The following is a 288,358-nucleotide window of genomic DNA, read 5'->3' as shown; positions in this document are numbered from 1 at the left end:
AGAAGAAAATAATGCCACATCTGAGGTGAGAAAACAAAAAATGATTTTGCAGTCCTAATCATGAGTCTTTCTCTCTTTGCTTTATTTTTGTTTTACCTGATTGCATTTAGTAATTTGCCTCAAACACTTTTTTGAAGTTTATAAACCAATCTATTGATTCCAGTGTCTTTCTACACACTAGTCTCTTCTCATCCTTCCCTATCTAGGTTTAGAGACCATAGTCATCATTTTAATAACACTCTTGCTAATATTGTAAAATCTTCTTGCCCCTCGTGTGTGTGTATGTATATGTGTGTGTGAGTGGGGTGGTTTTCTTTACTTATCTAGCAATGTCCTGTTATTCAATAATCCCTTTATCCATTTTCTTCTTGCCTCTGTGCTTTGTATACATTATCCAGTTGCTTCATTAAACGTCTTTATTTTGATGTCATAATAGCTCTTCAAACTCAACTGTGTACAGAGTTGGCCTCAGGAGATTTTCCTCCAAGGCTATGTCTTCTCCAGTTCTCTTTATCTTTAAGTATGACTCCACTCATTACCTAGTTGCTCAGGCTCTCAACTTTAGCATCCTCCTTTCGACCACTTCCTTCTTCTTCATCCATATCTAGTCCATCACCAAGAACTGAACACATTTCAAGTTGACTAAAGGAGCTTACAGGTAGTTATATTTGGAGCAATGCAATACCTAACAGCTTTCTTTAGTAATAGATTCAACAGTTCTTGGTGGTTAATGGAATATGACTAATGACAAAAGAAAGCAAACTCTAGTCATGTGAAGGGCTGTAAGAAGTCCTTAGGATTAATACTAAAGGTTTAAATGAAAAGACAAATAATTAGTGAATTTCTGTTCAGATAATGAATACTGAAAGTGTCAGGAAGTATGAATTTGATTCTTAACACTGGTCTCCTTAGAAACTTAAAAAAAAAAAAATTCCAAAGTCCATGGGCCATCTTAGACCAAATAAGTCAGAATTTGACCTGAATATTAGTAGTTTTTTTTTCTCACTTTGTTTACTTTTTAAATTGAAGGATAGTTGCTTTACAGAATTTTCTGATTTTCTGTCATACGTCCACAAGAATCAGCCACAGGTGCATCCATGTCCCCTCCCTCTGGAACCCTCCTCCCACCCCCCTCACCATCCCACCCTTCTAGATGGTCACAGAGCCGCTGTTTGAGTTCCCTGAGTCAGACAGAAAATTCCCGCTGGCCATCTGTTTTACATGTGGTAGTGTAAGTTTCCATGTTACTCTCTTCATACATCTCACCTTCTCCATCCTCCTCTCCCTCCATGTCCATAGGTCTGTTCTCTATGTCTGTCTCTCCATTGCTGCCCTGCAAATAAATTCATCAGTACCATCTTTCTAGATTCCATATATATGCATCAGTATATGTTATTTGTATTTCTCTTTCTAACTTACTTCACTCTATATAATAGGCTCTAGGTTTGTCCACCTCATTAGAACTCACTCAAATGTGTTCCTTTTATGGTTCAGTAGTATTCCATTGTATATATGTACCACAGCTTCTTTATCCATTCGTCTGTTGATGGACATCTAGATTGCTTCCATGTTCTAGCTATTGTAAATAGAGCTACAGTGAACATTGGGGTACGTGTGTCTTTTCCAATTTTGGTTGCCTCAGGGTATATGTCTAGGAGTGGGATTGCTGGATCATATGGTGGTTTTATTCCTCGTTTTTTAAGGAATCTCCATACCATCTTCCATAGTGGCTGTATCAATTTACATTCCCACCAGCAGTGCAAGAGGGTTCCTTTTTCTCCACATCCTCTCCAGCCTTTATTGTGTGTAGACTTTTTGATGACGGCCATTCTGACTGGTGTGGGGTGGTTTCTCATTGTAGTTTTGATTTGCATTTCTCTAATAATAAGTGATGTTGAGCATCTTTTCATGTGTTTGTTAGCCATCTGTGTGTCTTCTTTGGCGAAATGTCTGTCTAGGTCTTTTCCCCACTTTTTGACTGGGTCGTTTGTTTTACTGGTATTGAGTTGTATGAGCTGCTTGTATATTTTGGAAATTAATTCTTTGTTGGTTGTTTCTTTTGCTATTATTTTCTCCCATTCTGAGGGTTGTCTTTTCACCTTGTTTGTAGTTTCTTTGCTGTGCAAAAGCTTTTAAGTTTAATCAGGTCCCACTTGTTTTTGTTTTTATTTCCATTTCTCTAAGAGGTGTGTCATAGAAAATCTTGCTTTGATTATGTCATTGAGTGTTCTGCCTATGTTTTTCTCTAAGAGTTTTATAGTTTCTGGTCTTACATTTAGGTCTTTAATCCATTTTGAGTTTATCTTTGTGTATGGCATTAGGAAGTGTTCTAATTTCATTCTTTTGCATGTAGCTGTCTAGTTTTCCTAACACCACTTATTGAAGAGGCTATCTTTTCCAAGTTGTATATTCTTGCCTCCTTTGTCAAAAATAAGGTACCCATAGATGCATAGGTTTGTCTCTGGACTCTCTATCTTGTTCCATTTGTCTGTATTTCTGTTTTTGTGCCATACTGTCTTGATGACTGTAGATTTGTAGTGTAGTCTTAAGTCAGGAAGGTTGATTCCTCCAGCTCCATTCTTCTTTCTCAAGACTGCTTTGGTTATCTGGGGGTCTTTTTTGTTTCCATATGAATTGTGAAATTTTTTGTTCTAGTTCTGTGAAAAATGCCATTGGTAATTTGATAGGGATGATGTTGAATCTGTAAGTTTCATTTGGTAGTATAGTCATTTTCACAATATTGATTCTTCCTACCCAGGAGCATGGAATATCTCTCCATCTGTTTAAATCACCTGATTTCTTTCACCAGTGTCTTATAATTTTCTGCATACAATTCTTTTGTCTTCTTAGGTAGGTTTATTCCCAGATGTTTTGTTCCTTTTGTTTCAGTGGTGAATGGGATTGACTCTTTAATTTCTCTTTCTGATTTTTCGTTGTTAGCATATAGGAATGCAAGTGATTTCTGTGTATTGACCTTGTATCCCCCGACTTTGCTGAATTCACCGATTAGCTCTAGTAATTTTCTGATAGTTTCTTTTGGGTTTTCTATGTATAGTATCATGTCATCTACAAACAGTGAGAGTTTTACTTCTTTTTTTCCAATCTGGATTCCTTTTATTTCTTTTTCTGAATATCAGTAGGTTTGAAAGTTCTCAGGTGATTCGAATGTGTAACCAGATTTGAATACCACTGATACAAGCTTTCAAAATTTTCTACTATTTTCATTCTTAAAGGGACCTTTAAATTTATGTCCTCTAGTCTCTCTTGTACTTATAAAACTAAAGTATCAATAAATACAGCTGGAACAAGGCATTACTCCCTACTCTGGAAAGTGCAATGTGTGCACACTTTGACTTTCAGAGTTTACCTTTTCCAAATATTGATTTTAGCTTCAATTGAATGGAAGCCTATAATTGAGATGAAATGAGTCAAACTCACATACATGACTTAAGATAAAATACTCTTAGTGTGCCTGCTAATTGTTGGTGAAACATCTATTATGTCTTGATTTTGGAAGACTAAAAACTTCATAAATCAGAGAAGGTAATTTGTAAAGATGTTTCCATTCTATCAATTGATAGTTTTCTGGACAAGGAAACTTACAATTACTGTCATCTCTGGTAAAAGATAAAAATGTTTACAGTTTTAAAAAAGAACCCTGAAAATAAAAAGAAAATTTGAAAAATAAAAATCTTTCTCATAAACCCATAACCAGATTGATGTTCATCTGTTCCTTTCTGGTGTTGTGTATATGTCTGTGTGCATAAATAATTTATAGATTTGTCTCATCATGGTTTTATATTTTGCTCTTGTTTTCTTTATATTGAAACATTATTTCACATAATTAAATACTCTTGGAAGATATAATTTTAAATGACAATGTGATATTTAATCCATTTATACCAAATTTTAAAATATTTCTCTAGTTTTGGATATTTTGGTTGTTATTTTACTAATTGATATAATGAACACATGTACGTTAGGAATTAAGATAGGTGTGTGATTATTAGATCTAAAATTATGTACCCTTTGAAAGTTACTACAACACAGTGTCAAATCATTTTCCAGAATATCAGTTTTTTTTTTTTTATAGTTCCTTAAATTATTTATAGTCATCTCATGCGTGCGTGTTTAGGAGACAGGAATTGCCAAGGTGAATTGCTGATTTTTAAAAAGTAAGTTTTTCTTGGTGGGTTTCGACAATAACTGCCCGTGATGCATCCCCTTATAGAATGCAGTGATCGAAGGTAAATGGGCCAAGTGTACCCAAATCCATTATTTAAAAGCACTTAGCGAACCTGTTCATCTGAGGATAAGCTGCTTCCTTGGACATCAGTGGTCGTAGTACTTGGTGTTCTAGGTGCCCTTAGCCCGCTGGGTAGTATCGTTTGAATTCTCATCCATCCCGTTTCACAGACGCAGGTGCCTCCATGGTCTCCCCAGCAGCCAGGTTCCAGCCCCAACTCCTCCTCGCTGAACATGGTAGTCCCTCGACAGAAAGTTTCATTTGCAGTCCTGGCAGCATCGATGTCAGCTGCTGTCCACCAGTGTTTACCACTGGGGAGGGGGTGGTGGCCTGTAGCTTTTACACCCCCCTCTGAACTCCCTGCTCACCTGTCAGGTCTGTGCCATCTCTCCCTGGGAAGGAAAGTCGTCTGTAACCTGGGCGGTCCAAGCACCTGGGCAGCAGGTGTGCTGAGGTCCCAGTGCCTCCTCCAGGGAAGGCCTTGCAGCTGCAGGCACGGGCTGGTGGATGAGGGAGTCTCACATACCTACATGTAAAAATCAGAATATCAGTTTTTATTCCCATAATCAGTAAATAAAAATAACTGTAATTTTATTGTACCCTCATCAGATTAAAAATATGGTTTAGATTCTTCCCAAATGGGTGATAATAGTATAGTGTACATTTCTCTGATGATTAATGCAAATGAACATTTTTCCTATTTATTGCCTGTTGTCATTTCTTCTTTTGCATATTTTTAGTTCATGATCTTTTCTTTCTTCAAAATTCATTTTTAAGGAAGTTAAAAAAGCATTTGAGAAATGTAATTCCAATTTAATTTATGCACTTATGGTTATAACTTTATAGTAAATCCAATAGCTACAAATTGCAATCTCCACCCTGGTGAGGTCCTCTGTGGGAATCTTTGTAGATCCTTTTGTATACATTAACATTCAAGAGCTATGAATTACTACAATCTAATTCAATGCGGTTAGATAGAACTTTTCCCATAAATGCAAGTTGCAAAAGTCAGATTAATCTGAATAGTCTAGAAGTGTGGGCAACTGGGAATAGTTCTTCTACTATGTGATATTGTCATTCATGTGAAATAGCTCTTGTAAAAATATGAAATGCCATGTAATTCATGGAGCACATACAGAGGAGACTTTTCAAGAGGTTCTTCTGGATTGTTTTGCAGACTTTGCAGTTGTCTATATTTCAGATTTTTTAAACAGTGGATTGGGCATGATAACCACTAGTCACTTAGCAATAATTTACGGCAAGATATATTTAGATGGTTGAAAGCTGAGGAAGTTGAAGACCCCAAAGAAATGGAGAACATAGTAGTCAGTGAGTGACAAAAGATAAACAGGGCTACTGCATTTTATAGTGGAAGAAGTACAAAATTCAGGCTTTCTGTCTGAGACTGGTTACCTATTTCATTCAACTGTATTCTCATCGTGTGTCAGAGAGCAAGTGATTTTAATGGGAGTAGAATTGAGGTTGGGCTTCCCTGGTGGCTCCGTGGTAAAGAATCTGCCTGCAGTGCAGGAACTGCAGGAGATGCGGGTTTGATCCCTGGGTCAGGAAGATCCCTTGGAGGAGGGTATGGCAACCCACTCCAGTACTCTTGTCTGGAGAATCCCATGGACAGAGGAGTCTGGCAGGCTGCAGTCCACAGGATTGCAAAGAGTCAGACATGACTGACGCGACCTAGCATAGCACACAATGGAGGTTATGATTGCAAAATGAAGACCTATATGACTCACATGCTTCTTAAGTTCTGAAAAGTTTAGAATGATCTGTGAAAATAAGAAAAGTCTTAAAGCAAAATACACATCTAGAGAATAGAACCTAAATTAATATTAATTAATGTCATTACCTAAAAAAATAAGTTCCTAATGTTTCCATTTTTACTGTCATTAGATATTAAGAGACAAAAGGATCATTTTGTCTCTAGCATATTCTAAGATTAAGTCCAATTTTGCCTTTTTAACTGATAGTTTTTTTTACAAAGTATTTTTATTAGTCACTGTTTGATTTTCTGTTAATATAAAAATCTGTCTCCATTTCAGCTACCAATTTCAACTTTTCTCCTGTTAAATCACTAGACAAAGTTTAAAATCCAACCTCTTTTCCCAGAACAAATGCAGTATAGTAAGAAACAGTGAAAGAGATAATGTGGAAAGGGAGTTTTAAAAAGAAAAGGAATGGGTGATGAAGGTGGATTTTGAACTGCTGAACTCAGCCAGATTCTAGACACACATTCAAAATCTTTCAAAACACACACATGCACTAAAAACTAAACTAAAACCAAACAAAAGGTATTCTACTACACTATTCTAGTGGCAATGTTAAAACAGTGGGTTAATTATCTTGTGAAAACTCAGAGACTTTTTTTGATTGGGTCAGATTGGAGTTTCATTTCTCTCCAATTTCACACATGGTTTGAATTAACATCTCTAGTTCTTGGAAAAAATATTACATTTTAAAATTGCCCTTAAACTACATATTTTCCACAAATAGATTGGTAATGGCCAACTTGAGGAATATTTTTCTAAAGATAGTTTTACTATCACTACCTCACACGATGCAAAATCTAGTTAATGGGGCAGACAGTTCAAATCCATCTTCAGTGGTTAAGGGCATACTCCTGTCTAAGGGTATAAGTTCAGATGCATAATTCTATTTCCAGATTCTCTGTGTAGATTTAGTGCTATGAGCAAGAAACATAAGGATGCTCATGTCCTTGATGCAAGCTTAGCTGTCTGTTCACCTAGCTACCAATTCAGTTTAGTTCAGTCACTCAGTCATGTCCGACTCTTGGACTGCAGCACACCAGGCTTCCCTGTCCATCACCAACTCCCGGAGCTTACTCAAACTCATGTCCATTGAGTCGGTATTGCCATCCAACCATCTCATCCTCTGTTGTCCCCCTCTCATCCTGCCTTCAATCTTTCCCAGCGTCAGGGTCTTTTCCAATTAGTCGGTTCTTTGCATCAGGTGGCCAAAGTATTGGAGTTTCAGCTTCAGCATCAGTCCTTCCAGTGAATATTCAGGACTGATTTCCTTTAGGACTGTCTTGTTGAATCTCCTTGCAGTCCAAGGGACTCTCAAGAGTCTTCTCCCACACCTCAGTTTAAAAGCATCAATTCTTCAGCTCTCAGCTTTCTTTATAATCCAACTCTCACATCCATGACTACTGGAAAAACCATAGCTTTGACTAAATGGACCTTTGTTGGCAAAGTAATATCTCTGCTTTTTAATATGCTGTCTAGGTTGGTCATAACTTTCCTTCCAAGGAGTGTCTTTTAATTTCATGGCTGCAGTCACCATCTGCAGTGATTTTGGAACCCAAAAAAATAAAGTCTGTCACTGTTTCCATTGTTTCCCCATCTATTTGCCATGAAGTGATGGGACCAGATGCTGTGATCTTAGTTTTCTCAATGTTGAGTTTTAAGCCAACTTTTTCACCCTCCTCTTTCATCAAGAGGCTCTTTAATTCTTCTTCACTTTCTACCACAAGGGTGGTGTCATCTGCGTATCTGAGGTTATTGATGTTTCTCCCAGAAATCTTGATTCCACCTTGTGATTCATCCAGCCTGGCATTTTTCATGATGTACTCTGCATATCAGTTAAATAAGCAGGGTGACAATATACAGCCTTGACGTACTCCTTTTGCTATTTGGAACCAGTCTGTTGTTCCGTGTCCAGTTCTAACTGTTGCTTCTTGACCTGCCTACAGAGTTCTCAGGAGGCAGGTCAGGTGGTCTGGTATTCCCATCTCTTGAAGAACTTTCCACAGTTTGTGGTAATCCACACAGTCAAAGGCTTTAGCATAGTCAATAAAGCAGAAGTAGATGTTTTTCTGGAACTCTCTTGCTTTACCATGATCCAGTGGATATTGGCAATTTGATCTCTGGTTCCTCTGCCTTTTCTAAATCTAGCTTGAACATCTAGAAGTTCATGGTTCACATACTGTTGAAGCCTGGCTTGGAGAATTATGAGCATTACTTTCCTAGTGTGTGAGATGAGTGCAATTGTGCAGTAGTTTGAGCATTCTTTGGCATTGCCTTCCTTAGGGACTGAAATGAAAACTGACCTTTCCCAGTCCTGTGGCCACTGCTGAATTTTCTCAATTTGCTGGCATATTGAGTGCAGCACTTTCATAGCATCATCTTTTAGGATTTGAAGTAGCTCAATTGGAATTCCATCACCTCCACTAGCTTTGTTTGTAATGATGCTTCCTAAGACGCACTTGACTTCGCATTCCAGGATGTCTGGCTCTAGGTGAATGATCACACCATGTGGTTATCTGGGTCATGAAGATCTTTTTTGTAGATCTAATGCCTTGAATCTAAGGCTAACAAATTTTTGCTAAGAGAATGCACTGTTCATAGCAAACACCCTCTTCCAACAACACAAGAGAAGACTCTACACACAGGTAAAGGCTAATAGAATTTTGTCAAGAGAACGCATTGGTCATAGAAAACACCCTCTTCCAAATACAAAAGAGAAGACTCTACACATGGACAACACCAGATGGTCAATACTGAAATCAGATTGATTATATTCTTTGCAGCCAAAGATGGAGAAGCTCTATACAGTCAGCAAAACACAAGACTGGGAGCTGACTGTGGCTCAGATCATGAACTCATTGCCAAATTCAGACTGAAATTGAGGAAAGTAGGGAAAACCACTAGATCATTCAGGTATGACCTAAGTCAAATCCCTTATGATTATATAGTGGAAGTGACAAATAGATTTAAGGACTTAGATCTGATAGAAAGAGTGCCTGAAGAACCATGGACAGAGGTTCATGATGTTGTACAGGAGGCTGTCATCAAGGCCATCCCCAAGAAAAAGAAATGCAAAAAGGCAAAATAGTTGTCTGAGGAGGCCTTACAAGTAGCTGAGAAAAGAAGAGAAACAAAAGGCAAAGGAGAAAAGCAAAGATATACCCATTTGAATGCAAAGTTCCAATGAATAGCAGGGAGACATAAAGAAAGCCTTCCTCAGTGATCCGTGCAAAGAAATAGAGGAAAACAATAGAATGAGAAAGACTAAAGATCTCTTCAAGAAAATTAGAGATACCAAGGGAACCTTTGGTGCAGAGATGGGCACAATAAAGGACAGAAATGGTGTGGACCTAACAGAAGCAGCAGATATTAAGAAGAGGAAGCAAGAATACACAGAAGAACTATGCAAAAAAAGGTACCAGTTGACTCCCCTCTAATACCAGAAGCCTGACCTCCTGTCTTTATGTCTTCATCTTAATTGACTAAATTCTCAATGCCATGATCTCTATCTTTAGTACCAAAGATTTAGTACCAAATCTTTTTTGGTCACTCTGCTACCTTTTGGTCTATGATCATGTATTCTATTCTTGGCAAATGGTACTTAATTTCTGATTGTACTTTTTGTTTTTGAACTAACCTCTTGTTTTTGCTCTCTTTTCTGAATCTGTGTTCCCACAAATTTTTTCTTTAGAACAGTGAATGCCTGACTGTGGGCTCATGTTTCGATCCAATCCTGGAAGTCTTATTCTCCTCCTATTCTGACTTATGTTGCTCATGCACCCCTTCTCTTTTGTTAGAAAGGAAGATTAGGCTTTCCTTCTCTGCTTTGAGGAGAACACATGTGTACACTCGTCACCTGTGTTGCAGTAAATTTATGTTATAGAGGTCACCTGGGCATACAATAGGTGGGATAAACACAATGACAACTTATTCTTCCCCTTGAAAATTAATACCTGTAGCAGTCCAACTATTCATTTACTCAGTAGATATTTATAGAAAACATAGTTTTGTCCCCCTTGTAGGAATCCAGGTTATAGTCACTTTGGGAATAAAATTTTGAGATTGTGTATCTCATTTTCCCAGAGAAATCAAAGAGTTAATCTCAGTATTCATAAAAAGTGCTCTAGAAAGTTGTCTACTCACCCTCTAAAACTATAGCATTCCTAATGTTTTTAAAATTTTTTTGCTTTACATAAAGGCAAAACTTAAATTCGATGTTAAGGATGTTAGGATATCTTTTACTAAGGGATCTCAAAACTTACATGTTTTGAGGGTGAACCCAATGGCAGTTAGAGTCATATCACTCAATGATTGTTGTTTATTCACTCAGTCGTGTCCGACTCTTTTGTGACCCCCTGGACTGTAGCCCACCAGGCTCCTCTGTCCATGGGATTTCCCAGGCAAGAATATTGGAGTGACTTGCCATGCCCTCTGCCAGGGGATCTTCCCTACCCAGGGATCAAACACATATCTCTTGCTTCTCCTGCACTGGCAGGCAAATTCTTTACCACTGCGCCACATGTGTGATAGAGTCTCACTAGTTGAGAATATACAGTCAAGTGCACTGTACTGACTCTCATTTGGCTGTGAGTGTAAAGCATAGGAGAGTAAAAGGGAAACTGTAATACACATAAAAACAAGTATTTCGGAGATAAAGGACTATGACATCAGAATTGGCCAGAACATACTAAATAGGGTACACATGACTCCCCTCTGGGTATTAGCCCTGTGATTTTTCCACAGTTAATACACCCTGCTCTGTAAAATGGTCCACTTTGTATTACAGACACACTCTGGTCAAGAGGCAGAATCAGAAGTTGCATACCCCTTACGGAATTTCCGAGATACAAGCTTCTATCTTAATCACTTTCTATTTAAACTTGGAGAACGTCATGCGCATATATGTTATGATAGCTTATCCAAACACAAAAATAAGATTCTGATATCTGGGTCTCTTGTTATCTAGAAAGCAATTAAGTTGCCTCCAGGATGAAAATGTCCTCAAAAAAAGCACCACAGTTCTTGTTCCCATGACACCCGTTGATTCATGGCTCAATCCTTTCCCTTAGAGAGCTGAACACTAGATTTGCCCCATTGCTGTTCCAGTATTGTTTCTATGTGAAACACACAGAGATTAACCTTTCAATCTGAATTGGGTAGTTTTAACTTCAATATGTAAGTAAATCCAAAAGCAAATTATAGCTGTGTCTCTATCTTGACCACACTCTGCTGCTTATATGCAATATTAACTCTTACGGAAACTCCTGTTTTAACTGTGGTACGGGGCCTGTCACTTAGGCCCCAAATCTTCGAAGTTCCTTTGTTTTTCTTTTTTCTCTTTCATGCATATATATTGGGTCTGTTTTTAGAGTTGTCAGTGATTTTGATGAATGCTTAAAAAAGGTTGACTTTCATAGTTAATGTAACCTACTCTGTAAAATCGTCCATGTGTAAATTTAAGTGGGCTTCTTCCTAAGCATGTGTGTGTCCGTAGGAGGGCAATCTTGATTTGTTCTTTTGACTTTTAGGGATCTTAGGAGCTTGCATCTCATGAAACTGGTTCTTCTTCTTTCTCTGTCATTTATATATTCCTTTATTTTCTGTATACTCTTCCTGGGCAACTTTATCCATATTCATGTTGTGAACTACAGTTTAGAAACTCAGCACTCACTAGTGTATCTCTAGTGACACTCAGGTAGAGATGACTGATAGGAACTTCATGTATAAACTCCAAGTTTATATCCAGGTGCCTAGTGCACATCCTCACCTGCCTGCCCCACATTTTAGACTCGACAGGTCTAGACATGAATTCATCATTACACCCCTAAACCTGCTGCATGTTTAGTCTTTCCCCATCTCAGAAAATGGCTTATCCCTGACTTACTTGCCCGAGGTTTGGAACTTTTGTCATCTTGCTCTTCTCTCTCATCCATTTCCCAGGTCTAATTGGTTATCAAGTCATATGAAGACTTCCTCCAAAACTCCTCTTGATTGTGTCCTTTGTCTTCATTTGCATTAGCCCTGTCTTAGCTCAGACTCTTGGCACTTCCTGCTCCTGTTGCTCAAGACCTTCCAGAATGATTGTTTTTATCACCACTGCCAGAATGATCTTTCTAAAGTGCAAAATGGATCATTTTGCATCCCCATCATAAAATCTTCCAATGGTTCCTCGTAGCTTTAAATAGAAAACTCAACCCCCTTAGCTTAGCATCCAGGGCCTGCCTTTGCAATTAGCTTCTACTTCCAAATGTTCAGAATCCAGCCAGAATGGGCAGTCCCTCTCTTTTGACCTCACACCTCCATTATTTTCACAGGCTATTTTAAATCTGTTTCAAATGACCTTCTCTTATTTCTTCTAAATAGACAATGCTTACTAACACTTCAAGGCTTCCCAGGTGGCACAGTGGTAAAGAATCTGCCTGCAATGCAGGAAACATGGGTTTGATTCTTGGATTGGGAAGAACCCCTGGAGTAAGAAATGGCTACCCACTCTAGTAGTCTTGCCTGGAAAATCTGGACAGAGGAGCCTGGTGGGTTACAGTCCATTGGGTCACAAAGAGTTGGACACAACTGAGCACATACTAACACTTCAGAATTCTACACAAATGTCTCCTCCTCGAAAAGATATCTTTGATGTGGCTTACCCAGTTTCTAAAGATAGTGATCATAATACTGATAACTAACATTTATTGTGAAGTAATATGTACCATGTTCTAGGCATGTTACATGTCTGAATCCATTTAGTCCTCATAATTGCTTGGTGAGATGAGTGTGTTTCTCATTGGAGCCAAGGGGCACAGCTAATTTAGTGGAGGAACTGAGAATTTGCCTGCTTGTTAAACATAACACTACTCTCTACTCTATACTTCCCGTAGCACTCGTACGTGCTCAGTGAGTATTTGTGGAATGAATAAATTAGCAAATATTCTTGCATCTGAGTATTGTTATGGGAAGGATGACACAGCCATCACAGTTTATAATGCTACTTTCATGCCACTGACACCAGAATGAATGGTCAGCCAAGTAATTCCATGAAGGCAAGAAATGATGGAAGAGCCCAGTGAGTCTTTATTGAGTGAGTTAATTGGAAATGATGAATCTACCCTGAAGGACAGGTTTCATAATTACAATCTAATGGAAAGACATTTAACAGCATCAAGGTGTTTCCTGGGAGACAAGCTGGATGACTAGCATCCCAGTTAATTCATAAATGTCAAATGACAGCCTAGAGCAGCAAACTACTCATAAGTGTATCACTTTATCCCTTCTCCAGCTTAGTGCAACTGGAGTAACTACCTGGTCACAATTCTTAACATTTATTGGAGGTTGAACAAGCTCAAAATGAAAAGCAGCTAATTGCAGGGGAGCAAGGGACTTGAGAGGTTTTCCCTAGGAAAGAGTGATGAAGAGGTGATTAAGCCTACTGTGTCCTAGTCCCAGCTTTTGTGCCACCTCCTTTTGGGAACATGGAAAACATCTTATCCTTTCCGAGGTTCAGCTTTACAGAATTATCTAGGCCTTTAGTGGCCTCACTGTTTTAATGACTGAATATCCTTCTATCAAAATCTCTGACCTTGATTCCCTGATGGAGAATCAATGGTCAGCTCCTTGAAACCTGACTGATCCAGTGTAGCCTGGCTGTTTGAGTTTGACTCTGCCTGTTCTGGCCAATCCTTTCTTCCCCACAGTTGTTCTTACAGACTCCAAGTTTATAAGCTACATAGATCTATAAAGTGAATGAAGACACTCTCCACATTTTAATACACAGATCTGGCCCTTCCTTGCAAGTTTTGTTACACTGTCACATAAGCTGCAACTAGAGATCTGTCTCCTCTCCTTCTGCCTGGAGCTCTCACTGTGGCCAAGCTAGTCTTGGTCACATCTTTGCATATGCTATGCTTCCTGCAGCTCATGTGGGCCCCCCATAAGGATGCCCTCTCCTTTCATACCAGCTGTGTACACCCTCCACATTCCAGGCATCATTCTAACAACCTTTACCATCCTTCAGGAAGTCATCACCCCTCATCACTTTGCATTGATCAACCCTAACAGCACTGCCTGCCTGTATCACTCATTTTAATGTTATTAACTATTTTAAGTGTCCATAATTCTTCCATGAGATTTGATGATCCTTGGGGACAAGAGTTGTGACTTGTGTCTGTGGCATTCTTCAGTGCCCAGCACACTGCTATGCATATAGTAGTAAATGTCTGAATTTATTTAAGTCATTTATTGATTTAGATTTATTATATATACATATATTATGTAAATTAACATATTTATTCACTAAAGACCATTTGATTATGAGCAAGTGAATTGGTGTGATAACTATATAATCTTATCCATTTTAAAGACCTATATATTATTTTATGTATTTTCAATGTGGGGAAATTGAGGCTTCAAGAATAAGTTTCATCATGTATATTATCTATGGTGAAACAGATCACCAGCCCAGGTTGGATGCATGAGACAAGTGCTCGGGCCTGGTGCACTGGGAAGACCCAGAGGGATCGGGTAGAGAGGGAGGTGGGAGGGGGGATCGGGATGGGGAATACATGTAACTCCATGGCTGATTCATGTCAATGTATGACAAAACCCACTACAATATTGTGAAGTAATTAGCCTCCAACTAATAAAAATAAATGAAAAAAAAAAAGAATAAGTTTCAGGATCCTGGTTATAAAGCTGCTCCTTCATAAATGTGTTTCTGGTTTTAAAGCTGGCACAAGGGGAGCTAGAAGTTGAACTCTGCTCTTTCTAACACAGTCCACTGATATTTTAGTAGAGGGGATAAACAACACAAAAACATTTACTTATTCCATCAGGACTGAATTATTTCTAAAAAATTGTGCCAAGGATAAAACTATCCAGAAGTCTAAGAAATCCGGAAACAGCAGCTTTTTCTTCAACTAACGGACTGAAAGAAATGGAAAACTGTTAGCTTAAAAGCATATATGTATATATTCTTATATATAATATATGTAGTGTATATATACATGTATAGATGGATATATGTTTATACTATATGTAAAGAGGATACACACAAAAAATGAATATACACACATGCACATATGCATACACCTGGAATTTAACATAATATAAAATCATGCATATTATGCCTATAATACCCAAGAATGCACTAAAGATAAGATATAAATGTCTCTAACATCATTACATGGTTTCTCGAAATAGTTTACAGGAAGGAAATCACGTGATTAATTTTAAAGTCCCCCTGATGAGAGGAACTGTGTTGGAGGCAGGACGACCTCTCCTTTATTAGTGTGAATTTACCTCCAAGGCAAATATTTTTCAATCCACACTCATTTGCATGTAATTTATCAAGAGAGAAGTGCAAAATGATTTGGTTGAAAGATTCCCCTTTGTTTTAAGTGTCATTAGCAGTCCTGGTTAATCCAATTTTTACAATCTCATCAGGCACTTTTAGAAAATCTCTCTGAACTCATCTGGAGGATGCATTTATTCCTGGATCCCATATTGCATTACAGCACAGCAGAGAGGCACAGCCCGCTACAGATGTTTATGTGAAATGCAGTTAACACTCTGCCAATTTAGTTTTTATAGGGACACAATCAATTTTTATTCATTTAAAAACCAGAATGCTTTCTTTTATTGTGTGCAGCCTCTCCTCATTATATAGCTAAACAAATTATTTCTCTGTTTGTACTAAATGGTGCTGTTGGGGAAGAGCGATGGTGTGGTGTAAGTGTACCATATACAAATAATGATTCCCTCTTTGAGTATGTTCCTTACAATAGGTTATTTAAAACTTTCTTTTTTTTTTTTTGTTTTACTTACTGTAAATATGTATGAATGAAATGTAAATCTTGCATTGGGTAGTCTATGGGCTCTGTCATCTGATCTTGCGTTTCCATCGAAATTTATGGTTTATAGGCTATTCACATGTACATTATCTCACGTCATTTAAGATGCTTAGGTTCTATCATCAAGATGTTGGAATTGTCAGGTGTTCCCATTGTTTTGCTAGAAGATTCCTACAGCTCTGCAGTTTTGTGGCACTACAAGTTAAAAAATACTTCGTTGAGTGTCAATACTCTTGACAGTATGGAGCAGATTTAGAGGACTAATGTTAAAATGATCTTGGTGATATGGGAGAAATATGGTTCTGTATTTAGATACTTGAAAATCCATCATGCCTAAGTTTAGTGGAAACTGTTAACCATGGAGTGGAGAGACAGTTCCAAAACTGGCATTACAGACAGCAAGAGCCTTTGGACTCTTGCTGTATTTGAATTCATGCCCTACTGGAGTGGGATGAATGTTGCTGAGAGAAGGCTTTGGGTCAGAAGATTTTCTTAGGGGCTGATACTAAAGGCAAGGACTAGGGATCCTCTCCATAGAATTCAATAAATCCCCTTTATAGGATAACATCAAATAAATTATTTTTACGTATCATTATATCTAGTTATTAATATATAGGTTTAAAATTTAAGTAGCTTGAGTGAGTGAGTGCTCAGTCACATCCGATTCTCTGTGACCCCTTGGACTGTTGCCCATGAGGCTCCTCTGTCCATGGGATTTTCCCTGGCAAGAATACTGTAAATGGGTTGCTATTTCCTCCCCCAGGGGAATCTTCCCAACCCAGGGATCGAACCCACGGCTCTTGCATCACAGGTAGATTCTTTATTGCTGAACCACTGGGGAGGCCCTGTAAGCAGCATAGAAAATACTATAAACATGGTTAGGAAATCATAGAAAAGAGTCTAAACAGTCTTCTAGTTAATGTAATATTGGCTTCTTTTTTTTTCTTTCAGAATTCTTAAGTGATTATTTTCATATATATTTTTATCCCTAAGATAAACCCTTATTTTAAGGCTGATTTTTACTAAGCTTATGTTCCAATAGATAATTTTAGTAATTAAAAGGAAGAAAATGAATCTTTATTACCAACTATATTTGAATCAATTTATAGATGTAAATAAAACATCCTAATGCTCCTATACACTACCTAATTAGCTGGGAAGGAATAAGCCACATGGCATCTGCCCTCAAGAAGCTCACAATTCATTTGGCTAGCACAGGTTGAACACTGTTTAACACAGGTTAAGCAGATTGAAATACAATATAAGAGATGTCATGGGCATGTGATTATGGATCATTCTAGTAGAATCATGTAGAATGAGTTCAAAGAAGAACCACGGTGGGTTGGAAAAATCCAAGGTGGCTTCCCAGAGCCTTGAATGATGGATAAGAATTAGATAGACAGAAAGTATAAATCTGGAGAAACTGACTTTGCTTACTTGAAAGGTGAATTTGCCAAATTTTCAGAACTGTGAAGTCTTTTATGAGTCTATAAAGGGAAGCTACAAGTATTGTGTATGTATGTTTGTGTACATACACACACACACACACACACATACTATTGAGTAAAGTGAGTATATGTGTATATATAGATAGATAGGTACACATATTTTTTTGGCTTCCCAGTTGGCACTGTAGTAAAGGATCCACTGGCAATGCAGGAGACAGTGGGTTTGATCCCTGGGTCGGGAAGATCCCCTGGAGGAGGGAATGGCAACCCACTCCAGTATTCTTGCCTGGGAAATCCTATGGACAGAGGAACCTGGTGGGCTACAGTCCATGGGGTCACAAATAGTTGGACACGACTGAGCACACACACTTTCTCTCTCTCTCACACACACACACACACACACACACACACACACATTTTCTTACTTAAATAGTGCTTACTTTGGTAAAATTGATTTAAGAAAACTTGAATTGCTTCTTTCAATATATTTAGGCTTCTGATTGCACACATACTTTTTCTAGAAATTATACTCAACTTTCCTGTTTTATCATTCAGATTTAGTATAACTTTCTGATCACCGTGTTTTTGTTTTTTTTTTCTTTGTAAGTGTTACTGCTGAGTTAATTTCCCCCGTCTCTAATAACTCACATCTACCTGTATTCAGTCGGAAGCTGAACAGTGTCACAGTTAGAATGTACGGCATTCATGGTGAGGCATTGTCACCAGCTTTCTGAAAGACCTCGTTTCCTTGGCAACCTTCTTCAACTTTCTAAGCAACCTCTAATTTTTCTTTTTGTAAGAAATCCATGTTACTCTATTCATCTTTCACCAAAAGAACCAACGTGAATAGCCTTTCAGGTTGAATTAATGCCGTAACTTATCCAATTGTATTAAACTTTTCCTTCTGCAAAAATCCTCTTACCGCTGAGGTAATGTGCAAAGAATGTCCTTTGAGGGACAGATTTACAGAAAGCTGAAATGCTTTATTCTATTACTTATACATATTTTATTATTGTATTTACCGAGGAGACTTTGGAGTGCCTCTGTGTGTGAATCTGTGCTAGGGGCCAAAGCGTGTCATTTCTCCAAGTTTTGACTTGAAACTTAATATCTGAAAAATTATTACTATAACTGGGAGTCAGTCAGTAAATATACATTTAATGGCAGCTCCATCCTTCAGTTAATCGGGCCCCCGAATCTTGGCCTTTTGGTTGATTCAGCTTTTCCCTTCACACTCCATATCCAATCCATTAGCAAAGTCGGTTGTGTGTGTACGAATGTTCAGAATTGATCACTTCTCAGCAACTTCACTGCTGCGACTCTGGAACAAGCCACCACCATTTCCCAACTGGGCTGTTAAAATAGCCTCTCAACTTCCTTCTCCTTCTACTGTGGTCTGTTCTCCAGAGCTAGAAGTGTCCCACCTGAAATTCACGTCTCCTCTTATGACTCCTCTGCTCAGAATCCTCCCTGGATTCTCACATCCCTGCAAGGAACAGCCAATGGCCTTCAAGACCTGGAATGACTTGGTCCATGGGTATATCTCCAGCATCACTGCCTACTCCTCACACCCGTTAGCAACTCTGCCTCAGCCCTGCTGGCCTCTCTCTTGTTCCCCAGACCCACCAAGCGCACTCCCACTCAGGGCCTTGGCATGTGCTCTTCCCATATTCCAGAATGTTCTTTCCCCTAACACCCCCATGGCTTGTCCCCGCCCCAGTTTCTGGCCGATGCATACAGGGAACTTACTTTGACAAAATTTTACTTTCCTCTGTCTCTGTTTAAACTGCAGCTCTCTCAGTTCCAGTGGGCAACTATTGTTTCTATTGGACTAGAATAACATACGAGGTCTTTCTTTGTTTCTTCTGTCTCTTCTCTATTTGAAGGTAAGCTCCATGAGAGAGGAAGTTTTCTGTTTTATTTTAAACCATTCAGGTGACACTGGAGTGTATTCCTTCTCTTTCTTTTTTCTCCCTTGAAGTAGAGTTGCTTTACAACGCTGTGTTAGTTTCTGCTCTATAGCAGTGTGAATCAGTCGTATATATGTGTATAACCCTCCCTCCTGGACCTCCCTCCCAGCCCAGCCCATCTGTCCAGGTCCTCACAGAGCACTGAGCTGAGCTCCCCGCACTCCGCAGCAGGTTCCCACTAGCCATCTGTTTTACACATCGCAGTGCGCAGACATCAACCCTAACCTCCCAGTTCATCCCGTCTCCCCCCACCTATGTCCACATGTCTGTACCCTAGGTCTGGATCTCTATTCCTGCCTGAACATAGGTTTATCTGTATCATCTTCTAGATTCCACATCCATGCATTAATATTTGATATTTGTTTTTCTCTTTCTGATTTACTTTACTCTGTATACCAGACTCTAGGGATGTCACTGAGTATATTCTTACACTTATTTAATTCCTTATATTGAAATAGTCTGAGCTTTCAAACTGTGGTGCTAGAGAAGACTATTGAGAGTCCCTTGGACAGCAAGGAGATCAATCCTAAAGGAAATCAACCCTGAATCTTCATTGGAAGGACTGATGCTGAAGCTGAAGCTCCAGTCCTTTGGCCACCTGATGTGAAGAATTGACTCATTGGAAAAGACCCTGAGCTGGGGAAGGATGAGGGCAGGAGGAGAAAGGAGTGACAGAGGATGAGATGGTACAAAGGATGAGATGGTTGGATGACATTACCGACTCAATGGACATGAGTTTGAGCAAGCTCCGGGAGACAGTGAGGGACAAGGAAGCCTGGCATGCTGCAGTCCATGGGGTCACAGAGAGTAGGACATTACTTAGCAACTGAACAACAACAATATTGAAATAGTCTAAGAAGTCGTTATGCAATTCTCATATTTTTTCTCCTCAAATCTTTCTCCCTACCTTTTCATGCATACAATAGATAATTATTTTCTAGAAATCAGAACTCTGCAAAAATGTGAAGCTCTAAGGAAAAATTGCCAAGTATATACTTTCTATGCTTCTAGAAGCCACAGTGGTTGGGACTGAAGGCAGCCTTCCTCTGTGCAGAGTTCCTGGTTGTGGGCAGTTTGGTATTTGACCACAGTTTGTATCTCTGTAACTGTGCTGCTAACTTATGTTTCCTGGAATGGAGGAGGTAGTCACTTAGTTTCCAAAGTTTTATGACTATGCACCAGATATTCTTCTGGAGTAAATGATATAAACTTAAAAAACTAAAGCAATTTAACAATGAAAATTTGTAGCAATTCTATGGTGATTTTTTTCTTTTAGTCTTGCTTCAGGTATCCTTGGTGGCTCAGTGGTAAAGAACCCACCTGCCAATGCAGGAGATGTGGGTTTGATCCCTGAGTCAGGAAGGTCCCCTGGAAAAGGAAATGGTAACCCACTCCCGTATTCTTGCCTGGGAAATCTCATGGACAGAGGGACCTTGCAGGCTACAGTCCATGGGATCACAGAGTTGGATATGATATAGTGACTGAACAACAGCAACACTGTGTCTTGGTTCAATGTCTCGGTCTGGTTGGTTCCAGTCATCTGAATCCATTTTTCAAAAGGCATCTATTATGAGTAGATTTGTGTCCCCACAGAATTTATATGTTTAAGTCCTAACCCCTTGCACCTCATATTCTGACTGTACTGTATTTGAAGATAGACTTTTAAAGAAGTAGAGAAGGTAAAATGGGTTGATCCTAATCCAGTTTAACTGGTATCCTGATAAAAAGAGAAGATCAAGACACAGACATGCATTTCCAGAAGAAAGATCATGCAAGGACAGAGCAAGAAGGCAGCTCTCTACAAGCTCAAGGAGAAGTGTCAGAAGAAACAAAGTTACCTTGATCTTGAACTTCTGGTTCCAGAGCTGTAAGAAAAGAAGCTTCTGTATTTTAAGCTACAGAGTCGGTGGCATTTTATTATGGTGGCCCTAGGAAACTAGTGTAGCAACCTTGGTGAATGCCAGATGAGGATGTATAATGGCCACAAGCCCTTCCAAGTGAGCTGCTCTGAAAGAGCACTGTATTCGGCCTTCTTGTTTGGTGGATGGTTTAGCAAACAGCTTTGCTGAATTCTAAAATATGATTGTTTATTATTTTTCTTATATAGTCATCTTTTACACCTACCTATAGAGAGCATTATTCTGGTTCCTTGAGATATAAGTAACACAAAATGAAACAAAAAACACATGCTTCTTAACCATGAGAAGCTTAACGTCTATTTAAGGAAAGCACAATATATATAGGCCCTAAAGTAAGTATGGCAAAAATTCAAAGAAGGAAGCAACTAGGAAAATCTCCAATGATCCTTAAGCAAAATCTTATAAACTTTGCAATACCAAGACTAGTGGAGTAGTCATAATTCAGCTCTATGAAATAGAAATAACACACAAGTATGTGGAGGCTGGGATAACCTAGGAAATATGAGTAGATTAGACTGATAGAATGGAGGGGACCTATCTTGACAGGTTGCCAAATTTAGATTTTATAGAGTAGATACAGAGGGGCCTCAGAAAGTTGTGACCACGTGGCTGACTATTTCCAAAGTAATACTTTCGGAAAAATAACATGGTAGAAATGTGTGCAATTGTTTTGGAGAGAGGAGTCATACAGACTAATGCTTCCCTGTGTTAAGTGTGAAAGTGTTAATTGCTAAGTTGTGTCCAACTCTGTGACCCCATGGACTCCTCTGTCCATGGGATTTCCCAGGCAAGAATGCTGCAGTGGGTTGCCATTCCTTTCTCCCAGGGATCTTTCCAACCCAGGCATGGAACCTGGATCTCCTGCATTACAGGCAGATTCTTTACTGTCTGAGCCACCAGGAAAGCCCTAATGCCTCCCTGAGTTTGTGCAGAAGAAATTTTCCTCAAAAGAAGGGACTTGCAAGGAAGTAAGTCATATACAAGATCTTCCTCAACTTCTAGTGGTGTTACATCCCAATAAACCCATGGTAAAGAAAAAATATCACAAGTTGAAAATGCATTTAATACACCTAATGTTCCAAACACCATAGCTGAGTCTAGCCTACCTTAGAAGTGCCCAGATCCCACTAACATTAGCCTGCAGTTGGGCAGACATCATCCAACACAAAGCCTATTTTATTATAAAGTGTTGATTATGGTATAATTCATAGAATACTGTACTGAAAGTGAGAAGGAAGACGGCTGGCTGGATCCAGAATGGTTAAAGCTGTTATCAGTTGTTTAACCTTGTGATCTTGTAACTGACTAGCACACTGTATTGCCCAGCATCATGAGAAAGTATTTACAGATGTCACTAGCCCAAGAAAAGATCAAAATTCAAAGTACAGTTTCTACTGAATGAGTATCACTTTCACACTGTCATGAAGTTGAAGTTGAAAAATTGTGAGTTGAAAAATTGTTAAGTTGGAACTATCTGTAATGTGTTCTTGGGGAAGTGCAAAGCTAATTAGCATATTTTAAAGGTCCAAAGCTGTTCCTCAGTAAAGACACCTGTTTAATTATGTTTAACCTGTGTATCCTATACTTTTCTATCCCTGGAACTCTGTTGTTTAACACTTCTACATATTCCATGAAATTAGTCACCCACAGAAGAGCAACATTAGGAATTGCTAGTCTAGGCTTGTGGGCCAAGACTGGAGTGGTGGAAAAGGAAAGTAAAAAAAATTATTGGGTTCAAGACACATTTCAAAGGCAGGGTGAGTTGATGTATCGCTCTATACGTCAAGTGCGAGAGATGCTCACTGAGTGTTAATAAAGTTTGGAGGAAGAGAGAATGTAAGGCCAAGGGACAAGGACTGTATCTTATTTCATTTCTCTTTCTCTTTGCACTTCACAGAAGACTGAGAACATGACCCATACACAACAAATAGGCAGTAACAGATTTCTTGTCTAGTATCTGAGTTAATATTAGCAAAAGGACTATTTAGATATTACATGCTAAGCTATCCAGAACTATCAAACTGAAAGTGTTAGTTGCTCAGTCATGTCCAATTCTTTGCGACCCCATAGACTCTAGCTAGCCAGGCTCCTCTGTCCATGTGATTTCCCAGACAAGAATACTGGAGTGGGTTGCCATTTCCTCCTCCAGGGGATCTTCCCAACCCAGGGATGCATCCTGGGTCTCCTGCATTGCAGGCAGATTCTTCACTGTCTGAGCCACCAAGGAAGCCTGCATATCAGGAGATAACTATCAAAGGCAGACTAAAATTCTTCATATGTCCTAAAAGTTGGAGATGTTTACCTTGACTCTGCAAAGGCTTTATCCACCTAGTGAAAGCCAAGGTTTCTTGTCCTATGTTCTTAGGCTCTGTAGGTTCTTAGTCTCTGCTTCCTGCTCTCTTCCAGCCTTTGGGTTTTTCCTTATCTTCTCCCACTTCATGTTTTGGGCTGGATCTGAACATGCCTTAGGTAGCTTTTAACTCTGTACTTTACAAGCACTCTGTTCTTATCCTTTGGCTCCTCTATTTCTGGCTGCTTCAACAACCTTTACAGCTCCAGCCCCAGTTGGTTTCAGGGATAACAGCCCCTTGGCCAGCATCCCAGATGGGCTGACTCCAACCTCTCCTAAGGGAATTAATTATTTACCCCGGGTTATTTCTAGGCATGACTCAACTGGATGTTCTTAGCCCAATTCAGGGTTGATGACGCAGGGCACAATTCCAAACAATATTGATTCATGACTTCCATCTTATTCGTATCTCCCCTAGTTCAGGATTTTAATATAGGTTTCCCAGTATTCGTTTACCTAATTTATTTCATTGCCTTACTGATTTCTCATGGTAATTTTTTTGCTCAGGTATAGTTAGCAGGTTGCAAATTAAGACTTCCAGTCCTGCCACTAACCAGTTGTCTGTAATTCTGGGCATTGTATTAACCTCTCTGAATCACTCTTCTGAAGCTGTAATATGAGGATAAAAATTATGTTATTTTAGTGATATCTCCCTGATGGTTATAGGACTAATCAAAAGAGATAATACCCATAAAGGATGTAACAGGGCTGCTGGCATAGAAGTTGTTCAATAAAGACTAGTTATTATTGAGCCTCTCAGAGAAAATAAGACCTATGAATTAAGGTTTTATTATAGGATTAATGCATTTTAAGTAAAATATTCATTTCTTTCAAATTTATACAGTGACTCAGACCATATCAACAAAACATTGTTTCATGAATATTTGTAAGTTATTTTTACTAGCACTAACTTACTTGCATTTAGGGCTTCTTTGATAGCTCAATCCATTAAGAATCCACCTGCAAGTCAAGAGACCCAGATTTGATCCCTGGGTCAGGAATATTCCCTGAGAAGGAAATGGCAACCCACTCCAGTATGCGTGTCTGGGAAATCCCATGGACAGAGACGTCTGGTGGGCTATAGTTCATGGGGTTGCAAAGAGTCAGACCCTACTGAGTGACTAAACCACCACCACCACCATATATATATATATATATATATATATACATATATATATATATATATATATATGTATATGTGTGTGTGTATATATATATATGTGTGTGTGTGTGTGTGTGTGAATATATATATATATATAAAATCCAGTTTTTATAACTAATTTCCTTAGAGTATTTGATTATATTAATAATGCGAAATTTAAACAGCAAGGTAATTTTTGCCCAAATGATCAAAAACACTTAATTTGAAAATTTTTAATAATTGCTAATTTATAGTTCACCTTTGTAATCAATAGGAATAATATAATAGCTGTGGTAAACATATGAGAACCATTCTATGCAAAATGTCCTATTTATAACATATCTTTGTATCAAATCATCACTTTGTACACCTAAACTTAACACAGTGTTTTACATCAATTAGCTGTCAATAAACCTGGGGAAAGACTATCCCTAAAGAGCAAATTGGGCAGGGAATCAGAAGTGTTATCAGGAAATAGCATGAATCCCTTTTTCCATGAAAGAGAATGATAGATTCTTGGCTCATCCCCTCCACCTCTCTATTCCTTAAACATTGGTGAGGGCCCAGTGTTTATTGAGAGATTGCCATGAGTCAGGCTTTGTTTTTCCATCTATAACATTTTAGACAATTCATCATATTAGCTAAGTGATCTTTAACAAAGATCTGTTTCATACTTGGATCAATGATTTCTGTGCTGCTTTTTCAACCATAAGATAATTCTACATTTCTTCTATTACCAGGTGCTCACCAATGTAGTGTATTTTAAATTTGACCTTAGTTATTTAAAATACAAAGATTTTTCATTATAGAGATGTATTTAGCAGCATGTTTAAAGTGTGCTTAAAAATACACTTTTTTTTTTTCAAATCAACCTAGAGGTATACTTGAGTATTAAACATCTTAAATAACTTACTAAAAATTTTGGTTTTATTCACATGCAATTTATTGGTTAAAATCTGATGAGTCTGCCCTAAAAGTCTAGAAACATTTTCTGTTTCTTCAAGGAAATAAGTATCCAAGTTCATTTGTGAATTTCAGTGGGCTGATGCCTTCTAGAAAACAAAAGAAAGGTTTGAGAAATAATGACTTTGACATTCAGGATAAATTGTATATTCGAAAGAATTTGGCAGAATGTGGCAATCTGAGGCCTTGCATTTAAACTATATTTTGAACTGATTTCTACTCCTATAGAAGGTGACCAAATACTTCCATCAAAGAGGCTAATGCCGATAACTCACTTTCAAGCTCAGTTTTCCTGGGCCTCCCTGCAGACAGGAGAGAAAGCCTCTGGGGTATTCAGGTTCAGTGAAGCCTAGTTGAATAATTGTAGAAAATAAACACCCCTAGGAAGTATGGAAAAGGTGAATGGTAATAAAGTGTTATTAAACTTAGAGATTTCAGCTTTCTCTCTTGTTTCTCCTGGCATATTTCAAAGGAAATGCCACAATGACTCTGAGGTTTTTTAAGTCACATGCTGAACTTGCAATAGTATTAGAAAGGAAAGCCATTGTGAAATAGAAAAAGAAAAGAGCAGTTAGGACACTTTAATGAACACTTGAATGCACCTCAAATGAAAAACAGATGTTCTTTGTTAAATTTAACAGCGTTTCTTATTCAGATTGAGGTAGCTAGCCTCGCCAGTGGGGTAGATTTGGCTACAACCAGATCTTACTCTAGGAAAGTTTATATATTTTTTGTTGTTCTGTTCATAAAATTTCCCAGTTTTTTCTGCATTTAAATAAAACCAAGCATTTGAAAATTTAAGCCTTGAAAATTGATTTTATTCATATATTTTGCATTACTAATTTTTTTCTATACAAGCAAGTTCGTTATTTTTTAAATTCATGGGATAAGTTTAGTTTTGTAACTACTGCATAAATCTTATTCTGGCATTTCATGAATTTTTAAAAATTGCATCATTGTCATGTAACAACCTAGGTTACTATTAATGGTTTAGAGCAGCAACTGATGTTATATTAAGTACATTTCATTGATACTCTTCACCCCTAAAAAATGTTGATCCACACCTTCCCTGTCAACCTCCTCCTCCAAAAAAAAAAAAAACCCTACTATACAAAGATTTTCTAGGCAGTCCATTTCAGTCCATCAATCAGTGGTATTTTTTCCCATGCGCCAAATTTTGCTAACCTATCTCATCTGATTCATTCAGTGGAGACATGATCACAAGCCAATGCAGACTCACCCACAGGACCCTTTCCTGAGAGTATAAATTATATTACTACTCCAGCTCTAGCAAGTTTTGAGATGCACTAGGTTTCCTGGTTTGGAGTTTAAAAAAATGGTTTAGCATATATATTGAACTGCATCTGGTGTTCTATTTAACCATATGTGTGCCAGAAACTAGTCTTCACAGGTGGTTCATTGATAAAGGACCCTGCCAATGCAAGAGACTCAGGAGGCGTGGGTTCCATCCCTGGGTCAGGAAGATCCTCTGGAAGAGAAAATGGTAACCCACTCCAGGATTCTTGCCTGGGAAATCCTATTGGCAGAGGAGCCTGGTGGGCTACAGTCCATGGGGTCACAGAGAGTTGGATGTGACTGAGCACTCACACACATGGTAGAAATCAAGAAAAAATAAAGACAGAAAAAAAAATTGGGGGTGGGGTGGAGGAGAGGGTGGGTAAAACATTTAGTGTATTAACATTAGTGTATAACATATTATTAATTTTTCAATGACTTCACTAGGCATTACATGAGGTGTCAAAGGAGACACAATCTTAGTTCACAACAAGGTGAGAGAAGTATGTGATTTATTCAGTGACCTCCAGTGAGGCACTGATGAAAATACAGACAATTCAGACTGTAATAGGTGGCTCTGGATGGAACTATGTTAAGCGTTTCATGTCTTTTTATTTCTCTGTGTATTTTGGTTTGATGCCCAGGAAATTTATTCTGTTTTGTTTTTAATCTTTATCATTTAAAAAGAAAGTCCATAAACCAAAGCTACAACCAGGTCACTAAACAGCAGGGAGACGATATAATAAGCTAAGTAAACAGTGGAGGAAAGAAAGCATCCCCAAACTGTCGTAGTTAAGACAGGCTTGCCTCGTGGAAATTCCCATCAGAGCAACATCAAGGCCAACTTCAATACGCCAACAGGAGATGGGAAAGAAGACAAACAAAATGGCAATGTTTCGAAAGAACAAAACTCCTAGCTCCAAAATCGCTTCTGAGTCTAGATCAGTCTTTCTGAATAAGGGAAAGGAAAGATACTGCTTCAAAGTCAACTAGCTTAATACTGTTAGAAATCACATGTAAGTTGCTAGTTGTAATTGAGATTTTACACTGTTATACAGTCCATTTCACGCACATTTCAGGTCAGGGCGTCAAATTTCTCATTCTTTCTGTTTCTTTTCTCCTTTAGGAATCTTCAGGGTTGCAGGATAACTTCTGTGTTTTAAGTAGGATAAAAAGTCCAGTTGTACAAAAAAAGTCACTTTTTTAAAAAAACAACTATTTCATTAAAAAAATTTAGTAAGAGTCTAAGAACTACCATATTAAAAGAGGTTAGATTTGAAGCAAAATAAGTGACTGATTTTTTACATGATGAATGTTTTTACTTGGTTTTGAGTAAACCAGATCTCTATTTTGCAGACCTAGTTAGTGGATGGTAGGGAAGCCAGAAGGCAAGGGAGAGTATATCTCAGCTGTCCAGAGTTGGTAGTTACCTGCATACCTCATCCCCCAAGTTCCCTGCTCTTTCTCTCATCTCAACTCCAGTGATGTTTCCTTAGCCAGATTTTTTGGCAAATGCTAGATCTTGTACATCGGATACATCAGATATATCTTGAACATCTACGATCCTGCCATTCAGATGTGGTTCCCATCCTCACTTAGCTTTAACAATTTGAGGATTCTTCACATGTGAGTGATAATTTTATTTTCTTCTTAATATCTCCATGTGAGAATGAACATATTGCCATTTAAAGTTCCCTTAGAAGTTACAAAATCACATATTAAAAGCTATTACTTGCTTTTAAAAAGCAAGTTTTGACTTGCTTGCTTATAACTTCCTATACTGAGGAAATTACCTATAGCAGTCAATTTAAGCTATGAGGTCAGTCTGGTCAAGGCTATGGTTTTTCCAGCGGTCATGTATGGATGTGACAGTTGGACTGTGAAGAAAAGCTGAGCGCTGAAAAATTAATGCTTTTGAACTATGGTGTTGGAGAAGACTCTTGAAAGTCCCTTGAACTGCAAGGAGATCCAACCAGTCCATCCTAAAGGAGATCAGTCCTGGGTGTTCATTGGAAGGACTGATGCTGAAGCTGAAACTCCAATACTTTGGCCACTTCATGCGAAGAGTTGACTCGTTGGAAAAGACCCTGATGCTGGGAAGGATTGGGGGCAGGAGGAGAAGAGGACGACAGAGGATGAGATGGCTGGATGGCATCACCGACTCGATGGACATGAGTTTGAGTAAACTCCGGGAGTTGGTGATGGACAAGGAGGCCTGGTGTGCCGCAATTCGTGGGGTTGCAAAGAGTCGGACATGACTGAGTGACTAAACTGAACTGAACTGAAGGTAACAAAAGAATTATAAGAATTATAACAAAAAAACCATAAAGAAGCAAAATGAAAACAGTTAACCTCTCTAGAAAGTGACCCTAGCCTGCTATCCACAACTTGCATCTACTCAATTCTTTTCAGATTTTGCTTATACATTTTCTGGAAAAACTTGTACATGATAGAATTATCTGGGGATGTGTGCCTTTGAATCAAAAATCTTTCATAGTTTGCTGTTACCTATTTTATTAAAAATAAAACTCAGTGGATATACAGAGGAAAATGTCAAAATTATTTCCTTAGACATTTCCAAATAGAAGTATTGAATACATGAATTACATTAAATAAAATCAGCAAAGTTGATATTTGTTCCGTCCCTTAGCTATCTGTCATGGATCACTAATCTTTCATGCAGAGATACAATCTACAATGTGAAGGAAATGGGGGTAACTAAACCGGAAAGCCAAGAAAATAGTACTTATTTGTTGAAAACTACTACTATCATTTGTATATTCTAAAGAAATAAAAGCAACTTAATTGTGAATTTCTCTGGCAAATTTTAAGACCAAAACCAAATACTATCCCATTAGAATGGAATGGGTTGGAAAACATAAAGATAAAAAACATTCAAGAACATTCATAAAAGTCACATCCTAATTAGCAATGTTGAAATGAGAGTCAATCGTGTCTGTACTGTGGTTGTCAGGGGAAATTAGTTCAGATGTTCAAACAGTCTGCTATTATCACTATTTAAATACAATCTTTAAGAATATTTTTGCCAACCTGGTTGTATACTGTAAGAGATGGAAACTTTGGATTGATAGCAAAGATACATACCTTTCTCTAACCATAGCAGTATGAAAATGTAATGCCTTTCTGAGCAATAGTGTTTTTTAAATTAACTAATTCATTTAATTTGGCTGCACCAGATTTTAGTTGAGGCATACGGGATCTAGTTTCCCGACTATGGATCGGCCCCTGGGCCCCCTGCATTGGAGGTGCAGTCTTAGCCACTAGACCACTAGGGAAGTCCCTGAACAATGGTGTTTTTAGCATCTTTTAATGAAGAGAAAAGTATATTCTTTAAATTAAAAAAAAAGAGAGAATTGAGATCCTGATTTTGCCTTTTATTTTTATAACTTCGGATAAGTGTCTGCAGGTCTCTGAGTTTAGTCTTCAAGTGTAAAATGAGACTAATCAGACTTATAGTTTTATTTATAGTAAGAGTTGTTGTCTGTATACAAGTTCCTTCCCCTGAGAACACACTGGCAACTGCAGTCAGGGAACTCTAGTTATGAACAGATTAGGAGTGTGTCTGCCAAGGGCATGTACTTTCTATGCCTGAGAAACACCAGAAGCAGATATTTTGCATATACCCATTTCCATTATAGATTACTTCTATTGATCAATAATCAGTAGAAGGGCTTCTGGAGAGACAGCAGACCTAGAGAGTAAAATCCTTAGTGTCACCAGAGGAAGAATGGATTAGAAAAGTTGTCCCCTATCTTCTGTCTTTTCCCAGAAAGACTCACCAGATTATCACTGATTTCTTTGTAAAACAGGACAAAATAAAACCGGGAGATTTCCCTATCAAAAGCAAAGTAACCATTTCTTTTCCAGAGTCATTCAAAGCAAAGGATATTTACTGCATAAGAAATTCCCAGATAAGGAATTCTCATCTTTACATTAAGTGAAACCAGACATTCAGATTAAAAATACAGAAAGGAAGTATCTGATCATAATAGAAAAATCACCTTTAAAAATCAATCGTTATGGATAATCATGTCTCTCAACACTACCCAACGTACCTAGAATATTGATGTCCCTGCTTTTGAAATCTGAGGGTCAGCCCTGTCCCCCTTCACCCTTTGCACACCCATATTCACGTGGACAACGCAAACCTTTGTTCATTGCAGGTGCGGTGGCAGCAGCTGTTGAGAGCATGTTAGCTCAGTGTTTCAGCTACCTTTTTGACATCCCATATGTCTTAATTGAAGGTTAGTGAGCAGGGAGGAAGTTTGGAGGAGGCCAAGCGAAGAGCTGGATAAAGCCAATTCACTGTATTTGTGTAACCCACAGTTGACCGCTGCCACCATCAAACAATTGTTCAAAATGTAGATCATTTATCTCCTCAGCCTTCTTGGACTTCCCCATCCACAAATTGCCCTTCCCCACCACACACACCCTTAAGCTTGTAGGGATGGATGTACAGTTTGAGATACACTGACTTATTATGTTACCGTCGTTAAAAAAAATCCTTTGGGCCAATTGGCATAGCAAAAATTTAAAAATAAAAATAACCCCTAGACTGACACTCAGATTTCATTCTATAAAACAGTTGGATGGCCTTGAGCAAGTCACCTTTCTTGGCCTAGAGGTACTGAAACTGAAAGACGTCACAAGTCCTTTCAACTGTAATTCTATTATAAATTCCTATCTGGGAGAAAGATGCATCAAAGTTTCAATGGGATTCATGGCAACAGCAAAAACATTACAGCAATTGATGGATCACTCTTGGGGATTGAAATAGCTACCACTGCTCATCCATCTCCTTATCCTCGATGAAAACAGGGAGTTTCCCTGTAAATAAAGTACCTCTTTTCCAAGACTTAGAGAGCCCCACGACTCAGGTTTCAGGAGATGGGCCATTTGCCGCAGATATAGACCCTGTATTCTAAGGCCAATGTGTTAGTTTTGTGCTGTTTTTTTTCCCCCTGGCTGAAACTTTTTTAATATATTTGTTATTGAAGTATAGTTGATTTACAATGTTATGTTTGTTTCAGGCATACAACAATATATATATATATATTTTTTCTGTGCATATATATATATTCTTTTTCAGATTCTTTTCCTATGTAGGTTATTATAGGATATTGAATTCAGTTCCCTGTGCTATACCATAGGTCCTCTTCTTTTATCTGTTTTAAATATGTGTGTGTGCTAAGTCAACTTCAGTCGTGTTTGACTCTTTGTAACTCTATGAACTGTAGCCCGCCAGGCTCCTCTGTCCATGGGATTCTCCAGGCAAGAATATTGGAGCGGGTTGCCATGCCCTCCTCCAGGGGATCTTTCTGATGTTTCTTACATCTCCTGCATTGGTAGCCTGATTCTTTAAAACTAGTGCCACCTGGGAAGCCTGTTTTATGTATAGTAGTGTGTATATGTTCGGAGAAGGCAATGGCACCCCACTCCAGTACTCTTGCCTGGAAAATCCCATGGATGGAGGAGCCTGGTAGGCTGCGGTCAATGGGATCGCTAAGAGCTGGATACGACTGAGCGACTTCACTTTCACTTTTCACTTTCATGCATTGGAGAAGGAAATGCAACCCACTCCAGTGTTCTTTCCTGGAGAATCCCAGGGACGGGGGACATCTATGGGGTCTCACAGAGTCGGACACGACTGAAGTGACTTAGCAGCAGCAGTGTGTATATGTTACTCCCAAATTCCTAATTTATTCTGTGCTTCTTTTAAGTGCAGATTTGGACATGGTCACCATATGAAATTATGTTTAATTTAAAATCAAGAGTGTGCCTAGTCTTTACATTGTTATTGGCCATGTTATTAGTAGGAAAAAAAAAATCCTGACTGGGTCACCTGTCTCAAATTTTGTAGTACTTGCCCCTTTGCCTCTCATAAAATGATGGTTTTAAAAGTAATATCTGATAGAAGAATGATGCCTTTCACCTTTCATGTTAACTCATAACTGATCACCTGTAACTGAGATAACTACTTAGACTACAATTTTACTATTCTAGTCTGGCTAAGTGCTTCTGGAGACTTGAAGCACAAAACTCTGCTCACTCAAAAAGCTTGTTAATGGGTCCCTTCTGACTCAGCTATCAATTTTTTGGTATCAGATATACATGCTGTTCCATTATTACTTTCACTTAGAGCCAAATCTGACCTAACTGTACAGCAGCTTATGAGATTTTATTATTTTTCACTTTAGTAATAGATCAAAGAGAGAAATAACAGTGCATAGAAAATGTGTATTGTAATCAAAGCTTCCAATATAATATTATGAATGTAGTTACATTGTCCTTTAAAAGAATTGTTCATTTTTGACTGCTTTCTACCTTTAACGTATCCTAGGTTGTTTAAATGTGCCTTGTAAGCAATGATAAAGCGACAAGTTATCATTGATCTGTCCTTTCTTCCATCTCAGAGGGATTCATTAAATAATGCATGCACCCATGTGAATTACTCTCTTCACTATAGCATCCCCAGACCATTAGCCAAATATAGCAACATTAACATCTTTCAACCCCTTAGAAACCTTTTTGACTTTCATTTAATTAAATTATCCCATTATGAAAACTCTTATAATGAGATTAAATTTAATTATTTATTAGACACTTATTTGCACTAGGAAACCTATCAATTATGCATGGTTGAGCTAAACATTTTTCAATCCATCACCTTTTCTTTTCAAAGGAGGTGCAATTTATTAAGTACATTTGGGATACTATACCTAGCAGACCTTAATGGGAATAAGTTTTCAATCTCTTAAAAACAACTATAATAAAGATTAAAATTATTGTGTCTGAAAAATAGTCAAGAGACTTGCTGCCAGATATTCTAGTGTTCTAGACTTCCAGTTTTTGTAAATGCCCTTAGTTTGTAGCCCATCTTAGAGGATTTTTCTATTATTATGCACTTACCAAACATATTAAGTATATAGGATATTTTACATACAGTAATAATTATAGAGCTAGTAAAATATGCATTTAAATCATAAAGTTGTGTACCAATACTATACTAAAATGTTAATATTGTTGTTCAGTCACACAGTTGTGTCCAGCTCTTTGCCACCACAATGACTATAGCACACCAGGCCTCCCTGTCCTTCACTATCTCCCAGAGCTTGCTCAAACTCGTGAGTTGGTGATGCCATCCAACTTGTCCTTGCCATCTTGTCCTCTGTCATCCCCTTCTTCTCCTGGCTTGAATCTTTCCCAGCATCAGGGTCTTCTCCAATGGGTGGGCTCTTCGAATCAGGTGGCCAAAGTACTAGAGCTTCAGCTTTAGCATCAGTCCTTCCAGTGAATATTCAGGACTGATTTTCTTTAGGATTGACTGGTTTGATCTCCTTGAAGTCCAAGGGATTCTCAAGTCTTCTGCATGAAAAGAAGACTGCACTGTCAGCTCCTTTCATCAGGTGGCCAGAGTATTGGAGCTTCAGCTTCAGCATCAGCCCTTCCGATGAATATTTAGGATGAAGGCAGACAGAGAAGAGGGTGGGCAGCAGAGGGTGAGATGGTTAGATAGCATCACTGACTCCATGGACATGAATTTGAACAAATTCTGGGAAATAGTGGAGGACAGAGAAGCCTGATGTGCTGCAGTCCATGAGGTCACAGAGAGTCAAGCACGCTTAGTGACCTAACAATAGCAGAGTTCCAGCAGAAGACAGAATTCCACTCAGATAATGCAAATGAAGTGCATTTAATAAAGTAGCTCTTTGCACAGATGTAGGCAAAGTTGAAGAAAGCAATAAGTCATAGTGAGGCAACAAGAAGAGTGGCAGCATTGGGATGGCCAAAGAGTGCTGGCACCATGGAGGAAGGACAGCTGAGGAAGAGCTGTGGTCCTCGAGGGATGCAGTCCCTGGGAGAACCGTGGCATAAAGCTGGAGGAGCAGGGCAGACATACCTGCCCTCTCTCTCTCCTCTAGCCCTCTGACTGTCCTCCTGGTGCTTCCCATTGGCCAAGTCCAGGTGAAGCCCATTGGATGGGAACCTGGATGATATAGTGTGTAGAGATCAGCCTGCTGAGGTAAGAGAGGGTGAAGAGCAGAGAATGGGTCTGGAGGGAGGGGAGACACAGAAAGAGTAAATAATACACACTCCACATAAGTATAAAATATACATATTCAAGCAATGTGTATTTGTCATTATCTCCATATTTTGGTATCGAGTATAGTCTCCAATGCAGTCGCTAAGAGTCGGACACGACTGAGTGACTTCACTTTCACTTTTCACTTTCATGCATTGGAGAAGGTAATGGCAACCCACTCCAGTGTTCTTGCCTGGAGAATCCCAGGGACCGGGGAGTCTGGTGGGCTGCCGTCTATGGGGTCACACACAGTCAGACACGACTGAAGTGACTTAGCAGCAGCATAGTCTCCAATGGGCTTCCCTGGTGGCGGAGTGGTAAAAAATCAGCCTGCCGATGCAGGAGATGAGGATTCAATCTAGATTCCCTGGAAAGGGAAATGGCAACCCACTCTAGTGTTCTTGCCGGGGAAATCCCATGGACAGAGGAGCCTGATGGGCTACAGTCCATGGGGTCGCAAATGAGTCCAATACGATTTATTGACTAAACAAGAACAACTTAGTTTCCAGTATATGGGGGTTAATTAATAGATCCTGCTATCGTGATCATAGAAATTTGTCTTGTTTGTATTCGTTCTGACTTTAATTGGAAAATGTTACCAAAAGTAGAACAGAGCTCAATTATCCTTGGTTGGGCATTTGTTTCTGAGCATACAGCGAGTATCCCCAGTGCTTCTTTGTCCTATTGATGGAAGTGTGGAACCAGTGATACTGAAGAGGCAGTGTGTGTGTATATGTGTGTGTGTGCGCATGTGAAATTATACCAGGCAAGGCAGAATTCTTTGGTGAGAGGTAGGCTCCATTAAAAAATGTTAACATGACTCCCAGGCTATGTTTTGTTTCCCAGACAGATGCTTAAAACACCATGCAGTGTAGTTAAGAGGGTGGACTCAGAAGTCAGGCAACCACGTGTTTGAATCCAAGCTTCCCACTTGTTAGTTAAGTGAATGTAGACTGGCCGTTGGCATCATTTGGTGTTGACCTGCTTGTCTATCAATGGGAATCTGTAGCATGGGAGTAATAGTAGTACTTGTGTCATTGGGTTATTGTGAGAACTAATTGAGATGATACAAGCAAAACACTTAGAACTATATACATAGCATTGGAAGGTCCTCAATAATTACTGTCTTTATTGTTGTTATAAGGTTGATTGCCATCTTTCCAAATAAAAGTAGTCAAAACTAGTGAGACCTTTAAGTGCTCTGGAAGTGGTGAAAGAAGCAGAGGAAGAACCCGAAGCTGTTCCTTCATCAAAGAATGTCACCTACTAAAGAATTACAAATATTTCTCTGATTCCAGTTCAGATTGCAACTGGATAAAATATCGGATGCCTCTCAGAGCACCCAGTGTCTCTCATTTTCTTCTGTTATGTGCATACTAATGCCATCAAAAAAGAATTTCTATTTTATAAGTCTTTGGTCAAAAAAAAATATTGATCTTCTGTGAATCAATGGAGTATATGCAATGCTCCAGAACAAGTCAGGTTTTGTTGTTTTATTGAAGAGCTTTCCAAATAATCATCTTACATGTGAGCCATGAACTCAATTGGAGCTATAGATTTAAAGCTGTGTCTTTCCCAGAAGTTTGGTTCCGAAATGGGAAAACAACATAAGGGTTTTCTCTGCTTCTTCAGAGTACCAGAATTCCTGAAGTTCACAGGTATTCCAGAGGTCAAGGTTTTAAAGCACTTACCCATCAAATGGACATTTCATTTGAGAACAGTTTAGCCATTTCTCTGTGGCCCAAATTAGAAAGACTGCAAACCCTGTCAAAGACGGAGTGTAAATTGGACACAGAAATGACAGGGTAAGAATTCAGTTCAAGGAGTCTTAGAGAACTCTGATGTTTCTGATACGCCTACTGTAGTGGACACTGTCATGCGCTGCTTAGACCTACCCTTCAGGAATTAAGGCTTATTCCCCAGCTGCTGAGATGGCCACTGGCAGCAATGCTGGATGGTGTTCATCAGCTGTCAGTGCTCTTTCAGAATTTCTTTGGCTGAAAAGCACAGCCTTGCTTGCGGGCACACCCTTCCAGTGGTCGTGGTCATCCAAGGACTATTTAATATGGGAGAATAATGGTCCTGCTTCTAACCCCAACTCAGGTTACCTCTGAAGCACCTTCCCTCTGTGTAGCCAAGGCCTTCCTAGGGGCTGCCATGCAGTCTATCTGTCTGCATATCCTGCTTTTCTCTCCCTCTCCACAGTGTTGTTCCCAACAGCACACCCTCATAAATTGACCGAGGGCTAGCACCTTAGTTTCTACCACTTTAATGTGAAGAGCCGACTCACTGGAAAAGACCCTGAAGCTGGGAAAGATTGAGGGTAGGAGAAGAAAGGGGGAGACAAGTGATGAGATGGTTGGATGGCATCACCAACTCAGTGGACATAGGTTTGAGCAAACTCCAGGAGATAGTGAAGGACAGGGAAGCCTGGCATGCTGCAGTCCTTGGGGTTGCAAAGAATCTGACACAACCTAATCACTGAACAACTTTCTAGGAAATCCAACTTGTAATACTTGCCTTCAATTAACAGAGTGAACAAAGCAAAATAATTCCTTTCTTGCTACATACCTTTAGGAGTAACACTTTCAGCAGTAGGTATTAACTCAATGGAAATTCCAAATTGAATATCTAAAGGTGGTACAAATGTACTGGATCATGAGCCATGTGGCAATTACGGCATTGCTATTGAGTTAAATAATAGCATTGAGATGTACTTTTAAGAACAACTAGGTTGCTTTTTATTTTGCGTATACCATACGCATTTTCTCTTTCTCATCATCAGAAATGACTCGTTGTTGATTTGTGACATGAAGATTGTTTTATAGTCTACATATTCAAAGTAAATTTCCAGTGCAATAAAATAAATGTCATGCTAAATTTTGTGCTTAGGTGTTTATGGGCATTTTATCCTGGGGAAATGGTTCATACCTTTCATTGGATTCCCAAAGGAGTTCATGCCCCCAAAAAGGTTAAGAACAATTGGTATAAGTAAAATGAGAATCAGAACAAGGATAATGTACTGAACATATGGAAGGCACTCAAATACTTGCTGAATATCTAGGAGTAATGGGAGTTGCTCATGCAGGAGTCTGAGTGGTTCTTGTTGGAGAGACGGGCTCTTGACCCAGTGTAGCACCTGGCTGTCATCACCACCACCATAGAGATGCTGGAGACTCCTAAGAAGGGTGTTCCAGTACACACTTGTACTGACATTTGAAAGATAATCTTTGGACTTTTTGCTCATCTTTGATTTTGCTCTGCTTCTGAACCTCCAAACTACTACCTTTGCAAGTCTTTCCATTTTCTTCCTCCCCTCAGTCTGTAGAATTAAACCTTGGTGCTTTTACCTATGATGTTGGCTGCTGGCTTTGGATGATGATTATGTTTTCTCAAACTTTGACCTTCTGTTGCTTCACACAAGTCCATCTCATCCCCTCTAATTCAGTCCTGAAGTCCCCTTCCCTAGCATGGTCCCAAAGAGGTATTCCTGCCAGACTTTGTAATCAGGGCACAGGAAACAGAGAAGAATGCAGATAGATATGACCTTGAAATCAAGAGAGGGGGTAGGTAACAGAGTCAGGACAACATGGATCATGATAATGACTTGAAAAGATACCCATGAAGTTGGCCAGTTTGGTCACTAGTGACTATACCCAAGGCAGTTTAAGTAGAATGTTGGAATGGAAGCCATGATTCTTTTTAACATTTTTATTACAGAATATTTCAAGTATAATATGATAAGCCCCAGGTATCGTTTACTCAGATTTAATAATGATCAGCTCATGGCCTTCCTTCATACATGCCTCCATCCACCACCCACTGTATTATTTTGAAACGAGTTTCAGTCATCATATTATTTCATCCCTGAATATTTCAGCATGTATCATTAAAAAATAAGATCAGTTAAAATATATAAGTATCATACCATCAATACACCTAAAATCAATGAATAATAATTTCTTTGTATCATCAAAATCCAGTTAATGCTTACATATTATTGTCATTTTCCACGACTTTGCATGAATGTTGTCAATTACTTTCTGAGTTTGAGTCAAGAAAGGTCCATAAACTGAGTTTGTTTGCTATTGTTAAGACCTATGTTGACTTCCCCTCCCTCCATTTATTTCCTGATAAAGAAATAGAGTCATTTGTTCTGTAGAGTTTGTCATAGTCTGGACGGCACTGATAGTACCCCTGTGCTGTATTTTATTTTATTTTAATTATTTTTATTTTTAATTGACATTTTAAAATTGAAATGTAGTTGATGTACAATTTTATGTTAGTCAGGTCTGTAGCGTAATGATTTGACATTTGTATACATTATGAAATGATCACCACAATAAGTCTAGTAACCACACAGTTATCACAATATTATTGACCACATTTCTTATGCTGTATATTACACCCCCCATGATTTATTCATTTTATACCTGGAAGTTCATACCTCTGAATCCCCTTCACCTATTTCTCCATCCCCCACCCCCTCCGTCCTGGCAGTTACCCATTTGTTCTCTGTATGTGTGAGTCTGATTTTGTTTTGTTTTTTCCTTTTCCTTTTTTTTTAGATTTCACATATAAGTGAGATCACAGAGTATTATTTATCTTTCTCTGAGTTATTTCACTTAGCATAAGGCCCTCTAGATCCAACCATGTTGTGGCAAATGCCAAGATTTCATTTCTTATGGCTGAATAATATTCTATTGCATGTACATGTACCACATTTACTTTATCTATCCTTCTGTCAGTGGACACTTAGGTTGCTTCCATATTTTGGCTGTTGTAAATAATGCTGCAATGAACATAGAGGTGCATATTTATTTAAATTGATGTTTTTGTTTTCTTTGGAAAAATTCCCAGAAGTGGAATTCCTTGATTATATGGTAGTTCTACTTTTAATTTTTTGAGAAGTCTTCAGACTGTCTTCCATAGTGGCTGTACCAATTTACATTCCCATCAACTGTGCACAAGGGTTCACTTTTCTCCACATGCTCATAGTGTATGTGTGTGACTTTTTGCTCAGTCGTGTCCAACTTTTTGCAACTCTTTGAACTGTAGCTGCCAGGCTCCTCTGTTCATGGGATTCTCCAGGCAAGATTACTGGAGTGGGTTACCATGCCCTTCTCCTGGGGATTTTCCTGACCCAGGAATCAAACCTATGTCTCCTGTGTCTCCTGCCTTGCAGGTGAAATATTTACACACTGAACCATCAGGGAAGCCAATTTCAAGTAAATAAATGAAACTTAGGCCTAAGAAAACTAGGAAAAGAACAAACAGAACCCAGAGTTAGTAGAAGGAAATAATAAAAGTCAAAGTGGAAATAAGTAAAATAGAGACTAAAAAACAATTTTAAAAGATCAATGAAACTAAGAGTTGCTCTCGTTGTGGTTCTGTCTTTATGTCTTTAATTGTGCGATACCTTTTCTGCTTGTCTTTAGATTGTTTTCATAGATAGTTGCTCTGTAGGTATTTGTAAATTTGGTGTGTCCATGGGAGGAGATGAGTTCAGCGTCTTCTTACTCCACCATCTTGGCCACCTCCTCTTTGCTGGATTGTAGTATGTTCCTCTGTCAATTGTATTTCTTGTAAATTGCAGTTGGATCTAAAGTTTTGATCAGGGAAGTCATATTTTAAGAGTTGAAGAGTGAATGCAAGTTGAGACAGTGAAGGCAGAAAAATTTGACTAGTTTTCAGAATGTTTGGCAGTGACATGAAATAATTTAATGTGGAAAGTTCATACATGCTTATTGAATAAGATGGGAAAAGATTCAGATTATAGAAGTTTAAGATACAGGAAAGATAGACATTTATGAAGAGAAAGCTTATAAGTTATGTAGTTAGACTATACGGAGAAGGCAATGGCACCACACTCCAGTACTCTTGCCTGGAAAATCCCTTGGACGGAGCAGCCTGGTAGGCTGCAGTCCATGGGGTCGTTAAGAGTCAGACACGACTGAGCAACTTCACTTTCACTTTTCTCCTTGCTGCATCGGAGAAGGAAATGGCAACCCACTCCAGTGTTCTTGCCTGGAGAATCCCAGGGACGAGGGAGCCTTGTGGGCTGCCATCTATGGGTCACACAGAGTCAGACACGACTGAAGCGACTTAGCAGCAGCAGCAGCAGTTAAAATATATGAGCAGCTTATTGTGTATTCATTTATTCCCCTGTTTTGGGCTGTGTACAGTATAAACCAAAAAAGACTTAACCATACATTCAGGAGTTTTATGTGCTAAAAGAGACAGATCACCATGTAAACTAGTAAGGGAATGATTAAGTGTTGATAATTTTGTAGTTGGTTTTGCTGGGCTCAAAGGATAAAGGGGCCCAGTCTTTAATTCTAACTGGTCGACATTCTGTGTGATAAAGAGATGGCTACCCAGATAAAGGTTAGAGAGGAAAGGTAAATATGGGGAGGAAAGTGAAGATGAGACAGGTCATGACTTAAGGAACCATATTCTAAATGAATTTCTTTTTTAAAAAGAGGGAGAGAGAGAGAGCGAGAGAGAGAGAGAGAGAGAGAGAGAGAGAGAGAGAGAGAGAGAGACAGAGCTGACCTGAAATTAACAATGATTCAGAAAAGGGAATGCAGTGGCTCAGTGGTAAAGAATCCACCTGCCAATGCAGGAGACATGGGTTCAATCCCTGGCCTGGGAAGATCTCACATGCCTCGGAGCAACTAAGCCCGTGCACCATAACTATAGAGCCTGTGCTCCAAAACAAGAGAAGCCACCTCAACGAGAAGCCCTTGTACCGCAACAAAGATAGCTCCCACTCACCGCAACTTGAGAAAAGCCCACACTGCAACAAAGATCCAGGGCAGCCAAAAATAAATATTAATAAATAAATAAAATTTACAAAAAGAAAAGGGAACGCAATAATGATAGAATAGTAAGTCCTGGAAGAGGGGGCCTTTTTCTAAACATTACCTGGGAATGCCTGATATGATACCAAGTTGGCACCTCTGTACTACTCTTATTTTTAAGAATTGGTCTGAATCTTAATTTTGTTCTGGCATCTCGGAGTAGATGTTAATTAAAGAGATGGATTCCTGGAGGTGGCTATGGCCAAATGAAATAAGAGTGTATTTCCTTTCATTTTCTAAACTTCTGAACCTTAAACATCATTTGATTCTCTCTTTCTTTACTTTGCACCCTATCAGTTGACGTGTTCTTTCATTTCTACCTCTAAAAGCATTGCTTTGAAACTTTTTAAACTGCAAACCACAGTTGGAAATATTTCCCATCACAATCCAGTACAATCACCTTTGTATGTGTGAACATTTATGTGTCTGAAAAATAATTTATGGAGTGCTATGACCCTTATTAGGGGTGATGCCCCCAGATATTCTATTTTATATTTCACTTTTCAAAAATGTTAATAGCAAACTATTTTTATCAGTTCAACACCCATTAATAGAGTCTGACAGTGGTTTCAAAAACACTATTCCCATATTCCTCCTTCCTCTCCTTACTGGTACTTTTTATTAGCTCTTTGATCTGGACTCCTCCAAAAATCTGCTCTTATTCCAAAATGTTGTTGCTTTCTAAATGTACATTTCTTATTAGGTCACTTTCTTAAACACAAAAGATTCCTGAACAGAGCTAATTATGTTAGTCCTTTATAATCTCTTGAATCTGAATCTGGGCTTTCCTGGTAGCTCAGATGGTAAAGAATCTGCCTGCGATGTGGGAGACCTGGGTTTGATCCCTTGTTTGGGAAGATCCCCTGGAGAAGGGAATGCAACTCACTCCAGTATTCTTGCCTGGAGAATTCCGTGGACAGAGGAGCCTGGTGGGCTACATACAGTCTATGGAGTCACAAAGAGTCAGACATGACTGAGCAACTAACACTTTCAGTTTCATGAACTGAATCCCACCGCCATTTTCAACCTAACTTCACAATACTTTCTTTCTCAATCACTGTGCTGTCACCAAATCAACTTATAATTTGTACCCCAACAAGAACAATTATTTTTAAAATTTCTTTAATATTTGTTTTTTAAAATTAAAAAGGCCAAGCAATTTAAGAAGTGAAACAATCCAAATATGTTTAAAGAAAAAGTGAATAACCTTCCCTCAACTCCCTTCCATTCACGCTTTCTTGATGTGACTTGTTGCTGACAGCTTGGGGTGCATACTTTCTTAACTTTCTCCACCCCCTTCTAAATATATATATTCTTTATTAGTTTCTGTTTTTTATTTAAAAAATAGTATAGTATGCACATTAACTTGAAAATGCATATCCCTTCAGGTTTATAGATATAGCTCTATCTTATTCTTTTTAGAAGTAGCATGTAATTTTCTTAATGTCTATGATCTATTCATTTATTCCTCTAATGATCAAATAGATGATCAAGTAGATTCCATTTTTGCCTTTACCAAAATGATGCAACAGAAGTTCTCTTTTTTCAATAGGATATATTCTCAGAAGTGGAATTGCTGGCTATAGCATCTGCAAGCTTCAGAGCTAGTTATAATAAATAGTACCAGTTTATGTTTCCAAGATGTTGTGGCATTTTTTTTTTAATTCCAACTTCATCACATGTGAATTTCCATTTCTTCACAACTCCACTAGCACTGTTTGTTACACCTTGCACACCCATTTCCCCCCAATTACTTTGGTTTCCCAGTAATGATACATTTCTTTTCATAAGTTTATTGGCCATTTGGATTCCCTTCTCTGCCAATTGCCTACTAATATTCTTTGAATGATTTTTCATTGGATTGTCTTTTTCTAATCAGATGTGGCATTTTGATTGTTTAGAATTATTAACCCAATTTCTGTTCAACGTTTTCCCAGTCTGTTACCTTTGACTTTAGTTATACTGTCTTTTGCCATGCAATAAGTTAAAACCTTTATGTACTAATTATGCTCATCTTTTCCTTTATAGTTTTTGAGTTTCCTGTTTTGCATAGGAAAATCATACTGAGTCAAAACATCTATAATTAGTATCCTAGTTTTCTTTTTTAATATTTGTAAAATAATTTATGCTTGAATTGTTAATCCATCTGGAGTTAATTTTTGTGTAGTATGCAAGCAAAATTGTACTTTTTCCCTTAACCAATTGCACTTGCACTGTTTATTAAGTAAACTCTACTTTCTCCCCTGAATTGAAATGTCACTTTTGTCATAAATTAATATCCATTTATACTTGGATTTGTTTTTATAGTCTTCCCTTTCTGTTTCCCTAATTTCTGTGTTTGTTCCTAAGCCAAATGCTCACTGTTTTAATTAAAGTAATCTGATAGTAACTTTTATTATCTGTGAAGTCAAGTCCTATTTTAGTCTTCAATTCAAAATTTTGAGGGGTATTCTTTTTTTTTTTTTTTTATTAGTTGGAGGCTAATTACTTCACAACATTTCAGTGGGTTTTGTCATACATTGATATGAATCAGCCATAGATTTACACGTATTCCCCATCCCGATCCCCCCTCCCACCTCCCTCTCCACCCGATTCCTCTGGGTCTTCCCAGTGCACCAGGCCGGAGCACTTGTCTCATGCATCCCACCTGGGCTGGTGATCTGTTTCACCATAGATAGTATACATGCTGTTCTTTTGAAATATCCCACCCTCACATTCTCCCACAGAGTTCAAAAGTCTGTTCTGTATTTCTGTGTCTCTTTTTCTGTTTTGCATATAGGGTTATCGTTACCATCTTTCTAAATTCCATATATATGTGTTAGTATGCTGTAATGTTCTTTATCTTTCTGGCTTACTTCACTCTGTATAAGGGGCTCCAGTTTCATCCATCTCATTAGGACTGGTTCAAATGAATTCTTTTTAACGGCTGAGTAATATTCCATGGTGTATATGTACCACAGCTTCTTTATCCATTCATCTGCTGATGGGCATCTAGGTTGCTTCCATGTCCTGGCTATTATAAACAGTGCTGCGATGAACATTGGGGTGCATGTGTCTCTTTCAGATCTGGTTTCCTCAGTGTGTATGCCCAGAAGTGGGATTGCTGGGTCATATGGCAGTTCTATTTCCAGTTTTTTAAGAAATCTCCACGCTGTTTTCCATAGCGGCTGTACTAGTTTGCATTCCCACCAACAGTGTAAGAGGGTTCGCTTTTCTCCACACCCTCTCCAGCATTTTAAAATTTCATGTGAATTCTAAAGTAATTTTACCTGGGCCATTACTCCCATTCAAGATGCCTTGCTTTGAATTATTGGTGTGCTCAAAAATTTTGTTCAGGTTTTTCATAACATCTTATGGAAAGATACATTATTGTATATGTTAGCATTTAAATTTCTTTTTTAATTTAGAAAATTAGGTCTTCCCATCTTTGAGCATGTTATGTTTACTCTTGTGTTTGGTCTATAACATTTAATAATAATAATAATATTGTTTTCATTATAAAGTTCCATATCTTTTGTGTAAAATTTGTTCTTTGTTATGTTATTTTTGTTGCTATTTTGGATGAATTTTTTGTTTTGACTGGAAATTACTCCTCCCCACCCTATTTTCACCTGTTGTCGTTGTTCAGTTGCTAAGTCATGTATGACTCTTTGCGACATCATGTACTGCAGCATCCCTGGGTTCCCTGTCCTTCACTATGTCCTGCAGTTTGCTCAGATTCATGTCCAGTGAGTCAATGATGCTATTTAACCACCTCATCCTCTGCCGCCCTCTTCTCCTTTTGCCTTCAATCTTTCCCAGCATCAGACAGAAGTCTCCCGTGTTTCCTGCATTGCAGGCGTATTCTTTACCCCCGAGCCATCGGGGAACTCATTAGAATGAAAAGATCATGAGAGTTTCCTGGCAGAAATGTATTTCTGGGGAAGGGAGGTAGGAAAAACTTTGTTGTTTTTCCTCTCTTCCTTTAAAAAAAAATTGTTTTTTGGTTGTTGTTTTTGTTTCTTAATTGTTTTGGTAAAGTCTTGAGGTAAACCAGATTGGCAGGCATCCTGGTACAGAGGGTGAGGGGAGCCCGGAAGAGGAATACTCTGCATCTTTTCATCTACAGAGGGGCTTGTGTATAGGAACTGGCTGGCTTCCCAGATCCCCAGGAACTAGCTGGATGCTGTGAAGTTGCCAGCATGATGTTTGATAACCAGGGCCAGTCTGCATAAGACTGGACTTAGATAATTCAGTTCATTTCCAAGCTGATTTTGACTACAATTCTCAGACTTATTAAAATATACTTCCTCTGATCTAAACTACAGTGCCAAGAAAGACCTGCTCATTTTTCTCTTCTCAAACATGTGTGATAGGGCTTCAGCATCAGAGTGTCATAGGAGCTCTGTATTTTTGTTTGTTTCATGTGGCATTAATTAGAAGATTGGACAGTATCACCTTTATCTCTGGTTCTTATCCCTATGCAGCTGGGATTGAAACTAGGTAGAGATGATCAGTAGAGTCACCCTTCCAGAAAGGTCCTTTCACCATCTCTTTCTGTATTAAATGATACATTAGCCATTATAATAGTGAATATCTTGTAAAATACTTAACAGACAATTGAATAACTATGGTTACCCTCACTATCTAACTCATGTCCCCCTCTGTTTTCTTTTTCCTGTCATCACAGCCAAGCTTTCTTACAAGAGTTGTATGTATTTCCTAAATCCATTTCTTGACTTGCCAGTCCTTCCAAATGGTAAGGGATTCTAGCTGTGATTACTACTGGCCTTCATATTGCCGATTCTGGGCACTTTTCATCCTTGACCATTTTGTTGTTTGACCTTGAGGATCCCTGGCAACTTGATGAAGTAGAAATTGTTCAGTCTTTGAAATGGGGCAGGACTAGGTTTGAATCACAGGTGTCTTAATTCCAGAGTGAACTTGAGCAAGATATTTTACCTTTTGGGATAGTTCAGTTTTCTTGATGAGTACAGTTTAATGATAACTTCTGGGATTATGGACACTGTGTATAGGTTCAACACAGTTCCTTGCATGTACTGGTTGTACAATACTATTTCTTCACTTCTTGAAGTCTTTTGACATATTCTATCTGTGGTTTTCTGATGATTCTTTGTCTGTCAAGTTACACTGCTGTCCTAGGCTTCTATGTTCCTCTCTTTGCACACTTACCCTACCTAAACATTCTCTACTGTTCTCATGCTTTAACCACCACTTGTCTTCTAAGAGTTCTCAAAAGTATATTTCCAGCTCATATCCTAGCCCCAAGATTTAAAACTGAAAATCTCCACCTGAATATCCCATAAGCACCTCTACCTTAAGAGCATCCAAACTGAATGTATTACTATTATCTTCCCTGACAACTACTGTTCCTCTTGATTCCAAGACCACCATCTACATTATGACCTCAAGTCAGAAGTTCATGAATCATTGGCATTCCTTCCCCTCGTATAAATCATTCAGTTCCAATAATATGTCCTCCCAGTATTTTTAGGTCTCTCCCTTTTCTCTCAAAAGCCTTTATCTTTTTTTCTGTAGTCTAGGTCCTTATCCCTCAACTGGGCTACAACTTTGATCTCTTTAGTGGTGTTTCTACCCTATATTTGTCTCTCTTCATTCTGTCCCTTACAAAGTCCACCAGATTATCTATCTAAAATAGATGGCCAAGTTCATTTTTCTTTAATGTTGTCAATGACTTTCTGCTTGTACACTGATAAAGACACCATATACTTCTGTGTTCCAACCCTTGGCAAATGCTGTTTTATTTGTCATTGCCAGTTTACCTGAATGACTTTCATTTGTTCTTCAGTATGTAGTTCCATGATCACTTGAAGTCAGTCACTACTAATTTTCACAATCTACCTATTCAGTGCCCCCTAATCTTTTCCTACACCCCCCTAGAAGCCTTCACATAAATCTGTCACATCATGTGCTATGGTTGCCTATTGGATGATGAGCTTTGTGAGGGCAGGGAAGTATCTCATTCATCTATATTCTCACCACTGGGTACAGTTTAGCCCACATGAGGGACCATAAGATGTTTATTGACATGAATTGAACTAATCCCTGTCTACTAATAAAATCTATGTCTAGAACCATTTCCCAAAGCCTTTACTCAATAGGGTGATATAAGTAATTTGATTCAGAATGAAAAATTGTTTCCAGTTATGTTTTTAGTCTTTATATCAGATTGTCATAAAATAGAAGGTTATAGCTCTTCCTTTATAAAGTTCCTTATTCTTGGCTTCTCATCAATATTCACTTATGTTGACATGAACAAACAATTTCTTTCTCCATATTCATTCTGTAGCTCTCTAACATTCTAGTTATGTTTACATCACCCTACTTTCCCCCCCTAAATTTGCATAGGAATTGGACTCTAACTGGTAAAAGAAGACAGTCTTTCCTCATCTGACTTTGGGTCCATCATTCTGCATGTTCTGAGTCCAGCAATTGTAAACTCAAGGCTTACAAATGCTGATTGCTCTAGATTAAGTTGGTCCATACGCTGTTTAAAAAATAATTTTTAATAGTAACATTTAAAGATTAGAAACTTTCTTATGAAAAAGATATGGCTCTCTGGCTTCTCTCACTCAGAAGATCCAGTAACAGTAAATCCATACTCCTGCATGACACCAATCCATTTGGTTTGAATGACAAATGACCCATTCATGAGAGCTTGCACTGCACTGAGCCCTGCCCCCTCCCCAGTTTTCTTTCACGCATCGTGATTCCTGAAGGCATTGCAGCTTGTCACCTGCATCATTACTGTTGACCCTGGTCTTGGAGACACTGTTGATCTTAGATGAATGGGAGTTTAAGATTTTTGAGACTCAGAGATTCAGGAAATGGTGAAATTAAAGAAACCGAAGAAGTGTGATGGAATAATTTGACTTAATGGAGAGAATTAGCATTACTGGAAGACAGAAACATCTTTCTAAGTGGTATCAGAGTGATTAGTACAGTTAAGCATATTTTTTACTACAAACCCAAAACAATCAGGAGTATGCTTTACAGCTATCTAAATGGTAAAATGTCAGAGACAGATCTTCAAAGCATTAAATAGGAATTTATCCATCTGATCTTTGTTAATGTAATAAGAACTACATTGCTCAGTGCTTTGAATATTCCTCTTAGGTGTCTCCCTATGAATATTTATGCAATCAGAAATAAACTGCACAACTAAGTGTAACCCTGATATTATCCAGTTATAGAAGAGTTTCAGATTTTTCTAAATTCCACCTCAAGTCTTTATTAGAATGCTTAGAAGCATCATTTTGTAAGTGGAGGAAAATTACCTGAGGAAGAATGACTGCCACATTTTGAAAAGAGACCGGATTAAATGTAAAAAATATTGGGTTTAATGGTCAGTTCTGACTCTCCTTCTTTATCTTTAGCCTCCCTGAGCCTCCGTTTCCTCATCTGTAGAACAGGCACGTTACCTCATCTTTCTAATCTCAGGACTGCTGTGGTCTCTAATAAGATGACATGGGGGTGAAATTACTCTTTGAATAAAATAAAGCATATATAAAGTTAAGGTCTTGCTGTATAATTAGTAGCTACTATAACAGGTAACTTATTAAAAATTTGTATTGAAGTATAGTTGATTTATAATGTTGTGTTAATTTTTGCTATACAGAAAAGTGAATGAGTTTTATATCTATATATATGCACATATGTATATGGCTTAGCGGTAAAGAATCTGCTTGCAATGCAGAAGACACAGGTTTGATCCCTCAGTTGGCAAGGAGAAGGAAGTGTCAAACCCAGTCCAGTTTTCTTGCCTGGAAATCCCGTCACAGAGGAGCCTGGAAGGATACAGTCCATGGGGTTACAAAGAGTTTGACACGACTGAAGTGACTGAGCATGCACGCATTTATGTATATATACACTCTTTTTTAGAATCTTTTCTCAGATAGGTCATTACAGAATATTGAGAAGAGTTCCCTGTGCTAAACAGTAGGTCCTCATTAGTTATCTGTTTTATGTATCATTGTGTGTATATGTAAATCCTAATCTCCCAATTTATCCCTTCTCTCCCCAACCCCACATAAGATATTTTTGAGGATCTTCTCAACTTTTCTCCCTCTGTACCTACATTTCTACCAATCCCTGTCTTCTATGATGGCTAACAGCTTGAGATTGACCTTCATTCTCTTAGGGTTAGAGGGTGTTCTGTCATATTGAATCCTGGGCTTATCTGCTTGATGACTGGTCTGACTCCTCCAGAATATGTTTCTAGTCATTCATTTTAATTAAATAGTAATTCTAAATTTATGTCTTTATTAGAAAATACAGGCTAACATTATGCCCAGAAAGCCATTAGCTTCATTCTTCAATTATTAACAGTAAGTTAGAAACATCTTTCAGATCACATTTTAATATTCTATATCTATGAGGATCTACTCATCCCAATTTGGTACAGGAGTAGTTAATACTTACTTTAAAATCACTATATCAGTGCATATGCTGTCCTGAGAACTATTCATTATCAGGTCAAAACACTGCAAACTATATCCCCTCAGACTCGAAACTTGGATTCAAGAATAAGTTGTATTTTTCCCTCCAGGGAGCACTGACATTTCCTAAGAGACGGATTCAAAGTTGATTTGGCCTTTCACCTTTTTAAGACACAAAAGTACTGGCTAAAGAATAATACTAGTAGAGAAAGATAGATACTGGTGTTTTCACAGCTTCTTTTGTTCATTTATTCTTTCAGGAGCTATGTATCATGTAAATATAGGACTGCAAGAAGATCTTGAAAAGGTAAAAGCAGAACTTATTTTGCTGCTTTTGTGGAAGCCTGTTTTTCAGGAGAGGAGGTAGAATTATCTACCAGACAGCAGGGTGAAAAATCCCCCAGTCCAGATATTTGTGGGAACAAAGGAATTCCAGGAAGGAAGCGCTACCTGGCCTCGGTTAGTCAGAGAAGGCAACCCAGGGTAGGCCCCGCCTGAGGCAGGTCCTAAGGATGAAAACTCCCACTGTGAATGGACAGTGGGACCTGCTAAGGGATAAGTTAGCCCCATCATGAATCTTACAGTGCATAGAAAAGAAGAAGTCTGTACGGAGAAGTTAAGCTCTTCAAATACACTTTCCTAAAAATGTTCAATATGAAACAGACACACCAACTTAAAATATATGCAGGCTGATAATGAAAACTTGAAAACAACCAATTACCTTACTAGATAGTGTATCATCAGAGGTCTAAACTTGTCTCTTAGTGAGGTTGGGAAGTTCGATGCCCTCCTAAAGATCTAGAGGAGATTATGAAGTGGAAAATACTTAAAATTGTAGTTGCTATCTCTGAGATACAGGGACTTTTATAAAGTGACATATGCATAGTAACAAATGGTCTGTGTACTAAGTCACTTCAGTCGTGTCTGATTCTTTGTGACCCTATGGACTGTAGCCTGTCAGTCTCCTTTGTCCATGGGATGCTCCAGGCAAGAATGCTGGAGTGGGTTGCCATTTCCTTCTCCAGGGGATCTGCCTGACCCAGAGATCAAACCCGGGTCTTCTGCATTGCAGGCAAATTCTTTACCATCTGAGCCACCTGGGAAGCCCAACAAATGGTCTGGTAATGTTTATTAGGATAGAGAGGTCATTGTTTTGTTCTTAAACTTGGAAATATTTTATAAATACAGAAAATTAGAAATAATAATATAATTAATACCTGTGTACATCTACCCAGATGCCCAAAATGAAATATTTTTGTCTTGTCTTGTTCAAATGTCTTTTACTCTTTTTTAAGATATGAAACATTAAAGAAGGCATTGAATGCCCTGGTTCATTTTCTTCATTTTCTATCTCCTTCCTTTCTTCCAGAGGTGATGACTATTCTGAATTTGGTGTTCATCATTCCCACTCATGTCCTTATAGTTTTACTGCAAATGTGTATCTATAGGCAATTTTTGTTATTGCTTGTTTTAAAACTTAAAAAAATAGTAGTCTCTTATCATCCTTAAACTTGATTTACTGTTTTAAGTATATGTGTGTGTGTGTGTGTTAGTCATAGACTGTAGCCCCACTAGGCTTCTCCGTCCAAGGGATTCTCCAGGCAAGAATACTAGAGTGGGTAGCCATTCCATACTCCAGGGGATCTTCCCAACCCAGGGATCAAACCCGGTCTCCCACATTGCAGGCAGAGTCTTTATCATCTGAGTCACCAGGTAAGCAGGAACACATATTTTTTAAGTATTTCACTTTATGAAACAATGTTGTAGTAGATATTTTTGTGTATTTTTCTTTGTGCTCACGTATAGGAGTTTCTTTAGGACATATACCTAGAAATGAAATTGCTAGTTGTGAGGGTATTTTTTTTCTTTTACAAAATTGATATACTTCTCCAGAGATCAAATTGCCAACATCTGTTGGATCATCAAAACAGCAAGAAAGTTCCAGAAAAACATCTACTTCTGCTTTATTGACTACTCCAAAGACTTTGACGGTGTGGATCACAACAAACTGTGGAAAATTCTCCAAGAGATGGGACTACCAGACCACCTGACCTGCCTCCTGAGAAATCTGTATGCAGGTCAAGAAGCAACAGTTAGATCTAGACGTGGAACAACAGACTGGTTCCAAATAGGGAAAGGAGTACATCAAGGCTGTATATTGTCACCCTGCTTATTTAACTTATATGCAGAGTACATCATGAGAAATGCTAGGCTGGATGAAGAACAAGCTGGAATCAAGATTTCCAAGAGAAATATCAATAACCTCAGATACATAGATGACACCACCCTTACAGCAGAAAGCAAAGAAGAACTAAAGAGCCTCTTGATGAAAAAAAGTTGGCTTAAAACAACACTCAGAAAACTAAGATCATGGCATCCAGTCCCATCACTTCATGGCAGATAGAGGGGGAAACAATGGGGAACAGTGGAAGACTTTATTTTGGGGGGCTCCCAAATCACTGGAGATGGTGACTGCAGCCATGAAATTAAAAGATGCTTGCTCCTTGGAAGAAAAGCTGTGACCAACCTAGACAACATAATAAAAAGCAGAGACATTACTTTACCAACAAAGGTCTGTCTAGTCAAAGCTGTGGTTTTTTCAGTAATCATGTATGGATGTGAGAGCTGGACCATAAATAAAGCTGAGCACTGAAGAATTGATGCTTTTGAACTGTGGTGTTGGAGAAGACTCTTGAGAGTCCCTTGGACTGCAAGGAGATCCAACCAGTCCATCCTAAAGGAAATCAGTCCTGAATGTTCACTGGAAGGACTGATGCTGAAGCTGAGCTCCAATACTTTGGCTACCTGATGTGAAGAACTGACTCATTTAAAAAGACCCTAATGCTGGGAAAGATTGAAGGTGGGAGGAAAAGGGGATGACAAAGGATGTGATGGTTGGATGGCATCACTGACTTGATGGACATGAGTTTGAGCAAGCTTTGGGAGGTGGTGATGGACAGGGAAGCCTGGCATGCTGCAGTCCATGGGGTCGCAAAGAGTCAGACACAACTGAGTGACTGAACTCAACTGAACTCCTAAAAGCAGTGGATAAGAATTCCTGTTGCTTCAACTTCACCAACATTTAGAGTTGTCAGAATTTTTAATTGTAGTTGAGCTGAGAATAAAATGTTGTCATTTTAATTTGCATTTTCTTAAATGATATAATATTTTAAAAATTGGTATTAAAAAAGGTAATCTTAAATACTGAGAGCTCAGCTTGGTGCTCTGTAACAACCTAGAAGGATGGAATGGGGTGGGGGGATGGGATGAGGTGGCGGAATGGGAGGGAGTTTCAGGAGGGAGGGGACATATGTATACTTATGACTGCTTCACATTGTTATATGGCAGAAACCAACACATTATAAAGCAATTATTCTCCAATTAAATTATTTTTTAAAAAATGGTAATCTTAGAAAACAGTGTAACTATGGATATCATATGGACTTCCTTATAGCTCAGATGGTAAAGAATCTTCCTATAATGCAGGAGACCTGGGTTCAATCCTCTGGATCTTCCACTCCAGTATTCTTGCCTAGAGAATCCCATGGAGAGAGGAGCCTGGCAGGCTACAGTTCATGGGGTCACAAAGAGTTGGACATGACTAAGTGACTAACACGCACATGGATATCATATATTCATTTAACTGACCAATGGGAAAAAAAGTTCTTTAAGCCAAGGTGCACCTCCCCGCAAAATCAGGACATTAGAAATTCTTTTTTTCATTTATTTGTTTGACTGTGCTGAGTCTTTGTTGCTGTGCTTGGGCTTTCTCTAGCTTGTACATGGCTTCTTGTTGAGGTGGCTTCTCTTGTTGCGAAGCACAGGCTCTAGAGCTTGGGCATCAGTGGCTGTGGTGCCCAGGCTTTGTTGCTCCACAGCGTGTGGGATCCTCCTGAGCCAGGATCAACACCATGTCTCCTGCATTGGCAGGCAGGTTTTTAACAACTGGACCACCAGGAAAGCCCCTCAAATTTTTTAAAATTAGGATTTCTTATTCATATTGGTCTGACATTCCACATCCATTTTGTTCTGTCATTCTTGTAAAATGTGGACTGATGCAAATGTTATACTGCTATGATCCTAAAAATTAAGTTATTCTTTCATTATAGAATTTTCTTAAGAGCCTAGAAAAATGTACATGCTTTCTATGAGCTGTTGGTTTATTCTATACTGTGACCTAGCACAGAGATTGAAGCACAGAATTGCTGAGTTAGATAGTGTGAGCCACTCAGTCATAGAATCCTCTGAGGCGAACTTGTGGATACATCGTCTTGTCTATATCTAGTTCGACTGTCTATGCTATGTGGATTCCGTAGTTTATCACCAACTCTGCTTTATTTGGGGTAGTAATTTAAGAAACAAGCGTATATATCCTTTATTAGTCAATGAGAAAATGCCTGGCCCTTTAAAACATAAACATGGCTTATCTGTTTCCTATTAATGCATACCTGTTAAGGAGACAAATTGCAACTTTAAAAAAATTAGAAGGAAATCTTTGTAGTATAAAATAATATTGTATACTTAAATACATGTGCAGTGAATATAAAATTAAATTTAATATACTTAACTATTTAAGGTGGATACTTTACCTCTAATATAACTTTAACCATTTGGACAACAGTTGGGATACTTGATCATTTTAATTTAATTTCTGTCTGTGAAGGTAGGAAACCTTGAGATATTTTTTATGTCACAAATTTGTGTATATTTTAGCAACTTGTCATGCAAAGTAACATGATATTCTACACAGTAATTTGTTACCACTGTGTAAGTACTCATTCAATTCAGTGTAATATAATTTTAATTATGAAAATAAAGCTTTTATCTGCTTTCATCTGGTTTTGATTTCTTCACTTTTATTATAAGATCCCTTCATAAATATTATGTAATTCATCTGCGGTTCTACTAAAATGTCTAGTTTTACTCTAACAAATGGGAGATCAGACGGTAGCCTTAACATATGCGTTCTGTTTCTTCTCATCTTGTATGTCATTAGGAAAAATAAGGATGGTTATGATGTATAATGAAAATGCAGATTCATACATGATTAGCTTGATGTAAAACAAATTTTAAAGTGCCCCAGGCTTTAAAGACATTACTCTGGGTCTGTGCCCATGTTGTGTATACAAAGTGCTTTTTATATTATAAGAGCCTAGAATCAACCTGTTAACGAAAATACCAGTAAATCCCAAATGACACACAGAGGCAGGACAATTATAAATGGTGTCTGCTCACCAGAGTGCATGTGATGGCAGGGGGGTGGGGGGGAGCGGGGCAGTGCATGTGTATGTTTATGTATGCGTGAGCTTGTACATGGGAGGAAGTGTTTGAGGCGGAGAGTATGTTGAAGTATCTTTAGACTCCTCTAAGAGAAATAGAAGGGAGGAAATCTTCAAAGCAATTTTAGAAGCAAAGCACTAAGGCATGTTTGCAGGATTGGCACTTGCATCTATAGAACTCTGGCTTTAAAGATAATACCATAGGACATATTTTTTAAAAGATGGTTACCTTAGCCTTGGTAAAAGTAAATTCTAACTTTTCACTGTCTTAAAAAAAACCCAACACTTTACCAAACCACTTGTTTCTAAGTCATTGCCCATATTGTGTATACAAAGTGCTTGTGTGTGCCTTGTCCCAGGGTTCAACCTAGCCCCTGATTATAGTCCGTTCTTTCCTCTTTCTTCCAGTTTCCCCACCTTCTCATGGACCCAGTTTCCAGATGAGTAGAAAGAAGTTAAGGGCAGTTTCATGTCGTTATTGGCATGGAGAAGACTTGAGCTTGCCTGTTAAACTAGGCAGAAGGTGAAATTAGAAAAGTGCTAAGTAATGCAGAGACAAGAAGTGCTAAAGGTTCTCTCCTGTTTTTGTTTTCATTGAAACTTGATTGGAGGTCTGTTTTTCAGTCACTCAGCAGTGTCTGACTCTTGGCAGCTATTATGGACCTAATTTGTTTGATTTTAATTAGTGTCTAACTGGAGATTCCATGGACACTTCAAATGATGGGAACAATATGAGTAAAGGCATGCACCTTGAGGAGAAGTGTGTACGACAGGCTAGGGCTAGAGCAGAAAAGGCAAGCGAGTCATCCTGGCACCACACTGGAAAGATGGGCAGTGTCTAGATTATGCAGAGCCTTGCAAGCTGTTTTATGGATTCAGTTTTAATCTCTGATAATGGAGTAATGTCAGCCGTTAAAGGATCTTAAGTGCTGCAGTGAAATCATCAGAATTCCAGTGTCTGAAGTTGATGCCAACTGCAGTGTGGATGGAAGAGAATGCTGGAGGCAGTGGGACCAGCTGGGAGGCTGCCTAATCCGGGCAGTCGAAACAGGATGGGAGTCAAGGAGACTGAGGACAGGATACGGAGAGGTGGCATCGGCTGGACTTGGCACTGGATTTGGATATGGAAAAGGAAGAGTCCAAGAAAACCTTAACATGTCCAGCTTGGGTTACTGGTTGTGTCCCCAAGTAGAAGAGAGAAATAGAGAAGCAGGTTTGGGGCTAAGAATGTAAATTTCCTTTGGTACAGATTGTAATCCAAATGTTTATGGGAAAGCTAGTTGGTGACAGTATGGGGCAGGAGGTAAGATTATGAGGGAAGTATGGCCAGGGAAATGCCGAGCCGAACTGTGATGGGTGGTGTGTGTGTGCTAAATTGCTTCAGTCATGTCTGACTCTTTGTGACCCTATGGACTGTAGCCCACCAGGCTCCTCTGTCCATGGGATTCTCCAGGCAAGAAGACTGGAGTGGGTTGCCATGCCCTCCTCCAGGAGATCTTCCTGACCCAGTGATTGAACCCTGGTCTACCTGCATTGGTGGGTGGGTTCTTTACCAGTAGCACCACCTGGGAAGCCCTGATAAGATGGTAGGGACTGGAAATTTCAGGTACAGGGAACAACAGAAAGACAGGAACCCGTGAGTCAGGTTTGGGAACTACTCGTGTCTCAGAATGACCACAAAGGAACAAGGATAAGCAGCAGGATAGGACTTCAGCTTGAGGAAGGAGGCGTCCTTCCAGATTGCCCAGGGCCCCTGTGATAAACTGATGAATTGAACTTCACCTTCAAATCTATGAAGGATAATTTCGATCAGAGAGGGGATGAGATTTATATTTTATAAAGAGAGTGTGGCAATGCAGGTACCGTGTTGTGGGTAGAATGGTGTTTGGTGCTTGGAAGGTATTTGGTGCTTAAAAGATGTCGTCTGTTAGGGCTGCACCATGACAGTTTATGCAGGACTCAGACGTGAAGTGAAAATTAATTGTATTTTCCACCGCTGATGGTAGTCTCCTTCCACGCACACAGCAGCAAAACGAAAACTAATGGCAATTCTGATAACAACAACCAAAGTCCTTAAACACCTCAATTTGTATTTCAAAGTAATAATCACTTAGGTAAACAGGTGGTCCTTTCAGGATGTAATCCCTAATATTTCTGGATGCCCTGGAACTCCTTTGCTCACCCTTCTTCCTGGGTGATCTAAGTGCCCTGGGGGACTCATTCATGTACCATCCTGACCTTGGGGATGGCCTGGGGATAGGTGTAGCTGTTCCATCTGTGGTATACAAACTGTGCCGGGTGTTGTCTATGGCTCACGTGGATGTGTCCTCATCTTCTTGGGTTGCTGTGAACCCAGCCTGGTAGCTGGCACATACATGTTCGGCTGGTCCTGTCTGGTCCAGTCCAGTACCACGCTTGTCCTTATTCTTCAAGGCCTTGGTCTCTACAGTGCTCTCCAGGCTCAAGCGACCCACTTGTGCCTTCCTCGTTTTCACAAAAGGCCCTTACCTAGTTTATCAAGTTTCTCAACACCTTTGCGTCCCCACTGAAGACCCAGGAGTTCTTAGCTGCCTTCTCTCTTCCATACTGGGATGAGTTTTCATGCTTGAAGACGACTTTTGTATATAGAAAGGAATTCACACATTCACTTCTGTTTTCATAAGTAGTTGTTTAGGCCAAAGCTTAAAAAGTCAATTTACAGAACTTCTTTCACTTATAAATCTGGTTATTTTTCCCAAATAAAAAAAATTACTTTCACTTATTTGTTTAATCAATTGAATTTTCTTTAAACATTAACTCCATTCAGTTAATCAAATTCCTTTAGTCATTTTAAATTATGATTATAAGTCTGTGATTTCAAGATGTAGTAAAGGTTTTAAATATCTCTAAAAAATTGATGAAGCATATGCAGAACAACCCAATGATTATAAAATACATTACTTCATTGGTCCTCAAACTTTAAATGTTAACAGTGAAAGTCTCTGATTTCTTCATTCACGTCTTCACATTTTACATTATTGTAAAATATAACCCATATATATTTCCTCACTAAATATATTTCTGTATATTCGTGGAGTTATATGATCTTACCAAATTCCAAGAGAATACCAGGTAAGGTTACTAGTTCTTGATTATTGACCATTCAATTATATATATATATACACTTTTTTACATATATATTTTTCAGATTCTTTTCCATTATAAATTATTACAAGATATTAAATACAGTTCCCTGTACTATACAACCCCCTCCAGTATTCTTGCCTGGAAAATTCCATGGACAGAGGAGCCTGGCAGGTTACAGTCTATAGAGCCGTAAAGAGTTGGACATGACCGAGCAACTGAGCACTATACAGTAGATCCTTATTGTTTGTCTATTTTATATGTAATTTGTGTGTCTGTTAATCTCAAACTCCTGATTTATCCCTTCCTTCCATCTTCCCCTTTGGTAACCACATTTGTTTTCTATGTCTGTTTTTGTTTTCTTTTTATTTATTTATTTATTTTTTTATTTTTTTATTAGTTGGAGGCTAATTACTTCACAACATTTCAGTGGGTTTTGTCATACATTGATCTGAATCAGCCATAGATTTACACGTATTCCCCATCCCGATCCCCCCTCCCACCTCCCTCTCCACCCGATTCCTCTGGGTCTTCCCAGTGCACCAGGCCGGAGCACTTGTCTCATGCATCCCACCTGGGCTGGTGATCTGTTTCACCATAGATAATATACATGCTGTTCTTTCAAAACATCCCACCCTCACCTTCTCCCACAGAGTTCAAAAGTCTGTTCTGTATTTCTGTGTCTCTTTTTCTGTTTTGCATATAGGGTTATCGTTACCATCTTTCTAAATTCCATATATATGTGTTAGTATGCTATTTTTGTTTTCTAATAGGTGCATTTGTGTCATTTTTTTAGATTTCACATGTAAGTGACATCATATAATTGTCTTTCTCTATCTAACCTATTTCACTTAGTGTGATAATCTCTAGGTCCATCTATGTTAGTGCAAATGGAATTATTTCATTCTTTTTTATGACTAAGACCATTTAATGATTTTGGTTAAGGGAATGACCTCGTTCCATGTTCTAAAGGGATTCAAATCTCATGTCCAGAACCTTGGTGAGATGGTTGGTAGACCAAGATTCCTCTTCTACCACATGGCTGGCTTGGGATTTTTAAATGATGACTAGATTCAAAGAGTAACCCTTCTTAGAGGATAAGCTCCAAGGTGCAAGCTGAATTCAAGACTCTGCTTGCATCATCCTCACTAGTGCCCCATTTGCCAAGCCCAGAATTATTATTTTTTTTTTTTGGAGATATGTGTTGAATTAGGGGGTAATTCCCAGCTGGGAAGTGGTATTAGTGGTAAAGAACCTGCCTGCCAAAGCAGGAGATGCAGGAGATTCGGGTTCGATCCCTGGGTTGTGAAGATCCCCTGGAGGAGGGTGTGGCAACCCACTCCAGTATTCTTGCCTGGAGAATCCCATGGACAGAAGACCCTGGCGGGCTGCAGTCCATAAGTTTGCAAAGAGTTGGTCATGACTGAAGTGACTTAGCATGCACGTTGAATAGGGTTATAAAATTAATAGGCTACCATGATGACAGAAGCCAGCAGTGGATCAGAGGTAGACTAAGTAGAAAAGAGGGATAAAGACACTAATATCAGGCTGGTGAGTATGGGGAAACATAAACACACAGACGCAGGAGTGAGCCTAGGGTATGGGTGACAGAAAAGAGGCTGGTGAGGAGTCGGGGAGGGGGAGATTTGTAGGCTGGTTCAACTAGATAGTCATGAAAAAACTTTCAGTTAACTTTCAACTATTTAGATTCTAATTATTCATGCTGTTTGTGTTTAGATCATGTTATTGTGTGAGCAAGAAAGCAGAAAGAAGAAATGAATGGAGATGAAAGTCAAATCAGTGGTGTTTACTGTTTGTGCGGAGAGACTGGAGTCATCCTTAATTTCTTTTTTTGCCTCAAACCCACATCCATTCTACAAATTCTGTTGGCTCTAGTTCCAAAATATGCCCTAAATTTGACTACATATCATCTCCTGATAAAACCCTGGTCTAGATTATCACCATTTCTCACCTGGACTATAGCAACAGCACCCTCATATGCCTCCCTGCCTCTGTCTCCTCTCTCTTGTTGTCCAGCCTACACGCAGTAGCCAGTGTGGCCTTTCTTACATATAAATCAGATCATGCCACTTTTCTGCTCAAAAACAAAATAGATGCAAGCCAACCAAAAAAAAAAAAAAAAAAAAAAAACTCCGCTGGTGGCTTCCTATCATACCTAGAATAAAATCCCAACTCTTTACCTACCTTATGATGCCCTGTGTTCCATAGCAGCCCTCTTCCTGTTCTTTCCTTCATGTTCTCTACCCTCCAGTTCTTTTTCCCTTTTTGTATGCCAAGCTGTTTGCTTTGAACTTGCTGTTTCTCCTGTGTGGACCATATTTCTCTCCCCTACCCACCCACCTCAAGACTGTACATGTCTATCACATTTTCATCATTTGTGTCTTAACTCAAGTGACTCCTCCTCAAGGAGGCTTTCCTTGACTGGCTAACATAGCACCCACCACTTCCCCCATGTCCTTCTTTACTAAATTTTACCTGAATTTTTTTTCTGCTTGTCAATAACCAATATGCACTCATGCACACATGCATGCATGCACACACGCATACACAGGAGCAGGAAAATATCTATGTTTCTGCAGCATTTTTAATTTTAATCAAAATTATATGTGTGTGCATGTTCAGTTGCTAAGTCATGTCCAACTCTTCTCAATCCCATGGACTGTAGCCCACCAGGCTCCTCTGTCCATAGGATTTCCCAGGCAAGAATACTGGAGTGGGTTGCCATTGCCTTCTCCAGCAGATCTTACCAACCCACGAGGCTCAAACTCACGTCTCCTAGCTATCGTCCTAGAAATTCTCCTTATCATCAATACCAGGGACCAGAAACTTCTTGCTCCTATTTCACTTACTTATTTAATAGAGAACTTTGCTCCCAAATTTCAGTGCAACATACCCTCTATTAGCTTCCTGAGAAAGAATATTTGGAAAATAAATTTTTGAGACTTGATGTATCAGCAAACATTCTTAACTTAGCTTAAATGTTTTCAATTTTCCTATTGATATAAAATTTGTTAGGATATAAAAGTCTAGGTTGAGTTATTTTTCCTTAAGGGATTTGAAATATTTCTATATTACCTTCTAGAAATACATGTTCCAATTAAGAAATTTGAATTCATGATCCATGCTTTGCATTTGACCTATTTTTTTCTCTCTAGAAGATTTTAGGGAATACCCTTTTTCCTACTGTTTTGAAAGTTTTCAGTAATTTCTGTTGGTGTGTGTTTTTTTTCCAGTTGTTTTGTTTTGTATACATTGAACTCTAAAAACTGATGTCCCTGGGAATATTTTAGAATTATTTATTTAAATTTTACCCTTGGATGTTGGACCACTAGGTCTTCTTACAGCTCTTCATTTTATTATGTTTTCTGTTCTCTCTTATTTTCTGTCTTGTACTGTATTCTCTGGGAAAGTTTCTCAATTTTATTTTCAAACTTCATTGAATTACACACTTCTGTTATTCTACTTTTTATTTCTAAAGGCTCTTTTTGTAGTTGGATGTTCCTTTTTTTAAAAAAAATCGTTATTACTATTTTCATATTTTGTTTTATGGTAGCAGTATCTTATTTCTCAGGGGAGTATCAGTTTAGTGAGAGTTTGGTTTTGTTTTGCTTGCTTTTGCCTCATCACTCTCGTGCTTTCCTGTTCATTTCGTTTCTACCTTTCTTGGTAGAGGCTTTCATCAGACAGATAATCCACAGTGATGAGTGTAAGTTGGGTTGCTCTTTAGTGGGCTTCCCTGATCGCTCAGCTATCAGCTTCCCTGATAGCGGAGAAGGGGTAGGCTACCCACACCAGTATTCTAGGGCTTCCCCTTTGGCTCAGCTGGTAAAGAATCTGCCTGCAATGTGGGGGACCTGGGTTCGATCCCTGGGTTGGGAAGATCCCCTGGAGAAGGAAAAGGCACATTCCAGTATTCTGGTCTGGAGGTCACAAAGAGTCGGACACGACTGAGCGACTTGCGTTTTCACTGAGTGTTTCACACTGCCAGCACTAGATTCAGCTTTCTCAGATCTGTTAAGTCAGTTAGCAGTCAGCAGTGTTCTGCCTGTTTTTTCGCTAATGACATTTGTGCTGTCTTCTTACTACCTGCTCTCTTTGTTCTTTGGGATTTATGCTTTTAAAAAAAATCTATTTACTGTTGCTCTAGTGGGGCTCACAGAGAAAGGGAAGAAATAAATGCTTTAGTCACCTTTTAATTTATTTAGTCTCTTTTAGGCATCCATGATAAGTGGGAATGCTGTCTGTCTTGTTTACTGCTTCATTTCCCAGTGCCCACAGTCCCTGGCAGATACTAGATGCATGAAAAATATTTGCTGAATGGCTGACTGGCTTGCTAACTAGCTTCATTAATTAGACTTCTAAATAACCTAAAAGCTGAAAATCTTTTAAATGACAGCATTATGGATACATCTACAATGAGATATCTCTGAAAAGCAGAAGATACAGGCTTACTTTAAAGATGTGTATCTTTAAACTTTTTAAAAATTATTTTTTTTGTCTTTCTTGGTTAAGAAATTTTTTGAAAAAAAAAAAAAAAATGTTTTCCTTCATTTTTTGGCCATGCCTCGAGGTATTTGGGATCTTAGTTCCCCCCACCAGGGACCGAACTCGTGCCCCCTGCAGTGGAAGCTCAGAGTTGTAACTACTGGACTGCAGGGAGGTCTGGTTAAGAAATTAAAAGGGAAATATAAACTGATGTTAGAGTAACAGCATTTCAGGAGGAATATGATGGGTGTAACTTAAATACAGTGTATGATAACTTTTTAAAAAGTGAACCTGAATTTTTTATGCCATTTTCCTGTCCCACATAAACACATACACCAGGTGAATACAGTGATTTCAGGTCTATTCTAATTTCCTAGTTTCTTTACAGTTTGGTTATTCCACAATATTAGGATGGCAAATTTCTAGCACATTTTCCATGACTGAATTTTGTTCCACAAAATATTTTAAGTATGTTTTGAACAGGAGAATGAAATTAACTCCCTTAAGATGATAATCCCCACCCAGTCCAACTTTAGAGTTGCCAGTGGAGGCAAATATAACACATGTAAGGAAAACAAAGGGGCTCCCCTGGTGACTGAGTGGCAAAGAATCTGGTTGCTAATGCAGGAGATGCAAGTCCAGTCCTTGGATTAGGAAGATCCCCTGGAGAAGGAGATGACAACCCACTCCAATACTGTTGCCTGGGAAATCCATGCATGGATAGAGAAGCCTGGTGGGCTACAGCCCATGGGCTCGCAAAGAGTTGGACATGACTTAGAGACTAAAGAACAACAACAACAAGGAAAATAAAGGAAAACAGAAGCTAGGTAAATTATTTTTCTTTCACAAAGCCCCGGCCATAATCTCTCAAGTATGCCTGTATTAATTAATTTGAGTAACAGTTACTGAGTACAGATTATGTGTACCAAGCTGTGCTAAAACTGGAAACAATCATGACCCTTCTAGGTACTCATTCTATACTTGTTTAAACTGATTTGAAATTCCGTTTTTAAAAGTAATTTAATTAATTTATTTTGAAAATTTATTTATTTTTTGGCTGTGCTGTGTGTGTGTGGGGGGGGGGGGGGCGCTCAGTTGTGTCTGACTCTTTGAGACCTTGTGGACTGCAGCTGCCAGCTTCCTCTGTCCATGAAATTTTCCAGGCAAGAATACTGGAGTGGGTTGCCATTTCCTTCTTCAGGGGATCTTCTCAACTCAGGGATCAAACCCACATCTCCTGTGTTTCCTGCATTGGCAGGCAGATTCTTTACCACTGAGTCACCTGGAAAGTTTTTAGTTCCTTGACCAGGAATCAAACCCATGTCCTCTGCATTGGAAGCAAGAAGTCTTAACCACTGGATGACAAGGGAAGTCCCTAAAATTTAGTCTTCTATTGCTATTTTACTATCCATGAGAGCTTTTCCATAGCTATAAACACTTTTATCCCCATGCCATTTTGGAAAGGTGTGAAACCTTTTTGCATCATTTTTATTGTTTAGCCTATTTACAGGTTATAAGTTGAGAGTATGCATAATACAACCACAAAGGGCACAGAAAAAAACCTGTGCTACAGCTAGAATTAAAACTTGAATCTGTTGTGCATTTGTTTCAGTCTAGTAGGTCGTACCATCTTAATTGTAGATAGATTTTAATAATTCTACACATTTAAGGAAAAAGCATTTAAACCTTGAGCAGTAATAGACATACAATCCAAAATGACAGAAAGATAGGGGAAGGAAATCAAGGTTATCATATGTTCCTTCCCAAAGGTCTTCAAGTGAAATATCTCATTTAAAACATCTATTTTCAAATCTAGATCATTCATTGGTTAGTAATAGGTATGATTTTGGGAAGCTGTAAATAGAAAGCTTAGAGATGTAGATTCCTTCTTTTAAATAGTCTTCAGCAATTAATCATCAGTCAGTTCAGTCATGTCAGACTCTTTGCAACCCCCATGGATTACAGCACACCAGGCCTCCTTGTCCCTAACCAACTCCCAGAGCTTACTCAAACTCATGTTCATTGAGTCAATGATGCCATCCAACCATCTCATCCTCTGTCGTCCCCTTCTCCTCCCGTCTTCAGTCTTTCCCAGCATCAGGGTCTTTTCCAATGAGTCAATTCTTCACATCAGGTGGCCAAAGAATTGGAGTTTCAACTTCAGCATCAGTCCTTCCAATGAACATTCAGGACTGATTTCCTTTAGGATTGACTGGTTGGATCTCCTTGCAGTCCAAGGGACTCTCAAGAGTCTTCTCCAATGCCACAGTTCAAAAACATCAATTCTTCGGTGCTCAGCTTTCTTTATGGTTCAACTCTCACATCCATATGTGACTACTAGAAAAACCACAGCTTTGACTAGACGGACCTTTGTTGGCCAAGTAATGTCTCTGCTTTTTAATATGCTATCTAGGTTGGCCATAGCTTTTCTTCCAAGGAGCGTCTTTTAATTTCACGGCTGCAGTCACCATCTGCAGTGATTTTGGAGCCCCCCAAAGTAAAGTCCCTCACTGTTTCCATTATTTCCCCATCTATTTGCCATGAAGTGATGGGACCAGATGTCATGATCTTAGTTTTCGGAATGTAATCCAAGTCTGTGCCCTGACCAGTAATGCTGAAGAAGCTGAGGTTGAAGGGTTCTATGAAGACCTACAAGGCCTTCTAGAACTAACACCCAAAAAAGATATCCTTTTCATTATAGTGGACTGGAATACAAAAGTAGAAAGTCAAGAGATACCTGGAATAACAGGCAAATTTGGCATTGGAGTACAATTAATCATGAATTAATGTATTTGTGGAGAGATAAGTCATTCTTTTTTTATTTTTAAATTGATCAAATGCCATGCCTCCCAAAGAGATGAGCATACAATTAACTGTTCTATAAATTTAAAACATATGAAATTTGCACACCTAAAAATGCTATCCTTTTTTCTTCTTTAGAATGTCAAAGTCATGGACCCTCATTCTTTTCAAAAGACCTAGGATGGAGCTGACTTTCTAATTATTGTCTCGAGTAACTTCTTTCTTGTTTTCCACTTTTTGTCCTAGTTCTCCTGCGCCTCCTCCATAGCCGTCTCCAGCCACGTGGCGTTGGTGGGGATGAGCAGTCCTCTCAGGCAAGGACAGGAAGAAAAGTGAACAGTTCTCCCAGGAGGCCAGAGCTAATGGGGGTTTTGCGGATCTTTCAGCAGGGGCTGTCGATGCTAACCACGTGGTAGAGAGCTCCTCTACTGGCTCTCTGACCTCTTGGTTAACTATTTGTTTTTTCCCGTATTGATTAAAAAAACAAGACACCAGCCTGTAACTCCCTGTCAACTGGGGCATTGTTTTTTAAGAATCATACACGTTTAAAATATATGATTTCAAGAAAAAAACCCTGACTCTGGATTTGGTTTTACTTTGTAATTCAGGTAAACCAAATCATTGGTGATATGAAAACAGAAGCCCTGAGAGGAGCGGCCGAGGTTTCCAGACTTCCGTTTTTTAAACGAATATGAACTACACATGTAAAGAATCACTCTAATAGTCCCAATATTAGGCTGTCTGAAATAAGAATTCTTATTAATTATGAGCATCTAAAGACTAAAATACTTGAAGCTTTATTTACCTTTTGGCCAAAGCAAGGTACTCTCACTATTCAAACAAACCGAAGCCATTGTTTTCCTTCCTTAGCATGTAAGGCAGAGACTAGTTTTTCCTTAATCTATAGCATTCTCAAGTAAGATTCAAAAAGCCAGGGCAACTTGATCGCCTGCAAGTATGAATCTTTACAGTAGAGCGAAACCTCCAGATTGTATACCTATTGACATGGCTTAATAAAAACATGTAGAAGAATGCTGCTTCTGGTTGTGTTTCCAATAGCAATGTGATTGCAGCACCCTGTGGATTGAGTTACCGATCCTTTGAATTCTGACCTTCTGTCTAAAACAGCTTTAGAGGTTATTCTTTTTTTTTTCTTTTCCGATTTGGGAGACTAGAGGGGGGAAAAGTTAATGCTGTTTGAAGGAAAAAAATTTTTTTCTATAGGTTATTAGATTTGGGTTTTTTTATTTGTCCCTTTCTGGCAAATCCTTTGTAACAATAAGAAAGCCTCTTGATTTTGAGTGCTTAAACCACACCTCAAAATACCTAAGGAGAATTGGAGTGCATTTTGAATGTAATTATTTCCCCGATGAATAAATCAAATGTTTATGATTGTTACTAAGATCAAAGCACTGTAACAATGGATAAATGAAATTAAGGAATACAAAAAGGAAGACATTGATAGAACTGCCCATACTAAGATCAGATCCTTAGCTGCTGTTTTCATTATAAAGAAAAAGGTGGGAATATTTATAATCCTGCTTTAGGAAGATAGTTCACATTTTTTGGTAAATAATGAGAAAAAAATATCTCTCCTGATTGGCAATTTCACGTTTAAGGATTCATCACATTTTTGCCCCTATTGACTATTTAATGTATGTGTGTGTGTGCGTGCTAATTCAGTCCTGTCTGTCTCTGCAACCCTAAGGACTGTAGCCCACCAGGCTCCTCTGTCCATGGGATTCTCCAGACAAGAATACTGGAGTGGGTTGCCATGCCCTTCTCTAGGGATCTTCCTGACCCAGGGATCGAACCTGCGTCTTTTACAGCTCCTGCATTGGCAGGTGGGTTCTTTATCCCTAGCCCCACCTGGGGAGCCCATTTAATGTATATACTTTATTTTTGAACCAGCACACTAACTTGCAGTATGTGTTTGTAAATAATCAGATATTGTATAGTGATGATGTCTGTTCTATACTGAACATACCATTTCCAATATATCACACACCTTTCTAGATTTATTAACTTTATTAGATGTCACCTTGCTCCAGAATGATGGTACAGCTAGGACACAATGATGTTCCAGTGCTCCATCTGCTGTTTAGTGGTAACTTTGATGGTGCTAGAGAAAGGAGGCAGATTCTAGAACAAATAGTGGGAGACCAGGCCGGGGAAGGGGGGGGCAGAGAACATATTTAAAAAAACAAAACAAAACAGGATTCATACAGATCAGCTGTTATGTTATGTGTTAAAATGAATGAAGAATGTATATAAAATGCCTGGCTTGCTGCCTGGCATGTAGTAAGCACTCAATAAGCGCTAATTCCCTTCATTCTTCTGTGAGACAGTCAGCATTTCCAAAGAATTTAAAAACTGTGAACTCAGCCGTCATGAAACCTGGAAAACACAGAGAAAATTTCCAGATCCTCTTAAAGGTATTGGGAGGTGCTGACAAGATTGGTTTTGCCCATGGCTTAGAGGAAAAAAAGTGGAAGAGACAACCTGGGTTTTCCAGGTTGCTTCATGTCAACAGAAATCCATTTTATAATGTGAGAAAGCAAAAGAGTTATTGCTCAGATTAAGCATATGCTTCCAAGACCAATTATTTACGTATTTTTGGCAGAAGGAAGAAAAAGTAACTGCCATTTTGCCAAATCAATTGATTTTAAAATAGAAAACCCAGTATGTCTTTTCCTCCTTTTAGATGAAGTACCTCTAGCATCCTGTTCTCTCATCTTAAAAACCTAATGCTGCCCTGTTATCATTATCAGTTTCAAGAAGTACTGCTCAAACTTTCTAATTAAGAATAATAATTTTTTAAAAAAACATCCTCTAGGCAGTCATTACCACATAAGATAGCAAGTTTCTCACCCTACATAAATAAATGGTTATTATTCTTATGTAATAACCAATGTACTTATTAGGGGGCCAGGAAATAGGTTATATTTCCATATTGTGTTGGTATAAAGACTCTAATTTTTATTACAATAATTTTCCATGGTGCAGTGATTAGTTAGTAATTGCCTCCTTAAATTCACTGTTAAAAGCTATTCATATTGGAGTTTGAATGGGAAACATTTAGCAAAATACTGGTAGACATTCAGTTTGGCAGATTTAATATCATTCTTAAAATAAATAGAGGATGTTTTACTTGGTTGTGTTTCAGCAGAAGACTACTGGGAGCAGGGCCCTCATTGCAGGTCTCGTGCCAGCGGGGAAAGAGTCGGTCATGGAAGTGACCACTCTGCATGCCAGCAAGGATGGTAATGTCAGCCATCCAGACAATGATCCAAAGGTTCTGTTAAAAGCCAGAAATGTGGAGCCATGGCATGGACCATGAGAAAAAGAGTTATCTGGAAGTAGAAGCTCTGGAAGTACCAAATATTTTGGAATATTTGCTGTTCTACTTTGAACAGTTTCAATCACAAAATGTTGACTGTTTCCAGGTATTATTGATTTTAAGAATGTGGAAGAAATGATAACTAGGATAACACTTTTGAAGAAAAAGCATTGATCTTTAAGTGTTTATTATGTAACTTTCTGTACCGTTATTGTTGAATAAGAATCTTCATAAAATAAGAATGATAGAAACAGAGAGGTAAAAGATGCTTGGCATCAAACTTGGTAATCACATGCATGGTGAATTCTAAAATGATTTAAAAGTAAACACAAATAGAAGAAAAAATAATTTGAGTTTATCTTGTGTTGAAAACTGCAGAACTACTCAAGAACTTTATTATCATTACTAGAATGGAAAACGGGAAGGGAAGATGTTTTTAGCTTTTTTGCTTTCTCACTGTTTGTTATATTTAATTGGATTAATCAACTGTTATATTTATGTAGTTTTAGAAAAGTCCCAGCTTACCTTTTCAATTGTTCTAATGGTCCCTTATATTTTTTCTTTTTAAATCAGGCACATTTGCTTCTTCTTGTAATCATGCTTTTATTTAATCTTCTCTGTTCATTGAACAGCACTAACAGCTTCTGTCAACATTTCAGACTTCTATGTAACCAAGCAAATATCTATATAACCAGAAAACAGTTTGCTCTGTATCACTATGATAAAGCTTGTTTGGAGATTTATGAAAGGTATCATCCTTATGAGGATATTCAAACATTTTGTTACAACTGGTTTTTCCAAATGTTTTCCTTTTCCAGATGAAATTTATTTTTTAGTGGGGTAAAGTCATATTAGAAATTTTTTTACTCCTATTCATAGTGTTTATGTGTTGACATTTTTCTAGGAAATGTCACATAGGAGGTTTTCTACTATTATCTATCTGTCTTTACTAATAGTGGGTTTTCAGCAAATTTTCCTAAGTTCTGTTGTAATGGGTATGATTTTGTTTCGGGAACACCTTGGTCCTTAAAGTATATGGTTAAGTCACGAAATTATAGTTGTGAAAATTTAGAAACAGGAAGTTAACAGTATATTACCAACTAGATCTTCTTAGTAATGACTAACATTTTGGCTATTTATCAGAGGATAACTTATTTTGGTGAGAGTTGTATTTATTATATATTTGATATTCAGAAGTAGTAACCAGCCAAAATTTATGGATAAGCATGTAATTGTTTCTAGGCCATCTATCTGATTTTGCTTTAGGAAAAGGAAAGCATTTAAAAGTGGCATACACTTTTGAAAAGTAAAAAAAAAAATAAGTCGTATACATGCATATTTTTTGTAGCCAATGACTAAGTTCTTTGTTATATAACTATGCAGCATGACCAATATCATATCAATTAGTGCTCACATTACAGTCATCATGCTTTTCACTGTTTTCTTCATAATGACATGCATCATTTTAAAATGATTCATTTGGTTATACAAATAAAAATAATTGAGTTTCAATATAATATAAAAACTAATGTGATATGATAAATTTGATTACTATGTAGGCAGTTATATATAAAAGTCAGATACTTTACATGATATTCCTGATGACTTCATAGTTTGTCTTCTGGATTTGCCAGTATAATCGTTCATGGATCAGAAAAATAATATTTTATCTTTTTATAGCTAAAATAATTTTTAAACCATGGGAAGCATGGGCACAATAGCTTAATGTAAAGTTTCAAACACAGTTGAATTCTCCAACCAGCACCTCAAAGTTTGTATTTTATGGAGCTTAGAAATAAATATGCTGGCAAAAGCAGTTACTGTGCGGGTGTTTGCTATCATAGATTGAATTGACGTATCATTATATTTTATCTCACGGCACTAGAGACCTCCATTACAGGCTGTATTTTATTTTCTGCACATATACTGTAGTATATTGAATAACCAATACTTCTGGTCTAAGAAAGTTCTGTAGGTGGTAACATAATTCTGTTTAGCTGCATGAACAGATCCAATAGCCATCAACTGATTTTTGACCTGGTTTCCCAAATATGGTAGATGGCTAGCCCAGGTTTCCTTGTTGGTACCATACGAAATGAAATCCTAGGTGAGTTTGCAGTTTAAGCTGTCTCTTAGGTTTGACAGAATGTTCTCTTCTGAGGAATTTACATTGGCACCCTTTTTGGGGGGAGATGGGGGGAAAGTCTATATTGAATTTTGGTCATTAGAAGCTTTTTGTTTTGTTTGCATCGGAATCGGTGAGGTAAAATTGTGTCTATTTGTTTTACGAGTTGATGATCTGAAATATATTATAAAATAATTTAAGAAGTTACTGTGATTTTAAAAATGTTTTTTCATACCAAGGCAGGAGCCTTAATGAAGAAGATGCTTATTATTAATAATAAAAAGACTAGACCCATAGAATAGTATTATTGTCAGATACTTTGAAGGAAAATCCAAAGGGTATAAAGATTCCATTTTAGAGTACAAAATTGGTTATGGTGAGTGAGTAGTATAAAAAATAAACATTTATATTTTAATTATGGTACAGGGCTGGCAAATATAATAATTAGCCATGTAAGTGATGCCTTCTTTAAATATTTGAAATCAATATAATGGTTAAGTCATTGATCTAATAACTGAAGTCATTTATTTGCCTAAAACATGATGGTAAGTAAATATTTTAATCTTTAATTTAGTTGTAATCTGAATAGCTCAGCTACCCAGGTGAGCATTATAGACTAGCATGCATAGATTGAATTTAGTTAGAATTCTTCTTAAAAAGAACAGATTGTAAAAAAAAGAATTCTAGATAAAATAAATCTTTTCCCCCCAAATCATTTTAAAATATCAACACTGAAATAGTATCTGGTTCATATCCAAAAAAAAAATTGCTCCCGTAAAACTTGCCATTCTAGAAATCACTGCAGAGCTAACATCCAGGCTTTCATTGTTAAACTGATATTGATGGCTTACACGTTTGCTTTTTCTCTCCCTTTGCTTATTTAAAATGGAAATAGCCATGCTAGTTTTCATTTACCCCCAAACCTGTTGGTTGTTACATTCAGGGAATTTTTTTTTGTTTTTAAAGCATCGATTCCCTAAGTTTCAGGGCTTGAAAACAAGTTTTGGGAAACTATGAAAGATAACGTGAAACGACTCCCCAAAGCTCCTAATTGGTAGCTGCTGTAGCAAGAGACGTGTGTTGACAGTGTCTCCTGATTCTCACACAGCTGTTTATTCAGATAGCATGGGGCGCGTTCATTTACATAATAAATTTTTTGGGAGCAGCAAAGTTGAGTCAGAGAGAGCAGGGCTCCTCTCAATTGTTGCATTTAAACCAATAAGGTTAGGACAAGAGAATAGCTGTGGTTTGCGTTGCAAAAACAAAAAAAGCCCCGAGGCTCCACGGGCAGACCTACAAGGCTGCGCAAACAAACCGAGAGATGAGATGGTGCTGTTTCTTTGTCTGGGCTTCTCAGATGCTATCAGCTGCTGCCGTTTAGAGAACGAAAGAGCGCGGGGCTCAAGGCGCTGGCTAAACAGACCGGTGGGAGCTGATGGCTCCGAGTTTGGGGCGAGGTAGAAACTCTCCAGTGCCACTTCCGACTCGGAGCCTTCCTGTTGCCGTCCGGTGTGGCGGTTTTCTCGCTGGGGCCAGCGTGTGCGCTCAGTCGCTCGGCAGCCCGAGTCTGCAGCAGCGCCCAGGCGGCGGTCCCCGCGGCCCGGCTTCCCCCGGCGGACGCGCTCCGCTTCCAACAGCGCCGGGCTCCGCCGGGAGTCCCTAAGACCCTCCCGCGTCCTCCTCCAGGAGCAAAAACTATGTCTGGAATGGAGGTTTGCTAAGCCAGAAAATTCGAAGGAGCCCAGGAAACTGGTGGACGCGGCAGATGTAAAGCGCTGTAAGTACAAGCTGACTGTTTGAAAAATTGTACTGCGTGACACCAGCTGTCCTGTGGGCAAAGCCCAAGATAACAAGAGCGCTTTGAGTTATTGTTTTGATTTGTTTTAAAAGAAAAACATTAGGGCGTGGGGAAGATTATGACACTTTGTGCCCAGTGCTTTATGGGCCAGTGGGCTCCATCATAAAAGTACAAGTTCTTAACCCCCAAATTAGCTGAGCGATTAGAATCATTAAGAGGTCATTAGAAATTAATTGTTAACAATGACTTGTTGTCGTATATCTAAAAAAAAGTTTCTTGCAGGGCTATACTCTTGTAAAGGGATCACTTCATATCTCTCTTCTGCACAAACCTCAACTATTACTATGTGATATTGATGAAAGCGGTATCTGTCTATATCCATTTTAACACAGAGATAGCTTTTCCTACACATTTTGGTTGGATTGGAGAAAAGGAAGAAGGAATTAACATTTTCAAAGGACAACAGATAACAAAAGTAAATTGAAATCCCTTTTTAAGGAAGGAAATTCTTTTGTTTCAATACACAAATTTCCCAAACATATTAAATGGGCTCATCTTCAAAAGGTGAAATAATAAACATTTGCCAAATTAAGATATTTCTCGCTTATTGACACTTAATAGAACTTGAATGGACCTGGAAATTAAAAACAAGGTTCTTCAACTTTTGAATTACCACTTAAAATATTTGTCATTCAAAATGAGTGTATGAATTGCTAATGACTCATGGGCTTATATTTCTTGGGAGGAGTTTTTGAAACATTTAAGCACAGCTTTTGCAGGAATTCCATAAATTCAGAGCTGTCACTGAATGTAGGCAAGCGTTTTTATGTTTCATTTCTTAAAATGACAAGGGTACAAAAAGTCTCTAGTTAAGGATACAGTGTAGTTTTATAGTCTGGGGATTGTTTTTTTAATATGTCTTTTCAGAGTAGGTTTTACTTTAGGCGTGTGCGAGTTTTTTTGCTCACGGTTTGGGATTTGAAGATATGCACACAAGAAAAGTCATGCTTTTCTGCATTATCAAATATTTGATATTTGACTTTCTCGCAGCTTGAGTTCTCCTAAGGCCCAAAGTGTTCAGTAAGTGAGCAAACAGCCATGGATTTTCAATCCTGAAAATTCTTCGCGGTGACAGAGCAGCCTAATTGAGCCAGTCTTCAGTTTTAGAACAACTGTTCAGTTTTAGAATGGTAAAGGGAAGTCAACTGCTCTGGGTGTTTGATAGACATAATAAATGATTTTCTCAAAGTTTCCTCTTATATTTGGAAATTTATTTTGTAAAGAATATCTTTCAAAAAAAACTCACTTGCAGCGAGAATAAACCCCTTCTTCCATTTAATCAGTCATCAAAGTATTATTGATACATTCAACATCTTAAATGCTAATTTTAAACACAATCCTTGAAGACTATAGGTAGAATCAGTCTTTTAAATATGTACTTGTTTTTGTTTTCCTAGGAACTCTATTTTGTCCTTTTCTTTAAACGAAATACTTTAAAAAGTGATGCAGTATATATCACTAGAAATCAGGACTTTTAAAGCATTCATTTTATGGAGTCTTTGATAAAGAATGAGATAAGTATTAACATTGAAAAGACATCTATCTGCCTTTTCTGAAAGTTCATTTCAATTTTAGGTTTAGACTTTTATTACATCATTGACAGCATGGTAGGAAATATTGATTGAGGAACATTGTAGTAAGAATATATTCTGATTTAAAAGCAGGTTTCTGCCTAAGGCACCTTTTTTTCCCCCCTCTATAAAATACATTCTGATTAGAAAATTGCCATTGTCTTTCAAATTTGGGAGTACTCACGTTGATCTGTGGTTGGGCAAAACTAGCTTGCCTGCCAACTCTATTTATTTAGATAAGTTCAGTACTTTCACTTTGAAAATTTCTTTTGAGTTAAAAAAAAAGTTTAAAATTATAGTCATTTTATAAAAATTGCTTCTAGCAAGCAAAAGAACCAATGGAAAACCCATAATTTAGACAAGTACCTACATTTTATTTGCTCTCTGCTGTTGAGATTTAGAATCCCTTTCCATTTACAGTTTACTTTTCACAGAACATTATTAACTTTTTGGCTTCATACATGATCTTCTGTCAGATGCTTTTGATTTGTAATTTAGCAAAGTATAATAAACAGTGCAAAAGTCATGAATTTTGCTCTGCATCCTGAGCTCTGTGGTAGGGAAAAATGTGATAAAATGTGTACCTTAAGTCTTGTTTGATGATCTCTCAAAGCAAGTTTGCCTTCTGGAAATAATTTCTGGGGTTGAAGAGCATGGTATTAACAGATTTAATGTGGCTATTCAATGGATTGGCGAAGTACTATGTGAGGTTTAACAAAATGAGAGAGACAAATTGAACATCAACAAAAGTTACATCTGTGAAGAATTAGAAATTTAATTAGAAAAAAGGCAAACTTAAAAGACCTCATTAACTAATCAGAAGTCAAAGTTACTAGTTGAGGATTCTTGAATTGAAATTTTAAAAAGTTCTTTTTTTTTTTTTCCTCTGTATTTTCACAACTCTGTCAGTATGCTACTTGGGTATTCTCTACAAAGAGTTTTAAAAAGCATTAAAGTAAAATAACTTCATTGTAATATAAGATGACCATTTATAATGTTATGGGAAATATTTTTGCACTCCTAGGAGCATTTGAATTAAAAAATACCAGATTAGGAGGAGACAAGGAACATATTAGGTTTATGGATATAAAGCAGAAAACATGAGCTTACTGGATGCCTAACAGCATTTTTCTAAAAACCATGAAATAGTTTTTTTTCTTTTGAATGGAAAGGTGCCTAATTAATTATTTTTGCAGCACATTATGTTTTGAGACCTTGAAAACCCAGAACCTTCCAGAGATTTTGGCAAACATAAGAGAAAATCAGCTCCAATCAGAAATAGGTGTTCTTTTTAGATAAGTCATTACAAGACCATGTTTCCTTACTGTGCTGTAATCTTGTACTACACATAAAAAACTAAAAGCATGTGAAGTGTAGCATTTTGTAAACTGTAACTAATTTTGCTCACATCTGTGTCTAATTGTTGTCTGCATTCGCATTCTTGAGAGTAGATTTATTTTTCCTGGACCACGATGTGGATTCAGCTGACCAACCTAAGTGAGGATTAGTTGTTTTAAAGTTATTTTGATTAAAGAGTCATTTTTAAAAACAGTAACACACAACACATGGTTTAAATAATCCTTGAGACACAAAAGAATATCTGAAGTATACTTAATGAAATGAAGATCATGGATGTGGAATCAAAAGTTGTACAAAGTACAGTAAAGTCTAGCCAGCACACAAAAAAAGTATGTTGTGAAAATGCATTTGTTTTCAGTGAGAAAACGTGTTAGAGTAATTCCTATTTTGAAGCTCATTTTTTATTAACAGATTTGGCTTTGAAATTTAAATAGAATAGGTTAAACCTCAAATAAAAATATCAAACTTTGAAAGTATACAAGGAAACTAACATTACGTTTCTAAAATTATAGTATCTAGCCAGTGTTAAAATAGGAATGTATTTTAACATGTAACAGAAAGGACGTTTTACATACTCTTTCACATAATTAAGCCAAGAGAGTTCTTAAAACTAAGTTAGTTCTCACCTATAATTTATTCCAGGTGTATAAAAATGGAAATTGGGGGGAGGAAATCTATCCTTGAGGTATATCACTGTAGTTTCTAAATGGAAACATTTACTCTTGTGTGAGAAAATTTAACAAAAAATTGCAGAAGGCTGTTAGCATCAAATGACCTACCTTGCAGGCATTCAAATACTTTTCATTAAATACGCAGGCATCTCTTTCAAATTATTTTGCATCCTGCACATATTCTTGAAAAGTAGACCTAGGAATTTCACGTAATATTAGACCAAGATATTTAGACTTTAATGATGCTTTTATTCCTGCCAAAAAGGTAGTACTACTTAATGTCATAAATCATAATTAAAAAATAACAGGACTCAATAGAAGATACTTGGTTGGATAACTTTTGTGCCATTTGAGATGCTTCAGTTTATTCATCTTTGCTCTGTAACCCTAATTGATGTCTGTTCCGGTTGAATGAATATGCGCATCAAAGATCTAGATTTCGGAGTCCTTTTAAATATTATGCAGAATGTTCTTCACCTCCGAGTCAGGCATTTGCCTGAGCTGGTGAGCCAGCAGCCCACCCTCACCTGAGTTTATCACCTTGCTGCCTCTGGAGGAAGAACAGTGACTAGTAAAGCCTGCAGGCTAAGTTAGTCCTCCAGTGAAAGCCCAAATAACAGATTCCTCTGGGGACAAAAGAGACCAGAACTCTGGCCAACTGAGATACTGAACTGATTATTCAACTCTCCATTCTCCTGATTTAATAGATGGAAAATTAAAACAGAAAGCAAACTGCTCTGGCTGTTTCACCAGGCAGGCATGGATTTCCCTTGAACTTAAAACATTCACTGAATTTTCGGTTTCCTTGGGTGAAGGAGTGCAGGGCTCCAGGATGGGTAAGAACTTGCCTTGGGCCATATCTCGTTGAGTCTGGCATTGCCTGCAAGTTGCCCAGAAGCCCTTTGGAGTAAACTGTTCAATGACAAATAGTAAATATGGGACAACACCATCACCATAAGGAGAAACACTGTCTGGAGTCAAACTCGTGGGCGGGAACTCTATTTCAGCTGGTGAGAGCAGAAGATGAAAGATCTGAGGATGCTGGAGGGTTAATGCTTGAACTGCTGCTGTGAAACATGCTCATTTTGCTAATAGCTATCTTTTTTCAAGTACCTTTTCCGAGCTGCCTGGGTAAGGCTGCTTTGCATGTTGATTGGGGGAGGGGTAATCCCGTTTGCAGCTGTCATAGGCCAGTGATGAATCACTATCCCGTCATTTGGCTGCTTCCCCCCTCCCCCCCCCCCAAGGGGAGGAGGAGGGTAGACCTGGAGGAGGAAACAACAGTGGAGACCTCAACTTAAAGACAATATGCCTTTCACCGCTGCAGAATCCTCCTTTTTCTCTTTTGGTTAAAAGAGAGCATTGTCGTCCTGAGCCATGTGCTCTGTGTAATTAAGAGCTGACACTGAAGCAGAGTAACAACAGCTTCTAATTTTTTACCCCTGATCACAGGTGCAAACATCTCAAACCAGTTCAGATGTTGCTGTTTCCTCAAGTTGCAGGTAAGGATACTGTTGATATTTGACATTTGGGGAGATTACCTCTCTATGACCCCCCTATCTATTTTTGTCTAGTATTTCTTAATTATTTCTATTAATAGCCTTGGTTGGAAATTACTTAACAATGTGTGTGTGTGTGTGTTTGTAAAAGAAAAAAAATGTTAAATATGTAGAAAGGGAAGAGGAGCCTGGATTTGAAAATGATTAGGGGCTGTACTTTCTGGGGTTAGGAAAACTCTGAATGTGTATTGAGAATTAGGGGAGAAAAATTGGATTTTAAGCCATTTCTCATTTGAATCCCAAAGACTTGGGGAAGTCAAAACTCACTTTAGAAGTAAAACATGTTCTTCGTTATAAAAACTGACATTTGCAGTCTAAGTGCAACCTCCAAATTGACTAGCTTTTATTGACCCGGTGGGGGTGAGGAACAGACAGTCTTAGCTTCATACATGTAATATTAACCCCCCCCCCTTTTTTTTTTTTTAAGAAAAACATAAAGTTTAACATAAAGTGAATAGGCCTTAGACTTCCAAACACTTGGCTGGCAGAGAACAGAACGGTATCTAGATGTGTTTTTAGTCACTTTAAAGAAATGGTCTCCTCTCTTCACTGAGAAAAGGTGAAATAGAAATGGATGGTTCTGCAATTGTGAGCATGAATAGGGGCTTCTGTCCCCAGTAGAGTAACTGCTGAACCAAAGAACTTTCCGGGAAGATTTCGCTGTTTTGTGTTGTAAAAATGCCCAGTTTGAGCAGGGCAGTGGCATTGTTCTGATTTCCCCAAGTAGGTGACAGCTGAGGTGTCCTGGGTGCTCCTGTTTCTGGGCGCTCACTGTATGCCGGCCTGATCCCTCCTCACTTGGGCTGGCTGTATGTAATCCAAAGAGCAAACAAGTGAGCGGACATCAGAATGTTTTAATGCTGCATTTGTTTCAAGGGAAACAGAGGAACAATTAAGCAGTTTGCCAGAGTAAACACATGCATCAGGGCTATCTCATTCCCTGTCATTGGACTATAGGCTTCAAGTGTTTTATTTGGTTTGGAGACCCATTAAATTACAATTGGGCGGTAAATTATAAGGGAGTTCCTAGTGCTAATTTATTAGATGAAAGAGATTCCATAGAAAAGTGATTTTTTTTTTTTTTTCAATTTTACACTTTCGTGTTTTAGAAAAATAACACCTTAGGGTTTTTTTTTTCCCCCCATCTAAAAAGAAAAGCAGGACGGTCTGTTTTCTTTGATAATAAAAACAGATGGAATCATCTCATTAGATCTTGGCACTTGATGAGCTATTGAAGGAGAGAGAATTTTTTTTAAAAAACCAAAAAACTCCATATGATGTTTGGCTGGATAGGTAAGGTCAGTGACATCTTTTAATAGTCCACATTTTGAAAGGATGGCTGAAGTGAAAATATAAGAGGGAACTATTTGGAGTTGAAGAAAATAGATACAATGGGACTTTTGTGCGAATGTGTTTCAAAGGAGGTGTCAAGTCGTTAGCGCATTAAATAGTGGGGTTATGAATTTGGTACATCTGTCAAACGGAAGGCTTCTTGTCTTTAGGTCTATGGAAATGCAGGATCTAACCAGCCCGCATAGCCGTCTGAGTGGTAGTAGTGAATCCCCCAAACTCGATAACTCTCATATAAATAGTAATTCCATGACTCCCAATGGCACCGAAGGTGAGTGGCTGCCTTCTCACTGTTTACTTTGCACCTTGCTTCTTCATCCCTGTGCCCGGTGTTTCTAGGTGGTTATGATTGCCGTTGTCAAATCCGTGAAACTATTATTCTACCATTCATAGACTGGTGTTATTTCACAGAGATGCATATGTATATGCACAGTATACATGTGTATGTGTGCATGACATATTTACGCTTTGAGTGTATTTTTCCTTTCTGATTGTTCTTCACAGCACAGGAGCAATTGTAATTATTTTGCTCTGTGAGCCATGAACATTTGAAATTATTTCCTTTACTTTCCCTTTTTACTAAATATAACCAAATTTGCTTCAGTGCAGCATTGGCCTGGAGTGTTGCTAAATATCAATAAATAATTTGTGTGCCTAATATTCGTGTGACTTTCACCATTAAAATATAAAGAAGTAAAAGATACTGTTTACAAATATACAACCTCATTTGGAAGATAACATGAAATTCATTTACTTTGTAAAGATTAAGTATATATTTCAAACATAGTACTATTCAATGATTTCTGTATAATACGTATGAGTATTTATGTAAATTTTATGTAAGTAGAAATAGCTACTTCAATGCATGTATACCTAAGCCTAAACATATAGGTAAAGCTATTTGTGTGTATCATTAGCTGGTGTGCATGTTTATTTAAGTACTATGTATATTTTTAAAGCTTCATAGAAGGGTATGTTTTGTATTTATTTTTATTTTATTCTATTGAAAAATTTCTTCTTTGAAGATGCTATTTTTGCTTATTTATCCCTTATCAAGCCTTAGGACCTTAGAGCATAAGTTTCATTAGAAGTCCGATAGATTATCAATCTTAGAATTCCATGCGTAAACCAAACCCTAACCATCATTTCTCAATCACCATGATGATCTTTAATCATAGTTCTTAAAAACAAACTAAAAACCCCATGTCATAAAATTGTTTGTTTGGTGCAGTATTCCAGTATGTGTGAGGAAAGCCTTTTAAAACCGATAATGATATGAAATTTCTGGTAAGAGATACAATAATAAAATCAGTTGTTTCTGATAGGAGTTAACTGGTAACTTTCATAGCGACAGTGATTGTTTTTACATGTAAGTAGTCTGTATTTTCCTTTTTGAGTAAATACCTTCACGTTATGGAAAATGGTCTCTGTTAAAAGGAGAAACTTTGCTGACCCAGCCAAAAAGAAAAAAACCTCTGAAAAAGGTTCATTTGTATGTGAAACTCTTCTCTGTCCATATCAATAGGCAATCAAAAAGAAATCTCACTTACATATAGGAAAGTCATTCTAGTGTTTTAAGTAGATTTTATAGATCAAATAAGATAAAAAGCCAGCAGTCCTTCCTTTCTCTCCTATGGAATTTGGCTTCACGTGTGGGCATGGCAGCTTTGCAGAATGGACTGGACTTGGGGTGTGCACAGACCACTGCAGGGCCCTGGCTGGCCTGCCCTAGACCAGTGTCGGCGGGCAGGGCGACCGCTGAGGGCAGCATCAGGGCAGCATCAGGGGACCAGAGATGGAGACCTTTTCCAGTCATTCTCATCACTGTGAAGTCCAAATAAGACAATCATTTAAAGTAACTTAAAGAACAAAGCTTTAAGTATGTTAAATTGTTTTGCTTAAGGGAATAGAGCAATACATATTGGTAGGAATAACTGTGAAATGATGAGAGTTAATTTTCTCATATGTGAAGAAATAGGGGTAAAATGTTTTCATTTTGTCATCATTTCACTGGCAAATCTTCTACAAAAGAATCAGACAATATTAAAACAGGGTATGTGTTGGAAACTGCCTCTTGGATGGCTTCGTGTGAATGATGTGTGGTTAGTTTTTTAAGGGCATGTGAAATGATCATATTTCTGAATATTTACGTTTAATAGCTTGATATCATGTTCATATTCAGGAATATGTACTTCATCAAAGTTTTACATAGCTATAATAAATCAAAAATGAGAAAATATTTTAGATAGCTGTGTAACCTGCCAAACCATCAGCCTGAGAGATACTTAGAAATTATTTCTTATCCTGAAAGAAACTCTTAATTTATCTTAGGCCTAAAAAATATTTCAGACAAGTACCCAGTTACTCATCTGACTCTGTTTTAGGGCATTCTTTTCTCGTTGCTGTTTTTATCATACCTGTTTATTTACCTCTTTTGTTTTCAGGTATTCTTCACTGGGGTACTTTGCCAGGGTTATGGTAGTTAGAAAGTGAGGTGAGAGGTATCAGTATAAATTATCCAGAGAATACATGAAGTTTTAGTCCATTGACTGGGGTATTCAGTTTTAGTGCACAGTTTGAAAATGTGGACCCAAACTTTCCCCATCATCTTTGTGACAGGCCTCTTCGGATACAAACAGCATCAGAAAGTTCTGGGCTATTATTAAGTTTGTGAATCACTTTATCATGCCACTTACATATTCCATAAGGCATGTGTGTCTTTCCCTTCAGTCACCACTAGAGGAGTTAAGCTTAAAATCAGTGAATACAGTGTCTGCAAGCTTTCCTGGAATAGAATCTTTATAGATTTTCCTATCCCTTTTTTGAAATCTTATTTATTTCGAAACTAGCAATATTCACCAATGAATTAGTGGAATGAAAAAAAAAAAAACACCCACAAGAAATTCCTTAACTTTTCAAAGAGTGTTTAAAATATCAATCACCTCCCCTAAGTCCATAATAGGTATTTCAGGCTCTCTATGCCACAGTGGATATTTAAAGTGATTTTATGGCAGTCCAGTTGCAATGCATCTCCTTAGTTAGGTTGACAAAACTTCCATTGAGTTTACATAGTTGTTGACCTTAACTCCACTTAGATAGGTTGTCTTCTTTCTCCAGGGCCTTTCTTTCTTTCTTTTTTTTTTTTTTTAAATTTCCTGCAACCACTTGTTCCTATTATGAGGCTAAGAAAACATGAAAATCTCCTGTCTCAAAAACCATAACTTCATCTGAAGAACAAATAAGAAGGGAATGGAGTGGCAAGGCAGAGAATATTAAGTTTCTTCTTAAGTCTGCTGCCAAATTATCATAAGACTCAGTGTTTGTAGGTTCTGTCCTCACAGGCTAGTGCCTATTTTCATGGTTCATCTAAGGGATAAAGACACTGAGCTACAGCCTCAAACATTGTGCTTTTTTACTTCCTACTTGAAATGTTCTTTAGTGAGATTTCTTGCTTGAATATTTCAGGTTTCAAAAGTTTCAAGCCTGCATGTTTGTATATTCCAACCTCTCTGTGAATCGTTATTGTTTTAGTGAACTGTGGGTTTCACCCAGTTTATAAGTCTTTGAAATAGAAAGCATAAAGAGGCAAAAATATAAAATAGCATAAGTGGATGCTTGACTTGCATTCAGAAAAGCACTGTTAGGAGTAATTTGTTTCCAAAGGAATTAGTCAATATTTTAGATTACTGTTGTACAATTAAATCTTGACTTAGACTGATGGAATGGTTATGGTGGCATTTCTTTAACTGATTTTTTTTTTTTTCCTAGTCTTTTGGTCTTCCGGGACAGAAGGGAAAAGATATTTGTTATTAGATTATTAAAGAATAATTTTTAAGGCATGGGCTCTTGGGCGATGATGCTTCCATCAGTTAAATATGAGCATCTAATCTGAGAGGATTTCCAGCATATATGTTCAGGTCTCTCTCTGGTAGAGGCTGCATGTTGATGTTTGTGTTGTGTAAATGTGAAAAGTAGTTGGGAAATGTTTCTTGAGAAGGACTTGGGGATCTAGCAGTAAAGGGATTTTTATTTACATACCTAATTAAGGCCTTGTTTGCAAAGCACTGATTCTTCCATCTTTGTTTTTTCTGGTTGTCTTAAGACCATGGGAGCCTAAGATTGGTCAGTTCGTATATTGCTAGTGTGAGTGTTTATTTTTGGTTGTCTGGGGGTGAGGAGTGGGGAAGGGCAAAAAGGAGGTGTGAGCCGGCGGAACTAAAAGCTCTCAATCTGAGTTTTCTGGATTGTAAATTTAGATACAAACTCAAGAAGAGGCTAAACTTGTCTTAAAGCAGAGGAATTTGCCTTGAAGTGACATAAAACCAGATGCAATTGGAATCTTTACTGCAAATAGGGTTTCAGGAATTCTGATGGTAATTTGAATAGTAATTTTGAATTGGTATATCAGATTTCCAAGATGATAAGAGATGCAATCTCAAATTAGGTGACTAAATTTTCTGCATTTTAAGATTGATTTAATTGTGTATTGCATATTTTAGGATGATAGGTTAATTCAGTTTTACAGATTTCTATTATCGGGAGTTTAAAGTTTACTTATCACTCCTACAAAGCTTAGAATGCAAATTATCTTGAATTTGTTTTCCTCACTATAATTTTAATTTTGTAAAGTACAGTTATATCCTACCAGAGTATTTTAAGAAATCTTATTTATGAAAAATATGGAAACTAGAGTGAATGTGTATAAAATTATGGTTTGAGGCTACATTTTAAAAACTATATTTGTATATTTGTGGTCAAATATTCTGTTGTCAATAGAAAAATGGTAATATAATTTTATTATTGTTTACATTCTGTGCATGATTTAGTTTCTAGAAGATGAAGGGACACTGTAAGTAAAGGAGCTTCTAAGTGACATTTTTAGAGTTTGTAGTAAAAAAATTGGCCTCTTTTAAATTGTTCTTTAGCAAAAGCCATGAAAGGATGAAAAAAATAACTTAAGATTTAATATTTGCATACATAGTAATGGGAATAATTTTCACATACCTATTGATACTTAATAAAAATAATGGGTAATTTTTATAAATAACTTATCAGTCACTAAGCTGACCATTCTCTGATTCATTTCATTAATCTTCAGAGGATCCTTTGATCACCAACATAGTGGGTAGGACCCTGGGTTTGAATCCCAGCTCCATTTGCTGGCTGTGTGAGCTCAGGTGTGTTTGCTTCTGTGTGTTTCAGTCTCATCTGTATAATGGGGATAATAGCAGGACTTACTTGCTGTGAGCATGATAAGTAAAACTTGTAACACACTAGTGACTTACTAAGTGCTCTTCGAATTTCTAGACCACATGTAAATTATAACCCCTTCTAGAAGACATGGGCTTGATCCCTGGGTCAGGAAGATCCCCTGGAGCAGCAAATGGCAACATACTTCAGTATTCTTGCCTGGGAAATCCCATGGACAGAGAAGCCTGGAGGGTATAGTCCATGGGGTTGCAAAAGAGTTGGATACAAATTTAAGCAACTAAACAGGGTACCATTACTGTCTCATGTGTTGAGTTCGCCAGAACGTATGTTTGGTTAGTGAGTACTTGTTGTTCAATAAAGTAATTGGTGAAAATGACAGATGTCTTTCATTTTTTACTTAAAGTCGAGTGAGCTTTTTGGCCAACCCAGTGTAAGAAAACTGAGTCTTGGAAAGTTAGATGCCAAATTGAAAGACACATGGTTTGTAATTGGTACCACTGGTATTTGAATCAAGTTCTGTTTGAGTCTAGACTCTAGGTTTTCAAATCAGTATATCACTTATGGGAGAGAATATGTTATTCCCACCATCTGCCAGTTGTTGTTCAGTTGCTAAGTTGTGTCTGACTCTTTGCAACCCCAGAGACTGCAGCACATCAGGCTTCCCTGTCCTTCGCTATCTCCTGGCATTTGCTCAAGCTCATGTCCATCGAGTTGGTAATGCTATCCATCCATCTCACCCTCTGTTACCCGCTTTTCCTCCTGCCTTCAATCTTTCCCAGCATCAGGGTCTTGTTCAGTGAGTCAGCTCTTTGCCTCAGGTAGCCAAAGTATTGGAGTTTCAGCTTCAGCATCAGTCCTTCCAATGAATATTCAGGATTGATTTTCTTTAGGATGGACTGCTTTGGTCTTGCAGTCCAAGGGACTCTCAAGAGTCTTCTTCAGCACCACGATTCCCACCATCTGCCAATACCTTGTCTAATACCTTCATACCAAACATCGGTACTCCCACTGTCTTCATGACTGGAGACATTCTCTAGCAAACAGCAGGACCAATGGCAAAGAGTTTGATGACAAAAGGACTTCATTTTAAGGACAAGTCCCCAGGGTAGTCCTTCTCTGGTTTTTAAGTTCTTTTGTGCATGAGTGTGTGAGACTTCTTCCTTCTGTTGGGCGCATATAGCATATTGCATCAATAGGTTCACTTCTAGAGGATTGTCTCCTACTAGTTTTCAAAGCTTTAGACTTAATTATAATTCCACCAGCCGTCTGTCTCTGTTAAGCCTCTCTGGGATCAAACAGAGATGGGAAGTCATCTCTGCTTTTCATTATCATAGTCATTATATGCACATTTGGATTGAAACAGTATTACTGTGAAATTTAAAAAGTGGTTGCAGTTTTACTACTGCTCAGAAGTCTTTTGTGCCTCGGAAGCTCAGAAGTCTTGTGCCTCAGAAGATATTTGGACCTGGAGAAGGAAATGGCAGCCCACTCCAGTATTCGTGCCTGGAGAATCACATGGACAGAGGAGCCTAGCGGGCTGCAGTCCATGAGATCACGAAGAGTCGGACATGACTGAAGTGACTTAGCAGCAGCAGATGATACACTGGTCATACGTCTCTTGACTTTGAGAACCAGCTTGTAGTAACCAAGCAAAACTCAAAGAAGCAGCTTAAATGGCATTTGTTGGGGGCTCCATAGGAAGGGCAGTGACCAACGCCAGGAGCTGGGATGTGCACGGCACGTTCTAAGAACAGGAGAGAGGATGACAGGGAGTAGAGGAGGTCAAGTGGGAAGAACAAAGGGAGGTGTCATGTGTGGGGCTTAAAGGTTAGCAAACGTACCCTAGCTGATTGTATATCACTAACTGTATCTTTAATATACGGGGACTCCAATACTGCCTGGAAAAGGCTCAGAGTTTCTAGGAGGCCAAGCTTCTTGATAAACTAATGACCTGAATATAGACAGTTTTCATCTATTCCCAATACCTAATAGTTCTGGCTCACCTCTTCCCTGGCTGGGCTAAAACTTTCATAGGAACAGAAAGATGTATCTCCTTAAGGACATCCCGTCTCTGGGAGAAACTTATGGTTTCCGCCAGAGAGATACGCAAATCTTCAGTGAGTGCCAGTTATTTAGGCTAATTCTTATCCCTTTGATCATGGATTCTCTGCTTTAAGTAATTGCTAATTTCTGAGGGTGCCTGAAGATGTGGGGTGAGCAGGATATAGATAAAAGAGGTGTGGTTTTGTGTATGTGTATGCTTATTCTCGGGCTTCCCAGGTAGAGCTAGTGGTAGGAGACATAAGAGACACAGGTTCTATCCCTGGGTTGGGAAGATCTCCTGGAGGAGGGCATGGCAACCCACTCCAGTATTCTTGCCTAGAGAATCCCGTGGACAAAGAAATCTGATGGGCTACCGTCCATAGGGTTGCAAAGAGTTGGATACGACTGAAGTGACTTAGAACACACATACACACACATGGTTATTCTCATCTTGCTTACTTAGGGTAAGGTCTAAGAGTAATTTATTCTCCTCCTTTTGCCTCCGAACATATAATAGAAAATTATGCACATAATTGCAGATTTTCTATTTTTCCATTTTCACTTTGGGTAGGAAAAAGTCATCTATTACATAGCTATCCTCAAAGACTGCTAAATATTGCCTTTATTAAAAGAGGGCATAAATTTTGAGAAGCAAATCAAGGATTTATGTTAAGTTTCAGAACCCCCAAGTAGTTTATAACTAAACTCTTACTATGATTGTGTATTTGGTTGGCCAAAAAGTGTGTTTGAAACATTTGACTAACCTAATACAAAATAGTTTGCTGGTTTTGCAGATTTTTCAGTTCTATTTCATGCTTCTGGTATCCTGTTACACTGAGAAAAGGTGGGCAGACTCTACCATACACATTTCAAGGAGATATTTAAAGTATTCCCTATGATACAAATCAGAGATTTTTTTCTTTCATAAAATTAAATCAAAATCTAAAATACTTCCCTATCTTTTCACTGTGTCTGTTACTGTAAGGGGACTTTTGTGTGGGAAGAATACTATTTTAGCAAAATAAGGGCTATGAGCCAAACAGATTGAGTTCTTACTAGCTATCTGAACACATCTTTTATTCCTTCCACCTACCTTATTTGTTTTACCCTCAAAAAGATTAGGAGAACTTCTTTGTACCTCATTTCAAAGAGTTAGTGATTTGTCTATACAGCATAGTATCTGTGTTGGAAAAGAGATTCAACAGCATGTCAGGCTGATTTTAAAGCCTACATCCTTTATACTAAAAAAAAACCAGACTCCCCAGTAGCCTAAAAGCTTAGTGCTTACTGAAATACTTAATCTGCCTCAAGATTTTTTGTTACCTTATCTAAGATTATTACCCAATGAAGGAGCTACAGCTTCCATTTATTATATGTATTTCACCTATTAGAGGCTCATGAGTCCTCAAAGGCAGGGATAGACCTGTTTACCACTGCGTTCTCTGCGGCTGGCAGAAAGCTTGGTAGTGAATAAACAGTCAGCATGTATTTGTTATTGCATACTAATCAAGTGAATGATTATAATCATTTGTTGTTCAGTTGCTAAATCGTGTCTGACTCTGTGTGACCCCATGAAACTGTAGCACCCCAGGCTTCCCTGTCCTTCGCCATCTCCCAGAGTTTGCACAAATTAATTTACATTGGGTCGGTGATGCCATCCAATCATCATGGTCCAACTCTCACATATATACATGACTACTGGAGAAACCATAGTACAGACCTTTGTCAACAGTGTCTCTGCTTTTTAATACTCTGTCTAGGTTTGTCAAAGCTTTTCTTCCAAGGAGCAAGCGTCTTTTTTAATTTCATGGCTGTAGTCACCGTCTGCAGTGTTTTTGGAGCCCAAGAAAATAAACTCTATCACTGTTTCCATTGTTTCCCCATCTGTTTGCCATGAAGTGATGGGCCTGGATGCCTTGATCTTAGTTTTTTGAATGTTGAATTTTAAGCCAGCTTTTTCACTCTCCTCTTTTACTCTCATCAAGAGGCTCTTTAGTAGACTCACTAATTTTATTTACAAAGCATTAACAGGCTCAATAATTAACTCAAGCCCAATTTTCAGATTTTGAAAGTGATCATTGCACAGACCAGTTCCTACAGTAGCCATAGGCTGTTCATCCAGAGAACATCCTCAGTCAACATTGCTGCTGAGTTTGAATTTGCGCCATCGTAACTGACTTGAGCCGCTTGGACTACAAGGAGATCAAACCAGTCAATGCTAAAGGAAATCAGTCCTGAATGTTCATGGGAAGGACTGCTGCTGAAGTTTAAACTCCAATACTTCACTGCCACCTGATGCGAAGAGTTGACTCTTTGGAGAAGACCCCAGTGCTGGGAAAGATTGAGGGCAGGAGAAGGAAGGGGACGACAGAGGATGAGATGGTTGGATGGCATCACTGACTTGATGGACATGAGTTTGAGCAAGCTCCGGGAGTTGGTGATGGACAGGGAAGCCTGGTGTGCTGCAATCCATGAGGTCTCAAAGAATCATACATGACTGAGTGACTGAACTCAACTGACTTGCATTTGATATGTACTAATTAACTGTTCCAAAAATGGAAACTTCAACTTGGACTTAGTAGTATTTATCAGTGATGAATCAACTTTCACATAGTCTAAGAAACAGCTGAATGATAAAAAGATCAAGCAGTTTGTACACTTAGGTTTAATATCTTTACATACATGGCAAGGAGTTATGGCTAGAGGTCATTTTTAAGGTGAAAAAATTAGAGGGGCAAAGATATATACATACTGCAGTGAAAAGAATATGCATATTATATAAGAATATAGATCATACTGTATATCCACCATTTCCTTGTTAATTCAAGAAATAGTTATTAACTGATTATGTCTAGAAATTTACCACATAGCATTCTAGCAAGGAGCAGTTCATAGTCTCCTGCGATTTGTAGTTCTGTAGTCAGATGACCAACATACTTGATGATCAGGACGGTATTCTCCAGAGGATAAGGGATACCCAGCCATGACTGTGGTGACTGAGGATAGTGTCTGTACACTGGTAATGCTTAAACTGAATCTTGAAGGAGAGGTAGAAAAACACTGGATGCTATGCCAGGAAGGAGCAAAGCCATCCCTAATCCTGGGGACTGTGTGTGGCAGGGGAAGTGAGACATATGGGTAGAGTGCACAGGGATGGGACTAAGACAGTCACCCAAGCAGATGATGAACAACCTACAACCTTATGTACCAAGTTCAGGAGTTTGGATTCAAGCCTGAGAGAGTTGGATGACCCGAAGGCTTGTGAACAGGAGAGTAATGTGACTGAGTCTGTGTCTGAGAAATACACTTAGGTAGTGTTTTGAAACTTTGATTCAACAGATGATTTGTTGTTGTTCAGTTTCTCAGTCATGTGTGATTCTCTGCAACCCCATGGACTGCAGCACACTAGGCTTCTCTGTCCTTCACTGTCTCTTGGGGTTCGCTCAAATTCATTTCCATTGAGTCAGTGATGCCATCCAATCATCTCATCCTCTGTCATCCCCTTCTCCTATCTTCAGTCATTCTCTGCATCAGGGTCTTCTCCAGTGGGTGATAGATAGGGAGAAAAGACTGCAGGTAAGAAGTTATGAGGGCATTTTTATCTGAAATCATGTACTTATTTATATAGTACAATTTCAGCACAAATTTCTGATACTTTCCCTAAGGAAAGCAGAGAATGGATAATATAAAATATATATATATATATATATATATATATATATATATATATATGTAGCAAAGCAGTATTGCATGATAGTATGAGGATGGATTTTGCAATCAGACTAACCTGGGCTTAAAATCTCAGCATTATAACTCTGTAACTGACATACAGGTTTTGAGAGAGAGAGCAGAGGACGGGGGGAAGCCTCTGAAATGAGGATACCAGCCCTGCCACTTGCTGGAGAGTGCGATGCTGAATAATTACTGAACTGTTTGTATCTCAGCTTCCTGGTCTGTAAAATGAAAGTTTCTACCTCTTGGGATGTGAGGATAGTTAAATGAGTTGGTAAAGCACTTAGAACACACTGACTCCTAGGAAACATTTAATATCTGTTGGCTGTTTTGTTATTATCATGTAAGATCTCTCATCCCAGAGAAGTCCGAGTTGTCTCCTAGTTTTGGGCTTCCCAGGTGGCACTAGTGGTCAAGAACTCACCTGGCAATGCAGGAGACATAAGAGATGAGGGTTCCATCCCTGGGTTGGGAAGATCCCCTGGAGAAGGAAATGGCAACCCACTCTAGTATTCTTGCCTGGAGAGCTCCATAGACAGAGGAGCCTGGTGGGCTACAGTCCATGGGGTCATATGAAGTTGGACATGACTGAGCGACTAACACTAAGTCTCTGAGCCTCTGCCTTCCCCACTGTAAAATGGGGGTTGCACCTTTATCACTGGGTCTGTTTCACCTAGTGGAGGCTTGAGGTTTTGTTTTTTTTTAATTTTTTTATTGTTGTAAAAGTCACATAAAATATACTATTTTAACCATATTTAACTGTACAGTTCATTGACACTGAGTACATTCACATTGTTGGGCACTCTCACCATCATCCATCTACCAAATTTTTCACCTTCCTAAACTGAAACTCTGTCCCCATTAAACACCAAGTCCCCATCCGCCTATTGCACCACTCCATCCCCCAGCCACTGGCATCTACCAGTGTACTTTCTGACTGTAGGTGTTTGACTATTCTGTGCAGCTTGTATAAGTGAAATCAAATAGTATTTGTCTCCACCTAATGTATATAGGAATGCATATTTAAGGTTCACTTAATACGTGTCCTGCAAACAGATTATACCTTCTCTTCAGCTATAGACTTAAAATACTAACTCCAGTCACTGCCATCTACTACCTGCTCAAAGAGCAACTATTAGTAAAGAATAATACAGGTGACTTTTTTTTTTTTTTTTAAGCAAACATATCTACTGAGAATGGCTACTGCAGTGTTTCCATGGAAAGAGAGGTTTACTTCCCTTGGAGACCCTCACTTCCCCTGATAGCCTTTGTAGGTCCTCTGAGTACCTGGAGTACTCCATAAGTACTTGCTCAATTAATACCCAATGTGGGTATGATTTAGGTCTGAGTGCTCCTGTGGTTTGGTGAAGCATGGGAAAAAGGTACGATCTGAGATGTAAATTTGGTAGGTTGATTACATTTTAGGCAAGTAAACCGTTTTTCCAGATTGTTATGATTGAGGTTCTGAACCTGAGCCAGCCCATCTGCTTCCGGTCTTCATACACTAGTTTGTTTTAGCATTCGCTAATTTGCAGCATGCACTGATACACTTTTGTTCAATGCCTTGCTCTTCTGGGACATTCCTGTTGCTGTCCCCTTCACTGATTGTTAGGCTCTCCATCAGAGATTAAGTGATTAAGGATGATAAAACCCTCATTGAACAACATTTGACTTCTCAGTAGTTTCATAAAAGGTATGGTAATCAAAGATATTTGAAACCTAGTTGTGTGACCTTAGGCTAGTTTATAAACATCTTTAAGCTGTGATTTTCTCATCTTTCAAATGTGACAGTTACAGTAAATATCTCATGAAGTTGCCACGAAAAGCAAAATAAACTATTACTTGTAAGGTGCTTAGCACAATGTCTGACATGTAGTAAACGCTCAAGAAACATAAGCTATTTTTAAAATGATTACTCTTCCAGGTGAAAATTCTACATAAATATTGCCTGTGCCGTAAGTTGAGACTGTTATATTGCTACCTTAATTCTTAAAATTGGAGCAGTCTTTTCAGGCCATTGTGCTGTGTTTGCGTTCTTATAACACACTAGCATCTAAATGTAGGTATTTGTTAAAAGTCATCAAATGGCACATTTAAGGTTAACAGACCACATACATGTTTAATTATTTTTCATATGTGGATGTTCTGTTATGTTTATGAAATCACAACAAATTTTCTTGTCTGAAAATTCACAGTGGGTTTTTGTCATCAGGCACTTTAAATCAACACATTAAAATTAGGCTATCATCTGTGTTCTGGAATATTTTGGTATTAGAAAGAGGGCTTAATTCTCCAGGTTAGAAGCCACTGAGTCAAACAAAAGTGCTCTCAGAGTTTAGAGAAAAGAGCTCTTCAGCTTGCTGAGGTCTGGCCAGGCTTCAAGGAAGAGATGGAATCTGAGCTGAGTGTTTGGGAAATGGGTAGAACCTGAATAGATTGAGAAGAGATGGAATGCATTCTAAATGAGGGACCATTATGAACAAAGGTAGGATAATGTGGGAGACAGTGAGGAGACTAGTGGAGCTGAAAAAGGAATTGATAGTAGATAAGGTTGGAAGGATCATCTGGAGCCAAACTGTGGAGGACCCTGAATATTAGGCTAAGGAATTTGGACTTCATCCTGGAGCCAGTAGAGAAGCCATTGAATATTTTGAATGAAGGTTGATATGGTGCAAGTGTTTTAGGTATGAATCTGGCAGCAATTTCAAGGGTAGATTGGATTGAGGGAGACAGGTATAGCAAAATGGAGGCTCATGAGATCTGCCTGAATTTTGTGTGTTAGGAACCTGAATAGCAACAACAAAACTGGAATCCTTATTTAATTCTTTTTCATATATGGATGTTCTGTTATGTTTATGAAATCACAACAAATTTTCTTGTCTGAAAATTCACAGTGGGTCCGAATCAACAGATTAAAAATAGGCTATCATCTGGGTTCTGAAATATTTTGATGATAGAAAGAAGGCTTCATTCTCCAGAAGGTTAGAAGCCACTGAGTCAAACATTCAAAGGGATATTTCAAAGGATATTTACCAAGTATCATTTCTTTCACCAAAAAGTCAATTAGTCTAGACCTCTACATAAGTCATTGTGCAGTGCCCTTCCAATATGCTATACTTCCTGTGAATAACGAGTTTCGATTGACCAGCATTCCTTGTTGGCTGTGTACACCCTTAAGTTCAAGTTTAGTCTATGTGTGTTGATTTTGTTTTCATAAGATAGATAGTATTGCTATTTTGAAAAGTTGTCTTACTCTTTGCAACCCCATGGACTGTAGCCCACCAGGCTCCTCTCTCCCTGGAATTTTCCAGGCAAGAATACTGGAGTGGGTAGCCTTTCCCTTCTCCAGGGGATCTTCCTGACCCAGGAATTGAACCTGGGTCTCCCTCATTGCAGGCAGATTATTCTTTACTATATGAGCCACCAGGGAACCCCTTTTAAGAAAAAGAAGATGAATTTAAATTTTAGAGTACTCATAATCATATTCCAGACTGTAAAACCAATCTGAACATAAAGGGATACCTTGTTTTCCAAATGGATATTAACCAAGAAAAATCATTTAATTCATGGATATATATTCTTTTCAATAAAGGAGAAATAGTTGAATGGCTGCTTATAATCTTTTAGTTATTCAGTTATGTCTAAAATAAAATATATAAATGTAGGAATATTGCTATCTTTTTTACTTTCACATTTCATGTAATTTTATCCATTCTTTTTCTATATGCCTTTGGTATCCCTTGATGCCACTTTTTGTGTCACATTTTTTAAAAACATACATTTCTACTTCTGCCTCATGACTTGAGATAGTCAGTCATTCAGGTCAGTCACTCAGCCATGTCTGAATTTTTGCGACCCCATGAACTGCAGCACGCCAGGCCTCCCTATTCATTACTAACTCCCAGAGTCCACCCAAACCCATGTCCATTGAGTCGGTGATGCCATCCAACCATCTCATCCTCTGTCGTCCCCTTCTCCTCCTGCTCTCAGTCTTTCCCAGCATCAGGGTCTTTTCAAATGAGTCAGCTCTTCACATCAGGTGGCCAAAGTATTGGAGTTTCAGCTACAGCATTAGTCCTTCCAATGAATATTCAGGACTGATTTCCTTTAAGATGGACTGGTTGGATCTCCTTGCAGTCCAAGGGACTCTCAAGAGTCTTTTCCAACACCACAGTTCAAAAGCATCAGTTCTTCAGTGCTCAGCTTTCTATTTATAGTACAACTCTCACATCCGTACATGACTATTGGAAAAACCATAGCCTTCACTAGATGGACCTTTGTTGGCAAAGTAATGTCTCTTCTTTTTAATATGCTATCTAGGTTGATCATAGCTTTTCTTCCAAGGAACAAGCATCTTTTAATTTCATGGCTGTAGTCACCATCCACAGTGATTTTGGAGCCCCCCAAAATAAAGTCAGCCACTGTTTCCACTGTTTCCCCATCTATTTCCCATGAAGTGATGGGACCAGATGCCATGATCTTAGTTTTCTGAATGTTGAGCTTTAAGCCAACTTTTTCACTCTCCTCTTTCACTTTTATCAAGAGGCTCTTTAGTTCTTCTTCACTTTCTGCCATAAGGGTGGTGTCATCTGCATATCTGAGGTTATTGATATTTCTCCCAGCAATCTTGATTCCAGCTTATGCTTCATCCAGCCCAGCGTTTCTAATGATGTTCTCTGCATATAAGTTAAATAAGCAGGGTGACAGTATACACCCTTGACGTACTCCTTTTCCTATTTGGAACCAGTCTGTTGTTCCATGTCCAGTTCTAACTTGCTTCTTGACCTGCATACAGGTTTCTCAAGAGGCAGGTCAGGTGGTCTGGTATTCCTATCTCTTTCAGAACTTTCCACAGTTTATTGAGATCCACACAACCAAAGGCTTTAGCATAGTCAATAAAGCAGAAATAGATGTTTTTCTGGAACTCTCTTGCTAAAGGCAGAGGAACCAGAGATCAAGTTGCCAACATCCACTGGATCATTGAAAAAGCAAGAGAGTTCCAGAAAAACATCTATTTCTGCTTTATTGACTTGAGATAGGGTACTCATTAAATCTGTGAGTGATACTATCATTGAATCCAAGCTATAACTTAACATTACAATGGTTATGGTTTTGTCTTATAGGTTCTTTATTATCTGTACAGCATAATCATGTGTGATGTAGCTCTTTAAAGGTCTGTGTAAAGGTTTGCTTATAGCAGTATCTAATATTTTGCCTTGGACTGATCAGGACCACAAATTATTAAATATATGTGACTTACTTATCTCTCTTTTTAAAGATCAGGAAGGATTCTCTCTAAATATACAAAACCAATGATTGATATTCTTTATGTGAATATATCTTCTCCAAAGAGTACTTTGCTCGAAATAGTATGAAGGAAATGTGTCCTGCGAGTGAGAGGTTTTATAAGAACCTGCGTAGAAGTTGACAGTGATCATTTCGGAGGAATAAAATATAATTTTCAGTTTAATCATATACAGTGTGTTTAATTGCCCTATACAATGTACCCAGAGGTATGAAGTCAGTTGTAATCTGCTTTTCAAAGTCAGTTGTACATTTTTACCTTCATCCATTTCTTCAGTGAATATTGAGTTCCACTTATGTGTGAAGCACTGGGCTATGTTCTATAGGGATATAAAAAGCTGGAGTTCTAACTATAAAGAAATCTATATCATATTTGGATGAGACTATGAAATGTAAAACAAGGTTGAATAGGATATGTGTTCTAAATGAGGTACAAACTCAGATTTAGTGGCTCAAGGAAAAGAAGCATAACCCCTGAGTAGCATATCAGGCAAATCTTCACAAAGTAAGTGGGACTTCGATTGAACCATGAAGGATTCAGATCAGTGGAAATTGTAGAACATTTAACATCAGAAAGAAAGGCACTAGCAATACTGTGGAACTGAGGAAGTATTAAACATTTGGTGGGCCAGTTTGGTAGGCTAGTGTTGGTTGGTTTGTTTGCTGTGTGGTTCTTTGTCTATAAAATGTAGATAAGTGTCAGATAGCAAAGTTGGAATGATTAAGTAGGATGTGCCTATTTTGTAGTGCTCTTGTATTCCTGTAAGTTACTAGTTGTTATACAAAGTGTGTATAAAGGAAGTGGCATAGAAAGCAAAAAAAAGAAAAAGGCTTGGTCTTATAGAGGGCCTTAAGAATATGATAAAGTTGTTGTTGGTGGTGTTCACTTACTAATTCATGTCTGACTCTTTGTGACCCCATGGCTTGCAACACTTCAGGCTCCCCTGTCCTTTACTATCTCCCAGAGTTTGCTCAGATTCATGACCTTTGAGTCAGTGATGCTGTCTAACCGTCTGATCCTCTGCCTCCCTCTTCTCCTTTTGCCTCCAGTCTTTCCCAGCATCAGGGTCTTTTCCAGTGATAAAGTTATGATAACTTAATTCCGAAGAAAATGAAAAGCTGTTGAAGACCTCAGCAGCAGAGTGACTTGCTCCAGTCTAGTCTATAGAAAGATAAATATCTCTGTTCAAGATAAAGACAAACTGAAAGGCCAACTGATTAGCTTTTCTGAGAGACGAGGTATACAGTAATTAGGCTTGTGACTGTGAAATTAGGGGAAAAGTGGTTGCGAAGGATTAGAACGGTAGAGATGATAGATTAACAGTGGAGTGTGAGGAAAGAGTTGCTGGGAGGAATCAGCGTGAAACACTCAGTCTAGATGGCTTGCCCACTACAAAAGGATAGGATGAGGAGATTGCATTTGAGCACTTGATTTGCCCTTGATCCAGACAAGGGCATTGCACAATTGGAATGTGAGGATTGGTCTCCATGAAAAAGTTGTACGTGTGGATAAAGATTTGAGAGTTGTCTACATGGAAAAGATTTTTTTAAATGGTTGCAAGGAAAGACATGATTGTGAAGGAAAATTTAGTTGGATAAGGAGGAAGTACAATTATTGAACCACAGAGTATGCAGAGGAGAACAGTCCAGAGGAAAAAACACAAGGAGAACAGGGAAACATTGCTGTGTTGTATTGATCAATGATGAGAAAAATGTCAGAGGAAGGCCCGTTCTACAGAAAAATTAAGGAAAATCAGGATGGAGAAGAGTTTGAATTAGGCAATTAAAATCTTTTTAGTAAAATAGTAGCTATAAAGGAATGTTGCAGAGGACTAAAGAGAGAGTAGATACTAAGAATTCGAAGGCAGATTTTTAGAAAACTTAGTGATGAAAGAAGGGAGAGAAATAGATAATGGTTGAGAAAAGATTTTTTTAAATTAGGAGAGATCTGCCTATTTGCTTATTTATTTAGATTTTGGTTTTGCTTTTATTAAAAAAATTTATGAGAGTGTAGTTAATTTACAGGTTATGTTAGTTTCAGGTGTATAGCAAGGTGAATCAGTTAAATAGATGCTTTTATCCGCTTGTTTGTAGATTGTTTTTCAATATAAGCCCTTAAGAGTATTAAGTAGAGTTCCCTGTTCTGTACAGTATTAGTTATCTATTTTATATTGGTTTGTGAGTGCTTGCTAAGTTGCTTCAGTCATGTCCAACTCTTTGAGACCCTATGGACTATAGCTCGCCAGGCTCCTCTGTCCATGGGATTCTCCAGGCAAGAATACTGGAGTGGATTGCCATGCCCTTCTCCAGGGGATCTTCCCAACCCAGGGATTGAACCCATGTCTCTTATGCCTCCTACATTGGCACATGGGTTCTTTACCACTATTGCCACCTGGAAAGCAAACTAGAATTTTTCATCAATAACCCTAACACTCATATGCATATGTGATGATGTGTTTATGTGTGCTCAGTCATGTCCAACTCTCTGCAACCCCATGAACTGTAACCCACCAGGCTCCTCTGTCCATGGAATTTTCCAAGCAAGAATACTGGGGTGGTTTGCCAGTTCCTTCTCCAGGGGGTCTTTCTGGCCCAGGGATTGAACCCACATCTCTTGCATCTCCTGCATTGGCAGGTGGATTCTTTACCACTGGCACCACCTGGGAAGTCCCTATAGTGGTTTAATTAGCCTTATTATCTGTTTTATATAGTGTGTGTATATCTATCTCAGTCTCCCAATTTATCCCTTCTCCCACTTTACCTCCTGTAACCAAAAGTTTTTCTACATCTGTGACTCTGTATCTGTTTTATAAATAAGTTCATTTGCACCATTTTTTAAGATTCTACATAAAATTGGTATCATAATATTTGTCTTTATCTTGACTGAATTCACTCAATATGACCATCAACGTTGCTGCAAGTGGTATTAGTTGATTCTTTTATATGGCTGAGTAATAGTCCGTTGTATATACATACCACATCTTCTTTATCCATTCCTCTATTGATGGACATTTAGGTTGCTTCCATGTCCTGGCTATTGTAAATAGTTCTGCTGCCTGTTTTTAAAATTAGGGGAGGCAGAAGGGAAATAGTCCCTTGGGATGAAGTAATGGAAGTTGTTGAGACCAAATAACCAGATATCGGGGTATTGTTGCAAAGAAGATATATGGATGTTGCATCAATAATAAAGTTGCTTGGTGAGCATGGAATCGTGGTATGATGGGTTAGTTGGTTGATCTTGAGAGTGATGTGATAGATCTGTCTCCACTTAAATTTATGGTGAATCAAAACAGGGTTCTCTTTCATGGGCCATATACAGTATGCGTGCGTGCTCTGTAGTCTCAGTCGTGTCTGATTCTTTGTGACCTCATGGACTGTAGCCTGCCAGGCTCCTCTGTCCTTGGAATTTTCCCAGCAAGAATACTGGAATGGGTTGCCATTTCCTTTTCCAGGGGATCTTCCTGACTCAGAGATCGAACCTGTGTCTGTTATGTCTCCTGCATGGTAGCCGGGTTCTTTACCACTAATGTCACCTGGGAAGCTCTAACATATAGTATATTCACCCTGAATAGTGCTGGAGAGAGAGATGCCCACATGTTCTCCTGGAATCTTCTATCATGATTGCCGTGGTCAGCATCCTTCCTCTAGTCCATTTCTTCAGAAAGAGTATACACTGATTGAAATGACAGAGGTGTATGTTTTATTAATATAACCATGCATTTAGTCCTGCCTTCTTGTTACATCCAAATTACCTTGATTTGATTTTGGCTGTCCTGAGGCAATGGCTTCATGGTTGATCTTAGACAAGCCACTTAGCTTCAGATTCTTCTCATTTACTTTTCAAAGGGTAAGCTTCACTTTAATGTGAAGTTTGTAACAGATTCTGTCCCAGAAGAAACCACTTTGATTTCTCGTCATCATTTTAATAAGACACTCTAATGATAGACTAACTATAAAAGCATGGCATCTGGACCTAGCTCAGTGTTCAATGATTTATAAGCATTTATCTTTTTAAAATATTCTCATGAGTGTATTGTCTCCAGTTACTGATGAGGAAGCAGAGGCACAGAGAAACTGAGTCACTTTTCCAGGTTCATACTGTTTTAATAGCAAATCTAGATTGAACTTCAGCTGATAATTCCAAAGCTGGTGCTTTTAACTCTTTATTGTTTCCTTTATTCATTCATTCACTTATTTATTATATATTTTAACTCTATTCCCTGTTGCTCCCTGTACTATCCCATAGGAGGAAGGCATTCAGTATGGTAGTTACATAATACTGCTACTAATGATGATGATAAATATAGTTTCAGCTCCTTCTGTATGCCAGGTACTTTACATACATTTTATGGATTGTTACTGCATTCCTAGGATGTAGATAACATTTTTTTTTTCTTGTGACAGGAACCTAGCAACTTTCAAATATGCAGTATAATATTATTGACTGTAGTCACTCTCTCCATGGCTTATTTATCTTACAGCTGGAAGTTTGTATCTCTTGACCCCCTTCATCCATTTCACCCACCCCCTAAACCCCCTTTGGCAACCACTTTGTATCTGTGAGCATCTGTTCTCTTTATCTGTGAGTTTTGCTTTGTAGATTCCCCAAAGAAGTGACATCATACAGTGTTTCTTTCTCTTTTGACTTGTTTCACTAATACTCTCAAGATCCATTCATGCTATCACAGATGGAAAGATTTTATTCTTTATTTTATGGTTGAGTGGATTCCATATGTAAATGCCACTGTAGATATCACTTCTTAAATTTTGCAGAGGAGATAATCAGTGTTGAAGAGATGGAATAACTTCACAAAGTCTTATGGTGGGTGTTTGAATTATTTGCCTTCAAAACGAAAGCTCAGAGGCACTGATAGATGGAAGTGTGTGGTACCTCTGGAGGATATAGCAGGTTGCCCAGTATAGCTCAAGCCTAAAGTGCATGGTTAGCTGAAGCTGTTGAAAGGATCAAGGAGATTAAAGTGGGGAAGACGGATTTCTGAGTATTTTTTAAAGGATGAGTCCTTAAATATCAGATAGGAGATTGAAAATTCAGAGTGGTAGAGAAAAGACAGATTCTTGAGTGGGGGCAAAAGAGAATAAAAGTTGCTGTTTTCTGAAAGAATGAAATCATATAGCAAAGGAAAAAGTGTGGTGGAGATAGAAGAATCCTACCATTATTTAGAGGAAAACAGGTTATTCATAGATTTTTTTCTTTTTGGATAGGTAGTGTAGAGAAGATCCTTATTGTCAGACATAACAGCACCTTAAAATGATCAAACTTTAAAAATCCAGTATGTTGTGTTTTTAAATTCAGAGCTTTGGTAAGGTGCTTTATTATGTCACTTATGACATATTTATAAATGTCATGGCACTAGTAAGGATATGTAAAGCTTTGGTGGCCACAGGATTATTATCTTGTCTGTTTTAATCTTCTGGTGGGTGTATGCTTGGCATGCCCAGAGCCAGAAGTGGTCTCTGTTTATTTGGCTTTCATTCAGAAACTATTTTCTATCACAGTAAGTCACCAGTCTCTGTAGCATCAGGTGGCTGGTGATGGCAGGTTGACCTACAGTACCTGATAAGATCACGAATATTCTGGTAGTTACTTTATGAACTGGCTCTTCTGTGTAACAGTGAGCCTTTAAAAAAAAAATGGCTTCATCAGGAAACAGGAGTCTTTATTCTTTAGTCTATGATGAATATATTTGAACAATGGCAAAAAGCAACGGGCTTGAGGCCTAAAAGGTTAAGTACCCCTTTCTTTTCCTTCCTATTCTTTTTGCATATTTTTAATGGCCTCTCAAGGACAATTAAATATGCCTCTTGGGAGTGAAAACTACTTGATTAAGCCAAATATGGAGAGTAGCTCGGGTGGGTCATAGGGGTACAAAGGTAGCAGTAGTTAGGTAGAGTCAGGCTTTCATGAATTTTGCAATCCAGTCTACAGAGTCAAGGACCTCAGATTTGGCAAAGACTTAGGAGTCACCTGGGCTAACATCGCACACTGTAAATTTCTTCTTCATCTTTCCCGGGCAGCCAGGTGAGTGTGGACCTTCCACTTGAGATCTGCCAGTGAGTTCTCCAGCCTGGAAGCATTAACACTCCAGGAATACAAGGACTGTAGGGGTTTTGCTTCCCGTTATGTCTACAGAGTGTGGCAGTGCCTCCATTGCTGCCCTGTGTGGTCAAGTAGCCCTTATTATTGGGATGTGCCACTTAACTGCCAGTGTTTCAGCCTTGGAATAAAAAAATATCTAACATGAAATCCCATTTCGGCCACTTGGGCAATTTCCTTATATCTCTGATTTCAGTTTTTGCATGTGAAACTGGAGAGTTTGTGCGTTGTCTTCTGAGATCTACTTGTAGAATTATTTAAAGGGATTAGTTAGAATGTCTATAAAGACTCTCACACATAGTAGGTGCTTTGTAGGACCTATTCCTCTTGGGCATAGCTCTGGTCTTTTTCTGGTCATGTGATATTTGATACTAAGTTCAGATCCCAATGGTAATCTGTCAAGTACAGAGTGAAATAGAACTATTGCTTTGTATGTACAGGGCGTTACATGAGTTCTTTTTAAAGCAGTAAGGTAAGGATGTGGGTAAATGAGCAGGAAACCGCACCAGCACTGGTGTCCCTGGCTCCCTGAATCTGCGGCAGTGTGATGATTATGAAGAGCAATACTATTAGGTTTCTTGGAGGCGTGAAGAGAAGAGGGAAGTACAGGCTTATATCAGAATTTATTAGCATCAACTAAGACTTCTAATCTGAAAGAAGAAGTGGAAAAGTGAAAACTTCAATCACACTATTGTTTGTTCTACATTAGAACAGTCAGTTGAAGTGATTCCCTTTGGATTCAACTTGGTTTAGAGACAGTCTAAATAATTAATGTTTTGAATTAATTTTATTTTTCAACTTGGTTTAGAGACGGTCTAAATAATTAATTTTTTGAAAGTGAGTATATGCTGCAACTATTCATAATGTGTATTTTAAACTACCCATTATGCACGAGTGGAAGATTTGAAGGCCCAAGAGGGTGAATTTGTCCTTTGCCTTATGTTTATGTGAGATTGGTAGTGTTAAGGGAAGGAAAAGCTGCATTTTCTCCATCATCTTTCCCCATTCCACATGTATTTACATGGTGAGAGAAGCCTCCCCAAATATTCTCTTGTTGTGGCCTTCATTTTGGGATACATGTTATTGATTTTTAGGTAACCTCTAAAATATTGTTACACCCTTTTTGAAAACCTGTTAATAGGGATGTATAACTTCCACAAAGTGGGCTGGGAAAATTCCAATGATAGCACTTTACTAGTAATTTCTAGGGAAGATAATGGTTCTATCTTTTTATTTAAAAAAATATAAAACTAGGGGGAAAAGGGTCCAGAGGTGTTCTGGCTTATCTGTAATAATCCCATCACTATAACAGTAGAGTGGATTTGCTTTGGAGAACCAATAGCATAAATATAAATGTCTTTAATTTATAGACCCAGGGACTTTACCAGAGGTTATGTTTTCCACCAACTGTCTGCTATCATTATTATTTTTAAATGGAAAATTTTATTTATGCTTCATTTATATTTAGTGTGGTTTTGGTACTAAGTGTACATTAGACTTTGATGCATTAGTGGCTTTGTGTGGCTGGGTGGTAATAATAATCCATTAAAGTGAGCACTCTGTTTTTCAGCCATGCTGGATAACTGAGAAAGCAGCTTTTAAAGTTGTTTCTTTTAAAAGTTACTTGTCACAGTAGGTTCCTTAGAAAAACTCAAGGTGAATTTCTTTAAAAAAGGCTCTTTTAGGAATATCAATCTGATTTATATACTAATATGAAAGAGTTGATTTTTAGATTATTTTCTTAAAAATTTTTGAATGTTATATCTTCTCTACTGTGCGTTTACAAATAACTATTAATTGGATACATGATATATGTTGTTTATTTTTGTAGTTAAAACAGAGCCAATGAGCAGCAGTGAAATAGTTTCAACAACAGCAGACGGGTCTTTAGACAATTTCTCAGGTTCAGGTAAGGAATAAATATTAGATTTTCACATTAATATGAAACATTATTTTTTGTGGTTTATATATGTACAGATATATGTGTGTAGATGCATATGTATGTGTATATTCTCTATGTAATACCATATAGTTTTTCTCAGAGTCACATATTTGCAATTCTGATGTTTTTATTTAGTGTGATGCTGAAGATTTTTGAGAAAAAAAATCAAAATGGGTGCTGTTCTCGAAATTATCTTTATTATGTTAATGACTCCTTTTGTCTCTCGTCTGTGTGATTTTTCTTTTTCTTTTAAAAACTATTTATAAAAAATAAAAACGATTTATTTATTTGCCTGTGCTGGGTCTTAGTTGCGGCACGCAGGGTCTTTGGTCTTTGTTGTGTGGCATGTGGGATCTTTAGCTGAAGCATGCAAACCCTTAGTTGCAACATGTGGACTCTAGTTCCCTGAAAGTGAAAGTCGCTCAGTCGTGCCTGACTCTTTGTGACCCCGTGGACTATACAGTCCATGGAATTTTCTGGGTCAGAATACTGGAGTGGGTAGCCTTTCCCTTCTCCAGGGGCTCTTCCCAACCCAGGGATCGAACCCAGGTCTCCTGCATTGCAGGTGGATTCTTTACCAGCTGAGCCGCAAGGGAACTTGGCCAGGGATCAAACCGGGGCCGCCTGTACTGGGAGCATGGATCTTTGCCAATGGACCACCAGGGAAGTCCCTGTGTGATTTTTCTAGTCAAGCAAAAGACTGGCTTCTGATACCCACTAAACTGACTTGCCAAGTCATCCTCCTAAGTAACTGTCATATCCACTAGAGATTAGACTTTGTAAAGCAGCTTTAGATCGTTAAGCTGGTCTTTCATCTCTTTCACATCGATAAAGTCTGCCTCCAACAAACAAAATATCTGTGTTTCACCTCCGTTACAATGAAATTCCTGATAAAAAAGTGACTGTGATAATAAATTCACTGTGAGAATTTGAGTTTATCTTTGTCAAATTACCCAGCTTGGACTCTTTCCATTAAAAAACCATTTTTATCAGAAGTAATTCTTCAGTGTTTAACCCTCTTCAAGTAGTTTGCTGTGTTTATAAAAGCTCTCCATTGGAAATGCTCTACTTTTGTAAATTTGTGATTGAGTTCATCCAGCTCTCAGGATCATTTCACATATAACACAACTAAAACACGTTATGTAGATACAAAATAAAATGCAGATGCACAACATTTATGCTAATAGTACCAGCTAGAGGCAATGGGAAATAAAATGTTAGACCTGTAGTTCTTTGTGAAGCATTTACTGGGATTTGACTTATGCCAAGCAGTGTGCTTCGTGCTATTATGTATTCAAAGAGGTGTGAAAACGGTCCTGGCTTGTGGCTTAATAGGGCAACCTAATCACCAGGCCATCACAGTTCAGTTCGATGATGCCAGCGGGAAGCCTGGGAACCCCTGAGAACACCCGGGAAGAAACCGAGTTGGAGTGGGCTGGTCAGGGAAGGTTTTCTGGAGGTGTCTATGCTCCGCCTTTAAGAATGAGTAGCAATAAAGCACACATAGAATTTGAGGATGAGGGAAGCAGGACGGATGGCACATTCCGTGGGAGGAGACCAAGGCAAAGAGGCTTGGAACTTGGAGGAGCCACTGATGGATCAACCTCCTTGGTGTGTCTGGTGTGAGCGGTGGGGTGTGTGCTGCATGGGGAGACAGGTGCCAGAATCAACACAGGCAGGGGTGTTCCATATGGTGTGTGTGTTTTATCCTGAGTGCCATGGGTAGCCCCAGAGGAAGAACATTGCATGATCATATTCCCTTATGGAATGACTTGGGCAGAATGGAAGGAAGGCTGGGGAGCAGAAGGTTAGAGAACAGTTAGGTTTTTTTTTTTTTTCAATCTGGGCAAGAAATAGTGAAGACATGAAATAGGGTGCTGGCAATATTCATTGGAAGGATTAATGCTGAAGCTCCAATACTTTGGCCATCTGATGCAAAGAACTGACTCATTAGAACAGACCTTGACTCATTAGAAAAGACTCCATTAGAAAAGCCCCTGATGCTGGGAAAGATTGAAGGCAGGAGAAGGAGGAGACGACAGAGGATGAGATGGTTGGATGGTATCACTGACTCGATGGACACAAGTTTGAGCAAGTTCTGGGAGTTGGTGGTGAACAAACCACCGACTCATTCATTCTGCCTTTTTCATGATTTTTTTGCATCACATATGTATAAAAGTCATACTTTTAAAAAGGCATCATTTTAAAGTGCAAGTTACGAATCACATACTGCAAAGACATGATTACCACATTTACCATACTTATCTATGAATAATCCCAAAGTATTTATGAATCCCAAAGTATCTATGAATAATGGTATTGCATTGCATCAGTGTTTTTCCTGATTTTTATCACAGTCTTGTGGTGAAGAAATTTCTTGCTTTTAAGAAATATGCACTAAATATTTATGTGTAAAGAGGTATCATATCCACAGGTCCAAAAAATGTGAGCTATACAGGTGCATACATGCACACACACGTATATATAGAGAAAGAATAAAAGCTAATCTCAGAAAATGTTACCATTTGGGAAGTTTGTGTGAATGATATCTGGGAAGTTTTTCTACTATTCTTGCAACTTTTCTGCAATTGTCAAATTATTTCAAAATAGGGAAGTTAAAAAATGAGAAGAATGGATGGATTTACCAGTTTTAGTGGACAAAGTGGACAAGCGAGCTTCATTTCCCCTTGTGCCCACTGGCCCATGTGTCCTGCCTCTGTGTCTTAAGCATAGTTCCTAGCAGGTAGTATGTTCTCATAAAGTTTATTGAATGAATGAATAACTTAATGAATGAGAAAGTGGAGACAGGGAAGAGAAAAATGTCTTTCATGTCCATAGGTAGTAAAAGAAGAAGAGAGATGATGGTCCATTAGAAAGAGGGTTGAAGGGTTGATAATGATATTTAGAAGGTCAGGGTGGTCTGGGATGCCATATACAGGCAGGTGTGAAAGGTAGAGGCAATCCTGATGAGATAGCAATGGCTTACATTCAAAACGAGAGTGAATCAGCCTGGAAAAAGAATAGCTTTTCCACAGAAACCTCAGGAAAGATGAATGGGAAGTAATGCAGATGAGTTTGAAGAGAAGAAGTAGGAGGCAAGGTAGGGAATTCCTGCCTGATTCCTCTGTTCAAACCCTCCAGCAGCTCCCAATCCTTACAGGGAGCTTGCATGCCCAGCAGATCCTATTGCCTGCCTCCCTTGCCTCCTGCTCTTCCTCTAATCAGGGTCTCTGCAAGGGCAGTCCTGCTGCCGGGTACCTACTTAGGTACCTGCCTGACTCCATCACCTTCACATCCCACCTTTTTGATGATACCCACTCTGACCACCCTACTCAGTGTTACAAAACTGTCAGTCTAGACTTCTGATCTCTCTAAATGCTGAATCTCCTCTCCACCAAACGACATACAGAACTATTTACAAGCTATAGCATTCAGTTGTGTATTAGGTTTATTGTTGGTCTCTCACCCCCATCAGAATGTAAGCTTGAGATGGCAGGGATTCAGTCTTCTTTTATTCATTTGTATCCCTGACATCTGAAAAAGTACCTGGCATTTGCTAGGTAGTCAGATTGGAGTTCCCTGGTGGTCAGACGGTAAAGAATCTGCCTGCAGTGAAGGAGACCTGGGTTCGGTCCCTGGGTTGGGAAGATGTCCTGGGGAAGGGAATGGCCACCCTCTCCAGTATTCTTGCCTAGGAAATCCCATGGATTTCCTCGGTGGGCTACAGATCATGGGGTCACAAAAGAGTCGACATAACTGAGCGACTAACACTTTCACAACACAGGCACTCAGATATTTACTATATACATTTTGAATACATGAATGAATGATGGCTTCTGCTTTTTTCTTTGAAGTGACTCAATATGAGAAGAGAACTGAGGGCATCAGTAAAAGACCAATTTCAAATAACTATTTGCCTAACTAGAATAGGTAGAAAAGACTGAAGGAAGGGGATAATAAATTGAGAGAAGAGAACATGTCAGGGGTCCTGCTTCTCTTGGATGATGGCTTGGAGAACAGATAAGACGGGAATAAGGAATAAAAATCCTGTGAAAAGAGGATGTTTCTTCTTTAATCTCAAAACTCAGGTCCCCACTTCATGCTTCTGGAGTTGGTTCCTTGTACTTCCCTTCCTCAGCCTTTATCAGCCCTTTAAAAATTATCTTGCATTGTCTTTCCTCCACCAGGCTTCCCTGGTGGCTCAGATGGTAAAGAATCTGCTTGCAATATGGGAGACTTGGGTTCAATCCCTGGGTTGGTTGGGAAGATCCCCTGGAGAAGGGAATGGCTACCCACTCCAGTATTCTGGGCTGGAGAATTCCACGAATTATACAGCGCATGGGGTCGCAAAGAGTTGGACACAACTGATCAACCTTCACTCACTTCACTTCCTCCTGCTAAACCATGGCCCTATGAGAATTAAGATTCTTTTTGTCTTGTTCACACTTAGTGTCCCAGTGGCCATTATGGACTGGAGTCCGTGGGAGGTGGTCAGTACATGTTTGTAAATAAACAAGTGAATCAGTTGGTGCTGTTATGGTTTAAGGCTGGGCTGGAGAAGGAAGTCCAGTATGTGGTCTTGAGCTTTCATGGTTGACCAGAGTAGAAGACCAGAGTTGAGGCCAAGACTCAATGAGAAAGCACTGGATGCATGATCCAAGATGATGTTGGAATATGTCAGGATGCAGTCAAATACTAAAATTTTTGATAAACTCGAGGTGGTTCTTAGGTGATGGGTCATTCATGGACGTGTTAAAGATTTGTCATGAACTTCAGAGATGGGAGGATTTCCTGGGACAGCAGAAAAACAGTGGTTTGGGAGAAACAACAAGGAGGATGTATTTTCAGGTCTTTATGAGTCTGGAATCTGAGAGAAGGAGCAGCCTCTACTGGGAAAAGATATGCAAAAAATGTTAGGGCCTTAAAGGCGGACTTAGTGGAAGGTGGAGAGATTGTTTGGTGAAGAGACTGAAGCTGTAGAGGATCTTGTTTGCCGTAGATTGATGGTCTCTGTTGGACACAGAGGAAAGGATCACATGAGCTGGGGAATTGGGTCAAAGCATAGCAGACACAGAATAACATGGGGATGGACCTTCATTTTCTATTGTTTCTTAGTTTTTCTCTTCTCTCTTCCTCTTCCTCCTCCTCCTATCCTCCTTCCCCTACTCTCTTCCTCCCTCTCTTTCATGAGTAAAGATGCAAAACCAGTGGCATGCTAGAGTGACTATGAATAGGACTTAGGGTTTCTAAGGGAAGAGGATGCTGGAGAAAGGAATCTCCAGGCATTAACTCCAAGATGGTCTTTATCTCTGAGGTCAATATGCCTTCTTCCTTCTCCATGATAGCTTAAAAATTCACATCTCAAATATTCTAGGTATCTTAAGGAAATGGATATCAAAGAAAATGAAGAAGAAGAGTCATCCTGACATTGGTAGTAGCTATTTCCACCTGTGTCCTTCAGTGAGCTCTAGCATCTTAAATCTCTAAGGAGGTAGCGAGGCTCACTCTTTTCCAGGGAATTCACCAGGTATCCTGGTGTGGGGAGACTGAGAGGAGAGAGGTTGATTTTCCAATGCATGTGGCTGAATTGAAAAATGCAAGATTGTTTATTATGTTTTTAAAATACAGTGATGAGAATGACCAATGAAAAGCAATACTTTAATGATTTAAATGTTGAGAACAATTGCGGTTGAAAATAATGTGCTTGAAGGGATTGCAAAATATCTTCACCTGCTGCTGCTTCCACTTCCACAAAGCCCAAATTTGTTATTCATTTGTTTTCATCATGCCAGTTGATGATATTGATCATGTAAAGTTGATATCTGGCGTATTTGAAAATTGGAAATTTCTGGGGGAGAAAAAACATCTTGTGTGACAAAATATGATTTCTTTGTAATTGTTCACAGAAAGATCTACCTTTGGGGATCTGATTCATTCATTCAACAATTATGTATTGAGCACCTACTATGTGCCAGGCAGTGTGCTAGGCTGTGGGTCAACATGGTGGTGAAAAAGTAAGCGGGTTACTCTTTTAATGGAACCTTCATTCTTGTGGGAGAGACAGATGATAAATAGATAAGTAGCAGTGTAAATAAACAGGCAGTGAAAAGTACTTTGAAGAAAACAAAAGCAGGTCAAAGTCTATAGTGAAGAATGGGTAGGGGTCTCTTTTAGAGGTAGGCTTCCTCTGAGGAGAGGGCGTCGGAGCAGAGCTCTTAGGGAAGTGAGGGGGTGACAGGGCTTGGAGTTGAGGGCGAGTGGGGGTTGTGACATGATGATCTAATTCATGTTTTTAAGGGGTCACTGACTGTCATGTAGAACATTCTCTTTAGGAGAAGATAAGGAGAAACAGGGAGACCCGTGCTTCCTAGTTCATAACAAGATGTTGGAAGAGCATGTTAGCTCACATGCCTCCTGGAAGAGTCACCAAGGCAGAATGTAGTTGCCCGGATCCTACTAGGGGAGAGGAGTGGAGGGTAAAGGAGGGGGAAGGAGGTATCCTGGCTGTCCTCTCCGCTGGTCACAGCCAGCACTGGTGATTGGAATAGAGTGGCAGATGAGAGAAAATAAGTTGTCACTTTTAGCTTATATTTGGGAGGGAGAGCTGGCTGGACTTAAGATAAAAGGATATGAGGGAAAGAGGAGAATCAGAACTTGCTTTTAGGCTTTTGAGCTGATTGTCCAGCTGAATGATTCTGAATGAACGAGAGGGAGCCCAGGGGAGCCGTGAACTGAGGACTTGCTAATTTTGATACTTCTATCAACCTTTTCAAAGGATTCTCCAGCTTTTGGACTTGACTTATCTCAGGGCCTTCTCTCCCTTCCCACAGTAGTATTTGGGGAGCTTCTTTAATTTACACATGAGAGGTAGGAGAAAGTGTGAAGTGATAGGAAACAAGTGTGCTAAAACAGAGAAGGAGCCATTGTCCCTGTGTCCCAGGGCTCTGGCCTCCATCCTGTGGAGTTTACCTGTGGTGTGAGGGCCATTTTACTTACCTGGATAAATGGCCTGGGAGCATTCTTTTTACCTTAGGCTATTCTGGTCTCATGAAATTGCAATTAACCTAAATTCTTTGACTATTACTTTAAAAAAAGTTAAAAGTTTTTTAGGCAACTAAGGGAAAAAGTACTGTAGGTAGAAGGCAGAAGTTTCTTGGATTTAAGCTACATAGAGATCATAGGGGTTTGAAGGAGAAAGCCCCAAGGATGTGGCTGTTTATATGTCATTACATGGTCAATAGTTTTAAGTGCACACAGAGAAAAAGCAGGACACTTGGGCAGCATTATAGGTTCTTATTCGCATCTATTTGATAAGGAAAACTCCCATTTATATTATATGTCAAGTCTATAAATAAATGTTATTTAAGTTTCATGTCATTATGATTTTAAAAATTCTACTTTGCCTTTGACCTAAACTTCACAGTCTCATTAAACACACATGGTTTATTGATAACTTACCACATGCTGAGGGCTTCCCTGGTGGCTCAGATGGTAAAGAATCTGCCTGCATGCAAGAGACCCAGATTTGATCCCTGGGTTGGGAAGAACTCCTGGAGAAAGGGGATGGTTACCCACTCCAGTAATCTTGCCTGGAGAAACTAGGACAGGGGAGCCTGGTGGGGTAGAGTCCATGGGGTCGCAAAGAGTTGGAAATGACTGAGCAACTAACACACACACACACACATACACACACGTGTGCGTGCACACACACACACAACTACCACATGCTGGGCCCTATCAAGTGCCAGGAAACAAAGGAGAGTAGGAGGTCCTTGACCCCAGAAGCTCCTGGTTAGCAGAGGAAACTAACACCTATACATTACATACACTAACCATCACGCCAGTGTTTGTTAGTGTGGTAAGCGTCACATTGCCAGTGTTTACAACATTCCAAAAAGTACAGGGGAGGAAGACATTATCCTAAAGAGAAAATGATGTTTTAGTCCCAGTGGAGGAATGAGTGAGTGACAGGCCGAGGAAAGAAGAGGCAGTAGGATCTGACATGAAGAACAACCAAAGCAGATGGGAAAATACATGGCATGCATGGGCAGTTTTCAAGTCCAGGGATGTACTGTAACTCTAAACCCATGGGTGGGTGGATGCTTCAATATCTTGATACATTCTGCCAAGGATCTTTTTGTTTTTTGTTTTTTTTTCTATGGATAATGTGAGTGGAGTTGAAACATTGTAAGCTGGAGAATGGACATGAAGTTGCCATATAGAAGATGGTGGCAGTAGTGAGGGTCAAAGGGCTGGGGTAGAATACAGGGAGAGTAGCTCAATGGCTATTGTTCCAGGCCAGGTAAGACTTACTGAGAACCCACCCCAGGACTGGAGGGTAGGAATGGAGAATGAAGACAGCTCAGCAGTCTCTTTTAGATTGGGGATGGTTGTCTTGAGAGTCATATAATGTGGGGAGGGGGATGGGATGATTCTGAAGTTTCTGATTTCTAAGAAGGGGTTGAGGAGATTGCATGTTTGGTTGGAAAGAAAGGGCAGATATGAGTTCAGATACAACTTTCTTATTTGTTTGGATGTGTTACTTAATTTCTAGCCCCATATATAAAATGGGGACAAAGAATCCTGTTTTTAAGCATTTTACTGGATATTATAGATGGTGATGCTGTCCTTTGAGTGGACTTAAAAATATAAAAGGAGGGGCAGATATAGGGCAAAGATAGTGGGAATTTAGGAATCTGAAATGGTAAGCATTTCTTACACAAACTTTGTATTACTCACTTTTTGTCATTATTTCATTTACTCCTCATAGCCAGTCTATTGGTGTGGGTAGTATTATTACCATCATTTTACATGAGAACATGTCAAGGCTTTGTTGTTGTTTAGTTGCTAAGTTGCGTCTGACTCTTTCTCTACCCCATGGACTGTAGCCCGCCAGGCTTCTCATGCATGGGATTCACCAGGCAAGAATACTGGAGTGGGTTGCCATGCCCACCTCTGGGGTATCTTCCTAACCCAGGAATCGAACCTGAGTCTCCTGCTTTGGGAGACAGATTCCTTACCACTGAGTCACCTGTGAAGTCCTGTCGAGGCTTAGAGGGAACAAACAACTTGACTAAGACCGCATAGAAGAGTTGGATCTTGAATCTGAGCTGAAATTAAATTCTGATTCCAGAACCTGTGCTTGTGTTACCACACTCTGTAGCCTCCTAAATCTTTCCTCATTTGTACACACACAGAGGATGCATATAATCCAAATCAAAGCCTCTCCAAACCTACCTTACCCTGTATAATAATGCTGATAGCTTCTATTATTCTATTTGTTTGTAAAAACAAAATTATTGAGTGGAGCCTATTAAGATGAATTTAAGAGCCTATTAATTTGAATTCATGGGTCTTTTCATGGGTCATGACCCACAATTTGAAAAATACAGGGGTAGAACTTGAAAAAAATAAAAGGGATTTCTGTGGCTTCTATCATCAGATGGCTTTGGGGTTCATTGTGTGTTATAGTACATACTTATGTTGTGGTTTCGTTTTTTAAAAACTTCCTTTCCATCTGTAATTATCTGGGGAAGACACTGCCTCTCCAGCAACTCTACTGGGTAAATCTACTCTGCCCTTGGTCTCTTTCCAGGCCTAGAAGAGGGGAGAAGAAAGACTATAGTCACAGGTGACCCGGGCAGTGGCAGCACTTGTGGTCCAAGCGTTCTTTCACTAACCTCTCCCTTCTATAAATTGCAACATTTAACTTGTCCTCCCATGGCTATTTGTGTTGGCCTCCCCACGTGTGACACCCGGGACTTGTCTTTGCATGTTTGCAACTGCAGCATGGAACTCAATGCCTGGAATAGAGTGGCAACCCAACATGTGCCAAGAGACGAGGGAGGGGACATCAGCCAGGCTAGCCGACCTTCTCTTATTCATATGGCCTCCGTCTCTTGCAGACCAACAGCTAGAGAGTTGAAATCTAGCAACTTGGAAGAGGAATACTGACTTCCAGCTATTCTCTTGTCACTGCGTTAGGCCAGTCTGCTTTACCAGGAAAGGATTAGTCATAGATTTTGAGATTCTAATGCAAATCCACCACTATTCTCCCGAACACAAGCTAGAAAATTACATTTTTGAAAAACATAACTGTATTGATATGATGTTGTGGAAATATATAAAACTTGGGGTGCATGGAAATTTACAAAGAATCTTAATGTAGAATATAATTAATTAGAGCCTCTGCAGTGATTATTAGTAGAAAAAGAAAACAAACATATTACGTCGTATAATAATTGTACCCAAAGCGTATATGCACCTTAACCAGGAAAAGAACAGGAAGAATTTGAGGGTAAAGGGGGCAATACATATATAAATGTGTACATATATGTAAATGTGTGTATGTAAATGAGTGTATGGGTGAATGCATGTAGATAGTTATGTACATAAATAGAAACCAAGAATTAACATTTTAAGGTCTTGTGTTAGCAAAAAGTATGTCTTTTTGCTGCTTTAGTTCAGAATGAGTGTAGAATATTTGCTAAGAGGGTTTAGTGCATTTCTGAGACTTACTGAGTCAAGTCTGTGATTAAAAAGAAATGAAATTCTGCTTGAATGCTTAAATGCTCTCTTTAAGATAAAAACAAAAAACAACTGTGTGACGTGGATACTGAAGTGGAGCACATATCACTGAAAGGCTCAGGAACATCCACCTCCAAGCAAGAAAATAACGGGCTGAGTTTGCAGCTTGAGAAATTTCATAGAGAAATGCATTTTTATTTTAAAAAATTGCTGAATCAGCACAGGAAAATGAGAATCTGTCCTATTTCTACTCCCTTGAGAGACTAGACTGTGTTCCGTGGTACCGTGGTCTCGGGTGTGTTTCCCCTTGAGCCCAAACAACAGACCAGGTGACTTGCCGGTCCTGCCTAGCCCTGTAATTCCAGTTCATCCCCTGCCTTTCAGTGTCTTGTTCCAAACAGTAGCTAGAACTCCCTGTGCTCTTAAAGTATTGCCACTGTGAAAGTCATCACTGACTGGTATTTAAGAAGATTGTGAGTATATTTTATAAGAGTTGGTGTCAAATCAGAATCACTTAATCCGTGTCTGTAGGTTCCTTAGTATAGTCTAACTTCCTATTATGTCGACTTAGGAAATTGCTATTTCTCCAAGTCAGAAAGGTCTATGATTTCATGTGGTCTACCCAGAGCTGAAACTATATCAATGCTATCAAAAACATATTTTGTGTTTTTCTTTCATGATTGTGCATTATTTTTCTTTTCCAGCCATTGGGAGCAGCAGCTTCAGCCCAAGACCAACTCACCAGTTCTCCCCACCACAGATTTATCCTTCCAAGTAAGATGTATTTTCTCTTAATCAATAAATAACTTTTCTGAGTAGTCTTTTACCTTATTTCAAGTCAGGTCTGGAGCCCACATGTTACATCTTAAGTGAAACTAAAGTGTGTTTCATAGAGACTTAAGTATACTTGAGTAAATTTATTTGGAGCATCACCTAGGAGGGACACTGAAATATTTCAGTACTTTGTCTATAATAGTTGAAGGTTATACATGAAGAAACAGTCTTTAACTAGAATTTGTGATTTGGTTGTTAATCAGTTACCTTGCATGTTTCCATCTAATGCATGGGCTTTCTATTTTCTGTCATTTCTGACAAATAGCAGACCATACCCACATATTCTTCCTACCCCTTCCTCACAAACTATGGCTGCATATGGGCAAACACAGTTTACTACAGGAATGCAACAAGCTACAGCCTACGCCACGTACCCACAGCCGGGACAGCCCTATGGAATCTCCTCCTATGGTGAGTAATCCCTTTGCTTTAGCGGTGGTGTTGCCTAGTGGGCACACTTGTACGTGTGAAAGTGTCAGAGGAGTGGTATATAGAGATGGAGCTCTTGGTCACTTGAGAAAGGGTTATCACCTTTTGTGTCTGAATTCCTAATATGATTGTTTCTAATGAGCATTGTAAGAAGGGGTGGCTACTTATCTTGAGGTCAGAAGTGGCAGATAGATAGCATGGTTCGTATGCTCTCTTGCTCTTTGTTTTTTTTCCCCATTTATATCTCAGTTCTTAATTTGCCATTTGAACACTTGGTTCGGGAATCCAAAGTATTCTGGTGCATATTTCTGATAAAACTTCTGTGAATGAAGTCTTTTGGGGGTGAAGATTCATTTCCTATTTATCAGGTGCTGAGCTATGATTAGCAAAGTACAAGCCACATTCAACAAACCCTGGCTCTAAACTTGATGGGAGTAGTCGTCTCACATGTCAGAGTAGTCGTCTCACATGTCAGTGTTATCAGCCACGAGGAAAAGTGATCTATATCGTGGCTTGGGCTGCACTTTAAAGAGCCCAATCAGGAAACATTGAAAGCTCACATCCTTATTTGTTCCCTCTCACCTGGGGATTATCTTTATCTTGGTGTAATTTAACTCAATTGTTAACAGGGTCAATACCTGTAAATTAAAAATAAAGCCAGCCAAACTTCAGAGTTTAATTCTTAAAAATCTTAGGATTCCAAAAATACATTCTTTTCCATGGAATGGTAGCTGTAATCTTAAATTGCAACATGTTGGAATATAAAACTATGAATTATTGGCATTTGATTACAAAATAAATAAAACCTAGTGATCCAGAAAAAAAAAATACATGGAATTTTGGAAGCAATGACTGAAAGAAAAGACTAGTGGATTATTTTGTGATCAATATTCTAATTTTGCTTCTGCTGCTGTTGTTGCTTCATAATCTTTTCTCAATATGTTGAAACAAATAATGTTCTTCTTTAGGTATTTCACTGATCATTAGAAGGTAAATTATCTTTGTTTTTTTTTGTCCTGTCTTTACCCCAGACAAATTTCCCACATATACATTTTATAGAAATGAAAATCTAAATTATGTATTACTTCAGCTTTTATAGTTTTATTTTTAAAAGATCACAACTGAATGTGATCCAGTGAAGTGTTTTTCAACTAGACTTAAAAACAGCTATCAAACGGACTTCTTAGAATTATCTTTCATTTCCATGACTTCACTGAGTTTCTCAAAATGATGTTAAATATAGATCAAATTATCTGTAATTTACTTTTAAACTGTTCTTGTGCTGAAAGAGGAAAAGGGTCCCATGATTTGAATTGTGTGACTTCAAATTCTATAATGTGAATTAAGGCAATCCCCCAATTTATATTCTCAAAATTTATTTATAAGCTGATGATTTGAAATATAAATGTATATTCTAGGGCAAACAGTATTAATTTATATTCTCAAAATTTATTTATAAGCTGATGACTTGAAATATAAATGTATATTCTAGGGCAAACAGTATTCAGGTACTATAGATGTATCAATGATGCCAGGAGAAGGTACCTTTCCTGGTACTGCTTTGGCTATTACTCACACACCTCTCTTGGTTTTTCTCTTTTTTTTTGCTCCTCCCCATTCAGTCATGGTTGGGCCCTTTGCTAGTTTCTGGGTAAGGACTCCTCTAGTTTTAAACCATCAACAGATGTCTCTGTTGTCTGAAATAGTTGGTCCAGTAGGGTGAGATGAGCAGACGTTCTAAGGTTATACTCCCAACTAGTAAAGTGAGAATGGGGATTTTCATGTGGTAGGTGTGGATTGGGAAAGTGCTGAGAGTAAGGCTTAGTGTGAAGGACTTGATCCCAGAGCCTTCCATGCTTATAAATCTGGGAATGAATAATTCTCAATCCTTAGCGCTTTCCTGATCCACGCCCCCCTTCTTCTCTTTTTGCGCCTTGAGGGCAAGGAGATGCCCTAGTGCTTCTGGCCTGCCATTCTGTTTTTCTTGGGCCAGTGCATGGAAAAATATGGCAGCTTTCTTTTCATTGTTTGCTCCTGGAAGAAAAGCACATAATTTAAATTTATGGGTTTTAACCTTAAACTGATAGTTAAGATTCTGATGGTCTTAGAATTCTGACTATCTCTGAGGACGTGTATCCCCTGACTTTTTAATTAGACCCAGTGAGAAAAGATAGGCAAATGTTTTCACAGTAAGAGCAGTGGGTCCGTGGGGAAGAAGGGGTCATGCCATTCTTCACTGGATCTGCATGGAGTCAACCAGTCGGATGAGTTTGCCAGCTTCTAGCTAGAAGCCATGGAGATGTGTGTGGCTATGGGCATTTTCTACCTCTTCCTGCTTTTCTTTATCTGTTCTTACCACAAAGATTCCCATTCTGAGCCTCCAGTCCGAAAACAGAGCTGGCACAGGTGAAGACCAAAAGTACAACAGTATAGCATCAGAGAGAGGAGAAAATCCCTATTGTGACCCTATGAAAAGGAAGTGAGTTTCTGGAGCCATCAAACCACCTGTCTGGGGCAGCTGTTTTTCCAGGGACCATTTATAAGTGTGGCTTATTCACTGGTTTGGGATTGCCTTTGCAGGGAAAGTGACATTTTTTAAAATGCTAAGGTTGTGTTAAGACTGCAATGCAAGGCCATTATGAGGTTGTTTAGAGATACTTCAGAAATTAGAGTAAGCTCTCTCAGCCAAGAGTCAGATTCTTCCACTGCCTTAGGAAAGTTACCTAAATTCATTCTACTGATGAAATTCCCCTAAAATGGAAATAAACAGTGAGACTACTGTGTATTCTAGATCTCAAAGATATTATTTATCTTAAGTGCAAAGTAAAATTATTCCAAAATGTGAATTCCCTTGGCAGACATTTTCCTCCCCTCCCTCTGTGGGAATTAAAGACAGTTGTTAACTTTCATGACTGTCTTTAATTATGATCCAAGGCTGAGCCTTGTGCAACGATACTGCCAAACCCAAGTCGTGAAATTAGGATGTCAGCCTGGTACTTTGGGAAGTATTTGGGGGCACAAATACTTTATTTTTATATTATGTGATTTTTAAAAAGTGTACTTTTAAAAATACATAAAAAGGTGTACTTTAGGTTACACTTAAAAAATTATATTTGAATAAATACTTGAAACTACAAGGGGCAATAAGGGAACCATTGGTTTCCTTCATGCTGTTCTGTAGGACTGAATTCTTTACTATTCTGCTTTCCTTGTGTTTACTTTGTGGATACCTGGGGAAAGATTTCCTCCTGTGTTGCTTAGTTCTATGTCCAGTATTGCTACCTCTGACCTCAGAATAAATTATGTACTAAAATCAGCATTGTGGTAGAAAGAGTAAAGAAAAAACTTTTTAAATGCTATGAAGTTAGAGACTCTTAATCACTTTTTAGAAAAAAAATTTGATTTTGACATTAATGTGACAATGTTTAGAACAATATAGTTCATTTTAATTATGACCATTTCTGGACTGTAAAGATGATCTTAAACTCTTGTGAAAACAACACAATTAATTACAGAAGCTAAATTTTGTAACAGCTAATCACTGGAGTTAAATTTTATAAAAAATGGAATTCAGGAAAACAACAAAAAAGAACGGTGGAGACAGGCATTCCAATCTGTCATAATCCTGTTTTTTGTGTTTTTAATTGAAGATAGAGTTAAGGGTATTTCACCCTAAGCATGTTTGGCCTTGGCTATTGAGATAATACTGGGAAGAGTTTGTGACTGGATAGCTGTGGGAGGTTTTTGTATACTCACCAGCTGTTGAAAATGAACAGATAGATAAGCTATCACTAACTGATTTAGGTGCATTGTGGGCAGGCATCAAGACTGAAGGTGGATTGTCACAATCTCAGTCACCTGGGCAGACAGGATTTCTCAGCTATGGCACAAGCTTTGGGACCCCTCAACCTGGACAGGCACCGTACAGCTACCAGATGCAAGGTCTGTATATATACTGACATCGCTCCTTTCATTAACCCTACAGAATAATTAGATTCTAAAGTGGACCCTGATATTCTGTGTAAGTTGTGGATGATGCTAAGTGGACTGGGCTTGGAGGCAAGATGCCTGGTTCTCATTTGGCTCTTTACACACCTATTTTCCGAGCCTTAATTTCCTTATTTTTAACATCCCGGGGTTAGACAGGATGATCACTAACATTCTTTTTCAAAAAGCTCTAACATTTTTTGTGACATTGAAGTTTTCTGCCTTTGCTTCTATCAGTGAAAAAAGGAATGGAAAAAAGCACAAGTCAATGATGTAACATCCTAATGTGGACTATCCTAAAAACTGGCACTTGTGGCCTTTCAGCTTTTTGCAAGGGGCTGTTTTCCTCATTATCACATTTCTGGAAATGGAACCGTGATAAATGTTGACTAAATGATCTGTGAAAGACCAGGAGATCAAATTGACAGCCATATTCAATGCATCTTCAAGATATTGCTTCCAAGGACCCATTCCTGGGTTCTGATTTTGAAACTGTAGACAAAACATAATAAGTGCATGTCATGTCATAAGGATGACAGCTGAAAGTTTACATTGTCAAACAGTTTCAAGAGTAGGCATTACTGTAATTGGCAGGTTATTGTCATGCAAATGTGTCTGTAAAGTACTTGAAGTTTGTTCTTGCATAATTTAAACATTCTCCTTATATATATATATATATATTTTTTTGTTTTACTACTAATTAGTTCAATAAATCATATCCTTTCAATAGTGCCAAACTATAGTCAAATTGCTTCCCAGGTGGCACAGTGGTGAAGAATCTGTCTGCCAGTGCAGGAGACACAAGTTCAATTCCTGGGTCAGGAAGAGTCCCTGGAGGAGAAAATAGCAACTTACTCCAGGATTTTTGCCTGGGAAATCCCATGGACAGAGGAGACTAGTGGGCTACAGGCCATGGGGATGCAAAGAGTCAGACATGACTGAGCGATTGAGCACATCTATAGTAGAATTAAATATTTATGTTTTAAAAATTTATTTGCTTTTCTTTATTGAAGTGTAGTTGATATATAATATTACATAAATTATAGGTGTACAACATAATGATTAACCTTTTTAAAGGTTGTATTTCATTTATAGTTGCTACAAAATGCAGGCTATATTCCCTGAGTTGTACATCTACTCTGTATACATACTTGTGCATGTGTGTGTGCTAAGTTGCTTCAGTTGAGTCCGACTCTGTGTGACTCTATGGACTGTGGTCTGCCAGGCTTCTCTGTCACAGATACAGAGAACAAGCTAGTGGTTACCAGTGGGAAGAGAAAAAGGGGAATGGACGAGATAGGGGTAGGCCTCCTTTCGACTTGGCACATAATTTTTCATACAGTATTTGTCCTCCTCTGTCTGACTTTTTTCACTTGTCATAATGCCCTTCAAGTCCATCCATGTTGCTACAAGTGGCAAAATTTCATTCCTTTTTATGGCTGAGTAGTATTCCACTGTGTGTGTGTATGTGTACATACACATCACATCTTTATCCATTCATATGTTTGAAGACACTTAGCAACCTGCTCTTTTTAATAACAAATATAAATATCTTTTCATATCAACACATTCTATAGCATTTTAATGGCTGCATGGCTTCACAGATATATCTTATCTAATCCATTATTAGACATCTAGAGTGATTCTACAAATGTCTCATGTGCACCCTTAATTATTCCCTTTGAGTAAATTTAAGTGCGGCTAGGTAAACTGTTTTAAACACTTTTAGGGATTTGTAATGTTTTTACACAAGGAAGAGCTGTGAATTAGAGTGAACACATTAAATATTTAACTTTTAAAAATTTGTCATTTTGGAAGGTCTGAGATTTTATTGTTATTTTCATGTGCATTTTTGGAAAATTGAGCTGATAAACCATTTTTTCTTTTCTATCATGGTGATGTTCATCTTTTCTTATTATTTCTTATACTTACATTTCTTAAACTTTGGTAATGTTTTATAGATATTTTTCTATAAAATATTTTTATATTTTATAATGGTTTCTATAAAACATAAATTTCTATATTTTATAATGTTTTCTATAAAACATTATGTATAATGTTTTATAGATACATTTCCAGTTTATCATTTTAAAGAGCTTTTTACCCTGCATGGGGAAGCTAAAATTTTATGGGACCAGATCCATTAATCCTTTCATATTTGTTTTGCCTTTGGTATAAAAAGGGCTGAATTATAAAGTTTTGAAATACTTGATGGCTACAAAGTTTAAAACTATCTTACAATGGATGATGTTTATTGTTAGAAGGTTACTACTTTTGTGCCTGATTCCAAAACTTGAAAGCTGCCTTGGAAAAGAACTATGGTTATGTACATGCTAAACGTCAGTTGAGTAAAGGGATAAAAAGAACAGAAAGTGATGAGACTTCACTGAAGAATTGAACCATCTTAGGCTTTAATAGTGAAATGATTCATAAGGTGAGCAAAGTCTGTAAGGTTCATTTGTGTGAAGTAGTGAGAAAGGAGACAAACCAGATAAATGAACTATGCAATTGCGGAGTCTTGGGAGGTTTGGGGGAAAAAGTTGGGTGCTGTGATGGGTCCCATTCTACCCTGGGCATCCAGGTCTCTTTAAGGAGAAGTGGATCCTAAGAGTCCAAATGAAATAGGTGAAGTGCCCTCCAGAGAAGAGAGATAGCTACATGTGTGATTCCTGGGCTTGAGCCCACGTGCAGCCAGCCCCTTGGCTGCCATCCACAATGCATTGAGTACAGAAATTGTGAATAAGTGTTTAGAAACATTTATGGTATGTCATAGTAAACCTTATTCTGTTGGTGAAATGAAACACTAACATTAAGAAATCAGACATGTACTCTTTGTCTTTTCTTTTTTCACCTCATTATTTTAGTCATATGTAACTATTATATTTTGCTAAATTGTCAGTCTGAGAAGGATTAGAAGTAAAAGCAGGGTTGTATCTTGGAGAATTCAAGAAAGATGGCACTTGAGAGTTCTTTTTTAAGGCATTTATAATCTTTTGCTTTTTAGTTTTGCATATGTCCTGATATTGGAGATACAACTCATTTTTCATTTATTCAAGTTTATTTCAATAACTGTATTATCAAGTGGCCATATTGCAGAAATTCAAGATCTTTTAAAGTTAGAGGATAATTATTTTACAATATTGTGATGGTTTCTGCCATACATCAACATGAATTAGCCATAGGTATGTATATATATAATGTCCCCTCCCTCCTTTGCTCTCAGAGCAAAAGCTTATGTGGCAGAAAATTCCTGAGAGAACTAGCTAGCTATCAGATGTACGTATAGCTTTAGAGTATAGAGAAGAATGGTAATGAAGAAGAAAAGAAAGTTAATTTGGAGGAGGAAAAGAGTCTTCATTTTAAAGCAGAAATAAGGACATTTGTAGAACCAAATATAGTAAATGCAGCATTGCTCTCTAGTCATAGATTTCATTGCATTTGGGATGTTGCATTAAAACTTTTTGTTTTTAGGTATACCCTGGTTGAATGGTCTTTCCAGTGGGATTTTAGAACCCATTTTCACTAAAATTTTATTTCATATGAATGTTTGTATAATGGCACTTCGTTCATTTTTAGAGTAATCTAAAAATATGATTTTCACACATCAAGCCAGAGAATACCATGCAGTTAACTTGAAACTTGCCAAAATGATGATGGATAATGATACATGATATTCTGTAGGCTACTTATAGTCACATTTGGATAAATAATTAAACTCTGATTAATATGAATTTCTTAAACATTAAGTGCATTATAAAAAAAATGAAATGGATGAAGTAATATTATATGTCCAGTCATGGGAGTCTGTTGACCTTTGTCTTTTCAATACTGTTTTTCAATATAAAACTTTCTATAGTGTCTAAAATTATTTTTAAAATTCTCCAAATTCTATTATCCTTAATGGATAACAGTGATTTTTGTTCATATCACTCTTACAGCTGTTAAAAATTCTTAGAATCCTGGATGACAGTATACATATTTTAGTGATTTGGGAGTATTGATATTTTACCTAGCTTTTCCTCCAAGATCTTTTGACCTTTAAAATATAAAATATGATGAATTGTTCAGAGATTTAGTTGCTAAGATTCCATATTAGGATTTCACAATATTAGAAGAAATACTTCAGTAACCAAGATGACTTGAACTAACTCAGTGGTGGCATATATGCTTTAGGGTGTTGTGCTGATTAACTTCAGGAAATTTATGATGATCACCTCTTTGGTTCTGTCAGATTTAGAAGGTTGGACTAAAGATATAATCTTGCTTTCTGGCAAACAGTGTAGGTACTGGAGTCAAACTGCCTGTTGAACAGCCTGCCCTTGCTATTGGTGGGACTTCAGTGTGGAGCTCAACTTCATGACTCCATTTTTGGAGTCTCTTGAATATTGTCTGTTCCCACACTAGTGGGCTTCCCAGGTGATTCAGTGATAAAGAATCTGCCTGCCAATTCAGGAGGTGCAGATTCAGTCCTAGGGTCAGGAAAATACCCTGGAGGAGGAAATGGAAACTCACTGCAGTATTCTTGCCTGGAGAATCCCATGGAGGAACCTGGCAGGGTTGCAGAGTTGGACACGACTGAGTAACTGAGTGCACACACACACCCGCTGTAGTATTGTGAGATTTCATCGAGGTTATCCATGTATGGGCTTCTCTGGTGGGTCAGTGGTAAAGAACCCACCTGCAATGCAGGAGATGCTGGTTCAATCCTTGGGTTGGGAAGATTCCCTGGAGAAGGAAATGGCAACCCACTCCAGTATTCTTGCCTGGGAAATACCAAGGACAGAGGAGCCTAGTGGGCTACAGCCCATGGGATTGCGAGTCAGACATGACTTATCACTCTGACCAACATCTAGCACTAGTAAGCATTTAAATGCTTAGTTTCATTTAACTGTGTTCATTGTGATAGTGATGTGGTGGTGGTGATTATTATTATTATCATTATCATCGTCATCATGTAATAGTTCCAGATTAGGAAGCACTGCCAAATTCTCCTTCTCTTGCATTTTCCAAGAGGAAAAAAAAAAATATATATATATATATATATATATATGAAATAAATATATAAATTTGATATATTAAATATATAAATTTGATATATTTAATATATATAACCAGCACAGATTGTTCCAAGAACCCAGTAATCAAATAAATAATCATAGCTAGAAAAGAGCCAGATCTAACTAATGTGTTGGCAAGGAAGGAAAATCACTGTCAGCAAAGGTCAGGCTTTGTGTACATGGTACAAAAATGTAGAAGAAACAAGAGAAAGCAGCCAAGAACGTGAAGAAAGAACAAGAAGAGAGGAAAGGCTGTGTTGGCAACAGTGGAGGTGGGTGCTGGAGAGCAGGAGCCATGGGTAACACAGAAGGGTCCTGGACAAAGAAATGAACTGAGCTTCCCAGGTGGTGCCAGTGGTAAAGAACTTGCCTGCCAATGCAGGAGATGTAAGAGACCCAGGTTCGATCCCTGGGTCGGGAAGATCCCCTGGAGAAAGAAATAACAACCCACTCCAGTGTTTTTGCTTGGGAAATCCCATGGACAGAGGAGCCTGGAAGGCTACAGTCCATAGGATCGCAAAGAGTCAGATACGATTGAGCGACTTAGCACACAGGAGTGGGAACGAAAGAAGTAAAAACTGAGTCCTTATGCCCCAGAAATCCCTGCAGTCACAGTGCAACTTTGAGAGGAACTGGTGGGGAAAATGGAGTGAAAGTCACTTAAGACACCACATTATTTAGTTTGGAAGCCATGATTAGGGAGGACTATGGGAACGTGATAAGCTATGCTCTATCAAGGTAGAAAACTCTCCAGCCCATAACACAAAATAACAGCTACTGTTTATTGTGCACCTGTCATAGGCCCAGGAATTTTCTAATTATTTTACATGTATTGTCTCATTTAGTCCTTACAATAACCTTGAACAATGGCTTTAAAATATAAGAACCTGAAAATGCTGATGAATACGTCAAAATGTTCGAGAATGGTTTAGAACGGTCAGACCCTGCCATGTCTCTATTCAATTGCATGACAGCACCTATAGGGGAGGTGCTGTCCTATAGGTGCTGACAGCACCTATAGAAAACTACCAAAAAAAAAAAAAGAAATGTAGTTGCCTGTAGCATTTATTTTCTGAAGGGTGGATTTGCTCTTTTTATAGCTGAGACATACTGCGTCACATAGCCCACTATATAATTAGTCAAAAATACCAGCTCATGAAGCTCTAGAAAAAAATTTTTTTAGACAGTTCATTTCTGAGCACTTTTTTTTTTTCATGGAACTTAAGGAAAAGATTTATTTGGGAATTTGTGGGCATTTTGGCCCTGCCTGGCCCTGTGAACTAGGCTAGCCTTGGTGCCCTCATTTTGTCCAGGTGAACCTTCTGAATCCTTCCAGCTCCAATGCTCAACACTTCTGTCTATGGCAGGCTTCTGTGAATCCAGTACCTGCTGTTTTAAGCCAAAAAGGTTGGATTTTTGCTTTATATGCACTAACAGTAAAAGCCCATGGAGTAAAACCTCAGGGACTTGAAAATCTGATTGCTTTTACCTTTGCTGTGAGAGTCTGGAAAATTCTCTCTCTGCTTTCATTGGATCTCTTTTGCGCATCCAGTGAAAGATTAGAAATTTCAGTTTAACAGAGAAGGACAAAGTGTTTACAGTTCATCGACAACTGCAGAGGTGAAATACTTACTGTTAACTTTTTGATATCTTCCTGCTCCCCGGGGTCAGTCTCTGTTTCTGGAAGAAGTTTTGGATGGTATGAGATTTTTCTTCACATGCCATTGACAAACATGCAAATGAGCAAACTGAATGAGGGAGTGTAGACTGACAAAGGGAGTTTGGAGACCCCTGGGTCAACTGCGCAGATCCCATAGACAGTGTTTTCAATGCTGCCAGTCAAAGGACACTGACAACAAGAATGAAGAGGAGGGTGCAAGTTTGTGTTTATGTCTGGGGGGACGGTGCGTGTGTGTATACACACCCATGCTTACATGTACTAAGAGCAGAGAAACCGTTTAGGAGAAACAACTTTAGCCTTTGATTCACCGACCTGTTTCACGGAATATCTGCCCAGTTTATCAAAAGCAAACTTTATTCTCCTTTTGTATAAAAGAGGCATCTGATTTGAAATCAAGCTTTTAGTTATAGTATTTTCAAAACCACAAGTTCTTGACCCATTGTTATCATTCCCGTTCATTCATTTACCCCCACATCCTATACACTATAGACTTAAAGAGTACCATCAGCCACTGAAGACAAGAGAGTGTTCATAATTGTGAGGCCGAGGGACTTCCCTGGTGGTCCAGTGGTTGATTCTGTGCTTCCACTGCAGGGGGCACAGGTTCAGTCCCTGGTCAGGGAACTAAGATTCCACATACTATGCGACACAGACAAAAATAATAATTTTGAGGCTGAGTCATAGGATGAAAATGACATTTTGTTTAGCAATCTGTTTAAGGTAAGGAAAATGCAAACAATTTTCACACTAAAAGCAATTCAGACTAAGTCTGGCCTCTTAACTGGTTAAGCTTCAGCTTTGAGGCAAACCCAGCTTTCCATAATAACTTAGTTCCATTGATCTCCATTTGCAGGGGTTGACCATCTCGTATTTTTGTTTTATCTGGTAGTGTGTCTGAAATACACGAATGTTTTGCTGGTCATGGAAAGGCCTCTGTCACAATGGCAGTTAGAAGTTAAAATTCATAAAGACTCTAATTCTGTTCGTTTGGGGAAATGAATTTGGAATTTACCCATTGTAAAATCCTTGATTAGTTTATTATCGTGGTGTGTTCAAAGCAGTCCTCCCTTGTGTTCATAGTCGTAGGAGGAGTGGATGGAGGTGTTGGAGAATTGCAGTGGTTGTGTAGAATGCCCTTCTGAGTGCTTTATTGCCCCAGAATAGCAATGAGGTGGGGGACATTCTGTCATTCTGTAGCAAGAAGGTGTCAGGATTTGCCTAGGTGGATGAGAGGGATTACACAGATGTACATGCACAAACCCTACTTTGTTTATTTTCTTTTAGGCTTTATTGCTGTCTCTTAGAGGAGAAAATAACCGCACATTCTAACTCCCTCTTTCTATTCAGTGTATAATGTTGTTTGTTCTGTTAAAGAGATTGGAGGCCCACCCAGTGTAGAAGGGCCATAAATAAGGACAAAGGTTTGTTAATGGGACGTGGAAGGGTGACAATTCCATAGTTCTCTGAAGCTTACTTGCTCTAGGGCTTGTTATCAAGTGGGAACCATCCAATAATAATCTAATAAGGGCAACCACCCTGATTTCCTTTGGTCTGCCTGTCTGTAGTTTTTTGAATGTATAGCTGAAGTCTTTCAGTTTATTAGGTTTTTAGAAATTCAAAATGGCTTAGCAAAATATACTATTAAAGTTTTTCCGTTACCTATAGAAATGATATTTTTCCTAGCTTGCAAATATACAGTTTTAAGGAAATATTTACTAAAATCTTTTTAATAATCTGCTCTGATAAAGCATTTGAGATTTGCACTTTCTGACATAAAGTGACAGAAGAAAGTTATAATTGGAGAATTGCCATTTCAGCTCACCCTGATTATTCACCATTTCTCTTAATTGCTTCGCCAGTCTGCTCACATTTATATTTGAATTTGTGGAAATTTTTGCATTGCAGATTTTTTTTTTCTTGCTTAAGTTGATTTTTTAGCAGTAATATTTGGTTTTACTTATTTTGGCATCTTATGTTATTTCAAGTGACAAATGTTGGAAATTGTACGGAAATCTTTTGAAGTCAGTAATAGCAGTAATTAGTTATCAGTATCCACATTCTTGTCTGTATGAACTGGTTTTTATTAAAATATAGAGAAATAGATCAATAAAGGTAAATATTAAGGCTTTGCCACCTTTATGACGTTTGTTAAAAATTATCTTTGACATAGAAAAATTATTACTGAGATAAAAAGGAATAATCTTTGGCTTGGTCCTTTAAAATCCTTCTTATAAGAAAAGGAGAAAACTTTAGTTTTAAAAAGTAGCCCATCTGGCCTTCAGAGGCCTTTCCCCAGGGAGCTGCGCTGACTTCTGCCACATAGATTGCGCCTGATGATGGACATAGCCCATGGCAAAGAGGCCAGGGAAGAAAAGCAAATGGACTTCTGTGAAAATACACGGGGGACAAATAGCATCCTGCTTGCTGAGTAAGTGCTAGAAAATGCTCTAAAACATGGGAAGTACAGACAGGCCCCTGCAGGTTCCAGCATTCTTATGTTGGCTAGGATTCTGGTTTTTAATGCGAGTCCTTGTTCTCTGTGAAGTAGACCTTTGACCTACATGTTACCTTTTTTTTTTTTTTTGGAACTTTTTTGAAGTTATAGCTAGGCAGTGTTCTCTAGGTTAAATCACACACAAAATGTTGATTTATCATTTTAAATCATGTTATAAATCAACATAGACTGGGCTTTTAATTATGAAAAAGTACTTAGGATTTATTAATAAAGATTTGGTGGGATCAGTTTAGTTTTAAACTATAATTGCTTTGCATCTATAGAACTGGGTGGCCACACAGGGTCTCCTAGCAGGACTGTTTCTTGTTTGTTACGGTTGACGAGACCACCACCCTTTCCCTGTAGGAACCCCTCATGGTGACAAGAAGAAAGCCAGTCTTTCTGATACCCTATCTTTTGGGTGACTGTATAATTCACTTTTAAAATTATTTACCAGCTTCCAAAGAGTTATGATGAAGTCGTCCTATAGAAATGAGATAGTTTGTTTCCAGATTCATTTATGAAAAAATTTCTCAGATACCCTTGTCTCTCGCTTTGAGTGTCAGTAATGTTTGTGTAGCCAAAAATTAATGCCACTTTTCTGCCCGCCTTATTCCTTTTCCTTTTGGTAACCCTGATTTTGTTTTCTACCTCTGTGGGTCTGTTTCTGTTTTGTAAACAAGTTCATTTGTATCATATTTTAGATTCCACATATAAGTGATTAGCAGATACAAGCTACTATATACAAAACAGATAAACAAGGACCTACTGGATAGCACAGGAAACTAATATCTTATAATAACAAACTGGAAAGAGTATGAAAAAGAGTATGTATTAATGTACATGTAAGTGAATCACTTTGCCATACATCAGAAGCTAATACAACATGGTAAGTCAGCTCTACTTCAGTACTAAAAACTAAAAGAAAAATGCCACTTTTCACAATATATAATTCACTTCAACATTACTGAATCAGATCATGTAAAGAATGGTGAACAGTAATCTGAAAGTGGAGTTAATGGCCTCTCCCTAACTCAGGGTTCTTGGGCCAGGAAACCACCATTTCTGGAAATCACCAGAAATCACCATTTCTGCTTTTTAGAAAGTCACAGGTGGCCGATAATTATTATTATCTCACATACTGATGTGGGAAATAACCTCAGATAGTGGATATGGAAATCCTGAGATATAAATGTATGGTAAACACACAGAATGTTACTGCATTCTGAATTTGAAATTTTTCGTTTGCAACCGAGTCTCTTATTTTCATTTATATACCCATGATACCAGTCCATAGGGTCTCAAAGATTGAAGTGACTTAGCACGTACACACTGATGATCCATAAATATCTGACTGAGCTAGATCAGTGATATTTTATGAGCTGTTCAAAATTCATGATGCTTTAGTCAATTTAAGACTTTATTTGATTTAAAACTCTGCAGGATTTTCTTTCTGGAAACTCAGACATTTTAAATCCTTCCAGAAGGTGCTTATAGGCCCTGCATTTAATATTCTTTGTATAATTTGTATCTGAAGTAGTGATTATAATCTACTTTTTAAAGATAAGCCTTTATACACCACCATCTAGTTTAAAAGAAATAAGCAAAGTGTATGTCCTCTTGATAAAAATCTGAGAAATAAACAATTACTATATGGTTATTTTTTCCTTTCCCCACTGTCATTTTTGTTGCTGAATAAATAAGGAACTTGAGAAATGTTTTCTTTCCTCGTGTCTATTGGGCCTTCATATCCCCCTTCTAAATGGCCTTCTACCTTCACCATATAAAAATATATATATATATATATGGAAAATTTTCCATTCTTCCTATACCTGATTCTTTATGAGAGTTGTGGCGTCTCTGGATGCTGTTGTCATTACCATCTTGAATTGAAACTCTCAAATAGCTTGTTCTGTCTTCTGCTGGAGCCTCCAGGAAATTCTGCAAAGGCATGAATTGAACGTGGTTTCTTCTTCTCCACATGTTATTATTGTTTAGTCACTAAGTTGTGCCAACTCTTTTGCAACACCGTGGACTGTAGCCTGCCAGCTCCTCTGTCCACTGAAATTTTCCAGGCAGAAATACTGCAGTGGGTTGCCATTTCCTTCTCTAGGGAATCTTCCTGACCCAGGGATCGAACCCACATCTCCTGCTTGGTAGACAAATGCTTTACCACCTGGGAAGCCCTCTTTTCCATGTGAATAAGTATAACACATGTACTTAAGGAACTTACGGTCATTATGAAAACAAGACTAATGAAGGCTTGTTCAGTACAAGAACAATGGTATCGATTATTTTTGAGCTCACGTTCCCAGAGGTCAAGTCAAGGCAGGAAAGAACTGTCTGGGAAAGCTGATTGGGAAGAGAGGACCTTAGCCAGATCGTGAAGATGAGAAATGGGGGCTGATAGAGGGAAGCATTAAGTAAGAGGAGCAACAATGGATGAGTTTTCAGGATAACATCCTGAATTCATGTAGTGAGCTGTGGACAGGCAAGCCTTAGGAAGTAGCTCAATCAGGCTGTTCCTCCCCTGGACACCTCCATCTGCAACTCTCCACCCCAAACCCCAACTCCCCTTTTCCAGCTCCAGTTGTATCTTTGCATTTATAGCAGCTTTCCCCACCTCCTGCAATCCTTAAAAGGAGAATCAGAAATCATAACATTTCCTATGTCCTAATACAATATGATCAACATTCAGATCCCTGGGTTTTTCTGATAAAGAATGCCATTTCTTTTCCTGAACTGTTATTCTTTTCTTAAATGATCAGGAAACTTCTGTCACCTTCCTTGAGTCTCTCTCCTGGGCTATAAACCTCTCACTCTTGGATCTTCTCCTCTGGATAGTTTATCTTCACCCCGAGCCAAGAATACCCTTCTTGACATTCTTTGTGTATTTTCTGTGTATTGTCCTTCCCAGTCAAACTAGATGTTTTCATTTCATTGACTGAGCAGCTCCCTGTCAGAACTTACGGTGCCTACGTAGGTAACACAAGCTAATATTTCGTAGTGTTGTTTTCATGAGACTGTGTGTTTTTAAACTTTCCTCATGATGTTGGCTTCTTTGGGTCCACAGCACCCTCTAGGATAGTAACTGAGACTGTAATGCCAATTAGATGTGCTCATAGATACTGTGGACTGAACTTATTTGAAAGTTTTTTTTCCCATAATATAACATATATAATCTTTCCATTCAAAATGTAAAAGTCTTAACTTTAAAAAGAAGGCAATGGAGGGACTTCCCTGGTGCTCCAGTGGTTAAGACTGCACTCTCAATGAATGGGGGCATGTGTTCAATCCCTGGTTTGGGAACTAAGATCCCACATGCTGTGCAGTTCAGCCAAAAAATAGGAAAAAAAAAAGCATTGGAATGAAAAATAATTTTGTCTTAAAGATGTTCTGAAAGGAAAGATTTTTCCACTGTTCTAGTCAGGAAACGAATTTCTCCTCTTCCTGCCAGAAAAGAAGAATGGCTGTGATTTTTTTTTTTTTTTTTACAATAATAAACTACTTAAACAGGTAAGATTTTCCTTTTCACTAATGGGAAAGAAAGTGTCCCACTGCCACCCTGCTCAGAAGGTAACTTAATTCCCAACTCTACCAAGAATAATATTGAGCATTATTGGAGCTCCATTTGAACCAAACTTGGTCAAACTCCTTGAGTGAGAAATAATGGATTCTAAATGGGAGCTCTTTCTACTTTGGGGAATTTTAATAATATAATGTTAAATAAAATGTCAAACAATTTATCATAGAATATTTCTGTTCTCTTTTTATATGGAGATGACTTTTCATGTAAAATCATTTGTGTCTAGAAAGGAAAATACTTCTGTATTTTATTTTGATAAATGAATTCTCAATACTAAGCCTAATTCTGTGATCTAACATTATAACTGAAGACTTACAAATCAGACAGAAACTATCTTAGAGCAGGGGTCCCCAACCTCTGGGATCTAACGTCTGATGATCTGAAGTGGAGCTGATGTAATAATAATAGAAATAAAGTGCATGATACACGTAATGCACTTGAATCATCCTGAAGTAACCCACCCCCCACCCCAGGTCTGTGGAAAAATTATCTTCCATGGAACCAGTCCCTGGTGCCAAAAAGGTTGGGGTCTGCTGTCTTAGAGGATGGATCCTAATGGAAGAAGGGAGTCTGTTTTTCCTTGTCATGGCTTGCCCTTTCTCCCCTGTACCATCCATACTTAAGTCTGGTACATGGCAGCCTTCTGCACAATTGTGTCTTGTCTCCCAGGCCTGTGTAGAGTAGGAAGTGGGTTTAGTAGCTATATACACAGAAGCTTTCTTGGGAGTATTGTCATCGCTGTTTTGCCTTTGCTTTGTGGTGTTCTAAGCTTTGGTGAAATTCATCTGGAAGTACTGGTACCCAGTCTGAATCAGATCAGCTGTTAGAGTGGGACCCTTTGTTCCCTGGGGCTTCTCTGGCGTCTCAGATGGTAAAGAAACAGCCTGTAATGCTGGAGACCCAGGTTTGATACCTGGGTCGGGAAGATCCCCTGGAGAAGGGAATGGCAACCCACTCCAGTTTTCTTGCCTGGAGAATTCCATGGACAGAGGAGCCTGGTGAACTATGGTCCATGGGATCGCAAAGAGTTAGACATGACTGAGTGATTTTATTTCACTTTTTTGTTCCCTGTGAGCTTTGTTTAGCCCAGCTTAAGGGCCACGATACCCAAAACAGTTTCTGAGAAACTTCCATTCTGTAAATGCCTGATGAGTGTGATTACTTTCTTAGTATAAAACAGTATGTGCGAGGTTGCAATGTGTATCTGTGTGGGTGTGTGGTCAGCATTCCTAGGAAAAGACAAGAGAAATCTAAGAGAATGAATTCACACCGGGTGCTGTGCTGTGCTTAAGTCGCTCAGTCATGTCCAACTCTTTGTGACCCCATAGACTGTAGTCACCAGGCTCCTCTGTCCATGGGAATTCTCCAGGCAAACATGCTAGAGTGGGTTGCCATGCCCTCCTTCAGATCTTCCAACCCAGAGATTGAACCCAGGTCTCCCGCATTGCAAGCAGATTCTTTACCATCTGAACCACCAGGGAAGCTCAGTTAGGGCCTAATAAATAAGCCCTGATAAGTTTGAATTTGATCCTGAGGGTACTAGGGGGTGTTACTTTTTTGAACAGGGGAGTAAGAAGATGAAATATGTACCTCAGAGAAAGTATTCTACTGCTGGTGTGGAGAGTGAGCTGCAGGGAGTCAGAAGATGGGCAGGAAACTAGGAAAGGAGGCTCTTGAAGACATCCAGTGCTGGCAGCCTGGACTAAAAGTTTTGCAGCTCTCTGTCACACATGGAGGTGGGTGGGGAGGCCCTACTGGTCTGATTCTGGGGGTTAAAAATTAATATTGCCTGAGCCTGATTCTCCCAGCTTGTCCACCTCTGCCTGACATAGATCGTTGTGGAAGTTGCATTAAGTCTCGTAGGCCACTGGAGTGCCGTTAAATTCCTGCTCCTGCATATGAAACGGAATGGAATCTCAGCCTGCAGTCAGCCAGTAAATGAGTGTAACTTATGGTGAATTCCAGCTAATGTACAGTCGTCGAAGTAGCATGAAGTCTGGGAAGTCACTTGGGTACCATTAAGAGTACTGAGCTGTGATTTACATGGTCAGACCCTAGTGGCCTATATGTGCCAATATAGCTTCCATGGTCTTTTCTACTTTGTTCCAGGGAATAAGTTATGGAACAAAAACATCCATTTTTAAAATATATTTTCTATATCTTATTCATTTTCTCAGTGGATGGGGATTATTGAGGTCAGTATTTACTGTTCAAAAATTTGTATTATAAATAAAAGTAGCAAGTCATAACCCAAAAGTGTGTAGTTTAAATGAAAGTTACAAGTCATAATCCAGAGTAATTTTTTCTATCATATATATATAATAAAGTTTGAAAAGTATTGATAGTCACACACTTATCCACAATAAATTTGAGTTTTTTACAAGGAATTTTTTGAATGTTCGTTATAAGTTTGTCATATATTTATATAGATATATAGATTTCATATTAATTTTCCCTGATATATAGATATATAGAAGGAATACATTTGCCCAGGAAGTCCATTTTTAAAAAAAAAAAAAAAGCTAATGTTAACCTGATAAGCCTTCGAGGTCCAAGCCTATATCTTAATCATTCTTCTTTCCTCATGCATTTATCACCATGAGCCCAATATTCAAAACTTTTAAGATGACTATGTAGTTGCCACATGCAGATGAACAATATAAAAAACTTTTATAGTGATACTCCTACTTTCGTGGTAGAATAAAAATTGGTAGTATAATAACTTTCTGCTTCTCTATAATAGGTGTTCTGGGAACTTTGAACAACTGGTATTCCTAAAATTTACAAATGAGGAAACCTCAAATATGATTCTGTGATAACATTTAAACTATCTTAGGAAATATTTTCTTAATAAAAATAGCAAGTCCTTGACTGGTTTTTCAAAGTGCATAGTTACTTGATAAGTAGGTAGGAAAAGAATTTTAGATAGGCAAGGATATTGCCATACTCCTCTAGTTTGGGAAAGTCAAAAGAGGGGGAAGATACATAAATACAGTAGAGAATTTTAGAAAGGTTTGCTGGAATAAACTGTAACAGTTCTGAACATTTGTGTGTTACTGTGGCTTGTTCGTTAGATTCTCCAAAACTTCATTTGATCTGTTTAAGAAGCCTATGAAATAGAGTTTTTGCAGCTAGGGAAATTATGTCTTAGAACAGTTAGGTGATTTGTCCAGAGTCCAAACAGCTCATAAGTAATGAACTGGAAACTCTACTGTTTTCTGACTCTTTAGCCAGTACTTAAATGTTCAGTAGTAAGTACATAATTGATGTATATTAACTAGCATGTCGTACCTAAAGGCATCTGTGAATAGGTGGTTCACAGTGGAGACATCCTCCTTAAACCACCAACACATTTACTGCCTAGACTGCTCATTTGCCGCAAGTTTTGTTTTAAAGAATGGTTCTTCTATTTACAAAAGTAACACAGGTTCTGAGTAGAAAATTTTAAAATGATCATTGGCTCCATGAATATTCTGTGACCATAGACTGCACCCCTCCATAGATCCTGAGATTTTTGTGCTTTTTGTAAATATTTTATGCTGTTAAAAATGTTTCAAATGAGATCACAAAAAACATTTTCATTGCTTAAGTTTTTGTTTTAAAAAATTAGTATGCAACTATTTCCAATGTTGTTAAATGTCATTATGATGCTGTTTCAACAGCTTCCTAATATTCCATTTTCTGAATAATGTCTATTAAGGACTTGGGGTTACTTTCTGTGTTTGGTTATTAGAAACAACACTAAAGAACATCTTTGCTAATTACCTCGTAGTATAGATCATATTTTTTTCTTAGAGTAAAAGCCTAGCAATATAATTACTGGGTTAAAATGGTATATAAAATTCTTGACTATGACCAAATAGCCCGGTAGCTTGTCTTATTTAAGTTTTTGTGTGTTTGAATGCCATTTTTTACACGTTTGCTAATCCCTGGCCTTTTAAAAATCTTCACTGAAATGATAGTCAAAAATAGTGTATTATTAAAGATACATGCACCTCTATGTTCATAGCAGCACTGTTCACAATATTCAAGCATAGAAACAAGCTAAGTGTCCATTGACAGATGAATGGATAAGAAGATGGGATGTGTGTGTGTGTATATATACATGTATATATACACACACACACACACACACACACACATATATATATAGTTGGTGATAGACAGGGAAACCTGGCATGCTGCAGTCCATGGGGTCACAAAGAGTTGGATACGAGTGAGCAACTGAACTGAATACACACACACATGCACACACACAGACACACACACACACACGATGGAATACTCCTCAACCATAAAATAGAGTGAAATAATGCCATTTGCAGCGACATGGATAGACCTGGAGATTATCATGCTGAAGGATGTAAGTCAGAAAGAGAAAGACAAATGTCCTATGATTTATATGTGGAATCTAAAATATGACACAAATGAACCTACCTATAAAACAGGAACAGACTCACAGACGTAGAGAACAGACTTGTGGTTGCCTAGGGGACTATGGGGTGGGCGAGATATGGATCGAGAGTTTGGGATTAGCACATGGAAACTGTTTAATAGAATGAGTGAACAACAAGGTCCTACTGTATAGCACAGGGAACTATATTCAATATCCTGAGATAAACCATAATAGAAAAGAATATAAAGAATATATATATATATAAAACCAAGTCACTGCAGCAGAAATTAACCCAACATTGTTAATCAATTATACTTCAATAAAAAAAACAGTATATTGTTGCTTTACATGATTAAACAAAAAGATAGTAAATCTGTTGAAGGATAAAACTAAAATTTGCTTTTTGGTTTGAATCCTGTACAACTCTGCTGTTTGTTTTAGAGTACAGAGACATTCGACAAATAGAATATTACCTACACAGCACATGTTCCTCTCTGATCTTTGTTTTATCAAATACTCCAAGTGCTTCCATTCACTCCTCTGTGAAATAAAATAATCAGCTTTTTCTATGGGCCATTCAGATAACAAGTGCCAGTTGGAAAGCATCTTGAGCTTTTGGGAGGAGCATCATAGTTTTTGAGCTAGCAGGAATTTTAAAGATCATCTAATCTATCCCACTACTTTACAATAAGCATATTTAATGTAAAGATGTGAAAATTCTATGCATTTTACAAATTGAAATGGAAAGCTAGGTGTCTGATATTTTAAACAAATACATAATTTTGTCCATAGTTTATGAGTTCCTCATGTCCTCAGAAATGTAAACCTCTTTACTTATGAATTCTCAGTTGTATAGTGATACTAAAATTGTCAGCCGTTTTATGAAACCAGAATTTTAGCTATGGCAGTTTATTCGGGTTTCAAGATAAACCAAATGCATTTGCAGTGAACCCCAGCTCTGCTTTATCTAAATAATAATTTCCTATAGACACATTACTCGACATGGCTTAGTCACTCATGTTTCTTTTCATTTTATTTTAGGTAGCAGTTTTACAACATCATCAGGATTATATACAGGAAATAATTCACTCACAAATTCCTCTGGATTTAACAGCTCACAGCAGGTAATTTTAAAAGCCAGGTTGACTTCTGAAACTAAAAAAAAGTGCAATAGATGATTTTCTTATATAAAGAAAGGTCCATTTATATTACACTATAATTGAGAGCGTTCTTAAACTTTCTGATAGTTTTTTTTTTTTTTTTTTCAAAAAAATGTCTTCAGCATTCCTATATGGTGAGTCATTTGGTTTTCAGATTGGTTAAATTTTACCTAATAATGCAACCTGAAATAGAAGAAATATGAAGAGGGAATCCAATCTTACCTAAAATTGGTTTGCATGTCTGTGCACTTCAGTCAGTGTGTGCTTGTGTGTTCCTTTGTGAATTCAGAGAGGACAGAGATGCCAACGTATTTACAGTTATACTCTGAAATGTAAGAAGGCAGCAGCTGTATTCTGACTGATTGTTCTTGTGTGGTTTAATTTGGTAGGACTATCCGTCTTATCCCAGTTTCGGCCAGGGTCAGTATGCACAGTATTATAACAGCTCACCGTATCCAGCACATTACATGACGAGTAGCAACAGCAGCCCAACAACGCCATCCACAAATGCCACTTACCAGCTTCAGGAGCCGCCGTCTGGCATTACCAGCCAAGCAGTTACAGATCCCGCAGCAGGTAATTACTTACCCTTTATTAGTCCCGCAGGCTGTATTTCTGATGGTTTAAATGCATTTTTCTATAGTCATATATTCATGACAATGGTTGCACACTTTTGGCAAGTTTTGGCAAGGCCTTTAGTCAAGCAGCATGATTGTGACATTAATTTTATTTTTACTTATTTGTTTAAAAGCTTTCATGTGAAGTTATAAACTTGAAAATACATGAAATAAGATGAGATATGATCTTATGTAAAAATACATGAGATTTTATTTAGTTGTACATGTACTCCATTTTCAGGGTATATATGTAGTTTTTTGGATGTATAATTATAAATATTTAGCTAGGATGCTTAACTGTAACTTTAAATGTGTTGACACATGAATATAAATGACATCATCTTGAATGTAATGTTTATCATCATGAAATAGTTAATGTTTTTCAAAAAATCAAATAGCCTCTAAGGATCAGTCGTGGAAGACAGTGATTCTTTTGGCCTACCCTTTCCCACTCATGACCTACTGTGAATTTTATAGCAATGTTTCTGAGAGTGGGCATTTTTTGTACTTCTGCACAACATTTGGTGGTTGTTGTGCAATCACTAAGTCGTGTCCCACTCTTTGCAACCCCATGACTGCCGCATGCCTGCCTTCCCTGTCTTCTACTGTCTCCCAGAGTTTGCTCAAACTCATGTCCATTGAGTCAGTGATGCCATTCAACCATCTCATCCTGTGTTATCCCCTTCTCCTGCCCTCAGTCTTTCCCAGCATCAAAGTCTTTTCCAATGAGTTGGCTCTTTGCTTCAGATGCCCAAAATACTGGAACTTCAGCATCAGTCCTTCCAATCAATATTCAGGGTTGATTTCCTTTAGGATTGACTGATTTGATCTCTTTGCTGTTCAAGGGAGTCTCAAGAGTCTTCTCCAGCACCACAGTTTATTTTTTTAAATTTATTGTAATTGGAGGCTAATTACTTTACAATATTATAGTGGCTTTTGCCACACACTGACATGAATCAGCCGTGGGTGCACATGTGTTCCCCATCCTGAACCCCCCTCCCACCTCCCTCCCCATCCCATCCCTCTGGGTCATCCCAGCGCACCAGCCCTGAGCACCCTGTCTCATGCATCCAACTTGGGCTGGCGATCCGTTTCACATATGATATACATGTTTCAATGCTATTGTCTCAGATCATCCCACCCTTACCTTCTCCCATAGACTCCAAAAGTCTGTTCTTTACATCTGTGACTCTTTTGTTGTCTCACATATAGGACCATCATTACCATCTTTCTAAATTCCATATATATGTGTTAACATACTGTATTGGTGTCTTTTGTTCTGACTTACTTCACTCTTGTATAATAGGCTCCAGTTTCATCCACCTCATTAGAACTGACTCAAATGTATTCTTTTTAGTGGCTGAGTAATACTCCATTGTGTATATGTACCACAGCTTTCTTATCCATTCATCTGCTGTTGGACATCTAAATTGCTTCCATGTCCTGGCTATTAGAAACAATGCTGCGATGAACATTGGGGTACACATGTCTCTTTCAATTCTGGTTTCCTTGGTGTGTACGCCCAGCAATGGGATTGCTGGGTCATATGGCAGTTCTATTTCCAGTTTTTTAAGGAATCTCCACAGTGTTCTCCATAGTGGCTGTAGTAGTTTGCATTCCCACCAACAGTGTAAGAGGGTTCCCTTTTCTCCACACCCTCTCCAGCGTTTATTGCTTGTAGACTTTTGGATAGCAGCCATTCTGACTGGTGTGAGATGGTACCTCATTGTGGTTTTGATTTGCATTTCTCTGATAATGAGTGATGTTGAGCATCTTTTCATGTGTTTGTTAGCCATCTGTATGTCTTCTTTAGAGAAATGTCTGTTTAGTTCTTTGGCCCATTTTTTGATTGGGTCATTTATTTTTCTGGAATTGAGCTGCAGGAGTTGCTTGTATATTTTTGAGATTAATTCTTTGTCAGTTGTTTTGTTTGCTATTATTTTCTCCCATTCTGAAGGCTGTGTTTTCACCTTGCTTATAGTTTTCCTTTGTTGTGCAAAAGCTTTTAAGTTTAATTAGGTCCCATTTGTTTATTTTTGCTTTTATTTCCATTGCTCTGGGAGGTGGATCATAGAGGATCCTGCTGTGATTTATGTCAGAGTGTTTTGCCTATGCTTTCCTCTAGGAGTTTTATAGTTTCTGGTCTTACACTTAGATCTTTAATCCATTTTGAGTTGATTTTGTGTATGGTGTTAGAAAGTGTTCTAGGCTCATTCTTTTACAAATGGTTGACCAGTTTTCCCAGCACCACTTGTTAAAGAGATTGTCTTTTTTCCATTGTATATTCTTGCCTCCTTTGTCAAAGATAAGGTGTCCATAGGTGCGTGGATTTATCTCTGGGCTTTCTATTTCAGCACCACAGTTTAAAAGCATCAATTTCTTTGGCACTCTGCCTTCTTTATGGTCCACCTCTCACATCTGTACATGACTACCAGAAAAACCTTAACCTTGACTAGATGGACCTTTGAAAGCAAAGTGATGTTTCTGTTTTTTAATATGCTATCTAGGCTTGTCATAGCTTTTCTTAAGGAGCAAGTGTACATTTGATGGGCCCTTTTAAATGAAAGTCTGTGTCCAGAAGTCTGTCTACTATGTCTTTAATACTTCTTCCCCTCCATTAATTTTTTCTGGAACTCTGATTAGTGTATGCTTAATTTTCTGAATTGGCCTTCACCTAGGTTTCTTACATTTTATCTTGTACGTCTTGAATTCTTAACTTTTAAAAATGTCTGTCTATCTGTGCCAGGTCTTAGTTGCAGCACACTGGATCTTTTAGTTGTGCATGTGAACTTTTAATTGCAGCATGTGAGATCCATTTCCCTGACCAGGGATCGAACCCAGGCTCCCTGCATTGGGAGTGCAGAGTCTTAACCACTCTACCACCACTGAAGTCTTGCATCCTTAACTTTTTAAAAATATAATCTTTCCTTTCATAGATTAGAAGTGAACTATTGTCCTTAAAGAAGCCGTGAGTGTGTTCCCTTTGCCTTTTACTCCTAAAGCCAGAGCCCAGTCAGTCATGTTAAAATGATCTTACATTGTAACTCACTTCTATGACATGATCAGAGTGTTAATTCTCAGTGGTTATCCCAAATCATGGTGAGAAAAAAGTTTTATGTAATAGATGCTGATTTAAATTTTGACTCTAGGTTTACCTTGTAAATCTTAGCAGATGATCCTCCTCAAAACTCCTTTAAGTGTTTAATCGTTTTACTTTTTCTCTTAAATGGGTGTGGACACTGTTTTATTCGAGAGTAGGAAGTTAAATCATTCTTAATCTTGTTCCAACTAACTGTAAATACAGTTTCTGCTGCATATCTCAACTCTAGACGTGTTTATCTTGATTATCATATTCCACTTACCTTTATTTAAGAAAAAAATGAGCTTTTATCTTATGACATGGCTTATATGTGGAAACTTAAGAAAAAAATCCAAATTAACTTATTTCCAGATCAGAAAGAGACTCACAGACATAGAAAAGAAACTTATGATTATCAGAGGGTGAAGTGGAGGTTGGAGAAGTAAGAAATTAGGAGGCTGGGATTAACAGTTATTAGTTACCTAATAAGGACTTACTGCAAAGCACAGAAAACTATATTCGATATTTTGTAATAACTTATGAGGGAAGAGAATCTGAAGGAGAATATATATATAAAAATATGTAAGGCATATATAAATAAGATGGAATCACTGTGCTAAATATATACATATATGTGTGTGTATATATAATTACTGAATCACTGTGGTGTACATCTGCAACTAACATTATATTGTCAATCAACTACACTTCAATTTTTAAAAGTAGCTTGATATATTCACTCAGTTCACATATATAAAAACAGTATTCATAGAACCTCATATATGTATTTTCTGCCTTTTAATTAGATTGCACATCTGTATAATCCCACTTAAGTAAACTTTGTTATAAAAGGAATTGAATGTCTAGTAGAAGTTACTGTAGAACTTTCCTGTCTTTGCTTGTCACCTTGACTTCATGTAGGTATCAAGAGGAGAGAGAACGGTTTGTTGAAATTTAGAGATAACTTGTGTTTTAACATGAATCTTCTGGGTCATGAAAGGTTCTTGAGGACCAAAAGGAACTTTGAAACGAGGACAGATACGTGAATGTGAAACAGAAAAACTCTTCAGGGTCTGTGGAATAAGATACTGAGAAAAGGAGACAGCAGAATAATTTTACTTAATTCATGACATTTTGGTTGTGAAGAGCACAGTATAAAACAAACTGAAGACTTAATCATGTTTCTTAAATTAAGTTTGTTAGAGCTTTATAAAAAGGCCATTTGGACATATCATAAAACTTTCTCTCTGAAACTTGACATTGTTCTAAGTGAATTTTGTTTATAAAAGGGATGCCATGTGAAAGAGTGGGGATTAGTGGGCACCAAGCCACACCAGATGGGGAAAAGTGTGAAATTATAATTTTGGAAAAGTATATATAATTTTATTTTAAGATTAATTGATTTATTTTAGGTTTTATTTGAATGTATGCTTAGTGTTTTGGGTACTTATTTCAATTTCAGTATCTTTATTGCTATAGAATAGAAATGAAGTGGAGAAAAAATAATATTTTTCAGATTTTTTTAATATTCATCACTTCCCACTAAAAATGTGTTTGCAGTGGGTCAACCTTTATTGTGTTACATAGTGAGGAGTGAAAAGTTGAGTGAGTTTACACATTGAAAAAGAAATGTGGATTACTTTAAAAATTCAAGGAAATTTTCATCTTTTTTTTAAACATTTGTGGTAAGACTGTAGATTCAGCCTAAGTTGTTTGGCATTCACTTTACTTTCTTACTAGTCTTATAGGACATTATGGATGACAAGAGAGTACTGATGATAAAGTCTATAAAAATCATTAAGCTAAAGAATTAGAAGAATGATTTATTACATATAACCTAACATTTTTGTTTTGATTTGAAACAGTAGTTAAAATAACATATTTATTTTTGTTGAAATTATTTCAGGTGTTTTTTTCCCTATTAATAGTCTATTTGGTTTAAAATCAGCATTTGCAATACTGGGAAGTTAAATTCTAGTCATTATCTCATATATGACTAAGTTTGTGCCTTTCAGTTTCATGGAATTACACAGTACAGATGAATCCATCATCCATGAGTTCTTCTATACTTTATGATATCTGTTCTTTATTGCTCATAGAATTGTTGTATCATAATGCACAAATAAGATGACCTTGTAAGGGCTTTTTTCAATATGAATAGGTAAGGACTCATTTTTTCAATTGAGGAATTTATATTTTTATTGTTTTTTTCACCGTGCCTTACAACTTATGGGATCCTAGTTCCCCGATCATGGATTGAAACTGTAAATGGAAGCATGGAGTCCTAACCACTGGACAGCCAGGGAATTCCCAGGACTCATTTATTTTTAACTGTACATTTTGAAATTTATATGCATGAGAGTAATCTTTCAAGTCTATGCAGTATTAGTTATAAATATGTACCTCCTTATGAATCTTAGGTTCATAAGTTATTTTAATGTTTGTAGTTAAATATTGAAAGCTGTATCCCCCTTTAAGTAGACATATGTAATACATTAAGAATAACATAACTTGAATGTGAAAGCATAATTTCAAGTTTTAAAAACTAAAAACAGTGCCTTTGCGTTCATTTAAAAAAAGGAATTTGTTAGTCATGCATTGACAGTCTTAAAAAAATTTGTATCATTTGGAGATAGGTAAGAATCCATATACCTTGAGAAGTATAGTGAAATTTATCTGATCATTCAACACAGTTTTAATTAACTTATTGGATTCATGAAAATTGTGCCCACTCCCAGCTGAAGGATATCTTGGTTGCTTCCAATTTTGGCAATTATAAATAAACCTACTATAAGCATTCATGTACGTTTTTATATGGACATAAGTTTTCAACTCATCTCGGAAAATTCCTGAGTCTGATGGCTAGATTGTATGGTAAGCATATGTTTGGTTTTATAAGAAGCTGCCAAAATGTCTTTCCAAGTGGCTGTGCCATTTTGCACTTCTACCAGCAAGAATGAGAGTTCTTTTTGCTCCACATCTTTACTAGCATTTGGTTAGTCAGCTTTCAGCTTTGGGCCATTCTGATGGGTGTGTTCTGCTATCTAATTGTTTTAATTTCACTTTCCTAATGAAATATGATGTTGAGTATCTTTTCGTATAGTTATTTGCCTTCTGTGTATCTTCTTTGATGAGGTATCTGTTCAGATCTTTTGCCCACCTTTTAATCAGGTCATTTTGTTGTTGAGTTTTAAAAAGTTATTTGTATATTTCAGATATGTCCTTTGTCACATGTACTTTTGCAAATACTTTCTCCTGGTCTATATATTGTCTTTTTATTAGCATTATTTTTTGCAAAGCAGAGGTTTTTAATTTGAGTGAATGTTTTTTTTTTCCTTTCATGGAACATCCATTTGGTTTAGTATCTGAAGACTCATTGCCAAACCCTAGGTTTTCTCTTATGTTATGATCTATAAAGTTTGTGGGCATAGAGTTGTTCAGAATATTCTTTTGTTATCCTTCTGATGTCCATGGAATTGCTAGTGATGGACCCCTCTCTTATTTCTGGTATTAGAAATTTGTGTCTTATCTCTTTTTTTGTCTTGGTTAACCCAACTAGAAGTTTATTAATTTTTTTGGTCTTTTCAAAGAGCCAACTTTTCAGTTCAGTTCAGTTGCTCAGGTGTGAACGACTCTTTGCGACCCCATGGACTGCAGCACGCCAGGCTTCCCTGTCCGTCACTACTTCTGGAGCTCGCTCAAACTCATGTCCATCAAGTCGGTGATGCCGTCCAACCACCTCATCCCCTGTTGTCCCCTGCTCCTCCTCTCGCCAGCTGTTAGTTTTATTGATTTTTCTCTATTGTTTTCCTATTTGCAGTTTCACTAAGACTTCTAGGATTTTTAGGATTTCTTCTGCTTTTGATTTAATTTGCCCCTCTTTTTCTACTTTTCTAAGGCTTAAAGTTTAGATAATTGATTTTAAATCTTTCTTCTTTTCTAACATACACATTTAATACTGTGAGGTTTCCTTTAAACACTGCTTTTGTTGCAGCCCACAATATTTGATAGGTTTTTTCTATTTTCATTTAGTTCAGAATATTTTTATTTTCACTATCATTGAAACCTTACCTTGTAAAGAGACATATATTTTATATACATTTTACTGGAGAAAAATCTTAGAAATTTGATAGTGCATAGAATATATCATTTATTACAGCCATCCAGTTATTCACATCTTCCCAATTATATGACTTTTCATTGTTAGAGAATGTGTTTCGTTTCTGAGAGAAGGGTATTACATAGTACACTGACATTCTATTATCTACTATAAGAAAATTTTGGTCAGAGTAAACTCTGCTCAAATATAATACTGTAAAATAACATCAAAATTAAATCCAATATTACTTTAATTTTTAAATCATGACTTTCATTTTAAATACCTTTTAAAACATTAAAAGAACATCTTTTTATTTTTGAAACAATTTTCCTTTGCAAAGTGAATGATTTTTCTTCTGTTTAAAAATATACAGAGTAAGAAAAAAGGACATTTTAGGATGTTTTCCTTTTGTACTAACATCTAAGCTCTGATACTATCATCTCTTAGCCACTGAAATGAAAAGAATATTTTCTTTCCTTGAACTGAGCCCTGAAATCTTAAGTCATATTGTTACCAACATAACTGAATACATTTTTTAAGAAAATGAGATGAAGATAATTTAACCACTTTGAGAGTCATTCACAAAGAGACTTTTGAAATTGACTTTTCTAAAAAGAACACTTCAGATATTCTTTAAAAAATGTTTTTATTATATGACTCATATATGTATAATTAAAATATGAGTACTCATTTGTAATCTAATTACTGTGCTATAGTTAAATTGGTTTGAAAACGTTACTCTTGCCCATAAAGTCTTAGAACATCTTACAATTATTATGATGGTGAATATAATAATAATACATAGTGAAAGTATAATTATTGTGTTTAGAGCTTTACAACATATTACTTGTAGTCTTATAAACATACCCATGAAGTCAGTACTGTTTGTTTCCATTTTACAGGTGAGGAAAATAGGCATGTAACTCTTGAATATTTAAGTTGATCGGGAATTTTGAAGCCAAGTTCTTATGAAAGGGCTATTCACCTGTAACATTGTATTTTTAGAGTAGTACAAAGCAATCAGAGAGAGATAAAAGTAAATGATAAATAATTATTTTAGATCAAATGAAAATAAAAGCTAATTATGTATTTATGAATGTTAGCATGGATCACATAGAAAAGTTCCTTTTTCAAAGGATTTGTTCATTTGAATTTCCTACAAAAACCTTAATGTTGAAATCTACCTTTTCATGCTTTGACTGCATGTGGACAATTTACTGGTTAAGGTGATGTACAGGAATCTTGCCAATATTGAATTTCAAGTGACAGAGGAAAAATCAGTATAAGAGGGAATTCAATATGCATGGGAAACCATTTGTTCCCTCTGCTTCTTTGATCCTTGCCAAGGCCTAGAAAGTAGAGCAAGGCACATGAAAAACAGGGGAACATTCTTGTGCAAAGTGGCAGGAGAGCTCTGAACTCTAACAGGAGTTTGCTGAGAAGGGATGAAAAACTAAACTGCCGGCCGTCTTTCCAGTGAATGCAGGGAACACTATGAATGCCACATCTATATTACCTATATTTTGCTGAGTGAACTGTTTTGCAAAACTTTAGGCCATATTTGCTCCTTTCCACAGATGCCTCGTGGACTTCGGAAGGGTTTACAGTTTGTTCAGCTCAAAAAGCAACTTATTTGAATAGAATTTGAACTAGCATTTGGAAACATTTGTCAGCAAAACAAATATTTGTATCTAAAATAGCCAGGCTATTAAGATGTGAGAAAACAAAACAGATGTTTGGGGTTCCTGTGCTTGGTTGTCTTGATGGCATTTATTTGTCATCCACCACCCACCCCTGCCCCCGACCCCAGGGAATGTGTGGTGTTAACCTTAATGAGATTATAAAATTCACCCTTTTTTTATTTTGCCAGGAATATTGTCAATCGCCATACCTTTGAATTTTAGACTTATTTCTAGGAAGTGAAAAATCCAGTGTTTTCACATTTACCCATGTTGTGCCTCATTACTAGTTTGACGAAGTTTTTCAGTTAGCTGGCATGAAATCAGGATGCCTTAGTACACTTGGATTCTACTATGTCATTCTTTCTTATATTTATGCGTAATGGATAATTGGTATAAAAATAATAAAGATCAGAAAGCATGTATTATTGAGCTAATTAGTTTACATATCTCCCAGGCATTTATCACATTATCTTTTGTAGGTAAGTGAGTCATTGTTTCTGTAAAGTCTTAAGTATCCTTTGTGACCAACACAAATCAATATAAGTTCCCTTGTTTAAGTTGAAGGACGTCAGCATTTACAGATTAAAATTTTTTTTAATTTTATTTCTTGTTTTCTTTTTAATTGGAGGATAATTGCCTTGCAATGTTATGTCGGTTTCTGCCATACATCACCATGAATCAGCCATAGGTATACATAAGTCCCCTCCTTCTTGAACCTCCTTCCCACCTCCTACCCCATCCGACCCCTCCAGGCTGTCACCCAGAAGTGGGTTAAGCGCCCTGCATCATACAGCAAATTCCCACTAGCTAGCTGTTTTACATGTGGTGTACATGTTTCAATCCTCCTGTCAATTCTTTTCATCTTCTCATTCCCCTTGCTGTGTGCACAACTCTTTTCTCTCTGCTTTTCTCTGTTGCTACCCTGCAAACAGGTTCATCAGTACCATTTTTCTAGATTCCATATATATGTTAATATGCTGTGTTTGTGTTTCTCTTTTGACTTACTTCACTCTGTATAGCAGGCTCTAGGTTCGTCCATCTCACTAGAACTGACTCAAATTCATTCTTTTTTATGGTTAATATTCCACTGTATATATGTACACAACTTCTTTATCTTTTCATACATATTAAATTTTTAAATTGGAGATGGTTGAGGAAAGGATGTAGAAAGTTGTATGTGTTTCCCATCTCTCCATTTAATTGGGATTGGATGGCTTAATGGATGAGTTTGGGATTAACTTTTCAATAGAGGTGATATTGATGTTTAATGGCTATCAATTTTATTCCTAGCTTCATTGTCAAAATAAATTGAAGTTTAATGAATATCTTTTAAATGTATTGAATAATAATAAATGAGCATGTACAAAATTACAAAGGTCCACAAGGGTTTACAGAGAAGAATAAAGCCCCCTTCATCTTCCTTACCCTTCGTTTCTTCCAGCAGAGCTTTTTGTGTCTCCTAGTGATGCACTTTGTTTCTATAGACGTAGACATAGCACCTACCCTGAGCACTTCTTTTTTCATATTCAAGTATGTATAGTTTTCATTAGTTTTATTTTTCCTTAAAGATATTCTGCACCCTACATTTTTCTCTCAGTTATATGCAGAGAAATACTCAATATATAGCTTTGTTGATTTTTATATTACATATGCCAGTATAATGATGGCCCCAGGTGGCGCTAGTGGTAAAGAACCCACCTGCCAATGCTGGACACATAAGAGACATGGGTTCGATCCCTGGGTCAGGAAGATCCCCTGGAGGAGGGCATGGCAACCCACTCCAGTATTCTTGCCTGGAGAATCCCATGGACAGAGGAGTCTGATGCGCTACAGTCCATAGGATCGCAGGGAGCCAGATACGACTGAAGTGATTTAAAACACATGCGTAACTACGGCACGTACATTTTGAGCACTTACCATGTATCAACCATCATTCCGAGCACTGTTCATGTATGAATTTAGTTCATTTCCATCAGGCCCTGGGGAATAGGCAGTGTCATCGTCACCCACATTTTATAGACAGGGTAGCTAAGGAGCAGTCAGCCGCAGCACTGAATTAAACTTCTGGAAGTTTGGCTTCAAACTTGTGTCCTTAATCAGGAAAGCATGCTGCTTCTTGAAACCGCTGGGTCTGAGATTTCAAGCAAGCAGAAAAATGAAAATGTAAACAGAGCTGTAAAAGGTAGTAGCTATATGGTGTTCATTTTCTTTAATCAGTCATAGCCTGTATGAGTATAGTCACTCAACAAAAGCATCTGTTAGAAGGTATTCAGTTTAAATATATGTTCAACATTTGAATGAACTCTATTTGCTGATAAAATAACATAGGTCTGTCTGAAATTATAGGGACAATGGTATATAATATAGCTAAGGTGATGTTGTACTATGTTTCCTGAATTATAATATCAGTTTGTAGGCTCTTAAATGATCCACAGCCAAATGTACACTTTCTCTCTTACCTTCTACTTCCCTAAATCTGCTCTCTCTCCTACTCCCTATTTATCCTGTTTAATAATTACTGCCATGGACCTGCTTAGGAAACAGTTTTCACAGCATCCCTTAACCCTTTCCCTGCAGATGTCCTCATTCTCTACCTTACCAGCTCTTTTTGTTTTTCTTGGTCCACTCACAGCTCATGGTTGATGAGCACCAGTATAGGGATGGTAATACTCTTGTCTCAAGGGAAGCCATCCATTTTAAAGTGAAAGCAGGCAATCTTAATCCAGTACAGTCACCTTCCAGCACATTTGAAAATATTTCTGTTACCCCTTCAGAAACTCTATAAAATTAAAATTGCATTTTCTTTAGAGCCATTATTTAAGACAAATTTTTGTACTTTTCACTTTAATGTAACTGCTGATATCTGAGTACAGTTTTCTGATGTTTTATGTTGTGTGTGTGCGGTTTTCACCGGGACTGTTGATTAGACTTGATGGTCATGGTTTGGTTTGGCACTCATGTTTACTATGTGTCTGTGAGAAAAGAGCTTCTGAGTTTCAAACAACTGATGCAGAAATATTTAGAACATAGCTGATTTGAAAACTGACACTCTCTTCAAGGTCCAAACCCACTTAAGGAACTTTAGCCTAGAGCCGTTAAACCCTAGGGACAGTTTTGAATTTTATAGTAGATTCTTTTGCCTTAGACATTCACTCTACTGATTATGAATAAGGAGTCCAGAAAGTTTAAGTTTTTCCAGAGTGGTGTGGCCTGCTGTCAGCGGCATCTCTTGATGGCAAGTTGGAGTGGCAGCCTTGATAGATGTCATGACACAGTACAGACTTCCCCACTCTGCCCCAGGAAGCACTGCTGTCTCCAGAAGATTGGAATGGATGTCCTTTAATGAGTTCCCAAGGTGAGATCAGTTAGGGTCACTGGTCTTCAGGTTTAAAGCTAGCAGGGTTCCTTTAAGTCCTTTGTGATCCTTTGATGCAGTGATATTCACTGAGGATTGAGTATAATGCACAGTGTTTCCTAATCACACCTACCCGGGTACCACTCTCCCCCTACCCTCACCCCCGACAAGGCACATCTGTGAACTTCTCTTGGGCATCACACTTCCTTGGAATCTAATTGAGAGAAACTGGCGTGGTGACTTGGGATTCAGAGTGGGGTTAACCTGGCTTGTAGTACTGGTTCTGTTGTTTACTCTGGGCACGTCAGTTAGTTCTGTAGTGTATCAATTTTCTATGAAATGAGGATACTACCACTCTTGTGTATGAGACGAATGAGAGAATAAAATTATGTGGTGGTTAACAAAGTGACTGCAGATCTAGGCCTTCAGATATTTGTTTTTTCAGTTATGCATTCAACAAATGTGTGTAACCGCTTGCTGTGTGCTGGGGACATAGAGGTGACGAGAAGGGCAAGGTGCCTGGCCTCAGGAGCCAATGAGTTCTCCCCTCTTGAAGACGATAACTGGGGTGAGCTGTGCATTGTGGTTTAAGGTAAAGCCTCCAAAGTGTGTGCACCTTTCTTTCCCACAGACTGAGGGTTTAAGTCAGAGGTTGAAGCAGGTGAAAAGGATGACAGACGTTTCTCTAAGGTCATCCATAAAGCACTGGAGAGTGGATGGTGGCCTGACTCCAGGGGTGACAAAATTCTCTTAATTTAGTTAATAGACCTTGACTGAGGATCTGATTTACCTGGGAGACCTCAATTAGTGATTCGTGAAAGAGAAGCAATGGTCATGCAAGACCAAGAAATCAAAACAGTTCCCTAAAGTTAAATAATACCTATTGGTCTCTGACTTCTGATTACTTCTATAAGACTTCTTATATATTGCTTCTATAAGACTTCTTATATATTACTTCTATAGGACTGCAAGGAGATCAGACCAGTCAATCCTAAAGGAAATCAGTCCTGAATATTCATTGGAATGACTGACACTGAAGCCGAAGCCCCAATACTTTGGCCACCTGATGCAAAGAACTGACTCCTTAGAAAAGACCCTGATGCTAGGAAAGGTTGAAGGCGGGAGGAAAAGGGGCCAACAGAGGATGAAGTGGTTGGATGGCATTACAAACTTGATGGACTTGAATTTGAGCAAGCTCCAGGAGTTGGTGATGGGCAGGGAAGCCTGGCATATTGCAGTACATAGGGTCCCAAGGAGTTGGACACGACTGAGTGACTGAACTGAACTGAAAGTTTGTTAATACCTGTTGGTCTCTGACTTCTGATTACTTCTGTAAGACTAGTCATCAAGCATACTTGCCTTGGCCTATTTTACACATGTTTTTCTGTGACTGGTAACTTGAAGTTATCAGTTTCTTTAAGTCTTGTCTTATCCTGTGATAGGGGCTTCCCCAGGGGCCCAGTGGTTAAAAAAAAAAAACCTGCCTGCAATGCAGGAGATGTGGGTTTGATCCCCTTGGGTTGTGAAGTCCTCTGGAGTAGGAAATGGCAACCCACTCCAGTATTCTTGCCTGGGAAATCCCATGGACAGAGGAGCCTGGCAGGCTACAGTCCATGGGGTCAAAAAGTCTGACATGACCGAGCACTTCCTTTGGTGAGGTAATAGTCACTGAGAGCCTTATATAGTGTAATGTAATTTATTCAAGGATTTTATGAGGTTGTTTGTTTATTTGTTGCCAAGAGAGATAACTCCCACTTTAAAAATCTTCCAGTATAAAATTGGCAGGTCACTTTGGGGGCTTGTTGGCCTGTTACTTCGTAGGTCTCGAAGGGTCCTCAATAGCTTTTTGAGGAATATCATTGGCCTTCCCTCAGGTCTGTGGCCTTCCGCCTGGGAATCTCTCCTGGTAAGGCCTCTTAATTTTCATAAGGGAATGTTATTTCTGTTCTCGGTGTAACTAACTTAGTAACGAAGCTTGTGAGTCTTCTCTCAACTCAGCAGCCAAGTATCGCTCTCCTCCAACTTACCCATCAGTGTAACCTCCTCCCTGTTGCCATCTGAAACTCAAGTGGAAACTTGCTTCTGGCACGTGCCAGAAAGGTCAATAATGGCCCTGTTCATCTAGATACCTTCAGTTTCATCCTTAAAAGAAGGAAGACGCCCAAAGTCAGTGTTCTTTGCTCTGAACCACCAAGTCAGCCATATGAAATCCAGTGCAATCAGCCTTAGGAGTTAAGAGTCTTATGAAACGTGCTGTTTTATTTACCAGGAAGGCATGTTCCTGGTATCACACACACCCTCTCGATGAGCAATCCTGTGAGGTATTTCTGTCTCGTTTCGTTACAAAAATTGTAGAGACATTGTTTTGTCTCACTTTATATCCCCCATGAGTCACTGGGTTAGCGAAAAAGTTCTTTTGGGTTTTCAATACCATCTTATGGAAACAGCTGAATGAACTTTATGGCCAACCCACTGTTTTTGTCGACTGCAGATCTGCACTGACCACTCTCCCCCAGCTTCATTTTATTTACATTCCCCAACTCCCTGTTTCTTCTAATGTACTCATTCATTGTTTCAAAAGATTGCTGCATAGTTATTGTGTATATATTTGGTGGGTATCTTAAACCCTTTTTGGTGAATGTAGGATATGAATTACTCAGGAAATAAGATGAAGGATTTAAATGCTTTATTTGATAAGAATAGGGCCAGAGAAAAGATTTACTGCAACTACTCATGCTGAGAAAATGCCTGTTTTGCAAATTACCTTACACCCATCTTTTAAGTGCCACCATTTTGGCTAAAACCCCTTCAAGATTCTCCTAATAATAGCCTCCCAGGAGCACACGCATCTCCATCTTTCCTTTTCTCTGTTCTGAGTCTCATTCCTTCTTGCCTAGTTCATAGGCTTGTATTCAATTCAGGTAATTTATATAAAAAGCATGTTGCCAATTGTAATATGCTTCCCAAAGGTAAGGATTCATTTTCTTTACCACTGACATCATTTTTGACTTCTGCAGTTTCGTTTCTTTTCCATCCCTGAGGACATTTTAAATGTTCTGAGCATTCTAAGCACTTTCTTTCTGAGGGATCTCTTTCCTTTCCAGTTTCCCATTTAGTTTTTCCCTAGCGTGTCCGTTTCAGTACATTTGTTCATCTAATTACCTCCCTTGACTCAGCTGTGATGTTGATAAAGGTTATAGAGGAAGTACAGTTCTCTTGAGAGGTATTGCTCCATCTTGCCATTAAATTTTGTTACACTGTTCTCTAGGTGAAGGAAAGGCAGGAAGCATGGTTTTTTCTGCCACTTGTGAATGAAGATTTGATGGTGTTCTCCAACAGTCCCTTGGCTAATTATGGAGCATCTCTTAATTACCAAGTACTCGTAGAGAGTACTTGGTACTCTCTAAGTACTAAGTACTCATACGGAGAGCAGGAGGGTTTTTCTCTATCCTTAAGGAGTATCCCGTGTGAACAACCATGACTAAGAAAGGTTGTCTTTAAAATGTATCCTTAGAGCTAGGAGAAGCAGCACAGTGTCCAGAAGAATTCAGGAACCAGAGATTTCTTATGTAAAGTGTTTGAATAAAAAACTAATAAAGGAGGTGAAATTTATCCTCAGCATCAAAAGATGCAAATGAGTGTGGGATAGAAAGGATAGGAAAGGGCTGTCCATCCAAGGCTAGAGATACAGACCCTTTTGAATGAGCTCAATGATAGTATCACTTCTGTCAGAACAAACTTAAACTAAATTTCATTGAAGGATCAAAGCTTTTTTAAGCTGGAAGTCACTTTATTATTATCTTTACCAATAAGATACCTGAGCCCAGAGAGGTGACTTTGAACAATTCACTTCACATGACAGCACTAACATGTTACACAGAATTGTTGTTGTTACTAAGTCATGTCCCACTCTTTGTGAGCCCATGGACTGCAGCATGCCAGGCTTCCCTATCCTTCACCATCTCCCAGAATTTGTTCAGATTCGTGTCCATTTCATCAGTGATGCTGTCCAACCATCTCATCCTCTGTCATCCTCTTCTCCTCCTGCCTCCAGTCTTTCCCAGCATCAAGGTCTTTTCCAATGAGTCAGCTCTTCCTTTCAGATGGCCAAAGTATTGGCGCTTCAGCACCAGTCCTTCCAATGAATATTCAGGGTTGATTTCATTCAGGATTGACTGGTTTGATCTCCTTGCTGTCCAGGGGACTCTCAAGAGTCTCCTCCAGGACCACAGTTCAAAAGCATCAATTCTTCAGGGCTCAGCCTTCTTTATGGTCCAACTCTCACTTTTGTACATGACTACTGGAAAAACCATAGCTTTGACTGTATGGACCTTTGTCAGCAAAGTGATGTCTCTACTTGTTAATACACTGTCTAGGTTTGTCATAACTTTATATATATAAATAAAAGCTCCTAGATCTGTACTGGATGAAGTTGATTGAACCCAGAAAATGGAGTAAGGAACTGAGTGTGTGTGTCAGATTCTCCCTGAATGAGCGTGAAGCCACATAGATACGTACTTACCTGTGACACACTCCTTAAGAGAGTGTTTTGTTGTTGGTGTTTTTTACATGGGCCATTTTTTTTAAGTCTTTATTGAATTTGTTTACAATACTGTTTCTGTTTTCTGTTTTGGTTTTTCAGCCATGAGGTATGTGGGATCTTAGCTCCCCAACTAGGGATCAGACCAGCACCGCCTGCATTGGAAGGCGAAGTCTTAACCATGGGACTGCCAGGGAGATCATTTAAGAGACTGTTGAAAATTAAATTTTACATCAGGGAATATCAATCGTGTGATCGTGTGCATTTTGTGAACCAGGGATGCTCCATGTGCCAGATTGTTAGTTCATCCAACAAGAAACTTTACTAAGCCTCTGGAATGTTCCAGGCTCTATTCTAGACACAGGGGACTTAGCAGTGATCAAAATAGTCTCTGCCTTCTGGGAGTTTACATTTTACCAGGGAACACAGATGATAAGTAAATATAAAAATGCATTTAGTAGTCAGAAGTACCTGGAAGGATGACATGGTGCATAAAGAGAAGAGTTAGAGCAGGTGAATTATTTCTGAATCGCGATCCAGCAAGGTAACATTTTAGCAGATACTGGAAAGGGGATGAGGAGAGAAACACCTTGTGTATCTAGGGGAAGACTGTTGTGGGAGAGGAAACAGAATTACCAAGGCTTGGACCAGGGACTGTGCTTGGTGGATTTGGGGAGCGGTAGGAAGGTCAGTGTGGTTGGAGCGCGTTGGCAGAGGAGAATGTGGGGGTGAGGGTGGGAGGTACAGAGCCCACATCACAGCAGGTGTGTGGGCATGGGGTGGATTTTGGATTTTGTTTTGAGTGCGATGAGAAATGTTTAAGCAGAAAAGCAGCGAGATGTCATGACATTTAAAAGGAATTTGTCTGGTTGTTGAGCAGAGAGTGAGCTGGGGCAAGGCAAGATGGGGATTGGGGGCTATCATGTAGGAGATGCTTCCAGTGATCCAGGTGAGATGTAGTGGGGGCCGGGCTTGGGACTTGGGGTGGAGGCACTGATGGCTGTCAGACCTGAGAGAGGTTAGAGTATAGCTACTGGGATTTGTCCGTGGATTGAATGTGAAGAGTAAGAGAGGAGTCATGGGTGACATCGTGGTTTGGGGTACAAACATCTAGAAAAGCACATTTGCCATTGACTAATATGGGAAAATGGCAGGGAGAGAAGGTGGCATTGAGGACATCAGGGTTTCCAGTTTGGCACATGTGAGTTTGAGACGCCTCTGAGAAATCCAGAGGGGGGATGGCAAGGAAGTTGTTGGATAAGTAAGTCTGATGTTCACAGGAACATTTAGAGTCTAAATTTGTCAACAGAGATGCCATTTAAAGCCGGTGTGTCTGGATAAGTTGAGCAGGACACTACTGCATGTGAATACAGCAGGGGAGAGAGCCAGAGGGAGCGCGAGGCTGTGGGAAGTAAGCGTTGCATGGGAGTCAGGTGTGATCCGCCAGGCGTAATGCCGGTGAAGGCTTGAAAACATGGAACTTGAGACTTGATCATTGGATTTGACAGAGTGGGAATCCCTAGGGATCTTTTTTTCTTTCTTTAAGAATTGCTTCTATTTTTTTCTTTCTTTCTTTTTGGCTGTGCTGGGTCTTCGATGCTGCTCACGGGCTTTCTCTAGTTGCGGAGAGTGGGGGCTGCTCTCCAATTGCAGTGCGTGGGCTTCTCACTGTGGTGGCCTCTCTTGTCGTGGAGCATGGACTCCAGGGCATGCAGGCCTCAGTAGTTGTGGCACATGGGCTTAGTTGCCCCGAGTCATGTGGGATTCTTCCCGGACCAGGAATTGAACCATGTCCCCTGCATTCGCAGGTGGGTTCTCAATCTCTGGACCACCAGGGAAAGCCATCACTAGGGATACTGACAGAGGGGAGTGTTGGCAACACGCTGGGGAAAACAGCATGATTGGAATGGATGTAAAAGAGAATGGGAGGAGAAGAAATTTATGCAGCAAACCCAATTCTTTCAGTTATTTCTGCTGTCCATTACAAGGTAATAGAGAAATGGTACAGAAACTGGAGGGAGAAATTGGGGATATTTTTTCAGGCAGGAAATAGATCTGGCCTGTATGCATGTGTAAGTGCTCCAGAGGAACAAACTGGCTGAAGTAGGTGACAGGGGCTGGGGTCTCATGCCCAAATGAGAGGTCAGTTTTAGGAGCACAGAAATTTGTCCGCCCTAACAAGAGGGGAGGAGACAGTGCCTGAAAAGTACTGGCAGGGGGTTTACCCAGGCGTGGAAAGGATGGAGAATGGGTGCTTTTATTTTCTCAGTGGTTGGGGAGACAGGTTTCTTGCTTGAGGCTAGAAGGAGACTTGTTCCTGAGTGGCAAGCTGTCCCATGTGATGCCTTGATATGCAGTGAACACAGCAGCTCTGAGGTTCTGTCAGGGCGGGAATATTGTCTTGTTCAGTTGGATTCCCAGCACTTAGCATCTTGCCTGGTGCGAGGCAGGTGCTCTAAGCACATCATCCCAAGGTGGAGCTTGCTTCACTGGCTCAGGGATTTGTTTGTGACAGCCACAGGCAGGAAGACTAAAGGGTTTGTGGGCCAAAGGGCACAAGATGCACGCCCTTTGTTCATAATTAGGACTTTCAAAACAGCACAGCAGACTGTGTCCCCAAATTCTAAAACAGCAGCAAATGCTGTTGTTTATATAAAACCTAAACGGTAATTTTTAGACTCATTTTCATGGTGCCCTGTTAGCATTAGCACCACCATTGTACCGTGCTGTATAATAAACAATCTTAGACCTTTATCGATTATTGGTAGAAATGTTAGTCCCTAACCACTTTTTCTATGTCTTAAGTTTTTGAAATTCAAGTGTACCTGCCATAACATAAAATAAACACTGGACTCTAAAAAAGAAAGAAACAGCACAGCAGGGCACTCAACCACACGCAGGGCCTTTCTAAGCCTGGGGCCCCATGTGAGCACGCAGGCCGCACGTCCGTGGAGCTGGCCTGGTACATGGTTACCGGCTGAATCTGATCAAACACACCCGTGGGCTGTAGACCCAGGGGCACTGGCCGGAGCTGGGACTTCAGGAGAAGATAGCATTCCGTGTTTACATTTCTTTTAAACGTTTAAGAAAGGTCAAATCTGAAAGAGAAGCTGCCGTCATCACAGGTGGACAGAGATGAGGGAATAGCATTGTTCTGAGAAAGTGGGCAGAAGGTGCATCAGCACTGTTAGGGCCTTTCATCACTGAAAACATGCCTTGGGGCCGTCTCCCGAGTCAGAATTCCCCAAATCACAGTAGTGGGAAAGGGAAGGTGGGAAAAGCGAAACCGAGGTTACAATTCACTGTCAGTATAGATGTGGCGTTGATGACTGATTAAAACAGAAAAGATATAAGAAACTCCTCCCCGTTCGTTTCTCAGACTCCAGCAGAGAAGGACAGTGTGAATGGAAGTTTAGATCCAAGGCATGAGTAAGGTGGGGGCTTCCCTGGTCGCTCAGATGGTAAAGAATCTGCTTGCAATGCTGGAGACCCGGGTTCAGTCCCTGGGTCGGGAAGATCTCCTGGAGAAGGAAATGGCAGCCCATTCCAGTATTCTTGCCTGGGAAACCCCATGGACAGAGGAGCCTGGTGGACTACAGTCCATGGGGTCACAAAAAGTCTGACACAGCTGAGCGACTAACATCACACACCCATAAGGTGACTGATTTTGTAGCTGCTTTAAAATTGACTTGTTTCAAAGGTTGCTTTCCAAAAACAGTATCTAAAAGACCTTTTTGAAGACATTTTCCCAACATTGTTCCCCTTTTACTGGGGAAAAAAATCAAATTAACTGAATGAGATGTATGTATACACCTGTGCTCTGCTGTGAGCATTTGTCTTCCATGGTAATGATTCTGTTAACCAGATAATGCAAGTGTGAAGGTTAGGCCACCAAGGGAACTTCTGTGGAGTTCTGAGAATAGTAGAAATCGTACTTTTTAAGTCTGAGGATCTTTGAGTAGAGAGGTTGGTTCCAGGATGACTTATAGGAAAGGAGAATCCATTTTACAGTGTTGTCAGGGGGCTGGGGTTGAGGGGGTAGGCCTGGGAAAGAATGGTTGTCAGATACAGTTGTCCGAGGTCACTGGAAATCAAGGAAAATCTTGAGTGTTCATCGTGAAAAGAACATGGACATGTCCATGCCCCCTTTCCATGTGCCTTTTCACCTAAACTTGTTAATTTTCCTGCCCCATCATCCCTCAGTATCCTGGGGGTTTGGTTCCTATGGGCCCTCCACCCCATACAGAATTCACAGATAGTCAAGTCCCTTATAAAATGTCATAATGTTTGCATATAACCTAGGCACATCCTCCTGTATACTTTAAATCATCTCTAGATTACTTGGAATACCTATTATGATGGAAATACTATGTGAATTATTCCTTGTTGTTCAGTCACTAAGTCGTGTCCAACTCTCGGAGACCCCATGGACTGCAGCACACCAGGCTTCCCTGTCCTTCATCGTCTCCCAGAGTTTGCTCAAACTCATGTCCATTGAATTGGTGATGCCATCCAACTGTCTCATCCTTTGTCGTCCTCTGTTCCTCCTGCCCTCAATCTTTCCCAGCATCAGGGTCTTTTCCAATGAGTCAGTCCTTTGCATCAGGTGGCCAAAGCGTTGGAGCTTCAGCTTCAACATTAGTCCTTCCAGTGAATATTCAGGGCTGATTTCCTTTAGGATTGACTGGTTTGATCTCCTTTCAGTCCAAGGGGCTCTCAAGATTCTTCTCCAGCACCACAGTTCAAAACCATCAAATTCAAGTTTTATTTTTTGGAGCTTTCTGTATTTTTTAAAAAATATTTTTCATCTATGGATGCTAAACTTGAGGATATAGAGGGCTGACTGTGTTGTGAACAGTGTGACTTGACCATGGCAGGCAAGGCCTTTAAATTTTTCTTTCTTCAGAAAGAAGCTTAGGTTATCATCCAGTGTCACTGGAACTTGCCTGCTCCAGTCATTTGTGACAGAATTTAGTCAGCTACAGAGAGCCCGGGAAACAAGTGTCCCCCAAGGTTGCACACCCGAAGCAGTGCCCACCTTAAAGCAGCTTCATCAGGCATGGTACCTGCACGGAGACCTGTTCTGTTGGAGATGAGAACCCAGAATCCCTCCCAGGATGGAGGTGTCTGGTGCCCATATCAACCCAAGGAGACTCTGTAATCTGTTTTGCATCAAGTTACTGTGTTCATGAGAAAAACAAATCTTGTTTGCATATTCAAGGTAGGGATGATGGGTTGACATGATGGCTAAGTTCTCTTAACACCTGGGATAGTGCCTTTTAAAAAATATGTATTAAATTCCTTTTCTACTTGTTATCAACTCTCCCAAAATTAGCACCTTGTTTTGGACCTTGTTTTCCAATTATTTCAGCAACATGTTTCACTTACTGTCTTTACCACACAGTTTTACCATTCACCATTGCTTAACACTTTTGAAGAAGTGATAATACCCAGAAAAGTCAGGTGACAGTCACTTGCCTGAATCTCATAATCACACAGGGTTACATTAATGAATACAGTTATATGTTCCCACAGGCCAAATCTGTTTTGTAAATAAAATTTTATTGAAACACCTCTGTACTCCTTCACCAGCATCCTGTCTGGGGTTCCCTTTGACCCATATCAGCAGGATTGAGTCATTGCCACAGAGACCATATGGTCCACAAAACCATTTGCTGACTCTTTACCAAAAAAGAAAAAAAACTTGCTGACCTCCGTATTAGAATGTATAGACACCTGCCTCTCTAAAAATGGAGCATTGAAGTTAAATAGTGTGGGCGGGTCAGTTCCACGCCTCACCGGGGCCTGTGTGATCTGTGCCCGCTGTCCCCTCTTTGCTACTCAGTGTATGCAGTTGAGAGAATTTGGGGGTGATTCTGATTATAGGTGGTTTTCACCTTGTGTCGATTGCAGAACCTATATCTAGCTTAAGATACAATCCTCCTTGGTTACCATATTGGACTCATCCTTACCCAGCAGCTCTCCCCTACCTAGGAAAACCAAGTATAAAAATTATTAACAGGAACATACCCAGTGGAGGTATATGGTTCCTGTGGCCAGTAGCATCAAACTTGATGTACCTGCCTCCGGAGAGCCATGATAACCTTTCCTCACTAATCAGAATCAACCTCTCTCATTCTTCATTCATTCTTTCTTTCAGTCTTCATGATTTTTGTCTTGATAGACCACCTTTTAAGATAATTCGTGTGTGTACTTAGGTTGACCTTGAGAGTCCCAAAGTTCAGGGTGCCTCGGTGTTGATTGGCATCTTCTTCCTACTCACCCCATATCCTTGAATACTTGAGTCTTGAATATGGCAATATCTGCTTTTAAGGAAGTAATATACTCTTTTCCTTTTATCTGAGTCCTCCCTAGCAGCAAATAGAATACAGTTGACCCTTGAACAACATTAATTTGAACTGTGCAGGTCTATTGATATAGGGATACTTTGCACTAGTAAATACCACATACAGGACTATGAGATTGGTTGATGCTGTGAATGGAGGAAGCGTGGATACAGAGGGCTGACTATCCATTATAGGCAGATTAATCTCAAGTTGTTCAAGGGTCAGCTATATAAAAATTGATCACTAGGTCTCATGTTTACTAAATTCAAATAATCTTAAAAGACATTTCCCCCAAAGCTCTGCACTTCTGTGTCATTTTAACGCAGATTCAGGGTCCAGAGATAGTAGCTCTCCTGGCCTGAACGCAGTGTCATATGCACGTGGCAAGAGCTTCCTCTTGGCAAGGAGCTCGCTTATGTACTACTTTTTCGGGGGAGTAGTCTTTCCCATTGATTAGACTTTGGACTGAGTAGGGAAGGCCTTCATCATCCCTAAGCACAGAGAAGGGAACGGGAGGAGCCCTGTATCCTACTTTCCTTACAACTCCACTGGCATGTATATTCCCAGGAATATAAAGTTAGATCAGAACTTCCCAGCAACCTTAGATTAAGTATTAACTCTTATCCCTATATCTTCAAGGAGCCAATCAAGCTTTTAGGCTGTGGAGCAGGACTTCATCAAAATCAAAAGCTTCTCTGAAGAAAAACATTATTTGAAACATCAACATAATTGGAGGAGTTCTCACTCTTGGAAGAGTGTCTGCAAATACGAAAAAAGGTTTAAAAACTTTATATAAATCAGTAAATGAATATTTTAAAGTTGACAAAGAATTTGGACAGTTCATGGAAGTTACTTTTCAAGCACATACATACAAGCATCTCCAATATTTCCCAATTAAAATAAAGCACTATTTTCTGCACCTAATAAAATGGTAAGGACATCTTTAAAACAGTAACAGCCAGTGTTTATAAGGCTGTGGTCAAACTGACACAGTTTAAATGGACAAAATCCTTTTAAAAACTGTTTGGCACAGTATATGAGAAAGTAGGTAACATGTCGAGGGAGGCATGAGAAATAAAACTGGGTAGGGAGTTTGGACTAGATTCTGTAGACAGTAAACCCTGCTGGTTCTGAGAGTTGCTTGAAGTATTTTAGACCCATTATTCTGAGGGGGAGTGAGAGGGAGGAACAAACACTAAGTTGGATGGGTGGGTGTCTGTGTGTGTGTGTGTAGGGAGAAGCAAAAACAGCTGGGGTGTGCGTGTGGTAGTTGCTCAGTCATGTCCAGCTCTTTGTGACCCCATGGACTGTAGCCTGTGTGCGTGTGTGTGTGTGTAGAGGGAGAAATAAGACTAACAGCTGGGGTATGTGTGTGTGTGTTAATTGCTTAGTCATATCCAACTCTTTGTGACCCCATGGACTGTAGCCTGCCAGGCTCCTCTGTCCATGGGATTCTCCAGGCAAGAATACTGGAGTGGGTAGCCATGCCCTTCTCCAAGGGGATCTTCCCGACCCAGGGATCGAACACAGATGTCTTGCATTGCAGGTAGATTTTTTACCATCTGAGCCAGTTTGGTAAATATTTTACATTTGTAGATCATCAGACTTTATATAATCTAGGTTGTGTCCTCAGGTTGACAAACCAGGAGACTGAAGACTAAAAAATATGGAAATCCCTTCCCCAAGGTTCAGGTAGGAGTTATGAGCTCAGGTGAACTAGATGGACTCTTCTGAGTTCCAGTTTTCTGTTTTTCTTTTTACTCTTAAAGGGTTTATGGAACTCTTTGGTAGTATTTACAAATGTAGAATTTTAATAATCTTGTGTAGATTTTAATATTTTATGATTGAATATGTAAACATTAACTTTTAAATAAGCTTTAAAAAGAATTCCGGCTCTTTCCCACTTGTAAATATTTTGACTTGCCAATAGAAATAATTAGATAATCTTCTTAGATTTAATAGAGTAAAAACTAGAGAAACACTCATTCTTTTGATCATTGATTTTTTTTTTTTTTTTTACTATCTACTTTGTGCTCTGCACTGTTACTGTGCTTTCAGAATATAAAACAAATAACCTCCAGGGCTGCTCTCCAGGAGCAGGAGTGATGGACATTTGCTTAAAATAAATCAAACAAGTTTTTCTATATTGAACATTTATTGTTCTGTTGCTAAGTCATGTCCGACTCTTCGCAACCCCATGGACTGTAGCACACCAGGCTTCGTTGGCCTTCACCATCTCCTGGAATTTGCTCCAACTCATGTTCCCTGAGTCAGTGATGCCATCCAATGATCTCATCCTCTGTCACCCCCTTCTCCTCTTGCCCTCAGTCTTTCCTAGCATCAGGGTTTTTTCCCAGTGAGTCAACTCTTCACATCAGGTGGCCAAAGTATTGGAGCTTCAACTTCAGCACCAGTCCTTCTAATGAATATTCAGGGTTGATTTCCTTTAGGATTGACTGGCTGGATCTCCTTGCAGTCCAAGGGACTCTCTAGAATCTTCTCCAGCACCACAGTTCATAAGCACATAATAAACATAAGTGATTACAAAAATTATATAACCCTATAATAGAGATAAATGTAAATTCAAAGTAGGAACCAAGATTTAGATGGAAAATCACAAAAAAAGGTACTTGAGCTTGATCTTCAGAGGTTACTAGGAATTTCTCAGACTAATGAGGGGAGTAAGTATGGAGAAAAGGCATTCTAAGAAAAGGAAAATGTGCAGAATCATGAAACAGCATGGCACTTGTGGCAAGCTGAGATAATTAGATGTGTCTGAAGTCAGATTGGTTAGAGATGAGGTGTCAGAAAGTGACTCAGTGGGACTTTGTTCTGCTAGTGTCATGCATGGTTCTAAATACCTTTACATAGTAGTTTTACTTTATGTCATTGATTTCCATTTTACAGATGGTGAAACTAAGTCCAAGAAAAGAAAAATAACTTGAACAAAGTCTAATCAGTAGTGGGGTCATGATTTGAAATGTGGCAGACTCTTTTTCCTGTCTCCCTCCCCCCAGAGGGTTTGGAGCATTGAATGGTTTTCAAGCTTGCTGTCACGGTGGTGCAGAAGATAGGTAAAAGGCTGCAGGTAGCAAGCTTGGAAACAGCCATTTGCAAGAATCAAGACAAAGGATAATGAAGGCCTAATCTTGGAGCAAAAGTATTTAGGAGAGAAAAGCCACAGAACTTAGTCTTGATTTGATGGAGCTTCTAAAGAATTTCTGGCTTGGAAAACTGGATAGATGTACCACTCATCAGACTGAAGAATAGAGATGCAGGATTCAGTTTAGAACAACTTTAGTTGTGGTATTCATGGAATATTCAGATCAAGAGGTCTGGCAAACAGTGGGATAGTCAGATCAAGAGATGAGGTAAAGCTTTAGCATCATCAGCCTGTATTATCATTGAAATCCTTCTTACAGATGCTACAAACCACTTAGAGCCTATAGTGAGATAAGAGGGCTAGGGAGGGAAACTCTAGTGCACTGCTTCTCAGAATATAGTCTACCCAGGGGCTGGCTGTGCACCAGTTGTTTATCACTGGTCCATGGTGAGAGATGGGATTTGCTTCAGCATCTAATTGTTGCATGTAAATAAGCTTGCTATTTACTTGAGCTGACTTTAACAAATCTTAGCAAGACATTGCATTGCATTTGATTTGCATTTCTTAACATCCTGATTTTGCAAACTCCTTTTTCTTTTTTTTGTTGCAGATCATATTTAGTATCACTGACATCGAGAACATTTAAACTTTAGGTAGAGGGAAGTGGTAGCCAAAGAGACAGAAGGTACAGTGTGAGTGGTAGAGTGAAGAACAAAAGAATGGGAAGTCCAGTTATTCTAATGGGTTCATGGTTTAAATGAGCAGGTGGCCAGTGCAGCCACAGAGAGGTCAGATAAGATTGAAGACTAAAAGTTATTGGATTTGGCCATTTTAGGGCCATTGGTAATATTTTAGGAGCTTTGCCCCCTGCTTGCTCTTTTACTTTCTTCTCTCTCATCTTTATCCACCAATCTACCTTCTAAATACTTATCAAACCTATACTTTCACCATGTATACCAAAGACCTCTTTGGCTCTAAAATACTTTTGAATTCAGTCTTCCTTTTTCCTTATCTCTTGGGTGATCTGAAGTTACTGATCCCTCTTTCCTTCCTATCATATTCCTTCATCTATAATGCACTGACCTTGGTATTCCTTTTCACACCCCATCCACCATTCTGTGCCCATTTCTTCTACACACACTGGATGTTTTTAATGACATCCATTTGTTCCACTACGTGTGTGCATGCTAAGTTTCTTCAGTCATATCCAACTCTTTGAGACCATATTGACCATAGATGCCCTCCAGGCTCCTCTATTCATGGGATTCTCCAGGCAAGAATATTGGAGTGGATTGCCATGCCCTCCTCGAGGGGATCTTCCTGACCCAGGGATTGAACTAGCATCTCTTAACGTATTTTATGTCTTCTGCATTGGCAGGAGGATTCTTTACCTCTCAACCACTACATGTGGTGTCAATTTCCAAATCTAAACTCAACCCACCTTTCTTTTCTGAGCTTCGGAGCCATCAGCCTATCAGACATCTTACTCAAGTGCCACAGACTCTTCAATAGGTCCAAAGCTGGACCCAAATTGTCACCTACATTTTTCTCTCCATCCCTCCTTCCTAAGCCCCATGCTCATACTGCATTCTGCCTAGCTGCCAACCACTAGTGTGAACATCATCCTCACCCCCTTTTTTATCCCATTAGTGATTGATTTCACTACCAAATACCTCTTTGAATCTGTAACTCTCCCTTATCCCCGCTCCCTGCATCTGGGCCCCCAGCATCCATCACCTTGATGACTGAGTTATCCTCTTGTGAGGATCTCCCTCCCTTTCTCAGTCTTCTTTCGTCTCCAGGACCCTCACCACACTAGAGCTAGAGTCATCGATCTAAAAAAAATTGAAGTTTGATGACATCACCTCCTTGTTGAATTCTTTGCCTGCCACTCCAGTCTTCTCTCTGTGTTCAGTAGAGTCAGGTCACATTGATTGTTTTTCAGTTCTCCAGTATGTTCTCTCTCTGTTTTAAATAATTTTATTTATGACTATGCTGGATTCACTATGCTTCCTCGCTGTTGAGGCTTTTCTCTCACTGTGGAGAGTGAGGGCTACTCTAGTTGCAGTGTGTGTGCCTCTCATTATGGTGGCTTCTCTTTTTGCGGAACACAGGCTCGAGAGCTCATGGGCTCAGTAGTTTTAGCACATGAACTTAGTCGTTGTGGCTCCTGGGCTCTGGAGCACAGATTCAACCATTGTGGTACATGGGCTTAGTTGCCCCATAGCATGTGGGATCTTCCCAGACCAGGGATGGAACCCATGTCTCCTGCACTGGCAAGCGTATTCTCAACTACTGGACCACTAAGGAAGTCCCAACATGCTCTCTCTCTCTCTGCACCTTCAAACATGATCTGTGACTGTTTGGAGCTATTATATACCCTCTTCATTGGCAAATTTGACTTCCATCATCAGAAAACTTCTGTAACCCTGCATATCTGAATTACATGGAGTTCCTCTGTGGTCACCCAGCAGTCTACTTTTCCCATTTCATTACCTTTTCCATGTTGTTTGGTAATCTCTCATTTTTATTCACGAATCAATGCCCTCTGAATGTTAAGCTCCAAGAAGGCAGGAACCATACCTGGTTGGTACATCATTATACTTCAAGCTCCTAGTACAGTGCTTGAAGAGTGTGAACATTCAGTCAGTGTTGGTTAAATGAAATGAATGCTCTTCTGAATGTTTCCACATCCATTATCTCAGTGGGGGTAAAGTGGAACAATTTAGAGAGGATTTTAATGAAACATAAGATGGTGAATTAGAAGATTAAATTATTTGTTGAGTTGTTTTGCCCCAGTAGGAGGAAGGAGAACTAAGAGACAGGAAAGCTGGTTAGGAGAGTAGAAGCATTTCATACTGCCTTGTAAAACAAAGAGAAAGAATAAAAAAGAATAGCTTGCATTATTCAGATTTCATATTCCTTCTAATAAGTTGAGGCCTATAAGGAGGGGTATGTATGTGTGTGTGTTTTAATACTTTAAAATGTCAGATTGTTCATCTCTTAGGGTTTATTTTCTTCACCTGGAAAAACTACATAACATGGTGTAAAAATGTTTTTGTAAACTTTGATCTTTCAGTTTGTTTTCTTTGGAGGGAGGTTTACAGAAGTAAGTAATTGATTTCATTCTAGCTTTTCTATTTTCAAACAAATTGAGACAAAATGTATTTTTAAAGATTTAACTGAGATTTTAAAAAAAGGATAAAGAAGTAAACACCAAGAAGTAAAGGAATAGGCAGTCAATTGGAGGAAATCTGGGTTCAGAAAACTTAGGTAAGAGAAATTACTTTGAGGACAAAATGCTCTCTTTCTGGAAGTCGAGGTGTAAAACACATGGTAAGACACATTATTTGGTGTCTTCAGCTTCTTCACAGAGATGAACCTCCAGAGCTAGAGAGCTCATTGCATCCAAGATAGACTTTACGACAAGTGCTTGACATCCAGGGCAAATTAGATGTCAGCTATGCCAGAGACAAAGTAAATATGCCATTTTGAAACTATTAAAAGAGATTGGTGTGTGTTCTGTATAGGGTAGTGGCTATTCAGGTTCTGTATGGAGATGTAGATTGAAGAATATTTAAAGAAAAAAGAGATCAAGATGTTTTCTTTAAAACACAACTTTGTATCTAATGAACTCTGTAAAAAATAAATTTGTGCGTAGTTCCCAGTTCTCTATAAAACATGGAAGAGAGAAGCTTGGTTTGGAACATCTTGAGAATTTGCCACAAACATCTACCTCTGCAGGAAAAGAATCTAATATAGATTTTAGAGAATGCTTATCATTGACCATGCAGCACTGTATTCTAACAGTTCTACCAGATGAGTTAGCTGAGAAATGCATCTTGATTAACATAAATTGAGCATTGAGTGGCACTGTTTTGGATTTTCTGGCTGTAATTAACTAGTAGCTTTGTTAAGTCCTCATGGTGGTTTCTGGGTGCAAGAATCACATGACCAGTTTATATGAGGAAGTTTGCCATCTGGTTCGCTGTGCCAGAGGACATGCAGAAGCTACATCTAAAAGTGATAGGAACCAATTAGGTTTTAAGGTGAAACAAGAGACATCGAGCTATCTCTTGTGATTTAGAAATGAAATTTAATCTGTCAAAGTCCATTCCTACCTACCCTGACTCTTAAGGCTTTGCAGAAGTGCTTCAACTTGGAGGTTATACTGAGACCATGCTGCAGTTTGACTCATGGAAGGTCCTGAGTCAACTCTACCATTGTTCAGCTGGTAGAGTAACTGGTACAATAACTTAGTACAAGTTAACAAGGCTACCAGGTCTCTAGCTGTTCTCTACGGTTTCCTGTTTGGTGAGATGTAGTGCTGTTGTCTCTGTGAAAATAATATTCCTCATTTTAGACTGGGATATTTCAAGCCATATCTAGTAGAGTGATCTGGCAAAGAGGTTTGGGGGGAGTCAGCACACCTGTACACCTACCTGAAGATTGTGTGGGTAGAGATGTCTGATGGGTGAACTGGATGGACTATGAAGAGAACGTACCTAGGGATAAGAGTAGATGTCTTTTTTCTGGAAACAGGCTCCTCCCAGCTCCACAACCACTGTCCAGCTCTTCCTCTGAGCACACTGTGGATTGTTTTTAATTTTGTGGCTTCTGTGCGATTGTTTCCATGGTTTCTCTGAGTTTCCCGGATGAGTGACTTTAATGTGCTGCCTGGTTTGGGATATTTGGTCCAAAGAGACTAAGACACAGAAAGAGCCTGTGACAAATACCATGCAGAGTGTGCCATTGCTCATACACCAGCTCTCCTCATCTTGCCCACCCCCTGGTTCTCACATAAAATGAGGGAGAAAATGGAGAATTTAAATTTTCAAAGAAAAATCCATCTGATTCTGTTTTCCCTGGCCCAGGGGTTTTTCTTTCATTTCTTTCCATGAACCAGAAGCCTTTCTGTCGTTGGAAGAGCCCCTATAAGGCAGTTGCGTGGACCTCTCAGTATGGCCAGGGGCCATTTGTGGGATGAGAGAGAAGGTAGACCTGGAGATGGGGGTGCATTGTTTCATCACAGAGAACCACAAAGGCAGTCTCTCCAACTTCATACAAACTGTTGTCTCCCACCTTCCATTAAATTTTAAGTATTTCTAATCACACACTTTTTCAACTTCCTCTTAAATTATTTACCAATGCCAGTAAAAGATAATGGAGAATTTGAGCAGAGCTTTACTCTTCCGACTTCCCTGTGAATTAAAACAGGGTTAGTCTTGACGCTGTAGTGATACAAGAGATGAGAATCCTTCCTTTATTTCCACAGAGTACGGTACGATCCACAGCCCATCAACACCTATTAAAGATTCAGATTCTGATCGATTGCGCCGAGGTTCAGATGGGAAGTCACGTGGACGGGGCCGAAGAAACAATAACCCTTCTCCTCCTCCGGATTCTGATCTTGAGGTATGCTATTGCCAACGCCTAAGTAAATAGCAAGTGATTTAGAAGCTAAATGCTGATTTTGTATACCTGCTGTGAGCAAGGTGTCCAAATGCTTTTGTTACTGCTTTCTGTTCCGTATCAACATAAATAAGCCAGTTTTTTTTCTTTTTTCCATATTAAAGGTAAAGCAACTATTTATTTCTGCTTTCTCTTCCACTTCATGTGGTAAAGCATTTATTTTTCCTCTTTAGTGAAACATCATAAATTATATCATTCTGCTTTAACAGAATTCTCTTGTACTGCTGTGTCATTGCCGTTAAATTAAGTGTTGTACTAAATATGCTTTATAAAACTCACTTGGAAATTAAAGGCACACTGTGTATATTGGGGGCGGGGAGGGGAAACCAGAATGTTCTAAACAGAAGTGGTTATCACCTTTTGAGACATGCTTTGGTGGAGTTCAAAGCAGGAGAGATTAAATAAAACTTTACAGGGTGATAGATTTTGTAACGTTGAATCCACTAATATTAACTTTCTTTTCATTGCCCAAGTGAAACTAATGGTAGAAAACATGATTCTTTTGGCCGAAAAGATGACAGATTACCAGCAGAATTTGTGTTTGAATATGTGCTGGTGTGAGTGGGGTTGGGAAGAAAAAAGCAAATGGAAGCCTTTGGTAATATCTCAAAGATCTTTCTGAAATGAGTTCCTTCACTAATTCAATTCTAAAAAACCCCAAGAGTATGCCCAAGAGCATGTGGGTTACGTCTACTTAAGTTATTACCTCTGAAATCTCAATAAAATCAGGCAGGAACAATATACCATCCATTTGATAACATCCCAATAGGTAACACAAGGTGAATAGATGATGTAAAGTTTAAGTTTTTATATGCAATTTTTAGATACTCAGCTTATTAAGAATAAACCATAAGATTCGTTATTTTAATACTTCTTAATCCACAGTGATCAGAGGCAAAGAAAAAGTCAACTGAATGATTTTTCATTGATTGCCCCTCTGTCTATGAAGTTATAAACAGACTCGTTTTAGCTTATTTTCCATGTCTTTAGAACTGAGACGTGACTACAGAAGTAGAAAGAACATATAGTCTTATTTCTTTCCTGCATTTTTGACAGTGTTGCTGATATGTTTATCCTCTTGTATCTTACCTGAGATTTTATCTGAGAAAAGCTAGGGCATACACTTTGGAACATTTGTGTTAAAAAATAGTAAATTCAGATTTTTCATCTGTCTCCCATTTCAAGACTACCTTTCCATGTTGAAGTTATGAATAGCAGGTTTCTCAGACAAGGGCAAGACACACTGATTTGGTGCTTCCTTTCTAGAGGGTGTTCATCTGGGACTTGGACGAGACAATCATTGTTTTCCATTCCTTGCTCACTGGGTCCTATGCCAACAGATATGGGAGGGTGAGTACCAAGAGGCATCATTTGTTCATTTCTTTAGAGTAAATCTGCCTAGAATTGGATTTTTTATCCAAATGGGAATGTGGTTTAACTTTAAATAATATATTTGAAATACAAAAATGAAAGTAACTTGATTTACTGAAATAAATATATATATAAGACGAAGCCATAAATGAACAGAAGGAGTTCTTTTTAGGCTGTTAAGAAGATAAAGATCTCTCATAAAGATAAACTTTATGCAATTAAATTCATTCTTATTTCAGACCCCAATGAATAAAGGTGATCAGATGCTATTCTAGGGTGAAATAGTAGAATACATAGATGATATAGAAAGATCTTTTGTGTTGTGTTTTTTTTTTATTTGCCACATATTTTTATTCTCTTCATTCCCAACATATTCAGGGGAGCAGATAGTTCACTATATTGTCTTCCATGATTAGCAATGTTAGTATTTTATTTTCAAAGCACTTATTATGAATGTCTTTATTAGTCCCTTTGCTGTGGAACTAAAAATATGTGAATAGTTTGTAAAAATTTGGCTTCTGAATGACAGAGGAACAATATATCCAGTTCTTAGTTGTTACAACACTTATCTTGGTGGTGTAGGTACAGAATAATTTTACAGATCACCTTCCATGAATATAATTTTAATTTCAGTGTTTTGCATTGGGTTTCCCAAAATCTTGGAAATTCTTTTTGTTTCCTTGCTGGTTCCATAACTTTTTCTCATGCAAAAATCATGTTATTTAAAAGTGTCTAAGTGAAATTATCCTGTGAATATGATATTTTTCATTTTTAATCATTAAAGAAATCATATTACAAGTCTTAGATCCTTGAAGCTTTTGGTTGGAAGTCTTAGGAACTGAATTCTTATGTGTTGGTGACTCCAGATGTTTCTCAGCATTAACTGTTAAAATTGATGCTCATGAGATGGTCATGCTTTCATTACAGACTGCAGGAATTTATCCTTTCAATAAATCATATTTCAATAAACACATATTTAGTGCTTGATATGTAGGCATCTGGAGGTGAAAGTGGAGAAATGCTCATTGAGCTTCACAGTGCAGCCTTCCTTTCTCAAACCCTAAATATATACCTAATACAAAAAAGAGGCGGGGGGGGGGGTGGGTGCTGGAAAAATGCACATTTGTAAGAGCAAGAATATTCCACCATTTGAATGTCTTGTCAGAAATATCTGTAAAACACAATATCCCCCAATTTATTGTTAAACAGATTTTCTATGAGAAGAAGATAATGAACAAAAACACAGATTATTTTAAAAATAAGGCTATTTTAAGTTTTCCAAGGAACCTCCATAGTGTTCTCCATAGAGGTTGTATCAATTTACATTTCCAGCAGTGGAAGAGATTTTCCCTTCTCTCCACACCCTCTCCAGCATTTATAGTTTGTAGGTATTTTTGATGATGACCATTCTGTCTGGTGTGAGGTGATACCTCATTGTAATTTTGATGTGCATTTCTTTAATAATTAGTGATGTTGACCATCTCTTCACGTGCCTCTTGGCTATCTGTTTGCCTTCTTTGGAGAAATGTCTATTTAGATCTTTGCGTTTTTTGACTGGATTGTTCGTTGTTTTGCTATTTAGTTGCATGAGATGTTTGTATATTTTGGAGATTAATCCTTTTTCAGTTGCTTCATTTGCAAGTTATTTTCTCCCATTCTGAGGGCTGTCCTTTTGTTTATGGTTTACTTTGCTGTGCAGAAGTCATAGAGTCAATCATTCAGAATAAGTCTTTACTTTGTGGCTGGCACATATTAAGGAGTCCATAAATATTAGTTGTGTTATTTTTATTTATTATTTCTTTGATCGGTATTATTACTATCCCTATTTAAACAAAAACTGCTCCTTTAAAAGCCTGAAGTATCAAAGTATAGTAAGTAGGAAGAGTCTTGAAGATCATCTTAACTGAGCCATTTTAATGTCCCTACAACTAACTCCTGGAGGAAGAGAGCTGGCCCCTGGAACTCACAGAAAAGTGTTGAAAAGGCAACACTTAGGAAATCAACATTTAAAAACCATCCAGGAAGTCTCAAGTCTTTAAAAAGCTTTGTCACTAGAGGCCAGGTTGATTAAGGAGGGTTGTCTTGATGTGTGTGCTCTAAGCCATTGAAAGGGGCCTGCTTAGAGGTGGTGAATATCCCCTGGCCTCCTGGCCTTGTGTCAGTCTCTGACCATAAATTACTGGTTTACACATGGAATTCATACCTAACATAGAAACCAATGGCAGCTTAGAATTTTTCACTTGGATTCTTGACGATATCTAAGCCAAATATTATAAATATCATGAATTTTATTTTTACCAATGTCAGCTATTAGTATTTTAAGACTTCAACCCATAGTATTTTGTTTAGTTTTTTCATACGAGGATATGTGATAAAAATTTTTATTTTCTATAATTTCCCAAAGCCAAATGTATGTATTCTTTCAAATACAGATGATTTGAGATGTTTAAACATAAGGTTATCCTTTATGAGTTGATGGATGTTGAAGAGAGAGTAACTTCAGAAAGTCGGGTTGGGGAATGTCTTCCTGAGCATGATCCCTTGAGCCCGAGGTCAGAATGACCTAAAGAGTCCAGTGGATAAGATAATGTGCCCATCAGGAGCAAGAGTGTTATAAGCAGAGGAAACAGCAAGCACAGAGGCAGGAAAAGGTTTAATGTTTGAGAGACAAAGAGGACAGTGTTGCCGAGCTTAGTGAAAAGAGATGCAGTCAAGTGAGAGATGTGCTGGGATGAGGGCAGGTATGAAGCACCTCCCAGCCATAGTCAACAGAACTGATCTCATTTCACACACTGTAAGAAAGTCTTCAAGGGGAGACATGAAATCTGATATAGTGTTTTAGATTTCTTTGGCTGTGTGTGGAGAATTAGTAGTAGGGAGAGAGAGGATGAGGAACAGAGAGGTTTCAGGGTGATCAGATGCACTGGCAGTGAAGATGGAGAAATGATTGGGTTATGGATTCTATTGCAGATAGAGAATTAGGATTTAATTGGACTGTGCTAGTGGGCGATAGGCAGTAGGAGATCAGATCATTCCCAGGGTTTTGTCCTGAGCAACTGAAAGAATTTTCATAAATTTGTTGAGATGGGGTAGAACTAATTTGGAGGGAAAATGGAAAATTCAGTGTTGCTCAAGTTTGAAATGCCCATGAGACATCTGCTCAGACCAGGTAAGGTGACGCTTGGAAGGGGACCACAGGAAATGGTGGAGAGTGGTTGGGGCAGATGTCAGATTTAGAATGAACAGTACACAGCTCAGGATGAGAAGGTCCTCAGACACATTTAGCTCAGTTTCTTTCCACACCCCTTCTTTGAGCTGAGCACTGTCAGTCAACCTATCCTCTCATTGGTGGGACATGCCCCTTTCCTGACTTTTGAGGACTCCTTGCTAAGGATGTTGACTTGTAGCCTAAGTCATGCAAGAAAGCTTGCTGTATGATCTCTTTATTGAAGAACTTTAGAATCTGATACTTTAGAATCTAAGATCTGATACTTGTGTCTGGTAAGAATGTGTGGCTCAGCAAGGATGCTTCCAAACAGTAATAATAACCAAACTGATCAGGACTTCGGTTTAGTTCAGTTCAGTCGCTCAATCATGTCTGACTCTTTGCGACTCCGTGGACTGCAGCACGCCAGGCTTCCCTGTCCATCACCAACTCCTGGAGCTTACTCAAACTCATGTGCGTCGAGTCAGTGATACCATCCAACCATCTCATCCTCTGTCATCCCCTTCAATCTTTCCCAGCATCAGGGCTTTGTCCAATGAGTCAGTTCTTCGCATCAGGTGGCCACAGTATTAGAGTTTCAGCTTCAGCATCAGTCCTCCCAATGAATATTCAGGACTGATTTCCTTTAGGATGGACTGGTTGGATCTCCTTACAGTCCAAGGGACTCTCAAGAGTCTTCTCCAACACCACATTTTTGGGGGCTCCAAAAATCACTGCATATGGTGACTGCAATCTTGAAATTAAGATGCTTGCTCCTTGGAAGAAAAGCTATGACCAACCTAGACAGCATATTAAAAAGCAGAGACGTTACTTTGCCAACGAAGGTCCGTCTAGTCAAAATGGTTTTCCAGTAGTCATGTATGGACGTGAGAGTTGGACTACAAAGATAGCTGAGCGCCAAAGAATTGATGCTTTTGATCATTACTTGCATCCTTATTTTCTACCTGGGATGCAGGAGAGAAGTCTCAGGACAGTTCAGGGGCAAGCCACCTCTCTTAGAGCACAGGTTCCGGGATGTTACTGGGCTTTGTCAAGGGGGCATGTGGCTGAGCCTTACTCTGCAAGCATATAAAGCAGTGAATGCCTGACAGTGTGATTGCTGTTCGGTCTCTATGGGAACCAGATACTTGAGAAGTAGCTTAGTCACAGTAGCTTAGACTGCTCAATGAGTAGGCCATTCAGTAAAGGGATACAGGATCTGGTTGATATAATGCAAAATTAGGGCATGTTACAGCAATATGTACCAAAAAAACTTTGAGAATGTCTCACCTTCCATGTAATCCTAGCTGTGGGAAGCAGGCCTGCTGGGTGTTATAAGGAAGTGCTGTTTTATAACAAAGGTGATGGGAACAAAAAGAAAGTACTGGGTACAGTTCAGGTTTTAGGGGAGAGAAAAGAAACAGCATATTAAAAGGAAAATGAAGTCTATGTATGTTAATGTAAATTAGGTTGTTGTTCCTAATATTTGTCCTAGCATCTTTTAAAGTTGCTTTCAAACCAAATCCAAATTCCCTAATTTTACTGAAGAAAACAAGCCTTGCTTTTTTTCATTGAATGGTCTCTTTAAAGTAGACAAGGTAATAATACAGTTGTTGACATCAAAGCACAGACCCCAGATTTATATTTAAAATAAGCATTGTACTGATGTCCCAAGCATGAATCCTTCTTGGGGGAGGACTTCTCAAGATACCCAGTATCTTGATTGTTTTAATACTTTCTTTTTATTGTTGCTTTAACACCTGTGTCTCATACAGATTTGGGCTAGACTAGGTCTTCAGAGTCTTGAACCTTACTCCTTGTTTTACACAGAAACCTAAATGTGAACACTTAAGACAGCATGAAGCTTAGCATTTTAATTGTTGTTGTTGTTCTGTTGTTATGTCATTTTTGATTCTCTGTGACTCCATGGACTGCAGCATGTCAGGCTTCCCTGTCCTTCACCATCTCCCGGAATTTGCTCAAACTAATGTCCATTGAGTCAGTGATGCCATCCAACCATCTCATCCTCTCTCGTCCCCTTCTCCTGCCATCAATCTTTCCCAGAATCACGGTCTTTTCCAGTGAGTCAGCTCTTCGTATCAGCTGGCTCAGCTTCAGCACCAGTCCTTCCAATGAATATTCAGGATTGATTTCCCTTAGGATTGAGTGGTTTGATCTTGCTGTCCAAGGGACTCTCAAGAGTCTTCTCCAGCACCACAGCTTGAAAGCGTCAATTGTAGGCCCTACTTATTAAGAATCTCCCATGTAACCAGGACTCATTTAACTCAACTCTAGTGCTCTGAAACTGCTATTGCCAAACCCATTTACAGAGGAGGAAGCTGAAGTTTAAAAGAGGTTGGAGATCAAATGTAAAAAACAGTAACATTTGTGGCATAAGATACATATTAGCTGATTTTAATGTAGCTGAACCTTGACTGTCAAAAAAAAACACACAAAACCCTTGAATCTGACATAGTGGCCAGTAGGTAATATATGATACTGTCTTTAAATTTTTGAAGTACCAATATGTGATAGGCCTTATGATGTAATAGAAGGAGCATCAGATTTGAATTCAAATAGAGCTATACTCAGATCCAAGCTCTGATTTTCAGTTCACTTACCTTGGCCAAACTGTTTATCCATGCTGAGCCTGGTTTCCATATTCATAAATCTGACTGCTTGTAATCACTTTAAGAATTCACTTGCATCAATGATATCTCAGTAAAGCTAGAAGGTATTAAAAAAAAAAAAAAAAGATTTAAGTTGTGTCATGAATTTGAAGGGTCCAGCACTATGTCTTACTAACAGCAGTAACCTAATAATAAATACAGCGTATATCACTGATTGGTCTTGTATCTGCTGTCTAAGCTTTTCTTTTCTAACGTGCCAGGCTTATAGGATGGTCCCAGTTGTCACAATAAGTTTAGATCAACTAAACCTCCCTAGTGAGTGTATTACTGTGATCATTCAGCACATTGAGGGAAGAAAAACTTGACGGCAGTTTACACCATTTCATCAGAACATTCCAAGTAGCCAGTAAAGACTGCTGCTTTTTAGAGTGCTGTGTCTGTTTCAGGGCATGACGGTAAACTCCAGACTCTAATGAGGGATGACCACCTTCCATGATGGCTGTAGATGCTGGATTCTCAGCATAGTATCAAAGCAGCTAGATGTCTAGTGTCCTCCTTGGACTAGAGAGGATTTAGTTACTTAAACAGAATGATCTCTCTTTTGGAACCTCCAGACCAGAGGTTCACAAACTTTTCTGGTAAAGGGTAAAGAATAAATATGTCAAGCTCTTGGGCCGTATGCTGTCATAACTACTCAGCTCTGCCCTGGTACTGAGCCACAGACAATATGTAAATGAATACATGTCACCAGATATTACATTAATAGTTCTCAAGTTTGAATTTCATGCAGTTTTTCCATGTCATGAAATATGTTTCTTCCTTTGGATTTTAAAAATTTTGACCAGGGATTGACAAATCGAATCTCAAAGCTAAATCTGATTCATTACCTATTTTTGTAGCACTTCCAAGCTAAGAATGCTGCTTGAATTTTTAAAGCCTTATTAGTTAATTAGTGTTGGTTGGTCAGTCATGTCCGACTCTTTGCAACCTCATGGACTGTAGCCCGCCAGGCTCCTCTGTCCATGGAATTCTCCAGGCAAGTAGAGTGGGTTGCCATTCCCGTCTCTGGGGGATCATCCCGACCCAGGGATCAAACCTGAGTCTCTTGCATTGCAGGCAGATTCTTTACTACATGAGCCACCAGGGAAGCCCTATAAAGGGTTTATATATATTTATTTATTATAAAAGAATTTTCTCAGAGGCTGTATATGGCCAACAAAGTCTAGAGTATTTTTTGTCTGTCCTTTTAGAGAAAACATTTGCCTGCCCCTGTTCTAGATCATGTTCTGAATTTTGTGTTGGTTAATTTTACTCCTGCCTTCAGGACACCGGGACAAATTCAGTGACCGTCACAGTGTGGCTGACTAGACAGTGAACTCAATGTGTGTCTGCATCTGGGGCCCCAATAAAGCACAAGCCAGCACATGAATTTTTCAGGGTGGGCAAATCAGCAGTTACAAATAGGCCCTGAATCTCCTGCTCAAAAACAACAGAAACATCTCTGTCCTATTGAATGGTCTTGAGTGGATTGTCTAGGTTGTATGGTTTAGGCAGTCTTTGGCAGTGCAGGTACGATTGTACCATCTTACTGGCTAGCTTCTGAGGCTTCTGGGACCTCGTCATCAGCTTTCTAGCCCCCAGCGGGGAAAAGCAGGGGGAGCGTGAATGGCACGCTGTAAGGACCAGCCTTAGAGGGAAGGGTACACACCTCTACGTCCTTGGCCTAGTGCAAGGGAGACCAGGAGAGGTAACCTAGTTGTGTGACCAGGAAAAAACAGAAAGTGGGTTTCGGTGGATGGGTGGCAGTGACAGCCACAGTTCTCAGCTGAGAAATATTTGACAAATGAGTAAAACCCAGAACACACTTTTAAACCCTTGTGGTGGCTCTGGCCATCCCACCAGACCAGTGCCCTAGGGCTGTGTGTCAAATGTGCCAAATGGCCGCTTAGTCCCAAAGGATCGTTCCATGATTCTGTTCTCTACTTTGTGTATCAGGGCCATGTTAGATCAGAATGATGAAATAAATTAGGGTTGTCAATATAATTTCTGAATACTGTGAAATGACCTGGAATCTAAACTCTCAAAATGAATTAGCACAGTATTTTTTGACTATTAAGGGGATTTCCAGCAAAAAGAACCTCCTTCATCCCTTTCCTTTGCCCTTATTCTGACAGTGGTTCTCTTTCCATTTAACTGTCAGCCTCTTCCTCCTTACTGGCAGTAGCATACTGAAATATATGTTCCTGCTACCTTTTGAGTAAAGCTCTATTTTTCAAGTCCACACATATAAAAGGAAACGCAGTGAACAAACATCAATCATCACAGTTTTCCAACCACCACACTGGTCTGCCATCACCAGCTTTGGACCTCCCTTGCTCTACGGCCTTTGGAATAGCCCCTTGAAGATAATCCAGTCTCACTTGTTCTGTCTTAATCTTCCCGTCTGTAAAATGGGAGCAATCCTGGGGCTTTTGGGAAAATAGTATAAAGCACCTAGAAAAATACTCACAGGCACTTTCTAAATAAGAGCTGTTATTGCTTACCTTGAGGAGTTCAGAAGAGGGAGTGGGAAATAGTGAATACTTTATTGTTCTAGGTAGCAGACATGAAGAGAGGGTAGCTGAGCATAACTATTTAGGGAAATGAGTGGCAAAGTAGCTGGATATCTGTTAAGGATATATAAAGGATCGTTTTTGCAGAAGATGAGTAACAGAAAATGTTCTGAAATGGCAATAAAAATACTGCACCTTTGTTCAGCTTTTACAACCTATACTGCCATCTCACAGTTACTAAACATCCAGTAAGTCCCTTCTTTTCTTTCTAATGAAGAAGCTGTGTCTCAGAAAATTAAATGATTGCCCCAAAGAAGCTCATCTGTTAACTGACAACATTAGGAATTTCATCTATCTTCTGATGGGCTCATTGCCTGAAAAAAGGACATACACCTAATAAAAATTTGGAAAAGTAATCTCACTTCCCCTGCATCTGCCCCTTCAAGGTCAAGACATTAAAACTGATGCTTGAGAATGTGTCCATGATCTTGTGGCCAACACCGTGTTTGGCTGATAAAATCCCTCATGCCTACATATTTAGAAAAAAACTTGGAAACAGAAAGTTGTAAACATTGAGGTTTTGTGCTGTAGACATGGGGATGCCATGAACAGTATTGAAACAGTAGAGTGACATGATGGACGTGTACAATTTGTAAGATTGATCTGATAGCAGAGAAGATTATTGCAGTCCTCCTGGTAGGAAATAATCAAGGTCTAAGAGAATGGCTGTAACACTAGGAAGGAGAGAGAGATAGGAGAGGTTACAAGTGAAATCTAGATAGGTCTTTTGATTGGATTTAGCTGTGTAGGCTTTTTGCCAGCATTGTGTGAGCCCTGACTTGGCCAGATCTGTCCTGGCTTTATTCTCGTTCTTCCCTCTCTGTACCACATCTTGGCAGCTGTCTCATGTTTGGGATTCATTGGGTTTTTTCCACAAGCACAATTAATCTTTGGAGTGGTGACGTTCTTACTCTTATTCTCTACTTGGGTATTATTTTCATGATGTTGTAAGAGAGTCTCTTAAATAAGGAGAAAATTAGAGCAGTTGAGTGTCACATATCTGATCAATAAAAATAACCTGATTAGCCCCACCGTAAGTTGTGGTTTTTTTTTTTTTTTTTTTTACTTTTTTAAGTCATTTATCCAGTAATTCAGCTATGATTTATTTCTCATGTGTGTACATTCTCTCCTGGTAATCCAGATTATTTCTTAATTGGCATCAGAACTATACCCAGCTCCTAAAACTTGACATGATAGGGCTATAGAAAATTGTAAAAGTTAATATTCCTTTGGTGGTATTTGATAACTTTAGACAGATTAGAGAAAAAAATGAAATCTTTGGGTCTCATGGTCTGTACAGATTATTTACATAACACTTTTAGAAATATATTTGAAAGAAATAACATTTTAGCTTTTTTTTTTTTCTTCTCTCCTGTAAAGGAGTTAATTTTCTCATCTTATCTTTAATCCTTCCCTTGTGAGCAACCAGCATGGGGCCTTGAAAATAAGCCACCCCTGGACTCAAGAGTGCCTGCCCATTCCTGTTTTTCAGCTTCTTTTTCTCCAAAACAAAAGATCCTGAATGAAGAGAATATATTTTCAATGGCATGCAGGGCCTGTTCCTGGCTGTAATACTAGCATTCAAAATAAGGAGCTGCTTAAGGGGTCCAGAATGGCTTGTTTTTTTTTTTCTTTCCTTGGATTGAGACTGGCCAATATTGTTGTTGCTTTGAGTAGACTTTACAAGATTTTCACGTTGACCCACAAATGCTCATAAACCTGCTCACAAGCTTCCCATCACACCTCACTGGGCCACATCAGCCCTGATAATTGTTCACCACTGGAGGCTTAACTGCCCACACAGGGTCAGGGCAAATAGAATTTTTAGGAACCTTACCTTTTATTCCACAAATTTAAAATATAAGTACCATATCCCAGGGTACTAGTCAGACTTTCTGAAATAGCTGAACCATCTTTTAACCTAAGATAAATTCTTTAAATAATGGTGTAAAAACATGACAGATTCTACTTTTTGATCCAAAATAGAACAGCAATTGCCAGGAGTCCGTATGGATCAGATCACATAGACATCATGGGGTACCTATTCAATAGGAGCGACGTGAAGGACATTTATCATGTGTTTAAAATGTACTTGGAAATTGAAAATAGTAATAGGTAAAAATTAAAAAGCAAAACTAATTTTTTACTTTCAGTGAAATAAACCCCTGGCATCATTGGTGCTTTGTAGAACCCAGTTCCTAACTTGGAATGCTTCAGGTATCTAAAAGTAGAACAACAATTTAGGTATTAAAATATTTCTTAGAAGTCTCAACTTAAAGAATTTAAATAGGATAAGTGTATATTGCCTATACTTTTGCCTGATTTATTTCACTGTGTTGTTTTTTTTTTTGCTTTTAAGTTTAGAAAAATATGGTTAAAGAAAAAGAATGAAAGGGCAAAATGTGCAAAGGTGTGGATATAGGAACTGGAGTTATATTAACAATATGAACAATTATTTCTTTTAATACATTGCCCATATATCTAGTCTAGTGGTGGTAGCTCAAGCAGTAAAGAATCTGCCTGCCAATTCGGAGACACAGGTTCGATGCCTGGGTCAGGAAGATCCCTGGTGGAGGAAATGGCAACCCACTCCAGTATTCTGCCTGAAAATCCCATGGACAGAGGAGCCTGGTGGGCTACAGTCCACGGGGTCGCTAAGAGTCAGAACAACGAAGTGACTGAGCACACAATAATATATATTTAGAATGACATAATTATATATGGTATATATAAGCAATAAACAGAAACTTTTATTAACATTTGGTGCCATTTTTAATTGTTTTAACGGTAAAACTTAAGGTGACTTCAGTTCAGTTCAGTTGCTCAGTCGTGTCCGACTCTTTGTGACCCCATGGACTGTAGCATACCAGGCCTCCCTGTCCATCACAAACTCCCGGAGCTTACTCAAACTCATGTCCATCACGTCGGTGATGCCATCCAACCATCTCATCCTCTGTCGTCCCCTTCTCCTCCTGCCTTCATTCTTTCCCAGCATCAGGGTCTTTTCCAATGAGTCAGTTCTTCACATCAGGTGGCCAAAGTATTGGAGTTGCAGCTTCAGCATCAGTCCTTCCAGTGAATATTCAGGACTGATTTCCTTTAGGATGAACTGGTTGGATCTCCTTGCAGTCCAGGGGACTCTCAAGAGTCTTCTCCAACACCACAGTTCAAAAGCATCGATTCTTCAGAGTCTAGAATTAACACCCCCAAAAAGATGTCCTTTTCATTATAGGGGGCTGGAATGAAAAAGTAGGTAGTCAAGAAATACCTAGAGTAACAGGCAAATTTGGCCTTGGAGTACAAAATGAACAAGGGCAAAGGCTAATAGAGTTTTGCCAAGATAATGCACTGGTCATAGCAAACACCCTCTTCCAACAACACAAGAGTACACTCTACCCATGGACATCACCGGATAGTCAATACTGAAACTATATTGATTATATTCTTTGCAGCCAAAGAGGAGATGCTCTATACAGTCAGCAAAAACAAGACTGGGAGATGACTGTGGCTCAGATCATGAACTCCTTGTTGCCAAATTCAGACTTAAATTGAAGAAAGTAGGGAAAACCACTAGACCATTCAAATATGACCTAAATCAGATCCCTTATGGTTATACGGTGGAAGTGAGAAATTGGAGCATTAAACCAAAAGTAAAAACCTTGGGATATAGCTTTCAAAATAGTTACATAAAAGGAAGGGATATTTTTATGGCTAGATGAATGGTTAGCTTTAAGTTTTCTAGAGGAAGGACATTCCTTTATACTCAAAAACGTGCTGAATCCTGTTCTAAAAACCCAAGAAAAGATAAATAGGTTTTCCTTAAACTATTTTGAGGCTCAAAGGACCATGAATACTCTGAGCTGAAAATAGAATTTTGAGAAAGTAAATGAAAATGAATTAAGAAAAGCATTTTTGAATCAGTCTCAGTTTGGCGAAAGCAGTGGCAGGGAGGGTGGGTAGGTACAGGGGGCGGTCATGTTGGCCATTAAAAATAGATTATATTGCCGTTGAAGCCATGAAATGAGAATTATGAGTGAGTGCATACCACCATTCAAAGCAATTTCACAGATAGGTAAGATCAAATATCATGTTCAAATACTGGAATTAGCAATGCAGATGTAACTATGATATTTCTCAACATAAATGGCCAACAAAATAATCTGAGCAGCATGAACTTCAGCTTGATCACTGAAATAAAACAAAAGTCATGTTAGAAAGTACTCTCTACTGCTCTTCCCCCCAGATCTGGATTCCATGATAATGCCTTGGGGTCTCCATGTTAGGACTAACCAAAATTTAAGAGTCCATCCAAAGAAGTTAGCAAAACAGAAGTAGTAGATGATACCCAGTACCTTAGTCTTCTGGCCTATAGTAGTTTTGTTGTGGGTAATGATCACTGAAAACATCCATGAAGTATTTCAGAAAATTGTACCACCAAATGTCACCATTCCCTAGTTGCACATTCAAAACAATTCATATTATATGGGCTGTAGTACCCAAGATACGCACTTGGCCATGCATGCCTCTTCTGCCTGAGTCACCATTTGTCTCCTGGCTTGATACCAATGAGTCATTAAAAATGTCCCTCCTTAGAAAACAAACTTAGGGGATTGCCAGGGGGAGCAGATAGTTAGGAAGTTTAGGATGAACAGGTACACACTGCTGTATTTAAAATGGATAACCAACAAAGATCTACTGTATAGCACAGGGAACTCTGCTCAGTGTTATGTGGCAGCCTGGATGAGATGGGGGTTTGGGGGAGAATGGATACATGTATATGTGTGGCTGAGTCCCTTCACTGAGTCCCTTCAGTTCACCTGAAACTGTCACAACATTGTTAATCGGCTATCAGTTCAGTTCAGTTCAGTCACTAAATCATGTCCGACTCTTTGTAACCCCATGAATCGCAGCACGCCAGGCCTCCCTGTCCATCACCAACTCCCGGAGTTTACTCAAACTCATGTCCATCGAGTTGGTGATGCCATCCAGCCATCGCATCCTCTGTCGTCCCCTTCTCCTCCTGCCCCCAATCCCTCCCAGCATCAGGGTCTTTTCCAGTGAGTCAACTCTTTGCATGAGGTGGCCAAAGTATTGGAGTTTCAGCTTCAGCATCAGTCCTTCCAATGAACACCCAGGACTGATCTCCTTTAGGATGGACTGGTTGGATCTCCTTGCAGTCCAAGGGACTCTCAAGAGTCTTCTCCAACACCACGGTTCAAAAGCATCAATTTTTCAGCGCTCAGCTTTCTTCACAGTCCAACTTTCACATCCATACATGACCACTGGCAAAGCCATAGCTTGACTAGACGGATCTTTGTTGGCAAAGTAATGTCTCTGCTTTTTAATATGCTGTCTAGGTTGGTCATAACTTTCCTTCCAAGGAGTAAGCGTCCTTTAATCGGCTATACCCCAATACAAAATAAAAAGTTGAAAAAGTACAGTCCATCCTTAATAATTTCTTGAATACAACATAGTGGTGTAATAGGTGTCTAGCCAGAATCCCTGGCTTCAGGGAGCTTTTAGATTAATAAAGGAGATAGTAGGAAATGAATGAATCTTCAGTAGCAGTCCTTCATGGGCTGATCTAAACCAAAACCACTAAACCCACAAGGAGGGAAGCCACAGAATATCTAAAGAAATAACAATCTTAGGAAGGAAACAAGTATTCTGTATTACTCATGACAAGTGTTCTCTGGTAACTACAGTCACTTAACTAGTAAGAAAAGGCCAATAATAGGATGTAAAATGATAACACTAGTATCGTGAGCCAGAAAAAAGGATCAGGAGCTACACAACCAGAATCTAAATGCCAGAGGTCCTAAATGAGATGCTTCTAGGGTTACTGCTATTCTTAAATTACACCGGGAATTCTCCTTTGCAGCCAATCAGTGTTGCAGTGTGACCATACTGCTCCTCTGGCTTCAATTATAAATGTATTAAATAGAAGTTTCTCTGGCTTCCTGGAAAAGGCCATCATCTCCTTTGACAAAAATTAGTAGCGTTAATACAGACAAAGCAGTGTCAGACACACATCCTATGTATACTCCAAATCTCTTTAAGTCTAAATACAGATGAACAAGCATGCCCAAGCATCTTCTTTTCAATAAAAGAGGATATGCTGAGAACTCTGCAAGGCTTTTGGAACTTTGACTTAAAAAAAGAAAAAGGTCACGTTAAAAGTATAGTTTGAGTGTGCTTTACATTTTCAAAATGGTTTTTAATCTATAGTTTTACCACCAGAAGACAACCAATCTTGTCTCAGTGAATATTTTTGCCTATTTTTTAAAAATTCAGTATAGACAATTCTAAATATCTACAAAAATAGATGACATAGTATTGATATAATGAAACCCAGTGTAACCTCTGCCAACTTTAACAATTATCAAATCCTAGTTAATCTTGTTGCATCTGTGTCCTTACCACATCCCTCCCTGCCTGGGTCTGCTGGAAGATTATTTTTCAAATAAAGATTGTATTATTTCATTTGTCTGTATTTCAATATATATTTAAGACTCCATTAAAAGAATTTTTAGAATAGAAATGGTAGCTAGAGCTCAGGACATTAGCTGTCTAGCAAAATTAATAGTTTCTTAATATTAAATGTCTAAGCAACAGCTACAGTTCTCCAATTCTATTTTGATTTTAAGTTATAGTAAAACAAACTACCTTCTTAACAGTTCATAAGTATACAGTTCAGTAGTATTAACCAGATCCACATTATTGTGCAGCCAATCTTCAGAATTCTTTTGATCTTGTAAAACTGAAAGTCTATATGGTTAAATAACTCCCCATTTTCCCCTCCCTCCAGCACCTGGCAACCACCATTTTACTTTATGTCTCTATAATATTGATTACTCTTTATTTTTATTGAACTATAGTTGATTTACAATATTGTGTTAGTTTCAGATGTACAGTTATATATGTGTGTGTGTACATAGATTTTTTTTCAGATTCTTTTCTATCGTAGATTATTATAAGATACTGAATCTAATTCCCTGTGCTAAACAATAAATCCTTACTGTTTATTTTATGCATAGTGGTGTGTATTTGTTAATCCCATGCTCCTAATTTTCTCCTCCCCTTCCCCTTTGGTCACTGTAAGTTTGTTTTCTATGTCTGTGAGTCTATTTATTTCTGTTTTGTAAATAAGTTGATTTGTTTCGTTTTGTAGGTTCTACGTGTAAGCAGTATCATACATTTGTCCTTGTCTCACTTACTGCACTTAGTATGGGTATCTGATTTTGACTCTCCTGACTACCGCATATGAGTAAAATCACACAGTATTAGTCTTTTCGTAAGTGGCTTACTTCACTTAGCATAATGTCTTCGAGGTTTATTCGTGTTTTCTGCATGTGTCAGCATTCCTTTCATTTTTGAAACTGAAGAGGAACTAAAGAGCCTCTTGGTGAAGAAGGTTGAAAGAGGAGAGTGAAAAAGCTGGCTTAAAACTTAGCATTCAGAAAACGAATATTATGGCATCCGGTCTCATCACTTCATGGCAAATAGGTGGGGAAACAATGGAAACAGTGACAGATTTTATTTTTGTGGGCTTCATACTCACTGCAGATAGTGACTGCAGCCATGAAATTAAAAGACGCTTGCTCCTTGGAAAAAAAGCTATGACAAACCTAGACAGCATATTAAAAACCCAGAGACATTGCTGACAAAGGTCTGTATAATCAAAGCTATGGTTTTTCCAGTAGTCATGTAGGGATGTAAGAGTTGGACCATAAAGAAGGCTGAACGCCTAAGAATTGATGTTTTCAAACTGTGGTGCTGGAGAAGACTCTTGAGACTCCCTTGGACTGCAAGGAGATCCAGCCAGTCAATCCTAAAGGAAATCAACCCTGCATATTCATTGGAAAGACTGCTGCTGAAGCTGAAGCTCCAATACTTTGGCTCCCTGACGTGAAGAGCCCACTCATTGGAAAAGCCCCTGATGCTGGGAAAGATAGAAGGCAGGAGGAGAAGGGGACGACAGAGGACGAGATGGTTGAGTGGCATCACCAACTGAATGGACATGAATTTGAGCAAGGTCTGAGAGATGGTGAAGGACAGGGAAGCCTGGCATTCTGCAGTCCATGCGGTCGCAGAGTTGGACATGACTGAGCAACTGAACTGAATAATACTCCATTGTATGGGAATGCCTCATTTCATCTATTCATCTGTCCATGGACACTTGGGCTATTTCTACCTTTTAGCAATTGTAAATAAGGCTGCTATGAAAGTGGCTGTATAAATATCTCTTGGAGACCCTGCTGCTAGTTATTTTGGGTACCAGAAGTAGAATTAGACTTCCCTTGTGGCTCAACTGGTAAAGAATCCGCCTGCAATGCAGGAGACCTGGGTTCAATCCCAGGGTTGGGAAGATCCCCTGGGGAAGGGAAAGGCTACCCATTCCAGTATTCTGGCCTGGAGAATTCCATGGACTGTACAGTCCATGGGGTCACAAAGAGTCGGACACAACTGAACAACTTTCACTTTGACTTTCAGAAGTAGAATGGCTGGATCACATAGTCATCCTATGCCTAATTTTTTGAGTAATTACCATACAGTTTTCCATAGAAGCTGTGCCAACAGTGCACAAGGGTTCCAATTTCTCTATATTTTTATCAACACTTGTTATTGTTCAGTTCTTTTATAGTAGCCATCCTAGTGAGTGTGAGGTGGTATCTCATTGTGATTTTGATTTGCATTTCCCTAAACTCCAATACTTTGGCCACCTCATGTGAAGAGTTGACTCATTGGAAAAGAACCTGATGGTGGGAGGGATTGGGGGCAGGAGGAGAAGGGGACAACAGAGGATGAGATGGCTGGATGGCATCATCGACTCGATGGACATGAGTTTGAGTAAACTCCGGGAGTTGGTGATGGACAGGGAGGCCTGGTGTGCTGCGATTCATGGGGTCGCAAAGAGTCGGACACGACTGAGCGACTTAACTGAACTGAATGATTAGTGATGTTGAGCGTCTTTTCATGTGCTTGCTGATCATTTGTATATCTTTGAAAGTTAAAGTCCCTCAGTTCTGTCCGACTCTGCGATCCTCTGGACTGGGGCCTGCCAGGCTCCTCTGTTCATGGAATTCTCCAGGTAAAAATACTGGAGTGGGTAGCCATTCCCTTCTCCAGGGAATCTTCCCAACCCAGGGATCGAACCCAGGCCTCTTCATTGCAGGCAGATTCTTTACCAGCTGAACCACCAGGATTGCTATTAAGTTCTTTGCCCATTTTTTAACTGGTTGTTGGTTTTTTTTTAATGGCTGTGTTGTAGGTGTTCTTTGTATATTCTGGATATTAACCTCCTATCAGATATGGGTTTAAATATTTTCTACTATTCCATAGGTTACCTTTTCATTGTGTTAATTGGATCCTTTGATGCACGGAAGTTCTTAGATGTAGTCACATTTATCTATTTTTCCTTTTGTTGCCTGTGCATTTCACGTCATAGCCAAGAAGTCACTTGTCAGATTCAGTGTCGAAAGTGTTTTTCTCAAAGAGTTTTATAGTTACCCTCTTATGTTTAGGTGTTTGATCCATGTTGAATTCATTTTTGTATATGGTGTAAGGTAAGGATCCAACTTTATTCTTTTGTTGTGGATATCCAGTTTTCACAACATTATTTGTTGAAAAGGCTATCTTTTCCTCATTGAATAATCTTGGCGCTCTGTTTGAAAGTCATTTGACCATATGTGTGGGAATTTGGTTCTGAGCTCTGTTGCATGCCAGTAGTCCCTGTGTCTGTCGTTATGCCAGTCTTTATAAATGACTTTTTTCAGTTAATTTACAGTGGAGTATAGTTGGTTTGCAGTGTTGTTAGTTTCTGCTGTTGAGCAAAGTGAATTAGCTACACATATACATATATACCCTCTCTTTTGAATTCCTTCCCATTTAGGTTACCACAAAGCATTGAGTAGAGTTCCCTGTGCTATATATAGTATGTTCTCATTAGTCATCTATTTCATACGTAGTATCAAGTGTGTGTGTGTGTGTATGTATATGTGATATGTGTGTGTGTATATATTTATATATGTATGGTAATCCCAATCTCCCAACGCTTCCCATCCTTCTCCTTTCTCCCTTGGTATCCATGTTTGTTCTCTACATCTGTGTCTCTCTTTCTGTTTTGCAAATAAGATCATCTATGCCATTTTTCTAGACTGTACATCTATGTATTGATATATGACATTGTTCTCTTTCTGACTCACTTCAGGCTGTATGACAGTCTCTCCGTCCATCTACCTCTCTACATGCCATCCTGTTGTGACTGCTGTGGCTTTATGATTAAGTTTTGAAATTAAGAAGTATGACATCCAACTTTGTTCTTATTTTTCAAGATTGTTTTGGCTATTTGGAATCCTTTGAGATTGCATATGAATTTTAGGATGGATTTTTCTGGTTTTGCAAAAAAGAAAAAATACCATTAAAAATCCCCTTAAAAATTTGATCTACTGAAAATATTCTCTCAGATGGTAAAGAATCTGCCTGCAATGTGGGAGACCCAGGTTCGATCCCTGGGTTGGGAAGATCCCCTGGAGAATGGATTGGCAACCCACTCCAGTATTCTTGCCTGGAGAATTCCATGGACAGAGGAGCCTGGTGGGCTATATATGTATATCTCCATGGGGTCACGAAGAGTTGGACATGGCTGAATGACTAACACACACACAAAAATTTGATAGAGATTGTATTAAATCTGTAAGTCACATTAGGTAGTGTTGATATCTTAATATTAAGTCTTCCATCTGTGAGGATGAATTGTTTTTCCTTTTAATTGTATCTTCTTTGATTTCTTTCAGCAACATTTTATAGTTTTCAGTATACAAGTCTTTTGACTACTTTGTTACATTTATTTCTAAGTGTTTTATTCCTTTTAATGGTATTTTAAGTGAAATTTTCTTAATTTCCTTTATGGATTGTTCATTGTTGATATATAAAAATGCAGCTGATTTTTGTGTGCTGATTTTTTATCCTGTAACTGTGCTGAATTCATTTATTAGTTCTAACAGTTTTTAGAAACTCTTTGGCATTTTCTCTGTATAAGATCATGTTATCCGTGAATAAAGATAATTTTACCTCTTCTTTTCCTATTTGGATGTTTTTTATTTCTTACCTAATTTTACTGTCTAGGACTTGCAGTACTATGTCAAATAGAAATGACATCCTTGACTTGTTCCTGTGCATAGAGGAAAAGCATTTTGACTTTAAACACTATGTTGTTGCTTGTGGGCTTTTCATATGTGGCCTTTATAGTATTGAGATAGTTTCCTTCTATCTCCTGTTCCTAGTTTATAAAGTGTTTTTCCCAATGGTTTTTTTTTTTTTTTTGATAGTTTATTGTATGTCTTTTAATATGTATTTTATTAGTACATTTTCACTTAATCTATTTTTTTTTAACCTCTGGTATATCTGTTAAAATAATCAGACAGCTCTCGTAGCATTCCTGACAGTGGGTTTTCTTGATTGCATCTCCATTGTGTCCCTTTATCACATAGTCTTCTGTTCTCTGTATTTCCTACACATCAGTAGCTAGATCCAGAAGCTGAATTAGATTTAGATTTGATGGTTGGTTTGTTTGTTTTGGACAAGATTTCATGGGTGGGGTAAATCTTTCAATAAGAGATGTGTAATGTCTGGTTGCTCTGTTTTTTTAAACTTCCACATTCTGATTGAACAGTCTCATTTAACAAGCCATTGTAGAATGTTCTCAATTATCCTGTAAATCCCTGACCCAGTTGATTGGGAAGGAGAAAACTCCAGTTTGAGGGGTTTTTAAACCATAAATTCATTAACTCAGCAGAACCAAGTATGTGTGGACCCATATAAGAAATAAAAAGAGTAAGAGTGTTTTTTATACATAACTAGCCCATAGCTACTTTTGGTGAGGTATTGTTGTTGTTGTTCAGTCACTAAGCAATGTCCAACTGTTTGTGACCCCATGAAGCCTGCAGCATGCCAGGCTTCCCTGTCCTTCACTATCTTCAGGAGTTTGCTCAAATTCATGTCTGTTGAGTCATTGATGCTATTTAACCATCTCATCCTCTGCTGCTCCCTTCTCCTTTTGCTCTCAACCTTTCCCAGCGTCACGGTCTTTTCCAGTGATGGCTCTTCGCCTCAAGTGGCCAAAGTATTGAAGCTTCAGCTTCAGTCCTTCCAATGAATATTCAGGGTTGATTTGAGGCAGTTTTGAGATGAACCTAAACCGCTTTCTGAATTTGGAGATTTTCTCAAGTGTCTTCTTTCCTTCAATATCTCTCCAGTATTAGTGCAGATCCTTGTTAAGGCTTCCTGGTCACCTCTTGGAGACAGATAGGTATCCTTAGTGGCTCATGTAGGTGCCACATTCCTTATCTTTTCAACAGCATGGTGAATTTCAGTTTACCAGCTACAGCTCTGAGCCAGTGAACTAATATGATTAATTAATTAATTAATTAATGATTAATCTGTAGGTGTGCCTAGGTGGCTAACTTTAAAGGTAAATCCAATTCTGCTCCTTGAAGCTTAAATCTAGCCTTGGGCATTTTCTGTGTAAGTGTCTAGCAGAGGTTTATCTACAATATATATGGTGGCCACCATGGGCTTCCCTGGTGGCTCAGATGGTAAAGAATCTGCCTGCAGTACAAGAGAGTGGGGTTCAATCTCTGGGTTCAGAAGATGCCCTGGAGAAGGGAATGGCTACCCACTCCAGTATTCTGGCCTGGAGAATTCCATGGACTGACTAGTTCCATGAGGTCACAAAGAGTCAGACATGACTGAGTGACTTTCACTTTCATGTATAATGCATATATATGGTAATCTTAACTTGGGAGTAACCAACTATTTACATTAGGGAAAGGATGCTGTGCTTACATGGGAGCTGAGGAGTGGAATACCTTTCCCTGGTCATCAGTCACATGACTCCAATCAGAGTTGCTATTTTTTGAACAACTAATACTAGAAGGACCCTACTTTTCTTTCCTGTTATAGTAGCAGATAATTTTATATGATGTTGATATTCTTAAAGTACTCCCACAGATTTATTCTTTGACCCTACCACAAACAAGGCCTCTTTGAATTATGTATTCCTCAAATGCTAAAGTCATTTTGTGAACCCTGAAAATTTTCAGGGACTCTACATTGAAGGTATTACATTTGGAATGTACCTCAGTAATTACGGTTTATTGCCCTTTGTCACTACCAGCTATTTGTTGATAAGCTTGGGCTTATCAAGATTTTGCCATGACCTGTTCTGCCAAGTCATTTGGACTGTAAACAATGGATTTGGGCTTTGCTTAAGTTCCTGTCCACAAATCTAACCCTTTAATGATTAAAGGGTATAAGCTAATAGGTATAGGTGACCCACCCACGGAGATCACACTGCTTGGCTGTGCAGGTAATTGCTTTTTTCTTAAAGAGCATTTTTGGATTTCTATGGAATTGGTGTAGTGCTTGGATCCTATATGAATGACAGTGCCTTCCCCTCCATTCCTAGATCTTCAGAGTATGGGACAACACCTCTGCTGGTTTCCTAGAATTGGAATCATTGCTCTTAGTGATAAGAAGCTTGGTTAGCATCTTTTGGGAGAACCAGTGGCACTGCTCCTGGGAGCGGTCACACTGCACGTTCCCAGTTTAACCTCTACACAAATCAGCTTTACCAATGATTGGTCTCTTAAAAACGCAATCACCTCAAAAATATTGGCATGAGGAATTTAGGGGTGACCTTATTTTTAAAAAGCATGCACATCCAGTCTGAACACAGAATGTTCATGTACCTTTCTGTAGTAGGGACATGGTGTCCCATGTTTGGACTGATCTGCAGTTATTATTGTAGTATATACATATTTTATATATATATATATATATATAGGTGGTATACTACCTATATACTACTATATATACTACCTATATACTACTATATACTACCTATATACTATATATATACTACTATATATATACCTATATATAGGTGGTATACTACCACCACCACCCTGTAGTAGTAGCAGCAGCTTAATACTTGCTAGGTACTATGTTCAGAACTTTAAACATATCATCAATTTAAAACCTCAAGCAAACCTGTTGTATTCCTATTTTGCTGATCTGGGACCTGAAGTCCAGGGGTTAAGTAACTGAACTGCCCACCACAGAGCTAGTAAATGGTAAAGTGAGAGTTTCAGTCTAGATGCTATGACTGCAAAGGGCATGGTGTGACCACCATGAGAATGTACACTTCTGGTGTCCTTCTACCCTTTATGCCTGCAGGTTGTGAACTCAATTATCTTAGAAGAAACTCCTTCCATTTCTTTGACATGTAGCAAAAATGTACTCCTGCCAATGCCTCATGTGTGGCCTAGTGTTAGACCTAGTTCAGTCAAGAGATGAACTGGATGGCATCCTCATAAGCTCTGATGAAAGGAGTTTCATTCCTCATCATCCTAAGAGAATTGCTAGATGGAAATTTAGAAACAGTGACACAGTCCTACAGTCACAACAGTGTCTTTGTCTGGTGGTGGAGTCTTGGCAAAATCAAATTTCTGAGTTGCTGTGGATTGTGCTTACTGAAAAGTGCATTTTTAATGATGCTTGAAGCTTATCAAATGCCCTTTGTTGTTGTTTAGTCTCTTAAGTCATACATTGTTGTTGTCTAGTGGCTAAGTTATATCTGACTCTTTGCAACCCCATGGACTCTAGCCTGCCAGGCTTTTCTGTCCATGAGATTTTCCAGACAAGAATACTGGAGTGGGTTGTCATTTCCTTCTCCAAGGGATCTTCTCGACCCAGGAATCAAACCTGCATCTCTTATGTATCCTGCATTAGCCCGTGGATCCCTTATCCTTGAGCCGCCAGGGAAGCGCTTATCAAACGCCCTAGCTCATCTGTAAGACAAAACAAGTCGATGAGAGCCCATATCCTAGTCTTCCAGTGTTCTAATATTCACATATACTTATAAACAGCCTTTTCTTTCATTTAATTCACATTATGTTTTTTTAATCAATTTCTATTGGAGGGTAGTTGCTTTATAATGCTGTGTTTCTGCTGTGCAGAAAAGTGAATCACTTTACATATACATAACATATACATGTACATAACACATATACATATGCATATACATTACATATACATATGCATACACATACATATACATTACATATGCATATACATTACATATACATAACATATACATATAGCCCCTTTTCTGGATTTTCTTCCCATTTAGGCCACTACAGAGCATTGGGTAGCCTTCTCTGAGGTATGCATTAGGTTCTTATTAGCTATCTATTTTATGCATAGTATCAGTAGCGTATATACTGTCAACGTGTTAATTCTAGACTGACACATGAATCTCCCTAAAAGGTGAATTTAGTGGTATTTCAGCATTTCTATGCACTGATTTTGTCTAGAGTTTCTTCTCTTCAAAGCATTTTCATCCCATGAAGATCTAGTGTAAATGGCAGTGATCAGGCTGAAAAAAATCAAGGAAGAGAATAAAAGAATGACAATGGCCAGGGATGATGCTGATGATTTGGATACAAGATGATAGTAACTTTTGTCTCTGTGGGCAGTTCTGTGTTCTAGAAACAGGAGAAAAAAGACCTTGAGGCTGTGGGATTCACTGGATAGAGGATGAGAGCAAAAGAATTGCTTTAGACTTGGACCTAACTTTTCTGTATAATAATGCTTTCTCTTCAGTAGACATAACCATCTTCGACTTAAACAAAGCAACCTTGAGTAGCCTAGCCTTGCAGTGAGTTCCTTCACCTTATTTTCATGACTTTAAGCAGACATTTGCCATTTAAAAAAAACTGAAGTGTAGTTGATTTGCAATGTTATATTAGTTTCTGGTGTATAGCAAAGTGATTCATATATATATATGTATATATAAATATTCACATATATTCTTTTTCAGATTATTTTCCATTATAGGTTATTAGAAGATATAGACTATAGTTCCCTGTGCTATAGAGTAGGTCCTTGCTATTCATCTGTTTTATATGTACTGGTGTGAATCTGTTAATCCCAAACTCCTGATTTATCCCTCCCTCTCACCCTCCTTTCCCCTTTGGTAACCATACATTTCCTATGTCTGAGTCTGTATTTCTGTTTTGTAAATAAGTTAATTTGTATCATTTTTTAGAATCCGCATATAAGTGATATCACATGGTATTTTTCTTTCTCTGTCTTACTTCACTTAGTATGAGAGTCTCTGGGCTCATCCATGTTGCTGCAAATGGCTTTATTTCATACCTTTTATGGCTGAGTCTTCCCTGGTGGCTCAGGTGGTAAAGAATCTGCCTGCAGTGCAGGAAGCCTGGGTTCAATCCCTGGGTTGGGAAGGTCCCCTGGAGAAGGAAATAGAAACCCACTCCAGTATTATTGCCTGCAGAATTCCATAGACAGAGGAGCCTGGCGGGCTACAGTCCGTGGGGTCGCAAAGAGCTGGACATGATTGAGCAACTTCCACTTTCTTTCTTTCTAGAATCCCATTGTATATCTATACCCCATCTTCTTTTTATATTTATCATTCAAGTTGCTTTGAAATTGAATATCATATCAAAATAATTTAAGATCAGGGTTACATTTCATTCCTCTGTGTGTGTTTGTGTGTGTATGTGTGTGGTGCTGGATACTGTTCGTCTTGATTTGGCAAGGAACAGCTAGTAGAATTTCCTGAGCATAAGAACTATAGTAAGTTTACAATGTTTCTTCATTAAACAAAAATGATAAAACATTTGATTATATTTTCTCTATTTGAGCCTCTTCACTGAACTATTCAGTTTTTACTAGGAAACTAAGTTGCAGAGCATATGAGAAAATATTTCATAAGATGTATTAACACATACCACTGATGAGTTTAAAATATAAATAATTGTATGCTGGTCTTAGGCTAGTCTTATTTAGTGCATCACATAGATAAGAAAGGCTTTGTAAGCAGCTGTTTCTAAAAATGAGCTGCTCTTTAATCGGGTACAAATTATGAATGAATATGTTTAATAGTATTTAGATAGATAGAATGATTTTGGGAGTCAACACCCATTTTTCCTCCTAAGCTAAGTACCTAGGATTTTTTTTTTTATACTGATGCTGGACACTAACTAAAGATAACGTTTAATAATTTTTCTTAGAATTATTTTAAATACTTGCTGTTTATTGCTGTCATTCATTTACTTCTCCACCGAACTTTGGGAAAGCCCTGGGCAGGCACTATACATGGTCCCAAGGATGGAGGAGAAAGATACAGGGGTATGACTCTGCCACAGATAAGAGCACATACAGCTGTGGTACCCAGAAGCTGACAAGCCTGTCTGAGAAAAGTCAGGGAGGAAAACTGTGGACTGATGAAGGGTCAGTGGGAGAAGCCCTGTGCAAGGATGCAGGATGTGGGCATGGGGGTTGAACAGAGACCTTGATGTCTTTATACTGATAACCCGAGAAGACTGGTCCAATGAGAGAGGCCACTACAGATAGTTATAAAGAGACATGGGCCTGGGGAAAAAGAAAATGGTGGTGAATATAAGGAAGGTATGAATTCTAGGTCCAAGCAGCAGGAGGTTGTGATTCATTTAGTGTGGGGAATATGATGAGTCCAGATTGCAGCCCATTGAGTTTCAAGTACTCTAGGGTATATTGGAAGGGCTGATGCTGAAGCTCCAATACTTTGGCCCCCTGATGCGAAGAGCCAACTCATTGGAAAAGACTCTGATGCTGGGAAAGATTGAGGGCAAGAGGAGAAGACAACAAGAGGGTCAACAGAGGACTAGATGGTTGGATGGCATCACTGACTCAATGGGCATGAGTTTGAGCAAACTCAGGGAGATAGTGCTGGGCAGAGAAGCATGTCATGCTGCTGTTCATGGGGTCTCAAAGAGTCAGAAATGACTTAGTGATTGAACAACAGCATGGTACATCAAGTATCAATGACCAATAGGTGATTGATATATGGGCTACAAATGAGATCTAAGATTTAATAGAGGGGAATGGGGGTGGTGATTGAAGGTGTGAGTATGTGGGTTCTATAGGCAGTGTAAATAGAATGAGGAACAGATGAAAACAGTCCTAGGAACCGACATCACTTAAGGGATAGGGAATGGATAATCTGATTGTAGGAAGATGCTCAGAGAAATAATTCATGATATTACAGACATCAGAGAAGGAGAAATGTTAAGAGAAATTAGACGGGAGTGGCAAATACCACTGAGGAGTCAAATTCAGAGAAGAATGGGAACATTTGGCAACAAGTGTTTCATTTACTTAAAATGAAATATTTCTTTGAAGTGGAAGCAAGGTTCTAAATAATTTTTCAAAAGTGATAGAGCAAAAATGGTGTTTTGAAAACCACTCTTTCATAATGCATCTCTGGAATTTGTTACTGCAAAGCACAAGAAAAGTAAGATTTAGCCAAAGACATGGTGATTTTAATGTCGCAGTTTGGGTCTTAAAAAATGTGTTTTTTTTCCCTTTCTTCCTCTAAGTATGCCAGAATAAGCCATCAAGCTGCGACTCATTTATTAACTGTTCAATGTTAGCTTTTGTGACATTTGACTTCTATCAGGCATGTTGGGAAAATGTGAAAATACTAAAAGCTTATTATAATAGGAAGATGGAATCTAATCTTGATATGAGAACTCCAGTTGCTGGAATGTGGAATAAGTCTGTGACCATGGTTATCTGTCTGCTCTCCCAGCAGGTAGAACACTTGGGGTGGGACTACTTTGCACCCTCACAGCGCTGTTGTTGTTGCTCACTCACGTCCAACCCTTTGGCCCCATGAACTTCAGTGCGCCAGGCTCCCCTGTCCTTCACTGTCTTGTGGAGTTTGCTCAAACTCATGTCCATCGAGTGGGTGATGCCATCCAACCATCTCATCATCTGTCACCCTCTTCTCCTCCTGCCCTCAGTCTTTCCCAGCATCACAAGCAAATCATAACACAGTTGCAAATAAGTTTTCCTATCTCTGAAATCAAAAGTACATGTGCTCTAGAATTCTGCTTTTCAAACTATAGACTTCGACACATTAACGGGCGATAAAATGGAAAATGGCAGAATATGTTCCACACAGTATGGAAAGTCTCATTTTGCCAAGCACGCATTTCAGCTGTGTGTGTGTGTGTGTGTGTGTGTGTGTGTGTGTGTGTGTGAGAGACAGAGAGAGATGTTACTAGATCATAGTATATAATGATTTTCCCCCCTATTGATTGTTTTAAAGTATTTGAGGAATACTGCTTTTGACTCAATCCCTTTCCTATTCTAAAATTCCTCCATTCCAGTTCATCATCAGACTCTTCTTTAGGTGTAGTAATGTTTCCTAATAGTATGGTGGAGTGGCAGGTATGAAAACTTAAGGAATGACAGCTAATAACAGAAGAGAAAAGCATTAAGAGGTAAATAAGGCCAACATCTGTGTTGTATTTGACCACAAGACTCAATGAGCCTTTAAAATTTATTAGTATTCTGACTCGCAGGTCATTACTGTAATTTATGAAGAAAAGTTAGAGTATGCTATATATTCACAAACAATAGAGTAATTCTTTTGATGGTGGTATAAATAAGCAACCATATCAAGGAGAAATAATCATTTTTCAGAACTAATGCTACCGTGGCACATAAATTCTAGAATTGCCAATTAAATAATTGCCATGTGTCTCTTCCGCCTGGCCACATAAAAAGATTCATTGACGTGGTTATGAGATAAGTCAGTGTATTTTTATTGGCCTCAAGGAGAGGGAGGACACACCTGAGTCAGGTGTTTTGTTTCAGAAACAACTGTTTGAACTTTTCCTGCTGGTCCATTCTGCTCTGGGCTGTATTTGAGCATTTGTTTTTTCTAGCACACTTATTGCTACTTGGAATTCTTATGAGTGAGCAATTTTCCTATAAAACCAAGATTCAATAAGGGTTTTTCTTTACTCACTGGTAAACTGTTTTTAATTCTTCTACAGCCTATGAAATTTCATAGATTTTAGGTGGTAGCTCATGGGGAAGATTGATCAAGGTTAAATCGTTGCACAGGAAATGTTTTTCTTTCTTTTTTTTTTTTTTTTCTTTTTCTTTCTTTTTTTAACTGGAGGATAATTGCTTTACAATGTTGTGTTAGCAACAAAGTGAATCAGCTAGCTGTATCCATATATCCCCTCCCTCGTGAGCCTCCTTCCCACCCCTGTGCCACCCCTCTAGGTCATCCCAGAGCCCTGAGCTGAGCTCCCTGCACCAGAGAGCAGCTTCCCACTAGCTATCTATTTTACACTTAATGGTGTATATATGTCGATCTTACTCTCTTAATTCACCCCACCTTCCCCTCCCCCCATGTACACATATCTGTTCTCTATATCTGTGTCCGTATTCCTGCCTCACAAATAGGTTCATCTGATTGCACAGGAAATTTGAGGGAAGTGTTGTTATTTGTCCCTCCACACACAACTCTTGGACACTTTGCTGGCCTATGTATTTTTCTTTCCTGTATGCCCTCTTACAAAAACCTTTGGGTATTTGCTTTGCCCTTTTGCCAATCTCACCCCAGATTTTTGGCAATGATGTATTTTCTGCCTCCTTTCCACTGCCAGTCAGCTGGCAGAGAGGGCCTGTAGGGGAAGGGGGATTGAGGCTAGCAGTACCATCCTGCTGTCTTTCCCCAGGCCGCGTCTTGTCCTTCTCTGGGACTCCTGCAAAGGTAGAGCGTGCAGAGCTAGTGGGATGGGTCCTGCAGGGATGGGGTTAACTCTGCCTCCCTGGCCACAGGTGATTGGCCCATGGCTGTACCCAGTGAGTCCCAGGCCCCTCCTTTCTCCCACGTGTATAAACATATATGCATCCTAAGTTGTTTCAGTCATGTCCAACTTTTGACGACCCTATGGACTGTAACCCGCTAGACTCCTCTGTCCATGGGATTCTCCAGGCAAGAATACTGGAGTGGGTTGCTATGCCCTCCTCCAGCGGATCTTCCCAGCCCAGGGATAAACCTACAACTCCTGTAGTTCCTGCATTGCAGGTGGATTCTTTTACCACTGAGCTGCTTGGGAAGCCCCTATGATTGTGTCAAATTAAAAGATGGAGGGTGTTTTTTTTATTCTGTGGGATAAAATATTTTATCCCGTATTTGCTATCTAGCCATCTGATTTATTAGATAAGAAAACTGAGGCTTAGTGAGCTAAAGACACCAAAGTAGAAGAACAAGGGTAGGGCCTGGCCCCTGGGTCTAGGCTCTTCTTCCACCACTTGTTGTTATATCTCAAAGCCCATGAGAAGATGGGGCTTCAGGTTGTTGATGCACTTCAGATTCTTGCAGGGTAGGGGGTAAAACACCGGCAAGTTTTGAGCTTTAAAATGAAGACAGTGTGTGTAGAAGACAATAGAGAAAATGGGCAAGGTTTATGTTGGACAGTATTAGGAAGCAAGATTATTACTTTCTCTGGGTTTTTTGTTCTCTACTCTAAGACTCAGAGTTGGTTGATACACATAGTACACCCCAGCCAGATGAATGGGCGACATGAAGGTGTAATTTCTCTAGTCATAATTTCTCTCATTAAATGATACTTGTACATCCAAAGGTTTGCTGTGACTATAAAGTAGTAGATCAGAAATTATTGTTCTTTGGAAAATTTTTAAATGCCATAAAGGTAAAAGTTGGTATTGCAGTTAGAATGCCAATAAAAACTTGAGAAACTCACATTATATCCTTGATACTTTCCAGAATTTTTTATTTGTTTTTCACTAACTATGCAGTCTTTCCTGGTACCTCCAATGATAAAGAGTCTGCCGGTAGTGCAGAAGACCCAGGTTTGATCCCTGGGTCAGGAAGATCCCCTGGAGAAGGAAATGGTAACCCACTCCAGTATTCTTGCCTGGAAAAATCACATGGATGGAGGAGCCTGGCGGGCTACATCCCATGGGGTTGCAAAGAGTCGGACATGACTAAGTGACTCACACACACACAGGCAGGATATTCACTGTGAACATTGTTGCTTCGTGGGTGAGATGCATTTTAAACATAGTAACAACATTAAATACCTCCAAACTCCCCATCTCAGTGCCGGCACATGTCATCAGGATATAGATTGTGTGACACAAACCATCTATCACTAGTGTCAAAGGCTTGACGTGTTGAGTAGAAGCCACTGTTGAGGATTCTGGTGCTCCCCTGTGTGTGTGGTACTGGCTGTTTGATGACTAAATAGTGTCACAAGAATGTCAAGATCAACCTTCTGAGTTGGCATGGTGCCAGCTGGTCAGAGTGGCCATCACTTCCTATTTTGAGTGTACTCAAAATTGGGAGGCAGGCTGAATAAATAAAAAATAATAGTAGTTACCATCTGGAGTAAAATTGCTATTTACTGTCCTGAAATTTATCTTTATTGTATCTATTTTCTGGTAGTTATGACAGTGGTTTTAGACACTTTATGGATTATATTGTTGATTGTGGGTGCTCAGTCGTGTCTGACTCTTTGCATCCCCATGGACTGTAGCCCACCAGCTTCCTCTGTCCATGGAATTCTCCATGCAAGAATACTGGAGTGGGTTGCCATTTTCTATTGCAGGAGATCTTCCTGACCCAGGGATCAAACCCGTGTCCCTTGCATCTCCTGCATTGGCAGGTGGATTCTTTACCAACTGCACCACCTGGGAAGCCCAGGATTATGGGTTATCAGTTAAGTTCAGTCCCTCAGTTGTGTCTCACTCTTTGCGACCTCATGGACTGCAGCACGCCAAGCTTCCCTGTCTATCACCAGTTCCCGGAACTTGCTCAAACTCATGCCCATTGAGTCGGTGATGCCATCCAACCATCTCATCCTCTGTTGTCCCCTTCTCCTCCTGTCTTCAGTCTTTCACAGCATCAGGGTCTTCCTCAAGGAGTCATTTCTTCTCATTAGGTGGCCAAAGTATTGCAGTTTCAGCTTCAGCGTTGGTCCTTCCAATGAATATTCAGGACTGATCTCCTTTAGGATGGATTGGTGGGATCTCCTTGCAGTCCGAGGGACTCTAAAGAATCTTCTCCAACACCACAGTTCAAAAGCATCAATTCTTAAGCGCTCAGCTTTCTTTATAGTCCAACTCTCACTATACAGTCATGTATAGTCCATACATGACTACTGGAAAAACCATAGCTTTGACTAGATGGACCTTTGTTGACAAAATAATGTCTGCTTTTTAATATGCTGTCTAGGTTGGCCATAGCTTTTCTTCCAAGGAGCAAGCGTCTTTTAATTTCAGTCACCATCTGCAATGATTTTGGAGCCCCCCCAGATAAAGTCTCTTACTGTTTCCTCTATTTCCCCACTTATTTGCCATGAAGTGATGGGACCAGATGCCATGATCTTAGTTTTCTGAATGTTGAGCTTTAAGCCAACTTTTTCACTCCCCTCTTTCACTTTCATCAAGAGGCTCTTTAGTTCTTCACTTTCTGCCATAAGGTGTCATCTGCGTATCTGAGGTTATTGATACTTCTCCCAGCATTCTTGATTCCAGCTTGTGTTTCATCCAGCCTAGCTTTTCTCATGATGTACTCTGCATATAAGTTAAATAAGCAGGGTGACAGTATACAGCCTTGACATACTCATTTCCCATTTTGGAACCAGTCTGTTGTTCCATGTCCAGTTCTGTTGCTTCCTGACCTGCATACAGATTTCTCAGGAGGCAGGTCAGGTGGTCTGGTATTCCCATGTCTTGAAGAATTTTCCACAGTTTATTGTGATGCACACAGTCAAAGGCTTTGGCACAGTCAATAAATCAGAAATAGATGTTTTTCTGGAACTCTCTTGCTTTCTTGATGATCCAACCTATGTTGGCAATTTGATCTCTGGTTCTTCTGCCTTTTCTAAATTTAGCTTGTACATCTGGAAGTTCATGGTTCATGTACTGTTGAAGCCTGGCTTGGAGAAATTTGAGCATTGCTTTGCTTGCGTGTGAGATGAATGCAATTGTGCGGTAGTTTGAACATTCTTTGACACTGCCTTTCTTTGGGATTGGAATGAACACTGCCCTTTTCCAGTCCTATGGCCACTGCTGAGTTTTCCAAATTTGCTGGCATATTGAGTGCAGCACTTTCACCGCGTCATCTTTTAGGATCTGACATAGTTCAACTGGAATTCCATCACCTCCACTAGTTTTGTTCATAGTGATGCTTCCTAAGGCCCACTTGACTTCACATTCCAGGATGTCTGGCTCTAGGTGAGTGAGCACACCATCGTGATTATCTAGGTCATGAAGATCTTTTTTGTATAGTTCTTCTGTGTATTCTTGCCACCTCTTCTTAATATCTTCTGCTTCTATTGGGTCCATACCATTTCTGTCCTTTATTGAGCCCATCTTTGCATGAAATGTTCCCTTGGCATCTCTAATTTTCTTGAAGAGATCTCTAGTCTTTCCTATTCTATTGTTTCCCTCTATTTCTTTCATTGATCACTGAGGAAAGGTTTTTATCTCTCCTTGCTAGTCTTTGAAACTCCACATTCATATAGGTATATCTTTCCTTTTCTCCTTTGCCTTTCACTTCTCTTCTTTTCTCAGCTATTTGTAAGGCCTCCACAGACAGCCATTTTGCCTTTTTTGCATTTCTTTTTCTTGGGGATGGTCTTGATCACTGCCTCCTGTACAATGTCGTGAACCTCCGTCCATACTTCTCCAGGCACTCTGTCTTCAGATCTATCTGTCTTCAGATCTAATCCCTTGAATCTATTTGTTACTTCCACTGTATAGTCATAAGGGATTTGATTTAGGTCATACTTGAATGGTCTAGTGGTTTTCCCTACTTTCTTCAATTTAAGTCTGAATTTGGTAATAAGGAGTTCATGATCTGAGCCACAGTCATCTCCCGGTCTTGTTTTTGCTGACTGCATAGAGCTTCTTCATCTTTGGCTGCAAAGCATGTAATCAATCTGGTTTCAGTATTGACCATCCGGTGATGTCCATGTGTGGAGTGTTCTCTTGTGCTGTTGGAAGAGGGTGTTTGCTATGACCAGCGTGTTCTCTTGGCAAAACTCTGTTAGCCTTTGCCCTGGTTCATTTTGTATTCCAAGGCCAAATTTGCCTGTTACTCCAGGTATCTCTTGACTTCCCACTTTTGCATTCCAGTCCCCTATAATGAAGAGGACATCTTTTTTGAGTGTTAGTTCTGGAAGGTCTTATAGGTCTTCATAGAACCGTTCAACTTCAGCTCCTTCAGCATTACTGGTTGGGGCATAGACTTGGATTACTGTGATATTGAATGGTTTGCCTTGGAAATGAACAGAGATCATTCAGTCGTTTTTGAGATTGCACCCAAGAACTGCATTTCAGAGTCTTTTGTTGATTGTGAGGGCTCCTCCATTTCTTCCAAGGGATTCTTGCCCACAGTAGTAAATATGAGTTATAGTGGAACATAGAAAACATGTCTTCCTGAGTCACTGATTTCCTTGCTTCTGAAACAGATGTGTGAAGGTGAATTTCCTCCACTATATATGTCTGAGTAACCCTGGAGTTTATATTTTTTGTATTATTATAAACAGCAAGTTATTTTCTTTGTTAGGCAAAGTACCAACAACATTAGAGGTACTTTTCAAATGAAATAAGTTACTGAAGTCCAAATACAGAATAAACCACATAATCTGACAAAGACTGGAGCCCAGGTCTTGTGGCCTATCCTGATGTAAAGTCCCTCTAGATGAGACCCCTTATCTCCTGTACTCTGATGTAGATATGGTCTTGACCTGTGAAATTCTTCTTTCAGGATCCACCTACTTCAGTTTCCCTTGGACTGCGGATGGAAGAAATGATTTTCAACTTGGCCGACACACATCTATTTTTTAATGATTTAGAAGTAAGTTATGATTCTTCTATATCCTCTTCATGTTGCATGTTTGGAAACGGGTGATTGGTCCTGAAATAACAGTGGAATATTATTTTTTGAACATATAATTGGAGTGGTGAGGTAACATAATTATTGATTATATGGTAATGTGTTTTGCCTTTGTGGAATTTGTTTTGCTTTACTTTGGTTGTTGTATTTCAAAGTTTGATTCTGTGGAACCATTGACATGGATTAACAGTTGGTGGCAAGAATCTTTAAACTGTGCTGATTATCAGAAGTACAGATTTCTCAGTTAATAATCACTGTTGAGATGTGTTACCTTTAGTGATCCTTGCGTATGTTATGTGTTATCCATGTCAGACTCTTATCATATTGAGTCAGGTGCTTTTCTGTCAGGCTGGTCCAGCTGGTTATATAACAGTTTAGTCAAGCCTCTACTTGGGGTTGCCAGGTTTCCTTATGTCAAACTGCTGATGGTTTTATTTGTCCTTTATAGTTTGGGAGGAAATTTTTGTACAGTGGCTAGTAAAATGTGTTACAGGTAGTGATGAACATGCTGATCTTGGTTGGAAGCATTTTTCAGAATAAAGAATATTGATTTTCATGTCTACACTATGAGAAAATAGCCTGTTTTCACTCTCTTCTTGATAGTGATAGTTGTTTATTTAAATCCTGCTATTAAGCAAGCTTGTGGTAGGGCTGCCAAGAGGCATTAATCATCAGGTTGTTGTTTTGCTAGATTTTATAAATGTATGTTATTTCAGACAGGAGAAGAATCTGAAAGATTCAAATAGAACTTTTACTGATCAAAGTTAATTGGCAGCAATTGGCCTTTAAATATTTCCTGATGTTTCCCCTTTTCAAAATCAAGCAAAATGCACCTTATTTCATAGATGAGCCAAAATCATTTTAAAAATGCTGGTGTGTGACAGAATTTAAATGTGGTTTGTTCAACATCTGTCCTGTATTTTGATTTCTTTTCATCTGCAGTGAAACTACTCACAGACGAATTGGCAACTTCCAGTGCAATGAAATTATTTAAATGTGCTTCATTTTCCCCCCATTCCTTTAGTGAAATATTTATTTTTATACATAGAATAAAATACAGATTTTTATTTTTGGCATTTTAATGTGCTTGCTTTCCTTAAGGAAATTACATGTAAGGCCTTACTACTTTTAAGGTAGAAATATTCCAAGGGAGTGACAATTTCCTAATTGCTTTAGAAAAGCTTGACAATCATACTTATTTTCAAAAGCTGTTTCTGATTTTTGGTTGTGATTCCCTTCATAAGAGAACAGCACCAAAAAATTCTGTATTTTACTAATACATTAAAATTCCTTTCTTGGGTTTCCTTTTGTTTCCAATGATACAGACTAGATTGATATTTTGTCTTGGATTCAGCCTTGTTAATCTTATTGATGTTAATAGGTGTATTGGGATGGGGAATACATGTAAATCCATGGCTGATTCATGTCAATGTATGGCAAAAACCACTACAATACTGTAAAGTAATTAGCCTCCAACTAATAAAAATAAATGGAAAAAAAATAAAAAATAAACTAATTTCCTAGCAAAAAAAGAAGAAGAAATTAGCAGTAATTTTCTGTTGTTTTTAAACTCTACCTTCTTAAAAATGCCAAAGCTAGTCTGTGCAATGCCAGAACTATGTGCTGAAAAGTGAGAAGTTAGGCAAAATAATAACTTGGTATAATATAAGACAGAGAAGCTTCCAAACTCAGTTTGGATGTAATACAGTCAGATTTTTATTTGTTTACTAACATTATTCACGCTGAACTATACAGAGAAGGTCTGAAATAAAAGTATATATTAAAAGTTCTAGTTTAGGTTTGTGATGGATGTAGTTTTTTCATAAGCCTAAATTTTAAAAAAGGAGAAGAACTAAGGATCCATAAAGATACTGAAATACCAGATTTTATTCTGAGGACTCTCTCTTATAAGTCAGGTAGAAAACAGGACAAAGGACTAATTCAACTACATATAAAAATAAATAGTGAAAAATTATTTAAGCTTGTTAACTTTACCAAAGCTGACTTCACATTATTTTACCTGAGAATAATATAAAGGTATCAGCAAAAGTATAAATGAAGGACTCAGCCATTGCTCTAGATTTGCATAATGTTTAAAAAATAAATTGGTTCTTAAACTTATTTCAATCTTTCATTTTATATTTTTGTAATTCAACAAAGCTGAGAATGGTCACTTCAAATATTCGTTTCTTTCAAACTGAAGAGTGAAATTATTTCCTGGCAAAAATAAATGTATTAGTTTAATACTCTTTAGAAAACCAAAATTATCTCATCAGGCAAAAATGATGTGGTAATGCCTGATTTCACAGTCCAGTTAGCAGTGCACTGTGGTAATGGGCATTAATATTTTAATATATTTTAATTACATGTTTTTAGCTTTTGAAGATTTAGAGTACAAGTAATGTTAAGGAAATTAATAGTCTGTTGGTTAGCTTGACGTGTGTCTGAACTCTGATTGTTGACTGTAGCTTCATTTTCTTTTAAAATTTTAACTTTTTGCCAGCCTGTCTGTATAATTTGGTTAGTTTGCAGCTGTGACTTATAAGAGATGCTGAATAAAGAAATACACTGTGAGGAGCTTCCAGTGACAATTCTTACGTTATCAAAATAGTTGCTTAAGGTGTTAATTAGAATATTAGTTGGGAAATTTTAGATATAATTTTAAAGTAACTTACAAATATCTTCATTGTACTTTAAGGTGTTAAAAAGTTACCCATTTTTAGTTTTAAAAATCTTGTCATCTCGCTTACTGACAATTTTTAATAAAAGCAGTCACAATTTAAATTAATTCTGTTGCCACTTAAGGAAAAAAATAAAAAAGAGAAAGATTGGTTTTTTGAGCCATTAAAAATACTTGACATGTGAAGGAACATGAGTGACAGAGAGACACAATTATCAAAGAAAATACTATTCTAGCCCCCGACCCTGCCAGAGAAGGGTTTAGACTTGAGTTCCATGCACTCCTGTCTTTCCTATGTCCACGTCTAATGCCCTCTGTATCATTTTAGCAAAGGTCTCCGTGTGCAATCCTATGATGCTTATTATGGAAAGTCATTTTTTATGAATGACAGTATGATATTGGAGGATTTTTTTTCCAGCTTCTTGAGTAAAGCCTGTCTCTTCCTAACTGAATGGAGAAAGAGCTCTTTCTGTTGAGTATTTATTGAAAGGTGATGGGCCTTCTGAGTATGATAACATTTCAGTTTAACTTGGCTTTTGTTTTGGTTCTCCTACTGGATTTCTCCAGTTATAGGAAGATATTTGATCAAGATGGATGTAAGTCTAAGGAAAAATAAGGCACACGTTTATGTTGAATTTTCTGTCTGATGTTAAGTAGTATCATCTCACTGACATTACAGTTGCCATCCAAACTGATGTTGTATCAACTTGGTAGCCTCTGAGAGTCTTTCTCTCAGACCACAGGGGTCAAGGTGGGGAAACAGAAGTGTAACAGAAAATGGGGTCTGGCTGCTGACTGCTCAGAAGCCAATAAAGAGGCCAGGTTGGTCAAAAGGAAAGTTTGCTTTATTTTCAACGCTGGCAACCAAGGGAAGGGTGGACGCGTGTCCATAGGCCGACTTCTCTCCACTGACAATCAGGGGGCAAGAACTTTTATAAGCTGGGTTGGGGGCTACATGTAGAAACAGCACAGTTACTTTTGGCAGTCATCTTGAAATTGGTCATCGGTTGACTGATCTGCTTCATCTTGATTGCTTTAGATACAGTTAATCTTCAGTTCCAAGGTCAGTTTGTTCCCATTTCCTTGAGGCCGGTTCTCAGAGTTGTGGCAGCTCATGTCATGGCTACAGTCTGGTCATCAAGTAGTTAACTTCTTCTGCCTGGTGGGAGTTTCAGTGTCTCTAAGACAGCTCACAGGATACCTATAGCCCTTGAGAAGGAACTAAAGGTCCTTGACTATGCTTAATGAGTACATTGTTGTTATTTAGTCTCCTTTGACTATTTTCCTTCATTTTTGCACCTTCTCACTTGTTTGATTAAACTTATTCTTTAGCTAGTTTCTCCACAGGCAAAAAGGCAGGCAGAGGACATGGGGGGCGAGGACCATAGGGTCCTGCTCCATTTCAGAAGGACCCCACCTCTTGTCTTTGGGGTTGTGCACACCATGTTCTCCTAGTCAAGTGTGGAGCTGTGCTGCCACTTTCTCCCTCACACTCCTAGTATGTTGCTTAGTTGGGACGGGCCAGAGGACTCTTTGGTGTTGAGCTCTACAATGTCAATGCCACAGTCCTTTCTTGGGCCTTTGACGTGTGGACTCCTGTCCCAGGTCTGATTTTCAAAGCATTTCCTCTTATAGCTGCTCGTTTTCATAATTTTTTATTAAGAAAAGGCCTGGGACTAAGGTTCTGATCTCAATAGACCTGGGTTTGATAACTCAAAGACCAAGGAAGGGCATCACACTTGAATGGAATGCCATACTTGAAAGGAAGTAAGCTGCAGTAAATTTTCTTATAAAGGAAAGAATTTAATTTGCCCCTTGGTTTCATTATAATTTAAACTTAGGATAAATTAGAATAACTAGGATAAACTTGGATAACTTTAAAATTTAGGTTATTGTGTGTTAATTATTTTGATATCTTGTTAAGAAATTGATTTTTAGCTAGGAAAAGAATCTTCTTTCAAAGGAAGGAATGCCAATGCTAATTACTTTTGATCTCAAGTGAAGTATTCTGTCCTAATGTTTGTGCTTCTAAAAGTGGAGGAGCTGCAAGCTAATTTAGAAGTTGATTTTTTAAATAGAAAAGTATAATTCACCTAGAATTAATGGAGGAACAAAAATAGATTGAAAGATGTTCTATAGAATTTTAACATTATTTTTATCTGCAGTTTGAGATTTGATTATTTTCTTACTTACACTTTTATGTGTATTTCAAATTCTCTGTAATGTATACTTATTTCTTTTGTAGTCAGGGAAGAAAACAAACACTATTTTTGAAAACCATAGATAATATTAAAAGACAAAATTTTAAAAAAATAAAAGAAAATTATTTTTAACCAATAAAAAGTATTATTGCAGTGCACTAAGGAAAACCTAAAGAAATTAGCAAAGGACGTAAACAGATAATTCACAAGAGAAAAGGATTTGAATTTTAAATACATATAAAGAAAAGAAAAATGTTGGATTTCACCTTTAGTAGTCAAAAATGTCAGAGTGAGTGTTCAGCCTCTTGCCCACCAAATTAGCAAAGATTTAAAATCAGTAATATGGTCTAGAGTGCAGTGAGATGAACACTTATGTTACTGATAAGGGTATGGATTAGTACAGTTTTCAGAAAGGTGGCTTGATGATAATACGTCAGAACCTTAATGTACGGATCCTTTTACTCAGTAGTTTCACTTTTAACTTCTAAGAAAACACTTATAGGCAGAGAATCGATAGAATAATAAACACTTACTGAACACTTGTCCTATGTGATTTACATACGTTATTCCACTTAATACCCTTGTATTTCTATGATAGGAGCACTGGTATTATCTCCTTTTTATAGATTATCCAAGAGAAGCTTAGCGTGGCTAAAACAAAACTTATCTAAGGCCACACAGCTACTGAGTGGCAGATTCTAACTCAGGTTCAGTGCTTTCTAGAAATCCACTCAACCCCACGCTGTATCTCTCACATAGTGGTTTTTTTGGGGTTTTTTGTTCCTTTGTTTTTCACCAATAAAATATAGAAATACTTTAAAAATTCTAAAATAGATGAATAGTGATGAATGATACATCCTCATTGAAAATTGTTTTAAAACGGCTTATTAAATATAGGGAAAATATTCATGGTTAATTCCAAGTTTTAAAAATAGACTGTACAGTACAGTGTAGCCTTGATTTTAAAATGTATGGTAAATTATCTGGAAAGGCTACATACTGAATGAGTCCAACTATTTGACATTCTGGAAAAGGCAAAACTATGGATCAGCTAGCTGCCAGGGAGTGGGAGTAAAGAGAGATGAATTAGGTGGAACACAGAAGATTTTTAGGGCAGTGAAACTATTGAGTATGATTCCGCAGTGGTGGGTATAAACCCATAGCATGTACTACACCAAAAGTGAACATTAATGTAAACTGTGGACTTCAGGTGGTGAAGATGTGTCAGTATAGGTTCATTGATTGTAACAAATGTACCACTTTGGTGTGAGATGTCAACAGTAGGGGATCTTATGTGTGTGTGGGAGCAAGGAATATGTGGAGACTGTCATTTTCTGATCAGTTTTGCTGTAAACCTAATATTTTTTTTAATTAAGTTTATTAATTTTTCTTAAAAGTATGGAATGTTGAAGAAATTGGAGGGAAATTTTAAAACTACTATTACAAAACACAAGAGACACAGGCTGGATCCCTGGGTTGGGAAGATCTGCTGGAGAAGGGAGTGGCAAGCCACTCCAGTATTCTTGCCTTGGAAATCCTGTGGACAGAGGAGCCTGGTGAGCTATAGTCCATGGGGTCACAAAGAGTTGGACACAACTGAGTGACTGAGCAGCAGCATATAACTTTAAAAATAAAGTCAGCAAAATAAATCATACTATACTGTATGATTATGATTTTAGCACTTATGACTTATAAAATAACTAGAGTTAAATACATTAAAATGTTGCCAGTCTGGATGTTTTTTTGGAGGTTATAAATGCTGTTTCTCTGTGATGCTCCAAAACTGAGACACTTCATTTACTAGCCAATATATATTTGTTAATTGTTAGGTGTCAAGCACAGTTGTAGATGTTGAGGATGCAGCAATGATTAAATCAAGGTTACTGTCCTCATGGAGCTTGCACTCTGGAGGGCAAGTAGAAAATAAACACTTTTATTGTAAATAAAACAGATTCAGGTAGAGATAAGTGTAGGAAGAAAATCAGAAGAGTAATTGAATAAGGGATGTTGCAGACTTGGATATCTTTAGCTGAGATGTTTGGGAAGAGGTGTCTTTGAAGAGAGGACATTTGTAAAGAAGCCAGGAAGGTGGGAAGAAGCACCGGGAACAGCAGGAAGGCATTCTGGAAGGGGAATAACCTGTGCAAAGGCCCAGAGGTGGGAATACATTGTGCTTCTTCAAGAAATAAACAAGGTCATCCATGTGGTTGGAGCAGAGTGAATGGCGGAAAGTTATAGGATCCAGATCATAAAGGGCTTTGTAGATTGTAGTAAAGAAAGTTCTAATTGCAGTGGGAAGCCATTGGAGAGTTTTTAGCATGAATATGATAGACTAGTGTTTATACTTTTAAATGACTGGTCTGCTTATCATATAAGGAACTAGAATCAGTGAGACCAGTTAAGAGGCAGTTGCAGTTCGGGACATGATGAAAAGTTGGAAGATTGACATATAATTTGGGGAAAGCTCTGGCAGGATCTGCTAATAGACAAGATGTGGGAGGAGAGAGAAAGTATAAGGATGGCCACTAACTGTTGACCTGAGTATCTAGATGGATGGTCACCTTACCTGAGATGAGGAAGGGTGGGCTTGGAGTAGTAAGACTGGGGAAAGAGCTGTCCTCAACTCTTTTGAAATGAGCAGATTAAGTTTGAAATACCTATTCAACATCCAGATCAAGAGGTTATGTCCCTTTAGGTTTGGATCTCAGAGGAGAGAAGCAAATGTGAAGGTGTAGTTGTGGGAGTCATAAAGGCATAAGATGATATATCACCTCAAAGGGGAACAAATAAGAGGGTGTAGGATTGGGCATTAGACACTCAGACAATTAGAAATAGGACCAAGAGAGAAGAACTTGCAAGAGAAAGTGGTAAGGAGTGTACAGTGAGGTAGGTGGAAAAGTACGAGGCATCATGAAGACCTGGAGAATAGTATTTCAGGAATGAGGGGTGTTCACTACTGTGTCAAGTGACTACTGGATCTGCCCAGAATGTTGGTGGTAATGATTGTGATAAGCACCATTTCATTAAGCAGAACATGTAAGCCCAATGGAAGTGGGCTGAAAATAAAATGAGAGTTGAGGAAGTGAAAACAGGAAAGATTGATTGGAGTTTCCACAATGACAAGATGCAAAGAGTTGGTCTATATGTAGAGAGGATCATAGGATCATGGTGTGGGGAGGTTAGTTTAAAACAGAAGATATGTTAGACGTGTTTGAGTGTCATTTGGAATGATCCAATAGAAATGATAAATGATGTGGAAAGGAGAGGAAGCAACAGAGTCAAGTCCTTGGGTAGCAAGAGGATAGGATTCAGAACACCAATGACAGAGCTGGACTTCAGCAAGAAGGAAGGAAGAGTCGCCAGGTACAGATGCTGGAAGAGGAGGCTGTTCTCATTGTGAAAATACCTCCCTCATATCTCATGATTTTCTGTCCATCCCTTTTTATCCTCCCCCATCAGTCCCTTGATGGCAGGGACCATGACTCATCCACTGGAAGCTCAAGCACCAGATTTGGTAGATAGAAGGCTCTCTCTGTCTTTTTAATTTTTTTCCAAAATTTTGAAAGTAACAGTCTACAATGAGCACTGCTTTTAATAATTTGCAGACATTAACTTTTTAAAAGTAAGTGTCTACATGTATATGGAATTTAGAAAGGTGATAACGATAACCCTATATGCAGAACAGAAAAAGAGACACAGAAATACAGAACAGACTTTTGAACTCTGTGGGAGAATGTGAGGGTGGGATATTTCAAAAGAACAGCATGTATGCTATCTATGGTGAAACAGATCACCAGCCCAGGTGGGATGCACGAGACAAGTGCTCCGGCCTGGTGCACTGGGAAGACCCAGAGGAATCGGGTGGAGAGGGAGGTGGGAGGGGGGATCGGGATTGGGAATACATGTAAATCCATGGCTGATTCATATCAATGTATGACAAAACCCACTGGGAAAAAAAAAAAAATAATAATTAAAAAAAAATAAATAAATAAAAGTAAGTGTCTAATCACAAATCCTAAAAATAATTGAAATTGTCCAAGAGATTAAATTTTGATATTATTCTTTTTGTAAGTCAGATTTTGAAAATGTGGCAAAACACAGTGGAGGTGCAAGAGGTATGATATAAAATGATATTCAGTGTAGTTCCAGTTTAAGTTTTTTTTTAATGTATATACATCCAAAAAAAGAAGAAAGATTTTTCACATTAAAAATGTTACCAAAAATAAATAATTTCTACAATAAAGGATTTATCTCTGGAGAGTGGGCTTCCCTGGTGTCTCAGTCAGTAAAGAATCTGCCTGCAATGCAGAAGACCTGGGTTTGATCCCTGGATCGGGAAGATCCCCTGGAGAAGGAAATGGCAACCCACTCTAGTATTCTCGCCTGGAGAATTCCATGTATAGAGGAACCTGACAGGCTACAGTCCATGAGCTCACAAGAGTCAGGCACAACTGACTAAGTTGCAACTTAGTTAGCAACTAAGCTACCACCAGTGGGCATGACACTACCATGAACTAAACTATACATTCTCTTTATATTTTTCTTTTCTGTAGTTACTATTTCTTATAATTAGAAAATTGTTGAATAATTATAATCAACTATTCCAACTTGACTCAAAGCCCTATATTTATGTAGTGTGTTATCTTACAACTCTGGGCTTCCCTGATGGCTCAGATGGTAAAGAATCACCTGCAATGCAGGACACCTGTGTTCGATCCTTGGGTCAGAAAGACCCCCTGAAGAAGGGCATGGCAACCCACTCCAGTATTCTTGCCTGGAGAATCCCATGGACAGAAGAGCCTGGAAGGTTGCAGTCCATGGGGTCGCAAAGAGCTGGACATGACTGAGCGACTAAGCATAGCACAGCACATCTTAACGATTCTAGGGTACTGGAGGTTGAACTCAAGTACTCATTCATTTTTGAGGAACCCTTTTGTGCCTCAATTTCTTGTCTTTAAATTTGGATAATGATAGTATCCTAGGGTCAGTATGAAGATTCAGTACATAAATACCTATTAAAAAATTTTTTTTTCTTGACCGGACCATGCAACATGTGCTGTCTCAGTTCCCCATCCACCAATCAAATACGTGCACCCTGCAGTGGAGTGGAAGTGCAGAGTCTTAACCTCTGGACCGCTAGGGAAGTCCCCCTCAAACACCTGTTAGGTGCATAGAACTAGCTCCGACACACGGGAGGCACTAAGGAAGTTCAATCTGCTATTCTTTCCTGAGTATCTTTGATACAAAAATTGGAGAGTAGGGCCATGGAGGAAGGAGAGGGGTAACTTAGGGAATAGTTAGGGAATGAAAAATTTGAAATAATAAGTGGTTTGCTGCCAAAATTCCCATGTAGAATTCCAACAGAAATCACACTGGAAAAACAACAGAAATTCTGCTGATGTTCAGTTTGCAAATGCAGATGGTTCCAGGCACATCACAGTGCACTCCTTTTGTTCTTTCCTCCTTTACGTTGTTCCCCCACCCCCAGTTCCAAGAAGGAAGGTTTCTTTGGGGCAGTTAAAAAGTCAATGTATGGCAAAAGCCACTACAATATTGTAAAGTAATTAGCCCCCAACTAATAAAAATAAATGGGAGAAAAAAGAAAAAAAGCTCTTATGTCTGGCTCCCCTCACCCTGTTCTGTCCCTTCATAGAAAACAAGGATTCTGGCTTCTTGTCCAAAAGAAATGTGTTTCTTGGGTTGTGCTGATTGCCTTTTCTTGTTCTCTTCCGGCCTCATGTTTTGAAGGCTGACTTGTGGACCTTGCTAGTGGTGTCTGTGTCATAGAGCAGAGCCTTGCCGTGTGCAGAGTGACGTAGGAGGGAGAAGCTGGCTAAAGGGAAGCTCTTCTCACATCAGTACAGAGCATTGACCTTGACCTCCATCAGCGCTGGAAACTCAGTCTTCTTATCTCCAGGGTACACATGTAGGCAATTGAAATGAAGTGATTTTTGCCTAAAGCCACTTGGTTGTGGTGGTGGTGATGGTTCAGTCACTCAGTCCTGTCTGACTCTGCGACCCCATGCACTACAGCATGCCAGCCTACCTTATCCTTCACCATCTCCCAGCATTTGCTCAAACTCATGTCCATTGAGTCGATAATGCCATCCAACCATCTCATCCCCTGTTGCCCCCTTCTCCTCCTGCCCTGCATCTTTCCCAGCAGCAGAGTCTTTTCCAATGAATCGGCTCTTCACATCTTGATTAGGTAGTAGTAAAGCTAAGATGGGAAAAGGGATTTCCTGCCTCAGTATCATTGCACAAACCTCTCTAGCCATGTCCCATAGCCTGGCAATTTCTCTGCAGCAACGTAAAGGCAATAGTGGCATGTTGATGCTGTCACACGCCATTGTCATATAGCAGATCCCATTAACAGAACTTGTTTTCTCTGATGTATTATTTGTTAGCTTTGTTTATATGTTGTCCTCTACTATTAGTAGTTGCTCAAGCAACCTAAAATCTGTTTTGAAAAGGTTTGGAGGTAGATGGGTAAATAGATTGCTTGAGTGTTAGATGATGGACAGACGGATGTACTTGTAAATTCCTATTGTTGAGTAGACAAAAATATTACTTTAGCTGCCTCTGTCTATCTACATTGCAGCTTCCCTGGTGGCTCAGATAGTAAAGAATCTGCCTGCAATGCAGGAGACCCAGGTTTGACCCCTGGGTTGGGAGGAGCCCCTGGAGAAGGGAATGGCAACCCGCTCCAGTATTCTTGCCTGGAGAATCCTGTGGACAGAGGAGCCTGTCAGGCTACAGTCCTTGGGGTCACAAAGAGTTGGAAACAACTGAGCAACTAACACACATCCACATGTGACAGAGAAAAAGTGCTATACATTTACTCATGCTTACTCCATCCTGGACACTGTGCTAGGCATTGAGGAGAAGAGATAAAATACATTCACTGCCCTCAAGGAGTCAGGATGGGAGGTGGAGACAGAAAAGTAACAGAACAGTTATAGCACAGTGAATCTCCACAGTAATGGAGACATGTAATGATATCAGCAGAGTCCAAAACCAAGATCACCAACACAGTCTGCGGGAGGAGTGATGAGACTAAGAAGGCAGGAGATATGACTTCCATATGATGTATGTAACCTTTGGTGTGAGAGAGCACGGCGTTTAGGAACAGTTTGAGTAGATCTAAAGTGTTGGCTCAGATGGTAAAGAATCCTGCCTGGAATTCAGGAGCCTGGGGTTCAATCCCTGGGTTGGGAAGATGCCCTGGAGAAGGAAATGGCAACCTGCTCCAGTCTTCTTGCCTGAAGAGTCCCATGGACAGAGGTGCGTGGTGGGCTACACTCCATGGGGTTGCCAAGAGTCGCACACGATTGAGCAGCGAACACCCCCAGACACAAGCACAGACTGCATGCCGAGCATTTGGGAGATAAGAGGACAGAGAGGAGCCAGATCACGAGAGGCTTTGTAAGCTCTGCTAAGAAGTGCCATGTCATATGAATGCCCAGGGTAATCATGAACGAGTGTTTATCTTTGCTATGGAGATGAATTGTATCATGAAGTCAGGGGTATCAATAATCTAGAGGAGAAATCACCAGGGCTTGTGTGTGCGAACAGAGTATGGGGGCAGATGGAGAAGCTCTTAAGAAAATAGTCTGGAGAGGATGTGGGAGTAGATTTGATGCACTGGGTTGGGAAACCAGAATCTTAGTTCAGGCTTGAACAGTAAGGTAGAGATGGAAAACCCGGGACAGTGAGCTGGCTCTAAAAGGAAGATGCTAAGTACTGTTTTTTTTGAGTTGTTGAATTTGAAGTGTGTTCTGGACGTCAGACAGACTCCAAGTGTAGTAAATGCAGGTCTGAAGCTCAACAGAGAGAAGTGAGTTTGAAGTCATCACTCATGAAATTGGTTAAGATTTCCAAGAAGAATGTATTGAGTGAAAGAGACATCTCAGAGCAGGGGTCTCTTTGTGAGACTTCTGTTTGGCAGCACAGAATCTCAACATACATTGATCACATATGTAAAACAAAAGTGGATGCTCTAACAACTGGTAATTGACCTGCCTGTGAAGCTATCTTCCTAGTTTTACCAAAGTCTCTTTTTTATTATTTTTTATTGTGGTATAATTGATGTATAATAATATGTAATCATATGTAATAATATGTATAACATACTGATTCACACTTTTAAAGGTTATATTCTATTTATCGTTATTTAAAATACTGGCTTTATTTCCTGAAAAATAGAATAAAATAAAATACTGGCTTCATACTATGGATGAAGCAACTAGGAGGCAGCATGGTCTGAGGAAACAGTGAACACTTCTTTGAAATTCAGGCCCAGGCTCAGGCCTCACCAGAACGATGAATGCATGACCTTCGCCCATCAACCCTGGTGAGCGTCAGAGATGGTTCGGAGGCGCAGCACAGTTAGGAGAGAATATTTGGAGCCCCGGTCAGTGCCTGGCACCTGGTGGGCCTCAGCGTATAACAGCGCCTTTCCTTCTTGCCGAACAGACATGCCACTTCGGCTTTCACATAATTGGCTGAGGGCTGTCAGTTTATTTAAAAATCCTGAGAAATTGACCTGTTGGTGTCACCTATGACAGGCTTTTTGTTTCGATTCTTCATTTTGACAGGTGCCCAGTAATCTTTAGTCTGGGAGATTTTACTCACTTACCTTCATAGGAAGTTTTCTTAGTAGAGAAAAAAAGTTGTCTTCTTCTTCTTTTTTTTTTTTTTTTAAATTGACAACGGCAAGAAAAAGCCTGTAACTTCAACTTCCCCAAAATGTGCTTAAGTTGTGGTCCCTGGAGTCTTCTACCGTTTCGGGGCAGTTACAATAGAGCCTCTATCTGGGCTCAGCCAGTCTAGTATGCTAACGGCATTTCTAAGGAAAAGCTTTTAAATCCCAGATTCTTCTGCTGCTAATTGTGTGCTACTCCTTTGTAAGGCAGGTAGAGGACCGGGGCAGGCAGAGAGGATGCTGTTTTTTGATCAACATTATCTGGTGATTTTGTTTGCCTCTTGGAAAAACAATCAACTAAGAAGTATCTTCTGGTATTGTGTTTTGTCAAGAAGTTAAAGGGACATCTTAGGTCCAAGATACCATCTCTTTTAATTGGTGGAAATTGTTGTTTTAAACACACATTCATGTAGTCCTCCTGGATTTGCAGATGAAAAATGTTTCTACTAAACAAAAAATAAGTAGCTTAGAACATTAATAGTTGAAAAGGTAGTACTTAGCATGTATGTAATAAGAACATGTAGAAGTGTGGTGAAATAATACTTTCTCTTTGCAAAGTAGAAATTATAGTCTTTGCTTTCTTCAAAATATAGGGGAAATTACTTGCATTCGAAATGCCAAAAATGAAAGATTCACTCTGCTTTCAATCACATACCTATTCAGATGGGTGTAAGCAGAAGTCATATCCCATAACTGGTCAAGGCTTTAAGGAAATTGACAAAAGCTTTCCCTAAATCCAAGAGAAAATGTAAAACTTTATCTTAGAGTTAAGAAACAAATAAATTTTGTAAAGCTTTTTAGGGATGATAGTAAACAGGATGCAGATATCCGTCTGTGTTCTCAATGTGTTTAAAATCATGTAAGCTCAGAGTAAGGACTCAGAAAGATGAGGGTGACATTGAAACTGACACAAAGGATTAACAGGAATCGGCAGAGCTGTATGAGGTGAACTGATGAGAAGAATGTTCTAAGTATAAGGGATATAGAACAAGGATCAGAGATTTGAGTGAAGAAAATGTCAAATAAGGAAAGTATAATATAGCCTAAAGAGATAACTGAATGTCATGAATCTAAGTTTGTTCATCAGCCTGGTCATTCACTTAAAATTTATCAAGTGATTACTGTTCTGTGCACAAAGATGCTTACATATTAATTATTCTTTAATAATAAATTTAATTTAAATATTCTTTTAGATGCTTAAAATTGTAAGGAAGATTGACAGCCATTGCCCTACTTATTAACAGTTTAAAAAAATGCTATCAGCATTTTAAAACAGTTTGAAGAACTATCAGCCATTGCTTGGTTAAGAGAAATATGAGACATGTATAATTATGGAATAGTAGTCAGCAATTTAAAAGATAATACAGATGATTAATTGATATAAAATGATATTTATTCCATATTGCTGAGTGGAAGAGAAAGTGGCTACAAAACAGGTACCTGGTTTTATTTGCTTTTTTGGTATGTGCTCTGTGCTTCAGTCTTTTAGTCCTGTCCAACTCTTTGTGACTCCATGGACTGTAGCCTGCCAGGCTCCTCTGTCCATGGAATTTTCCAGACAAGAATAGTGGAGCAGTTACCATTTCCTACTCCAGGGGATCTTCCCGGCCCCAGGGATCAGATGTCTGTCTCTTCGATCTCCTGCATTGGCAGGTGGATTTTTTACGCCTAGCATCACCTGGGAAGCACTTTTTTTTGGGGGGGGAGGTGATGTATCACCTATCAAAATTTAAGCTTTCCTATGAAAAACATGAGGAAGGCTGACTGAGTGAGTAGGACCAGGAAGAATGATGGAAGAATTTAACAGTGCTTACTTCTGAGGGATGGAATTGAAGTTTATTTCCTTTATATATTTTTCTGTTTTTCATGAATGCTGTACATAAGCATGTATCATTTTACAATCAAACAAGATAATAAATGTATTTTCCTAAAACTACTAACTTTTTAATACTGCAATGACAAAACATAAAAATATTAGCAATTAATTTCCAGTTGGGTTGACCCATTCTTTCATATTAAATTCTGTCAGATAATCTAGAAGGTTTCCTTCAGTATCATCCATGTGCTCCGTCCACGTAGAAAAGGAATAGGCAGAAATAAGGTCCAATTTAGAAAACAGAGAGAAAAAGACCCATAAAAAGTTATCTCTTCCTTCCAAGAATTTACTACTTGCTGGGATACACAGAAGTGATCTCTATAAGCCTTCATTTCCTTATCCATCAAATGTAGAATTTCAGGGAGGGTTGGAAATACCATGGGCTTTCCTGGTAGCTCAGCTGGTAAAGAATCCGCCTGCAATGCAAGAGATCCTGGTTCAATTCCTGAGTTGGGAAGATCCCCAGGAGAAGGGATAGACTTGCAGTATAAGGGCCAGACACATAGTAGCTCTTAATGATTGTTGCTTCTGTTATTCAGTGAACTCCAGAGCATACGTCAGGGCTGACAAAGAAAAGGAACCTTGCCTTGACAGGTGAGAGAGGCGAGACGAGGCATTCCAGCAAGCAATAGACACAACCGTTATCAGTGAAATAGGGACGTGGAGACCAGGCTGAGACTGGCCTGCCAGGAGCATGTGACCCCTCCAGATGGGCTGTGAAGGAGAGACAGACATGGCATTGGATGGGCAAGGTTAAGGCTCAGTAGAGAAGCCCCTGAATGCCCATTTGCATTGGCATATATTTAGTGTTTCTAACTTAATTTTTCCTAAGCATCTATTAGGGCTTCCCAGGTGGCGCTGGTGGTAAAGAACCCACCTGCCAATGCAGGAGACTTCAGGGACGTGAGTTTAATCCCTGGGTTGGGAAGATCTCCTGGAGGAGGGCATGGCAACTCACTCCAGTATTGTTGCCTGGAGGATACCATGGACATAGGAGCTTGGTGAGCTATAGTCCATAGGGTCACACAGAGTCGGACACAACTGAAGCCACTCAGCACACACGCAAGCATCTGTTGATCACCTTCTGGTTAAAAGGCAGATACAGAAACAGAAGTGAAGTGTATTACCTGCCACCAAGAAGCTAACCCTCCAGAGTGGAAATTGTATTTCAGGGGTGGGGTGGACAAAACCTACTCTGAGAGAACTGTATCTGACAGTGATTTGATGCACAGGCTGGATTGAAAGGAAAAGGACTAGAAGCATGGTGAATCCATGTTTCATTCTCATAGCTTTGTTAGAATTCTAGTTCCTTCCCTTAGAGAAAATTCTAGTGGCACTCACTTGTACCCTGTCTCTGCAGCTCTTCCCATATTTATGAAGCCGTTCTGGCTATATCTGCATTTTGTTTATTTTTGTGTCCTTAGCACCTAGTATAGGTGGTCAGTCATTATTAGTTGAGTACATAACAAAATGAAATAATACAGAATGTGCGTCCTGTAATATATAACATAGACCATATTAATGCTATATAATACTTTTCTGAGTAATATACAAACAACCAAAAGATATTCTCTGTGGCTTGAAATGTTTAATCATAGGAAAAGGGGGTGGTGAGACTGGGAGTCTCATAGGAAATGAGACTGTGAGTATGAACAAAATTTTCCCTTAGTTTTCAGCCCCCCACTCCTTTTCCCTCTGCTATTGACACGCATTGGTTTGGGGCACACTAGAGCCCCCTGCACCCCCATGCTGGAGGAAATTTACCAGATAAGACAGTTCACACAAAAGTAATGGAGCTTAAGTCATTTACCCTTACCGGAAATCTTTGTCTTATAAAGGAAGATTTCAAGGGATGGAATTTCAGAGCCCCTGATACTTAGAAGAGAAGAGAGAGCTTTTTGAGTAAGAAAGTGCCTCCTGAGAGGTCCTCACTCCCCACTTGAGGGGCTGACAGTGAGGGAAGGTGATGATGGAACCTTCCTTCAGCTCATGGGGAACCTATTTTTTTAAGTGCCTACGTCCGGTTCTGCCAACTTTTCTCTTGGGAGTCAGCAATAATTATATGGCAGAGGAAATCAGCATGGAACATTTTTATTCACTTATGAACTGAGGGTGTTATTTTGAGCTACACATTCTTTGATACAAAATTGAGTCTCTTTTACCAGTATAGTGTCATCTCGCTGTATATGCTAACTAAAATTGACAAATTGGTCTCTTTTAAACTTTCAAATTTTACTTCCCACCCCTGCAAAAAAAGAGTCACTTAAAAAACCAATTACATTGAAATATGTTTTTAAAGATTATAGACAAATGGCTTGAAGGTCAATGAAAATGAATCAATAGGCATGGAATGATAATAAACCAGAACTTCTGTTTGTTGCAAACACTGAATTTTAGAGTGAAACATTGTTTCAGAGATTAAAAAAAAAAAAAAAAAAGAGCTCTCTTAAAATATGACCTGTTTAATATTACAACTTTAGTTCATTGATTTATGTATGATCAAAACAGAAATAAAATGAAAACTTCTAGTTAAATGCTTGGTGAATGAATTAGTATGTGATTAATTTTCTTCAAATGGCAGTGACAGTTAAAAGAAAGTGATTACAGGAAAGGATAAAAGGTTTCCTGGTTTGAGTATGTTTCTGTGCTTCTGGCAGCAAGTTTGTAATAAAAAGAATGATTTTTATAAGAATGTGATTATTCACAGCAAGACTGGAGTTGGTGTCACTATGAAAAATCCTTCTTTGGTAGATACTCTCAGCAGGAATAATACATCTAAAAGAAAGGCAACAGGAATTACAAAGAACACTGTGGCCAATGACAAATTATGTTTGCAAAATGATGGGCAAACCCATTGAAAACTGAGAAATCAGTTCAGCAGTAAATCAAAGACTTATTCTTAAGAGTGATCCTGACATTCAAAAGATGACGTTTATATTAGACACGTGCTAAGTTTTCTTTTTTCCAAGGCTCTGAATTACTATTTTGTACACTGTCAGCCTTTACTGTTTTATCTTACTACTTGATTTTAAATTACATGATACAATTAAAAATATATTTTAATGAAAAACTATGTAATACAATGTGACATACTATGAAACATTTGATGCACTACCCTATTTTGTATTTGAAGGTATGTAACATTTTCACTGATTTCTCTGCAGATTTGTAAAATGCCATATCTTCTTATATTAGCTGAACTATAAATGAAGCTATTATATTTGGGCCAAAGCTTTCTGTGTATAGTATCATGTGGTAATGGTACAGAATGCACTGAAATGTATTTTGTGCTATTGCACAAAACATAATCCATAAAAGATGGATCTTATAGAATTAAATTATTAGGCATTCACCATATACCTTTTCACTTGGTGCTTTTTACTCACTGTATTTTTAAATTTATTGTATTTTCAAAGAAAGGAAAATTATGTGTTGATATCATTTGATCAAATGTAATAACTTGCCATAATTATCAATTAAATGAATCCATTGCTTTTAGAGACACAGTGCTGAACAATTTCAGATAAGCCCATTTCACTTTAAAAACTTACTTTCAGTTCTTTCTGGCTTTGATTAGTAAGCCTTTCTTTTCCTCACCCGAAGGTGGAGGATGTGAATAAAGACAAATATATTTAATAGGACCATGTGGTAAAGAAGGTATTCATGGTTAGAAAGAAGGAACTCCAAGCAAAGTGAAACTGACATATTTATTAACACCGTACCACTCGCTAAGAAGAAACCAGCTTCATGCCATTCCTTTGAGATTCTTGGAGAAGTGTGCTGTGGTGGTATTATCATGCCATCTCACTTCTAATGAGCACATTTTTAAAGGAATTAATACTATAAGAAAATATTACAAATTTGAAAACATGTTCTCATCTTTAATTCATTAATAAGAAGCTTGAGAGCCCTATAATTTTTATTTAGTGATCTCAAATATTTAGTATAACCTTGTACATATATGAAAACATAGCATAAGCACTTTATCTTCTGCCTTAACATGCCATCTTCACATACTTTTCAGTAAAGATTTTATCCTCTAAATGTTTTATAAATACTCAGCTAAACAGAATGAGATTGAAATAGCTAATGTCTTGCCTTTGCTGAAACTGCTGTAATTCGTCTTGGGTTTCAAATACAGGTAGTAGAGATATTCTAGAAAAATATCTCTTTTGTTTAGATAATCCCTACAGGATATTGTAACTTTAAATGCATTAAAATATTGTTTCTCTAAGTAAGAAACAATAATTAAAAACAGCATGTGTCTCTGCAAGTTGCATCTTATTACCAGATCTCAAAAATTGATGTTAAAATTCCTCTTACCTAGTTTGAGATTTGAAATTGTTTTTATTTTTTTTTCCCTATTGGCTTCTATATTTGTGTCAGCCTATTCCTATCAAAATAGAACGGGATATTTAAATATTGACTTATTAACACGTGTTGGCACTGATGCTGGGCTGAGTAGATAGTTTTAAAGTGGGAATGTAAAGATAAATTTGTCCAGCTGTATTTTAATTCCTTGTGTTCCCCAAACTGTCTAACAGAATGAGGCAGATTTCAAAAACTCCCTTTGTTCTCCGTCTCCTGTGCCGTAGCCACGGGTAATCTGCAGCCTTTTCTTTTGCAAGGAAGCGTTGTGTGGGGAAGCAAGGGCGATCCACAGGTCAAGGTGCACCCCAGACAGACATGACAGGTCCTGCTGCTGAGAGCCAGACTAACAGAGCTGCGGCCCCCACATCCTCCTTTCCAGGTGGCCCGTGCCACAGGCATGCCACCGGTCCACGGTGACAGGCACAGGGACCCAGCAGTGCTGCGACTTTTCGCTGCATCCATTTGAAAGTGCAGTGCGGGTTTGGACACAGCTTTAGGAAGCACACTACAAGCACACGATTTAGACTTGCTCTTTAGATTAGTGAGTCTAGATACACAGCATGTTGATCGAACAGCCTCCTTTATACAGAGGAAAATATCCCAGTAAAAGCCAGGTTTCTGCAAATTTACTGACAGAATGTCTTTCTTTCCTGTTTTAAGCAAAGTATATAATTGATTTATAGTGTTGTGTTAGTTTCAGGTGCACATCAAAGTGATTCAGTTATACATATATTTTTTTCAGATTCTCTTCCATTATAGGTTGTTGCAAGATATTGAATACAGTTCCCTGTGCTACGCCATACAGACAGAATTTCTTTACCACAGAGCTCAAGGAGCTGAATCTAATTATCTGTGAATTAGGAGCAGGACTCTTCACATCTTTGCCATCAATTAGTTTGCTTCTGGACCACCCCTCCCCCCTCCATAGAACTTCCAAGTCACAGAAAATCTCTAGAGTTGACCCATCTTACCTTATTTTTCCAACGAAGTTATGCAGATATCTAGGCAGTCAGGAGTTATTTCCAAACGCCACATGGAAATCACTCCCTTAAAAACCTCTGTCACTCAAAGACTGGTCACCCTGTAATGCCATCTGTACAATTTAGATTTTTGATTAGAAAGAGGATAGTGTGAGCAGATCCACAGGGAGAGTCTTTTGTTTTTTCTTTTAATTTTTCAAAGCACTGTTAATCACTTGCCTTCCAGACAACTTACATGAGTGCCTGCCACGTGTGTTAGTCGCTTCAGGTGTGACTGACTCTTTGTGACCCTGTGGAGCCCGCCAGGCTCCTCTGTCCATGGAATTCTCCAGGCAAGAATACTGGAGTGGGTTGCTATTTCCTCCTCTGGGGGATCTTCCTGACCCAGGGATCGAACCCACATCTCTTATGTCTCCTGCATTAGCAGGCAGGTTCTTCAGCACTACCTGGGAAGCCCATTTGAGTGAGTTGTCTAAAAGCACTAGAAATACTCCTGTACTCCATATATTATAGTTTTCATATTTAGGAATATAAGGAAAACGTTGTGATAACTTGCAGATGTCTAAGGTGTCAAGCTAGTTATCTTATTGTTCGGTGGAGAGGTCAGAGCAGTGGATGTAATTGCTTGATGACAGAAGGGGACAGAGAGAACCCAGCCACTGTGTCCCTAGCCAAGTCCAGCAAGTCTCAGTGGGCTCAGTGATGCACAGACACAATGAAAATAGTTCCTTCTCTGGGGATGCTTTTTCTTTCCATTTTTACTTCATAAAGGAAGGTATTGAAACAATTAGTCGGCAGTATGGTGTTCGTTTTCTCATGGTAAATTTGGAAAATGGAGCAAGTATCGCTTCAGTCAGCAGAATCGGGACTTATATAACTCAACTTCTCCCAAGACATGTTTGTAACATTTTTATATTGTTCCCTTTCATAACGTGCAGACTGCCTCCAAGTCTTCAAGTCTGTTTATGCAAAGCCTGCAGGTTTACTTGGAGTTTATGTTTCTAGTGTCAGGTTCAGGGGTGTAAACGCCTCAGCATCCTGACTGTGATGTCACTGTGTTTGGCACAGAGAATAAGACCCATTGTAGCTGTCTTAATTCTTTTCATTAATTTTCCTAAATGAACGTGAATGGCATGGTGTGTTTTTACATAATTATGGCACAAGTGAGAGGCTTGGGGGAAAAGTCCAACCACTACGATATCAAAGCAGAATAAATATTTGCAGAAAAATTCTGCCATAACTTAATATTTTGCATATGAGCCCCTGTACAAAATCTGAGTTATCCCCGGAGCTCAGTCCAAAAGAACATGTCTGTGGCCCAGCCCTGGAAGGCCAGAGATGATGATGGATCGGAAAAAGGTCAGCTTGAGTAGCAGTGCCAAGAATAATGACAGAAAGAACCAAAAAGGCAGAATAACAGTGCAACTAGAGTTCTGAGGGAGACCATGCCTTTGCTGCATGGCCATGAGATAGGACCCCATGTGGCTTTCTTCCTGCTCCCAACACTGGACCTGGTATTCAGCTGCTTCATGGGTTGGCAGTTTTCCCCAGCCATGCATGTCAGCATTTTATAATCCAGCCCCACAAATGCTGAGATGTCTGTAAGCTGAGGGCCCAGAGTCACTGAAGCTTGCCGATTTTATTGATTTTACTGCTCTGTGAGAAGCACAAGCCGTGGAACATAAAGGGAATCCAGACAAGGCTAAACTTTGGGCTTTGGGTTTGTGGTGTTTATCTGAAGGATACTTGCTTATAGGAGCCTTTTCAGGTACAGTAGAGCCTGCAGGCCAGTGCCTGTGGACTCAGCATCATGCGTGCCTGATTATTGCCACCTGTCCCCCTCTACCCTGACTGTGACCAAATCCTTGTTCCTAGGCTTTGAGCCTTCTGGTAGGACATGTGGCAAAGTCATGCTAATACCTGTGCTCTCATTGCCTACCATTGTGCTCTGTCCCCTCCAACCTTGTAAAGACTGAGTTTTCATGATGGCTTTCCTCCTAGGATAATTTCTCTCCAAAGTGCCAATCATTTGGAGGCCAGGTAGAGAGATGAAGGGGTGGGGCTTGAACTGCAGGATGGAGCTTGAACCTCCGAGCCCTGGGCCAGAAGAGGGGCAGTGGTGACAATGCTGGACCCCCAGGTGGGCATGGGGCAGACAGAGGTGAGGATACATCCTGGAATCCCGTAAACATTAAACAACTGACAAGCCAGCAGGGGCCTAGTTTGTGGAGTGGGCAGTTGTCTAAATTGTGCAAAATCCAGGGATACTGGGGAGAAATAGTGCTTGGGGATCAAAGGCCTGTATAGTGTCTCAGCACTGAAGTTACTTAGCTTTTCTGAGTCTTCATTTATTTGCAGCCATAAAATAGGCTGTAACATTCAATACTATTTTGTGTTCAACATAAATATCAGTAATTCAGCTCAACAAGAAATAGGAGTCTTGAAATAGTGTGAGTAGGAACAACCATGGCCTGCCTCTGCAGGTGTGCTAAGTCACTTCAGTCATGACTGACTCTTTGAGACCCCATGGACTAGCCCGCCAGGCTCTTCTGTCCATGGGATCCTCCAGGCAAGAATACTGGAGTGTGTTGCCATGCCCTTCTCCAAGGAATCTTCTCGACCCAGGGAACAAAATCACCTCTCTTATGTCTCCTCCAAAATCCATGGAGTTCTTTACCATCACACACATATAGAAAACAGCTCTTATTGGAGTTGTTAGTCATCCTTCGAGGGAAGGAAAAACCCATTCTTCATGGGATATATAGACTGTCAAGACAGGATACCTTTGTAATCCAGTGTCAGTGGGTGGTGTATTCCTGGTGCTTTATGACTTCTGGAAAGGGAGGGACAGAGCTTAGGGTGGGAACAGTGGGCCCAATGGGTTAGCAATGTCTAATTCAGTAATAATTATGAAATTTACCTAGTGAAGGATAACCACAACTTTGCCTAGCACTGGCTTGACTCTTAGAAGCTCTTTGAGGGATGTGGGTATATGTTAAAACTGGTTAAATAAAAATGTTATTATATACTCCTCTAGTATTGACTTGACATGATGTAAACCTTTATACAAAAACATTGATTTTGACATCCCTTTGGAAAGCCATGAACAACAAATAGTTCTCTGCCTATCTCTTGATCCCTTTCCAGCCTCACATCAGTTCTCATATCTGTAGTTTGGGGGTTAAAAGAAACTGTGTTTAAGATCTTTTCTTCCTACCTCTGAGACCTGTTGATTAACTGCACAGAGTCCCTTTGCATCTGTGGGGTATTTTCTAGAGAGAAGGATGGCTGGCCTCCAAAATGTCACCTTCCCCCACCCTCACACTGCAGCCATTCAGAAGTAGAGGACCAGCATTGACAGTCCCTGTCACCTGCTGGTCCATGTAACTCTTCCCCTTCTGCCTCAGGGCCTTTACACTTGCTCTTTCCTTGGCCTGCAAAGCTGTTTCCCCAGACACTCCCACAGCATTGCATATTCCCCTTGCCTGCTGTATTGTTTCTCCTTAGCACTTATCACTGTCTAACAGATTGTACATTTTGCATATTTTCTTGTTTGGATGTCTGTCCCAACTGGAATGGTAGTTCCAAGATGGTAAGGATTTTTGTGTTAAGTGGTGTGTCCTTAGCATCTACAACAATACCCAGGACAGGTATTCCTTAATAAGTAATCAGACACAATAATAAATAAATGATCACCCTTTTAACCCAAAGCACCCATTAGCCAGTTTGGATCTGTGTTGAGTGCAAAGTCTATCAGGAGACAAGGAAATCACAACTTCACACCCCTACTTGAGACCCCAAGCCTGACACCCATGTATGTTTGGGGTTCCTTAGGTATCTCAAGCCTCAGCAGGCCAGAATAATGCATGACCAATTAATTAATTAAAAGTAAATTGGTTGAACTGGCCATGGGAGGCCCCTATGTGGATGCTACCCCAAGACTTGGATTCGGTAATGGCTTGAATTCCTTAAAATCTTATTGCATACTTTTTGGAAGTTTATTTCAATTACATTTTCAGCACATTCAGTCTTTTGGGAATAAAACTGTATTTTCTCATGAAATTATATATATTCTGCACTCTGTGTATTAAGCATCTAATTAAGGTTTGTAGGCATAGATTTTGGCCCCTGAAAATATAGAAAGCTTCCATTATTGTCTTCAGTGTCCATAGACTGTTGCAGTGGGGCTTTAAACTTTGTTGCTGTTATTGTTTCATTGGTTTCCTTTCTTCTCCTATCCCTCGGTTACCTAATTGTCTGGGTTTAGAATAGATTTGCAAATGAAAAGCAACCAAATTCAGAAAGCAAAAATGGAAACCTCAAATTAGGCTGTTAGGAAAACAGGCAAAAAGCTGGATGTCTTCTGAAAAGTGAGAGAAGGGAAGCCTTATCGCCATGGTAGAGACAATTTCAGGATATCGGAATGCAGGGAAGTGCAGTTTTCTAATTTAACAGTAAGTACACTGAGCACAAGTTCACACATTTCAGGGCTCAGCTGAGAAATGAAAATGATATTTCAGTATTTTAATATTCTCCATTCTTTGAGGAGTGAGTTTTTTATGGGTAAGCATCAAAATAGTAATATTATAGTTTCTCATTAAAATTTTTTAAATACACAGCTTATTTTCCAAGACATTCATACCATTATTTGTAAACTCATAATAGTGACTTATCATCTTTCATATTGTTATTCAGTCGCCAAGCCATGTTATCAATTGCAAGTTTGTGCAACAGACACAAACTTGTCTATTGTTAAGTAAACTGAGAGCCCATCCCAAAAACACATTTTACATAGACGCTTTAATGATGTTTTAATTCCTAAAAGCGCCAACTAGGCCCTTTAAAAATGCTCTTGATTGTTAAATCTATTCCTTATTAATCTATTTTTTATTGGAGCTTTATAATATGTGTTAGTTTCTGCCATACAGCAAAGTGAATCAGCTGCACGTGTATCTCCTCTGCTTGTGGATTTCCTTCCCGGTTAGGTCACCACAGAGCACTGAGTAGTTCCCTGAGTACGTTCTCATTAGTTATCTATTTTTATTTAAATCGTTCTACAAAAATTCTCTGGCTAAGGTATATTTTTGGCTGATTCCTCTTGCTGTCCACCTCAGACTGTCAAAACATTGTTAATCGATTATGCTCCAACAGAGAAAAAGTTCTAAAAAAAATTCTCCAGCTAAACAGCAGGGTTTTGTGGTTGCTGTCACACCAGACTTTGCTTTAATCAGATCATTGTGAAGTGAGTTTGGTTATCTGCAGGTAAAAAGGCTGGGAGCAGTTGACCCTTAATTAGAGTAAACCAAGATATTGAACAGTACTTCAAATGAGGGCCCAGCCTGGGAACAAAAAGCCTTAAGGAAAGCTGGCGGGAGAAAACAAATGCAGGATTCGGGCAGACAATAGCCATGGTAGAGTCATCAACAGTCATTAGAAGATAAGGCTGCTCTGTTAGTAATGGAGATTTACAACTGCATTAGCTTAAGAAAAGGCTCTTAACACCTTGTTTTTCCAAAGCATTCTTCCCACCCCTAGAATTAACCAAGTAACTTTGGGTTAGCTTTGATTCCTTAAATTCAATTCTTTTAAACATATCTTTTCCTCTTCTGATTCCCCAACTTCCTCCCTCTCTCTGTTCTTTCTCCCCAGAGAGAAAAATCCTGCATTAACAGCACCGAGGCTTTGGGGGGTTCTGTTTATTTGCGGGAGTACCCTTTTTCGCATTTGTCTGTGTTTTAACTAACCACACACCCTAACAGAGCCGTGTACCAACAGCATTTCTGTATTTCTGTCTAGATGAATGGCTAGATGGTAGAAAGTCGCGATTTAGTTATTCTTTCAACCCAGAATAAGTACGTTGTTGAAAAAACACAACTATCTTTCACCCTCTGAATTATGTATAATAACTCGAAGAAATTTCCCATCGTGTTTTGCAGGAATGACCTGTTTTTAAAATCTTAAATTCACAGTCCTGCCTGCGAGGCCTCCTAGACTTTTATTCCTCTTTTTTTTCTTATCTGGGGTTATGGACCTCAGGAGAGCAGGGAAAGGTTACAAGGTCAAAGCCTTTTCTTCCTTGGAACTTGCGGCTTGCTGGGAGAGGGTTGCCTGGAAAATAGATGCTTTAGAAGGAAGAGGTTGGGGTCAGGATTTTAATTCTGTTAAGCAACAGCTGGTTTGAGTTTCTTTCCACTTCTATCTCCTGCTCCTTTCCTCACAAATCCGTGGAGAGAAGGAATTTGTGCAGAAGGAACTGGCAACATAAAAATCCACCTTCTATTCCTAGGGTGCTTTATCTCCGGCATCTTTGTTACACATTGGATGTCAAGTACTAGAGGGATAGGATAGATTTGATGAGGTGAACTCTATGGGAAAGATGACTAGAGCTTTAGTCCAAAGAACCTTTTAAAATACAAGATGCATGCCTGCCGATTTCTTATAAGATTTTTTTCACTAAAACTTTTAATGGAACTAAGTGTCAGAAAGGCCACTGTGGTATTTGGAGGCTGACTGCCAAGAGAAGAATCATGGCTAAAATATTAAAACATGCCAAGTGCGTATTACTTGTTTCTGGACTAGAGACCATATCTGTCTCCAAATTATAGTTTGCCTTCATTTGTTCAACAAATGTTTATTGAGTGTTGCTCTTCCCACAAAGATGCTGGAGGCTGGGGCACAGCAGTAAGATATAGAAGTGCTTACATGTGAGCAGGTGTATCAGTGTGAATCCGTCCAACTGGGCTTTAGGTACACCCGCTATTCTAAACAGTTTATGCATGGTGTGGGATTTTAAAATCAGGTCTGTTCCAATCATATTATTTTATAATCAACTCATAAATCCACTATTTAAAATGAATATGTAATAACAGAAAAACAGTAAAGGGAAAAAAAAGTTAAGTTTTGAAAACAGTAGAAGAAAAAAAAATAAACCTCATGGTTAATTTTTTTAGATTGGGAAGTCTCCCATGCTTTTTTCCTACACACACCCACACGCGCACGAGCAAAATAAAACTCACATCTCTCAAATCAATGGCAAACTAGTAACAGATTTTCTGGTCTGGGCTCCACGCTGGCCTCAGGCTGTGTTGGTGTGTGGCTCGACAGCAATCAAAGGTCATAATTTCATTGGCAGTTAGCATCAGGTTTAATTTTTCTAGCATGTTAGATTTACCGAAATGTCTGGTTTCAGTTACACTTCGGCATTGACTGAATCAGCTCGGAGCAGTGTGATGTCTTCAGGTACCTGAGGTTTATGGAACACATATGCTAATTGTTTTCAATCACTTTCCTTTCTAAACACAAAAATGTGTTTTCTGAACCTGAGTAACAGTAGTCCTTATTGACATTGCTCCTTTCTTACATTGAAAAAGGACCCAAAGTAGGTAAAAATGTCAATTTAATAAGACTGCCACCTACTGATTGACGCGGTTGGCAAACACTACCAATTCCAGTGTTTGGTTGTTGTTTTTTTTAAATAGCTGTGTATGGTTCCCCCCCTGCCCCCCCAAAAAAATGTAGATGCTTTTTGAAAATTAACATGTATCAATTTTAATTGTGTTTTAGGAATGTGACCAAGTTCACATAGACGATGTCTCTTCCGATGACAATGGACAAGACCTAAGGTGAGCCCGTGATTGGGATGCTATGGGCCCCGTGTTATAGTTTAATTGCTCAGCTCATTAAGATGAACTTTCTCTTTGGTTAACTTTGGGCTTTTCTTGCATCTAAATAGCACATATAACTTTGGAACAGATGGCTTTCCTGCTGCAGCGACCAGTGCTAATTTATGCTTGGCAACCGGTGTGCGGGGCGGTGTAGACTGGATGAGAAAGTTGGCCTTCCGCTACAGACGAGTAAAAGAGATCTACAATACCTACAAAAATAATGTTGGAGGCAAGTGACTATCACCAGTAGCTTGCTGGGTTGGTTAAGACAGTCTCAATAAAATACTCAAGAGCATCACACATTTACATCACATTTTTTTGGGTAGAACAGCTTTTGCTGAGAGTAGTTTCATCTAACCAGTGATTATTCTGCAGTGATTGAATGAGAGAAGTAACAGACTTAGAGCCAGCTGCCCTGGCCAGGCTAATCTAGTCCTGGCTCCCTTTCTTAGCAGTGGTGTGAGTTAGTAAACTTACTAGAGTAAGTTTCTTGACCTCTTGCCTAAAGGACTTAAGAAGAATCATAAAGCATCCTTCTATCAGGTAGATGCTTGTATTAGTTCATCTTTTGATTGTGTTTCTAAAGGACTTTGGTATGAAAAGGAATATATTGATCTCCCTGGTGGCTCAGATGATAATCTACTTGCAATGCAGGAGACCTGGGTTCAATCCATGGATTGGGAACATCCCCTGGAGACGGGAATGGCAACACACTCCAGTATTCTTGCCTGGAGAGTTCCATGGACAGAGGAGCCTGGCGGGCTGCTATAGTCCATGGGGTTGCAGAGAGTCAGACGGGACTGAGCAGCTACCACACAATAAAAAGTTTAGGGTGGTGCTGGTTTCTGGCATGGCTAAATTCAGATGCTCTGGTGATGCAATCAGTAATCCTTCGCCTGTGATTTCCTTTGGGGTCAGTCCCTCCCAAAAGGTGGCAAAAGTGACCACCAGTAGACCCAGACTTCTATTCAACCAGTCCAGCACCTCCATGGGGTAGAGAAACTTCTTTCCCAATAGAGTCAACAAAGAAGTTCCAGACATGTTCAGCGGCCAAGCCAAGGTCATATGCCTATTCTGGGAGCCAGAGGATAGTGTTGTGTCTCTGCCCAAATTATGCAGTTGGAGGAATAGGGGTGAGTAGGCTCCCTCAATAGAAGAGAGGACTTCTAGAACTAGAAAAAGGGATGCCGGGAATGCAGAAACAATAGATGTCCCCTACAGTACTAAATATTTGTTGAATGGTGTGTTAAAAATTGCTTAGTACATGTAAAGCTTGAGGGCGGTATTAGAGTAGTTTTAAATGTTTATTGTTTATAAAGTTGGCAAGACTCGTTGGTAAGGAAGTAGTTCCTTTGCTTTTAAATCCACAGGTCTGCTTGGTCCAGCCAAGAGGGAAGCCTGGTTGCAGCTGAGGGCCGAAATTGAAGCCCTGACAGACTCCTGGTTGACACTGGCTCTGAAAGCCCTCACGCTCATTCACTCCCGGTAAGTTGTCCCCAAGTCACTTCGTAGGGCCTCTGCCTGAAGACAGGCTTTGCTTGTTCATTTTGGAGACTTATTTTTCAACTGTATTTTTTTTCTTTCTGTTCTCATAGAACGAACTGTGTGAATATTTTAGTAACAACTACTCAGCTTATCCCAGCATTGGCGAAAGTCTTGCTATATGGTTTAGGAATTGTATTTCCAATAGAAAATATTTACAGTGCAACTAAAATAGGTAAGCTACTTTTTAATCATTTATATAACAGTCAACCTTTTGCTTTCAGGCTAGTGAACACGCAAGGCAATAAATAGGATTTTATTTACAGAATTCTAAATGTCAGAAAACTAGAATAATGTTTAAACCAATTTTATTGTCAAAAATGCCTTTAGATATCAAGAGAAATATAAAGCATAATCCATGTAACTGAACTCAGAAAATTTTACTTCACTGGCTGACATTAAAACTTATGCATTTTACTGTAGTCAACTTAGCATCATTTTCAGATTATTATCTTATTTTTATTCTCTTACGCAGCATCAACAAAAATTATTTTATAAGCTAGAACAAGTACTTATATAGAAATATACAAAGCAGAAATAACTAATAGCAGCTTTAATTAGGCAACTCCAATAAATTATTATTACTGGAACTATTTTTTTTTTCTGCTTTAATTTAACATGTGTAAATGATTAAGTTCTCATTTTTGTTATGGGGATCAAAAAATTAGATTCTTGCAAGAAGAAAATGTAGTTAAGAAAGATTACTGTGAAATTTACTTAAAATATCAATCAAGACAAAACAAAAGTAGGAATTAAAAGAAGACATGGCTCTTGTTCTTAGGGAATTCACTGTCTAGCGGAGGAAACAGACAACAACATAACTGTAGTATGACAAAATATTTAGTGGTATATAAATGAACATTTATCAAGTATTTACTAGGTGCCCAGAATTGTACTAAACATTTTACATATTAAAGTCCATCTTTGCAAGCTTTTCATTTTACAACTGAGGAAGCTAAATCTCAGAGATGAAAGTAAGTCAGTTTAAGTTAATAGCTAGTAAAGTTGAGGGTTAGAGTAGATCTCTGAGTCTAAGGCCCAGCAAACCATTCCACACACTGAGGGATCCTACCAGTAAGTGCCCAAGTGTACACTTCAGTGGGTGAGCATTCAGTCCCACTCAGAAGGAGGCAGAAGGGCAAGTGTCAGTGAAAGTTAAAGGGAAGGTATGACATTAGAGCTGGGTATAGAAGGGTATATAAGAGTTTTATATAGGCAGATGGCTAGTGAGAACAAAGCAACAGAGAAATTAAAATGTATTCCCTGCTGAGGGACTTGTGAGTTTTTCTGGGTGATTAAAATACAGTGTTCATGGGTAGCTGGCAAGGTAGATTTGGGTTTTAAGTGGCCTTATATGTTGCTATGATGAGGTAAATGTTATATAATTGAGTCCTAGGGACAGAGGATGAGTGTCCTGGTAAGTGGGAAGAAGGTTGTTTCTGGCTAAAGAAAAAGGGGCAAAACAGACTATCTATCTCTGACTTGTTCTTCTCTTCAAAGAATTTACTAAATTATCACTAAAAAATTACTTGTTTAGTTATTTGTTCACAGCCTCCTTGATAACTGAGTCTGTCTGTATTATTCATCATTGTAGTCATAGGGCCTAGGACATAGTAGGTACTCAATGTTGAATGAAATGGATGAATATATGGTTGTTTATTCAGAAGAAAACTGACAATAGAGGTTTCGTTTAGGCAACTGCATCAGTATTGACACTATTAGCTGATGGGAAAATCAGGTTTGATGACAAAAATAAGAGTTTGATCCTACTTATGTGAGTTTGAAGAACTGTAGGATATTCAAATAACCCTATAAAGTTGGAAATAGTTGGAGTTTGAGAATGACTGCTGCCTCCTGAGAAGGGCCAAGAACAGAAAACTAGAAGACCCTTATAAAACAAAAAATTCCTAGTAGCCTGATATACCCAGAATTTTTACATGTTCTCACATAAATTAGTAATCAATTTCCATTAACTCAGGTCTTTATCTGTATCAATTAAGAGAAATCATGTTTTGTGAACAGGGTTCCAAGATAAGGTTTTATTTAAAGGCACATGAAAGAAAGAACATATTCCAAATAAGCATATAATATACAAGGGATAGTACTTAACTTCCTAGAAGGAAAGGAATAGTAGTAAATTACATGTTCTGCAAGTTGAAGTTTAATCCCGAATAATCTGAAAATGTGAGGATAATAGGAAATTATAATAACAATCAAGAAAGTATTTTTAATGGACATATTGTTTGCAATATTGGAATTTTTTTCAGTATAGAATAAAAGTTCAATTTAAATACTGTACAGTGGTAGAAATGATCTCAAAACCAGTGGTAGAATCACATTCCTATGATTTTTTTTTTTTTTTTACTAATAAAAATAGAGACTGAAACTCCTGTTAATTACTGCTAATCTTGCCATCAAATGAGATGTAATATGGGGATCAGTGCAGAAAAACCAGGGATTTTTCCTGTAGGCAAAATGGCAAAATCAGAGAAGGAAAGGGACTGGTCTCTCATTCAGTAGAGGGCTGTGATGTTCTTTCAGACAAAATGGATACATCAAAATCAAAATTCCATGTAAAACCTCAAATTAACCTCTAAAAGTGAACTTCAGTTTATTAATTCTTATTGTGTATTCACAATGAACCTTGGGTGAGAATTTGTCCATCACAGCTTTATTTTAAAGTCACATTGAGTTTACCTTCCTTTTCCCGCGAAGAGGAAACTTTACAAAAACATGCAAACATTTCCCTCTAAGGGGGAAAAAAAAGTTTCATGACATCCAAGTGTTCGGTTGTATATTTTTTTGCAGTGAAAACCAGCCTTTGTATTTGTTTCTCAAAGTGATTTAATATTTCACAGGTTAGTGAGCAACTACAGAAGCATTGAAATGACATCTTTGAATAAGGCTGGCTCCATTTCATTCTGTCAGATGCAAACTAGAGATTTTAGTGCAAAATACAAATATAAAGCAGACATTTGTTTAAGCAAACAAGCAATTTGTTCGTGTGTATATCTGATCCTTATTTGAAAGAGGTACAGGTCCCGCTCAGCCATTCACATCTGAAAACTATAAACTGTCCCATTGTCCATTAAAATGACCTTATTGGCAGCCCTGGACTTGGAACCCCAGTTCCTGTTCTATGAAGCAACAATGACTGCATTAACCGCAGGGATGTGCTGACAGCATAGCTGCCACTGGAGCCCAAACTAAGTCTTGACATGGGAAAGATAATAGACAGATAAAGGTATCCTGTTACCTTGATCCTGCTTTTCCTCTAGGAAAGTGTTTTACTGAATATTAGATGCCTGGGTCAGGCAAGCATGCTCTTGGAGGTATTGTAGCATGGGTCAGGCAAGCATGCTCTGGTAGGGCCCCAAATTACCGGACATTCATTTCAGAAATAGTTTTCCAAGAATATTTCCAGTCAACACATTTGGCCTTGGGGGTGTCTTTGATTCAAAGAAGTATTCCAACCTGAAAATGAAGGGATATACTACGTCCGGTGTTTGATTTCTCTTGCCGTAACAAAACCAATCCTTCAGTTTTGTTCATCCTTCTCAATGGCCTGTCAGTCAGATATTATATTCAGTGTTTGATAGATCATTAAACATTTTTTAAATCAAGTTAAAATATATTAGCAGAATGGCATGATTTTGTTTAGTCTCAGCTCAGAGTGGGCAAAGTACTACTACAAAACAATACTTTTTCTACCAAATTTATACTGTGAATGACTAGATCCTACTTTTTAATAAATGAGTCTGGGAGGAAAAAGTACTAAAATTGTCAATTTCCCAGGGACAGGAAGCCACGTGGGTAATTCATTTACAGTTTTTGCTGTATTGTGCTGTTCTGCATACTCCCCAAATGGCATGTAAAAGCATGCTTTTCCTAGTTCACACAAGTATGATAGAGTTGGATCAGAAGCATAAAGAAAGCATTTTATATAAAAAGTTTAAGTCCTAGAGTGCTGACTTACCCAAAGTTTACATTTTTTTATAATTTACTTTTGTTCATTAGGAAAGGAAAGCTGTTTTGAGAGAATAATTCAGAGGTTTGGAAGAAAAGTGGTGTATGTTGTCATAGGAGATGGTGTGGAAGAGGAACAAGGGGCAAAAAAGGTGAGTGTTCCTCACTGGTGTTTCTTGTGCCCTTTAATTTTCCTTAGTCCTCAAAATTCTGAGCTGGATCATTTAAACACATTCCATTTCTCTGAAACAGATTGTGAATGCGTTCAGAACTGTAAGCACTGATCAAGGGCAGAGTAGAATTAAATCATTATTGAAATAATCTTTTTAAAGAGTGATATTCACAAGTTCAGGGGTCATGGATGGTTCATCTTCACAGAACATGGACTTGGGGAACAGAAAAGGAGGCTTAGCTCTGCATCTGTCACCTGGAATAGAAACAGCATACATGCCTGCTAATGCCAGCATGCCCCTCTCTGCACCCATGGCAGACATCACCAGGTGATTAAACCTTTGTTACCTAAGCCTGGATGTAGCCTATGAACCTTCTAAATATCAATTCAGAGAACCTTCTAAACATTAGTTCAGAAAGACTCTACCAGCTGATCAGAGCTAGGATGCAAAACTTTTCTGCCCTAGAGTATAGTATCTTCTTTTGATCACGAGGTCAGTGAATTACCCCTTTGGGGATGCACAGAAAGGAGGAAGGAAGCAGACCTAACTATTAGGTCTCTTAACCCAGTTTACCCATCATATTTCTTTCTATTTTTCCGCATCCCTGCAAGTATAATTCTGTCATTTCCTTTAGCAAAAGCTTTCTCATGAATGTCCTTCATCACATTTTAAAAAGGGGGAAGGAGAGGGGACCACATTCCTTAGCCAGGCATTCAGGATCTACACAGTCTAATAACAACCTACCTTTCAGGCTCCTCCACTCTTGCCCCTTAAACACTGTAGGCACATTGGTCTGCTTACCTTCCTTTGGCCACACCCAGGGCTTCCTCCCTGCTGTTGCTACTTTCCCCAGGGCCTGAATGTCACTGTCTTCCTCATGTTTCAAAATCCAGTTTATGAACCACCTTTTCTGTTTCTATTGTTTGTAAGAACTCAGTTATAAATAGCACCAATTATTCTATAATTGGAGAAAGCGAAAAAAGTGAAATTGTTTGTCACTCAGTCATGTCCGACTCTTTGCAACCCCATAGACTGTAGCCCACCAGGCTCCTCTGTCTATGGAGTTCTCCAGGCAAGAATACTGGAGTGGGTAGCCATTCCCTTCTCCAGGGGATTTTCCTGACCCAGGGATCAAACCCAAGTCTCCAGCATTGCAGGAAGACTCTATACCATCTGAACCACCAGGGAAGTCAATCCTTAATTGGAGAAGCTATGGGAAATAATTTGGATTCTTGAGCCAGACAGCCTGCATTTGAATTGCAGCTCTATCATTTACCAGCTCTGAACAGGTTACTTTATCCTTCTCTTTCTTTATCTATACATAGGGACAATAGCAGCACCTAGCTCTGGGGCTATTTTAAGGTTTAGATTTAGTTAACACATTATTGACTGTGAGACTTTTGCAGAATCTAGCAACTGTGGCCGGCAATTTGTTACGTAAGTGAATATTGAAACACTCTGGTCAATAACATTCAAGTAACAAGAGATAATATTGATATGTCTCTGGTAAATAAGTTGTTAAGATATAAAACAGAGCCTGATACCTATGAAGTATGGCAACAAGTGGCAGCCATTATTATTAACTATTTGTGCCTGTCTCAGCAGTTAAGTATGAGCTCCTGAGAGGTAGGAATCTTATATTTTGATTGACTTTTGTTTGACCCTCAGTCTTCATTTCTTTTTTACAACTCCCTAAATCTTGGCACAGTCATGCTCTAATATTTCTTAAGTTGAAGAGCTTTAAATATTTTGAGATTAACCAATAGGATAATTTTTTCATCTCTTGCCCACACCCTCACTCATAGAAATGACAATATATGTCCATAAAGGAGGCAAGCTCTTCTGGAATATTCCAGTATATTCCAGAAATGGCACCACACAATAGATGGAGTATGGCACATGGCCAGCCTCGTTACAGAGTCCAAGAATGGTAAATTCACCTTCAGTAACCCTGAATTCCAGTAAAAGCATAGAAAGTGTAAGTTGCTTAGTTGTGTCTGACTCCTTGTGATCCCATGGACTGTAGCCTGCCAGGCTCTGTCTGTGGAGTTCTCCAGGCAAGAATATTGGAGTGGGTTGTTGCCATGACCTTCTCCAGGGGATCTTCCTCACCCAAGGATTGAACCCATGTCTCCTGCATTGCAGGCTGATTCTTTACCATCTGAGCCACCAGGAAAACCCACCAAAGCATAGAAACTGACCCTAATTCTATAAATAATAGATTATTTCTCATATTCATAGATACACCATATGCCCAGGATTACAGTGTCCCCAGGTGTGATCAGCACTGGTAGAAACCCACCCACACTTTTTAAAAACTTGATTCTAAGCAGTATTTGCCATCTAAGCACGCACTCTGCATTCCAGATTCACCAATGGCCATTGTCATCAGGTACATCTGTTAGCCCTTTGGGCTGTCTTCATAAAAAGAAATCTTTCCTAGACTAAATAAAGTGCCACAAACTCAACCCTGGAGAGTTAAAGAGAATATTTGGTGCAAATCCAGACTCAAGTTTTTTTTCCTGAGAAAGCCTCTGTAATCCCCTGCCATTTCTAGACAAGACCTCCTAGTGGCGATGGGAACATGGAATAGTTTTGCACCTCTGAGCATCATAGAATTGAAGAACAGAATTGCATGCCAGGATGGCCCAGGGCCAAGGTGTGAATGTTCCCTCCAAGCTGGTCCTTCTCCATCTGATATTCAGCAAAATATTTTAAAGAGAAGCCAAAATGTGGCTTTCTAGCTTGTGGTAGACAGAAGAATGTTTATGAAAGTGATGACTTAATATGAAAAAAAAAAAAAGACATAAGTCAAGTCTTTGGTCCCCAAGAAAGGATTTTGTAGACCAGTTTCTTCCTAAGCCTTTCTGAGAAGTTTTCTTTCTTAGATATTTGTGTGGGTGAACACAACATGGAAAAAGAAAAGGAATTACTGGTTTGATGTTAGAATTGAAAGTAGAAACAGTACTGAGAGTATTTGTTCCCTCTGAAGAGCAGTTAAAATTGTTTCCACTGTTTATCCCTTGGACATATTATTCTTTTTATTCAGGACAAACACACATACCTGTACCAAAAAAAAAAAAAAATTAGACAACTGCTTACAAAGAACATCCTCTTTAAATTGTTTGACCATGAATGAGAACTTGGAGCTTCAACTTTGTTTTAGTTTCTTGGGATAAGTGTTTGTGATCAGTGCAGTACTCTGTTACAAAGGAACTCTGCACTTTGAGACCTACCAGCTTGGAAACTCTAATGTAACTGTAACCCGGCGTTGTAAGATCTTTATGTGTGTTTGTAAATTGTACAGATTTTTCAGAAATACTCAGATTTCTAAAAATTGCACCCGTGATTCAGATGTCACAGGAAGGTGAATACTTTGGCCAAGATCACATGGCTTGAAAGCTACCAAACTAAGATATGAAGCTGATTATATCCTTGAGATTCCGCACAAAGTTCCTTCAAATTATAAACTTCACTTAGACATCTTAAATATGATTTGATTTACAGAACATAATGTTAATGCTTTTAAAAAATTGTTATAGTGTGCAATGTTTATTTCCTTTTGGGAGGTATATAGAACTGTGTCAAGTGTTCTCCCCATTTTACACTCATGATTAAAATTTTAAAAATAAGTCACTAATTCTAGTGTATAATTTGGTTCACAAGCATTTCAGATTACTAAATAAAACTGACAGTGAAACAGTGAAGTGCTGTTAAGAGTGAGTACTAAAATGATTTGCAAAATCAAAACATTTTGCTTTTCTTCTAAATCAGTTTTAACCATTTAGCTTGTGTCTTCGTTTCCTGTGTCCTTTTAAAAATCTAGTACAACACTCTTGCCTCCTACCTGTAGAGATGTCTTTCATCTCCCTAAATGATGTTCTTTTGCTAGATGTACTGTTTTTGTTTTTTGTTTTTTTTAGCCCAGGAATGACAACTAGGAAGTATTCTGCCAATTACCTGTTTTGTTATGCTCAAAATCTGCTGTCACCGTTGCTCTCTCTTCCAGTACAATGCCAGGAGTTTCATCAGTAATTTGATCTAATTCTATAATTTGTATCATTAAAAAACATTCCTTCAAAGAGAAAAGGTTAGAGATACCTTTGTTTTTAAAAAAAAACATTATTCTAGAAAGATCTTAAAAAAATTTTTTTTATTGGAGTATGGTTGATTTACAATGTTGTATTAGTTTCACATGTATGGCAAAGTAAATCAATTATACATATATCCACTCTTTGTTAGATTCTGTCCCCATGTAGGTCATTAAGACTGTTGAGTCGAGTTCCCTGGGCTATATGTGCATGCTCAGTCACTTCAGTCGTGTCCGACTCTTTGCAACAGTAGGTCTTATATATATATATATATTAATTAGTGTGTTTATGTCAATTCCAAGTTACCTCTCCCCCTGCCTTATCCCCTGGTAACCATAAGCTTGCTTTAACATCTGTAACTCTTTGTCTTGTAAATAAGTTCATTTGTACTGTTCTTTTAGATTCCACATTTAAGTGATATGGTATTTGTCTTTCTGTGTCTGACTTCCTTCACTTAGTAAGGTCCATCCATGTTGCTGCAAAGAACATTATTTCATTCTTTTTATGGCTGATACTTCCATTGTATATGTGTACCACATTTTCTTTATCTATTGCTCTGTTGATGGACATTTAGATTGCTTCCATGTCCTGGCTATTGTAAATATTGCTGTAATGAACACTGGGGTGCATGTATATTTTTTAATTACGGTTTTCTTTTTCTGATCTCTCATTGCTAATATATAGGAATGCAAGAGATTTGTGTCATTTTGTATTCTATAACTTTACCAAATTCATTGATGAGCTCTAGTAGTTTTCTGGTCCAATTTGTATTCCTTTTCTTTTTCTTCTCTGATTGATGTGGCTAGGATTTCCAAAACAATGTTGAAACATAGTGGTGAGGGTGGACATCCTTTTCTTATTTCTGATCTTAGAGGAAATGCTTTCAGTTTTTCACCCTAGAAGAAATAAGCAAATTCTAAAAAAGATCTCTTGTAAGAGTTTTCTTCAAGCACCTCTTTGTTCCTAGAAAGACTGTTCAGAGAAACTATCTCCCTACCTGTCAATATCTTCCTTTGATGTATGTATGTCTTTTGTTGTCAAAATTTGCCATGCTTTTTTAACCATAAAATTTTTGTTTTCCTAACATTCCTCCAGTGAAAATAGTTAAGCATGATTTGAAAATCAAAATGTAAGTAATAGTCTTCTGCACACTGACAGCAGTTTTGGTTTCTGGAGCAAAATGGCCTTGTTTTATAACTCTGACTTTTTACTTTTCAGGGAACCACTTAAAATGAATCTCTTGTGAATAACATGGAGGGAAGGGGTATGGCAAGAATCCATTATTCTGCATAATAACAGCAGCTTTATCAAAAATGTCCATTTTCAATGTGTATCCCAAACCTTGCCCAAAACCAAGATGAAGCTAAGAATCTGCTTCATAATGCTTGATTCTGAGTTTATTTGGGAGAAAAATAAGGACTTTTGTTTAAAAAAAAAAAAAAGGACAGTATTTTTGATGCAAGTTTTTGCTTTTAGTTTTAAGTGAGACAAAGGGATTACTAACACTGATTACAGAATTTTATTCTAAAGCCATTACATTTATTTAACTTAATGAGCACAAACTATATGCCAGATCTTAAATTGGATTTCATCTTTAAAGTGCACACTTTGTCCAGAGGGGATGCAGATGTACAAACAGTCATAGAGCAAAGCTGTGCTGAAAGTTTCATAAATTCTCAGAATAATCTATTTACAATTTGTGAAGTATTTGTATCACTGTATGCAAATTTTCTACATATATGCATAGGAAAGCACAGATAAGTTTTTTATTTTTTATACAAATTGTAATTATATACTTTTTTCTATACCTTTTTTTTTTTCACTTAATATATATCCTGGTAGTTATTTCATATCAGGAGCACATGGAGCTCTGTATCTCTAATGCTTATAAATGACCACATCAGAATTTCATTACACTGATGTGCTATAATTTAACAAGTCCCCTGGGGCTCAACATTTTGGTGGTTTCCAGTATTTACTATTACAGACAGTTCTTATGTGGTTCATGCGTGGGCAAGTATCAATATATTTGTGGGATAAATTCCTAGAAGTGTAATGCCTAGGGCAAAGGCTATGTGCTTTTATGGTTTTGAAATACTTTTTAATAATTCAGCAAAATTCAAATTACATGTGAATGTCCACACACACAGCTTTTTATATTACTGATCTTATGTATAACCAGAAGGGATAAATGCAAAATACCAGACAGGAAAGGTGGCAGAAGGAAATTTGGAAAACTGCACATGTGGGCAAAAGGAACAGAAAGGATGTGTCATCATCTTCCCATTAGGGAATATTTTGGTTCTAGTGACCCAAAAACATGTGCTACTTCCCAAAAGTTAGGTCTTGGTGCCCATTTTTTTCAACATATGCCTAATCTCGATAAACGAATCACACACACATCAGTTTAGGCTATTATTGTTAGCTGTTTTGGTTTCTAGGCTCTAGTTACCCGATGGAGTATCTCCATGTTGTTGTTTTTGTTCATTCGCTAAGTCCTGTATGACTCTTTGCCACCCCATTGATTGTAGCACACCAGACTCCTCTGTCTTCCACTGTCTCCCAGAGTTTGTGCAAATTCATGTCCATTAAGTCCCATTTCATCCATCTGAATAACTGCATATATATGTGGTATAATCTCACAATGTCTTTATCCATTCATCTGTTGGACACAGGTTGTTTCCATATCTTGAGTATTGTAGTAGTTCTGCTGTGAACGTGAAGATGCAGATATCTGCTCAGCGTATTATTTTCATTTCCTTCGGGCATGTATATACCCAGAAGTGGGATTGTTTAGTCATGTGGTAGTTCTGTTTTTAATTTTTTAAGGAACCGCCAGACTCGTTTCCATACTGATTATATACCAATTTACATTCTGACCCACAGTGTATAAGGGGTCCCTTTTCCCTACCTCCTCATCAGCATTTGTTACCTCTTATCTTTTTGATGAAGGCTGTTCTAACAGGTGTGAGGTGATTATCACATTGTGATTTTGACTTGCATTTCCCTAATTAGTGATGGTGCGCACTAATTCACATACTTGTTGGCCATCTGCTTAACTTCTTTACAAAAATGTCTATTCTGCCCAATTTTTAAATTAGATTGTTTTGCTATTGAGTTTTATGATATTAACCCCTTATCAGAATATAGTTTACAAATTTTTTTCCTCATTCTGTAGGTTATCTTTTCATTTTGTCAATCATTTCTTTTGCTGTGCAGAAACTTTTTAGTTTGATATAGTCTACATGTTTATTTTGCTTGCTTGTGCTTTAGGTGTCAGATCCAAAAAATCATTACCAAGGCTGATGTCAAGGAGTTTTTCCCCAGTGTTTTCTTACAGGAGTTTTATATGGTTCTTGGTCTTACATTTAAGCCTTTAGTCCCTTTTAGGTTGTTTCCTTCTTTTACAGGTTAATTCTTTCATTCTTTTATAACAGAATATGTGACTAGCCAGTACTCCCAGCAACATTTATTGAAGAGACCATCTTTTCTCCATTGAGTATTCTTGGCTCCCTTATATTAGTTTAGCATATATACATGGCTTTGTTTCTGGGCTGTTGATTCTGTTCCATTTTCTATGTATCTGTTTTTATTCTATTATATACTGTTTTGATTACCACAGCTTTATAATACAGCCTGAAATCAGAAGTGTGATGCCTCCCACTTTGTGCTTTCTCAGGATTAGCTTAGCAATTTGAGGTCTTTTAGCTCCATGTATATTTTAGGATTGTTTTTTCTACTTCTGTAAAAATCGCTATTGGAACTTTGACAGAGATCACACTGAATCTGTAGATGGTGGCTCAGAAGAGTACAGAGTCTGCCTGCAATGTGGGAGACCTGGGTTCTATCCCTGGGTTGGGAATATCCCCTGGAGGAGGGCATGGCAGCCTGCTCCAGTATTCTTGCCTGGAGAATCCCATGGACAGAGGAGCCTGGTAGGCTACAGTCATCACAAAGAGTCAGACGACTGAGCAACTAAGGATGCACACATAGTATGAACATTTTAACAATATTTGTTCTTCTAATCATGAGTTTAACATACCTTTCCATTTATTATTTGTGTCTTCTTCAGTTTCTTTCATCTGTGTCTTATAGTTTTCAGTGTAGAAATCCTTCACTTTTACTGTTTTTGATGTTATTGTAAATGGAATCACTTTATCATTGGACAATTTGGTTTTAGTGTATAGAAATGCTGATTTTTGTAGGCTAATTTTGTATCCTGCAACTTTGTTGAATTCATTGATTAGATCTAACAGTTTTTTGTTGGTGTCTTTAGGATTTTCTATACATAAAATCATGTCATCTGCAAATAGTTTTACTTCTTCCTTTCCAATTCTGATGCTTTTATTTTTCTTAGCTGATGTGCTGGCTAGGTCATTTTGAGTCTTAATCCCACACTGCCTTACACTGTAATAAAAAAGTTTCAGCAGATATGTCTTGCCTGCTGGTTCTTGGCAGTGGGAGGATATGTTATGTATGTATATGATTTTATAAATCTGCTCTAGCTATAGTGCTGAACAAGTAATACTTTAATGAAAAAGTTATTGACTTTATTAAACCTAGGAGCAACCCTGAGTCATTTCCCCTAACCCGTTACCTTACAAATAAACAAACTAGGGCTCCAAGGAGATGTCATGATTCAAAGTCATGTTACTAAAGTCAGAGTTGAGAGTATAACCCAGGTCTCCTCATTCTAGAACCTGCTTTTCTTTTCCTCTTTTGCCACCATCACTCTCTGATTTGATATAAGAAATATTTGTTCCAAGCTAAACACTGATTCAGGAAAAAAATTATTTACTTTGTACTTACTGGGTCTGGGAAGCTCTTGTTGATCCATAAAAGCTTCACATTGGTATGTGCCTACTTAGAGAAAATGTTATTTTGCAATATAATTATTTGTTAACACATGTTTGAATCCCCTGTTCTCTTCCCTAGACTCAGTCTTTTTATAATTAATATTAAATGTTCATAATAACTTATTATTAATAAACTCTTTAACAGGGCTAACCAGGTCTTGCACCATTTGACTCCTTTAGCCAATAATGTCAGAGCCATGTCTTTCTCTCACACAGCTAGTATTCTAACAATGACCTTGTCCTTTATCCTCTGCCCCTTCACACACACACACAGCCAGTACAGTGCTCTTCTGAACGATCACCCTTTCATAACTAGTTCAGTTATTACCTCTCCTCTTACCAAGTGTCTCCCTCAGTTGCCCAGGCAAAGGGAATCGCCGCCTCCTCCTCCTTTGAGGTGAACGTGCATGACTGCTGTTCATGTCTACTACTCAACCACAGACTATGAAAGGGTTAGTCAGGGGTGTCTTCTATGCCATGCATGCAAACACAAAAATCTCTAATGAATGAGTGCAAAATAGTATAGTATATTTTTATGATCTAAAGTTGCCCAGTGGAACATCATAAATATTTGAAAAGAGATCTCTAGTACTTGGTACTGAACTGTTATTAAAGGATAACAAAAATAGAGATAACCTAAAATAGTATAGAATCCAGAAAGGCCTACATGTGATATTGGACTATGGTATATGTTTTTAGCGGATCACTTGAGACAAAGACATTGTCAATAAGTAACAATATTTTGCATCCCCAGAATAATAACGGGTATGTGATCTATGCCAAAATAGTAGCTTCTACTGTCACTTAGATAGTCCCCCCAAAACTCCTCAGTTCCAAATTCTATTTGTTTTCATGTCATATTCTCCTCATAGTCTGAATTGTTTAAAAACTCCCTAGAACTATAATCACAAATTATACTCAGACCTTCACATTATTTTTTGTGTTAAAAAAAAAGTTTTCTGTGGGCTTAATAGAATTTTATTCTCTGAAAGGTGATGATTATCTTTCTCTTATCTAAGAAGATATTGCTGATACATACTTACTATAATGTTTTTGAGCCATAAAGTTGATAATCATGTTTTTATCCTTCATGGATGATGAAATTTTTGGGGGGAGAAAGGGGCTGTTTTTCTTGTCTCTGGTTAATTCAGATATTTTACAAAGATATCCCCATCATATAAGGCAGATTTTTAGATTGATGTTTTGAACAACTATCCAAAAAAGCTGAAAAACCTACCTTAGATGTTCATTTAAAATTTTGCCATATGGTAATGTTGTTTCAAGGTCAGTGTGGACAATGCCTGATGGAAATAAATGAAAATAAAGTTGCTTCTAAAATCAAAATTTGATTTTAGTTCTAAAATCAAATTTTACAAAATGTAAAATACTACCAACTAAGGAAAATCACTTAAACTTGCAGCATGAAAGCCCCAGTGGATCCAGATTTTGAAAGGCAAATATTTGACACGTTTTTGTTCATAGCTACTGGGTTTTATTTGAAGTTTGGAATCAGCATTCAAGTGGCAGTGTAGGTCTGCTTAAGAAATACCCATCACCCTCTTAAAAAAAAAAACAGACTCCCGAATTGCATTTTAAAACGCATACTGGTATTCTTAGGGGAGGAGTAAGTTTGAATTTTTGTTTTAAACAGATGTGATGTTGAGACCTTAACGGGCAGTTTTCACAGTTCGGAATAAAGGGGGTTGGGCCCTGCGTGAGGGGACTGACAGAGCAGCCCTCAGGGCTGGTGCCGGGAGTGTTCTCCGTCCTCACCACATTGTCTGCCCCTCCGCAGCACGCCATGCCCTTCTGGAGGGTCTCCAGTCACTCGGACCTCATGGCCCTCCATCACGCCCTGGAACTGGAGTACCTGTAACAGTCACCTAGCACTTTGAAGCCGCACAGCCACCCTGTGACCGGGGGACACGTCCACCAGGCTGAGTCCCAAGTGGGCGCCCGACTCCAAACTAACATTTCAGAATTTTGACACCCAGCCGCTGTGGGTCCTCACCTCCACCTCACACCACACCCCTTTCTTCAGAACAGCTGTTGACTCCTAGTACTGTGAATCTGTTGCAAATAAGCCAGGATTATGTTCTGGCACAGTGCAGCGTGTCTTGGCCACATTAACCAACCATGGTTCGAACCTGTGAAGAAAGGACCTGCAGACGCTCTATGTTTCTAGCATCTTCAATGTGACATGAAACAGCTTCTCCAGTACAGCACACTCGATTGCACAACAAAGACTGAAATGGGTTTCCTGAGTACCAGTGGGGGGATTTTTCTTGTAAAGGTTTACTTTTTCTGGTGTCCCATACCCAGGGTCTTCTGTACATCTCTACTTATTTATGAACAGACTTTTTTTTTTAAAAAAAAAGCACACAGCTTTATCGAGGTATAATTCAAGAACCATACAGTTCACGCAAACAGACTTTTGACATCAGATAACTGAAGAGACAGTAGCATGATGACAGAAGCAATCGAAGGCCCTGGCCTCATGACACAGCAAGTACTTTGAATTTTAGCACATTGCAAAGTAGTTTAAAATATGTCTAATTTAAACGTATAATATGTACATCACTGAGACAATCATGTACAGAAAGAATTTTTGGTGTAAATTTGTAATAATGGATGATTCTTTTACATATTGTTTAGGAAAATGATATTGAAAGGTAGCAATGCCTTGATAGTAAAGTATGAGGTGGACCTGCACAGACATGCAGGGCCTTCTCCAAGTACTGGGTATAAATATGTAGATAATGGATTTTTTTTTTTTTTTAAGATCATGTTGTCAAGACCAAAAGCATGGATGTCAAGTGTCAATAGGATTTTGTTTTCTAATTTTTTTTTTCCCCAATCTGTACTTTTAAAAAAAAAAATGCTGTTAGGAGGGCCTTGGTAAATAACACATCAGTGTCTTAAACAATTGAGGGGGAAGACAAGTCCTCTTAAAACCTCACTTTTTCATTTTTAGCATTAATGTAGTATAGCTATTTGGCAAAGGACAGTTATTCAAATGCTTCTTCCCACAGAAAGAATGTAGATGATGGATAGATTTTATAAATGAAATGGTTCATGAATTGGACATTAGCAAAGGGACACTATCATGTGTCCAGATGATATTTTCTTGTTTAAGGAAGGCCATCACCACATATCTGCAAATCAGCACAACTTTGTATTACTTCCTTACATTCACGTTCTTTCTCTTTCCCTACACCTCCCACCCCCGCCTCCCAGAAAAGTTCATTGCCAGCAGTGGGACATGGTCCAGTCATCATCACCAAGAAAATAATGCTACTCTTTTCACCCCCATTCTAATTATATGACAAGCATAAATCTGAGAAATGAAGTTTGTCACCTTTGTAATACCCCCAAAAAAGTTTATCCAAAAGCAATCCATCAGTTTATCTAGACACTAGTTTCTCTCATCTAAAGGCCTTCCATTGTCATGAAATTACTTTTTGGATGAATTTTCTTTAATAGTATATTGGAGGGGAAAAAACCCACCAGCTTTGACCCAAAGTAGCTACAGAGCTGCCCTATCCTTTCCTAAGGTTTCATGTTGCTGCTAGAATTAGTCAGTTGTGAATATCTCCAAATTGTTTAATCATTGAATTCAGTTGTTTTTTTCCTCTCTTGCTTGAAGCAAACAGAAGTCAACAGTTTTTTAGCCTTTCCATTTTATGTTTTTGTACTCTGCAAACTGAAAAGACTAAAGTTTATCTTGGCCTTACTGTATAAAGGTGTGTCGTGTCCACAACTGTGTACAGACTTTTTCTTCAGTTTGTGTTTAAATTAATAAAACTGATTTGTGAAGTACTGTAAGCTCCCCGTCAGTATTTTCTTCATCTTTTGCTTCTGTAAAATAGCAGGATCTTGGTGGTGTTAGAACACTCATAGTCCAACAAAAGGAAGCTGTATGGAGCAACTGTAGTAATGGCTTTATCAGCCCTTGCAAGGAACTAAGCTAGGAGAATAACAGCTGTCTCTTTGATCACCATTAAGAACAGATGAATGGAAAAGCCTTTTACTTCCTCTGAAACTATATAAACGAGACCTTCACTCAGATTTATCTGCTATGGAACCAAATTCAGCATCAAGTATCTTGGATGTCAGAGCGTAGATTTAGCCACTTCAATACCCAAGGGACAGCAATGGAAACTAGTTTCCATTCCATTTCATCTGTAAAGAACGCCCACAACATACATCTCTAAGATTTGGCCAGTTTCATCACTGACAAAGAGCTATATAACAGCACAACTTGCTTCCTCCTGGGATTTCATCTTAGAAACACAACATTCACACATACAGAACACATGAACATCAAACATGCAGTGGTCTGACTCATTCTTCAGGCCTAGGATGTTCATTTTTCACATGCACACGTTTGGTCAAGTGGCTTGAATAATGAAGTGTCTGTGCATGCTTGGTCGCCCGAGAGTGAGACATTTGGAGAATGTCTGTAGAGAAAGTCAGGGGTGGGGAGTGGAGGGACTTTTAGGTCTCAGGTGAAGAAAGTATGGAAAAGAGTCAAATGGAGCACATACCCTCAAATGATGGATTTTCTAAAGTGCTACTTCTAACATGATACACTTTGGTCCATAGATGAGAGGCCACATTTCTCTCCCTGCCATTCTAGACTTTTCAGATACAGTCTCTACTTTCTCTCCAACATTGTCTCTCGTTATTCTTACAAACAAACCTTTGGTCCATGTTAACTGCGTTCTTTAATAGACCAAACAGCCCCTGAGAATCCTTGCCTCACCTCTACTCAGAGCTTGCCCACTGCCATCAGTGACTTCCTCCACGCTCAGTCCACCCAAGCCATGTTCAGCTCCAGAGCCGTCTATGCAGAACCTTCTTTCCCATCATAGCACACAGTGTTAGCTCCTTCTCTTGAACTTCTCCCCACCTCCAATGTCCATAGTCTTACTGACCGTTCATAATACCCCCTTCAATAAAGGCTCACTGTGCACCCACCATGGTGAGGGTGGGGGAGTGTTTGTCTGAGATGTTAAGGATAGGAGGTCCTTGCTCCTGTGGATGGAGTTTACATCAGAGTAGGCGTGAACAGACGAATGAGTGAATGAGTGAATGAATGAGATATATTCAGTTGGAAACGTTCTTTGTGGAAAATTAAAACAGGGAATACATGTAAGTGACAGGGCTTCCCTGGAAAGGATAGACAGAGCTGAGACAGCTGAACTGAGACCAGCTGCTAAGAGGCAGGCAGCATGTGAAGGTGAGGGGTAGAAAAGAGAGGCACTAAGTTCCTTGGAGGAGAAGACTTCTGTTTATCGTGTTCTAGGAGTGAGAATCACACTCATGGGTCCAAGAAGAAGAGATGATTTTGCAAAGGATAGCCACCAAGAGGTCTACACAGGGCTGTGACCCAAACTGATACATTCTTTGAAATGACAACTCTGGCTGCTGGGAGGAGAGTGGACTATAGAAGGGCAAGAGAAGAACTGGGGAAATGAGTCATTAGGCCAAGAGCAAGGTCCAGGCAAGCAGCAGCCAGATTCAGATTAGGATGGGAAAAAGAACACTTGGATTTATTTTTAGCAATAGCAACAACAGCACTGGCTGATGGGTTGAAAGAGGTGAGCAGTGGGACACAAGAGGAGAGTGGACACCCCCAGAGTAAGGCGTCTCCCTACCCACTGTGAGATAGTACACCTAGTGGTTAAGAGCCTGGCCTCTGCAGGCAGGTTGCCTGGGTTCAAATCCTGGCTTCCCCATTTTATCTTGCCAAGTTAACTTCACTGTGCCTTAGTTTCCTCATCTATAAAATTTGGGGATAACAATACCTACTTCAGACCATTGGAAAAGGAAATGGCAACCCACTCCAGTATTCTTGCCTGGAGAATTCCATGGACAAAGGAGCCTAGCAGGCTATAGTCCATGGGGTCGCAGAGAGTGACTATCTTACACTGAGTGACTATCACTCACTTCAGACCATTACAATGAGGACCAAGTAAGTTCATGTGAATAAAGTGCTTGGGACACCACTTGGCAAATTATTGAATGCTATTCATTCACATGCTTGCTAAGTATTCATAGACATTTTTTTTTTTTTCTCTCCAACTCAAGAATCAGCTCTTTGATGGCACAGACCATTTACAAGGGGATTGCATTTTTCTGGACTAGTCAAGGAAAGTGAAAGCTACAGTGTTAGTCACTTAGTCATAGCTCAGACTGTAGCTCACCAGTCTCCTCTGTCCATGGGATTGTCTGGGCAAGAATACTGGAGTGGGTTGATATTTCCTTCGCCAGGGAATCTTCCCAACCCAGGGATCAAACCTGGGTCTCCTACACTACAGGCAGAGTCTTTGCAGTCTGAGCCACCAGGCAGGCCTAAGTCTAGGAAACAGTATGAAAAAGACAACCATTATGTAGCAATTCTTTTTTAATAGCCACCATCCCAATGTTTGAGGTCAGGAATTAACGAGTTTCCTAAATGGAAAGGAAATCTGAAAGGAAGAGGATATATGTATATGTGTGGCTGATTCACTTTGCTGTACGGTAGAGACTAACAACATTGTAAAGCAATTATACTCCAATAACAATTAATTAAAAAAAAAAAAAAAAAGGACTTCTCTGGCGGTCCAGTGGTTAAGAATCCACCTGCCAATGCAGGGACACGAGTTCAATCCCTGGTCCGGGGAAACTAAGATCCCACATCCTGTGGGACCCTAATCCCTCATGCCACAACTGAGCCCTTGTGCCTACCCTAGAGCCCTGCTCCACAACAGGAGAAGCCACAGCAGAAAAGCCCATGCACCGCAACTAGAGAAAGTCCCCTCAAAACAACATAGAGCCCCTGAGCGGAAATGAAGACCCGGCACAGTCCTTAATAAATGAATAAATTTTAGAAAAAAAAAGAATCACAATGACAAAGGAGACTTCTGTGAGCGGTCCTATGGACATGAGAGGTGGGGCCAGCAGGGCAGGCAGGAAACCCTGCCCCGAAGCTGAGCCCTGCAGGCTGAAGCTGGCCTGAGCAGAGTGGGGAGGAGGGAGCACAGAAGAGAGGCCACAGGACTACAGGAGCACGGGCAGTGTGGGTCTGAGTGGCCAGGAGAGGGAAAGGGGAGGCTGTGAACTGTCCGTCACCTCCAAGGAAAACGTCAGACTTAGTGCTTTTATTACCCACAAGCTTGCTGTTCCCCCTCTGTAGAAGACAGAAAAGCAAGAAGACAAGATCAGAGGTTCTCAGCCTCCTGTATTAGCACATACAGCCTGGAGGACCCTTTACTGGGGCCCCTGATTCAACATTAAACTAGACTTAGATGACAGCCCTAAGTAGTGTCCAGCAGAGCCCCTTTTATTTTACAGATTACAAAACTCAGGTTAAACACTCTTTCCTGAGAGATCACAGCCGAATCAGGCAGTCACGGCTCTGAGCGACTCTTGGATACAACACAGAATCATGAAAAGGTCACGGGCTCTCAGGTCAGTACAAGCTGACTTTTCCTCTGGCTCCATCACTCCACACCAGGGCTTAGGCAGCCCTTTCCATTTTCAAGGGATATCTCACATCCTGTCATTAATACAATTGTTCAGTGAGGTCTGAATGCTCATAGCACCTCAATTCTATGCTATCCTTCCAGACATTGATTTAAAATTTGACTCCCAATCAGCATTTACACATGTCCCACGCACATACATTTTATAATAACTTTTCAAATTTGCTTTTCAAAACTGGAATAGGGCTTGGATGTTCCGCAACTCAATTGAATATAAAGGAGGCCATTTGCTGAAGGAGCTTCCCTGGTGGCTCAGATGATAGAGAAGCTGCCTGCAATAAGGAAGGGCCAGGGTTCCATCCTTGGGTCCCAAAGATCCCCTGGAGAAGGGAATGGCAACCCACTCCAGTATTCTTGCCTGGAGAATCCCATGGACAGAGGAGCCTGGCAGGCTACGGTCCACGGGGTCGCAGAGAGTCGGACACAACTGAAGTAACTTAGCACACATGCATTTGCTTAACAGAATGTGGAGATGGGCCCATGAACACTATGTGTTCATTTAAGACCTCTAAGAAATTCCCTCCCAGATCCTGGGACCCGCCACCCCCCGAACATTCCCCACAGATACAAAACCTTCAGCTGATTCAAGTCACCCTGTCCATCCTGCTCAGGATGGATTTTTGACAATCCGAAAGGAGAGAACTAACAACAGCACTTCCTTCTTTCAGTGTCTCTCAGAAAGGTTTCCATTTCTCTCCGCTCTGTGCAATTATCCAAACTGACAGGCGAACTTGTGGCAGAAGAAATGAAAGAGTTTGTAATTTAGGAAACCTTTTGGCCCCACTGACTGAAAGCAGGTTGTTTGTAAAAAGGAAATCCTGACCTCAGCTAACTGGCAAACTCTGTCAGAAGCAATAGAAGGAAGCGAAGGAGAAAGAACAGCGCCGGGGATTTTTATTGGCAACAGAACAAAACTGGATCCTCTTCCAGAGGAAAGCCCTTAGGAGTGAACTTTCTGGTAGAGGGACGGAGTGTGTCCAGAGCCAGTGCATTAGCGGCTACATACTACACCATGGTTTGGTTCTGGGTTTGTGGGCTCGTCTGACTGGGCGAGTTGGCTGCCTGGGACCATAGGTAGGCTGACCATCCCGATGATGGACTCCCCCAACTTCCCTCTTCTGCTCCCAGCACTCCATGGCCTGTCCCACCTTCTCTCGTGGCTTGATATAAAACCCCAGGATCCAGAGATGACAGGGTGCCCCCGGGTGTGAAAGGAGATCAACTGTCTGGGTGTTTTCCTAGTGCTGTCCACCAACTCACCCCTACCTTGTTCCTCTGTCTGCTGCCCCTTCGGCAGGACTCTGCAGGGACCTCTGCTAACTCCCTAAAATCGGAGCCTCACACCCACCCCACCCAACCACAAGCTCTGATTTCCTTCTGCTAGTGGTTCTCAAAAGGCTGCCCTCTTGAAATCACCTGGGTGCTCAGAAAACTCCCCAAGCCCCTCCCTATAGATTCTTCTTTTAAATTAAATTTTATTGGAATATAGTTGCTTTACAATGTTGTGTCCATTTCTACTGCACATGAAAATGAACCAGCTGTATGTATCCATGTGTCCCCCCGCCTTCTGGCCTTCCTTTCCACTCAGGGCACCACAGACCATTAAGTCGAGTTCCCATTTGTTTTCTATTTTATGTGCATGCATGCATGCTCAGTTACCTGTCCAACTCTTTGTGACCCCATGGAATGCAGCCCACCAAGCTCCTCTGTCCATGGGATTTTCCAGGCAAGAATACTGAGTGGGTTGCCATTTCCTCCTCCAGCAGATCTTCCTGACCCAGGGATCAAACCGGTGTCTCCAGCATTGGCAGGCAAGGTCTTCACCACTGAGCCACCAGGGAAGCCCTGTCTATTTTATACATAGTATCATAGTGTATGTGTCAATCCCAATCTCCCAGTTCATCCCTCCACCCCCTTTCCTCCCTAGAGATTCTCATTGAACTTGTCTAGGTTGGGGCTTGAGCAGCAGCCAAGGCAGAGAGCCATTGCTATGGGCCAACCAGGTGTGAGGGAAAGACCCCCGCCTAGGGCAGCTCCCCACAAGGCTGGGCTGTGTATGGAGTGTGTGTTCCCAGCTTCTGGCTCTTCCTTTCCAAGCCATTCTGATTCCTGGTTGGCCGTGCCTGTGCCCCTGAAATTCTTATGACCCCCAACTCAATTCCATCCCAGAATCTAGGGAATTCCTTCTGTGAATGAAGAGTTCTGCTTGGTGTCAGGGGTGTCCCAGGGGGGCTGGCTATCTAGTGGGAAAACAGATACTGTGAGAAAATGCAGACTATGATGAGGGCCTCACTGGACTGCAAGAACACCGGAAATCTAAGCGGGCAACTGTTGCGAAGAATTTTAATTTATGATGGAAGCCCAGAGGCGAGAATGGTGAATGTTGGCTGGGGAAACAGGTGTCATTAAAGGGATGACATTTTCACTGGCCTAAATGAAATATGAGAATAAGAGGCTGATAGGGCTTCCCAGGTGGCGCTAGTGGTAAAGAACCCACCTACCAATGCAGGAGATGGAAGAGCTGTGGGCTCAATCCTTGGGTCCGGAAGATCCCCTGGAGGAGGAAATGGCAACCCATTCCAGTATTCTTGTCTGGAGAATCCCCACGGACCAGGGAGCCTGGCGGGCTACAGTCCATGGGGTCACAAAGAGTCAGACATGACTGAAGTGACTTAGCACACAGCATGCAGGCTGCTAAACCTAGACTCCAGTCCTCCCCAGATTAACGAGAGAGAGATGTATAGTAACTGTCGCTGGGACACATGCAAGAGGTGGTGGCGATAACCCAAGCAAGATGGAAGGAGGGTCTATCCTAGGGCAGCCCTGGGGATAGAAACTCAGAACCCACACAGCAGGTGTCTCAGAGGCAGGGAAAGTCTGAGTGTGTAGGGCCAGCTTCCAAGGTCCTCTTGCTGACCCCCTCCCCCACCTCCAGCCAACACTGGAAAGGATATTGTTGGATCCAGCCAGGTATAAAGTTGTGTAAAATCCAGTCAGGATTATAGTTAAGGGGAAGGTGTTGGTTCTTTCTAAATTTTCTCTCCAATCCAAACCTGGAAGACTTTGCTGTCTGTGAGTGTGTGTGTGTATAAGGTGTTGGTTCTTTGTGTGTGTATGTGTGTGTGTGTGTGTGTGTGTGTAAGGTATTGGTTCTTTCTAAATTTTCTCTCTAATCCAAACCTGGAAGACTTTGCTGTTTGTGAGAGTGTGTGTGTGTGTGTGTGTGTGTGTGTTGCACTGACTTGTTTAAAGGAGCAAGAATTGCAACCAGGTTTCCCTGATGGTTCCAAGAAATGCATCAATCAGGCTGAAGTAATTGAGAAAATGGCAGTTTTCCATTTCAGATTGGGGGGGCGGGGGTAGGGCGGGTATTGGCTGAAGGAGTTTTTAAAGAAGCTAAACCCTTCTGTGGAGGCCCTTACTATCATCCTCTAAAAACATAACCTGGGTGGGAGACAGGGGACGGGATCTTTGTAATATTGTAAGCAGATGGATCACAGGGTCCCCAGAGAAAGAGAACTAGGAATGGCTTTCTTGACAAAAGAGGGCCATGTTGGTCTCAGCATTTTGTGATGTAAGCCAGGCCACAGGCTTGACCTTGAACAGGTCTCAGTGATCAATGATCTTAAGGGAATAAAGGAACAGAGAAAAGGCAGCCAAACAACAGTGCAGTGACAAAGCAGAGTCCTATGTCTCCTCAAGGGATATACAGAATAATATATCTGAATTCTTCAAGGAACTAACGCCCTCATCCATGGGGAAAGGACAGAATGATGATGTTGACCCTCCTGACCTGAGGCAACTACAGCCTGAACTCTGTAGACATCTGCTCCAATTTTATGCTGAATTCTGCTCTGCTCAACCCCCTTCATGAATATGCATATACTGCCCAAACCCATTCATGAACATGCATGGACCCTTAGTGTAAACACTCCCCAGTTTTGCTGTGCAGGGAGGCCCTGCTTTGGGAAATATCCCCAGGCTTCTTATTGGCTGCAAGTAATAATAAATCCCGCCTTCTTCCCATCTTTGGTTTGATTGTGTCTATTGGCTCAACACCCAAGAAGAGGCAAACCCAGTTTTCAGGTAACATCTCCAGAAGGACAAGGGTCCCCATAAACTCTCACTCCTTGCACCTCCCCTTAAGGGACACTGCATCCCCAGGGATGAACCAGATACCCAGAGGGCGTTCCAAGGTCCTTAAATGCAAAACCCCTCTGACGGTGTCCCTTGCATTTCCCTGTTTACAAGCACAGAGCTCACCTCAGACAGATGGCAAAGTACTAAAGAAGAGGAAAAGACAAGAGAAGAAAAACCAAGACAGAGTGTGAAGGAGGAGAAGGGGAGAGCTTGTTGTGTCAACTTGGACGTTCAAAAGAACTAAGCCACTGAACAGTACCCCCTGCACGTGCCCTCACTTTGCCGTGCTGGAGGTCTGGACAGCTCTCCCACCCCACCCCCACGAGTCACAGGGATCAAAGGCTCCGTGAGCCCTGGACAGCCCAGGGGTGAAGGAGGAAGGGGAGAGGAAGTCTGAGCAGAAGAGGCCTTGCGCCTTCCACTGGCTCTTCAGAAAGGGCCTCTTTCACCACTTCCCACCATGTTCCTGTCTGTACCAACCTCTCACTGAGAGATCACCACAGGCCCCATCACCTAACCAACTCGGTGGTTCAAAAACACCAAGGGTTTTGCAGAATTTCCATTCTTCTCCAAGCAGTTAAAATGCAAGCAGGCGGGTGCCTGCGCTGATGGAGGAAGCCCACGCCCTTATTGGAACAGTCTTGTTTTGAAAAACTTCTGCCCTCTGGGGTTGAAAGCATTTCTTGGCCCAGTGGAATCAAAAGGTGACAGGATCACTCCAGCAACGCTCCCAGCCCGACCTTGATATTTATTTGCAAAGCCTTACAGGAAATCAGTGCTACGCGTTCCATGAAAAACAAAGGGAAATGCAGGAACCAGGAAAAACAACAGACTGCTCCAAACAGCCTAACATCAACAGACTTTAAAGAAAATGAGATGCTGAAAAAATAGTTCCCTTTGGCATGTAATCTTTCCACACGTACTGAAGACCCACTGTGTGCCCAGCCTGGAGCAAGGTGCTGACAGAGTCTTGGCCCTGAGAAGGTCATGATTCCCAGGGTGGGGTTGGGGGGCTGCTGAGATAAAGGTGCTGTTGGGTGATTTTGACTTGAACAGTAAGGATCAGGATTGAGGCAGGAGATAGAAGGGCCTCAGGCTGAACAAAACCTCCATAATAGCAGGATGATTGAGGAGGCTGGAATTGACCAGATAAAAGATGACATATTCCTCATTCTCAAAGTTAAGGAGACCACCCTGACTATGCATGTGCTCCTTGGAGGTTAAAAGGTGGGGGGGAGGGCGCCACCTCATAGTAAGTGATGCAACTACCCATAGACCTCTTCTCTAGAATCCATCTTGGCTAAAGATGTGCACGCGAACATGGGAGGACCTTGTGCATGCTAAGTCACTCAGTCATATCCAACTCTTCGAAACCCTATGGACTGTAGCCCGCCAGGCTCCTCTGTCCATGGGATTCTCCAGGCCCAAATACTGGAGTGGGTTGCCATACCCTGCTCCAGGCGATCTTCCTGACCCAGGGATTGAAGCCAGGTCTCCTGTGGCTCCTGCATCGCAGGTGGATTCTTTACCTGTGAGTCACTGGGGAAACCCCATGGGTATTTATAAAGGTGCACAAATAATTCATAGAAAGTAACTTCCTAGATATATAAGTGCAAGGTTAACAGGTATGACTATTTAATGCAATAAAATTTGCCAAATTATTATGCAAAAAAATTGCACTACTTTTTACATTTTCACTCAAAGTATTGTGAAATCTGAAAGGTCCTTTAGACTCTCAGAGCCCTGCTCCCAGAGATATTGCTGCAGTAGTTTTGAGGTAGTATCTAGAATCCACATTATTTAAAAATTCTGCAGGTATTTCTAACATTTGCCAGCTTTTGTACTCAAAAAGTACAAGTAGACATCAAATTGCATATTATCTAATTGCAACAAAAATCTAAAAACTAAGGATATTGTTGACAAAAGTTGAAGGCCTAAATAAACAGAAGGATGTACAATGTTCATAAATTAGAATACTGAATATTACAGAGAGAGAGAGAAAACACAGGCTGATTGCTAAAATAAACAAGAGAAGGAAGACCTATACTAGCAGTTGTAAAAACCAGTCACAAAGCTATATCAGTTAGTGTGGTATTGGCACTAGAACAGACAAGGAAAAATGGAAAAGAATAAAAAAATAAAACTCCATATATTCTGTCACTGATGACTAGGAGACTACAGTACAGTAAAGATGGCCTTTTAAATAAATGGTGTTGATCAAAAAATTTTATCTCTGTTAGGGGAAAAAATGAAACTTGACCCTAACTCTCACCATACACAAAAATAACATCTTGAGATGTATGTCTAAATTTAAATTGATACAGATATTAGAAAAATACATATAAAATATATTTGTGAATTCAGACAGATTTATTAATAAGACACAAAAAATCATTAACCATTTCAAAAATTATAAATTGGACTAAATTAAAGATGTTCTGCTCAAAGCGTACTATTGAAAGAATGAAAGGGCAAGCTACAGTGAGAAAAGATTCTTACAATACATATGTCTGATAAAGTACTCATAAAGTGAATATATAAAAGAGGTCTTATAAATTAATATAAACAAACAAGAAATCTCAAGATAAAAAAACAGGTAAAAGATTTGAATGAACATTCCTTATAAGAGGAGATCCAACTGGCTGACAGTGGGAATTTGCTGTATGATGCAGGGAGCTCAAATAGGTGCTCTGTGACAACCTAGAGGGGTAGGATGGTGTGGGAGGTGGGAGGGAGGTTTAGGAAGAAGAGGACATATATATACCTATGGCTGACTCATGTTGATGTAAGGCAGAGACCAACACAATATTGTAAAGCAATTACTTGCCAATTAAAAATAAATTTTAAAAAAGAGGATATCCAACTGGTTGATAAATACAGAAAAAGTTGCTCAACTTCATTGTTTGTCAAAGAAATGCAAAATAAAATGGTAATGTGATACCTTTCCACTATACCAGAATGGCTGAAATGAAAAAGATAATACAAGTGAAAGTATACATTAGTATAGTCTCTTTGTAAAACTGGCAATATCTGCTAAATTTGATCATGCTGGACTCCTCTGCATTACTGGGAACATACTCTTTATGCCATTTATTCTGTATTATCTGTTGCCTTGATATTTCTAAACCCCCTACACAACATTTTAAACTTAGAGTGGAAACAATTCCTCACCTCCTGTTCCAATAGAGTATCCAGGCCATCACAGGGTAAACATTCAGGATCAGTTGAAAGTACTGCTGATTTGTAGTGTAGCTCAACAAGCATGTTTTTATGTTACCCAAAAAATGATAATTCATTATTTCATTTTTCTTTGATATCTTCTCCATATTAAATATACTAATATCTTAGATTTTAAATAAATAAGCTGTATACAGCTCAATTTCTGGGAATATATTCAGAGGAATATTGTTTATTGATTTATTTATTCACCAGATTTATTTATTTATTCACTGGTGAATAATGCATAATGCAGCTGAGGCATAATAGGCATAATGCAGCTGAGATGCAATGGGAACCAAAAATAATTACCTGGCTGGACTAATCGTGACCAGGGCATAAAAATGAATACTTGGGTTATGGTTCAAGATGGAGACACAGGGGAGCCTGAACTCATCTCCTCCCATGGACACCCTGGATCTGCAGTACATATGGAATAACTCCCTCTGAAAAAAAAGCTAAAACCTAGCTGAGCAACTCTTACTCATTGGGTGAAAGAAGTTCCCCATCAAAGCAGGCAGGAGAGGCTGGGACACAGTCTCTCCATAAATCCCATTCCTGGCACAGCAACACACAACTGTGGGAATTCAAAACCAAAAGTATCTCCCTGAGGAGTAAAGGATTTGAACCCCACAGTGGGCACCCCAACTTCTAAGACCTGAATCTACCTTTGAAAGCCAATGGAGGGGGAGGGGACTTCCCTGGTTGTCCAGTGGCTAAGACTCCACGCTCCCAATGCAAGGGGCCCAGGTCCCATCCTTGGTTAGGGGACTAGATCCCACATACTGCAACTGAAGATCCTGCATGCCTCAACAAAGATCAAAGATCCTGTGTGCCACAACTAAGACCCGGGACAATCAAATAAATATTAAAAAAAAAAAAGACTAAAAAACCAATGGGGCCTGTGTCCATGAGACTCATAGGCTAGAGCCATCTGAGAAACAGTTGTTAAAGGACTCACATACAGACTCATCCAACCCAGGGCTCAGTGCAATAGCAGCCCTTCCGTTAGAAGCAGTCAGACTCTATGCTACAGAGGCTCATTCATGAATCTTAAGCCTTTAGCCTGAGCCATCTCATTTAATGCCTATCTAGGGGCCTGCTGGCTGGTAAGCACCATTGTGGTGCTCTCTCTCTGCCATGCTCCTGAGTGCAAATATCTTCTGGAGGGGAGAAGATATGCATCTGGTATCCTGAGTTTTAGGTCTGGTGCCCAACTTTGGGGTCTGCTGCCCACAGGATGCCACTTAATCACCTGACTCTGGATCCTGGATCCCACAGGACAGTAACAATTGAAAAGACAGCTCTTGGCAGACTACCATCTCCAGGGTACTGTACAGGCAGAAGACTAAAACACACCTCTGTGAAAGAGACCTTTCTGCATGTTCAGAAGTTTTGGCTTGAGGGGCAGCCTTCTGGTTTGGCATATGTATCTTGAGGCCTATAGACGTGCCCTTGGTAAACAGAGGCCAGTGGACACATTCTTTCTGCACTCTCCAGCTCATCTCAGACCAGCTCACTAGTATATCCAGAAAGAAGCTTACACCCTTGTCTGGTGCCCTGATTTCTGTGGCTGACATCAAAGGAACCTTTATGTTGGAGGAGACCAGTGGGTCTTAAGCTCATGTGTCCCACAGGACTGGAGCCAATGGAGAAAGAGTTTTTAAATGGCTACCATCTCCCACCCCCAGGGAACAGTAAAAAGCAACAGACCCAGGACTCAGTCTTTCTAAGAAAGAAGCCTATTATCTTACAGCTGTAGCCTGAGGGACAAGCTTCTAATTAAACCTACATCTAAGGGCTGACTAAATCCCTTCCAGAGATCTTGGAGGATGGATGCTATCTTTGTGCTAATCCTTCTGCTATGCTCCAGAGCACCAGTATCTCCTAGAGGTGAGCTTTTATACACATCTGGTACCCTGCTTTTTGCAGTTTCCAGCCAGAGGATACCCCTTGATCACCTGGCTCTGATGGCCAGGCGGGCTTGTGTTCCTGGACCCCACAGGACTGTAACAACCGGAAACCCAGTTCTTGGCTACTACCCACAAGGCACAGCACAGCACAGCAGATAGAAACACACACCCAGTCTTTCTGCAAAAGAAACCTATTTGCTTGTCCTAGAGCTTCAATCCAAGGGGCAGACTTCCGGTTTGGCACACATCTAGAGCCTGATGGAGATGCTCTCAGGAAACACAGGCCAGTGGACACACTCTTTGCTCTCTCCCTCTGCCTCAGTGTACCTTGCCAGTATCTCCCAGAAAGGCACTTATACACTCATCTGAAACCCAAATTTTTGCAACTGTCACCCAAGTGACATTTCTAGAATGCCTGGCTCTGGTGGCCAATGGAGCTTACACTTGTGGTCCCATAGGACTAAATATACTTGTATACTTTAAAAGGTGTTGCCTGAAGTTCAGGCTTCCTGTCAGACTGAATCTCAGTGCTAAGATCTTTCCTTTCAGATCACTCGTAGTTCTTACAACGCCCTTAACTACTGGGAGCCAGTAAAAATAAAATAGACCTCTTAGACAATTACAAAGGTTTGACAGACAGCTAAGAACCAGAGCAGGATTGAATGATAAGATGTATCTCCTACACAAGGCTAACCCTTCAAGACTGGGAGAAGTGGCTCTTTCTTCTAAGGCATAGAAACTAACACAGAATTAAACAAAATGAAGGAATAGAGGGATATGTTCCACAAGATAAAACCTTAAGGGGAAAAAACCTTAATGAAGCACAATAATTTACCTGATAAAGAGTTCAAAGTAATGTTCATAAACATTGAAAGAAGAATGTATGAACACAGTGAGAACTTTAAAAAAGAGATAGAAAATATAAGAAAGTACTAGTGATAGACATTAAAGACCCAAAGAAGACGATACTGATAAATCAAAAGAAACTATCAGTGAATTCAAAGACAGGACAGTGGAAATCACCCAAGTGGAGCAGCACAAAATAGCACAAAGAAAACAGAATGAAAAAAGTGAAGATCATTTAAGGGACTTAAAGGACAGCAGTAAGCAGACTAACATTCACATAATAGGGACCCCAGAAAAAGAAGAGAGAATGAGAGAAAGAAGTAGACATTTATTTGATTAAATAATGGCTGAAAACTTCCCTCATCTTGGGAAGAAAACAGACATCCATTTATATATATTTATGCACCCAACACAAGAGGAGCTAAATATATAAAGCAAACATTTACAGACCTAAAGAGAGAAAAAGATGGCAAAACAATAATAGTACGGGATTTTAACACCCCACTTACATCAATGGATAGGTCACCCAGACAGAAAATCAATAAGGAAACATTGACCTGAAACAACATATTACACCAGATGGACTTAACATATATATTATACACAGAACATTGCATTCAAAAGCAGAAGAATACACATTCTCCTCGAGTATACATGGAACATTCTATTTTCCAGGAAGGTTCATATATTAGGCACAAAACAAATCTTAACAAATTTAAGACAATTGAAATCACATCAAATATCTTCAACAACAATGGTATGAGACTAGAAAATCAATTACAAGAAGAAACCTGGAAAATTCATAAATATGTGGCGAAGAGACATGCTGCTGAACAACCAATAGGTCAAAGAGGAAACCAAAAGATAAACTGAAAAAGAGACAAAGGAAAGTGAAAATATATCAAGACATATCAGATGCAGCAAAAGCTGCTCTAAGAGGGATTGTCATAGTGATAAATGCCTACATCAAGCAACAAGAAAAATCTCAAGTAAGCAACCTAATTTTGTACCTCAAAGCACCAGGGGAAGAAATGACAACCAAAGTTAGTAGAAGGAAGGTAGTAACAAAACTCAAAGCAAAAATAAAAATGACATTTGCTCTTTGAAAAGATAAACAAAATTTACAAATCTTTAGGTAGACTCATCAAAGCGGGGGAGTATTCAAATAAAATCAGAAATTAAGGAGGAAAAGTTATGAAACTGATGAAGAAAGCAGAGTAAGAAGACCCTAAGCTCACTTTCTCTCATGAGCACACCAAAAATCACAAATATATACAGAGCAATTAATGAAACATACCAAAATCTACCAGAAAAGACCTGCTACAACTAAAAATATAATGAAGAAGCCAAAACAACACAGGTAGGAGGGAGGAGATATAGTGGAGTCAAGATCCATATCCCTGGGTGGGAGACCCACAAACAGGAGAAAGATTAGAATAGCAGAGGTTCTCATCAAGGAGCGGGGGGGCCAAGCCCCACATCAGGCACCCCAGCCCAGTGGTCCTGCACTAGAAAGATAAGCCCCAAGAACACTACCACAAAGACATCGGTACTGGCAGGTGCTGTTTTGAATCCTTCTTCCGCATTGCTAGCTGGGGGACCCCACCCCACCCACCAGTCTGTCTGCACCAGTATGGAGATGCCTCAGACCAACATAGGACCCCATGACAGCAGGCCAATACCAGACCCAGGACCACCTAGTTCCCAGCCCATTAGCAGACCAACACCAACTCCAAGATACCCTGGAGTCCTCAGCCAGCCACCCGGGGACCCAACTCTCACAAGCAGGACAGCACAGCTTTGGGATACCTCACAGCCAGCTGTGTCAGGAACTGGCCCCACTCACTAGCAGATCAACACTAGAAAATCCATCCTATTTACAACTGCAACAAAAAGAATAAAACATTTAAGAATAAATTTAATTGAGGAGATGAAAGTCCTATACACTAAAAACCAAGATATTAATGAAAGAAAATGAAGATGATACAAAGAAATGGAAAGATATTCCATGCTCATTGATTGGAAGAATTATTGTTGTTAAAATGTCCATACTGCCTGAAGCAATCTACAGATTCAGTGCAATCCCTATCAAAATTCCAATGACATTTCTCACAGAAATAGAACAAGTAATTTCAAAACATTTGTATGGAAACACAAAAGACCCTGAATAGCCAGAGCAATCTTGAGAGAGAAGAACAAAGATAAAGGCATCATATGCCTGGATTTCAAACTGTACCACAAAGCTATAATAATCAAAATAGCATTGTACTGGCATTAAACACCATATATAAATGAAACAGAATAGAGAACCCAGAAATGAATCCACACTTATAAGGGGAATTAATCTATGACAAAAGAGGCAAAAATATACACTAGGAAAAGACAGCTTCTTCAACAAGTGGTTTTGGGAAAACTGGACAGCCAATGCAAAACAATGACATTGGACTACTACTTTATACCATACACCAAAATTACATCAAAATGGATTAAAGAGTTGAATGTAGGACCTGAAACCATAAAACTTCTAGAAGAAAACATTGGTGGTAAACTGCATGACATCAGTCTTGGCAATGAATTTTTGGATTTGACATCAAGAGCAGAGATGATAAAATAAAAAACAAACAAGTAGGACTAATTATAAAAGTAAGCAAGACAAACTGAAAAGCTTCTGCACAGAGAAGGAAACCATCAACAAATGAAAAGGCAGCTACTAGTGGCAGATGATAATTATAACTCTCACATGTAATAAAAGGGTAGTGTCCAAAGTATACAAAGAACGCACAACTCAACTGAGTTCTGATTTTAAACATGAGCAGAGAATCTGCATAGACATTTTTCCAAAGAAGACACTGTTGGTCAATAAGTACATGAAAAGATTCTCCACATCACTAATACTAATCATCAGTGATATGCAAATAAAAACTACCATGACATATCAGCTTACACCTCATCACCTTACACATTCTGACACCTTAGTCAGAATGGCTATTACCAAAAAGAAAATAATAACAAATGTTGGAGAGGGTGTAGAGAAAAAAGAATTGGTTGTAGAGTGTGTGTAGGGATGTAAAGTGGTACAGCTACTATGGAAAATAGTACAGAGGTTCCTCAAAAATTAAAAACAGAACTACCACATGATCCAGTATTCAACTTCTGGTTATTTATTTGAAAAATTAAAAAATCACTAATTCAAAATGATATGATCATTAAGCATTATTTTCAACAGCCAAAACAATAGCTAAATGTCCATTAATGGGTAAATGGATAAAGAAAATACACACAATGGAATATTAATCAGTGATTAAAAAAATAATAAAATCTTGCCATTTGCAACAGTAGGAATGTAACTTGAAGGCATTGTTCTATGTAAAATAAGTCAGAAAGAAAAAGACAAATACACTATGATCTCACCTATATGTTGAAACTCTCCCACAAAAAAAAAAAAAAAAAAACCTAAAAATACAACCAAACTCATAGATACACAGAACAGACTGTTGCCTGCCAGAGGAGGGGTTGGGAGTGAGTGAAATAGGTGAAGGAATCAAAAGGTACAAATTTCCAGTTATAAACTAAATAAGTCATGTGGATATTATGTACGGTGACTATATTTACTTATATTGTACTTTGACAGTTGCTAAATGAGTGGTTCTTAAGAGTTCTCAAGAAAAATAAATTTGTAACTATATGCAGTGTTGGATGTTAACTAGACTTACTGCTGTGATCACCTTGCAACACATACAAATTATTATGTTTTACACCTGAAACTGATATACAGACATACCTCATTTTACTGTACTTTATTATACCTCGCAGATAATTGCATTTTTTACAAATGAAGTTTTGTGGCTACCCTGCATTCTGATAGCTCAGTTGGAAAGAATCTGCCTGCAATGCAGGAGACCCCAGTTTGATTTCTGGGTTGGAAAGATCCCCTGGAGAAGGGAAAGGCTACCCGCTCCAGTATTCTGGCCTAGAGAATTCTGTGGACTGCATAGTCGATGGGGTTGTAAAGAGTCAAACACAACTGATCGACTTTCATTTTGCATCAAACAAGTCTATCAGCACCATTTTCCCAATAGCATTTGCTCACTTCATGTTTCTGTACAACATTTTGGTAATTCTCAACAGTATTTCAAGTCTTTTTTTGGCTATTACTATATTTGTTATGGTGATCTGTGATCAGTGATCTCCGATGTTCCTATTGTAATTGTTTTGGGGTGCCACAAGTCACAACCATATTAAGACAGCGAACCTAATAAATATTGTGTGTTCTGACTGTTTGACCAACTGGCTGTTCCCAAGTCTCTCCCCCTCTTCTCAGGCCTTCCTATTCCTTGAGACACAACAATATTGAAATTAGGCTGATTCATAACTGTGCAACAGCCTCTAAGTGTTCAAGTGAAAGGAAAAATCACGTATCTCTCACTTTAAATCAAAAGCTAGAAATGATTAATCTTAGTGAGGAAGGCATATCGAAAGCCAAGATAGGCTGAAAGTGAGGCCTCTTGTGCCAGACAGCCAAGTTGTGAATGAAAAGGAAAAATTCTTGAAGGAAATTAAAAGTGCTACTCCAATAAACACAGGAATGATAAGGAAGTGAGACAGCCCTATTGTTGATATGGAGAAAGTTTTAGTGGTCTGGATAGAAGATCAAACCAGCCACAACATTCCCTCAAGCCTAGGCCTAATCCGGAGCAAGGCCCTAACTCTCTCCAATTTTGTGGAAGCTGAGAGAGGTGAGGAAGCTGCAAAAGAAAAGTTTAAAGATAACAGAGGTTGGTTCATGAGGTTTAAGGAAAGAAGTCATTGTCCATAACATAAAAGTACAAAGTGAAACATCAAGTGCTGACACAGAAGCTGCAGTGAGTTAACCAGATGATCTAGCTAGGATAATTCATGAGGGTGGCCACAACAGGTTTTTGATGTACATAGAACAGGCTTATTATGGAAGAAAATGCAATCTAGACTTTCATAGCTACAGAGGAGAATTCAAAGCTTCCAAGGACAGGCTGACTCTCTTGTTAGGGGCTAATGCAGTCAGTGATTTGAAACTGAAGCCAATGCTTACTTGCCTGTGTGCATGCTCAGTCACTAAGCTGTGTCCCAACTCTGTGCAACCCCATGGACTAAAGCCTGCCAGGCTCCTCTGTCCATGGATTTCCCAGGCAAGACTACTGGAGTGGGTTACCATTTCCTTCTCCAGGGATTCTTCCTGATGCAGGGATCAAACCCATGGCTCCTGCATTGCAGGCAGGTTCTTTACCACTGAGCCACCTGGGAATGCTCATTTACCATTCCAAAAATCCTATGGCCCCTAAGAATTATGCTCTATCTACTCTGCCTGTGCTCTATAAATGCAAAAACAAAGCCTGGATGACAGCATATCTGTTTACAACATGGTTACTGAGTATTTTAAGTCCATTGTTAAGACCTACCCAGCTCAGAAGAAAAGATTCCTTTCAAAACATTACTGCTCATTGACAATGCACCTGGTCACTCAAGAGCTCTAATAGAAAAGTACAAGATTCATGTTGTTTCCATGCCTGCTAACACAACATCCATTTTAGAGCCCAAGGATTAAGGAGTAATTTTGACTTCCAAGCCTTACTAGAAATATATTTTGTAAGGTTATAGCTTCCCAGGTGGCACTAGTGGTAAAGAACCTGCCTGCCAACAGGAGACAAAAGAGACTCAGGTTCGATCCCTGCATCGGAGAGACACCCCTGGAGAAGGGCATAGCAACCCACTCCAGTCTTCTTGCCTGGAGAATCCCATGGACAGAGAAGCAGAGCGGGCTACCGTCCACGGGGTCTCAAAGAATTAGACACGACTGAGCAACATACATACACAGCTTTTGTAGACAGTAATTCCCGTAATGGATCTGTGCAAAATAAACAAAAACCTCCTGGAAAGGATTGGTATTCTAGATGCCATAAAGAACACTTGTGATTCATGTGTGTGTGTGAGTCATTCAGTTGTGTCTAACTCTTTGTGACCCTATGGGCTGTAGTCCACTAGACTCCTCTCTCCATGGGATTTCTCAGGCAAGAATACTAGAGTGGATTGCCATTTCCTCCTCCAGGGGAGCTTCCAGACATAGGGATCAAACCCAGGTCTCCTGCATTGCAGGTGGATTCTTTACCGTCTGAACCAGCAGGGATTCATGAGAAGAGGTCAAAACTTCCAATAGGAGTTTGGAAGAAGCCGATTCCCACTCTCATGGATGACTTGAGGGGTTCAAGACTTCAATGGACGAATTAACTGCAGAAGTAGTAGAAATAGCAAGAGAGCTAGAAGTGGAGCCTGAGGCCATGACTGAATTGCTGCATACTCATGATCAAACTTTAACAAATGAGGGGTGGCTTCTTATGGCTAAGCAAAGCAAGTAGTTTCTTAAGATGAAATCCACTCCTGCTGAAGATGCTGTGAAGACTGTTGAAATGACAACAAGGGATGTAAAATATGACATAAACTCAGTTGATAAGACAGTTGCAGGGCTTGAGGGAATCAACTCCAGTTTTGAAAGAAGTTCTCATGTGAGTAAAATGCTATGAAACATCACTGTATGCTACACAGAAATCTTTCCTCAAAGGAGGAGTCCATCGATGTGGCAAACTTCATTGTTATTTTAAGATACTGCCACAGCCACCCCAATCTTTAGCAAGCATTACCTCAATCAGTCAACACCACCAATACAGAGGAAAGACCCTTCTCTAGCATAAAGGATTACGACTTGCTGAAGACTCAGATGATGGTTAACATTTTTTAGCAGTAAAATTATTTTTGAATTAGGGTATGCACATGCTGTTTTTCCTGACAGCTTATGATTACTATTTACCCTTGTCATTAAGCACTTCCTAAAAACCATTGTTTAGGGCAGCATGATGGCTCATTTTATGAGCATGTACTCTTTGTCCAATGCTGTGCTGAGCACTATAGCAGCTGTGAGAATACTAGAGAGTGATATTTTTCTAAGAGCGAGAGAAGGGGATTCTTTCATTTGATCATTACAATTTTATGAGTACTGTTGTTCATTCTAGTATTCAGAGTTTTTTAAAAAATTCTCAGTTATAGAAATGTAAAGTATTTGCCAAAGGTCACAGAGCTGGTAAAGAGTAGAATGAGAATATGAACTTAGAAAATCTGACTCCAAAGCCTACCCACTTAACTACTATATTATGCCACCTCCCACTTACCCCAAATGGACAGGAATGGTTGATCGTATGCTCTATGCTCTGATTAATTACCTGCATTAATTTATCTAATTGCCACTATTGCTTCATGATTGTCATCTTTTCACAGAGAAGAAAGTCAGCTTTAGGTAATCAGAGTAGGTAATTGCAGAGAAAGTCAGAGTACGTAATGTGCTTAAGATCACACAGGTAGACAGTGGTGGTCTTGGGTCAGAGCTCAGGTCTCTGACTCTAGCCCTAAACTTGACTGCTCTTCTCTATTAGAGCTTAAAACACAATCTCACTGCCGCATTCATTGTCATGAAGCTTCTCTTTTGTTTTTTCCTAAGAGTTTTATAGTTTGAGCTTCAATGTTCTGATCTACTTTGAGTTAATTTTTACATGTCATGTGAGGTAAGCATCTAACTTCATTATTTTGCATGTGAATATTCAGTTTCTACAGCCCCATTTCTTAAAAAGACTGACCTTTCTCCAATGGTCTTGGCACCCTTATTGAAAATCATTTGACGGTATATGTGAGGGTTTATTTCTGGGCTCTCTATTCTATTCCATTGGTCTATACTTGTGTCTTTATATCAGTACAATGCTGTTTTGATTAGTTTATCTTTGTATTAAGTTTTGAAATCTGGAAATATAAGACCAACTCTTTTTCAGGATTTGGGGGGACTATTAGGGGCCCCTTGGGGCTTCCCTGGTGGCTCAGATGGTAAACCATCTGCCTACAATGTGGGAGACCTGGGTTCTATCCCTGGGTCAGGAAGATCCCCTGGAGAAGGGAATGGCAACCCACTCCAGTACTCTTGCCTGGAAAATCCCACAGACAGAGGAGCCTGGTAGGCTACAGTCTATGGGGTCGCAAAGAGGCGGACATAACTGAGCGATTTCATTTCACTATATTTCACTTAGGGGCCCCTTGAGATTCCATATGAATTTTAGAATGGATTTTTCTATTTCTGCAAAAATAATTCATTGGGATTTTAAAACAGTTCACAACAAAGACATGTAAATCAGTAACTGTAGTAAAATGTTGTGAGTGTTGAGAAGCACTAATCTTTTCCACTAGACTGTTTGCATTTAAAGGGTAATTATTTCATAGGTATCCCCTCAGAATATATTACTGAATCATGTGCTGGGCAGAACTCAATTAATGCCTCTGAATAACTCAGGATTACTGAGCATCAGATCCTTATTTCCTGGTCTGATAAGAGCCAAGATGTTTTAATAATGAAACAGAGCAAACTGAAAATTAGCCAGATTTCTTCTTCTCCATAAAATAAAACAAAGTTGAGTCCTGACTGGGGCAAACACATTATAATTTTCATGATTATATAAAAGCTTTGAGGGATGCAAAATAAAGTGTGTGGAATTTTTTTCTATAGTTTAAAATAAGTAGAACCTCTCTCCGCCCCTCCCCCAGCTAGCTGTAGTTTAATGAAATTTAAAGGTGATATATAGATAGAGATCTTTATCTATTTTCTCTATATATCTCTTGACCATCAAGGGTAAGTGGTTTATTATTTCAGGGGCTATATTACTGGCTGCATGCTTATTGTAAATGCTCAGGTTTGGAGGTGGTTTATTCCATTTATAGCATTAGTACTGTTTTTTAAGTTTAAATAAACAGATTGAAGAATTGAAGATCGCATAGTAATGTAGTTATATAATGTAAAAGGTATGAAACATAAACTTCTTCCTTCCTTCTGTGGAGTCTAATGAAACTGCCAGTTGTTTATTTTAGCACCAGAAACTCTTGGCCTGCCGAGCACAGGAAAGACAGAAGAAATGGTTGCTTTGATGCTTCTAGAATTAACCCAAGAGGGCTTGTAAACCAAGATAGCAAAACTGCCCTTACACTTCCAGCCCAGGCACTGTCTCCTCTGTGCTTCCTTCTCTTAGCAAACAAAATTCCTAGAGCTCATGAAGAAATAGGCCAACAATGGTGATGTGTGGGGAGAGAACTCACTTTTATCTAGGCCAGGAGGGCTCCAACTTTTATGGAACATAGACCTCTTTGAAATCTGATGAAATATATGAACCCTGATTCCCCCACCCAAACCCAAATGTAAACATACTTGCAAAGTTTTACATATGATTTCAGGGGGCTCACAGACTAGAACTTCTGGTCTACTGAATGCCAACTTTGTCCTATAAACTGTGCTGGGTGAATTAATACAATGCCATATACATTAATCTGGCAAGTGATGATGTTTGGGTCCAAGGATTAAAGGGAAGTATTAGAGAATAACAGCTTTGCTGGTTTATTTTAATTGACTTGCCAGGAAAACAGCCCCAGAAATTGAAGAGTGGGCACAGAAAAGAGACTTGCTAAGTCACTGTCTGGTAAAGAATGTGGACTTGCCCAATAAGAGGTATGGCCTTTGCCCTCGGATCCTGGAAGGGAATTGATGTCATCCGTGATAGGAGGGTCTTTGTTCAGGGAGAAAGCTGACCACACCAGATAAAAGGTGGCCAGCTCACATCTCAGATTACTGTATATTTCTGACCCACCCTAACATCTGGTATGACCAGCTTTCTGAAAGAGACCAAACATGTGCTTTTGAGTGAAGGCTTTAGATCATGCAGTTGACCAGGAGGTTGAGATCAACCATGTGAGCAATCACTCAATCATGCCTATGTAATGAAGCCCCGATGAAAACCCTGAACGCTCAAGTTCAGGCGACCCTCCCTGGGTGGCAATATTCCATATATACTGTCACATGTTGATGCCCAGGAGTAACACATTTTTGAGGATGATGGAAGTTTTGTGTTGGGACTTTCTCAGACTCTGCCTTACACATCTCTTCCTTTGACTAATTCTAGTCTGTATCCTTTGCCTGTAATAAATCACAGCTGCCAGTATAATAGCTTTCAGTGACTTCCATGAGTCTTTGGCAGACTTGGCAGTCTGAAGGACTATGCCCTAACCTCACAATTTGGCTCTCTGTGTAGCCACTTTCAAGCAGAGCTCAGCACCACCCAAGCCCTTGGCCATCAGCTCCCCGGGGTGAGCTATAAGTTGTTAGAGGATTTCTAGACCCTCTATTCTTGGGCAAATAAATGATAACTTACTATAAATTCAAGAGAGGGATAGTTAGGGGTGAACAGAAGTGCCAGGTTTTACATGGAAGAATAGGTATTTTAGGTCACCTAAATAAAATCGTGATTATTACAAAGAAATATCACTAACTTAAGTCTGAGGATATTAGTACTCTGGAAAGATAACAAGAAAAAAATTATACCAGTTTCTCTAAGATAATGGAGACTAAAAATTAGAAAGGGTTGGGACTTCCATGGTGGTCCAGTGACTAAGATTCCATGCTGCCAGTGAAGGCCGTGGGGTTAGGGTTTGATACTAGGTCAGGGAACTAGATCCCACATACTGCGACTAAGAGTTCTCATGCCTCACCTAAAAGATTCCATGCCACAATGAAGGTCATGTGCTGCAACAAAGACCCAGTGCAGCCAAATAAACATATTTTTAAAAAACAGCTAGCTGCCCTAACCCAGCGGGCTAGATCTTCCCATCCTGGGTCTGCCATCAGAAAGGAGGCCCAGCATGACTGGAATGATGGGAGTAGGGGGCTTGCACAAGATCCTATAGGGAGTAAGTGGCTGACCTGGGGTTTAAACTCAGGCTCATTCGGTGTAAAAGCACACAGCAAGTCCAGAGTACACTGGGCCACAGCACAGGGGCAACTTCTGGCAGGGCTCAGCATCGGGAGGGTGAGGGGTTAGGGCTGAGAGGGGAAATGAGTACATCAGTGGAGGAGACCCAGAGGCAGCAGCCAAGGTGGACCTCAGCACTGGGGTTTCAAACACACCACCGTTCCTCGACAGGATGCGAGGGCTTGGCTGAGGGTGGGACTGGAGTAGGGTTGCCTCTGGGAGAGATGGAATGCTGGACCAGATGAAGAGAGGTAAAGCCTAGGTTTTATGGATGTGGGAAATATTTCCTGTGTTTTCCTTTGATCCCACCACCCCACCACGGCGAGGGGAGCAGCAGGGGGACTCTGTGCTCTCACTGGTACCGGAAAGGAACTTCTATTTTCTGAACCGGTATTAGTGAACACATGATTCATAAATTCTGTCTCTAATATGCACCTAGACTAGTTAGCGGCTTCAATACAGAGGCCCTATCTCTAATTCTGTAAAAGAATAGAGAAATAAACTTGTCTTGTGTGTGTTGTGTGCTCAGTTGCTCAATCGTGTCTGACTCTTTGCGACCACATGGACTGTAGCCCACCAAGCTCCTCTGTCCATGGGGATTCTCCAGGCAAGAATACTGGAGTAGGTTGCCATCCTCTCCTCCAGGGGAATCTACCCAACCCAGGGATTGAACCCAGGTCTCCCATGTTGTAGGCAGATTCTTAACCGTCTGAGCCATCAGGGAATTATTCATCTCCTCATTAGCAGCCTCCACTTCTTCCATAAAGAGCCAGGGAGCTGACTGAAGCAACCAGCAAGATTCTGGAAGTGACCAAGGGAAGCAGCAGCATCGCACCTCCAGGGTCTAGGACAAACTGCATGACTTTTTTTGATTCAGCCACTCTTTATTCTGAAATCATTCAGGAAAAAGCTCCAAACACATGGAACAAGAATGCAATACAAGCTGAACTCTGATCTGAAATTCTACTAAGGTGCAATGAGGATCAAATAGTAAGGTGGAGGGCTTCCCTGGTGGCTCAGTGGTAAGGAATCTGCCTGCCAGAGACACAGGTTCAATCCGCGAGGATCCCACATACCACACAATAACTCAGCCCGTGCACCACAACTACTGAGCCCATGCTCTAGAGCCAGGAGCCTCGACTATTGAAGCCCACAGGCTAGAGCCAATGCTCCGCAACAAGAGAAGCCATGGCAACGAGAAAGCCACTCATTGCAACTGGAGAGGAGTCCCTGTTCATCACAACTAGAGAAAAACTCACCAGCAACAAAGACCCAGCAGAGCCAAAAATAAATAAATAATAATAAGTAAGGTGGAAAGGAAGAGAGGAAATCAACCCAACCTCAACAGGAAGAATGAATTTGTCAGGAAAAAGAAGGAAGCAGTATAGGAAGGGATTTGGGTTCTGAGAGACCACTGTCTCCTCTCATTCCCTGTGGGTTCTTTTGGGCCTCAGTTTTCCTGTCTGTAAATGGGAATAAAATAGTGTCCTACCTCAGTCCTACCTACTATTCTCGATGAAGAGATTTAACAACCAAATGATAACGAGTGACTTTGTTTGGATCCTGGGATGAACAAAACAGTTTCAAAGATACTTCCAAGACAATCCAAAAAAAAAAAAAATGAAGATGGACTAGGTATTAGATGATAGCAAAGAATTATGATGTTTATCTTTTGAAGAACATGTCTTTTTTTTTTTTTTTTTTTTAGAGATACACAGATGTACGGGTAACAAGATATAAGTTCTGGAATTTGCTTTTAACATCCTTAACAACAAGGGAGGGAGAAGAGTAGGCAGTTTGAATTTTCAAAGGCTTCTTTGCAGCTCCACCCAGCTGTAAACAGCCAATTCATCCAAAGCGGCCTCCTTTAAAACACATGGCACATTGAACACCCAAATCTTCCTAAAACAGTCTTGAATATGAGCCACACAAGATGCTTGGCTCCTAGTGGGGGCTACCTATAGGTATTACATATTCTCAAATCAATCACTTGACGTTTTTATAGCATCACAAAATCTACACCTTTGCTCCAGCCTAAATCAACAACAAAAGCATCAGCCACGACTGCGTATATTACAGGATCCTTGTAAATCAGCAGTTGCCTTTAGGCTCGAGGGACCTCCAAATCTGACCAGCTGTTCAAAACAGTAAAATCTCATTAGCTCAACATCCAACCACTCAACAGTGAAGCTGACTTCAAAGTCACACTCTGCCACCAAAGAGAGAATAACCAGGAAACTCCTGTATTTATAAGCTAATTAACAAGCTGAGAATCCGATTTCTTCTCAATAGGAAAGAAGGGAGCACATGCTATTTAAGGGTTGTTTTTTATCCTTTTAATTATTTCTCCCCTTTCCTTTTATGAGGAGAACACTTTTTTTTTTCCTTTTTTTGGTGGAAAAGAAATGGTAGGACTACTGCTTAACATTGACTGTTTCGATCCAATAAAAAATTCCAGTTAGTGATCATATTTGACTTGGGCATCAGGCTGGGAGAAGATGGCATTAACTTTCATCTCTGCTGAATAATATTATGGAAGGAGGCTTATTGTTTATTGGTATTTAAGTAAAATCCATTCTATAATAGCCATCTTTCTCAAATATGTCAGCACTTAAATTGCTGGTTGGCAAGTACATGGGACACGAAATCTATCCCAATATCTATCACATGGTGAAAAAAGAGGGAAAAAACTCTGTGTGCATGTGTGCATTTATTAATTTTATTTTTCTTGTATCAGGTGGGGAATTGGGGATGCTGAGAGAAGCTATTTTCAAAGCCCAGTTGCTCTCTAATATGATCCTTGACTGCTCTAGGCAAGACCTGCCACTCCTGTCAGTAAGCACCAGATGTTTTTAGTACTTTGTTACTATTCTACAGATACCCAGAGACTGCATATTATTTGCTTGATGCTGAGTTTATGGGGGGCATGATGGTGAGCGAGGACACTGGGAGAAGGCAGGCAGTGTGAGGTGGTGAGCTTGGCCGTGTCCTGCCACTTTTGGCCAGTGATAAGCTTTTGCATGGAACACGTGTGTCAGAACAGCAAAGCGCACTGATGGGAATCAAACGCTTGGGACTGAGATGTGGAACCAGGGTTCCAGCTGGCACACTGAGGGATAGAAGCCAACACCTGGATGGACCAATAAATCCTTCCCCAGAAGTCATTGCTGCCACGTGCACAACCTGTGCTTACGTCTTCTCTCTCTTACACTTTGTGCCATCATAATCCATTCCACCTCTTCCAGAAGCTACACGGGAAGATAACAGCTATAAAGTTGAAAAGCATAAAAGGGGTATCAGTCATTACATCACTGTCCTTTTTTTCAAAGAACCATGTCGATCTCTAATTATTTTCATGGTGGCTTTTGGAGAAGGCAGTGGCAACCCATTCCAGTATTCTTGCCTGGGAAATCCCACGGACAGAGAAGCCTGGCCTGCTACAGTCCATGGAGTTGGCAGTGAGTCAGACATGACTGAGCAACTAACACTTTCACTTTGAAAGGGACGTTGAGTGCCAGTAATATTTTTTCTATTCAAATCAAACATTGCTTTACTACTGTATGATCTCACTACTTAAAGTTTCAGGATAGCCCTAGTTTCCCTGGTGGCTCAGCAGGTAAAGAACCCACCTGACAATGAAAGAGACACAAAAGAAGCGGGTTTGACCCCTGGATCAGGAAAATACCCTGGAGAAGAAAATGGCAACCCACTCCAGTATTCTGGCCTGGAGAATCCCATGGACAGAGGAGCCTGGTGGACTACAGTCTATGGGGTTGCAGGAATCAGATACAGCTGAGCATGTGCACACAGCTTTATTAACTCTTACAAGAACACCTCGTGATACTGTGCTTTGCTTTACTTCAACTTCACAAGGACTGCATGTTTGTTTGGTTGTTTACAAATTGAGGGTTTGTGCAACCCTGCATCAAGCAGCTCTGTTGGCACTATTTTTCAATGTCATTTGCTCACTTTGTGTCTCTGTCACATTTTGGTAATTCCTGTAACACTTCAAACCTTTTAATTATGGTTATAATATTTATTAGGGCAATCTGTGCCCAGTGACCTTTGATGTTACTATTGCAAAAAGATTATGACTGGCTGAAGGCTCAGATAATGGTTAGCCTTTTTAGCAGGACAGCATTTTTAATGAAAACCTATGCACTTTTTAGACATAGTGCTACTGCATACTTAACAGACTGCACTATAGTGTATATAACACTTTCACAGGCACTGGGAAATTGAAAAATTCATATGATTTGCTTTACGGTGATGTTTGCTTTAGAGCAGTGGCTGCGCTTTGCTGGAGCAGCCGTGAAGAGATACCCCATATCCAAGGTAAGAGAAAACCAAGTAAGATGGTAGGCACTGAGAGAGGGCATCAGAGGGCAGACAGACTGAAACCACAATCACAGACAACTAGCCAATCTGATCACATGGACCACAGCCTTGTCTAACTCAATGAAACTAAACCATGCTGTGTGGGGCCACCCAAGATGGACGGGTCATGGTGGAGAGGTCTGACAGAATGTGGTCCACTGGAGAAGGGAATGGCAAACCACTTCAGTATTCTTGCCTTGAGAACCCCATGAACAGTATGAAAAGGCAAAATGATAGGACACTGAAAGATGAACTCCCCATGTTGGTAGGTGCCCAATATGCTACTGGAGATCAGTGGAGAAATAACTCCAGAAAGAATGAAGGGATGGAGCCAAAGCAAAAACAACACCCAGTTGTGGATGGGACTGGTGATAGAAGCAAGGTCTGATGCTGTAAAGAGCAACATTGCATAGGAACTTGGAATGCTAGGTCCATGAATCAAGGCAAATTGGAAGTGGTCAAACAGGCGATGACAAGAGTGAACATCGACATTCTAGGAATCAGCAAACTAAGATGGTCTGGAATGGGTGAATTTAACTCAGATGACCATTATATCTACTACTGTGGGCAGGAATCCCTTAGAAGAAATGGAGTAGTCATCATAGTCAACAAAAGAGTCTGAAATGCAGTACTTGGATGCAATCTCAAAAACAACAGAATGATCTCTGTTCATTTCCAAGGCAAACCATTCAATATCATGGTAATCCAAGTCTATAACCTGACCAGTAATGCTGAAGAAGCTGAAGTTGAACAGTTCTATGAAGACTTACAAGACCTTCTAGAACTAACACCCGAAAAAGATGTCCTTTTCATAATAGGGGACTGGAATGCAAAAGTAGGAAGTCAAGAAACACCTGGGGTAACAGGCAAATTTGGCCTTGGAGTACAGAATGAAGCAGGGCAAAGGCTAATAGAGTTCTGCCAAGAGAATGCACTGGTCATAGCAAATACCCTCTTCCAACAACACAAGAGAAGACTCTACACATGGACATCACCAGATGGTCTACACTGATATCAGAGTGATTATATTCTTTGCAGCCAAAGATGGAGAAGCTCTATACAGTCAGCAAAAACAAGACCAGGAGCTGTCTGTGGCTCAGATCATGAACTCCTTATTGCCAAATTCAGACTGAAATTGAAGAAAGTGGAAAAAACCACGAGACCATTCAGGTATGACCTAAATCAAATCCCTTATGACTATACTGTTGAAGTGAGAAATAGATGTAAGGGACTAGATCTGATAGACATAGTGCCTGATGAACTATGGATGGAGGTTTGTGACACTGTACAGGAGACAGGAATCAAGTCCATACCCATGAAAAAGAAATGCAAAAAAGCAAAATGGCTGTCTGAGGAGGCATTACAAATAGCTGTGAAAAGAAGGGAAACGAAAAGCAAAGGGGAAAAGGAAAGATATTCTCATTTAAATGCAGAGTTCCAAAGAATAGCAAGGAGAGATAAGAAAGCCTTCCTCAGTGATTAATGCAAAGAAATAGAGGAAAACAATAAAATGGGAAAGACTAGAGATCTCTTCAAGAAAATGAGAGATACCAAGGGAACATTTCATGCAAAGATGGGCTCAATAAAGGACAGAAATGGTAGGGACCTAACAGAAGCAGAAGATATTAAGAAGAGGTGGCAAGAATACACAGAAAAACTGTACAAAAAAGATCTTCACGACCCAGATAATCACGATGGTGTGATCACTCATCCTGGAATGTGAAGTCAAGAGGGCCTTAGGAAGCATCACTATGAACAAAGCTACTGGAGGTGATGGAATTCCAGTTGAGCTATTTCAAATCCTGAAAGATGATGCTGTGAAAGTGCTGCACTCAATATGCCAGCAAATTTGGAAAAATCAGCAGTGGCCATAGGACTGGAAAAGGTCAGTTTTCATTCCAATCCCAAAGAAAGGCAATGCCAAAGAATGCTCAAACTATCGCACAATTGTACTCATCTCACCCACTAGTAAAGTAATGCTTAAAGTTCTCCAAGCCAGTCTTCAGCAATACGTGAACTGTGAACTTCCAGATGTTCAAGCTGGTTTTAGAAAAGGCAGAGGAACCAGAGATCAAATTGCCAACATTCACTGGATCATTGAAAAAGCAAGAGAGTTCAAAAAAACCATCTATTTCTGCTTTATTGACTATGCCAAAGCCTTCGACTGTGTGGATCACAATAAACTCTGGAAAATTCTGAAAGAGATGGGAAGACCAGACCACCTGACCTGCCTCCTGAGAAACCTGTATACAGGTCAGGAAACAACAGTTAGAACTTGACATGGAACACAGACTGGTTCCAATAGGAAAAGAAGTATGTCATCGCTGTATATTGTCACCCCACATATTTAACTCAGATGCAGAGTACGTCATGAGAAACGCTGGGCTAGAGGAAGCACAAGCTGGAATCAAGATTGCTGGGAGAAATATCAATAACCTCAGATATGCAGATAACACCACCCTTATGGCAGAAAGTGAAGAACTAAAGAGCCTCTTGATGAAAGTGAAAGAGGAGAGGGAAAATGCTGGCTTAAAGCTCAACATTCAGAAAACTAAGATCATGGCATCCAGTCCCATCACTTCATGGCAAATAGAGGGGGAAACAGTGGCTGACTTTATTTTTCTGGGCTCCAAAATCACTGCAGATGGTGACTGCAGCAATGAAATTAAAAGACGCTTACTCCTTGGAAGGAAAGTTATGACCAACCTAGATAGCATAGTAAAAAACAGAGACATTATTTTGCCTACAAAGGTTCGTCTAGTCAAGGCTATGGTTTTTCCAGTGGTCATGTATGGATGTGAGAGTTGGACTATAAAGAAAGCTGAGCACCAAAGAATTGATGCTTTTGAACTGTGGTGTTGGAGAAAACTCTTGAGAGTCCCTTGGACTGCAAGGAGATCCAACCAATCCATCCTAAAGGAGATCAGTCCTGGGTGTTCATTGGAAGGACTGATGTTGAAGCTGAAACTCCAATACTTTGGCCACCTGATATGAAGAGCTGACTCATTGGAAAAGACCCTGATGCTGGGAAAGATTGAGGGCAGGAGGAGAAGGGGACAACAGAGGATGAGATGGTTGGATGGCATCATCAACTCAATGGACATGGGTTTGGGAGGACTCCAGGAGTTGGTGATGGACAGGGAGGCCTGGCGTGCTGCGATTCATGGGGTCGCAAAGAGTCGGACATGACTGAGTGACTGAACTGAACTGAACTGAATGGTCTGGAGCCAAACCTGCAAAATCTCCAGGTCTGTCTGTGTACCATTAGTGTAAGAACAGTACTATCAGATAGTGCCAGTAAAAGTCCATGTACTCAAAAGTGTGGTTTTTCCAGTAGTCATGTATGGATGTGAGAGTTGGACTAAAGAAGGCTGAACACCAAAGAACTGATGTTTTCAAATTATAGTGCTGGAGAAGACTCTTGAGAGTCCCTTGGACTGCAAGGAGATCAAACCAGTCAATCCTAAAGCAAATCAATTCTGAATATTCATTGGCAGTACTGATGCTGAAAGTCCAAATACTTTAGCCACCTGATGTGAAAAGCCAACTCAATGGAAAAGATCTTGATCATAGGAAAGATCAAAGGGAACAGGGGAAGGGGCTGGCAGAGGATGAGATGGTTAGATAGCATCACTGACTCAATGGACACAAATGTGAGCAAACTTCGAGAAATAGTGGAAGACAGAGGAGCCTGGTGTGCTGTAATCCATGGGGTTGGGTTGCAGAGTCAGACTGGACTTGACAACTGATTAAGTGCTGTCACACAGTGGGTGCTCAAAAGATGTCTGTTAGATGAATGGATAAGTGAAACCAATCCATTTTACCTATTTGATAGCAATGGAAAAGCTGTCTCCCATTAGATTCACAAAGTTGCATGTCTGAATAAATTTCAGTCCCTCAGATTTTTGTTCATTCCTTTTCATCACGTTTCTCTCGGATCATAAAATTCCTGTGTTTTCTAAAGGTGCCACTAATTTGTTTGTTGCATGGATGCCAAACACACTTGCCAAAAGGGAGTAAGCAGGAATCCTGCCATGCCATGTTCTGTATTCTTTAAAAGCACGGAAAGCCACTGTCTAAGAATTAAACTGACAACTCCTGCGGAACAATCGGCCCTTACTGGCAAATCTTCCAGATCACTAGATTGGTTTTAGAAACCAGACCAGAGACAACACACACATACAAAACCCTGCCAGATTCTCACACAAGGTTTTAACATCACCCTCCATATTTGGGGACAGATGAAAGGGTAATTGGAGGCCTGTGGAAAATATGAGTTTTTCTTTGCTTCTCATATATCCCTTCACATTCTAGAAGGGAAGGAAATGACTTATGTAATGTTATGATAGTATTAAATGACTATTGTTTCCATGCTTATGTTAACCACCTCAGGCAGGTTGGGGTGTGGGTTCTGGCTTATCCGTGGAGGGAACCACACAAGTCAGAAGAGTGTTTCAGTTTTCTCCCCAAAATGAATGGAGCAGCAGCACTGAACACAGACTTTCAAAAACCAGAGGTTCTGCTCTTCTGGTCCAATGATGTGCTTAACAGGGAAGAGGAAATGAAATTAAGCGAAAACAGGTTTCCAAAAACAGTGTCTTTGCCAGCCAAATCAAAGTCCAAAAAAATGTTCACAGACCATGATTATATCCTTGGAAAAGGATGATCCAAAACATGATCCATCAGGAAAAAGACAGTTGAGTCCAAGGTATTCCTTGAAAGGGAATCCCGGTAGGATACGAAGTAGCTCCAGCTTGCCTCATGGTGGAAAACGTCGCCCCTCTTCTCCCCAATCTCGTCCATGTATCCACCATGCCAAAACCCCATTGCAAAGCCACCTCCCCAGCCTGGTAAGACGAGAAGGACCCAGCAGAGTAGGCGGCCACAGTTCTAAGTTCCAAATGTGTCCTGCAACCATCTAAGGAAAATTAAACATTTGGTTACTAAGCTCTATGTAAGCATGCTTCCAGATGGTTAAGGCGCTCCAAAAAATGAATTGACACTTTTTTCTCACATGCTTATTCTATTATGGCTAATATTATGTCATCACCCATACACTTAGGCTCTGGCATTTATTTGTACACCTGGATCCTGCTGGTTATTTCCCAGAATTAACATCTTTCCTTATGCCTATTTTTTTAAAATGCATGCCTTGACTTTTCTGCTTCATATTATAGAGTTTTGTGATTTCTACTGTCCCTCACATGTAAATAACACATTTGTTATTTACAAGTTCTTCTCACATTTACATGGACCAGATTAACTGGTGTAGCACCAAAGATTTTCCCTTAGAAAATTAAAGGTAGTCCTAATTTATTCACCAGATACCAATTTTGAACAGGAAAGAGCATAGGGCATAAGCTTTCCTACATTTGTCATATCAAAAAAAAAAAAAAAAAAAAAAGAATAACATGAATTACACACACATGATATGGGTTGATATTTGAGCTTTGAATGATTTGGGAATCCCATCATTTGTTATTCAATTTATCTACTGAAGTGAATTATAAGAACAAAAGTCCATTTAAATCAGTGGTACTGCCTGAAAATTCTCATTCATATAGTTGAAAATTCCCTATAGATGTTCAGCTCATACACATGTAGACTTCCTTCCTTCTGTCCTTCCTCCTTCCTTCCCTTTCTACACCTGACCAGCTACTAGAAACATTTATTGAACAAAGTTTTTTTTTAATTAAAATATAGTTGATTTACAATGTTGTATCACTTTCAGGTATACAGCAGAGTGACTCAGCTACACACATTATATATGTACGTGTATGTGTATGTATGTGTGTGTGTGTATACATATGTAGAGAGACTTTTAATTTTTTTGCATTATAGTTTATTATAGGACATTGATTATATTCCCCTGTGCTGTACAGCAGATCCTTGTTGTTTATCTATTTCATATATAGCAGTTTGTATCTGCTAATCCTAAACTTCTAATTAATCCCTTCCCCACCCCCCTTCCTTTTTGGTAACCTTAATTTTGTTTTCTATGTCTGTGAGTCTGTTTCTGTTTTGCCAAATAAGTTCGTTTG

General features: G+C 39.1%; 1 protein-coding gene across 1 annotated transcript; it reads left to right on the top strand.

Moving 5' to 3' along the window:
• The first annotated feature begins 78,471 nt into the window (after window positions 1–78,471).
• EYA1 (EYA transcriptional coactivator and phosphatase 1) lies at window positions 78,472–253,220 on the top strand. The gene is made up of 17 exons (XM_061122834.1): window positions 78,472–78,515; window positions 80,075–80,193; window positions 104,159–104,236; window positions 115,501–115,570; window positions 115,896–116,041; window positions 119,864–120,001; window positions 138,302–138,384; window positions 138,810–138,996; window positions 170,518–170,657; window positions 171,981–172,064; window positions 206,205–206,294; window positions 234,709–234,767; window positions 234,878–235,038; window positions 236,180–236,294; window positions 236,405–236,526; window positions 240,369–240,469; window positions 251,233–253,220. The coding sequence occupies exons 2-17, from the start codon at window positions 80,079–80,081 to the stop codon at window positions 251,311–251,313; spliced, it is 1,770 nt and encodes a 589-aa protein (XP_060978817.1). The 5' UTR covers window positions 78,472–78,515; window positions 80,075–80,078; the 3' UTR covers window positions 251,314–253,220.
• Window positions 253,221–288,358: the final 35,138 nt, after the last annotated feature.

The sequence above is a fragment of the Dama dama genome, chromosome 21 (genome assembly GCF_033118175.1).
Source record: "Dama dama isolate Ldn47 chromosome 21, ASM3311817v1, whole genome shotgun sequence".
NCBI lineage: Eukaryota > Metazoa > Chordata > Mammalia > Artiodactyla > Cervidae > Dama > Dama dama.
This window is presented reverse-complemented; position numbering and strand designations above follow the sequence as displayed.

Bases quoted from the DNA above. Each gene is read 5' to 3' on its own strand.
- EYA1 (XM_061122834.1), top strand. From the start codon at position 80,079: ATGGAAATGCAGGATCTAACCAGCCCGCATAGCCGTCTGAGTGGTAGT. The intron at 116,042-119,863 runs GTGAGTAATCCC...TAACTGATTTAG, and splicing joins CTATGGAATCTCCTCCTATG to GTGCATTGTGGGCAGGCATC. The intron at 236,527-240,368 runs GTAAGCTACTTT...TTTGTTCATTAG, and splicing joins TTACAGTGCAACTAAAATAG to GAAAGGAAAGCTGTTTTGAG.